General features: G+C 32.3%; 28 protein-coding genes, 3 long non-coding RNA genes, 1 other non-coding gene and 2 pseudogenes across 43 annotated transcripts; 15 read left to right on the top strand and 19 right to left on the bottom strand.

Annotated features, from left to right (window-relative positions):
* Window positions 1–3,636: 3,636 nt before the first annotated feature.
* Window positions 3,637–9,870, bottom strand: LOC133678685 (plastid division protein CDP1, chloroplastic-like). 2 transcript variants are annotated; one of them, XM_062101126.1, is made up of 12 exons: window positions 9,278–9,870; window positions 8,954–9,067; window positions 8,706–8,843; window positions 8,289–8,393; window positions 8,073–8,195; window positions 7,376–7,744; window positions 7,200–7,295; window positions 6,895–7,014; window positions 5,889–5,954; window positions 5,019–5,804; window positions 4,256–4,446; window positions 3,637–3,942 (listed from the first exon to the last, which is right to left on the bottom strand). In XM_062101126.1, exons 1-12 carry the CDS (start codon window positions 9,605–9,607, stop codon window positions 3,861–3,863), a joined length of 2,520 nt encoding a protein of 839 aa, XP_061957110.1. In that variant the 5' UTR covers window positions 9,608–9,870; the 3' UTR covers window positions 3,637–3,860. The 2 variants fall into 2 exon arrangements, 1 of the variants encoding a protein (XP_061957110.1); XR_009836021.1 differs by having other exon boundaries at window positions 3,892–3,942; window positions 4,256–4,328.
* Window positions 9,871–13,217: 3,347 nt separating this feature from the next.
* On the top strand, window positions 13,218–14,824 carry LOC133678128 (UDP-glycosyltransferase 88B1-like). The gene has a single exon (XM_062100334.1). The coding sequence runs from the start codon at window positions 13,290–13,292 to the stop codon at window positions 14,670–14,672; it is 1,383 nt and encodes a 460-aa protein (XP_061956318.1). The 5' UTR covers window positions 13,218–13,289; the 3' UTR covers window positions 14,673–14,824.
* A 17,236-nt stretch (window positions 14,825–32,060) lies between these two features.
* On the bottom strand, window positions 32,061–33,932 carry LOC133678233 (membrane-associated kinase regulator 5). Its single transcript, XM_062100490.1, has 2 exons — window positions 32,607–33,932; window positions 32,061–32,506 (listed from the first exon to the last, which is right to left on the bottom strand). Exons 1-2 carry the CDS (start codon window positions 33,607–33,609, stop codon window positions 32,424–32,426), a joined length of 1,086 nt encoding a protein of 361 aa, XP_061956474.1. The 5' UTR covers window positions 33,610–33,932; the 3' UTR covers window positions 32,061–32,423.
* A 17,162-nt stretch (window positions 33,933–51,094) lies between these two features.
* On the top strand, window positions 51,095–53,235 carry LOC133679004 (reticulon-like protein B1). 2 transcript variants are annotated; one of them, XM_062101560.1, is made up of 6 exons: window positions 51,095–51,433; window positions 51,952–52,132; window positions 52,227–52,368; window positions 52,579–52,648; window positions 52,739–52,945; window positions 53,100–53,235. In XM_062101560.1, the coding sequence occupies exons 1-5, from the start codon at window positions 51,199–51,201 to the stop codon at window positions 52,906–52,908; spliced, it is 798 nt and encodes a 265-aa protein (XP_061957544.1). In that variant the 5' UTR covers window positions 51,095–51,198; the 3' UTR covers window positions 52,909–52,945; window positions 53,100–53,235. The 2 variants fall into 2 exon arrangements, with proteins under 2 accessions (XP_061957544.1, XP_061957543.1); XM_062101559.1 differs by having other exon boundaries at window positions 52,739–53,104.
* Window positions 53,236–54,737: 1,502 nt separating this feature from the next.
* Window positions 54,738–56,876, bottom strand: LOC133678224 (F-box protein At5g52880). Of its 2 annotated transcripts, none has more exons than XM_062100470.1 (6): window positions 56,556–56,876; window positions 56,001–56,155; window positions 55,816–55,903; window positions 55,494–55,669; window positions 55,264–55,349; window positions 54,738–55,092 (listed from the first exon to the last, which is right to left on the bottom strand). In XM_062100470.1, exons 1-6 carry the CDS (start codon window positions 56,738–56,740, stop codon window positions 54,958–54,960), a joined length of 825 nt encoding a protein of 274 aa, XP_061956454.1. In that variant the 5' UTR covers window positions 56,741–56,876; the 3' UTR covers window positions 54,738–54,957. The 2 variants fall into 2 exon arrangements, with proteins under 2 accessions (XP_061956454.1, XP_061956453.1); XM_062100469.1 differs by having other exon boundaries at window positions 55,264–55,409; window positions 56,556–56,875.
* Window positions 56,877–58,804: 1,928 nt separating this feature from the next.
* On the bottom strand, window positions 58,805–66,129 carry LOC133678513 (uncharacterized). 2 transcript variants are annotated; one of them, XM_062100828.1, is made up of 16 exons: window positions 65,542–66,129; window positions 64,389–64,510; window positions 64,204–64,292; window positions 64,082–64,117; window positions 63,718–63,809; window positions 63,460–63,560; window positions 62,706–62,770; window positions 61,900–62,396; window positions 61,726–61,813; window positions 61,514–61,621; window positions 60,859–61,427; window positions 60,269–60,404; window positions 60,095–60,163; window positions 59,965–59,989; window positions 59,780–59,925; window positions 58,805–59,384 (listed from the first exon to the last, which is right to left on the bottom strand). In XM_062100828.1, exons 1-16 carry the CDS (start codon window positions 65,757–65,759, stop codon window positions 59,271–59,273), a joined length of 2,475 nt encoding a protein of 824 aa, XP_061956812.1. In that variant the 5' UTR covers window positions 65,760–66,129; the 3' UTR covers window positions 58,805–59,270. The 2 variants fall into 2 exon arrangements, with proteins under 2 accessions (XP_061956812.1, XP_061956811.1); XM_062100827.1 differs by having other exon boundaries at window positions 59,780–59,989; window positions 65,542–66,128.
* Window positions 66,130–72,487: 6,358 nt separating this feature from the next.
* LOC133677936 (uncharacterized) lies at window positions 72,488–74,235 on the top strand. The gene is made up of 2 exons (XR_009835861.1): window positions 72,488–72,888; window positions 72,968–74,235. It is a non-coding gene; the product is annotated as an uncharacterized LOC133677936 (long non-coding RNA).
* Window positions 74,236–88,145: 13,910 nt separating this feature from the next.
* On the bottom strand, window positions 88,146–89,492 carry LOC133678148 (probable membrane-associated kinase regulator 6). The gene is made up of 2 exons (XM_062100362.1): window positions 88,671–89,492; window positions 88,146–88,537 (listed from the first exon to the last, which is right to left on the bottom strand). The coding sequence occupies exons 1-2, from the start codon at window positions 89,329–89,331 to the stop codon at window positions 88,530–88,532; spliced, it is 669 nt and encodes a 222-aa protein (XP_061956346.1). The 5' UTR covers window positions 89,332–89,492; the 3' UTR covers window positions 88,146–88,529.
* A 12,123-nt stretch (window positions 89,493–101,615) lies between these two features.
* LOC133678997 (UPF0481 protein At3g47200-like) lies at window positions 101,616–103,479 on the top strand. The gene is made up of 2 exons (XM_062101552.1): window positions 101,616–101,721; window positions 101,996–103,479. The coding sequence occupies exon 2, from the start codon at window positions 102,009–102,011 to the stop codon at window positions 103,341–103,343; it is 1,335 nt and encodes a 444-aa protein (XP_061957536.1). The 5' UTR covers window positions 101,616–101,721; window positions 101,996–102,008; the 3' UTR covers window positions 103,344–103,479.
* A 3,561-nt stretch (window positions 103,480–107,040) lies between these two features.
* Window positions 107,041–107,742, top strand: LOC133677955 (uncharacterized). The gene is made up of 2 exons (XR_009835868.1): window positions 107,041–107,476; window positions 107,586–107,742. It is a non-coding gene; the product is annotated as an uncharacterized LOC133677955 (long non-coding RNA).
* A 3,901-nt stretch (window positions 107,743–111,643) lies between these two features.
* LOC133678259 (G-type lectin S-receptor-like serine/threonine-protein kinase At5g24080) lies at window positions 111,644–115,461 on the top strand. 3 transcript variants are annotated; one of them, XM_062100523.1, is made up of 5 exons: window positions 111,644–112,001; window positions 112,709–114,069; window positions 114,175–114,355; window positions 114,493–114,946; window positions 115,047–115,461. In XM_062100523.1, exons 1-5 carry the CDS (start codon window positions 111,760–111,762, stop codon window positions 115,386–115,388), a joined length of 2,580 nt encoding a protein of 859 aa, XP_061956507.1. In that variant the 5' UTR covers window positions 111,644–111,759; the 3' UTR covers window positions 115,389–115,461. The 3 variants fall into 3 exon arrangements, with proteins under 3 accessions (XP_061956507.1, XP_061956510.1, XP_061956509.1); XM_062100526.1 differs by having other exon boundaries at window positions 111,863–112,001; window positions 112,667–114,069; XM_062100525.1 differs by having other exon boundaries at window positions 111,866–112,001; window positions 112,152–114,069.
* A 1,808-nt stretch (window positions 115,462–117,269) lies between these two features.
* Window positions 117,270–128,961, top strand: LOC133678626 (nuclear pore complex protein NUP93A-like). Its single transcript, XM_062101009.1, has 15 exons — window positions 117,270–117,498; window positions 117,871–117,962; window positions 118,129–118,195; window positions 118,425–118,484; window positions 119,967–120,056; window positions 121,765–122,034; window positions 123,341–123,436; window positions 123,602–123,736; window positions 123,923–123,976; window positions 124,091–124,174; window positions 124,774–124,860; window positions 124,939–125,841; window positions 126,073–126,254; window positions 126,939–127,230; window positions 128,587–128,961. The coding sequence occupies exons 1-15, from the start codon at window positions 117,397–117,399 to the stop codon at window positions 128,662–128,664; spliced, it is 2,592 nt and encodes an 863-aa protein (XP_061956993.1). The 5' UTR covers window positions 117,270–117,396; the 3' UTR covers window positions 128,665–128,961.
* Window positions 128,962–130,660: 1,699 nt separating this feature from the next.
* On the top strand, window positions 130,661–133,915 carry LOC133678520 (monolignol oxidoreductase AtBBE-like 15). Its single transcript, XM_062100836.1, has 2 exons — window positions 130,661–132,305; window positions 132,690–133,915. Exons 1-2 carry the CDS (start codon window positions 130,747–130,749, stop codon window positions 132,694–132,696), a joined length of 1,566 nt encoding a protein of 521 aa, XP_061956820.1. The 5' UTR covers window positions 130,661–130,746; the 3' UTR covers window positions 132,697–133,915.
* Window positions 132,601–139,015, bottom strand: LOC133678519 (receptor-like protein EIX2). Of its 3 annotated transcripts, none has more exons than XR_009835985.1 (3): window positions 134,407–139,014; window positions 134,193–134,282; window positions 132,601–133,546 (listed from the first exon to the last, which is right to left on the bottom strand). XR_009835985.1 is itself a non-coding variant. In XM_062100834.1 (3 exons), exons 1-2 carry the CDS (start codon window positions 138,030–138,032, stop codon window positions 134,443–134,445), a joined length of 2,892 nt encoding a protein of 963 aa, XP_061956818.1. In that variant the 5' UTR covers window positions 138,033–139,015; the 3' UTR covers window positions 133,987–134,282; window positions 134,407–134,442. The 3 variants fall into 3 exon arrangements, 2 of the variants coding, with proteins under 2 accessions (XP_061956818.1, XP_061956817.1); XM_062100834.1 differs by lacking the exon at window positions 132,601–133,546 and having other exon boundaries at window positions 133,987–134,282; window positions 134,407–137,252; window positions 137,951–139,015; XM_062100833.1 differs by lacking the exon at window positions 132,601–133,546 and having other exon boundaries at window positions 133,987–134,282.
* Window positions 139,016–141,415: 2,400 nt separating this feature from the next.
* On the top strand, window positions 141,416–141,889 carry LOC133678452 (uncharacterized). Its single transcript, XR_009835972.1, has 2 exons — window positions 141,416–141,507; window positions 141,661–141,889. It is a non-coding gene; the product is annotated as an uncharacterized LOC133678452 (long non-coding RNA).
* A 3,232-nt stretch (window positions 141,890–145,121) lies between these two features.
* LOC133678985 (protein CROWDED NUCLEI 4) lies at window positions 145,122–151,744 on the top strand. Of its 2 annotated transcripts, none has more exons than XM_062101536.1 (8): window positions 145,122–145,478; window positions 145,935–146,144; window positions 146,240–146,493; window positions 147,514–147,784; window positions 147,867–147,950; window positions 148,057–149,948; window positions 150,060–150,324; window positions 151,475–151,744. In XM_062101536.1, the coding sequence occupies exons 1-7, from the start codon at window positions 145,284–145,286 to the stop codon at window positions 150,283–150,285; spliced, it is 3,132 nt and encodes a 1,043-aa protein (XP_061957520.1). In that variant the 5' UTR covers window positions 145,122–145,283; the 3' UTR covers window positions 150,286–150,324; window positions 151,475–151,744. The 2 variants fall into 2 exon arrangements, with proteins under 2 accessions (XP_061957520.1, XP_061957519.1); XM_062101535.1 differs by having other exon boundaries at window positions 151,209–151,744.
* A 1,652-nt stretch (window positions 151,745–153,396) lies between these two features.
* On the bottom strand, window positions 153,397–158,116 carry LOC133677881 (probable pre-mRNA-splicing factor ATP-dependent RNA helicase DEAH5). Its single transcript, XM_062100014.1, has 2 exons — window positions 154,666–158,116; window positions 153,397–153,957 (listed from the first exon to the last, which is right to left on the bottom strand). Exons 1-2 carry the CDS (start codon window positions 157,893–157,895, stop codon window positions 153,564–153,566), a joined length of 3,624 nt encoding a protein of 1,207 aa, XP_061955998.1. The 5' UTR covers window positions 157,896–158,116; the 3' UTR covers window positions 153,397–153,563.
* Window positions 158,117–163,310: 5,194 nt separating this feature from the next.
* On the bottom strand, window positions 163,311–165,124 carry LOC133678043 (UDP-glycosyltransferase 91A1-like; annotated as a pseudogene). Its single transcript, XR_009835886.1, has one exon. The product of XR_009835886.1 is annotated as a UDP-glycosyltransferase 91A1-like (transcript).
* A 5,428-nt stretch (window positions 165,125–170,552) lies between these two features.
* LOC133678680 (plastidial pyruvate kinase 2) lies at window positions 170,553–176,011 on the top strand. Its single transcript, XM_062101117.1, has 12 exons — window positions 170,553–171,038; window positions 171,658–171,942; window positions 172,171–172,336; window positions 173,083–173,217; window positions 173,356–173,466; window positions 173,566–173,654; window positions 174,076–174,138; window positions 174,252–174,427; window positions 174,511–174,613; window positions 174,709–174,857; window positions 175,117–175,225; window positions 175,685–176,011. Exons 1-12 carry the CDS (start codon window positions 170,784–170,786, stop codon window positions 175,790–175,792), a joined length of 1,749 nt encoding a protein of 582 aa, XP_061957101.1. The 5' UTR covers window positions 170,553–170,783; the 3' UTR covers window positions 175,793–176,011.
* Window positions 176,012–177,332: 1,321 nt separating this feature from the next.
* On the bottom strand, window positions 177,333–178,380 carry LOC133677938 (hevamine-A-like). Its single transcript, XM_062100082.1, has one exon. The coding sequence runs from the start codon at window positions 178,367–178,369 to the stop codon at window positions 177,458–177,460; it is 912 nt and encodes a 303-aa protein (XP_061956066.1). The 5' UTR covers window positions 178,370–178,380; the 3' UTR covers window positions 177,333–177,457.
* Window positions 178,381–180,948: 2,568 nt separating this feature from the next.
* LOC133677797 (acidic endochitinase-like) lies at window positions 180,949–182,076 on the bottom strand. Its single transcript, XM_062099921.1, has one exon. The coding sequence runs from the start codon at window positions 181,976–181,978 to the stop codon at window positions 181,091–181,093; it is 888 nt and encodes a 295-aa protein (XP_061955905.1). The 5' UTR covers window positions 181,979–182,076; the 3' UTR covers window positions 180,949–181,090.
* Window positions 182,077–185,621: 3,545 nt separating this feature from the next.
* LOC133678960 (acidic endochitinase-like) lies at window positions 185,622–186,660 on the bottom strand. Its single transcript, XM_062101496.1, has one exon. The coding sequence runs from the start codon at window positions 186,644–186,646 to the stop codon at window positions 185,762–185,764; it is 885 nt and encodes a 294-aa protein (XP_061957480.1). The 5' UTR covers window positions 186,647–186,660; the 3' UTR covers window positions 185,622–185,761.
* Window positions 186,661–187,773: 1,113 nt separating this feature from the next.
* LOC133678138 (uncharacterized) lies at window positions 187,774–191,644 on the bottom strand. The gene is made up of 3 exons (XM_062100350.1): window positions 189,337–191,644; window positions 189,011–189,202; window positions 187,774–188,546 (listed from the first exon to the last, which is right to left on the bottom strand). The coding sequence occupies exons 1-3, from the start codon at window positions 191,565–191,567 to the stop codon at window positions 187,976–187,978; spliced, it is 2,994 nt and encodes a 997-aa protein (XP_061956334.1). The 5' UTR covers window positions 191,568–191,644; the 3' UTR covers window positions 187,774–187,975.
* Window positions 191,645–193,303: 1,659 nt separating this feature from the next.
* Window positions 193,304–196,499, top strand: LOC133678132 (uncharacterized). Its single transcript, XM_062100339.1, has 2 exons — window positions 193,304–193,881; window positions 196,172–196,499. Exons 1-2 carry the CDS (start codon window positions 193,475–193,477, stop codon window positions 196,275–196,277), a joined length of 513 nt encoding a protein of 170 aa, XP_061956323.1. The 5' UTR covers window positions 193,304–193,474; the 3' UTR covers window positions 196,278–196,499.
* A 1,656-nt stretch (window positions 196,500–198,155) lies between these two features.
* Window positions 198,156–202,203, bottom strand: LOC133678817 (ABC transporter C family member 10-like; annotated as a pseudogene).
* Window positions 202,204–203,674: 1,471 nt separating this feature from the next.
* Window positions 203,675–210,413, bottom strand: LOC133678783 (ABC transporter C family member 10-like). The gene is made up of 12 exons (XM_062101274.1): window positions 210,084–210,413; window positions 207,623–209,696; window positions 207,091–207,411; window positions 206,923–207,009; window positions 206,251–206,838; window positions 205,995–206,159; window positions 205,578–205,872; window positions 205,234–205,448; window positions 204,848–205,153; window positions 204,675–204,738; window positions 204,344–204,583; window positions 203,675–204,072 (listed from the first exon to the last, which is right to left on the bottom strand). The coding sequence occupies exons 2-12, from the start codon at window positions 209,663–209,665 to the stop codon at window positions 203,960–203,962; spliced, it is 4,437 nt and encodes a 1,478-aa protein (XP_061957258.1). The 5' UTR covers window positions 209,666–209,696; window positions 210,084–210,413; the 3' UTR covers window positions 203,675–203,959.
* A 6,808-nt stretch (window positions 210,414–217,221) lies between these two features.
* On the bottom strand, window positions 217,222–219,609 carry LOC133678052 (uncharacterized). The gene is made up of 5 exons (XM_062100209.1): window positions 219,264–219,609; window positions 219,135–219,187; window positions 218,880–219,047; window positions 217,967–218,068; window positions 217,222–217,576 (listed from the first exon to the last, which is right to left on the bottom strand). Exons 1-5 carry the CDS (start codon window positions 219,475–219,477, stop codon window positions 217,445–217,447), a joined length of 669 nt encoding a protein of 222 aa, XP_061956193.1. The 5' UTR covers window positions 219,478–219,609; the 3' UTR covers window positions 217,222–217,444.
* Window positions 219,610–220,985: 1,376 nt separating this feature from the next.
* LOC133678042 (uncharacterized) lies at window positions 220,986–224,936 on the bottom strand. Its single transcript, XM_062100201.1, has 4 exons — window positions 224,704–224,936; window positions 224,180–224,254; window positions 222,433–224,079; window positions 220,986–221,627 (listed from the first exon to the last, which is right to left on the bottom strand). Coding segments are annotated over exons 2-4 (2,052 nt in total). The 5' UTR covers window positions 224,181–224,254; window positions 224,704–224,936; the 3' UTR covers window positions 220,986–221,223.
* A 179-nt stretch (window positions 224,937–225,115) lies between these two features.
* Window positions 225,116–225,187, bottom strand: TRNAM-CAU (transfer RNA methionine (anticodon CAU)). Its single transcript has one exon. It is a non-coding gene; the product is annotated as a tRNA-Met (tRNA).
* Window positions 225,188–231,131: 5,944 nt separating this feature from the next.
* Window positions 231,132–234,338, top strand: LOC133678789 (probable inactive receptor kinase At4g23740). Of its 2 annotated transcripts, XM_062101288.1 has the most exons (4): window positions 231,132–231,525; window positions 231,743–231,804; window positions 231,986–233,291; window positions 233,381–234,338. In XM_062101288.1, exons 3-4 carry the CDS (start codon window positions 232,058–232,060, stop codon window positions 234,046–234,048), a joined length of 1,902 nt encoding a protein of 633 aa, XP_061957272.1. In that variant the 5' UTR covers window positions 231,132–231,525; window positions 231,743–231,804; window positions 231,986–232,057; the 3' UTR covers window positions 234,049–234,338. The 2 variants fall into 2 exon arrangements, with proteins under 2 accessions (XP_061957272.1, XP_061957271.1); XM_062101287.1 differs by lacking the exon at window positions 231,743–231,804 and having other exon boundaries at window positions 231,133–231,525.
* Window positions 234,339–234,917: 579 nt separating this feature from the next.
* LOC133677965 (uncharacterized) lies at window positions 234,918–237,792 on the bottom strand. The gene is made up of 4 exons (XM_062100109.1): window positions 237,395–237,792; window positions 235,891–236,209; window positions 235,387–235,445; window positions 234,918–235,221 (listed from the first exon to the last, which is right to left on the bottom strand). The coding sequence occupies exons 1-4, from the start codon at window positions 237,663–237,665 to the stop codon at window positions 235,190–235,192; spliced, it is 681 nt and encodes a 226-aa protein (XP_061956093.1). The 5' UTR covers window positions 237,666–237,792; the 3' UTR covers window positions 234,918–235,189.
* Window positions 237,793–239,836: 2,044 nt separating this feature from the next.
* On the top strand, window positions 239,837–243,089 carry LOC133678708 (ubiquitin-conjugating enzyme E2 10). Its single transcript, XM_062101161.1, has 5 exons — window positions 239,837–239,993; window positions 240,093–240,179; window positions 240,658–240,785; window positions 242,153–242,257; window positions 242,694–243,089. The coding sequence occupies exons 2-5, from the start codon at window positions 240,110–240,112 to the stop codon at window positions 242,835–242,837; spliced, it is 447 nt and encodes a 148-aa protein (XP_061957145.1). The 5' UTR covers window positions 239,837–239,993; window positions 240,093–240,109; the 3' UTR covers window positions 242,838–243,089.
* An 18,510-nt stretch (window positions 243,090–261,599) lies between these two features.
* On the top strand, window positions 261,600–263,459 carry LOC133678217 (ethylene-responsive transcription factor CRF4-like). The gene has a single exon (XM_062100457.1). It carries the CDS (start codon window positions 262,103–262,105, stop codon window positions 263,198–263,200), a length of 1,098 nt encoding a protein of 365 aa, XP_061956441.1. The 5' UTR covers window positions 261,600–262,102; the 3' UTR covers window positions 263,201–263,459.
* Window positions 263,460–284,450: 20,991 nt separating this feature from the next.
* LOC133678063 (flavonol sulfotransferase-like) lies at window positions 284,451–285,656 on the bottom strand. The gene is given in 2 exon segments (XM_062100239.1): window positions 284,451–285,602; window positions 285,604–285,656. Coding segments are annotated over 2 exon segments (1,050 nt in total). The 3' UTR covers window positions 284,451–284,605.
* Window positions 285,657–286,136: the final 480 nt, after the last annotated feature.

Raw genomic sequence — 286,136 nt, 5'->3', positions numbered from 1 at the left:
TTTAAATACTTGCCTTGTGTATCTACTTTTAGTTTTGCTGTTTTATTTTCATATTATAATACATTAGGTTATATTTGGGAATGTTTGATTACCATCCCAAGACGATGATCATGATCATAGAAAAGATAAAGATAAGGAAAATAAAACACAGCAGGAGATGAAGATGAAATTGTGTTTGATAATGGTATATAAAATAGAGCAATTGTCTTAGTATTAATGAACCAAATCAAACAAAAAAAGATTAATTAAAAATGAAAAAAAAAACAAAAAAAAAACCCATAACTAATAATATTTTTTTAAAATTTATTAATTATTATATTAGCAATATTTATTATAGTAAAAATAATAATATTTTTAATATTGATAATAATATTAAACTTGCAAGACCCAAGTTTAAGTGGATCTGGTTGCAACACCAGACCTAAGAGCTTTGGATGTGAGTTTAGCTATAGGTCATGTCATGAAAGTATGATAACTAAATAGAAAAAAAATTAATATTAAAAAATAAAATTAAACAAAAAACAGATTAATTGAAAAGACAAAAACAAAGAAAAAAAAATAAAACACTATTTCAATAATGCTTTGTGAGGAGGGGTACAATTAAATCTCTTCATGAGATCACGATAATCTAATGAAAAGTAAATAAAACAAAACAAATCATGAAATTTAATTTTAATCAAATCAATATTAAAAAATAAAATTAAAAGAAAAAAAACAATTAAGAAAAAAGAAAAAAAATCTGAATCAATTAGGTTAACTTGTCTGTCAAACCAAGTTAACTCGTCAAACATGGAATCCGTGTCTTAAGAGTGTGATAACTAAATAAAAAAATTAACATTAACGAACTAAATCAAATAAAAAAATAATTAAAAAAAGCAAAAAAAAACATATAATTAAAAGGCATCTCATATTTCACTAAGGATTTGAACAGTGCAATCCACAGTAAAGAAAAAAAAAAGCAAAAAAAAAATTATAATTAATATTTTTTAAAAAATTTATCAATTATTATATTAGCAATATTCATTATAATAAAAATAATAATATTTATAATACAAATAATACTATTAAACTTGCAAGATCCAAGTTTAAGTGGGTCTGACTGCAACACCAGATCCAATAGTCTTAGATCTGGATCTAGTTGCAAAGCCATTTTATAAAACTGTGATAACTAAATAGAAAAAAAAATTAATATTAAAGAATGAAATAAAAAAATTAATGGAAAAGGAAAAAACCAAGAAAACAAAGCAAAGCACTATTTCAATGAATAGTGTTTTGTGAGGAGGGGAACAGTAAAATCCCCTCATTAAATCATGATATTCTAATGAAAAGTAAACAAAACAAATCATGAAGTTTAATTTTTAATCAAATCGATATTAAAAGATGAAATTGAAAAAAAAAATTAATTAAGAAAAGGAAAATAAATCTAAATCAATTGGGTTAACCCGTCAAATCAGGTTAACCTGTCAAACCTGGGATCCGTGTCATGAGAGTATGATAATTAAATAGAAATTTTTTTTAATGTTAACGAATTAAATCAAACAAAAAAATTAATAAAAAACCAGAAAAACGTATTACTAAAAGAGATCAGACATTTACTATTGATTGCACTGTGTAATCCATAGTAAAAGCCTAATTAGTTTTAGTTATAACTAATTAATATTTTAATAAATATAAATATTATTTTTTTAAAAAAATAAACGCGTGAGAGCATGGATGGTGTCCTTTTACTTTGGGTGGCACCTATAATGACCACCAAACATCAGCTTTCAGAGCATAATTGAAATCTACTCGACGACTCATTCATGCCGTGTAAGGACTGTATCTTTGTTTGGTGGAAGCGACATTTATTCTATTTTGTTCTCTCTCATTCTCTATTTCGACATTGACCTTCAATTTTTCAAAGTAATCTTTTAATATATTTTTTTGAATTTTATTATTATTTTATTTAAAATAATTTATGAAAATAATTTTTTTTATTTTTTTATTTTTTCATCTATTATTTATTATCTTAATTCTTTGTAGTGCTATTTGTTTGTTTTTTTATCATTTTTTTATTTTATCTCTCATTATTTTATTTTATTTATATTTTATATCAAATTTGATTTTTAATTTTAATTTTAATTTTAATTTTTAAATTTGATTGATTGAAAATTTTAATTCGTGATTTTTATAGGTTTACCTTTTATAAGGTAACTTAGTCACATGACCTGAGTTATGAGTTTTGAAAATTATCTTATTTTACTACAATTATTTTTTTTTAATTTTATTTTTTAAAATTAGGTTATTGAGTCTTCAACTTCATGATTTTTGCCGCTTTGATTTCTATAAGGTTATTCCGATCTTATATCCTAGGTCTCGAGTTAGTCAAATTAACCTTGCTCAGGTTTTTTTTAAAAAAATTTAATTAGTTTTTTTTTTAGTTTTGTCTTTTCTTATTTAGTTTGTTTGAGAGTTAACCTTCATTGTTTTATTTATTTATTTTTTGTACGGGTTTATCCTGATCTTACAAATGGATCATGAGTTTGGCATGCTGATTATAGACAAGTTTTTTTAATTCTTTTTTAAAATTAATTTTTATTTATTTATCCTTTAGTGTTTTATTTGTTGGTGACTAAGTTTCAATTTTTTTTATTTTTCTTTGTACGAGGTTATCTTATTTTCATTTATTTTTTCTTTTGTTATTAAATAAGATCATTGATACATTTTAAGAATAAAATCTAAATCATTCCATCAAATTTTAAGTTATTGGCAATTTTATGAGAAATTTAGCTACTTTTCTTTTATATATATGATATTCAACTAAAAATAGTTTATAATTAAAATATTTTTCTACCAAACCTTCTATATAAAATAAAATTTACAGAATTTGATGAACAATGATGTTAAAAATAGAATAATATAAAAAATAATGATATGTTGTGATAATAAGATGGATAATAATAATAACAATATTTATAGCAAAATAACAGAGGGTGACAATGATAAGCATGTTGGTAGCATGATGATGATGAGAAATGGTAAGGGTGGTAATGATTGGTTGATATTATAAATTTATTTCTATTCCTATAATACTTTAATAAATTGCGCAAGTTAAATATACTTTACAATAAATAAACTAGGTTTATATGTTGTTCATAACATATTTTTTATACTGATCAATATTTATATAAAATATTTTATACAAAACAAAATCAAGGAAAATATTTTTATATAAAACATCTCGTACAAGACAACAGCCCTCTTGGTTTATTATTACCATAAAAAAAAAATGAAATTAACTGAAGTAACAAGAAATAATTTAAGCTTAGAAAAAAATAATCTTAAATCTAATTTCTTAAATATATTTCCCAATTTTTTATATCTATCTTTTACTTTTGATGATATAGGGGTGTGACGGCTATTGGTAAACAATTTTTGCCTTTAATAATTTTGTAAAATATATTTCTCAGGCTATTGGAAAAACAATTTTGCCACCTTTCGATCCTTACTAAAACCGTAGCCACCTTCTTCTTCTTCTTCTTCTTCATTTTAATCCATTTCCCTAAAGATAAAGATCATAATCTAATTCAAGAAATAATTTCTCAAAAAGCTCATGGACGGTAAGCCCTTACTTTGTTAGAAAAATGAAGCTACGAGTAAAAAATAATAATAATTAAATTTACTATGTAAGCATCCAACGTTGAATCTATCTTGTTTGCTACACTCTTATGTAAAAGTCATTGCCACCCTAACCATTTACAATCTTGCTGGTCTGCTCCGTTAGTTGAAGTTGAAGATGGAGAAGATATGTGTCATCTCCGTTAGCAGGTCAATCGAAGCCATCACTTGCTAGCTAGTAATTTCCACGACTCAAGGTATCATCATGTTGTTTGAATATCACCTTGGCAGAACCTCCATGATCCATCATCCTGCCTTTTTAGAACATAAAGAATCTTGTAGGTGCTGCAATGGATATCACGCACAAAAATATAAGAAAGGAAAGTATTTGAGCAATGTACTTCGGAATTCAGGCTTCAGAGTAATATTGAGACTTCACTGTTAACAGATTTGGTTAAAAGTTTAAAAAGGATAAAAGGAATAGGCGAATTATGCAGAGACACTACTAGGCATACCAAGATTCGTTTATGACTGATTCTTGCATACATGTTCTTTTTTAATTGTTCGTTATGAGGAAGAGTAAAGAGAACTCTTCATGTTCATTGAAGTCGAGACTCACGAGTATTCAAGAACTGATGTGCGACATGGATATACTGACCTGTAATAGTTTGGGTTCTTCTGCAGGGATTCATCAACCAGCTCTGCTGCTTCCTCAAGGAGAGCTTCTATTTCTGCAATCTCAACACCATATCCATCTGAGAAAATATGAGCTTGCAGAATGGACAGTTGCAGCAAAACAAATCTCCAATAAGAGGACTGGGCTTTTGCTGCATCAGCTAAAGCTTGCCACTGTGGATCAAAAACCCAAACAAAGCAAGCAATTTCTCAACAGTTTGAGCCTCAAGGAAAGAAACAGGAAGTGAGAATTTATAGTTACTCTGGCAATGTATTTCCTTACATCATGCACAACAATACAGAGGAGCTGTATCTACGCAGCTTGACAAACAAACAAAATATTAGTAGTCTGCTTAATTATTGGCAATTTAATATTTTCTCAAACTCGGTACTAGATTGTTCTGCAAATGATATCCCTAGAGCGTAGACTAAATTTCGATAATATTCATTCTTGACTGAAATTGATGTTGAAACCAGAATTGAAATCTTTGGTTTGGACCAAAAGAACGCAACAATTTATCTATACTGCATTCAACTACAACAATGAATAACCTGATTGATTAGCTGTTATAGAGCAAGGAAAGTGAATTATGTTCGTGCTATTTGAAATGTCACTTAGCTGGGCAAGTTACTGTAATCAGATGAATCAAAAACTGAATTACATCTTCAAAGCCACTTGTTCAGCTTAACAAGATTAGAGAAGCAGGTTAATGATTGGATATCTTATCACAACAAATATGTTTTACCTGGGCAAGCATAGACTCATCAAGGACTTCAGAGAGGCTGTGAACTTGGTGGCCAGGACCCAGAGCTTCAGCTTTAATTGCTTGCCAATGCTTAACAAGAGCTTCAGCTTCTTCAACAGGCATTTGCTTCCTAGATATTGTTGCAATAGAAGATGATATACTAGCAGCAAGCCTCGAACCTTGCAATCTTTTAGTATATGACCGGTTTCCAAACTGCACTTTAATCATGGACAACAGATTTCTCAATCTGCCAAAAATACCACTTTGACTAATATAAACAGGGTGTACATTGCGATCAAGAGAAGAATCTGTTGTCCAGGCAAGGGTACTGGTGCCCATACTAGTTCTATCAGAGGTTAATCTAGATGCAATTCTCATCCTTCCCACATTCATGCCTGACAGTTTAAAGGTAATAAACACAATACACCCTAATACTCCAACAAAACTTATCTTTCCAACCAGATCTCCACGTTCTAACCAACTTTCCCAAGTTCCTCTATTGTAAACACCAAGATCTCTCTTCAATTGAACTGACGGTTCATTCACATTGCTTCCACTGGCATTCTTGGTCAATATCAATGAGCTTTGCAGATCAGTTGGAGCTAATTGCTTGGCAGCAGACCTAAAGTGTTGAGAAGAGTTCATATATGGAATTGTTTCCCCAGCATCCATTTGTTTCATTGCAATGTCAGACAGTGGTCGATGGGATACAGGAGCAGTGGCTTGTGCAGCTATTCTACTTTTCTTGCTTGCAATAGCTCTCCTTTCACCACCAAAAAAGTTTACCTGTTGAAAAGTATATTTGTAACAACAGTTCCCACCAATGCAAGAGATTACATTCATTTTGTGTTTCATAGTTATGATTCTTACCAAAGAAGGAGTGCAGCCTCTAGTATCTGAAAAGATAGCAAGCACAGAATCCTTAAGCCATGTTTCCTGATAAAGTTCAGCAGGCATTCTGACATGAGAAAGCATCAACATTCGAGAATCATGATGATCAGAAGAATCACCTTGTGCACAACCTTATTTAATCATATCACTGGTCCTGAAACTGTGAAGGGGAAAGACTAAAGAAAATGAACATGCAAGAGAGATCTCCAATAGTAAGGATTTTCTATAGTGAAATTAAACAGTTAGAGATAGCATGGCCCACTAATAGGATTTTAATGTACCAAAACAGGGTCCTTTTCTTACACCCTATGTAACTAGTCCTCTGACACCCCCTTATAAGCACAAGTCCAACAAAAATATACTAAATTGGCCACTGAGTAGCCCAAATAACCAAAAGAAGGCCTACATGTAGAATCTGAGGCACAACCAAAGTGGTTCTAATACCATCCAGCCTAAAAGCTTATACTGGCAGATGCAAAGGGACATCTTAAATTGGTAGATGTTAAAGGACATTACATAAGGCCAATAACAGATTATTCAACAGTCTCCTGAATGTAAACAGCATGAATACAGCAAATTAGAAGACGGTGATAATCTAAAAGAATACCATGTAGGGAAACAATAACATAAGATGCAGAACATAATGGGTCAGCTGAGATACCACATTAAAGAATCCAGCACAAATGTATATGATATTGGGTTGGATGTACTCAATAGCTGATATAACATATAGGCAAGCCCCTTGTGAATATGGAGCTCGAATTCCCTCATATCCCCTCTAACATTGACAGAAGGTAAAATATACCATACCATATTAACATCAGCTAAATTAATTTGACAGAAGGTAAGACCATTGTAGGAAAAAAAATGACAACACCTATGTCTAGAGTTCACTTGGGCCTTCCTAATTGTGCTCTCCACCTGATGCTTCAAATGCATGCATGTGGCAATGTACAACTCACAAGGCCAGAGTAAAAAGGCATACCAATGATGGTTTTGCACCAGAGACATCTTTAATCTCCTTTCCTGGGACCAGACTCCTTGTAGCAGGATTTGAATTTGATTCTATCTGCCGAAGCTTTTCAACTGCCTGGTCTTGATTGCCCTGAAAGTTAAAAGACGAAAAACTTCTGTGGTGTTATAATAGAGTTGTGCCATTAATGAAGGGCAGAGGGCTGGGAAGAAAAAGAGGAGGATGTAAATGAATGATTGGCCGGTAAAATCCACGATAAGCAATCCAAAATATGCTAATGAAACTGCATGCTAATACGAAGGGAGCTCAAAATATACCTGACCGAGCAGAAACAAGCAGAAAGCTTCTTCAAATTTTAGATCAATACTCTCTGATGCCATCAAACACTCACATATAGTTTTTGCTTTGTTGACCTAGCAAACAGAAAGCAATCGAGATAGGCAAGACAGGAAATCGTCTGAACAGAATAAAAGGTGTAATCTAGGATTTGTACCAATTCTGTTTGCTTGCTAGAAAAACCAAGAGCAATATGAGCTAAAATCGCCATATAGAAACAATTGAAATCGATCACAACCCTTTGATTCTGTGACTCAAGTGATTTCTTATTCTTGCGCACAAGGGCTAAATCATCCCAAGGAAGGAGGTCAACTATTTCTGTAGCCATGAGTCTGTTAAGTGCTTGGCTCAGAAAACATGGCCAATCTTGGACTCTGCATGATGTTTCCACATCAAGGCCCTGCCTCAGCAATTCACGCAGGGCAGCAATCGCTCCTCGTCTCCGTTCTGCATTTTCAGGAGAGTGCAGCATGCCTAATAATTCCAATGTGCAGGCAGGTGCAAGCTCCTCCAGAGATTCTTCTATCTACACACAAAACCCAACAAATTTACATCGGACAGTGGATAATGAAACATACTCCACAGCATGAAACAAGTGGGACATAAAATTTGTTGTCTGGAGCACTTTGTAAAAATTCTAGCACTGTCAAGTGTGATAACAATGTGTCCTAAAACTTCTATTAATCATGGATTATTTATTTGCTCTGCTTCATGACCAATGAGAAAATTCAGATCGACTTGATCACAAGCACCATCTTGGGCACAAGCAAAAAGAGATACCATAATAAAAAGAATTGAGCAAGCATCATACAGATCCTTAAATGGAGGGGAGAAAGTCATAGAATCATAATGACCTGAGATAGTAATGACATCTTGCCAAGTGAGATTTTACACCTAAGAAGACACTGGGCACGAGCAAGAGCTTCAAATCCAAAGGACACTTTGTTCCTCTCAAAACCAATCTTCGCAATTGCACACTTCAAGAAAGCACCTATGATAAGAAAAGGGGGCATAACAACCCTGCTACTTGAAAATCACAACAATTTGACCTCCTAAATGATTTCTCTTACCTCTGCCAATGCCATGGATAGAAGCACATCATGAGAATATGGCTTAGCATCTGGATGCTGGAGAGCTGCTCGACCAATATCCAGCACCAGCTTTTCTTCCCCAACCTGTATCAGAGAAATAAAGATCCTACCATGTTATGCTAAGACCAAATCCTGCTGCTAAGAAAGACAGTGCTTAATACTAGTAAGAAAATGTCCACATTGTAACACTGCCAACAAAAAGGATAGTGATCATTCAGTAAAGCAATTTTTCAAAGGAAGATACACAGCAGAAAACCATGAACAGTAACAAGTGCAACTATTAGCGAGCTGGAAGTCTATGCAAAACAGCAATCTGGTCTCTTCTAAAAGACAATCCTCGCTTAAAAACTGTGAAACCGTTTCCAGAATATTTGATAAGACATCACAGACTTGTACCTCTTGAAGCAGGCAAAGGGCACCAGACAACCAAGCCCATGGGATTCGCAGAGTGGATTTAGGTGGGATCTTCTCCCTCACATTCCCAGCATATTCTGGTTCGAAAAGAAGCTTATCCCTTACATCCATTAGAAGATCCTGATATCGAAACAGCACGTAAGAGATCACAAAATCCAAAATTTCCTTCCCATGTCAACAATTTTTTTTGCAGATCAGAAAAACCACAAGTTCCAATCTCGATTCCCCACCTGACGAGAGATAACAGCATCCATGGTATAACCCTCTTCCACTTGAGCATTTTTCAATTGCATCACCGACTTAACAATCTCATCCTTCTCTGCCTTATCAGGAACACCAACAACCTGCCAATTCATTCAACTGCAGACCGTGACTAAATAAAACAAACAAAAACCCTACAAACAAGAAGAGCGAAACACACTCTAAACCCTTGAAATGGGACTAAAAAAATCTGTTCCAGATAAACAACTTTCACTTCTCTGTTATTTTCAAGATCTAAAAGCTCAACAAAACAAAAACACTAACTAAAGAGAGCTTTACTGTGTTCGTCTAACCTGATAACAAGTGACGGGGATTTCAACAGTGGCTGTAGCAGCGGCATTGTCAAGAATGCGAGTATCAGTAGTGGCATTCAAAATCCACTTGCTGTTGTTGGATTCGAAATCACTCTTTCTCGAAACCCTAGAAACAGATACTCCAATTCCAAAGGAGGAGGAGGAAGCAGCTTTTTTAACAAAACCTGAACAAAGCAGAGAGCGTTTTGGACAAGCGCTTTTTCTGTTAAAACTGACTTCGGGATTTCGATATAAATAACAGTAACAGCAACGAGAAGAAGAAAAGGAAGAAATAATCGTCGGAGTCAGATTCAAATTAGACACTGCCATTTTTCCTTCTTGCTAAACCATGAAAAGCTGCAGCTGCTTGTAGTGGCTTAGTGCAGCAGCTGCTGCTACATTGGAGATGATGGTAAAAACGCTTGAATTTTTGGAAGAAGGAGGGGAGAGATTATGGGCTTTGATTTTGTCAATTAAATTAAGATTTGTTCGTTAAATATGAGAGAAATAGATTAGACTAATGAGGCAGTGAGATCTAGAGAACCGTTGCTTTGTTGAAGTTTTTGAAGCTTTTGGTGCCATTTTGTCCTCTTTTTGTGGATCTTAATCCATACAGGTCGTTGGTGGTGTTTTGCTTTTCTGGTTTATGTGGGTCCAGGCTGCTTCGTGGCCCAAATTTGTTGGGCTGAAGGGAAAGCATTTTGAAACTATAATCGTTGGGCTGAAGGGAAAGCGTGGAAAGTCGAGTCTTTAAAATTCAGCCCGGCCTAACAAGTCCATCCAATGACCAATTGATCCAAAGCATTACCTGAGTTGAGTTTTTGACGAGAGTGTCGAAGCCGTGCAAATCTAAACTTTTAAAATTAATAATTCGTAGTATAGAAAGTAAAAGTTTGTTCCATAAATATATTAGTTTTAGAACTTAATTACTCAATCAAAATAAATTATTTAAAGTAAGCATACACTAAATATGCTAGTTCGAACAAAATCAACTAATAAGTAATTAAAAAGTTAATTTTATTTTATGATCTAACTAACTAGAAAAAAAAATAAAATAGATCAATTTGGATAAATTTTTACTATATATGCATACGGGGTATAGGGGCTTTTTGAGTTTTACATATATTTTTTTGTACTGGTCAATTATTTATATGACTCTAAAAAATTATCTCTATTAATAATGGAGGCAGGGGCGCCTTTAGGTTTTCCTCGTGCCTTTTTTTTTAACTCTCACATGTAATTGGGTAATTTTATAAATATAAATTAATATTTTATTCAAGAGGTGCCTGGGGCGTGCTCTGCATATGCTAGCAAGTGGGAGTCGCTCGTGCCCTTGGTGCGGTGTATGCGACACCGCTTAACGGTTATTTATTTGTTAAGTAAATTTGGGTTATCTTTCTTTTGATTGAAATATATTTGGTTTTGAATCATTCTGTTCCTTAACACTTGATTTTTATATCAGATTTGGTTTTCATTCTTTTAATTGCAATGTGTTTGGCCTTTAATCATTTATTGGGTTAATTTGTTTTTCAATTTCATCCACTTATACTTGATTTTTATATTGGATCCAGTCTTTATTCTTTTGATTGTAATATATTTGGTCTTGAATCATTTATTCAATTAATTTTTCTTTGAATTTCATCGATTAAAAGTTTATTTTTATATCAAATATGCTCCTCATTCTTTTTATTGATATTTTTAATTATTCTTGTCATTTTCTTAATTGAATTTGTTTTTCAATTACATACCTTATGATTTGGTTTTATTTTCTTTTCGTGATAAATTTGGCACTCTTTCTTTATAAATCTACATTTTTTAAATCACTTTTGTTATTTTTTTTTTCAAGTTTTTCCTTAATTTTTTTGGTTGATTGGAAATCTTACATTGTTGTTTTTTCAAGTTTGCCTTTTATGTTGTGGTCCTGCTTTATAATCCGTGTCATGGGTTTTAAAAGTTGGACCGGGTTGGCTCCAGTTATTTATTATTAATTAAAAAAAAATATCCATTATCATTGAGTTCGTTACAAATTGGTATTCTTTTTTTAATTTTTTTGTTTTATATTATTTTGTGAATTTGATTTTTCTTTTCAAATTTGACCTTAATTCAATATTTGATGATATTTAAGGTTTGACCTTCAATGTTTTGATTTTTTTATTTTGATTCTTGGCTTTTTTTTATCGTATTTTAATTTGTTTTCGATTTCATCCTTATATCCATAATCTTGATTTTTTTTTTCAAATTAGTCCTCATTCTCTTAATTTTTATTTTTTATCTTGGATTCATTTGTTAATTTTAATTTTTTTAGTTTTTGCCTTCAATTTAAAATTTTAGTTTATCCTCTTGATTTTTTCTTGAATAAGGTCCTTATTCTTGTAATTGTGATTTTTTTATCCTTTTTTTTATTTCATTATTCAATATTTTATTTATTGGGATTTGATCTCCTTGATTTTTCTCATTGTTTCTAAGCCTTACCCAGGAGTCAATCCAGGACAATTATCGGATCATGGGTCAAGTGGATTGATTCGAGTTAACCCGAGTCAACCAAATCTTTTTGTTTTATAAGAAAGTCAAAATGATACCATTTTGAAGAGGAGAAAAATAGTCAATGTATTTTGGCTAGATTTCCCCTAGTTTAATTAAAACATGGGTTAACCGGGTTTTTACCCATCTTATACTAAGTCAATTCTCCCCCAATTTCCTATAAAGTTTCTCTTTTTTATCCCTTTTTATTTTGTCCTTCGAAGTTGGAATTTTTTTAATTTAAAATTAAACTTTATTTTTTTTCTTGTTCTACCTTCTATTAGATTATCCTAACCGCATGAATCTACTTGCAAGTTTTGACAGCCTCACGTGATTTTGTTGGTGCTTTGTTTTCTTATATTTTTTTTACTGATTTCTTTCTCGATTTTATTTTTTTATATTTTAATTCATGGGGATTCATGATCATTATTTTTTAAAGTTCTCTTTCTATGATGTCGAGTCGTGAATTTTTTTTTATTCTTGAAAATACAATCACAAGGCTTTGGGCATCATTTTTTTAAGTTGTAAGGAAATTAATTTGGCTCATAATGAAGCAAGGACCATCTATCTAATATTATCTTAACCATATCACCAAACACACAAATAATTGTTAAGAAAAATGCAACCAAAAAGTTAAAATAAATTATTGTTCATGGTTATTAAACACAATCCAACAAGTTTATCTTAGAAACCAATAACTTGAATCCTAATCAAAGTTAAGGTTTAAATTAAATTAAAAATAATATTGACTCAATAATACTTGATTAATTAGCTCTGGATTTTAATAATCTAGTTAACTTAATCAAATTAATTATGTTAACTTTAATGATTTTTCTAAAAGAATAAAATAATATTATTTTAATTAAAATAATTAAGTTATTTTTTTCACATGCACATTAATTTAATAACTCAATGATCCATATTCTTTTTCTAGGCCAGCCCCGAAGTAGTTGCTATACCTCTGTCTTTGACTTTGTGTAAAATCCATGACTTTTATCGGACTTACGCCCAGAGTGTCGCAAAATAACTTCTAAGTATTTTTTTATTGTATTCTTAGTTATATATTGAGTTTTTTTTAAAATATTTTTTATTTATTTAATTGTAAAAATTATTTTTAATATTAACATATCAAAATAATTTAAAAATACACAAAAATTATTTTAAAATAAAATTTAAATTTTTTAAAAACATAAAAACAAAAAATTTAATTTTTATAAAAACATAAAAATAAAAGTATTTTTTTTTAATATGAATATCTAAATTAACTTCTATGTATCTCAATTAATTTTACTCAAACCTGAAATTAATTAACATACAACGAAGGAGAGGTCTTCAATTGAACGTGACTCTCCCCGCTGGACACACATGCCCCCTTCATGACCATCAAATTTCAAGGTATAAGTAGAGCCCCAACCACCATGATAAACCTACATCTCTTGCTCCTCCGTCTGTCTTCCAATAGTCTGAGCAAACATAAAGAAGTCTGCGCATAATGGAGGGCACGGTTGTTTTGTACCCATCACAGGGCCATTTGTCCTCCATGTTGGAATTGGGCAAGCTAATACTCAAACACCGTCCTTCTGTCTCAGTCACCTTCGTAATGTCCAACCCTTCAACTGAATTAGTCTCCGCCAATCCTTTCATTACTTTTATTCCCCTTCCCGAAGTTTCTCTTCCAACTCCGATCACATCATTTTTAGATTTAGTAGCCTCATTCTTTGAGATCCCTAAACTCAACAACCCTAACCTCCACCAAACCCTTTCAAGTCTTTCTGCTTCCTCCAACATAAAAGCCTTGATCATAGATTTCTTTTGCAGCCCAGCATTCGAGTTTCTCTCCTCTAGGCTCGACATCCCAATTTACTATTTCAACTCTTCTGGTGCATGTGGCTTGTCCATGTTTCTTTACATGCCTACCTTAGATAAGAACACCACTGAGAGCTTGAAAGACCTGGACATCCTTGTTGAGGTCCCTGGGGCACCAAAAGTTCCATCAAAAGATATCCCGCCAGTTCTTTGTGACCGATCTCATAGAGTTTACCAGTACTTCGTCGATACTGGAAAGCAGATGTTCAAGTCTGCAGGAGTTGTTGTAAATACGTTCGAGTCACTAGAGCCAAACGCATGTGAGGCAATACAAGAAAGAAAGTGCATCCCAAATGTGCCCCTACCACCAATATTTTGTGTCGGTCCACTTGCAATCACTGGTGAAAGCAGAAAGGAAAATGAGTGTCTAACTTGGCTAGATTCACAACCAAGTCGCAGTGTTTTATATCTTTGTTTTGGCAGTATGGGAGTCTTCAGTTCAAGTCAGTTGAAGGAAATGGCTATTGGGTTGGAAAAAAGTGGGGTTAGATTCTTGTGGGCAGTGCGTGCTCCAAAAGAAGATGGCCAAACCCAAGCTAGAAAGACAGGTATAGCAACAGAACCATGTCTGGAGTCGATATTTCCAGAAGGGTTCTTGCATAGAACCAAAGACAGGGGATTTATAGTGAAGTCATGGGCACCACAACTTGCAATACTTAACCATGGCTCGGTTGGTGGTTTTGTGACTCACTGTGGATGGAAGTCGATACTTGAAGCTGTGTGTGCAGGGGTGCCGATGTTGGGTTGGCCTCTATATGCAGAGCAGAAGATGAATAGTGTTTTCTTGGTTGAGGAAATGAAGGTGGGTCTAGCGGTGAAATTGGCGGATGAAGATGATTTTGTCAGTGCGGCTGAGTTGGAGGATCGTGTGACTGAGTTGATGAACTCAAAGAAAGGTGAAGCTGTTCGAGAACGAGTTAAGGCTTTAAGAGAGGCTGCGGTGGTTGCTAAAAGTGAAGGAGGTTCTACTTATGCTGCCATGGAGAGGCTGGTGGAATCATTCAAGTAACTGCTAAATAGCTGGAGCTTAAAATTAAGTCTTCTATCACTTCCCCAAGAATAAACCATTGCTCAGCAGTGATTTGTGTCTTTTTTAAATTATTATTATTATGAATTTGCAGTGTGTGATTTGAATAATTAAGGAATTTAAATGATTTACTATATCAGTTCTTTTTTAAAAAAAATATTTATGAAAACTGGCAATTTTAATTAAAAAAATAAAAAATAATTTAGTTTGGTTTTAGATTAAAAAAAATAATAAATTAAACCAAACCAAACCAATTTTTTTTTTATTATAAACTAAAAACTACTATAAATTTATTAAATCAAAGCTTATAAATATAGCCAAAATAAATATTTAAAAATTTAACTTATTCAATTTTAACGAATATAAAACCAAACTTAATTAAGGGTTCAGTCATAGGCGTAGATTATTTGGATATATATTAATATTAAAAATAAATCTTAAAAAATATATTATTTTAATATATTTTTTCAAATAAAAACAAATCCCAACCGCATGAGATGATAATCATCATACAAAATGTTTGGCTATTTCATCGGCACGTGTGCATACATGAAAATGGGCATGCCAATGTGCTTTACTTCGACGTTACATCGCCTACCTATAATAATTAATAAATTTTCTGGTTTTAATAAATTTTATAATTTATTTTCTAGGATGATGTATTTGAGTTTTATAAATATCAAAATCATTAAAAGTTTATATAATTATTAATTTTAGAATATATAAGATTAATTAAGATATAATCAAATTGACTCGAATACCCATATTAATAAAAAATAATAATTAACAAATCTTAAGTAAGTGAGATCAGTGTGTATTGATATGATAATTAGTATGTGTTTGGTATTGCGATAGCTGTTGTGTTTGTGGTTTGAAAAAAGTTGTTTTATAAAAAGTACTTTTAATTAAGGTTGATTTGAAAAAATAGATGTTTGGTTAAAACTGTGGTTGAAATTGAGGTTGAAAAAAAGTAATTTAGTGTGTTTGGTTAAAAATGCTTTTAAAATTGAGGTTATAAAAAATAATTTTAAATATATATATTGATGATTTTAAATTTAAATATTGTGGATTTAACTATTGCAATTATATCATGGAATAAAACATACTTTATATAAAATATTTTTTTATTATTCTATGAAACCATCTATAATTTTATTACGTACGAAATATATCCGACAAAAACTACAGTTTCTATAATTTTTTTAGCATGTAATAAAATTAGATAAAATATTATCATGTATAAAATTCACTCCAAACTACTTTTTTAAATGTTAAAAAAATTAGAACACTAAAAAAAAAAAATCATGCAGTGCAAGTGAACAGTGCAAGAGAATTGCACTGTTCACGATTTTAAAGTGAACAGTGCAATTAACGTGAATAGTATATAAAAAGCAACGAATTCTTGCTTTTTAATTACTGCGTTTTCAACGCAGAAAATACATGGTACCCAATGAACAATATCTTCATTTTTTTTTTAACCAAACAGCTACTAGCTACGTTTTAATTAAAACGCAGCCGCAGCCGCGTAGACAAACGAAGCCTTAACATGGCATACATATAATAATTAACAAATCTTAAGTAAGTGGGATAAGTGTGTACTGATATGATAATTAACATATGATTCTATGGACACGTCACAATAGCATTATCATAGAATATCATGATACTATACATTAAATAAATACTCTTTTTTATTTAAATCAAATTGGTTTTAGCACAAAGTCATAAGTGTATCTGCAAGGACAATTAAATAAAACCAAGTGAATTCTCACTCAATTTACTTTAAAACCTGATTGAAAACCTATATTAACAAGTTACTATGTGAACTCATTGAGCTCAACTATATTAAATAATATTGTTAAAAAAAGTTTTTCACGGCAACGTGCAAGCAACTGGCTAGTACATTGCTTTTTCTTTAACATAAGCAAACGAGAAACATGAAAGTTACTTGCACGTTTAAGTAATCAGTAATTATAATTATTTTTTAAAGTATTTTTTATATTAAAATATATTAAAATAATATTTTATATTTTAAAAAAATTATTTTTGAGATTAACGCATTAAAAGGATCTAAAATACATAAAAAAAATTAATTTTTAATTAAAAAAAATAAATTTTTGGGAACGCGGTGAACCACGTTTCCAAACAACCATGTTTCCAAACGGAGTATGTATATAGTTGATAATATTTTTTAATATTTTTAAATTATTTTAATGTACTGATTTCAAAAATAATTTTAAAAAATAAAAAATATTATTTTAATATATTTTCTAAATAAAATATATTTAAAAAAATAACCGTAACCAAACTCCTAAATTATAATAACATGTAACCGCTATTTATGATGGTAAGCTTAAAAAAAGTGTTGCCGCAATAATATAAATCATATCATGTGATCTCATCTAACAGCTTAAGCTATTGGGTTGAGATGATTCTTTAACATGGTATCAGAGCCTTTGATGATTAAATGGTCTCGAGTTTGAATCTCACCACCCCATGTATTTGATAAAAAATAAGCACAAGGTAATATGAGCACGTGCAAGTTTCAAATCTAAAAAGTTTTTATTTAAAAAAGTATATTAAAAAATAATATAAATTATATTCTCAAATTTTAAATTTTACATGATAATTTAAATTATTTATTGGATTAAAATAATTGTTTAACCATAGTAATAGTGTGGACATCGAGTCATGACCTCTCGCTTTCTGCAAAAAGTTACGAATGCTTTTATCATCAGAAGTCAATTTTTTTTAATCCTGCAAATGGGCAAATCTTCCTGTGGCTTGATGGATTTTGTAATTACTGACGGCTTTACTAATATTCAAAACGCATAGTATTGATCAAAAGCATGGAAACAATCCTCCTCCATAATTTTTTCTATTATTGTTATTATGGATATTCGGTCATCATATAATTCCACTAAATTTATAAATTCTTAAGTTAAAGATAATGTAACTCTTTAATAACCCTAAAATTTATAAAATTTAAATTAATAACTTTTAAAAAATAAATTTAAAATTTAAATATTCAAGTTACCTCAGGATTAATCCTCCTCCATAATTCCACCAAATGTAAGTGCATCCTAAAAAATGCACAGTATTGAAAGAGCATGCGAGGGAGGAATCAGTAACTCCAAAATTCTACTTCAATGGTGACGGTGGCGGCATAACCCTTGGCTACACATGATCGTGCTTCATAATTTAATAAAAATTATTGAGAAAACATGTTTTATATCAATATAAAACATGAAATTGTGTTGAGAGAAATGTTATTTATTATGTGTCTTCGTAACATGCAAATTCATTATTCTTCGAAGTGTTTTTTTTTTCCTATGCAAAATAGTTGTTATTATAGTTTTTAAATCCGGTCCGATTCAAGACCCGGGTTCCAGGTTTTGATCGGGTCACCGGATCAGCTGAATCAATCTCTATTTTAAAAAAAATCAAAACGACGTCATTTTATTTTAAAAAACAAAAGTTAACGGGTTGCAACTGAGTTTTGCCGGGTCGGCCGGGTCATAACTTTTTCTATTTTTTTATTATCCTGATTCGATTCCAGTCTCGGGTCGGCTAGGTCTCGAGTCAAGCCGCCGGGCCGGGTTTCAAAACTATGTTTGTTATTGGATTTTAAAAAGCATATTTTTAGAATTAATACAGAGACATCAAGAGTCTTGGATAACAAACCAGAAAACTCTTCTAAAAACACATACAGAATTTGTTCAGTTCCGAGTAAAGGGGAGAAAAAGAAAAGTATTTCAAAATAACAAAAAAAAAAACTTGTATTTTATTGATAAAAAAGGAGATTTAACATTTATTTGTCTATAAAAATGCAATGAATTCTTCAACAATCATGAATTTGAAATTCAAACACTTTTAATGTTGTAATATAATTCTTGAATTGAATTTTTTTATACTCTAAATTCAACAAAAATAAATATTTAAAACACCGTTTAGAATACCTCAAGGAGAGGCCACAAGAAGAACGATCTGAAAATATAATTTTGAAGCAAATTTTGTATAATATGGATAAATCAATACCATGCATTTGTTAATTAACTCTATTGAAGCATTTCGAACCTCAATTACTCATGAAAAGTTCATCTTAGACGAGTTCTTTCATTTTTCATAAATAGAAAAATTGCTATGACTTTTTAATTTTTCTTAGTCATGAAAAATGCTTTCTTGAAAATTATTATTTCAAAACCTTTTATTTTTATTTATCATTAAAAAAGTTGATCAATAGAAAATATTTTTCAGATAAGAAAAAATTTGGCTTGAGTTCTAAAAAAATATTTCCTTTTTATTTTGGATAGAATATACTTTCTAAAATTTACAAAGAATTAAAAGATATCCTGTTATTTATTGATTATATCAAATCTGATTCTTAATCTTTCTTATTATTTTTTTGAATCTTTATTTATTTATTTTTTAATTTCATCCATTGAGTAGAATAACTGCCTTTTCACGGATTACCTTCAAGACAATAATTGATGGGTCCAGTATTATTTTCATGGTAGATGAATAGCTGACTTTAATTAATTGTGGTTGACAAAGAATCCCCTAGCTTAATTCTTACCCCAAAATTAGTTCACTCCTCACCTTCTCATCTGCTGGATGATTTGCTTTGGTATAAATGTCTTTTTTTTCTATTTACAGGTAAAATTTTAATCATAAAATCAAAATTTAAGGTACACCTAAGTTTTTTTCTTTTTAATTATTGATATATATACATCTTTGATCTCGGATGGATTATTCTGCTTGTATCCAACCAGGTTTAATAACATTATTTTTATGAAATAATTTTTATTTAATTATATAACAATAAAAATATAAGCTGCTATGAATCCAACCAAATAAAATATAAAAAATAATAATAATGATGGGCTGTAAAAAAAAAAACTAATTATAAACTAAAAACTACCATAAATTTATTAAATCAAAGCTTATAAATATAGCCAAGATTTAACTTATTCAATTTTAACAATATATAACCAAACTTAATTAAGGGTCCAGTCATTAACTATGGCGCTTGGATTATTTGGATATATATTAATATTAAAAATACAAAATGTTTGGCTATTACATCGGCACGTGTGCATACCTGAAAAACGGCATGTCATAATAATTAACAAATCTTAAGTGAGTGGGATAAGTGTGTATTGATAATTTGATATAATAATTAACAAATCTTAAGTAAGTGGGATACGTGTATAATGATATGACAATTACCATATGATTCTGTGGACACGTCACAATAGCATCAACATAGAATATCATGATACCGTACAGTAAATAAATACTTTTTTATTTAAATCAAATTGATTCAGCTAAATTGACTAAGTCATAAATAGGGGTGAGAAAAAATTAAAAAATTGATTAAACTGTTAAGTAATAATTAAAAAAAATCAAACTGTAAAAAAATACTAATTAAATAGATTAAAATTTTAAAAAAATCGACCTATTTGGTTTGAAAGTGTTTTTTTTTCATCTTGGATGGAATATATTTTTCAAAAACTATAAAAAATTAAAAAATATTATATTATTTATTGATTATATAAAATAATAATAATAAAAAAAAGGTATTAAAAGCTGCGATTGAGAGTGAAAACGTCACATGTGAGGTCTCTCCATCGTCCTAAACGGTGCCAAACCAGAACAATAGCTGCCTTTTTCACGGGTTCCCTGCGCAGGCTTGCAAGACAATAATAGATGGGCCTGTATTATTTTTTTATTAACATGAATATTAAGACTAATTTTTATAAAAAATAATTAATTAATTTTAATTGCGTTGACAATGGATCCCCTACCTTAATTCTTATCTCCAAATTAATTTACTCCTCACCCTCTCATCTGCTGTGGATGATTCGTTGTGGCATAAATGTTTTTATTATTATTATTATTTACAGGTAAAATTTCAATCATAAAATCAAAATTTAATGTACACTAAGTTTTCTTCTTTTTAATTATTGATATTAATACATTTGTGATACTTGGTTTAGCTTAGGTTATTCTATTAAATCCACAATTTAGATTGTCGATTCAACTAGACTCAATAAGATTATTTTTATGAAATAATTTTTTTAATTATATAATAATACAAATATATGTTATTTGGAAAGCAAGAATAAAATAAAAATCATAATAATGATGGGCTGTAAAACTTTTTGATAATATTATAAGAAGATTGTTATACTTTTATTTGAAAATAAAGTAAAATTGAATGTTTTTCATAAAATAATATCTAAAATATGTTCTTAATTAATTCAAAAATTCATTACATTAATATAATAACAATATTTTAAAGTAATTAATTTTTTTAAAAAAATTAAATAAAAAAAAATACAACATGTATGCTTGACCTCAATTAAAAAGCCTAGTCACATGTCGTTTGCTCTTTTATCTTATTTTTAAATTGTGCGACCAATCACTTGCAATGATGGGTGAATCGTTGCTTGTTAGGTTAAGTTGCTGCTCAGAATCATTACTGCTGTGGAGGTTGAATAATTAGAGGAGGTTAGCCCTAAAATTCCTCTTTTGTTTTTTTAATTTATTTTCACCGTAAAACACTTCAAGAAACCATAAAAACTTATATAAACTATCAAGCAACCCTAAAACACTAAAAAATTACTCAAAAAAATAAAAATTAATTGAATTCAAAAAATCAAAATCACATATGTTTTTTCGTTCCCGCCATGTTTAGAGAAAAAAACCACATTTAATGAACCTTTCTTGAAAAGAGGAACCCGTGGACACAAAGATTCTTATATATATGTGTGTGTTTAGCGACCTTGTCGTTTTCTAGTTAATTTCTCTTTTTCCTCTTTTTAATCTAATGATTGAAAAATAAATAAAATAAATTAGACTAAAATAAAAATTTCAAAAACTTTCAGATTAGTCATGTTATATTTTTTGTATTTTACATTTCAATCATTTCACTTTTAATTTAGTATTTCTATCACAATTTTAAAACATTATCTTATCTAATTACACCATAAAAGGATTCGATCAGAAGAAATAAAAATTGAAGACAAAAATTTAAAAAGAGAATGGAAGCAAGAGGAAAAGAGAAGCTTCACTATTTATACAAACATGAACACCATTTGAAAGTCCATATCTTTTATTAACTGGGATTTAGGGTTTTTAGTTAGTGGTGACTGCAATTTTGGACGATGGAATTGCGATGAGCGCCCATCTAGCCCAGAATTTGTTCCCTGAAAAACTCATTGCTCTCTAGCTGGGTTTGTTCTGGCTTAGGTGAAGTTAGGCTGGGCTTGCTATGGCTTACGTTAGGTTGGACCACATGTAATATATTTCGGCCCGCCATGGCTAAGCTCATTACATGCTGTTATAAGTGAACTTTTTAGTGCCTGTTTAGGTTCAGCCTGTATTTTATAAATATATTTTTTATAAAATTAATTTTTTAGTTTTAAATTATTTTAATGTATTAATGTTAAAAATGAGTTTTAAAAAATAAAATAAAAAATATTATTTTGATATATTTCCGAACGAAAAACATTTTGAAAAACAACATTTACCTCACTTACAAACAAATTATATATTTAATTTACTATATTTAAAAAGCCTTAAGTATACATCTAAAATAAATTGTGTAGTTTTTTTTTTTAGGATTAACTTGATTAGCTTTGTTTAATAAATACAATTTTTTTTTCATGGCCCGTTTACTTAATAAATATAGATCATGAAAAAAATCTTGTGAACTTCTATGAAAGCCGAAGCAGGGGATCCAGTGGCCTCCATTGCCATCATGACCATCCCTGAGATAGAGGAGATCCCACCATTGTTTGGAAGTTCGTGGTTTTTCACTGTAAGAAAATATTTTTATTAGATTTGGATCGAACTAAATAGTTTGACTAGAAACTTGGTCATTTGATCATCTAAAAGTGTCTTTGGTATTGCGGTAGCTGTTGTGGTTGTGGTTTAAAAAAAGTTATTTTATAAAAAGTACTTTTAGTTGTGGTTGGTTTTAAAAAATAGGTGTTTGGTTAAAACTGTGGTTGAAATTGAAGTTGAAGAAAAAGTAATTTAATGTGTTTGGTTAAGAATGTTTTTGAAATTGAGGTTATACAATCATTTTAAAAAATATAAATTAATATTGATGGTTTTTAATTTAAATATTGTGGATTTAACTATTGCGGTAACATCATGAAATTAATCATACTTTCTATAAAAAAATTTTATTGTTCTATTAAACTATCTACAATTCCATTACGTACAAAATTTATCTGACAAAAACTACAGTTTTCATAATTTTTTAGCGTGTAATAAAATTAGATAAAATATTATCATGTATAAAATTCACTCTAAACTGGTTTTTTTTTAAAAAAATTAACACACTAAAAAAAAAAAGTCCACGTAGTGCAAGTGAACAGTGCAAGAGAATCACACTGTTCACTATTTTTAACATGAACAGTGCAATTTTCTTGCACTGTTCATGAACAGTGCATCCACTTTGCACTGTTCATGTTAATTGCATTGTTCATTGAACAATGCAATTAACACCACAGTGTAAGAAAAGCATGTTATACTGGCTTCTTCCAATCCTGCGTTGTAAAGACAGAAAGTGATGGGCTCCATGAACAGTAATTAATGGTTTTTTCTTTACCAAACGCTTGGCTCCTGCGTTTTGATTGAAACGCAAACTCTACCGCGTAAACAAACGGTCTCTAACTAGTCTGGGCTGGCGCTAAAAATAAAGACTCACAAGAAATCCAGTCAAGCTCGATTAAATCAGGCCAGTTCATCGGATGGGTCAAGAAATGATTAAAAAAATAAGGATTGTAATCCATGAAAATTGAATGTGATAACTTTATTTTGTAAAATTATGCGATTGTCACTTCATTGTTTCTTAACCAGATTGTTGTCTTAGTTTTATTTTAATATAATGTAAGTATTGAATGATAAAATTAAAAATAAATCAAAATTTTACAAAAAATTATCAAGAACAAAAAATAAAAATAAAAAAAAGTAAAGATTAAAGGTGAAATATTAACAATTAAAAAAACAACTCTGAAAATTTAAATGAGCAGCATAAATTTTAAATGAATGAGAGAAAAAAAAAGGGGGAGCGCTATCAACAATAAATCGTGTCATCTTCGCCACCATGCACATCCCCAACAGAAAGAGACTGTCATGAAGATTCCAATGGCATGACAAAAGTGAAGTTTTTGGTTGTTGGGAGGCTTTGAACGAGCCGTTAGAAGGGTGTGGGTGGCTCTCATGCATTGACATGTACCAATAATTTTTTATTCGGCTCGGTTTTTTTTGGTTCGGGTTTGGTTTGACTTTTTCGGTTTCAGGCTTATAAAACCAAACCGAACCAGTCGGTTTTTTAAAAATTTTAATTGATTTTTTTTCACGGTTTGGTTTATTCGGTTATTGTTTTTTCTGGTTTTCTCGATTTAATTAGTTTTTCGATTTTTTTACTCACCCCTAGTCTAAACTTATTTTAACCAAGGTAGACACTAAAAACCCATAAGAATCACCTAAAGGTCATTCTAAATTTTTTTTAAAAAAAAACATAATCACTCTCTATTCTATTCTAATTGTTAAAAAGGTAACTCTAAATAACACATCTTTTAGTTTTTGTTTTTTTCTAATTTTTTTAAAATTATTTTTATCTATAGAGAAAAAAAATGAATGGCTTCAAAACATCATCATTTTAAAACTATATCTACAATCAAGGTCAACTCATACTCGATTTATTTCCGGTGAACTATATTATTTTTCAACAAAAATTCTCTAAATAAAAATTATTGAGCCTTCATTCATATGAATCTCGATCAATTAGGTTTTGGTTTGATGGGTTCTTTCTTGGAAGGAGTATATAAATTAGGGTTAGACCCAGTAAGATGTAATTTTCTTTTTGACCACCTTGAAGTGAGTTATAAGCAAGTTAATGAGTGCAAATTAATTCAAATGGCTTGACCACATAGCCCCATTGAAAATAATTTAATTTGGTATGTCATGGACTATGATTTTGCATCAAAGAGAACTAGCCCTATTTTATGCCTAACTTAGGCCCATTCGTGATTTTATGTGGGTAGAAAATTAACTAATTTTACTGACCCCAATATTCTTTTTTAGAGTAATGCTAGACGTACTTAATCTATTTTATTGAAATTATTTTAAAATTACCATTAAGCTCCAAATTAATTACCCTTGAATTTCCTACACTCGAGAGAAGGAGGTTTTTTTATATATATAATTCGGGGTATTTAGGTTAACTTATGAGCACTATAATTAATTCCTGAATCCATTGAATACCCTGCAAATTTAGCATGCACCATAATTAATTCCTAAATTTACTGAACAATCTGTAAATTTAGTAGACAAATAAAAAACTGCAGGATGACAAATATGCACATTAAAACTCGAAGCAGAAGGCAAAGATAAAGAAACCTTACCAGCATAGCTATACGGGACAAGACACAGTGGAGTCGAACTCTTGACTGTGGCCTAGCTGCTACTTCTGTAATCAAATCACATCAAATACAAAGAACCATTCAAATTAGCTGAAAAGTGCATCTCTTGTAATAATTAAACAAAACTCTAAAACACTTGGTTAATTTATATTTGTGCTTCTCGATAGAAAAGGTGGAGAGATTAGGATCGGGGTATTTTGATTTTTTTTTAATGTTTATTGGTTATTAAAAAAATTAAACATGAATATTATTATATTTTAAGATTATTTTATATAATAAAAATATTATACTGTACTCAAGGTCAATGATATCTAAACTTCCTCACTAAAAGGTATTTTCTTTTACTTTGCAGAAAATTGTAAATAAATAAAATATTTTTTTACCCTTAGATATGATAAAATAATTTCTATGCATTCAAGGGTGTTTCAGTACTTTTATTTTGGTTTTTTTTTTTTTGTTATTTCCAAAGTTACAAGGGGTTTTTTAATGATATAACATTTATTTTTAATATTAAATTCTGAAAAACTGTTGGTTCGTGTTTTTCACGTGCTAACACAATGGTGGCATTCACGCTTTTTCGATGACGTTTGCGACACCACCGTTGGTTCGAAAATAGCCTTTTTGTCATGTCACTAGAAACACTGTCTCGTGCTCTTCTTCCTAGTGTCGAGCGTGCCAATGGTGGTCCGGTAATCATTTCTTCTTTCTTCTTCCTACTTTTCTCTCTCTTCTAATTAAAGTACATGCCTGCCCCTTTTTCTTTTTTAATTTTAGTCCTTATGTTTTTTATTTTTAATTTTCATCCTTGATCCTTTTAAAAAAAAATTTTATGTTTTCAATTTAATTCTTAAATTACAATTTGTCATATATTGTTTTCACCAATTTGAAAAAATAAAACCCTGGCTTTATTTTGATTTTTTTTACTTTTTAAGTCGTTTATCCTTATTAAAAAAAAAACTAATTGAACAACATGTTATCTGTTTGTCTAAATTCCGGGCAACATAATGGTGGTCAGAAAATTGAGGCATTCTCATTTTTCCTCTAAAAACCTTTTTTGTAACCCATTCTAACAAAAAAAAATCCTAAAAACATCCGTAGGCCAATTTATCAACCTAAGAAACCCCAAAAAGGGTCATAAAATGCAAAATTAAACTGAGTTATATTTTTCTTCCTTGACCTTGATCTACTTTATAAGGTAATATTAAGGTTTTAAACAATCATCATCAAGCTACTTTCTTCAAATAGAACTTAAGGACATCAATATAAACTAATTTGATGGTTGTAATATTCAAAAACAATGACTTTTTTTCTCTATGCTATAATCCAGCAAAAATTTCTCTCCCCTTCATAAACCAGAAACTTGGAAATAATAAAAATGAAGTTTTGTATCTTATTTTTAGCCTCTTTTCTATGTTTGTCATCTTTCTTTTAATTTTACCTTCAACTAATAAATACAAAACAATTGGCTATTAACTTTGTAATTAAAGGACTCAATTGATGAAAACGGACAAAAAGAAAAAAAAAAACAGCACTCCGATCCACGGTGCGTGTGATGTGAGTATATGAATCGTGTTTAGCACTGTTCAACACCACCATTTCGTTTTAGTTTATTTCTTATATTAATTAAAGATATTACATCGCACGTGTACAGCTTCTAAACCACGACTTTCAATAACATGTTTCTAAGCAACATAATCATAGTAAGAAGTTTCAAGAGTTTATTGTCTATCATGTGGAGGGTCCAATTTCCACCAACGTTTTTAAATTCATTGAGTCAACTTATGAGTAAGGAAATATTTCATATAGAAACTACCTAAATTCATTGATCTAGTGATAAAAACTTGAAATTAAAAGGTTTGAGTTTTATAATTGTTTATATGATGGCCACCGGAGACTTATATTGTCGTTAACTTTAGGACTCGTGAGATTAATCGAGGTGTACGCAAGCTGACCCTGACATCCACGTTAAACTAAAAAATAAAAAAAAAATATTTCATATAGATTGTTACCATTCTTGTTTGGAACTATATTTCTTAAAAAATTATTATTTTTTATTTAATTTTTTTATATTTTAAGATGATTTTAATATAATAATATCACATATAATTTTTTAAAAATAAAAACCAAAACCACCGCAACACTTTCAAACTCTCTTTAAATTCTTAAGCATTTCTAAGTTTTAGTTATAAAAAAAAAGGTGTTCCAAATTTAAAAAGGCTAGGTTGTTTTAACATGTTCTTCGTAATATTCAAATAAATTGTCCCCATGATTACTAAGATCCAATGAACTTATATCTTCAATGAGTGTGCTTCATAATTAGGGTTTCAGTTTCTCCAACGAGAAAGATAAAATTGGGAGATGGGCTCACATGATGCCCACCCTCTATATCATCTTGATAAAAGTGCTACCAAATTAACTGCATTTTACACAAGCTCAACTCGCCGTTAAACATGGCGAATCTATGATCCTCCGATGAAGATATGGTGCTGCCCTGCCTGGTCTCTTGTTTATGTAGCTAGAGTCTCTAGGTGCACCGTATACGGCCCCCTCTGTACTGGATCTATGAATTGAAACCTCAAAAACTTGAACTCCTTTATTTACTCGAGCCATCTTCGGTGGTTTTCTGCTCAGTGGTTAGTGCTTTGAACCATGCTTTTAGCATCCTTGTCTCAAAGTTATCGAGCCACTTCCTAGGTCACTTGGGAGCAGCGGCCTAGCAACCATGTTCTAGTAGCAGAAAACATCCGTCTGATTTATTTGTGCTCCAAAGCCATTCACAAAGGGAACATCTATGCTTTCTGATTATGTATGATTTCAAGGAAAAGCTCGGGCCGCGACAGATATCTTTGTAAGGATACATTTGTCAAATTATTTTATATTTTTAAGCTGCGTTTGTTTTTACGGTTTATTGATTTTAAAAAATTTAAAGTTTATTTTTTAAAAAAAATATTTAATATTTTTGTATCATTTTGACATTTAAAAAAATATTATTTTAATATATTTTTAAATAAAAAATATTTTGAAAACAATATATATCACCGATGTATACATTTTATTTTTTAATTTTTTTAATTCCAAATATATTTTATTTTTTCGAGATATATGTGCAGTTTAAGTTTGAGTCACTTGAAACAATAGCAGATAACATTACATTAATCATAAGAGTGTAACTTATTAAACTAAGTTAAAAGTTAGTTTCAAATGATGACTGATCGCCATTTTTATAGACAATTTGTGTATGCACAAGTTACCCCCTGCCTGGAAACTAGATAATCTGAGGACTTGAAATTGGCTCAGCAAACGTGTCCCCGTTTGTCATTAAATTGAATAAATTTGAATTGTTTTTGTTGTTACAAATTAATTTTTTAATATTTTATATCATTTTTTAATGTATTAATATCAAAATTAAATTCTAAAAATTTAAAAAATACTATACATTTTCAAAAAGAAAAACCTTTAAAAAACAACACATTCACAAAAACCTCGTAATGCAGTCGGTCAATTCAATTGATCCCTTTTTTTCAAAACCATTTGAGTGCTGCATACGGCGAATAGAGACCAAATCACCAAACAGCCCCACCGAGTCTTAATGAAAGGGGCCAAGCTTGCGGTGGTTCAGGGGGTAGACTGAAATGGGAGGGTGGGGTTATGTTTTCTGGTCACTCGGCATTTCTTGTCACCATGATGTGCTTTGGAAATTTGATGCCTCCTCCTTCCAGTGAGATTGCAGGGCCTCGAGCCCTCCTTTCATTAATGACCAAGCAAGCCTCTCTCTCTCTCTCTCTCTCTCTCTCTCTCCTCGATTTGGAATTTCCTGCTCTCCATCTTTCAACTGTCTCCAATTCATGATGTTTGCTCTTTGAATTTGAACTCTTTAAGATTATAGCCATGGATTTTTGTGCTCATTTCGTGTCTTTGTGTGCCAAAGCAAAGGGAAAATGAAAATGTCTACAATGACATAACATGTTGCCTGTCATTTTCCAGCGAACTCTAGTCACAGTAACTTGATTTGTCCAGCTTTGTCCATTTTATATATTTTTTTAATATCATGTAAAAATATAAAAAAATATTTTAAAAAACAAAAACTATGACAACGTTTGCAGAGGTTGGTAGACGGTGTAGTTGCGGGTGTTTTTTAAATAATTTTTTATGCTAAAATGCATGTCAATGATGTTTTTTTATTTTTTAAAAGTTATTTTTGATATCAACACATTAAAACAATCCAAAAAGTATAAATCATATTAAATTTTAATAAAAAAAAATCAATTTTTTTTGAGAATGCGGATTGAAACGCGCTCCCAAACATGCTGTAAATCATGATAACATTAGTAGAGAAAGTAAGCGGATTTGTTTATTACATTATCATCATCCAAGGTTAGAAATTAAGGATGTGTTTAGGGTTTGATCATGGTGTTCGAGGGCCAGCCAATTATAGCATAAAAGTTCTTAAGAAAAAATTAAAAGGATTTTTTTAAATATTTAAAGATATTATCAAACAACATATTATCTTACTCTATTTTCTCTATTTATATAGCTTATTTGTGTAGTTGTGGTTACTTTTCAAATAATTTTTTGTATCAAAATACATATCAATAATATTTTTTTATTTTTAAAAAATTATTTTTGACATTAGCACGTTAAAATGATTTGAAACATTAAAAACATATTAATTTGAAGTTAATAAAAAAATTTTAATTTTTTTAAAAAATACTTTTAAAATACAGAAACATACACTACATATTAAAAAAATAATAATGGGGACGACCGTTGGTGTTATTTATAAAAGCATCCCTCCATCTTTCTCCTTTAATTGCCTTTCTTTTCCTTTAGCTTTCTCTTTTAGTCAAAAGTGTATTCTATCCAACTCCTTTTCGATTCATTTTATTTCTAAATCTTGGATTTAGATTGTTATTGGGAGTTTAATCCTTTGATATTCACATGAATGTTTTGGTGGAGAGAAAAGAAATCCAAAACTTGTCCAAATAGGACTAAATGACGTGATTTCTTAGGAGCAAAGCTTTAATAACTTTTTACCCTTTCTCATGTGATTTTACTTACTTTTTCTCATATACTTTTACTTTTATATCATTTAAATATTAGTCTTGTGTATCTACTTCTACTTGTTGTTTTTTTAATCCTATTTCATGTTATAATACACTAGGTTATATAAGGTACTGTTTAATTACTATATAATAATAATAATAATAATAATAATAATAATAAGATAAAGATAGGAAAAACAAAACAGAACAGAGATTAAGATAAAGTTGTGTTTGGTAATGATATACAAGATAAAATGATTGTTTTAATATCGTGTTTAGTTGTTGATGGACAAGAAAAATAAATTATAAAAAGATCTATTTTACTTTTAATATGTTTTAAAATCAAACTTATATATTTAAAAATAATAATTAAATATTATTTTTTTTTTAATTTACATTGAGTGATGAGATTTATAATAGTATAATAATCATAGTTATAAAATTTAGATTAGTCTGACAAGTTGCCTCGAGGTCTGGATAGTCTTGATTTAAGAAAAAAATAGAAGAAAGATTGATCAAGCCTGATTTGGTCAAAAATCTAAATTGACTTATGATCTAGGCAAAATTTAAGTAAAAAAACTATTGATATTTTTAAAAAAACATGATCAAACCAATATTATTTTGATCTATTTTCAATAAAAAATGAGGTTGATTTAAATTGACTCTTTCGACTAGTAATTCAAGTTTTATCCTCTATCAATCTTAAAGTTAGGTTCTAAAACTATGATAATAAATACTTATATCTTGGATGTCTTAGTTAGACAAGTTTGGAATTAAAAATTTTTTATATAAATATTTTAGGGATAAAAAATAATAATTATTGTACATAGATACATGTATAAGTTGTATCTCATGTTTTAAAAATATAAGAATTAATTTCAAAATTATTTTATGATATTTTTTTATTTTTATCTACCTCTTCAATAAAAATATATATTTTTTTATTTTCTTTACCTTTTCAATCTCAAAACTATGAAAAAACGCTAGTGAAGTGTAATGTTTTGTACTTGTAGCATTCAATACTATGTGAATTTAATTAATAATATGATATTATCTTATTTTAAAAGAAGAAAGTAATCTTCAACGAAGGTGGGCTTTACGCTGGCAGTTTCCTGGCTGCACCCAACAGACAATTTGAATCTTCAACTCACAGATTGTCAGCAAAAAATAGGTACAGGATAGGCTGGTCAGAGGGAGACTCACAGTCACAGAGGCATCAACCACGATGAATATCCTCTCTCAGTTTTTCTGATTTGAACAAAATTCGACTAATAAATTACTACAAATAAAATACTCAAACTGTTCATAAGTGCTTTTCAGAGAGCATTATCGTTGCCCTGCCATGATGAAAATAAATTGCTTTGGATCTCCTGCAAGGTAATATGACCCCTCAAGGCCCCAACTCACTATTTACCTGCACTCGTTAGAGCAAACAAGACAAGAATCTTTGGTGCTGTCATCATTCTTAAACCCAATTTAGTTAATCAGATAGTTCTGGGACCTCTCTAGTTAAAAAGCATCTTGGTAATGGTGATCAATCAATGATCTACAAGTTGCCCACATCAATGATCAACCACCAAACAAGTTGCCCCACACAGAAATTTTGAACTTGATGGAGAGAAGCCTCAGCTTAAGCAATGATCCCATGAATAATATATACTGTTATTCCCTGCTAGTTCCTCAATCTCAATTACTGCTTGGATGATTTGGTTTTGGGCCATTTAAAATATTCATCAAAACAAATTAGTTGCTAAAACAACTTTCTAAATGAATTAGACGGCTAGATTTTTTCTGGGAAAATTAGTAAGGAACTATGCTGAACATTTTCATCTCGTTCTGTTATCCAATGTGGAAAACACTCCAACAAGCAATGGAAGAAAAATAAGTTTTCTTGCAAACCACTCAAAGTCATTTCAGTTATCAAATCCAGATATGATTACATTTTTGACATGGAGGACTAGCTAGCACAATGCTTGAGGTATCAAAATAAGATTAGATACAACGTAAGATCCAGTTTCAGACTTTCTTTCAAGTTTTCCCATGATGAACCATCACTCTACAGGCAACAACATCAACAGCAGCTGGAATAAACCCTATTAACAAAAGCTACCAGCTCTCTCTAATTCTTTCCGTTTCTTTTCCTTTACATGATAAAACATGAAAAAAACCCTATAAAATTTCTTTTCTTTGTATATTTCCCGCTTGTGCTCCTCTTGAATTCCAAGAAACAGAGCTTAATTCATTCCATCCTATTCACTTGATGAAATCCTTGGTGAAGACATTGATTTCTCGTGCGAAGGGTCACTTACGAATCTTGACATTAAAGAAGAATCTGAAAAAATAACATATAAAAAGTCAATATTTTGATCATAATTTAAAAAACAAAAAATAAAAGAACACAAATGAAAAAAAGGGCTATATTAGTTTATTACCTCTTGAAGAATTGAAAGATTTCTTGCAATGCAGGATGGCACTTTGAATCCCATCATGTTGTAGCAGCAGAGAATCATCTCTCCTACTCGCAACTGGAGGAGAAACTCCTGTCGTCGCTGAAGCTGATTTGCTTTTTCCAAGATGCCTAGAAACCACTCTGATCCCTGCCGGAAAACTCCCCTGTTTCTCCTTCGCCGGCACCGTTGCCGGAGAAGATGACGGAGACCCGACTGATAACTCACTGGAGAATTTCATCTTCTCACTATGCTTCTTGGAAACCTTGATGTATAATGGTTTGATTAGCTTCAAGTACTTCTGTATCATTTCCTTTGAGAATCGCTTTGATGTATCATTGCCATCGGATTCATGAGGGATCTGCTTTCTCAAGCTGTTCTGTTTGGTGAAGAAAGAAATATTTGTGACCTCTTCAAGCTTGAACTTGACAGTGAAAAGCTTGTTGCTTTCATGCTTCTTGTTATTTGCTTTCAAGTACTCTGTCGCCCCTGTTTTCTCTGTTTTCTGCGATGGCATTGACTTTGATTTCTTGAACATGAGGATCTTAAACCTTGGAGCTGATTTGAGTAGGGAGATTGGAGACTGAGGTTTGAATGAAATGGGTTCAATAGGGAGGATTTTTCTCTTCGAAAGGAGATGATCAGTTGAAAGGGTTGGTGGATGAAATATATGCTGGGGGGAGTTGCTCTCTTTGTGGGCTAAATTGAGGGGAGGTGCTTGTTTAGAGTCAAAGATGTTGCTTTCCTTGTCTAGTGGGTGGTAGTTTTTTATGCTGGTGGTGTTGCTGCTGCTGCTGCTGCTGCTTTTACTGGTGTCAAAGTCAGGCACAGTAAGTTCCAATTCAAAGAACGAGTCTTCTCCCTCCTCAAATTCACAATCTGTGAAAGGGATCTCGGTGGTGTCATCACTGCTTCCACTAGAGGGCCGGTTTTCTTTGTGGGAGTTGGTGGTGGGTCTCCAGAACCTGAGGAAGTAGAGAGCTTCCATACTTTGAAAGAAAATGAAAAGATGGGCGAGCTTTGAGAAGGGTTTGTTTGCTGTTGGTTTATTTTAGGGTTTAGAGGCCGGGTTTTATAGTAGGTTAGAGAGGGAGAGATGGAACGTGGGGGGTTTTGGCCATGAGATAAAAAATAGCGAGCTTTTGCACTTCGTTTTAGGATTTTGTTGTTTGTTATCGCAGCATGAAAATGGTATTTGCAGAGGGTAAAGCAGAGAGCGGGTAAGTGAGGTCAGGTTAATTTTGCTTTTCTTTTTTCCTGCTTTTACAAGAGAGATTGGTCATAAGTCAGGTTGCTTTTGGAACTTGGACCATAATGTTTGTACCTTTGGTTGTTTTTTATTTACGTGAAAGCTTTTTAACAGCAACCATGACCTCTCATGCAAAAGAGACTCTGATTGTTCATGGCAGAGTGTCTGCAACTTCAAGGTGTTAATGGTGAATCTGGCTAGCTCCATTTCTCTTGATTTTGTCTTATTTTTGGTCTTCTATCTCTTTTTCTGTTCAACCATCGGTCATCATCAGTCAATTACGAATCTGTAGTCTCAATTAGGCCACGTGAATAGTTTTGTAGGAAAATTTGTGTGCCTATGGATAGAACTAAGCTCTTGCAAAATCTTGATGGCGCAAATTGATCGGTGTGACAAAAATACCATAATTTTAAATTTAATTGTTGGGTTTTTTTTTTAAATTTTACTGAGAGATTATACAGATCTAGTTTTGTATATGAAAAACAGATGATTATAAGAAGCTGACATTAGAAAGACCTTCAAATTAGGTCTTTAAGATATTGTTCGTGCTAGTTTTTTTATTTTTTTTTATTTTCAGACTTTCTAGTTTATTTAGAATTTTATTGTTTTTTCATTTAATTTTGGGTTTTATATTTTATTATTTTAGTTTTTAGATTTATTTAAGGAATTATAAATCTTTTATAGAGACAAACTGCTTTAAAAAAATATTTAGTAATGAAATTTTAAATTAGATGTTTGTTTGGCATTGTATTTTTTATATTGTAAAGTCTAAGCATGGCTCATTGAACATGTTACTCTCGTCAAAACTCCACCATAGACGACACACATTAGAAAGTTTCATATATCTAATAAAATACGAGAGGTGAAGTGATTAAATAATCAGGTTCGAGCCTTATTGACCCTTTTTTTTTTATCACAAATTAATTATATTTTATGGTGCCAATTATATATATATATATATATATATATATATATATATATATATATATATATAGGTCTCTTTTCCTTGGCGAGGGATCATGGTCATGGCTGCAAAGGAGGAGGAGGAGGAGGAGGAGGAGGAGGAGGGTGATGGGAAACTTCCAAAAAGAGAAGGGAAAGCAAAATGAAAGAGAAAAAGGCCAAAAAGAAAAGACTCCGAAAAGAAGAGGAAAGCGTAGGGTCATGTTACATTTGGTAAAACATGACAGAGGACTCCTTTACTTTTGCAGAGAGGGAGCCTCAAAAGATCTGCTACCTCAGAAAAATGGGTTCTTTTTACAAGGCAAAGTCATTCTTTTTTGTTTTTTTTTTAAGAATACATTTGTTTTTTTTTTAATATTAAATTGATATTTTTTAAAATATTTTTACATAACCTTCTAACATTAAAATTAAAAATAAAAAAATATAAATCTTTACTCCTTTTTTGGTTGATTCGCCCTGTTTGGAAATCGATTTGTTTTTTTAATTTTAATTTTTTTTATTTAAAATTAATTTTTTTATATTTTCAAATTGATTTAATATGCTAATATTAAAAATAATTTTTAAAAAATAAAATAATTTTATTTTAATATACTTCTAAACAAAAAAAATTTCAACCGTAACCACTGTTAAAGAATAATATAAATTATATCTTGAAACCTTATCTAACAGTTTAAGTTATTGGGTTGAGATTGTTCTTTGACATGGTATCAGAGTCTTGATAACCAAGTGGTCACAAGTTTAAATTTTACTATCCTATTTATTTAATAAAAATCAAGTACAAACCTGTATAAATTTCAAGTTTAAAAATTTTTATTTAAAAAAATATATTAAAAAATAATATAAATTATATTTTATAATATCAAACCGGTCATCGGTTTCCTGCCATAGTGTTCTTTGACAACCATTACAAAAGTAAAAAGAAGAAGAAAAAAACCCCTTACATTAGCAATGCAAAACAAAATAGCTCGAGCTCAAGAGAAACATTTTGATTTGGATTGCGCGCAGTTATAAGCAATGTTTCAAAAAAAAAATTAATTTTTTATATTTTTAAATTATTTTGATTTGTTAATATGATATGTCTTTATAAAAAAAAATAACATTGAGTAATGACAAAAGCCAAGAAATCATGTGGTAAATAGGTGCAAGTAATTACAGACCATGATTTGTAGCTATTGTTGATACTGTAATGATGGCTGGATCTCTGGGGAAATTGAATTCATCTGTTCCTGGCAGAAGATGAAGTCATTGTTATAATATCAGACCGGTCATCGGTTCCAATTTTCTGATTCAATGATTCAGAGTCTAGCAGGGGCTACGTCTTTTAAAACAATTATTTTTTATTATAATAATATGGTTTTTAAATCAAATATTATTTTAATCTGAATCAATTCCTAACCGCGACGGACCAGTGTCTTGGACTGGTAAATTTTCGAGTTGGATTTTAGCCCATCGAAATAGTTCTTCAATTAAAATAATAATAATAAAATTCTTCTCTTACTCTTAATCCCCTTTTAGTACGTGTTCATTTATGAACTGACAGCATTCTAAACAATTCAGGTGAATATAAGCAATATATATTATAAATAATAAAATTTTAAAATTTATTTTAAAATATTTTTTATTATACGTTAAAAAAATATTATATTATTTTTTTAAATTGAAGAATTTAAACCAAAAAATTTTTTTATCCCATATTAAAAACACATAACTTTTTTCTTGTGAATATAAAGTATACATACTATAGGGTTTCAAATCTCATATTAAAAAAATAAAATATTCTTCTAATATTTATATAGTAAACTTTGAAAACAAAAAAAATATGAAAAATGAGGTTTTTGATTAGGAAAAAAACACATTAAAAAAAAAGGTTTTTATTGGGTTGCCCGAGTCACGGGTCGATCAGATTTATCTTTTTTTGCTTTTATCAATCTTTTATCTTATCTATCTTTCATCTTATCTAAATTAATTCAGCCACTAATCGATCTAAGTTTAATAATTATAACTAGAATGTCAGAAAATTTATTAAAGCATGATTAATAGATATATTTGAGATTAAATTAGAAGTAGAGTTCCCTTACTTTTTAGGTTAAGATTTGTTTAAATTTAATTTCTAATATAAATTATTTAACATGAAATTTTAATTTAAATTATACATGAATGAGATTTCCATCTTAAAGAGTTTTTTTGTTGCAATCTTTTAATGAAACTCAGAATATTTTTAAAAACATTTATTCCATGTAAAAAAAATTTATTGGTACGTTTATAAAAAAAAAAAACTTTATTTTTTACTAGCTGAAATTTGTACCTCGCCTGATCCTTGAAGAATTATTTGATAGAAAAACAACCCTGCGTATGTTTCCCATTCACCCCCCTCCCTCTCTTCACCAAACCAAGTGACGGGAGAACTAAGGAATAAATCTAATGGAAAAACAAGTCAGTGGTTGTTGCATCAAGAAGAACCATTGATCTTGAGGTTTTGCTAAATTGCTAAAAAATCAACAATTTCTAGGCCTGGTGCTCGGACTTTCACAGGATGGGCATCGTGGGATGTTAGATCCTCAAGCTTTGATCAGCCCTTTTCACCAGCATGGGATTAGATTGATCACCGACGATTTGACAAGAGAGAAAAAGAGGGATGGTTGGCGTATATATCTGGCTAAGGAAAACCAAGCTCATGGTATATGAAAGTATAAGAGGAGATAATCAACACCATGCCCCAAACCAGAAAGAGGGTATAAATGGGGAACTCTCATGGAGTACTTTTGAAACTCTTCTCCTTGTCTAAAATGAAAGGAATAGATCTTTCTTGTCTAGCAATGAAAGAAATATTTCTTTGAAAGCCATGCACAAGATCGTATCCTTTCATGGTTCGCCGGTGTTCATTTGACTTGTTACTTTCTAGAGACAAAAATTTAGAACTTAATTTCCCTTTCCACCTCGTCAAGGTTGTCGAGAGAATTCGATGAATCAAAGTTGTTGAGAGAGAGGTGTCTGATATTGAGAAGGAAACATGCCATTATGAATTATAGTGGGAATCTAGTGAGGATTTGTTTTTTTTTTATACCGGGTTGAATTTTTTAAAATTAAATTTTAGGGTTAGGGTTAGGATTTAAAAAAGAAAAGAGGAAAGGTTGAAGGTGGTGGCAAGGTTCTTCAAAACAAACTGAGAAAAGAGTAGAATATATACTTGCGCGTGGAGGAGAAGAGAAAAGAGAAAAAAAAATGATGTTGATGTTTTTTTATGGAAGAGGAAGAAGAAAAAAAAAGAAAAGGTGCATTTGTTATGAAATGAGAGATTCTTGTATTTTAATTGAAGTATTTTACTAATAAATAATTAAATATTAATATTTTTAATCATTTCATTGGTGATTCTATCTATAATATTTAATTTAAAATTTCAATTTAATCAAAAACTTTTAGAAACCCCCCAAATATCACCGACGACTTTTCAATCCGTCGATGATTCTGTTTGTAATATTTAATTTAAATTTTAAATTTAATCAAGAAATTTTAGAAATCCCCTCAAATATCACCAACGATTTTTCAATCTGTCAGTGATTTCTTCTATAAAGAACAATAGTTAAAAGTGCAATTGGAATATACCGACAGAATTAATCTGTCGGTGACACCTTCTATAATTAACATAATGAACAGTGCCAGAGAGAACAGAATAACTTATCGACGAGTTTACAAACAGATTTTACAAACAATATTAATTTGTCAATAATGTCGTCTATATAAATGGCACGTCATCGTACTCTTTATTTTTTTAATTTTTTTTCTCACTGTAATTCCAACAATATATACCGAGAGAATATTTCAATTAGTGTTTGTCGACGGATATAGTGAGGGAATATTTTATTGGTAAAACTCACTACAATCTACCAACGATAACATTTTGTCGGTGTTTTCATATGCATTTACTAATTTTCTGGTAGTGTACCTTGTTTAGAAGTTCATATATGATATAAATTAAAGTAGTGTTGTTGAAATCTTGGAAATCTTATTGCACATATCATTTGAACATAGATGAGTGTGTGTGTGTTTACAAGTTTTTGCATGTTTATAGTTTCAACATATATAAATTCTAGATTTTCTTTGAAATATTTTTATGTTTAACATGCATTTCTTTTATTAAACTACTAGAGATTCAAGATTGAACTTTGATATGTGTTTAAAACTTCAGTTTGGATTGTAATTGACAATAAAAGGGACATTTGAAGTGTTATAAATATAATCTCATTATCTAAAAATAATAATTTAGACGATCTGAATGTTCGAAATAGATTAATCAGAATACCCATTACGTTCAAAATAATAATTCTATAGTTGCATAATAGTATGTGTTTTTTTTCTCTCTATTTCAATCTCAGTTTTATTCGAGCAAGAGACATCTTAATGTTCACAAACGTTGGAGTTTGAATGGAGAGAAGTCTCGACTTCCTGATGCAGAAACAGGCACCAAAACATTTTCGAAAGCCCAGGGGACATGAACTGTGGATTTTTTTTGTCCAAAACTCCGTGACTCTCTGACCGAATCAAAAAACTTCTGGCAAGCAAGTGCTAGCCCTAACTCCAAGTCATGGAGGTTCATGTGATGCCCGAGCTTCGCTCCGTCTCCTCCAAAAACTGTAGCTCGGGTATTGAAAGAGATGAGGTATAATTATTGCTTGCTGTGAATTTTGCATGATCTTATGAATCTTGCAGCTTCGCTCTGTCTCCTCCAAAAACTGTAGCTCGGGAATTGAAAGAGATGAGCTATTATTAATGCTTGCTGTGAATTTTGCATGATCTTACGAATCTTGCAGCTTCGCTCTGTCTCCTCCCAACTCTCATAAGAATAGACCTGTGCATTTAATTATGACATTTTTTTCTATTTGTTTGTGGCATGCACGTCTTTGCTTAAGCTGAAGTTCTTTGAACTCATCAGAAGCTGACACTGTTGTCCCATTTATAATCTATTAATTAGAGTAGGTTACACATGTGGTTGCAATTTTGTAGAAAACCCATGTGTATATCATATGCAATTAAAAAACATTTATACTTTGTCATATTATCTTTATAAAAAATTAAACTAAAACAACTTTGGAATCAAACCTAATTACCTCCTCAAAATCAAAATTGTTAATCATGTCTTATCTTGATCGTGGATTGATCTGTATCAATTCAAAACAATATTATTTTTAGATTTTTATACAAAATAAATTAAAATAACTTAATTTTAATTAAAAAATTATTTTTTTAATTTTAATTGGATTAATTAAATTTTAGCCGACTTATTAGATCCATCAATCACAATCAATCATATTTAATTTAGTCTAATTGTATATGTTCTTATTCAATTTAATTTAAAACATGATCTATAACAAATGTAACAGCAGGAATGCTATAAATTATTGTAGGTGTAATAAGTGCACGATCGCAAGATTCTGCAACCCTAAATCATGGTGATGGCTCAAAACTTGGGGATTTCTTTTCTGCAAACTGGCTTTGAAGAGAGGAGGCATGTTCCCCACCATCATTGTTTTTTCTTTTTTTCTTGCAGTCATCTCAGCTGGAAGCTCCTATTTCTCATCTGAAATTCATTTTCCACTCAGTAGCACACTGTGACTTTTTGTACTTATTTCTTATCTTATACGAATGCTTCCTGTAGCTGTTGTATGCGGGTCTCTGTCGCTCTGATTTTTTTTATTCACAGATGATGGCTGGTCAAATTATTCCTTAAAGAATTTTGGTGATGGTGGGGTCTTTGTGTTTTAGCTTGAAAGGACGCTTGATTAATAAATTTTTAATATAAGAAACTTTGTTTTTTCCATTTAAATTATGAATCATAGTTTTTGGAAATGGTTATTCAAAGGAATGAAAAATTGAGCATAAACAATTATGACAAAACCACGCCTGCATATAAGGGGAAAAATAAAAATAAACATAGCCATAATAATTTATTCCTATTTTGTTGTATATGAACAAATAGTGGTTTATAGAAAAACTTAGTTTTATGTTTAATTAGCATTTTTTAATTGATAAAACAAGGTTTTGATAATTTAATGAGTCTCAGCTACATTAGATGTTTGGTTTTTATCAGTAAAACCATAGTTTTGAAATTCAGTCTGGCATGGTGGGTCAACCCGAGACCCGTAGCTGGAACCGGACCGGTTGAAAATAAAATAGGAAAGAAAAAAACCTTGTGTGACCCGGTTGACCTGGTAAGACTCGGTCAAAAACCTGATTGCAACTCATTAACTTTTGTTTTTTTTTTTTACTAAAAGAACATCATTTTGATTTAAAAAAATAACCCGAGCAACCCGGTCAAAACCCAGAACCTGGATCTTGGACCAGGCTGGTCTGAAAATTATAAGTAAAACATTATGTTGCCTTTTTTTTTCTTGTTAATTTTTTGAGTCAAGTGATCAACTCAATGTTGTAATGTTTTAACCAGAAGATAATTTAGTTTTCGTTGGCTTCCCTTTCTGAAGATTAACATGATGCCTGAAATAGAATTGGTTGAATCCCTTCTAATCTTGTCTCTTCTAATACAGTAAGAGTAATAGAATAACACTAGTTGATTCGCAGACCCGACTAGTTCGCATAAAGAATTTATTTGGATTAAATAAAAAAAAAACAACAATAATAAATCAAGTTTTTTTAAAAAAACTTACTACAAAATTTAAGAAAATTTCTTTTTGAAAAAAATGACAACCTTTTTAAAAGGAAGCATGATACTCTTGGGCCTAGACTGTCGGGCTCGCACACCTGCTTTTCTTTAAATATTTATTTCAGTATTTTCTTTTAAAAAAATGGATTACCTGTTGTTTATACATTACAATGAATTTTAGTCGTATTTGATAGCTGGAAAATCAGGTTTTAGGATATTTGGACCCAAAACCTCATTTTAAATCATTTTCATCAAAAAAATCCTAGGAATCTTGATAAACATATTTACAATGACAAAACATGTTTTAATCAATTTAAAAACTAAAAATAAAGTTGAATTAAAAATATCTTTCTCAGCTTCATTTATATTTTGTTTTCTAGCTTGATTAGATATATCCAAACTATTTTACCCGTTTATTTGCTGGAAAGTAGTTTTCTTTTCGAAGGTGAATTCCGGGAAAGTTAATTATTTTTCGATGTTTAGTAGTGTAATAGAAAATAAGTTGGAAAACATTTTTCAGTATTTGGTTATGTCATAGAAAATGAGCTGAAAAATAACTTATTAATGTTTTATTTTCTCAAGTTTATTAAAATAATAAGGAACAAATCTTATAAATTAAAAAGTTGAATGAGGATGAAATTGAAAAAAAATATAATTTCATAAATTATCTCAAATAAAATAAATAATAATCAAAATAATAGAAATCAAATCTAAAAAATAAAATAAAAATGAAAGATAAAGAAATTAAAATAATAATAATTAACATTTCATAAATTATTTCAAATAAAATAAGTAGCAATTAAAAGAATGAGGACCAAATTTGATAGATAAAAATTTTTAATAAGAAAATGATAAAGGAAAAGCAAATAACAATTATAAAAATGAGGACCAAAGTTAATATAAAAATTAAATTTTAAAAGATGAAATTGAAAAATAAATATTCGAAACAAAAATATATATAGCAATTAAAAGTTTGAGGACCAAATTTGATATAATCAGCAAATAATATGACATTTCTAAATTTTTCACAACTTCCGGAAAGTATTTTCCGCTCAAATTTTTTAGGAAAACACTTTCCTGAAAACCAAGCTAAATTTTTCTTTGACTGGAAAGTGTTTTCCATTGATCAACTTTCCTAATGACAAACAAACACAGGAAAGTTTGGAAAGTGATTTCCCGGAAACCATTTTCTAGAAAACAAACATGGCCTTAATTGAATACATCTCTTCAAGACGTGTTTATAAATACTAAAATTAATGTTGTTTGTTACTAGAACATGACCGATTAAAAACGTTTTCTTTTCATCCATTTTCTAATGATTTTCTTTTTATTATCAACATCTAGAAACTAAAAAATGTCATAAAAATAAAATTGAATATCAAAATATAAATACCTAAAACAACCCAAACCAAATAATGCGAGAAATAAAAAATTAAAAGACCAAGATATAATTTTACTTTTGCAATGTGAATCCACAATAGCAATTCATATTTCACAATGCAAACAAACATGGTAGAACGCATAACTTCAAAAAGCATGTATACTCTTTTAGTTTATTTTTATAATTATAATTTGTAATTGTAATTTTATCTCGAATAGAAGACTATCAAAGGAGGGAATCTAGAGCATGATTAATTGTAATTAAATCGAATTATTGAGCAGTTTATTGACGTCAAATGAGAAAAGCTAATTCAATAGTTGATTTGAGAACGAATTGGTATTTGAAACAAAATAATAAATGTTTATTTTAAAAAAATTGTGCAAAATCCAAAAAGTTCCTTAAAAGTATGTCTTTATCAATGAATATATTTATTTGACACGTTATATTTTGAATACAAATCCTAGAAATAAATAATATTTTATGTGGTCGGGCCCAAGTCTCCCGAGGGGCATTTGCTCTCTCTATCAACGACAGTTGAAGCATAGTTAATTTGGGCTCAGTCGGTGAATCGTTCATTCCTATGACTGGAAAGGCTATCATGCGCAAAGCCCAAGTTTATTATACTGCGGGGAACCCAGTTTTTTTTTAAAAAAAATATAAAAAAATACATAGGTTTTAATTTTTTATATATATTATTATTAAACTTATAAAATGTTTTGAAGTGGAATCATTATTTTTATTAGAATAATATTTTATAATTGTTAAAGCAAGTTAATAAACAACCTTAAAATAATATCGAGATTGTTTCACACATTTAACCGACCAAGCTTGAGACTTAGATTTATTCTTAAATGAATAAAAAATATATTAATGTACTTCATTGTTCATATAAATAGTATAACACCCATTTGTGATTTGTTAATTTTTTTAACGTGGTATTTGTTTTTTGAGTTGATTGATTTTTTTTTTAATTTTATCATTTAATTAAAATATTAATTTTATTTTTTATTTTAATTTTGATCTTCATTATTTTTTTATCATTTTGTTAATTTTATTTTTCTTTTCAATTTCACCAATCCATCAAATATAAAAAATTATTTTTTATTTTTATTTTGATTCTCATTCTTTTAATTTTAATTTTTTGTTTTGGATCCTTTTATATAATTGATTTTTTTTCTAATTTTATCTTTCAGTATTTGATTAACTGAGAATTGAGTTTTTTGGTTTTTCCAGATAGGATGTTTTTGGTCTAATAATCCAAATCACTAGCTTGTGAAGTTAACGCGGGTTGATATTTTTTTATGTATTTTTTTAGCTGTCATCATTTAACAATTTTTTTTTAAAATAACCTTTGGTATTTTCTTTTTTATTAGGCTATCCTGATCTCATAACTTGAGGCACAGACTTGACAGGTCAATTTGGGTTGGCTCGATCCTTATTACTCGAGTTAAAGGTTTATCATGTTAACCCAGGTTAAAGCAAGTTTTTTTTATTACTATTATTTACTCAATTTCATCATTCTGTATTTAATCAAATGAGAATAGAGTTACATCTTTTTTTCCTTTTTAGCAATTTTTTTCCAAGTTTTTGTGATTACTTTTTTTTTTTGAATTTAGTAAATTTATTATCGTTGCTTATTTTTTCTATCATCTAATTAAAATAAAATCAACTTATTTGACTCGGTGAGGATTATAATCCTAGTCGTTAATTTTGTTTCTTGTTTTAAGACATGTTTGTGGGACTTGAACATTGTATTTTATGTAAAAAAACCAACCTCACAACATAACATGGGTCCATTGATAGTACAACCCTATTTTGTTTTGCTTTCTCTGGCATTTTAAGAATTTAACCAAAAAAATAATATACATACATTGTGAATTTGTTTTATAATATTATTAAAAAAAATTAGTTAAAAATTGGAAAGTTGATGTGTACATTTAACAAAATAATTGAAAATTATACGAGTTAATGAATAAAAATAAAATAAAATTGTTAATGCTAATTAAAAATTAAAAATTAAAGTGGAAAGTTAAAAGATAAATGAACATAAAGATATTGCATCTTGTGTTACACAAGGCTCTTCAATTTTTTTATTTAATTATATGTAACTAAAAATAGATTTTTATAAGTACAATAATAATATAAATTCTGTAGAAAAATATAAATTTTTAGTATAAATCCCTCTTGTATTTTTAATATATTTTTTAACGAAAACAAATATGTATCCTTTTTTAGCTATGTTGTTTATTGCTTAAAAATTGAATATATTACTTTAGTATAAATTCCCATTTTATTTTTAATACATTTTTTAACCAAAAACATGTATCCTTTTTTAGCTATATTGTTTATCGTATAAAAATTGAAAGTAATTAAAATAAATAAAAAAAACTTTAACAATTTGTAATAAGAATAAAAAAGGAAACTCTTTAATAATAATAATAAAAACCCTTCTCTTATTAATGCAATCTCTCTCTCTCTCTCTCTGAAGAGTTGTTTTTTAAATTATAACTTACCTTAATCTTGATTTTTTTAAATAAAAATAAAAATTGATAATTTTAACGTAAATGTATTAAAAACTATATGAATAATAAACTTAAAAAAAATTAAAAGACATATATTTTTTTAACTATAGATAATTTCTACTTTTGTAATTATTATGCGTATAATTTAGCAGAACTCATTTCATTTATATTTTCTCATAAAAAATAATTATTTTATTTTATTTGTTATTAATTTTATATATAGTTATTTGTTTTTCATTCAATTTAAAGTAATTTGTCTTGAAAAAAAATCTCATTTTTTAAAAAATTCAATTCGCTACTCGTTTTAGTTATTTTAGTGTTAAGGTTTACATTGTATAGTAAATTAGCAAAGTAGTATTTTTCTCATGCTAGTCGAATTATGTATATATATATATATATATATATTATTTTTTTTTTGTTGTTGACACTTGACAGTAACATATGGGGGTATTTTTATCTTTTTGTTAATCATAGATGCTTGAGTTAATTTTTACACATCTTAACTAATTTTTTAATATTTTAAAATTAACAATTATATAATTTTACATTGATTTTGAGATTTGTAGTAACATATGATGGTAATATTATTTGTTTGTGTGTGCGTGCAGAGAAAAGAGAAATGATTAAAAAAATAAAAAAAGATTTCATATATAATATTGTATTGGTAGAAAATTTAAAAAAACATTAAAAACACAAAAAAAAAAATATTTGAAAGACATTTGAACATGATAGTCCTATCACAATATTATTATGTGTAAATTAAGCTACCAAAAGAGAAAGAAAAAAGACATTAACAATGAACTAAAAAAAAAAAAAAAGTTTTTGGACGATATAGCTCCAAGTAATGGAGGAGCATGTGTTGCGTGAAAAGCGTGTTTTTTCCCCTGACATGCATAGTGGATCCCATGACAACTCGGTAGCAGGATAATTGAAAGTACATGTCACCCCGTGTGTGTGTGTGTCTATATATATATATATATATATATATATATATATATATATATATATATATATATATATATTATCTTGATATTTTTATATTATTTTAAAGAATAAAATTAATTTTGTTTAGAATTTGTGATTGTTTCTTTTAATAAATGTGTTTTTTATAAATTGAACTTATATTTTTATCATTATAAGAATACAATAGTACCTTAACAACTAAATTAACACTTAATTGATACCCGTATGCATATGAAACTTATTACTAGTCATTTCTCCATGAAAAAAATTAGTCTTGCTTAGGATTTGTAATTGTTTCTTTTAATAAATGTATTTTTTGAAAATCAAACTTATATTTTTATTATTATAAAGATATAATAGTGCTTTAACCACCAAACCAACACTTAATTGGTACCCCATATGCATATGGAACTTATTATTGGCCATTTCTCCATTAAAAAAAAATAACAAAACAATACATAAATATCATCAAATCAATCTTGAAAAAAATAACATGAAAATCTCTTAGGAGTATTTATACCATGCACTTTATATAATATAAGTACACATTATTAGTGGGCTATGAGGTTGTTTGTCTACGCGGCTGCGACTGTGTTTTATTTAAAATGCAGTCCGCAGCCGTTTGGTAATAACAAAACTTATTTTATTGTGCATGGGGTCCACATGTTTTTTACGTTTAAAACGCTGGAAAGAAAAAGCAACGAAAACCTGCTTTGAATGCACTGTAGAAACCTGCGGGCAGTGCAATTCACTTGCACTGTTCGCGGTTTTTTTTTTTTTGATAGTGTGTTAATTGTATTAATTGTTTTTTTAAAAAAACTAGTTTAGAGAATTAAATTCATTCGCGATGTGAACAATATTTTTTTCTCGAAAAACTAGTATAGAGTGAATTAAATTTACGCGCATAGTAATATCAATTTTATATCTGATAATATTTTATCTAATTTTATTACACGCTCAAAAAGTCATGAAAACTGTAGTTCTTATCGGATGAATTTTGGACGTAATGGAATTATAAATAGTTTAATGGAATAATAAAAAATATTTTATATAAAATATTATTTTTTTCATGAAGTAATAAGAGTAATTAATTTTACAGTATTTAAATTTAAAACCATCAATATTAATATATTTTTTAAAAAATTATTTTATAACCTCAATTTCAAAAACATTCTTAACCAAACACATTAAACTACTTTTTCTTAAACCTCAATTTCAAACACAGTTTTAAGTTTTAACCAAACATCTATTTTTTCAAACTAACCTTAACTAAAAGTACTTTTTATAAAACAACTTTTTTTAAACCACAACCACAACAGCTACCGCAATACCAAACACACTCATAAATAGATGCATTCAATTGACAATTGACTGAGTTTAAAAAATTTAACCCCCCAACCGATTCAATTTTTTTAAAAAAAAATTCTGTGACTCGATATTATTTAATTTTAATAAATTAAATCATTAAATAATATAAATATTAAATATAGATTATTTTTCAAACACCCCTGCTAACCATCCATCCTCAATCCCCACGTCAATTAAAAGTAAAAACTCAAATACACTCTAATTACAACATCCCAAAACTTATATATAAATAATGATTAAGTTAAATTAGAAAAAAAATCCTTAATTATATTTGTCTTAAACTCCTAAGATCACATCCTCTTAAATGTTGATTAAGTTAAATTAGAAAAGAAATCCTTAATTATATTTGTCGTAAACTCCTAATTAAGATCACATCCTCTCGTTTTGCAAAATTTTAGATATAATGAAAAATTAATAATTTATACACATTCATGTATGTTACATGATACATTATTTAAATTAACTTAAAACTACTATTGTAAAAAAATACAACTTAATCCCATCAATGGTACCCCCGTGACTTTTCATTAGACATGTATAAGAGATTGTGTCTTTTAGTCATACCCTTTAAGTTAATAATGCCTATAAATAATACAACTTTAATTTTCTTTTTATTATATTAAAACTATAGTTTCCATATCTGATCCGGTCCAAGGCCCGGGTTCCGACTTTTGACCAGGTTGTCCTGGTTAATTTTTTTTTAAAAAAATTAAAATGACGTCGTTTTAGTAAAAAAAAAACAAAAGTCAACGGGTTGCACCCAGATCATACTAGTTTTTTCTTCCTCTATTTTTTCTCTAACCAGCTCGGTTCCAGTCCTGGTTCGACCCACCAAACCGGGTTGAATTTCAAAACTATAATTAAAACATATAAATCATATTTCTTCATATATATTTTTTTCAACTAACAATAATGTCTTTTATATCAAAAGCAATGTACTTTTTTTCATCATATTCTAAGAACTGTAGATCTCACCAGTAGTCGCCACTATGATTTTTCATCACATATAAATGCATTTTTAATATTGTTTATAAATTATACTTTTTCCTCTTTTTTTTTTTTGAAGATTCACATCTTATTATATTAAAGACTATTAATTGTATCTCTTTATATTTTTATATTCTCTTATGAATAATTGCATTAAAAGGCAATGTATTTTTCATTATAATTATTAATTTAAAAGATTACAATTATTGTTAAATATTACAACCCTACCCTGCCAATAATTACCACAATGATTTCTTATAGCACGTTTACATATATATATAAAATCTTTTAGCAACATCTTTTAAATTAACTTCTCATAAATCATACCTATTTAATTTTTGTTGGTTCAAATCTAATTAAAAATTTTAATTTTTTAAACCAATCTTAAATATTGTGATTAACACAAAAACTATTGTTGATATGCCATATACAATAAATTTTGACATCGACATGATATCTCAAATTTAAGGAGAAATTGGAAAATGCATCTTTGTTATACTCGTTCGCGCGCATACATGATGCCACGTCATCAATATTCTCCAAGATAGGTGGACGGAGCCGGACCGGTGCTCTACTCAGGTTCGAGCGACGGTGAAAAGCATGCAAGCGCCGTCAAGTCTCGGAGTTTTTTTTTTTTTAATTTTTACTTTGGTTTCAAGCATTCAAAAATAATAATTAAATAACATGGTGTAAAAATCATTTAGAAAAATAACACAATTTAAAGAGTTTGAAATAATATTTATGATTTCTAAGTTACAAGTGTCGATTCGAGTCATGATTTAATTAAAAGAAGAGAGAGAAAAAAAATAACCTCGATACAATGAGATTTCAATGAAAAAAAGATTCTAAAGGCATATTAAAACTTTGTTAATGACACAATTATATTGTTATAAAGATCTCAATGAAAAGACTCCAGCAACATTAAGATGATGACATTATTAATATCATTTGAAAGATCTCAAAGAAATGAGTCAAGTGACACCAGAAAAAGATCATAGATGATGAACGAATTGGGTCATATGACTCGTTCAAAGATGTTGGGGTTCACTTGTCTTTGGATCGCTGGTATGGCCCACTGCGGTCATCGTTTGTAACCTTTTTTGGTTTCGTTGGAATCGTTTAATTGATATCTTTCTAATGATACTAATGATATCATCATCGAAGTTTTAGTATGTTTCTAGAATTTTTTTTCTTTCTTCTCTCTCTTTATATCAAATCACATATATTATATGCAACTTTGTAAAAGTATGTTATCATTTTTTTTAAATATATTTTGCACTAGATTATCTTATCAAACTTTTTTTAGCATGTTAGGATAAAAAAATAATCGAGTAGAGCATGCGATGTGGACACCGTGACAGCTTATTGCTGCCACTGGCATCACAGTCCAATTGGCGAATTTGATCAATTAATTTAAATGACGGTAACATATTAAAAGTTCAAATATTATTTCGCAAGTTTTTTTTTTTTAATTTCTTACGTGTTCATTTCCCAGTGTTGCATAATCTGCCTTATAAGTTTAATTATATACAGGCATCCGAAAAAAAAAGAGGAAATAATATATGTAAGTGTTAGAAACTTAGATTACTAATATAATGGAACTTTATGTTTTACAAATAAATACAATCTAGTTTTTCATAATATTAAGAAAATAAAAATATTTTTATTTCCTTTGGATTAATGGAAATTTATGTTTTACAAATAAATACAATCATTTTAATTTAATATAAATGGAAGGATTGAAAATAATTTTTTTTTTTATTGATACAGTTTAAAACAAGACAACCTTAAAACACATCTCAAAATCACAAATATGTTTCATTTGTCAACTTTTTTTTTTCACCTTGGAGAACACCTTCCAAATTAAGCCTCGGTTTCCTTGTTCACTCTAGATAAATAGGGAATGTCTTAAAAAAATCAAATATTTATTACCATAGTTATTAAATTTTACCAGGTTCAATAATATGATTCAAAAAAATACATAATTTAAAGGTAAATTTTGAATTGAGTTAAAAAATAAATTTACTTGTAAAACTAGGAGTTTGATTTAATCAGATTTTTAATAACTTGATTTATTAATGCTAATTTATTTTTTAAAATAAAAATTAAATAATTGATTAAGGTAATAAACCTGTATTGATATCATGATCTGTAAATTAATTAAATAATTTAATAACCTTTTCTGAATCGGTTTCTGAACCCAAACTGAAAGCTGTGATTATTGCATTAAACAGGGAAATAACATGCGGAACATTTCCCCACGTGACACTTCCAAAGTTCTCTCCGTTTCCGTTATTTTCCAAATCAAGCAGCAGGTTCATTCTCCAAACCTCAGCCTCGGACTTCCCACACACCTTTCAACGGCCCAGATTCCATCTCTCCATCCATTACTCACACACAAAAAAAGTGTGTGGCTCAGATCTCACTCTCATAATAAAACTCAAAAACTTGGAAAACAGTGTGTGTGTGTGTGTATATATAATAATCACATGCAAAAAAACGAGCACACACATTCACTCAAAGATCCATCTATGGCGGAGCACGAAGGGCAGCGTGAATCAGCGGCTGAATCACTGGTGGATAAGATAACAGAGAAGATCAGCGGTCATGATTCATCTTCGTCGTCTGATTCCGACAACGAAAAGTTTGATGCTGTTAAATCGAAAATCTTTCGGCTTTTTGGTAGAGAGAAACCCGTCCACAAAGTATTAGGCGGTGGAAAACGTAAACAAACACTGACATTCTCTCTTTCATTTATTTATTTTATGGAATATATTATAAAAAATACTTGTGTTTTTAATTCTTTGATTCAAAGTTTAAATATTGCTGCTTTCTTTAGTAGAAATTGGCATTAAATGGCATTTTTTTCTTGGGATTGTTTCAAAGATTTGATTTACGAAACCATGGAATATATATTTAGAGAAAATGGAAGAGAACCCTTCTTTGTTCTTTGTTTCTGTTATCTGATAGAGATATCTGTTTGTTGCTTGAAGATGGTAGCATTGGATTACTGGATTCTGTATCTTTTTTTTATTTGTTATTCGAAAATAGAGAAGAAGAAATTTCTGCATTTCCACCTTTATATGATTGAGCATTGTATTGTATTGGTGAGTAGGGAAGCAAATTTGGGATACATTTGTTTTTGTTAGATGGTACATGGAAATGCAGAAGAATGATTGATTTCTGTTCTTGAAACTGTTTGTTTTTCCCTAACAGATGGTTTTTTTTTTGGTTTCTTGCAGCTGCTGATGTTTTCCTGTGGAGGAACACGAAAATCTCTGCTGGGGTGCTTGGTGGTGCAACTACTGTCTGGGTTCTATTTGAATTGCTTGGATATCATTTAATAACTTTAGTTTGCTATTTATCAATATTTTTTCTGGCTGTTCTTTTCCTGTGGTCCAATACATCCAATTTCTTGAACAAGTAAGGATTTTTAGATACTCTTTATGTCACTTCGGATTTGGTGATGTGTTATTCTTTCTTATGGTGTTGATTTTCAATTTTTTTTATGTATTAGACCCCCGCCTAAAATCCCTGAAGTTGTGCTTCCTGAGCAATGTGTTCGTGAAGTTGCCTCCGTGCTGAGAATTGAAATCAACCGAGGATTTGCTGTCCTGCGTGATATTGCATCTGGGAGAGATTTGAAGAAGGTTCTTGCTGTAAGTGATCTCTTCCTATCGTTGGTATAGCGTTTGATATTTGGCTGGGGAATGCCGTCTTTTATTGATTGTATTTGTTAACTCCTTGGTGATTTCTACTGTTTCATTTTCATGTTAATGCATCAAAGTTGCAATGATGCATCCTTATATGTGCCAACCTATGCTGGGTTTATAGCACCATATATCAGTTGTTGCTCATTTGGCTGTCAGGTAATTGCTGGCTTGTGGGTTCTGTCACTTATTGGGAGTTGCATTAACATCCTGACCTTGCTCTACATATGTAAGAGATTCAGATGTCCATTACTTTCTATTAAGATGCTAGGTGGATTTTTATTGACAGACTGATTTTTACTTGATTTCTTCGAAACAGCCTTTGTTTTGCTGCACACCGTGCCAGTGCTGTATGAGAAGCACGAGGACCAGGTGGATGCATACTCTGAAAAGGCATGGATTGAGATCAAGAAGCAGTATGCAGTGTTTGATGAAAAATATTTAAGCAAAATTCCAAAGGGGGCATTGAAGGGAGAGAAGAAGGATTAGAGAGAGGGAGAGAGAGACCAGCTCTAGTGTTCACTAGGTTGAATTTTGACTCTCATAAATTCTGTTTCATCAAGCTGCTGTTGTGGCTTTGAATATTTTAGAAGCCCACCCTCTGCTTTATGTTTATGGGGTGCTTATAAAATTAATTAATACTCATGCTCGTAATAATAAGTCCATATATTGGTTTCCAGGAAAATTCCCCATCTTGTGATAGTACCGATGGGTCTTCTGCTGTCGGCATACACGTGTTCACGTTATCGGCCTGTGGGCTTAGAGGGGCATTATCTGGTAATAGATTGCAGACTGGCCTCTTTTGTCTTTCCAAGATGTTTTTTTTTTTAATTTTATTTTATAAAAGGGCTATAAATGGTCAATTCCATTCTTTCATGGTTAGGTTCTGAGGGGTTATAAGTTACGAGTCAAGACTTGTCGTTAGCCCTTGTTGTCAATTCTGTTGACGTTCGATCTTATCAGTGTTGTTGATTTCAATATTGTTCATCGTGTCATTTTGGTAGTGTTTTTTTGTCAGCATATTCATGCTAGATTTTAACTCTGTTATAAACTATTTTACATTCCATTTTTGTAGAAGAAAAAAGATAAAGCGATTCCTGCCTTTGGAACGATAGATATGGATGTATATATTTAATATCTAAACACGCTTCATAACTTGATTATATTTAATAATGTTATTTCATGGAACAATGTATTATTTAATAAAATGATAATAAAATAAACAAGCATAGAAAATCAATTGAATTAAATTAAAGAAAAATAAAATTAAATAGGGCAACAGATAAATAATATCTCATAGCATTAGAAAATAAAATTTTAAAAATAAAATTAAAATAGAAAAAAATAGACAAAAACAAGCTCATGCATGTGAACCTTTCAATTAAGGGCTTGGATGCCCGGAATGTTTTATTTTTTAAGGGGTGGACGTAATGTTCTGAAAAAAGAAAAGCAAACAATGTATCATCTTTAGCCTTGTTTCAGCTGATTGAAGGGTCATTGAAATTTGATCCATGAGTTTTTTTTATATAAAAAAATCTTAATTTTTAACTTGTTTTTTACTTTAAATATCTAGAAAACATCTTATTAAATCTATTTATGACTTTTTAAAAACCAAAATCAATCTGAAATAAAAAAAAACCTTCTCAAGTTTAGATCTACTATTTCAAGCAATGAAAAGAAAAAAAGAATACCTTGATGGAACTTATTTTATCTAATAAAATCATTAACACTAAAATTAATTTTTTTTGTGGTCAGAATAATATTTAGCCAAAGACTCTCTAACCACCGATTTCTCTACTCTCTCGAACCATAAACTGAAAAATAAAATTTCACACCACAATTTAATTTTTAAAGTATTGAGACTTAAAATTATCATTTAAAAAGTCAAAGGACCCAAGTGAATTTCTCGCTCCTTTCTTGAAATTATCACTTGTTTTCTTCTTGTTTTACACTATGGTCCCTTTGTTTTAATTTTGTTTCTCCTTAATAGTTTTTAATAAATTGATCATAAATTTGAACATGGAATTTGAAGAGAAACGTGATTTGAGAACTAAATTGAAAAAAAGCACAGTAAAAACCCCAGACGGTTTAGAGTTTTCTATAATGCATAAATACAAAAAAAATTGCTTCTCCTTTTGATATAGTGTACATACACAAATGTACTTCTCATTATTAATTGCATGGTAGGATTTTTGTAACCAGGCAAAAACATCTTCCCAGTCTTCGAAAGCAGTAACTCATAATCCTATTTCATTTCATGAGCAAGACGCAATTTCACATTCAGATTTGCTCCATTCAGCTGCAATGATCCTCGCATGTATATCACAAAAAAATGAGACCATTCCCATTAAGAGGCGTTAAATTCCACAACAAACATATATATACATACAATCTACGAGTTATCTCCTTCGGTGTTCTCATGATAAAGACATTCAATGGATAGATAACGTTCTTGTAAGACATTCTACAAGTAATAAATGATTCTGAGTCCCTGCTGAAAGGGGTGAAACAATCCATGCTTTGTTCCTAAGTAAGTTTTTATCCTGGCCTGTACTGATTCAGTGGGTGTGCCCATAACTTGGGAATGTACCATTCATCAAAGCAATCATCCAAGTCACTATCACTGTCCGAGGACATCATAGATGAAGAGCCATCTAATAGATACTCAACAACCTAAAAATCATGAGCGCATAGGAGAATGTTAGTCAAAAAGTACAAAATTTTAGGCAAGTGCTTCAGTCAGGTCGGGGACAAAACAAGGTTTGTGATGAAAATTGAATCGACAGAACCCTCCCACCATCCCCACAACCTAAAAGAACACAAGCATCCACATAAAGACTATACCTGCTCAGATGATTTGGGAACAATTGGCTGCATTTTAGGCTGTGGTCCGCATTTTCCACTACCACATTTCAGGCCATCAAGCCACACTATCATATCACAGTACAAACAGTAGCCTCTACTAGTTGTTAGTCTCTTCGATGAATTGTCTGAAATCCAGACAACAATATTAATGAGAAATGAATCTTTGGGAGAAACTAACAGAAACAATTATATTCAGTAGATAAGCATACCTATATATGCTCTTTTAAAGGCCTCTCTCCAATCAACACTGTTGTTATCCTTATTATCCTCACCTCGCCCGCCATTCAGCAAATCCTTAGCATTCGAGGAATTATGGTCACTTGCAAAAATCGTGGCATATAAGGATTGCCAGAGATGGTTATTACAAGCCGCAGCATTCCATGATCTTCACAAAAAGCAATAAGAAACATTAAACTCAGATGAAGAATTAACTGCTCAGGGAATAATACTCAAGGGACCCAAGATAATCTGTTATAGTGTTATGCACTAGAGCAAATAAAAACTAGATGATTTGGTTTGTAATTTCAGTACCGGGAGACTAGCGAGGCAGAAACCAATGACCGTGTGTCGAGCAAACTGAAGATGTCTACAAGAACATCCTGTGCCAATTCAGTATGACCTGAAATTACCCATAAAACCATAGTCATAAATTACATGGCCAACCAAACGTTCTAACATAAGACAGTATAAATTCTCTAAATTATAGTAGTACTAACATTCTTGCATCCGACACGCTTTACCACGCCTTTTAGAAGCAACCATGGCTTGTTTGAATTCTTTTGTAGCAACATTCTTCTTCTGCTTGGGCAATGTAGCCTCAGCACTCTGAACTAGGAGATGCGCTGCTGAAACAGCATTGTTTGTCCACATTCTAAGATTAAAAATACCAACAAAACAATCATGAGAAGTTTGACAAGAACAATAATCCGTAGTAATTAGTGCAAGAGACCCAAATTGTCTCATTGGCCATATATCAAAAGCCGTTAAATTGGGTAATTGCTTTCACTCAATTATCACCAACGCAATCAACTGTTCAACAATACCATCCAATTTCAATTACAGAAATGAATTCTTGTACAAACATTAAAATTGGAGCAGCATATTCTTATTCAGTTTCGTTTTCAAAACCCCAAAAATCAAGATCAATAAAAAGCATGTTTCTTTAACCAATTCTTGATTCAATCAAATCCATCAAAATTACAAAAAGGGTCCTAACAATTCACAAAAACAACAACAAAGATGACAAGCAAACAAGAAATTGAAAGACTTACTGAGGAAGGAGTTTGAAGGAAGAAAGGGTGTCCTGAAAGACGAGAGATTGAAGATTCTTGGGGAGTTTGCTATAAGCTTCTCGTAGAATCAAGCTTAGTTCTTTACAAGCTACAGGGTAATGGTGGGTTCGTGTTAGAGCCTCCTTGTAACCAAGAATTTGGTATCTTTCCACTTGGTCTGACATTTTCGAGATTGTAATGAAAAAAAGTGGGAGCAGAGACCGAATTTTGGGAGGAAGAAGGGATGAGTTAAAGGCAACTAGCAGGCCTGCTGTCGGTTTTGCGGTTTCTCTATTCACCGTACTTGAAAAGAAAAGTAGTATATTATTATTATTATTATTATTATTATTATTATTATTATTATTTTCTTTTTAAGTCTAATTTCACTAGGAAAATTGATTTCTAAGCAGAAAAAATCTTGTTAGAAATTATAATAGACAAATATGAAAGAGGTATTCTATTGAAAATGGCCTTATCTAAAGTTCAAAATATTAATCTATATTCTTTTCTGAAGATATTTCCAACCTCAACTGCGTTTTTGATAGTGAATATATATATTGTATAGAGCGATTAGATTATTGTTTGATATTGTGTAATAAGATATTTTTTAAAAATATTTATTAGTTAAAAATATATTAAAAAAATATTTTTTATATTTTTAATTTTTAATATAAGCATATTAAAATTATTAAAAAATAACTATAAAACTATTAATTTAATATTTTTTCAAGTAAAAAATAATTTAAAAAAATTTTGAAGTGCTGAAGCTACTATAGTGTTAAATAAATGTTCTGTTTGTTTTTGTGGAGTTAAGCTTTTTAAAAAAATTGATTTTTTTTTTATTTAAATTTCTTACTATTTTTTATTGTTTTGATGTGTTTATAGAAAAAATTAAAAATATTATTTTAATATATTTTTAAATAAAAAATATTTTAAAAAACAATTATTATTGTGATACTAAACACTACCAAACACTAGAGCTTGTTTGATTTGATGTTTCAAAAGTGTTTTTTAAAAAAATTAATATTTTTATTTTAAATTAATATTATTTTAGTATTTTAAATTATTTTGATGTATTGATGTTAAAAATAATTTTTTAAAAATAAAAAATATTTTAAATAATAATCATTATTCTCCTTTCAAATACGTCTAAGAATAGAGGAATAAAAAAACTTACATCTTTTAGATATTATCTATTTCTTCTAAACAAAATTTAAAACCTGAATAGAAACCTCTAAAGGTATTTAGGTGGACTGCCACATCTCCTTATTCTGCGTTCCTTTTGACACGCCATTGAAGCTACAGTTCATACCTCAGTTTTGCTTTCTTCTTTTAATTATTTTTTTCTTACTGGCATTCAGTTTTGTCACTCCATATCTGTATTTTAGACTTTGATGCCAGTATATTATATAGTTACTAACTAGCAATGTTTTTTTCTTGATTAACATGGTTATCTTGGTCAGTTTACATGCACCTCAACTAATTTTACGAGCCTTGAAGTTCACAACTATACAAGTTTCCAGTAACTCTAAGAGGACTCGAACTCGTAATCATTAGGGAACAAACCCAATACCTGATTAGTTGAACTTCTCTTCCGGGTTTTAATAACTAATATTTGATTGGTATTGTAGTAGCTTTTATAATTAGAGTTTGAAAACATGTCGTATAAACGCTAAGAATTATAATTCTTTCGTAACCAAGATTTGAAAAAAAAGTTTATAGTATAACTTATTTAAAACATAAACAAAGATATATAAAGGGATATTTGGAAGTGTGGTAGCGGTTGCTTTTCGAAGTGTTTTTTACTAGGAAATGAATCAAAATAATGTTTTTTTTATTTTTAAAAAATTATTTTTAAAATCAGTACATTAAAACGATTTAAAAACACAAAAAAAATTATTTGAAGTAAAGAAAAAAATAAAATAAATTCAAAATTTTTTAAAAATATTTTTAAAACGAAAAAACAAATAGAATAACCAAAGTTGTTTCATGTAAAAAAAAAAATCTCTGTGTAATGCCTAGTCAGGGTGAGCTAGACTTGCAAGTCGAATTTAGGCCTACTTGTGTTTTAGTTAGAAATGCTTTTAGGGCATGTTTCACACTTCCATTTACATTGAGTGCAGTACAAATTGCAGTAAGGGTGTAGCTTGTGCAGATGGACGCTGACAGTCCATTTAGGTTTTCCTTTCTGGTAAAATGGAATTCTGAATCATCAGTAGCACATATAAAGAAAACAGAACAAAGCTACAAGAGTAGAAAAAATATATATTATCTTTCACAAAGACTAATTTACAAATTCTATGTTCATAGACTACAAACTATCTAACAAACTCAATATAGCTCCCTCTCAAATTCCAGAAACCCATAAGCATTTTCAAGTACCACGCAGACATAACATAATTACAATACTAAAAATGTGGTGGCAATTGTTTGCAGAATGGCCTAAAAAAATACTGAGAAGTGAGATCCCCCCGTCTTTCACCCCATCTGCACGTTCCAGACAGAAATGAAAGTATATATAACACCCTATCATAAACTCCTTTGCCATTTCAATCCTTTTCAATTTCAGGAAATGGTGTCGAGGCGTTCTGCATTCCGTTCAATGCTGCTCTGTTGTATGCTTGTGACAACCATGTTTTACTTGCAGGGAAAAGCTTCCATAACCTCCCACTTTCAAAGAATGTTACTAATGATAGGGTGATCGCTTTATAAAATCTAGAGAAAGTAAGTCAACTGCTGCTTCTTCCTTGAACCCCCTTCGCCATACAACTCATTCCATTGCTTCAGCTCATTCATTACCGAACCCTCAGTTGCAAAACTTGCAGCAACCTGCATACATTATTAAGTTAGAAACATCCATACTAAGTTAGAAACATCCCTGGACAGAACACAAGATTCTAGATTTCTTTTACTTCCATGTTGCAGAACCAAATCATCAAGATAGGCGTTGGTTCGAATCACACTGCAAAGAAAGCAGGGCTACTTAACTAGTTGAGGATGTCTTTCTTCAATGAAATAGTGCTGCTAACCATAGAATATTAACTCTAGTCTAGTGCCAGCTACTTGCATTTTAAATCATAAGTTATGGACCATAAGTAGAAGATGGAATGAGACTCTGGTGACAGAAGAATTTGAATTTGAATTTGAAAAGACTATTTGCTGATGGATTGAGAGTAAAAGAAGCAATCCAAATCCAAATCAAAAGGAAATTCATGTAAGCTTACCTGATTCTTTGCCTGTCTCATATCATCCATGTTTAATGGCCTTAGAATGATTACGCTTTCCTCTTTGCCTTCTTCCTTTGTATCTGCAGCATCTTCAGAGCTTGTGCCTTCTTCCTTTGTATCTGCAGCATCTTCAGAGCTTGTGCCTTCTTCCTTTGTATCTGCAGCATCTTCAGAGCTTGTGCCTTCTTCGGCTTTCTGCTTCTTTTCCTTTAGAGAGATTGATGGAAGCAAAAAACCAAGAAAAGTATCAGCAAGGACTAATTTCAATAAGAAAAATGAAAATACATCTATAACATGCAAGAAAGGGCTTACCTTATCCTTCACTCGCTCCTGCTGTAAAAGCTCTCTGACTGGTCGATATGCTGCTGTGACACACAAGTTCTGTTTATAGTAATCAATCAACATCATGAGCTAATTAGTCCATTGTGAATATCATTGATGGATGCTATAAATGTTCTGGAAAACAGAGAAACAGAAATAACAAACCTTAAGATCACTTCCACTATATCCTTCTGTCATGGTTGCAAGCTCTTTGAAGTCTAAGCCTTCTGTTTTTTCTTTTGACAGAAGAGTTTTCAAAATCCTTTCCCTGCTCTCAATAGATGGAAGACCGACCATAATTCTGCCCGACACAAAACACATTGCAGTTAGCAAACACATTATGAAGCATGTCAATAATTTAGTGAGTCTATCCTTGAATGTTTCTCCTCCAGCAAGGTTCAAAAAACTCCAATAAAACTACTCAAGAGGATCAAAATCAAATAAGATCATCTAGATAGCATATGGTGGATTCATAGGGGGTGGAAATTATTAATGGAGCGGGGACATAAAGCTCACAACTGAAAACCATGATGGAAGCAAAAGATACTCGAGAAGGTTTCTTAAAAAGGTCAAGACAGATGGTAAAAAAGAAGGAAATTGCTTAAGGCTATACTGGGAGCAGAATCACTAAAGAAGAATGTTCAGAAAAGATGACGACAAATTATAGTGGACTGCTTGTTATCATGGACCAGGTATGCTGAGTGATGATGATGGTCAATAAAACAATTAGAGAAAACAGAAGAAATAAAACGCACCTGCGCTCAAACCGCCTGATAATTGCTTCATCAAGGTCAAATGGCCTGTTGGTTGCTGCAAGGACAAGAATACGCTCGCCAGGTTTTGTCATCAGACCATCCCAGTGAGTCATAAACTCGTTCTTAATCTTCCGCATGGCCTCATGCTCCCCAACCCTAGTCCGCTGCCCTAGCATGCTATCAACTTCGTCCACAAATATGATAGTTGGGGAAACCTTTGCAGCAAGTGTGAATAGAGCTCGGACATTCTTCTCATCTTCACCAAACCATTTTGAAGTAATGGTAGACATCGAGACATTTATAAAACTTGCTCCAGCTTCTTTGGCTATGGCTTTTGCCAGCATTGTTTTTCCTGTTCCCGGAGGTCCAAACAGCAATATACCTCTACAGGGCTTGAGAAGCCCGCCATTAAAGAGATCCGGCCTCCGAAGAGGCAGCATGACAAGCTCCTGGAGTGATTCTTTGGTTTCATCCAAGGCACCAATATCTGCAAATGTTACTCCAATCTCATTTGCGGGGATAACCTCTGGTCTGATTCGTTTCTCAAATTCATTGTCAGGAGGTACTTCCTGCAGGAAATAATGGAAATCCATCAGTAAGACAAACAAAATAACATTGACCGCTCTTGTCTAAAATATCAAGGGTCTTGACTTACAGGGGTTTTAGGCTGATTCTCGCTGTCCTTCTTGGCTCCAGTTACAGATTTTTCTGTTTCACTTTTAATATCATTCTTGGCACCAACAGCCTCTTCCCCTTCAGTTTCCTACAATTGACCAAAAATGTCAAAATATGAAAGTTAATAACACAAACCTTACTTCTGTTGTGTAGAGCTTATTGTGTTATAGACAATTCAGGTACAGAACCAACCTTGCCAGCTTCGGCATTAGTCTCTAGTTTTAAAGTATCTTTCCCATCACTTTTACCTTCTTGGAATATACTCAATCCATGTGACAAGCTGCTCCAGAGACAAAATTGTATGTAAGAGATTGTTTTCTACTATTTTCCAAGAGGATATAACAAAAAAAAAAAAACAGTATCCACCTCTTAGATGATATAACAAGCTTTCCATTTCGGTATTCTGGATCCTTATTATTCATCAGATGATAGGATATTGCTGATACTACAATTTCTTCAATATAATTGCTGAGAACCATTGTGTCTGCGTGGCAAATAGAACTCAAATCATCGCATTCGATATCATTTGCTGCAAGCACCTCAGCAATGTGGTTTTTGGTATCTTGAATCTGAATCTTCTTCATGTCTTCTTCCAGTTGGGCTTTCCAGCTGACAAGGTGGGTCTCATCTTCTGGTGGTTTGATCTCAATGTTGTATGGGAATAACAGAGCTAGCCTCTCATCCACTTCTCTGCAATCATCTTCTTGGTCCAACATCCGGGAACCAAGTATCAACACATTACCTGAGAGCTTCTTCAACATTTTTTCAAACAAGGTGTACATCCTTTGTGATTGAAGAAGAAGCTTCTCGGCATCCCTAAGGTATAAAATGATGGAATTTCTCTCTGATACTGAAGCCAACACCTGAAAGAATAACATCTTGACTATTAACAAGATATTAAGAATCATGCAGCAAAATAATGCTCACGCTGAAAATCAAATTTTATTTTACATTTAATATATAGCTATATATACAGCTATATATACAGCAGAAACTCTCAACCGTTGGTAAATAGCAAAGCTGTAGAATTGTCTGCTCTTAAGAAGGAAAAGTAAACTTCAACAAGTAACAGCATCACCCAGCTAGGGACTGATAAATTATTTAATATCAACTACAACAAATTCACGAGTACAGGAAGACCAAACAACTTAATGGGGATGATATTATTTTACCTGATAAAGTGATTGCAGAAAGAGTTTCTCATCATAACACCAAGTGCTGGAGTGCTTGAGAGGAGCTGTAAAACAAAAGAATCCCAAGAAGCAGTGAGTACAATAGCAGATTAAAATATGCAGATTACTACAACCAACCTAACATACATACGAAAACTAGAAGATGATCAATGAGAAAACTATGCGTTATAAATGAATCAGAATTGATTTCTTCATAATTATAAAATATTTAGTCATGTAGGAGCTATGTCAGATAATAACAAATTGCTACCAATAATAATGCTTGGAATCAAATCAAGAAATGAAGAAGCTAAAGTTTGTGGATTCAAAAATAGGACAAGAAAACCACAAAAAACAGTGCTATGTGCTTGCAAGGCTAACATTTCACGGGATGAAACCCAGTAAATAGGACAAAGTTATTTAACTTAACACTTCTTATCCCCGAAACCAAAAGGAACTGAGGATAGCACAGAAAGTATTCGAAACAGTAACTTAGTGATAAATTTTAAGGTGAGAATCTTTTCATTTGATGTGATCTAATAATTGTACTGAGTTTTGTAAATCTGTAAATTTTGAGGTAGTGACGGAGAAATATGGATTCATTTCCTGCATCACTATCTCTTCGAGGAAGCTCACTTCATTGCAATGAACATTCTGTTAGTCAAACTTCAATAAATTAACTACCAAACATATATATATCAATTTTTATAGTAATCAGTTCAGCTATGTAGATGACTGAATTCTGATGTATAACCTGGATTTGTAGAAGCAGATTGTGAAGCAATACTACTCATATCAGATGCAGTGGAGGCATTTCTGCGAAGTTTGGGAGGATTGTTTGACCCTTCCATACCCCTGCAGTACATGAAGACATGGGGTTAGAACCAAAACAAATTCAATCCCTGTGAGATCTTCAATCTAACCACCACATAAGATTGACTGAACTCATCCAAGCCTTATGACTACTGCAAAGGGATAATAAACTGAGGGGAGTGGGAGTGCTTGTGAATACCTTGTTTCTTCCTTTGTAGAAAGGATTGAGAAAAAACCAAACAAAGAGGACATTCGTTCCAAAGTGAACCCGGAAATGGAACTTGTGAAAGACTACAAAAATAAGCAAAAACATCAGGATACTCAACCATATCAGGATGTGAGGCTTTCTGCACTTCTCTAACTGAATAATGAACGAGGCAATTTACATTCAAAGTGTAAGAACAATTAAATCAACTCCACTCATCAAATGTATGTCATTAAACAGGTCTTCGTGCTTAGTGTTTGACCACTTGACTGATATAAAATATGAAATAATGCATTAAATTGCAGATTCAACAGCAACAGAATGCTCAATTCATCAGCACAAGCAAGAGAAAGCTTACAGGTTCTTTTTTAATGCATCCATATTTGCTTTGCATCTGCAGTAAAGATAACATGAAGAATATAAGTACTATCCAAAGGCAACATGGAGTGAAGGTTTGAAAAAAAATTTGTTCATAGTCACCTTTATGGAGAAGTCATGAACATCCAACAACAGCAACTTTGATTCAAAGTTCTGTGCTAAAGCCTTTGCAAGCATTTGGTGATAAAACTCTTCAAAAAATTAAAATTGCAAGAGATTAGGTCACAATGTGATCTTTAAAACATAATATTCAAGTTAAAGTCACAAAACATATTCCTATGGCTTACCAGCAGGTCCTGAGAGCAAAATCGTTCTACTGGCGGGAGAAAGGTTCCGGGTGTGCTTGGAGAAGTCAGCATGCTTTAAATGAACAAATGCCGCACTTGTTAATAGCATCCGGATTTTCTCACTGTGATTGGCCATAAAAAAAAAGTGAGAACGTAAAAATGGATTGATTATTAAAAATCTTCCACAAGAATGCATTCCAGAATATATGTTGTAGCACCATCTAAACTAATGCTGCAGAGGGATCACTTCATAGACATGTCAACCTGGGCTCTGGGCAAAACAAGATGATTTAATTTCCATCATCCCCAACAAATCAAGAAAAGATTCTCAAGCTTAACATAATTGAAGTCTTGATCCAACTATATGATTCAAGTCCCATCATCTCCAATAATCCATGAAGAGGGTAGCAATAGCAATTCATCCAGACAAACCTTTCTCAAATTCAACAATTCCCGCTTGAGTATTCCAGAAACAGGACATGGATCCACCAATAATAAGATGATGCCTAATAGCTGTCACAAAGATTAAAAAAAATCCAGCAATACCAGTGAAAAACAGAAGAGAACTGGCAGGCTTGGTATCAATAACCTAGGACATGAAAACTATTGACATGTTGAACTAGAATCATCCTTGTACTTCGATAAAGATTACTGAGATTACATAAATTCCTGACTTTCCATTATGAAATCTATGGACGAGTAAACTGTACATGTTGAACTTATACAAGGCTAACCTGTCCAGAAAGAGGGAAATCAAATTCAGTTGTTGAAGGAGCAGAGATCATTCAAAATCTATATAGGGTGAGAATCTATCAAAACGACAAGATGTCATTAATCAACTAAAACTCAAAAAAGCAAACAATTTAATAAATATATACATGATTATCATAATCATGTCCAGGGGATTTTTCACCATGTCATCAATTTCCAGATGATGATGATAAAAGAACCTAAACCCCATATGTGGTAGATACACAGAGTCAACACAAAACCCCATGATTTCTGTAGTTTTGGACAAAGAAATAAAGCAGACTTTCTTTCTCAAGATCTTCAAAATGCCCATATCAGCAGAAATAAAACGGACCATATGATACAACCAAACACGTGATAAAAGTCATCAAAGTGACCAGAGAATAAAAAAACATTATCTTGCCTGAGATAGTAAGGGAACTCATCAAATGTGACCTCGCTCTCTCTTCCATCAACAACCTGCCTCATCAACTCTTGCTCAATCTGCTCAAGCGTGACACCATCTATTGAACCATTTCCACCAGCCCACCTACTCACTTTTTGTCCAGATGCCAATCCTAGCCCCATACCGACCCCGACGCCAACACTCAGAGCAGACAACAACATATGCTTCTGTTCCATCTCTCTCTTTCTCTTTCTTTCAAACTCAAAACTAATAAAAACTTGAACAATACTAAGAAAACTCAAGCTACTAACATGAACATGAACACATGATCATATATGCACATAAAGGGGTAAGTTCTTGACACCCCACAAGCTAAAATGGCTGTTACAAAACCATAAAAGATGTGGAGGATCAAGAAAGAGAGAAGGAGAGATTCAAGAAACAAGAATTTAGGAATAAAATGGAATGATAAATAAAATCTTTCTCGAGGAGACAAGGAAATCTGAAAATGTTAAAAGGGGTGGTCTAAGAATAGAAGGTTGGTCTATAATCTTTTTGACAGGTATGACTCTGGTGGTTTGTGGTCTGGCCCTCTTCAACCATTTATAGCATGCTCCCTCTAATGAACGTTAAATTCATATATAACCGGGAAAATTTACTCTCTTTTTTCTTATTATTTTTTTATTTTTTTAATGTTTCTGGTTTATTTTATTTTGGTTGGTCGGTTTTCTCTTTTTAGCTTTTCTGTTTGGTGGATTTTGGCCTTTTCCTTTTGCTGTATATATATATATTAAATTTTTTTTTGTCTAATATATATATAAAGTGAATACCCACTTTCTTTCTGTCCTTCCACACCTTTTGCTTATACTGGTGGATGCTTTTGCTATTTTCTTTTATTTTAAGACTATTATTTAAAAAAAATGATGAAAAAAATACCAATAAAGGATTAAATAAATAAAAAATACATTCTAGAATAAAAAAAATAAAGAGATTTGTCTTCTTTATCTCCTCTCAACCGTCTTTGATTATTTTAATTCTGAGAGAATAATCAAATACTATATAAGTATATATAAAAGGGACACCCTCGTTTATATATATTATTTCATTTTAAATTGAAGAATATATGTAATTTCAGTCCTTAATTAATCAAATCTAAAAATTTAAAAAATATTCCACAATGAAAGACAAAACACATGTAGAACACAGATCTGCATGAAAACAATTAATTTATTTACAAATCTAAATTATATGAATGCATCACATGGTAAAGTGATCTAGCTAGCTAAGCTAGCAGTGTCTATAAAATATCGTCCTCAAGGGGCGTAGCATGGTGACAAAAAGTTTGAGATCTGCACAGCAGGTCTCGAATTCGAGTCAGAGCGTGCATCTCTTGTAAGAGCCTGGGACAGCCGGGGTTTTACTCACTCACTTGGGCCCACAAAATGCGCTTTCCAGAGAGTGGGGTTTTCTCGAATCCAAAAAAAAGTCTATAAAATATCACTAGGATTTTCCGAGAGCAAAAATTCCTTGAATTGCAAGTTATTTAAGTGGCTCTGAGTTGTGTTTGATTTGTCACTTAGCCAAATTATTATTCGAATTTTTGGCGTGTGCGTTGTCTTTGGTTTTGTGATAATATTTAATGGTCCTTGCCACAAGTGATTTCCTTCCAGGTATGTTTTTTTTATTTGTTCTAAATTAATATATTTTTAATGTTTTTAGGTTATTTTAAAATGTTGATATTAAAATAATTTTTTAAAAATAAAAAAATATTATTATAATATATTTTAAAATAAAAAACACCTTAAAAAACAATAATAAAATTAAAAAAGACTTGCAGCATAGGCTTCCAAAAACTTTTCTTGTTGTCTGCCGGCCGGAGGATTTTTTTTTTTTTCTCACGAAAATTAAAAGACGCTATGAATATGAATATTTTATGGGCGAGTAAACATCATTTTATTAATAATTTATATCGCCGACAAATCGAGCACGTTGGTGATAAAGTTTTATCAAGAATTTGCTATCGAAAAATAGAGATAGAATATTATTACTAATTTTTTAACGGCGGCTGATCCTCGAGAAAATTAAGCATAATAATTGACCCTTAGTTGTATAGGCGATTCAATTATATCCATAGAAATTATAAATTAGCCCCTTCAAATGTATCATAGAATAAAATTTCGAAAGATTATATATATATATATATATATATATATATATATATATATATATATATATGTTTGTGTGTGTGTGTGTGTGTGTGTGTGGAGCATATCGATTGTTTTGTTTTTCTCATTTGATGTGTATCAAATCATTTATAAGTGAACAAAGTATAACAAAACTATTTAGTTTTTTATTTAAACAATAATATGTACTAAATTGAAAAAAAAAAGAAATTTACAGAGCTAGTATATACGTTATTGAAACCATTCTATAAATGCTTCACTTTCACTTCTAAATCATATAAAGTTTTGATTAATTAATGAAAAATAATTACAATATTTAATATATGTTTAATTTTCTTACTTTTAACATACTATAACTATATTTTTTTATTAGCGTGGATGTTCGGGACAACTTGTTTACACCTCGACTAATATGACTTAATATTAAATTATAACATGTAGTTAAACATTAGATAGTTTTATAAGATATATATCATAAAAATATAAACAAATTAATTTAATCTGATCCCATCATAATTTAAATCTTAACCCCATCAATGATCAACACCATAAAAGTTCAATAAATCTGAATCTGAATATTGTTTATTTATTTTGTTTTTTTAAATACTTTATTATAATATCTATATATCAAGGTGTCGTTTTCTTAAAGAAAATATCTTTAAAACCAATCCTCAATTAGGCAGGCTCTTAATGTGAAAGAGAAGAAGTCATTATAACCTAAACATGAAGCCATCTGCAATAATTGTAAGACAATAAAGTAATAAATTAAACATGTAGCTCGTGATTGCTATGGAAGCAGCCTTTCACTTGGACTATTTGGTATTATTATCTAATCATATTTAATTTTTAGTGTTTTTTTAGTGTTTTTTATATGTTAATATAAAAAAATATATATTATTTTAATATATTTTAAAATAAAAATACTTTACAAAATAACTGCAACCATGCTGTCACCGTCAAATAGACTGTAAATTACTGCTAGAACCTTAAGAGATAGAGGAAATCAGGTAATTAATTAATTAATTAATTAATATAATCAGGAGAAAACAGTCAAAGGTTATGCATAGAGCAAAGACCATACGTGCTAAAAATCTTAATTATTCCACTAGTTGTTTTATAATTGATTACAACCTATTAATTATTGTAATAAAATGACTTACAACTATATATCATACACAGATACACAGCCTACAGTTCAACCATATATCTTTTCCTTGCCCAAAAAAAAAAACACTTTCAACTTTTTATTTTTTTGAAATCAACCAGATAATTGCACATAATGGTACGAAAATTTGCACCTTTATTTTGGTGTTTTAAAGTTTGTTTTATTTAATAATAATAATAATTATTGAGTCTTGAAAAATAATGTTAGAAAATAATATAAAATACTTATATAAAAAATAGTAAATGGACATACAAGATAAAATATGAAAATATAAATGGCATATATTAGCAAAAAAAAGAGAGAAAATACCTGATAAATAAAGATAGATGGATCAATCATCCCTTAAAAAATGTGAGATATTAATTAATTATTCATCCTTTTTCTTAAATATATTCTTGTTTTTATTGTTGAAATACTTACTTACAAGAGTCTTTAGTTCTTACAGCAACAACTTAGCTAGGAGGTTAAGTTAATAACTATAGAAGTGAAGTCGTTTTAGAAACTTTCAATCCACTTTTGAAAGTACATGCCATTTCTTCTTGGGCAAGCACAAGCACGTTTTTACTTTACAGAGCAGCACAAGCACAAAGTCAAAAGAAATTGGTTACCACTTGCACGTTTTTATTTTTATATATAGGAAAAATTGCTTTCTGGGCAATACTTAAATGTCATTAAAGTTGTTTTTTAAAAATATATTAAAATAATATTTTTTTAATTTTTAAAAATTTATTTTTAATATTAGCATATTATATCAATTTAAAAAATAATTTAAACAAAAAAAATTCAATTTCTGTTAACAAACAATATTTTAACTGCACAGTCAAATATATTCTTAATTAAAATGTGTTTCTTTTTATTATAGAAATCGTGTTTTATAAAATTTTAAATTTTTTTATTTTATTTTATCATTTTGATATAAAAATAAGTTTAAAAACTAATAATAAAAATATTATTTTCATTTATTTTTTTAAAAACAAACTGCCGCTACGATTCCAAGCGCACCGTTAATTTGCCATCTCCACCAAAACAGGGGGCTACAAGGCTACAATGAGGCGGCTACTCCACAAGCCTACCGTTTTCTGGATTTGGGCAATCAAAAGACAGAAACATGCATGTGGTCGATGGAACCCTCTTCTTTTTTCCTCCTTTACTCATCATAACCCTTTTTTCTTTCTTTAATCTCCGATTTGTAGGTAGAAAATTTAAAGAAAAAAAAAACTTCATGCTAGGAGAGAAAGATACTACAAAGACTGACAGTGACATGTATGATCGATCGATCGATCGATCAATCAATCAAGATTTTTGCATGGAACGCGAAAGAGATAGGCTGCTATGCAAGTTGTCTCGCAACCCAACAAGAGATCCCGCTGTGACAATTACATGTGCCATTGAATTCTTAACATTAAGAACTTTGTTTTAACTTTGACCTAGAAATTCTCCCCCACAAGAGTTAGTGACATTCACATTGCGAGCATGTCAATTTTCCACAAGATTATTGCAATTTGCGTATCCACCATTGTCGTTGCAACTAGTTGTATCTCACGAGCTTCTTTTTGGAAAATGGAGGCTGTACGTAGGCATTTAAAGTCAAAAAAGGCCGGTGACCATGCTACTGACAAGCTTTGCACGCAACCCTTCAGTTAAGACCTGAGACCCACCAAAACCTAGCAATAATTTGCAAGTTTGCAATGCTTTCTAGCAATCATTGCTGTTCAATCAAAACTAATTAATGGGGTTATAGTGATTATCTGGCCTTGAACACCTATGATTATATAGAGTTTGGACAGGATAGTTTTGGGTCTCGAAGGAAGGGCAGGAGGGCTGGACTACATACAGAATTCATCCTCCTATTTTATGTGTAGGTTGCTAATTGATCTCAGTGATGTTGAGAATGCAAGATTTTATTTGTTTTTGCGTCAAATCAAGTGATTCTTGAATGTTATATCAAAGTCTCTCCAAAGTGATATCCAGGAGTTCACATTATTTAGACCATCCTTGTTCGTTCACAAGTTAATTTTAGCAATAATGTGGTGAATGGACTGATGGTTTTTAGCTGAGTGGTCCTTTGATAAATATAATATTATTAGCTTAAACAATAATTAATATTCATCATGATGTCCTTGCGCACTTTTTTGTTTTTAAAGAGTCATGGCCTTGTATAATTTGAGAGGGTGAGAGCAACCACTACAATACAAATGTGGTTTGAGGAGGAATGATATAAGATATAAAGCAAAATATTTTAAAATTCAAATAGTTTAGGAGGAAGGTTTATGGGTTAAATAATTTATTAACTTTTTTATTCTAGCAATTTAATAAATATTTTTTAAATTAAGATGGCTAGTAGCATGTATATAATGCTTAATATAGCAAGGTGTTTGGTATTTGCAAAATGTTATTTCTTGTAAATTTAAGAACCCTAAGATAGTAAAATAAATATTTTTTTAGAGGTAGAAGATTCAATAATATTTTGGAGAGGTAAAATTTAAAAATATGCATTTTAAAACTGTTCAAAATGAAGAGATTTTAAACCTGAAATTTAAAGGATTCATGATGTATTTATAGCTCACGAGCTCTCTTTTATGAAGAAAAAGGATTTTTATTTTTATAATATTTTAGTTATATTTCATTCAAAATAATATATATTAAATTAATATAAAATATTAAAAAACTCAATGTTGAAAATCTATCAATGAAGTATTAGGCTCATGCGAATTACTCAAACCTAAGATAAAAAATAAATCTAGACATGCTGCGCCGCCCTAATTTTTTGGTTCATTGGAGGTTTTGAGCTCGTTAGATCTGGATTCATCGAATGTAAACATAAAAGTTACAATATTATGGAATGAAAGATCCATCTTCCTTGGCTAAGTTCACTTCAAGGAAGTGATTTTGTGTTTTCTCTCTCTCTCTCTCTCTCGAAAGGAAGGTCTTAGATGCGGAGATGAGTTAAAAGGAGAAGCTGTATGGGAGTTGTGCAAAAAGTAAACGGTGGCATTGCGTGTAACCCACGAATCAAAATGCAGCAAAAATCTTTTTGTCCAAGAACCAAAGCATGTGAGGCTGAGGTGGAAAAGGGCCTCAAGGGACAGGGAAGACGTGTACATGCCCAGAGGAATCTTATTATATTATTAGTTTTTCTTGTATATTTCACCATAAATTTTGTCCCAAAATTAATACTCTCTTTCTGTACCCTTTTGATGATAACTTGATAAGAGCACTCGCTACTCACATTTTCAGCAACTTCACGTCTTTTTGGCAAACTGTAAATGAAAGCCGAGGGGCCTCGAAGGCAAAACCACAGCTTTAATGTAATTTTCCTTTGTCATGGACCCAACAGAATCTCCAATTTCAACGTGTAGGAATGGCAGAGACCCATGGCGTAGACCCCCACTCACCCATCAAAGTGAAGAGACTAGAGAATAATAACAAATGGAGACGAGGGGGAAGAATCCAGTGGAAGAATGGGTTTTTCTTTGTCGTCACCAAACCAAAGACTTCTTTATTTTCCTATGCTTGCTTGGTCCACTCTGTCCACGCACCCTTTTCTTACAGTTCTTGCCTTGTATTGAATCAACTCGACCATTCATCCTTACAATTTTGCTTTCCTAAAGGTAATTTGATATGATTTCGTGGCCAGGAATAAAGAAGAATAATAGAGGGCATGTCACCAGCCAGTTCTGACTGGACAAGAATTATAGACACAATTTAAAAGGGGAGAAAACCATTCTTGAGGCCTTCGATGCAACCCTTTTTGTCAATGGAATCTGCTTACTTTTCATTTCTTTGCAGTCCAAATTAATCCCTTCTGCTTGTTCATGACGGGATCTCTTATCTCCCTTAAAAACAATTGGCTTCACAACTCTTACATAGATACTCCCTCAGCAATATTGATCTCCACACAGCTAACAAAAGCAGTTCTGTACATATACTTTGAAGTTTGTAGTGACTTGCTACAACCACCTTTGCTGATTAGCTAAGGAAGTATTGCAAGCCAAGGGAAAAAGGAGAAAGCAAAAGGTTTCAACTTTGTTAAAAGACACCATGTTACCTCCGAAGCTTTGACTAATGTATTTTTAACTTTTTTTTCCATTTGCAGAAAGTTTTGAATCTTCAAGAAATGTACATTGACCGAGGTTCTCCACTAACACCCAATAGGGTTTCAGAGATATTACTTATCTGTGCCAACACGCTAGCTGTTGGTTTGTCGTAGGTCTTATGGCTTCAGAAAGATTTAATTTTTGTAAAGTATCGTAGATTATAGGAGCTGCTTCAAAGCGCAAACTTGTAATTGGTGGTTTTTTTTCCTTGCAACGAAAGGGGATAAAAGTTCTGATTGAAAAATCTTTAAATAAAAAGTATTTTCAACTCTCAAGCATACCCTTGTGTTATTTTTTTGTTTTGTTTTGTCTTCTTGAGCATGTTTTAAGTTGCTATTTGGATATAACTATAGCAGGAGTAACCTTTATACTGTGCCATGTTGTTGAGAGATGTGACAACCCTCGAAATGGATGCCAAATCATTCTAAATCAACTTTCTACCATTGTCGTGCTGCCTTTGGTGGAAAGAACCAACTTAAAGCCCAAGTTTGTGTCCACAACTTTACAAATGACCTAATGTCACATAACCCAAGTGTACTCCACAACTTTCCAGGTTGATCTAAGATTAAGAAAAGACAATACCATCCTAATTTCATTTTTTTTATTTTTCACCAAGTTTTTTGTGAAATTATGTCCCAGATTGCATTCAAACAAGGCTAAGATTGTTTCCTGAGACTAAAGAAATCACAAATTAAAGCCAGCCAATGAAATCTGGGCCGCCCCACAGGCTGTAAAATCAAAATTCCTGGCTCCACTAGAAGCCAAACCAGTGCGGCCAGGTTTGCCCATCAAGGAAATGCCGACTGGCTGTTTTTTGTTGTTTGTGTGGTGTGCCGAGCTATGCAAATCCACCACAAAATAGCATCACAACTCATGAGTAGGTCAAAGTGGAGAGACAAGATGCAACAGTTTGACAGCGCCACCTTGCTTTACAAAAACAGTGGCATTACAGCAACTTCATAAAAAAGAAGGGCTCTAGAGGCACATGAAGCTTGAAACCCCATCTCTTCTCAATGTTTTTTTTCCTGTTTGAACACAGTTGTGAAAACAATGGCCTAACCATTTTTCTCCTCAGTTCATAGCTTTTTTCTGTTCAAACACAGTTTGCGCTTATAGATTGTTTCAATGCATCATTTGCTAAGAAGGCGGCTTCAAACTCATGATGCATCTGTGTGCAATTCCTGTGGAGCAAACAATCAGCTGAATCTACTGTCAATTGGATATATTCTTGATTTCAAATCAAACATACTATACAATTTGTAATTAATCCACTTAAAAGCACCTTTTTTCTCTCTCGTGAGAAGCACTCAGAAACATTTTGATACGATGGAATGGTAGAAAATATTTTACAGTAGATGTATAATGTGGCAAAAAACGTTTCATAATACAAAATCAGCCTATGATTCTTAAAAATTAATCAGTTTTCGAGTTTTTATTTGTTTTTAAATGAAAAACCATAACAATCAAGTTTCTTGTTCTTATGATCGTCAATAGAGCAGATGGGAGAAAATCTTTTACATACCTATCTCAGAAAAATCCAAAACCATTGCCACCTTACCTTGGCAGAGGTTAATCATACTCAAACCATTTTTCACTGCGGTCCAATCATATTTTTCAAAACAAATTCTTAATTATTTTTTGAAAAATCTTTAAATTAATATTTTTTTATTATTTTGATGGTTAGGGTCAAAATAAAAAAAATATTTGAAACAAAAATTCTTTTGATATATTTTTAAATAAAAAATACTTTAAAAATAATTTTTACCATATTTTTAAATATATTTTTATAAAATTTAGCTTGATTTGAAGAGTTAATTTGAGAAAATTAAGATTTAGAACTTAATTCGAGTTGGGTTGTTAGCTGAACTGATTTAAATTTTAATTTGATAAAATTTATTTAATTTAAATTAATTTTTAATGATCCAAATCACCGATAAAACTTATAGCATCAAAATGTAGTATCAAAAGGTAACCTTATCAAACTTGATCTAATCATGACCTTATTAATTGTAAGTAAAAAAGAGGAATCTTCTTTAGATATCCAATCAATATGTCCATTCAACTAAACTTGTAGTATCAAAAAGTGAAGAAACTAGTGTTCTTTTAATTATGGATTGTGGTTTCATTCAACCAAATTATTTTCATCCGAGTGTTTCAAGAATTTCCATCAAGTTTGAATTAATGCTTAGCCCATTAAATTCATGACCATGAATTCCAAATTTAGGGTTTAAAAGGATTTTTTTTTTTTGCTTTACTGTTCTTTCCAATCTGAACTGTACTCTCTGACGAAGTTTCTTCAATTGCTAGTTGTTGAGCCCAATATCAGTTTTGAAGGATCCTAAATTGAAACCCAAATTCAGCACACTAGTGGACGGGTTTGGACTTTTTCATAGAGATGGGTTGTACCGGCGAGAACTAACTATTGACTCTTTAGAGATAATTTGGAAACGCCGGATGAATCCATATTTTTTAAAAATTTTAATTTTTTTATTAAAAATTAATTTTTTTGGTATATTTTAAATTTTTTTTGATATACTGATTTTAAAAATAATTTTAAAAAAATAAAAAAACATCATTTTGATGCATTTCGATATGAAAAATATTTTTAAAAACAACCACAACTATACTTCTAAACAGATCTTTATTAAATTGATATAAAAAAATCTTAAATGTTCTGAATTTGAGTTCAGAAGCAACTTGCTACTCAACCAGAAATTGAGTTGATTGTTTTTATTAAAATAATATTTTTTTATTATTAAAAACAGGTTGGATCAACTGAATTTTATAATATTAATATTAAATTTCTAGAATTAATGCACTCGACTAAATTTAACAATTATGAAGTTGGTTTGTAATTTTAATTCATAAAGAGTAAACCCGCTTTAATAGTTATTTTCGACTCCCACCTCTAAGGAATGATTATTGGAGAAATTAATTTTCCAATAGAGAAACTGTTGGGGATAAATAATAATAGGCGGCAAAAAATGGGAGATGATAATGCCGCTCCACCAAGTGATAACAACAGTCCACTTGTAAGCTTGCGGAGTGCTGAGCACGGAGCGCCGTTATCAATTGTTGAGATTGGTAATATATAACACTCGTCCAAAATCAATGATTCAAGCACCGTGCATGTTATTATGATGGTTTTAGTGTTTTTTAAAACGTGTTTAAGTTGAAAAAAATTAGTAAAATTATGTTTTTGTTGATTATTTTTTTATGAAAATTTTAAAGTTATTTTAAAAAAATATAAATGTGAACTTTTTATAATAAAAATCATTTTAAAAACTTACTTTTGATCATATTACACATACTTAGATTACATTTGATAATGCTCTGGAGACATAAAAAAATAATAATTGAGATAACAAAAATATATTTAATTATATCTTCTATTTAAAAAGATAAAAATCTACTTCAAAACTATTTTAATAATATTTGTATTTTATATTTTTTCTTCATTTTCATCATTTTAACCAACATATTTTTATTATTTTTATTCTAAAACACTAACCAACCACACCATTAAATCCATCAATTCAATTATTTTCAATTTTGCATAAGTGGATTTGGTGGCCTTGCTTGAAAAACACCCACCAAAGTTAGGCTTTGTTTGGTGGAAGTAATCGTGCTCCTAGCTATATTTTGCGTTGTTGGCTAGGTTAAAATTGTTAAGATAAATTAATTTTTGGGCCAGCCATCTAAAAACTTAGGCCGTACGTTCATTAATATTGCTAAGAACCTCCACACTATATTCCATTAATGGTGATTATTTTAGGTTTAGTTTGGTATTTTTTTTTTAAATAATCAAATTAAATTTTTTTTAAAAACTAAAATCGGTTTAAACCAACCAGTTTCAGTTTGGTTTGATTCGATTTTATTTAAACAAAAACCAGTTTAGCTCGGTTTTTTTCGGGTTTGGTTAGGTTTTTTTTGTTTGGGTTCGGTTCGGTTTAATTTTTTCAGTTTCAGGCTTACCAATTGAATAAAAAATAATTTAAAAAATATTTTAAAAATAACATATTGACAAGCATTACCAAACACACCAAAAAAGGATGTAGTTAAATCTTGTGGTTGCTTTTCAAAATATTTTTTATTTGAAAAAGTATCAAAATAATATTTTTTATTTTTTTAACATTCTGAAAACATAAAAAAATATTAATTTGAAGTAAAAAAATTAAATTTTTTTTTAAATAATTTTAAAATGCAAAAAGTACAAGAAACTTTTGGATTGTGAGCCTAAGGAACTCCTTGTAGAGGGAAAAACTTCGTTTGCGAGATTTTAAAGATTGAGGAATGATATATATTTAGTATTTGGTTTTCTTAAAAGTGTTTTTTATTTAAAAATATTTAAAAATAATAATATTTTAATTTTTTTTATTAGCATGTCAAAATAATTAAAAAAATACTAAAACAAAATTTATTTTTTAAAAAAATCAAAATTATTTTAAAAACTTCTTCTGCCTGTGAGAACCAACTAGGTCGTAGTATGCCAAAAAGTTTAAGCATTATACGTTGATGGCATCATCAACTACAATCTGTCTCTCTCTCTCTCTCTCTCTCCCATCCACACACACACACACACACATACATGTACTCAGGGGCGGAACCAGGGGGAGGCGGGCAGGGGCCCGGGCTCCTGCAAAATATTTTAAATTTTTAAATTTTTGTGTTTAAATATAGGAAAAGCAGTTGACAGATTAAATGCCTACTGCAGGCTTAGAACGAGGCCTTCAACTGCTTATATTTTTGGCTCTTTTTATTATATAATTCCAGCTCCGCTCCTGGTCACGGCCCCCCCTAATTATTTGTTCTTGCTCCGCCCCTGCATGTACTCCAATCCCTTAGAGTGTGTTTGTTTACGCAATCAAAGCTGTGTTTTAAATAAAATGCAGCTTTTGCATGTTTGGTAACCAAAAAAAAAAAGTTTTACTGTTTATGATTCCATATTTTACCGCGTTTCAAATACAATTCTCACAAAACATCTTTATGCTGCTTTTCATTCAACAGTAAATAATGGCCAACTGCACGCTGTTCATGCTAATTAATTAGCATGAACAGTGTATTGCTACACTGTATGCTAAAATCAGAGTGTAGCATTGCTACACTGTTAACTGAACAGTATTCAGTAAAATAAAAAATAAAAAATATTTTTTTTAATTTATTTTATTCAAAAAAATTAATGTTTAACATTATTTAATAACACTACATAAAATAAACAGAGATCGCTTGATGACATAGCATTTACGGAATTTGATCGCAATCCCAATTTTATTCCTGATTATATTTTACATGATATTATTGCACGCTTAAGAAACCAAAAAAACTATAGTTCTTGTCAGATGTATTTCATACATGATGAAATTGTATATAGTTTAATGGAACAATAAAAAATATTTTATATAAAATAATATTTATTTCATGATGTAATAACAATAGTTAAATTTACAATATTTAAATTAAAAACCATCAATATTAATATTTATTTTTTAAAATTATTTTATAACCTCAATTTCAAAAACATTATTAACTAAACATATTAAACTACCTTTTGTTCAACCTCAATTTTAACCACAGTTTTAACCAAACTTATAATTTTTCAAACCAACCTCAACTAAAAATACTTTTTATAAAATAATTTTTTTCAAATTATAATCACAACAGCAACCACAAATCCAAACACACTCTACGAGGTTGTTTGTCTACGCGGCTGCGGCTGAGTTTTATTTAAAACGCAGTCCGCAGCCGTTTGGTAATAATAAAACTTAGTTTACTGTGCATGGGGTCCACATGTTTTTTGCGTTTAAAACGCTGGAAAGAAAAAGCAACAAAAACCTGCTTTGCATGCACTGTAGAAACCTGCGGACAGTGCAATTCACTGCTGTTCACGGGTGAATTGCACTGTTCACGTGAACAGTGCAATTCACTTGCACTGTTCTTTTTTTTTTTTTAGTGTGTTAATTATATTAATTTTTTTAAAAAACTAGTTTAGAGAATTAAATTCATTCGCGATGTGAACAATATTTTTTTCTTGAAAAACTAGTATAGAGTGAATTAAATTTACGCGTACAATAATATCAATTTTATATCTGATAATATTTTATCTAATTTTATTACACGCTCAAAAAGTTATGAAAACTGTAGTTCTTATCGGATGAATTTTGGACGTAATGGAATTATAAATAGTTTAATGAAATAATAAAAAATATTTTATATAAAGTATTATTTTTTTCATGATGTAATAAGAGTAATTAATTTTATAATATTTAAATTTAAAACCATTAATATTAATATATTTTTTAAAAAATTATTTTATAACCTTAATTTCAAAAACATTCTTAACCAAACACATTAAACTACTTTTTCTTAAACCTCAATTTCAAACACAGTTTTAACCAAACACCTATTTTTTCAAACCAATCTCAACGAAAAATACCTTTTATAAAACAATTTTTTTTAAATCATAACCACAATAGCTACCGTAATACCAAACACACTCTAAAAAAAATAATAAACGAAAAGAAAAAACTTTCAGCGGACACCATGATCGCTCTGCATCAGAATCTAGGTCATTTTAGGTTTTGGGTTCTGTCTACCTTTTGTCCCTAGCTTGCATCATAACTTTAACACGATAGTTCATGTTGGACTCCAGTTTCCTTCGCGCACACACCATTCTTTTTAAATTCTATTATATTTTTGTATAATTTTTAATAAAAACAAATATGTTATTTGATCGTTTTCGCCCTTTTCCACATAAAATTATATTTTTCTTCGTTTGAAAATTGTTTTTTTATATATATAAGAATATAACAAAAAAATTTCGTATGATTGATCAAAATGTTTAAGAAATAAAACGTTTTGAAAATCAATGAATCATATAATTTTTTTAAAAAATTATATTCTTATAGCTAAAGAGTATTTATAGATAAAAAACTATAGTTATTTTAATTTGGATAAAAAAACTTAATAAAAGAATATATTAAAAAATTAGATATTAAGCAAGACCTAATAGAAACAAGTAGGAAATAAAAACATATTGAAGATCAATTCAATTATATATGTATAAATTATGGCATTTATCCAAACTTTTTTTTGGTTATTTTATTTCATTTTATTAAAAAAAAAGAGGTTCAAAATCAACACCTCCTAAAAAAAAAAAATATCCATTGATTTATAGTCTTAAAGTTTCATTAGTTTTTTCAATATTGTAACGTTCACTTCCTAATTAAAACCCCACAATTGTTGCTTTTCAGTTCGACAGTTCAAACCTAATTTATTTTTTAAATTATATTAAATGTATTTAGGATGGTTGATAGTGATGACAAATTAATCACTAAAGCCTGTATAATTGATGGGATTAATTTTAAAGTCGAAAAAAATTGTAAACTTGAGTTTTCCAAAAAGTCCTCCTTTTAGTTTTATATTAAAATGTGATCATCCTTTAAATCTTTAAAATTAATCTTAAACTAATTTGTGCAAATATATGTGTGCGTGTTTTGAAAGAGTTGTAACCAAGTCTAAATTTATTGGATTTTCTTTGTTCACGATGATGCATGAGTTTTTTTTAGAAAAAAAATATTTTTTAAAGTTAATTTTATGTTTTTTTTTTATTATTTCTCTATTCAATATTATTATGTTTTTTTTATTAATAACGTTTTGACAAGTGAATACTTAGATTCATAAAATAAAAATATTTTAGATGTTCTTATTTTTTATCTTCAAGAATTTTAACTTGCAATTACTTAGCTAGCTTGAGCTTGTTTAACTTTGCTGCTGTGTCTTTTTTACATGAATGTGTCATTCTCAAAGAAGCAGCACTACTAAGCATCAAAACATGGAGTGCTTTCGACGTAAATGCTGTGTTAATTACAAGCAGTTGGCCTGCCATTAAGGCTATATAAATGTTGGTAGCTTAATATTCTTGAAAGACGAGTGTTGGTTGTTCTCATTTATTCTCCTCTTCTGTTCCACAAAGGTCTTTTCCTGTACTTTCTGGGGAGCCAGGCTTTTCTGTTTGTGGCATTGCTACCAAGAGTGGCACCTTGAGGAGACAAGACTTGTCTTTTCAATTCTTTTTGGTTTTTGAAGTTGTTACTGATTTCTGGGATCTGTGAGCATGATCATATTAGCGTGTTAGTGTCCTTTTTTTTGGGTTCTAGCATGTACAGGTTCTTATGGCTGAAAATGGCAATCGGTGGTAGCTTGATGTACTTTGATTTGAAGAACTGAGACAAGATAGTATTTGTGCCTGCTAATTAATATAAACCATGCTGTCCTATCTTTGTCATCTTCTGGTGTCATCATCATGCATGTGATGTGCCTCTTCGATAGAATGTCTGAAGGACTTTAGTATGGAGTTTGACATAGGCAGTTAATTTCACTTTGAACTAGTCTAGGTGAATATATGTTGTCATTCTGTCTTCAATTTCTCAACCTAAGCAAATCCTTACGCTTTCCTCCTGTCCTGTCTTTTTTTTTTTACAATTCAAAGTGAACTCAATGGATAATTGATTGATATTTGGGAATATTTTCTGGTTTCAGAGTCTTCAATGTGAAGGTCTTTGGCTTCAGTATACATTAATATGGTTAATTGGCTGTAGTTTCTTTCTTGATGCTGATCTTCCGACCACCGAGACACTCCCTAAGGAGCTCCATCCAGTATTCTTTCTATTTGTTGCAGCTCCAAGTGTTGCTTCTATGGCATGGGCAAAAATTCAAGGCTCATTTGATCATGGATATCACGGATAGCTTACTTCATTGCCTTGTTCCTTTATTTCTCACTGGTGAGTATCTGCCACCTAAGTTGATTGAGAAATTCCTTACATATTATAAGTTAGAAAATAATACAAATTATATTTTGGAATCTCATCTAATGTCTTAAGCTATTGGGTTAAGATGGTTTTTTAACATGGTATTAGAGTCTTGATGACCAAATGGTTACGAGTTTGAATTTCATTATCCCTATTTATTTGATAAAAATTAAGTATAAAATAATATGGGTCCATACAAGTTTCAAGTTCAAAAAATTTTTACTTGAAAAAATGTGTTAGAGAATAATATAAATTATATTTTGAAGTCTCACCTAACAGTTTAAGCTATTGAATTAAGATGGTTATTTGAAATTATATTTTTGCCGTGTACGTTTTCATGAGCTATCGACTATGTGAAGCAGTTCAGACTATATTGCTTTATTTGGCTTGTTAAGATTTATTCCTAAACTCTGCTGTCTTGTTTTTTTTGCCATTTTTCAGGCAGTCCGTGCGAATTGTTTCCGAGGATTCAAGTCAGTCAATGGCCATTGAAGCTATTTTGTTTTTGTCTCTTACCATTTTGCTTCTGAGGTTTCCAGACATTAATAATCTCTTGAATTTACAGGTTTTCATTGTCATCGTGGGCATACATAACGGGCGCTGCCATTTCAACAATCAGGTACTCAAATGAAGTCACGAATGTAATCACTCAAGTTCTTCCTGCCATACTCTCTGCCGTTTCCACACTCACAGTATCGGGTCTGCTGGTATCGTCAATAGTGCATGCATTCGTACTTCGGGACCTCTTCCCTAATGACCTTGTCATCGCTATCAGCAACAGCAAACCAAGACAGCATCATCACAGGAAGTGGTTCCATATACGACGAGGAAGCTCGGATGAAAAAGAGATTGAACATTACTTAAAGTTCAGTAACTCAGATGTCAAGGATATAGAATCTTCTCTAGACCCAACCACTTCCAGCTAAGATAGTAGTCATTAAGTTTTAAGTAATGCCCATCACAATGAGGCTTATGCTTCCACATCCTTAGCAGGTCCTAGCCATTTTGTGGATCTTCAGCCCAGTCATGCGAGGAAATCATAACCTAGTGATTACGAAAGTTCCAATGATCATGGATCAAAAAGGAAATGAAGATTTATGCGGTAAGAGTAGAGTTCTGTAAAAAGAACTAATAAGATGTGTGTTGTATCAGATAAGTACAAGTAATATCTATGTTTTTGCAAGCATACTTTCTAAGAAAACAAAAACCAGGTAAATCAAAAGAACTTTACTTTTTCCGAGACCATTTGACAATTCATGATAAGAAAAATGTAGTAGAACACGAAAACTTGAGACGCTTTTCTGCAACTACCTAAGCAACAAGGAAGACGATTCGGTGGCATTAGTGATCCATAATCTGCTCTAGTTTGTCTTGCCACTTCTTGAAACTTGTCCTAACCAAGGAGATTGTCCCTTATTGAAACTTGTCCTCAACAAGATTTTCTTCTAAATTGCTTTTTTGATCTTTTCGAAAAGTTATACCATAGGTACATCTGAAATTGTGATGTTGAGGACAGGACCTGCGTGTATCTCCGCACCGCACAAACAAAAAATTATGATCGTACAGAAAAGGGAAGGGAATCAAAGCAGAGTAACACAGAATAGCTATATATCTTCCCTCCTTTAACTTTAAAAGTTAAGTCAATCTAGGATGTGTTCAAGTTCTAAATGACAAGTGAGAGTGATGAAATGTTCGTTGGCTTTAACATTCCTCATAATCTCAGTCTAAACCGTGACTAATTTTTGCTCCAGGTATAAGCTACAGGTCTATGAAGCTATTGAGTTTTATTACAGCCTGCAATTCTATTTTCTCAGCATGCAATGCAAGTTCATAACTCTAGTATTCATGACCTATATCTGAAATTTGAGGGCCTTATTCCACTTCAAGCCAAGAAACTCATGAGTTGCCCAACAGCATGTGATTTCAGCCACACGCACAAGGGATGCCGACTGTTTGGAGAGACAGGAAAATTGTTTGGATCTTCCACAGGAAGACATCCAAAACTAGAATACACTTCTGTTCATGGTGATAATCAGCAGTTCGATTCGGCTACGGCATTATGTCTTTCTGTATTATTTGGATTCATCTCCTAAAAATATCGAATACTTAACAACTCATTGATATTGACCCTGTCTCAATGCAAGTATACATGAGTGGTGCAAGGTCTGCGAAGGGAGAAAGTTCCAAGTATCATTCGCTGTCCTGAAACTTGCAACAACGACCTTATTCCGAGTACATCCGACATTACGCATGGCACAAGGTCTTGTTCTCCTGGTCTACATGTTTCAATACACTCCCAAGTTCTCCGTAAGAATCCTCAAATCGTGTAGCAATATGACAATGAAGTTACATTTTCGTTCTTGATATTGGTCATGATCAATTAAGGTGTTCATTAATGTTGGTTTCTTGTCTAAACATGCTTCAAGCCTGTAAATTTACATGAAAGCAGAATGGATTTCATTATGACTGTTTAACACATTTCAATTCTCCATCATGCTCACATTTATACCATATTCATCATTGTATTGGTACTTGAGTTGCAGCTAGTGCCTATGAAAATATATGATGTTTTAATCTCTAGAAAGGAACCATAATTACCATGAAGATTTTGGTCAGTCTTGGCTAAGAATCAAATTTTATCAGAACTAACTCTTAAATATCTCCAGAATTACTGGCCTGTAAGACTGTTGAGAGTGTAGTTTGTCCACCAATCTTTGTTGCCCTTAAACAAACACTCCAGCGCAATGAACCGTGTAATTTGTTTGAAGGTCACTTGTCTTGTTTTCGCGACACAAACTGACTCTAAGGTGAGTTTTCATACTGAATCTCTTGTCTTAAATATTTGAGGACATAATTGTAGAAGCCCCATAACCTCATCTTTGTATCTCTATGCAATGTCTTGGTGAAAGCACTGTTATTATGACATGGGGTGTCTTGTTAGTAGATACAGTGACCAAAGAATTGATAGCAGCGACAAGTAGCATGTATGAGGTCTCGGTCCCCACGCTAGGTTGATGTAGCTACAAGAGAAAAACAAAAGCTATAAAGCTACCCTTGGCAGTGCTGCTTTTGTGGAGAAGCAGAAAATCCAACGAGGAAAACAAGAGGAAGCAGATAGGAAGAGAAAAATCAATGTAATCATACTTTGGCACTTCTCCTAGCACATTTTGTCAATGTCCCCCTATCCTACTTGTTGGCATGTGATAGACCTCTCCATCTTTGCCTGTTCTGCTTCAACCCTAATGGCTTATATTTGGCCAGCTATACTAGGTTACGTTACTCCGCAATGGCTTGAAATTTGAGATCTAATGTTGGAAAGAATGGGCAGTGTTTATGGAGGCCAAGATACATCACACATGGACCCCATTTCTGAGGGAACCAGAAACTCTCACTTCTCAGCTTTTATCAGATGGAATGGTCCCTAAAGATAGGTCTACTTAAAAAGAAAAATGTACTCATCATGTCACTTTGTTAGACTTTCAGGTACTGTAGTCAGATAATACTAAAATCTCAATTACCACAAATTTTTCTTGTTGAACTGTTATGTTGTACTAGGAGTGGACTTGGTAACAATATATCTGCAAGAAATTTATCAATTGCAGAATCCATTAATAAATCTGCAGAAAAGACTGTTGTGTGCTTAGATCTAAGACAGACTTGTTCGAACTAAACATTATCAAATGATTTGAACTCTTTGACATGGAGGAACTTGACAAGAAGAAAGCAGGCACAAAGTAGGGTCTCTTATTATTGAATGTTTCTCTCTAATATTGTTGGGTTTTAAGAAGTTTACAACTCTTTAAATAGTTTGACTAAGGTTGGGAAATCAAAACTCTAAATCAAATAGAACAAAATAATATAAAATCTGAAATTAAATCGGAAATCAAAAATCATCTTCTTAGTCTAATTTGTAGATGTTTTCAAATTCCCCTAATTATAGCGAGACAACCTCTTGCAGAATTAGACTTGTATAACTTTCAAACCGAATTTAAACTTGATTCAAAGGTTGGATCAAAAGTTATAGATTTTTTCATTTAACTTATTATCTAGTGTTATTAGGTATTTTTTTAGGCTTAACTCTATCCTACTGATCCAAAAATAAGTATGCTAGGCTTTTTTTTTTTTTTAGTTTAACGTGGATGTCCGGGCTAGCTTGCGCTCACCTCGATTAATCCTAGAGCCCTGAAGTTAACGACCATGTAAGCCTCCAGTGACCATCATATAAGCAACCACATGGCTCGAACCTGAGACCACAGATAGAGCAAACCTCTTGGTCCCAAGTGTTGATGAAATGTCTTAGAAAGCTGCAGATGACTAGGAAGCTGTGCTGTTGCTGTTGCATGTATTTCGTCAATGAAGATCTCTGCTGAAGACCAAGATTTTAGGAATAAATTACTGATCATATCTGATCTGTTGTTATGCAATGTTTTTGAATTTTAAATTGTCTTTGTTTCCAAGTAAAACTCTAACTCTATTTAAAGAGAATTCTGAGATCAATAATATTATTCTTCTACAAACTCTTCTTTACGTCTGTTTTGCATGCACTTGTGTTCTGCAACAAAAGAATTATAACCAACACCAAGCTCTTACCATTGGGTCACCACCTAGATGGTTATATGCCAGGCTTTTTACATGGTTCGGTTGTGACAAATCCTCAACCAACTATTTAGAAGCATCAGATCCTTCATACCCGCTTACATTACTCTTGCTTACCCTTGGAAATGAGTTAACATTATCCATGATAATTCCCAACCTTCGATAATTATGGAACCAAGTTTTTTAATCAGTTGATTTGGTCAAGGAAGAGTCTGTCACTGCACAATTATAGAGCAAAGAGAAATGTATGCTACAATACTGCTGCAAAGATATGGGCACAAAAAGAGTCCATAACAATGATTGTGTTAGAAAAATCAGTCTGAAAGCACTGCGGAATGGAAGTTTGCCCAAGATTGAAGCAATGTTACCTTCTGTTGAACTCTCACCTGCATTGGTGTTTGCTTTAATCTTTACTTGATCGGTTGGTACCATACTGCACACAAGAAAAGAATGGAAGTTTACTTCATAGTCGTAAATAAACTATGGTTTCACGCAGCATATGTTCCGTTCTGTTTCATCATTAGGAGACCTGCTTGCAGGAGGGATATCTATCAATTATGTTAAAGAATTTCTGATCCAAATTCTTAACTGTCCCAAAATCGATCAACATGTTGTCTTTTCAGTGGGAATCATAAACTTTCCTAATGATATCCGAATAACCAGTTGTCGTAGCTTAATCAAACAGTATGATTTTGGCACACCTAACTTAATTATGTTTTATCAAATTGTGTGACAGTTCATGTCTTATAAACTTCAGCTTGTAGATTTAAAACTATGATTTCTGCAGGTGTAAGAAAAGAATGACTACTGGGATAGGACAAGAAGGAAAGAAGGAAAGAAAATCTAGCTTCCGAGAAACAGAAACAGAAAATGAAAAATAGTCTGATATCAGTTCTGACAGAGACACAAAGCAGACAAGCATCTGCCTGTAAACTTCAAATTCAGTTTAACCATCAGACATCTAATTTCAAGAAATCTTTCAAGAATTTCCATACAGAGTGAGAGTTAAGCAAGTAACCCATCATCAGAGTTCATATTATATAACAGGCCGACTTATTATAATAATTATTATTATTAAATACAGGCATGCCCATATTGTCAAATTGTATTAGATTAACATCTCCTGTGATTGAATTCCGTGCCAATTGATCTTTTAAGGCAATTAAAAATCCGTTGTATTAAACTAACATTTGGTTCTACAAAGTTTGAGTGCACAAGCTTAAAGTAGTTGAAAGGATCATTTCTACAAGCAAGCACGTGGGAGAAAAAAAACAAGTTTCATTCAGTCATGTAACCAAAGTATCAAGACGGTTCAGTTACGTCAAAGAATCATCTCAACTAAAAAACTTCAAAACCCAGAAATTAACATGGTTAAACTTACAGTAGCATTATTGTTTTTCCTAACAAGCAACAATGGTCAATAAAATCACCATGAGTAAATCGCCCTGCTACTGGGACACTGATAAATGCAAGCTAAACCTGGTGCGCCTCAACTGAGGTAAAAAGATTGAACCTAGGAAGTGCACCTCAACTTCATATCCCTAAGGTTCATCCTTATTCCCCTAGGCTAAACCTGGTGGGGCGTACTCGAGCGTCGTTGTCCTGTAAGGTTCAACAACATGGTCCAGTGTAGGCATTTAGGCATCTGAAAATGTTTATCATTCTTAAAGATACAAATCTCAAAAGAAAAGGTGTCCCGAAGACAACCTGTGGAGATTGAAACAATAATAGAGTGGAGATATTATATGAATAGAATAATCTGTTAGCTGTCCCATAACTTCAACATAATCCTGATTTCATTAAAAGAAAACTATACAGAAATAAGGGAGAGAATCTTGTAGTAGCTGGTAGCCTAGCTTTTCTCCCATAAAGGAAAAGACAAAAAAAAAAACAAAATTTTAATTTTATCCTTAAATTCTTCTTTCTTTTTCTCTCCCTCATGGCCAGATTTCTCATGGCCGACCATCCACACAACTTCTAAGCACTCCCTTATAAGAAAACAAATTTACATTATCCTCCCAGAAGAATAGAAGAAAAGAACAAGAAACAAGTGGTTGCTGATCTTTCTTTATTCCTCTCTCTTTTTCTTTCCCATGTGAATATCAACATTGCTGCTTTCCTTCTCTTCTTTTCAACTCCTTTGTACAACGACATCAATTTATTTCCCTGAAAATAACATGTATGAAAGAATGTCATAAAAACCTGATGATTTTTCTACTGTCATTGTAAAGTAATATTCATAACAGGATAGAGACAATTGAAAGTAGATAATCATAACTTGGTGAGAGGATTGAGTTACCATTGGATCTTTTGCAATGGAGTACTGCCTCATAAATAGAGCTCTCAGAATCACAAGACCTTCGCCAGCAATCATCGACAGAATAAGCTACACTGGTTCTCGGAGATGTTTCTGCTGAATATACCCAGTTCTTCATTACCTGAACTTTTGAATCAATATTTTCAGCTCTTGAACTTGACCTGTGGCCTCGAATTCTTCGATACAATGGCCTTAGAAAATCCAAGTATTTCTGAACTATTTGCTTTGACAATCTCCTGCACCTTCTTAATGAAGAACAACGTTGAGGTTTACAAGCTGAAACCACAGTTTTTGGTGCATGAGAAGAGGTAGGGAGGGCTGAGGTTGAGTCTGAGACATCATAAGCCTCCATCTTTAACGGATCGACAAAGAGAGGCATGACATAGCCATTGGAGAAGAGCTCATCAGCATGGACGAGAGTAAGAGGAGATTGTGAAATGGGGAAGTCAAATTTGAAATCCTGAGAATTTCTGAAGAATCTTTTTGAAGGTGGCATTCTTGGGTCCATCTCAATGAAGGAAGCTTCATCTGATGCATCGAGTGAGGCCCTGAGAGAATTGTCTAGGCTTTCCAAAGATGGCTTCAGATTAACTAACCAACTGTATGAGAAGCTTTCAATAGAGAGAGGCTGTGAAGTTTCCATTGGTGTTACTCTATGACAAGATATGCAGGAGAAGAGAGCAGATAATAGTGCTAGAAATATTACGGGGAAAGAGAGGTACTGTAGGTGTATTAGCAAAGGTCCTCTGCCTATAGAATATATCTCAAGGCACGTATATATATACCACAATATATATCCTCTTTATAACAATCGGGTATGTGGCTGTGTGACAAGAAACCATGAATATTAATTATTGAAATAGAGAAAAGGGGAAAGGAAACAGAAATGTGTGCCCCACAGGCACCCATTATGCAGTACTGTTTGCATCACTCCTTTACCCCAGTTTCTCTTTATTCATATTTCCTTTGAACTTCAAAGAGAAGATGGATTCCCTTTACAAATTTCCTTTGTTCATTATTTGGTTAGTAGTTGTCACAAGCCAATAGTACAGATGTGGACCACTGGGATGAGCTAGTCATATCGGAACTTGATCCTAAAAGGACTAGTAAAAAGTTGTTGAGGCCTGTTGAAGCATCCAAAGCAACATCAATTATGCCATCCAAAAGTTCAAACCATCATGGTTATGTTTTTAGATAGTTCAAACTAAATTCGAGAGGTCTAACAATAAGTTTTAGTTTTTAGGTTAAATTTCTTAGCAATGAATCCAAGCTATTAGGTAAGGCTTCGTAGAATAATTTATGTCATATTTTATAACAAATTAACTGAACCTTTGTTGATTTTGTAGTTCAAAACCAAAGAGACCTAGCAACAAACTAGAAAGGAAGTTGTAAATGAGACTGGTTCATGCATATACTTCAGCTAACTAAAAAGAGCCATCTAGAATCCTAATGCAAAAGGCATGAGGAAAAAAGAGACTGTTTTGCTTTAAACATGTTTCAAACAAGTAATTGGTAGGCAATTAGACTTTTTAAGAAGCAGGATCATGAACACTCTCTATTTTTTATCCAAGCTGCTCCTAAAGCTAGAGCATAAAGGAAGTATAATCATTCTTATGCTTTGAATGTTTCTCACAAACTTACTTTCTTTGTAAACAGAGTCAATATTGCTTAGCCTGCTTTAGTTTTGTCATTTTCCTTAACTGATCCATAATTCTGATTCTCATACACAAGGCTCATGTAATAAAGTAAGTCATTGATTATAAGAATCTATTGATATATGCTTGCTAGCTCTGCTCTCAACTCTTTGTTGCATTACAAATGTGAGTAGGCCTTGAGAATCTATGCCCCTAAGCTCCAAATTGATGAGTTTCCCCGACCTTATCAATTCGAAAAAGAGCAATGTCAAACAGCATTATGAACCAGGAAAACTGACCGGTTGAAATTACTGAGAAGGATCAAGTGCATTTAAAATCCTGGGTTCTGATAAATTTTCATAATCTGCAGATGCATCTGAGATAAAAATGTGTTGACAACATATGCTCACAAGAAAGGTTGTGATATTCCCACAAATCTTGCTTCTGTTGGAGGAAAAAAGAAACAGAAGATTAACATTTTGAAAAGATTTACCAATACAGTACAGACAACTATGACTAACAGTGTCCCCTCTCCTCTCATTGACAACAATGTCAGAAAAAAATATAATGAGACACTAGACATTAACTCTAAGTTCAGTGCATAAAATACACTAAATTAAATGATATCAACACATCATACGTAGCAATGTTTTTGTCCTCGAGTCAGTTGAACAAGATGCATTTGGGAAGAGAATTGCGCGAGGAAGAAAATATCACCAAGTTTTTCTTGGTGTAGAAATTTCAGGCTTTTTCATCCACTAACATTCCGAGTGGTAATGACTTCGAATCTTTCTCAACGAAACTTAAATGCTTGAGAAAGTAGTGTCATTTTCACTCAAAACCATAACTAATTATTTTTTACTAACAATCTTATAAAAACAAGGATAACAGACAGGGGTCCCCTTTGGCTGTCGGAGAATGAAATGGACAACGACCAAGGACTGTGGGACAAAAGCCAAATATAGAAAGTGACTTGAAATTAATCGGTCCCCCCTACGACATCCTCTCCAAGGCATTAAGCAATTACTAGATAGACCATCCAAAACATTCAAAAAATGAGCAGTTAAATCTCAAACAGAACATACACCACATGCTCAAGGATCATAACCTGTCTGTTGATCTCTATGGAAGAGCAAGCATCAATATATAATACGTTGAAAGGACAATTACTACAGTAGGATTAAGAAAAATTAAGAACATGAGAATGGAAACAAGGTAAGGTTGGATTTACAGAAAGTTACTTACCATACCACACTACTTCCCGGCCTATATTTTCCTCAGGGCTATAATTAGCTTTAAAACATTGTCTCGATCGAGACATCGATGCCCACGATACTGTAATGGGGAGCGCGAACACATGAGAGTGAGAAACACCTACAGAATTTTGTTTCTGCAAACAAAAAGCAACTAGGGAAAATGAAGTTGTAGCACGTTGTGCACAAAACACTAGAATTAATAAATTGTCTCATGTATCTTGAATCAGCAGAAGTGGCACATTGTTATAAGCAAATGCTCACATCAGAAATGGCTTTTAGGGTTTTTTTTTTTGTTTTTGTTGTTTAAATATTTGTTGAGGATGCCAATTCCTAGCAGTCCAAAGCACATGGGAACCTAAAACCAGCACAATCATTGTACTTAATGGGATAGGCAATGGTGACTTAAGCTGATTAGGAATAATTTTGCACAGGTGAGATGTCATTTCATTATATCTAACAAGGGCATTCCATCGAAAGCACCAATCTATAAGGACATTGTCACCAGCTTTATCTTTCTTTCTGTACCCTGCTATGTGAGCTAATTATTGCAGAAACACCCAAGATACAAAACTATTTCATCATAAATTTGCTTCTTTGGATGTTCATGCAGACTGGACAAGTCCAAATAAGTTAATGCACAAGCTTTTAGCCAGTGAAACAGCAGGCATGAACTCTTCTTTTTTGCCTTTCCGGGATGATTAACTGAACCTATTCTTCCAGAAACTGCCCCCATCTCCAAATGGGGTAGTTACTGTGTCTTAGAACTGAAAGATGTTGACCAAATTAGAGAAATATTTTAAGGAGAAAGTTAGCCTTTGGATTTCTGAAGATTTTGCAGTGCCACAGAAACTGCAGTGCTGCAGGAAGTAAAAGGAAAAGCAGGATCCTGCACATGAATCTATCCAGGTTCACTGTCGAATGGAAAGGTTAAGCAGTCTGGTCTCAGTTACTTGGAAACTTCACTTTCTTGACTTTTTCATGCTTACTGCTTACCAATACAGCCTCTGTTAACTCCATGGAGTTGGCCTAGCGGAAAAGAGCTTGGACTTGGCAGTGTTCTCCTGTCCAAGATCCCAGCCTCTGTTAACACCATTAGTTGACCTAGCAGAGAAGAGCTGGGACTTGGCACAGTGCTCTGTTCAAGATTTTATATTCGATTCTTACTAGGTGCCAAGAATTTCATGGAACCATCAGACTTGGGCCCATGAATTAATCCGGGAAATTCCTTGCAAAGGGCCTATACACATCCGGGATTAGTAGGACTTGGCCCGGATACCTGGTGCTAATAAAAAGAAAATATAGCCTCTGCTAGTCTGCTTCATGCTTCTTCTTTTTTCACAAAAAAAAAAAAAAAGGGTTCTAACTCGGAACCTCTTATATAACAATGACATTATTAATTACTAAAAGCTTGATGAAAAAAATACTGGTGTCGCTTAAGATTCAGTGTACTGTGAATTGAAATAATGTATTAATAATTTTATTATTCTAAAAACAACCTCGTTGGCTTTGGTCTTTGAAGTAAGACGGTCATTTCATAGGATTCATTGATTATTATGAAGATAATTAAGGGCAACTCAATCTTTTTATTTTTTTTACAGTAAAATGATATTATTATTCTTAAAAGCAAAACTGGGGGCACTTTTGGATTTTTATTTTTAAAAAACATTGTGAAAATTGAATTGGCCTTAAAAGCAAAACTTCTATAATTGAATCCTATGATTTTTTTTTATACTTTCATCCTAGCTTTTTAGTTCTTCCCAAAAAAAGAAAAAGAGACAATTTAATATTTTAATAAATATACAAAAAATACAATAAAAGTGATTGGCACATCCATTACATATAATAGCAAGTAAGTCGCCCCACCCTATTAAGGCAGCATGTGTGGCAGCTTACGGCTACTAAAAGGTCTTTTTTGGTGTTTTTCAATTCATCATGACATGATCTTTTTTTTAGACGGCACATGTAGCTTAATTTTCTCTAATTTGGTGTTAGTTGACCTTTTTTTTTTCTCTATCTCCTCCTTGATTTTGGTATCTGACCTTCCAAATCTTCATGGCAAATATTTAATTTGTTTTTTTTTCAAATTTGATCAATGTTCTTTTAATTATTGTTTTTTTAATTTTAATTAACCTATAGAATTGAAATATTGTTTCCAATTTCATAACCTTTCGATTTTTTTATATCTTTCAGATTTGGTTTTTCTTCTTTTGATTGTTATTTATTTTATTTGAGATGATTTTTTTAATTAGATATTTTTTTATGATTTCATCCTCCTTAATTTGTTTACGTATTAGATTTTATCATCATTTTTTTATTGCTATTTTTTTATTTCATCTTTCAACATTAATTTTACTGGGAATTGAGCTTCTTAATTAAACTTTGATTAAGATCGAGTTTAGGATTTCACGAATTGCGAGTTTGAGAGATTAACTAAGGATGTAAATTCAAGAGATTAACTCGGGTTTAAGAGATTCGTCTGAGTTTGTTTCCCTTCCTTTTTTAAACTTGTATTTTTTCAATTTCATCATTCGAAATTTAATTTAATTGGACATTGGATTCCGTTATTTTTTTTTATTTTCTTTCTATAGGACTTTTCAATAATCTTGAAAACTACTCGGGTTTTCTCAGGTCTTTTATTTGTCATTCTCTGTTATAATAGTTTTTTTTAAAAAAAATTATTTTTGAATTAAGTTAAATGAATTGTTTAAATATAACATGAGATGTTCACTTTATGATATTTTGTTTAGTTTACTTTCTGGTTCGTTGCTCTTGTGTCATGTCAATCCTTTTTTGGTGTAGTTGTATAGCCTTTTACACTGGTGTTGGAATAGTCTCGATAAGCTCTTTGTAGTGATATGGTAGTTTCTATGGTGGAGTGATGGTGAGTCTCTGACGAACTTTTCTTTTTTATCTTTCCAAGTATGATATTGACAACTCATTTTTTATAGTTAATTATTGACAATTTTCTTTGTTTAACTTATTTATTGTTGTTGCTTTTTTTATTATATTATTAATTTAACCGAGCTTATTGGATCAATTTAAGTCAATAACCTGGATTTTAGAATTTTTTTTTTCTTCTTTATAAACACTATCATCGCCTAAGCATCTTTTTTTTACGTTATGCAAATTTGGCCTGACCCGTGACGTAGCACAAGCCACCAATTCGGGTTTACTCGAGTCATTTTTTTCTTTTTTTTTTTAATTTGATATTGTTTTCATTTTGGACCTTTAATATTTGGTTGATTGGAATTAGACTTCCTGATTTGTTTTGATTTGTATTTTATAGGGTTACCACAATCTTATACTCCAGATCATGGGTTACACAAGTTAACCATAGTTGGTTCGAGTCAATCTAATATGTTGTCGTCTCAATATTGTTTTTAAATATATCATCCTATATATCATCATCTTAATATTTTAAAAATATTTCATTTAGTATGCATAAGATTTTTTACTGCATGATGTCTTTATATTTTTTTTTTAAGATTAGAAAGAAATATCTAACTCATGGCATGATGCAATCCAAGGATCTAGTATGATGCATGCATGCTTGTAAAACCCAACTTGATCAATCTTTAATTTTATTTTTTTAAAATTAAAATAACATCATTTTAATATTTTTTTTTTAAAAAAATCAACAAATTAAAGGTTGGGTTTTGATCGGGTTAAGTTTAAGTTGACCGTGTTAGCGGGTCAACCCTAATTTTTTATCGGATCAACCGGGTTTTTCTTTTTATTTTATTCATTTTTAACCTAGATCAGTCCAAGCCCTGAATAAACGCGTTAAGGTGAGTTTTATAACTATTGATCTAATAACTTGGAGTGATTTAAAACAGGGATTGGACAGGGAGAGAAATCCAGTGAAACAATCCATAATCTAATCTAGTTTCATGAATCAAACAAGAAACATAAATTAATAAATCATTAAAGGGAAAAAATATTGAAACTTTTAGTCTTTTAAGTAGCTAGTCACCTACAAGGCTACACCATTTCATTTTTTGTATATATCAATTTAACATTCTTGAGTTTACACTTTACATTTTGCAAAATATTAATGTATTATAACGCAATTGAACTAAATTTAGCCTACTGATACACTAGTTGAGCCCGGAGTTAAATATAATATTAGTTCTCTTGCTTTTAAAAACTATAAATTTAATCCCTATAATTTTAAATCTATTTATAACTTAATATTTTTGTCTATCCACATTATTTTCTATTTTATATATTTTTTTACAAAATAGAAAAAAGAAAAAAAAATAGAGACAAGAGAGTATGGAAAGATTGATCAGGAAAAAAATAATTAAACAGAATACTACTAATTAAGCATGGTCGGCCTCCTTAAATTTATATTTAATTCTTTTTTTTACTATAGGCATTAATTTATTTATTTTCATAAATCATAAGGATTAAGTGGTAATTAACTAGTTGACCTAGTAATCATGACCCAATTTCTTGACTGGATCGCAAAGTTTTAAAACTAAAACTATAGACTTTTTCAAAAACACATCAAATCAACTTGAACAAAGAGGCCATAACCACCAGCCTAACGAAAGGGACATTTTAGTCAACGAAAGAAAGCCATGGACTCGAATATGCCCATGGGCTCACTATGTCCCTTGTATATTTCATTGACTACATGGTCTGGAGGTATTCGGGAATAGGTTTTAACCTTTTTTTTTATTATTAAAAGTTGAAATTTTTTTTTCAAATTAAATTTATTTTATAGTGCATGGATAAAGGTACAGATTATGGGGAAGCCTTGTGACCCTTGACGCTTGCTGTCGATTTCAGACTCTTCGCCTTCATCTTTGCAGCACAACAAAAATTCTGGTGGAAGACGAGGACCAATTTTAGATATCAACTAATTCCTTGGCGCGCTTTACTGCTGGCGGGAGCAAGTGTGCTCTAACATTAAAAAAAATAATCATGACTCCAGTCATGTATCCAATTGAATCAAATAAGTTTGTATAATTTAATTAAATAAAAAAAACAACAAGAATAAATTAACATGATTAAACAAAAAAAGAAGTTTTCATTAGAGCAAGAAAAAAAGGCCACCAAAAAGAAAAAAGAAAATGATGAGTAGTAGATTATGTCGAAAGATAAAATTAAAAAGAAAAATTAATTAAAAAAATACTTGTAAAATAGGCAAGCTTGCCAAACCCTAAGACCTGGATCATGCAAATGAGATAACAAAATATAAAGTAAATCAGGAAAAAGCTCAAAACTTAATTATAAAACAGTTCAATGTTGAAAGATAAAATAAAATAAAAATTAAATTAAAAAAATGACCCAAAAAATAGAATCGACCTGAGCTAACCATCCAACTCTACAATCTAGATGATAAGATTTGCATAGTCAAATTGAAAGGAAATCAAAGAAAATTATGAAACCCGATTTAAAAAATAAAACTCAACGTAAAAGGATAAAATTATATAAAAAAATAATGTAAAAAAATAAACCCTAAAAAAAGGATAATATTAACTTATGTTAAGTTTTCAAATCTTCAACTTGAGTAAGGAAAACTGAGATAACTCAATCAAAAATAAAACACAAAGTTTAATTTCCAACAAACTCCATACTGGAGGATAAGATTGGAAGAAAGAAAATAATTTTTCAAAAAGATCTTCAACAAAAATTAAAAATTAATAGAACGAAGATCAAATTAAAAATTAAAAACAATTAAAGAACCTTTTATATTTTTGAATCGAGAGATGAAATTAAAAAAAAATTAATTTTATAAAAAAATCATTAACAAAAAAACAATAATTAAAATATTGAGGGAATATTTTTTTAAAAAAAGGATAACTTGGAAGTTTTTAATTGAAAAATAAAATTGAAAACAACTTTAAAACCATGAAAAAAAATTAGAATCAAAATTCAAATGACAGTGCAATGAAGAAGGGATAGCTTTGAAACTTAGAATGACTAGGATGGGTCATGAATTTCAAGGAAAAGAGATAGGAGGGGTCAACGACACACCATCAAAAACCAGTTTACACGCGCTGCCGTATACTAAAGAGCATTTCGTAGCGTATTTATCGCCATCATGGATAACTAAGTTTGTTTAATTACTAACGTTGTTTTTTAAATAATTTTTTTTAAAAAATATATGTTAATAATTTTTTTTATTTTTTAAAAATTATTTTTGATATCAACACATTAAACTAATTCAAAACATATAAATTACATTAAATTTTAATAAAAAAATAATTTTTTTAAAAATATAGTTTATACTATATTTCCAAATAATTTATAAAAAAGATTGCATGCGTAATTAGAGCACCATGTAGCCTCCCTCTCTTTCTAGTACATGCACACTTAGGCTCTTTTACCCTGCATGTTAACTTAACTCCTGCAGGTTAATTTGGTTACTTTTTATTTTTTTTTTAACTCGGGGGTGTCTGAACCAGTTTATGTGAACCACAACTAATTCTCGAACCTACTAAACATCCTGCAAACTCAATAAATAAATAAAACACTGTAAAGATAATAGACATGCACGCTGAGTCTCGAACCCAGATAATAAAAACAAGTAAAACTTATCTCTGCCGCTGGCCAGAAAACTCGGTGCAATTTGGTTACTTTTTCCATAGGAGATTATGACCTTGAACATGGGAATAATAGCAATCCATATAAGATAACTTTGGACGAATAAACTAATGATAATATAGGAGCATTCACACTGAGAAAAGCTTTTTTTTTTGTTCTTCACACAAACTTTTCAATGACCAGCAAAGTCCATACCAACTCTGTCTCATATCGCAAATTCCAAAGTATATGAATTTTTTTAATATAAAATATAATATAATAATTAAATCTACTCGTGTTGAATTTATTAAATGTAAATTAAAAATGATTCTAACTAAAGTAGTTGAGGGTTCAAATAAATTAAGGATCTTAATTTATTCGGAAATGTGACATGAAAACTTTTGTCACTAATGCACGCCTTGTCGTCACCAAATACCTCTTGAGAGTTGAGACGAGTACTTTTCGTTGCCATGACTATCTCCATAGCTAGTCGCTAAAGGTATTTGATTATGTAAGTTGAATTTTGTTGCAAGATGCAATCTTTTAGGTACTAAGCCGATGCTTTTGTCCCAAGCGTTATAATTTCATTGCAAGGATATTGAAGACATGCATATCATTAATTTGGTTTTCAATAATAAATTTATTTGATTTGAATGATAGATAGAACTCATTCATCCAGTATTATAATAATAATTGTTTTTTAAAGTATATTTTTACTTAAAAATACATTAAAACAATACTTTTTTAATTTTTTAAAATTAATAAATTAAAGTAATCTAAAAATCAAAAAATAACTTGAAATAAATCAAAAAATAAAAAAATTAATTTTTTTTAAATATAAAAACAAATAGTATCAAAACCATGTAATAACAATATATATTAGGAGCTAGTAGTTAATGAACTTTCCAAGAAGTGCAAGGAGCTTATTATTAATAAGCAAAAAGCCTATTGATATAAAAATAAGAGAAAAAGGTCTTTGAGTATTTTAAGATTTGTCAATTCGATCGAAATAAATTAATAATGATGTGAGAATGAAAAATGACGACGACTATTTCATGACTCAATGACCTAAGCCTTACCTCAATTGAATTACATCACATATTCTCCAATACACGACAGGTCGTGTGATCACATGCCACTTGTAGTTTTAAAAAAAAATAATCTCTATTGCTTTTCAATTTAATAGGAGCTTTGAAGGACTTGAGCTCATTAATGGGATTAGTTAATTAATTAATCAATAAATTGTATTAATTAGGATTTAAATATTCCTTCATTAAATTAAGCCATCAAATTAATAAATAATCACTAAACTAAACATGATAAAGAAAAAAATATATACCTCTATTGCTAATTAACATACTCTATATATATTCACATGTTGCTGTGTGAATGATTGGCTATCTTATTGTCACTTGCAATAATGTAAAAAAAATAAAAATGTACACGTTTTTTTTTAATTCTCCGCCAGCAGTGATTTTAACATGCATCCTTGGTCGCATTATACTTAGTACCGTGATTCATGTTACGCAACAAGAAAAAAAATCTTAATATTAAAAAAATATCAAGAATTGAACTTGAGCATTGCCTATAAAATTAAGGGAATATAACCAGCTAGCGTGGGGAAACCAGCTGGTTCTCCCTTCGAAATTTGGTAAAACAAATTATTTAATAGACATGTTTTAGGTCAAATTAAAAAAAAAATCTATTTATCTTTTAGGTTAAAATTAACTTTGTTCCTATTTAATCTCCAATATATACTCTTTAACATGAAATATTAATATGATTTAAATAAATTATGGGTGAATGAGAAATTGAAATTGATTTTAAAAAACTATCAATTGGCTTGTTTTGGTGAAATTCAAAACTCTCTAATAGAACGTCTCTCTATCACATATATGAAAGAAAAGAGTTTTTTGGTGTTTATAAAGTAGAAAATTGAAAAGTTAAAATTAAACACAAAGAGCACATAAGCTTTTAGAGGAGATACCCTACGTAAAGTTGACTTTAAACTTAAACCTACACACAAACATGCTCGGGTTGGCTCGAGATGCGCTCTCAAGCTTTTAGAGGGAATATGTCCTAAACAAAGAGAGTATTAAGTTTAAACTCGTACACAAACATACGTGCACTCGAGCTTTTAGAAGGAAGAGTTTTTAGAGGAAAGGGATCCTAAACAAAATGGGCTTTGAGTTTAAACTCTCACACACACATGTGTGTACATGCCGGCTCGGGTTTGGGCTTTGAGTTGGTCCTATGTGTGAATTTGAGTTTATTGTAAAATAATAAGTTAGGCTCTAAAAAATTATTTTTTGCCTATTGAAATTTGGACTTAACCCTAGTCTATAAAGAATTATTTCTTTCAACTTATTGTTTTATATAGTCCAGCATATGAAGGTTAACAATCTCTTTCAAAAGCTTTTTCTACAAAACTTGAACAGTTTTTTAACTAAGAAATTCAAATTAATAGCCAAAATATTCAGGTTTTTTTTTTGACTTATGGTGGCTAATCAAAGATTGATAATGATGAGAATTAATTCTGATTATTATCAAAATTAATAATTTAACCTTTTAGCTTCTAAAATCTACTATAAAAATGAGGGGTACAGGAAGAGTCTCTAATAAGTTTTTTTTTTAAATTTATATACTCTTCCTCATCTTATTTTTAGTGTTTTCCTTTTCTTTTTATTCTTTGATTTTCCTTTTAAATTTATAGATGAGATTTATTTTGTTGAGAGATAATTGAGTCCTTTTAATTTGGTTCAAAGACCTTATTTAAAAGTGTATCTAAACTAAGTGTTATTGGAAATCTTGGGAGGTATATTGCAAATATCTTAGTTTTATAATGTGATTAACAATAAAACTTTAAAGATAAATGATTAATCATTGACAACAACAAAAGTTTTATTATTTTAAAGTGATTCAATAAATAAGTATTTTTTTATTTTAATTTAAACGGAGATATTATTATTGTTATTAATATGCATGCTAGGATCTTTATTTGATATCAATTACAAGTTTGAATATATGATTAGTATGTATACTAAAATTTTATTATTATATTTGTGTTGAAAGTATGTTTGCCATAAGTTTTTATTTTGCATGTTTATAAATTTAACAAAAATAAAATGAAATTATTTTAATAAAAAACAATCAACTTGAATAATTGATTCGGTGACATACCGGTTTACCCAACAACATAATAACATGAGCTCTTTATAGAGTCACACTCAAGCCAAATCTCACAGCTATGGATTAAAGGAATAGGAATGGATACGTTGTGCGATTAACCATAGTCTCAAAGATGTTCTAATTTCAGTTAGATATGCATTTACTGAGCTTCCTGGAGACATGGATATATATATATAAAGCAACTTGCATGTTTAGGTAGGTGAAAGGTCACCAGCCTTACAGCCATTTTCTTAATAAAAAAACAAAGAGTGAATTGAACTTTGATTATTGCCTATAAATGAAGGGACTATACCGAGAGTGGAGAGACAGGAGAACTCGTACGTACTAGCTTGTACTGAAGAGCACAAGAGAGAAGACAAGGGTCGAGGGAGAATCGGTATAGCATCCAGAAAATCAAGTGCCTCCGCTTCTCAGACCAAGGTATACTAGGGTTCTTTGTGCACTAGCTAGTTTTGTTTCGTTGCTGTTCATGTTCCTTTTTCCATTAATTTTGGCCCAAAAACAGAGAAATGATTCCATGCATGATTAAATCATTTCCATCATGAGATTTTCACAAATCGAACCCCCAAGTACTGCATACCGATTATCAACTTGTTGCTTGTTTGTTTTAGCACCTTCTCCTTCTGCTGCTTAATTTGAAGTTAATCCCATTAATTAGTAGTTAATTACAGTTGTTTATTTGTCACATGATCAGAAAGCTTCAACAAATGGGAGACATCGGTCAATTAGCAAGCCCTTTAAATCGAATCGAAAATTTGTGCCAGGAGATTTTAATTCGAATTCCAGATGAGTTGGAGAGTAGCTTTCGGTCTGAGCAATGTATCTATATAGTTCCTGCTGCACTTCGAGATTTAAATGAAGCTGCCTTCACTCCTCGAGTAATTTCTATCGGCCCTATTCACCATAATAACAAAAAACTGAAGGCTATGGAAGTTCAGAAACTGAGATATCTGAAAGAATTTTTCAAACTGCGAGTGGAAAAGGAGAAAAGAAGAATACTTTTGACTGCACTTTTGAGCACCATTTCAGAAAAAGAAGTTGACATCTGCTGTCGCTATGTAGCTGATACCTCCAAGTTTGACTCGAAGCTTAGCGGCGATCAGTTTGTGAAGATGGTTCTGTTAGACGCTGTATTCATCTTCGAGCTCTTCTTGAGGAATGAAGAATACCTGCGTGATAACAGCAAATATCAAGACGATTTTATAATAGGTAAACCCTGGTTGAGAGCCGCGATTCGAAGAGACTTGATATTGCTTGAAAATCAGCTGCCATTCTCTACTCTTAATGAATTATATGATCAGCTTGCGATGAGCAGGACCGATTGCATTTCTCTCATGGATCTTTCCTTCCGGTACTTTGAGAAGTACAAAAAGAAATACGAGCCCAGCAAAACAATACTACATTTCACTGATTTGGTGAGATGTTTTCTATCCTTCAAGCACCCGGATTTAAAATTAGAAAAGGGAGGGCCGATAAAAACACTTTATAGCGCAACCATGCTGCATCAGGCAGGAATTAAGTTCAAGGCGTTGCCAGATGAATCCTTGCTTGACATTAGAGCCTGGGAACGTCTCTCAAAAGAGGAACGGATCGTAGAAAAGAAAGGTGAGTTACATATGCCTCCCCTTGAGATCGACAACAACACCGAATGTCTCCTCCGAAACCTCATGGTGTTCGAGCAGTTACATTATCCAGGAGAAGAGCACATTTGCCGTTACGTTAAGCTACTAGATTCTCTTGTGGACGTCGACAAAGATGTCGATTTGCTCATCGAAAATAAAGTTATTATTAGCAAGCTAGGTGACAGTGATGCTGTGGCGAAGCTTATCAACACGCTTTGCCGAGAAATGGTAGAAATATCTTCCAGTTTCGACCCCCTCTCCAAACTGCTGAATGATTACTATGAGAGCTCCTGGAACAAAAACAGGACCTACTTGTTAAGTGTGTATTTTAAAAATGTTTGGATAGGCACTGGAACTGTTGTTGGATCTCTCATCTTGGCCATCGCTGTGACACGGTTTATCCTATACTTTGTACGCTAGCTAGTCTTTTCTTTCTTAGAAAAGAGAGGCTTGAATCCAAACCTTTTAATGCTACTTGTGCTAGATTCTTATTATTTACTTGCTTTGATGTTTTTTAAAGTTTGTGACATAAATTATTATTGAACTTTATGGTTAATTAATTATTGTTTGCATTATTTCTACATCGTGCACCAAAAGTCTCTATGGTGTGACTATATCCATATTTATTTAATAGAAAAGTGATATGACATGGAAAAAAGAGAAAATCACGTACAATTTCACAAAAATAATAAGAATATTTTAACATATTTAATTTTTTTTAATATCATTTCTCTTGATTTTCTATTCTCCTTATATCTGTCTCTATTTTATTGAATAAATATTAGTAATCATAACTTAGCATCACAAAATTTCTCAAAAGTTTTAAATAAAAAATTTATTATTTTTTCTTTTTTATGAAGTTAAACATACTAGGAAAAAAACAAATAATTCTTATTGTTAACTCGACTCCCAAAAAAAACCAAAACTAGGGGTATCGATGAAATTTTTTTTATATTTATAAATTTAACAGTTTACATGGCAGAGCAGTGACTATTATAAAACAAATAACATCTAAAAACTCTTATAAAAATTTAAGCGCAACCAAACGACTGGATAAAAAATTATGGTCTTTTTGAATTATTATTTTAGTGTGATATCATCAAACTATTTTTTAATTTTAAACTTATCTTATTGATTCATGAATGCATAAACAAGATTATTTATATAAATTTTTAAAATAAATTTTTATTTAGTTACAAGAGACGCTTGGAATCACTCATTTTCACATCAACAACTACATCATGTATACCTTCACTAGGTCTGCATTTCAATTAATTGTTTTTTTACAATTTGTTTTCTATTTATTTATGACAATGAGCTCAAGGTGGTTTACTTTAGTCTACTGTTTTCATTTGAAATGTCTTTTCCTCGTTTTCGAGTCTGTATTTTAAATGAACAAAGCTTGACCCAAAGACTAATTATGGAGGTCACAAGTCAATGCTATAATATATTATTCTCATGGAAAATTCAAACCACAGCTCATCATTTCGATGTCACAATCAAGAAAAAAAAAACCCTAACAATGGAGGTATCTAATTTAATAAATAAAATATTTCAATTTAAAAATTTAAATTTTGAGGTGAAATTTTTTTAAACTTAAAATTTATAGAATTACACGTTGTACAAATGAAGTAAAAGGCACCAGCTGCTAAGCGGAAATGAAGTCTTCATGGTTATGTATCTTGACAAGACGATTGTGATTTTGGCATTTCCTGTGTTCATGCTGTTGTTTTTCTAATTTCCACCTCTAGCTTTTGAAGGTTGTTCATAAATGTAGGTTAAAATTTACAAAAATTCAATAATTATCTTGACTCAAAAGTCAAAAGTTTAAGTTAAGTAAAGTTTCATGAATAATTTTATATTACAATTAAATATATTATCTTAAATGAAAGACTTTTTAGCTTAAAATATACATAGTTCCGTATTAATTATCTTATGTTTAATTTATTAATTTAATTATTTACAATAAAGTTGATGAGTTCAAACTTAATTATAATCATTTCATCATTAAAATTCAGATATTATCTTATGTCTATTATTCAAAAATTCAGTGTTTATATAAAGCATATACAAGAGTAATCTTCATAAATGTGTTATAGTTGTATCATTAGTAAGCTCTCTAAATTAAGAAAGTGAGAATACAATGGGCTGGAGATATTATATTTCATAGCAGATTTCGTGGCTTGATGTTGCGTTGACTTGGAGAAGCTGTGATCATGAAGATACTGATCTGCAGAAGCTGTAATACGTGACTTGTGATCATGGAGGCAAGGTTGTTAAAATTGCAAGTTGATTCTTAAAATTTTATGATTTTACGAGTTAACATGTATATAATGTGTCAAATCAGGTTAAAACTCGAAATCGGTCAAACTTGGTCAAAATCAGACCGATTTTACGAGTTTGACCAAGTTTAACCGATTTCGAGTTTTAACCCGCAAAAGTTAAAAAATTTACTGCCTCCCTGTCCGAGTCCTCTGACACTCCACTACATAGTCCCCACTTCCCAGTCTCCCCTTTCCCCGTTGCCCGAATCTCAAATTTTTTAATCTTAGTAGATTAACACCAACATTAGAGGATCTTGGGTATGGAAAAGCCTTATACTGTATTTTAGATCGAGAAGGCATGATCGGAGGATTGAAACCATGGGAAGACAGAGGTAGATGTGGTGAGGAATCAAATGGGTAAACTAAAAAATATGAATACTTATATAGAGAGAAATATTGTGTTTTAGACTAACCATTTGTTAACTACAAAGAGAAACGACAAAAACTTAGAGAGAACTTGAAATACATGTCTTGCTTGGTGGGATATTTGGACATTATTTCTAGGACTTGTTACTAACATAAAAAAGATGGAAGGTGAGGTGGCATGAGATTAAATTGATGTCATTTTATACGTTTTGTTCTCGTTGTTGTGGGTTCACTATATTGGTTTTTGTTAATTTTTTTTTGAAGTTGATGATATACCTTAGAATGTTGTATCATCTCACTAGTTGTTTGCAGTGTGTTTCAAGACTTGTCCTCTAGAAAATGTTCTGAAACTCTATCAATAAAACATAGTTGTTCAATCTTATATTTTTTTTCTTTTTTTTTTAAGTTATTTAAACCGTGTATGAATTTTTATTTGAATTATGTATTTTAAGGTGTTTGGATATTTGTATTGTTTATTTCACTTTTATTTTAATTGTGTTATATTATTATTTACTATTTAACTGAAATTGTCAGTATATAATTAGTTAATATATTTTTCTTGTGATTTTATAATTTTACAATTCGAGTTTTCAATCTAAATTTATATTGTATATTTTGTATTGTGTTAAAAAAAAGTTTTTAAGAACCTTGTATGGAGGTGTTGATCTGCAGGTGCTGTAACATGCTTAACACATAAATCATATGGGTTTCTAAAAGAAGGCTCTCTAACGGTGATTATTTTTGGTTAGTTATAAAACTCATTAAATTAAAATTTTAAAAAATATAAAAAAAAACTAAAATTAATTCAAACCGATCGATTTTGGTTTCGTTTGGTTAAGTTGTTTTAGAATAAAAACCAAAACTCAACTAATCAATTTTGGTTCGATTCGTTTATTTTTTATTAAAAATCAAAAACTATATTGTTTTTAACTTTTTTAGAGTTTTTTGTAATTTTTAATGGGTTTGGTTTTGGTTTGGCTCGGTTTTTTTATTTGATTTTTTTATTAATTTCAATTCGGTTTTTCGGTTTCAGACTTATGAAACCGAACCGAATATTTTTTAAAATATTCTAATCAATTTAATCAAAATTTTTTATAATTTTATTTTTTCAATTATTTTTTTATAATCTTTTTAAATTTAATCAATTTTTTAATTTTTTTACTCACTTCAGTAATTTCCTATAATTTATACTTCCAAAATCTTCAGCTGGTGGAACTTTTAATTTGGATGCATATCTTGTGACTGAAGCATAAATTTAATTAAATCAAGGCCCATTAGTTGTTTCAATGTGACACCGTATTTCATAACTGTATATTAAATCAAGGCCCATTAGGAAGGAAAATAAAACATTAAAAAAATTTAAAAATAGGTTAGTCTTTTTTTTTTAACACAAATTTAAAAATAGGTTACCATATCAATTTTGTTTGTCTCAAACCAAGTCCTCCTCCATAGCAGGTGGCTCTAGTGGTCTCGGAGCTTGGTTGTTGTTGAAGTTTTGCAGCTGCTCTCTGTGCTTCTGCATGCCCTCCTCTGTCATCCCCTCCATTCGTGACCTGGCTGCGTGCGTATGTGTTGAACTTGAAGCTTGGTTGTTGTGATGGATGCCGGTTTGACTGCCTCATTCTTTCCAGCAAAACGGGCTAAGTGCCTGTTTAGCATTCAAGAAAGGGTAAAAAAACACAAAAGCTTTTCCCAATTCATTTGCCTTTGCCCCCTCTCTGTCTCTCTCCGAACATAAAGGGTAAAAAATAGAAACAAGAACACAAATGGGGCAAGGGGCAAAATCTAATTCATCTTCGATCAAAACAAGATAACTGGTAGCCCAAACTTAAAATCTTTTTTTCTTGTTTTGGGATGAATTTGGTGAGTGTTTTTTCCTATTTCTGCCATTTGTGCTTTCTTTCTTTTCTCTGAATATGCTAATTTGTTGGGATTTTTTTATGTTTTGTTTCTGGTTTTGTTTAACACAAAGGGCAAAGTGAGCAGCCCGATGATGCATTACAAAGTCAGAGGAGAGCAAGCCACCCGATGATGCATTACAGAGTCCAGGATTGTTTGTGCAGATCTTAGCTGGGATATATCTTTTGTAGTAAGGTTCTGAAAATTTAAACGAAAAGACAGTTTAAACATTTTCAATAGTAGCCCAGATCCGCCCTTGCATACCGCTACCTTATCAATAGTAGCCTCATATGGATCGCAATTCGGATGCCGCCATTGATGCACTATGAGATAATAGTCTGCCACCATCCATCTACCTCTGAATAATGCATAATAACGATCCTCCAAATTGGAAAACTTGGCCGAAAAAAATCATTCCCCAAATCAACCAACAACATATCTCCCTGAATTTTCTATAGCATTTGGAGTTTCTTCATCAAATATGAGTATCCAGTCCTCCTTCCGATAAGTTTGACAATCAAGGTTTGACGCCAGGGTTCTCTGATGCGTCGCTTGCCCTCGGCACTCAACTGAATTAATGGGCAATCATCCTCCCCATCATCATCATCTGAAACGTATTCATCATACTCATTATCGCAGGCCATCCTCTGATCTGCGTGACTATCTCCCACAAGAGAATCCTTGTAGCTTAAGTTTCCTTTAGTTTCTCTCCCTGCACGCAGCCAAACTATCAGGACTAGTTTCCTCCACTAGGCGGCGATTTCCGTTGTCCACTTTAACTTTCTTATTGGAACGTGATAATAAATCTGGCTCTTCAGCTGAAATCTCTAACTTCATTTTTGGTCCCCTAAAAAAAATCAACAGTTAGTTAAGCGTTGCTTATATCATAGTTAAAATAATTAAAATTATGTCGAAGCATATGACTACTTAAACATGTATAATTATCTTTCTAATATAAAACTTGGGGTACTGAAGTCATTTCCCTCTTTTTTTCAGTTGTCTTTCTTTTCACGATTTAATCATTTTAAATTTATCTTAAGTTTACTTTTTATAAATTTTGATTTACTTTTTATAAATTTGATTTATATTTTATAAATTTATCACAGTATCAAATAAATATCAAGATATTTGGTTTATACTCAATTTTACAAGTATCTGTTTTTTTTATTATATAATTAAATAAAAAATAGATTTTAAAAATTAAAATTCTTAACCCATTAGAATCCATCATCCGAATCACGGATCTAGAATCGCAGATCTAGTGAGTGAATGAAGCCCCCTAGCCAAGATTGATCTTATTATTTTAATATTAATTAAAAAAAATTATCTTGAATTTTTTTTAAGTCAAAAAAACTATTTTTATCGGTTTTACGCCTGTTAAATTGAATGGGTAATATTAAAATAAATTTTATGTAATTTAATTTTAAATTCAAGCCAAATAAAAAGTCATTCAAAGTTATTTTTTAGATTAAATTGGATAATAATAATATCAAATAATTTTTTTAAAAAAAATATGCTAAATGTTCTTCTGATTTCGAACGTAGCGTAGCATGGCTCTGTAGACTAGTGCCAATCAAAAATTAAAGAGGATCATTAATACATGGCCCCTGATGATCCTGAAAGTTTTGCACCGCCCACATAATTCAAGAGGTGATTAATAATCTATCTTGAGTCTTGACTGGTCCCTACGTCCAGGTGCGTAGGTTTTGAAACAGCCGCCCAGGTGCGCTCTATAGTCAGCTTCTATCGACACTGGAGCCCTTTTTTCCTTGCGTGAGAAATTCAATCTTTCCATGGCGGAACGTCAATGCACCCATCAATATGATGTAACGATTGAAAATTAATGTAATGTAACAGCTGGAAGGAAGAAAATTTAATTAGAAACAACTTCTCTTGTATGCAGTTATATTTTAATGGAAAAGGAATAATTCACACAAGTATTCTTAAACCCGTATTTTTAAAAGTAAATTTGATGACTTAATTTAATTTTTGATTTAAATTGAGTTTTAAATAAAAACAATTAAGCATGAATTAATTTATTTTGATCTGGTCAAATTAACGAGTATAACCAATAAAATTAAAATATAATAATATTATTTTATTTTATTTTAAATCTTGAAATTATATTGTTTTCAATTAATTCAGTATAATTGTCCAATTCATAATTTATATCTTGTGTTGGATCACGAGTTGAATTAAGTTTAATAACTTTTATTAATATTTTAAAAAATACATTCTTTATAATCATCACAATAATTATAAAAATTCAGTAACTTACTAAATTTTCATACTTTCTTTTTTGAATGGAAGATATGATTAAAAAAAACTAATTGGGTAGCTAAATATTCTTGTAGCCACAAAAAAAAAATCATTTAAATAGTATTTTGAGATTTTTTTTTAGAATTTTTTTAATTTTACCCTTCAATTATATGATTTTAGTTATTGAATTTTTCAATCTCATCCTTTAACATTAGGTTGTTTTAATAATTGTGTTTCGTAATTTTTTTCTATTAGATTATATATGGGTCTAATGAAATTATTATTTTTTCCTTTATTTCAACTTTCAATATTGAATCTATTGGAAGTGGGACTTTGTAATTTTTTTAAATGATTTTTATGTGGTTATTCTGATCTCATGACTTAAGTTACAAGTTTTGCAGATTAACCCGGATTGACTTGAATTATTTTTTTGTTATTTTTTTAATTTAATTTTTTTTTTCAGTTTTGTCCTTCAATATTGGATTGATTAGAAATTAACGTTCATAATTTATATTGATTTTTTTTATATAGATTTATCACAATCTCATAATGCTATCTCTTCTTCTTCTATTTTTCTTTTTCCTCCTTTTTTTTATCTTTAAAAAAAATTATTTTTTTAGATTTTAGCTTTCAACACTTAGTTGGTTAAAAATTAAATTTCATGATTTTTTTTTAAATTGCTTTCTATAGGGTGATTTTATTATCATAACTCAATTCACATGTTTAATGAGTTTACCCAAGTTAACTCAAGTTATTTTTTTAAATTGATTTTAATTTTATTTTTATCCTTTAACTTTCTTTGTTATTGAGAATTGAACTTTCTAATTTATTTATATTTGTTTTTATAGGATCATTATGCTCTCATGATTTGAGTTTTTTTATAGGCTAGTAAGGATCGGTACAAGTCGATTCGACATGTCATGTCATCATCTCTATATTTTTTTAAAATATCATCTAACATGTCATCGTTAAAATAATTAAAAATATATATCATTAAATATATATTATATTTTTAATTCATTATTAATTTTTTATGTTAAAACATAAGATTTGTAACACATTCATATTTTTTATGATTTAAACAAAAAAAATTCAACTTTACAATGCAGCGCTAACCAAGAATCTATTCTTTAACTACTCCACGTAGATAGCCCCTTTGTATTCCTGCATCCCGCTGCAGTCCTTTTAAAGTTTGAATTTAATATCAACCGTTAAAAGTTCCAAGTCTTAACCATCAAGATGTTTTCATGGAACATCTTTTCACAAATTTCAAAATCAAATTAGCTATTTATTTCTATATTAAAAACACACTATATTTTGATAATTAAGTATCCCTAAACTTTTCATTGTAATTCACATCGACCCCCAGAGGAGTGATTAAAAGAAAATAACATAGACTTAAACCAATTATTTTTATTAAAATAACAATGTTTTATTATATTTTTATAAGATACTCCATCATATTTAGCCGAGTTAATTAAATTATTAAAATTTATTTAATTCAAATCAATATTTTATAGGTTTAATCCAAAACTTACACGTGTAAGCTTCAAATCTTAAACTTTCTAAATTAACCATGCCACTACCTCCACAATCACGAGTTACTAGTGTGAAACTCTGAATAATTTCAATCTCATGCAAATGGCTGAAAACACGTGTCACGTATTAGGCAATAGGGGCATCATAGCCATTTGAAAACCACAATATCGCTATTGATTACCATACACGTGCCAAAAACCCCCCCAAGTTATTGCTCTAGCCGACCATTTGACCCGAGAATTTTTTTTCAAAGGGTAGTTCACCAACCGCTGTACACGTGTATGATATTCCAATTTTTCTTCTCTACAAAAAAAAAAAAAAAAACTTTCAATCCATTCTCACTCTCATGAATAACAATGCATGGCCACTGTTCTATTTTAAAGCTTTGGCTCTTTCAGGTTGTGAGCATTTTGCGCTAGTAGCCTGCTAACTGGTGCTAAGCTGCTGCCATGGCTGCTTGTTTGGTCGTTTTTCTCTTGGTTTTAGTCGGCCATGGGGCTGGGGCTAGGGCTAGCTACATTGGTTTGGGTTCAAGATTGGCCGCTCGTGATCAAAATGAAGCATGGGTTTCAGATAATGGCACTTTTGCTTTTGGTTTCACTTCAGCGGCTAATGCTCGTGACAAATTCCAAGTGGCAATTTGGTTCGTAGATATTCCTGGTGATCGAACCGTGGTCTGGTCAGCTAATAGGTACGCTTGCTTATGCTTATATTTATACCTGATGGTCTAAGCATTTGTTTTTGTTTAAAAAGGAGAACCTTGTACAAGTCCCCAAGCTATACATTGTTTTTATTTGAGTTCCTAAAATAATTTGTTTCAATTGGATCCTTAATATATCAGAAATCCACAATCGCATCTCAATTGGGATTTTCTTCAAACCTCGTCAGGTTCTATCTATATTCATTATAATTTTCATTTACAGTTTTGATTTCATGAATTAATTGATGTTATTTTAAAGAGAACTTGACATATTAGAAAAGTTAAGATGATTTTAGAGGGAAGACTTGGAAGTTTAATTGGAAATCGATGAATAGTTTCGAGAATTATATAAGATAATCTCTCAAGAAAATTTGAAAGCAAAAGTCTGACGTTCTTGTTTAATTATATGAACAGAAAACAAAAGAAAGATAAATGGGCGATATGTATGGTTTCTGCATGCTTGAAAAGAGTTTGTGATTGTATTATGCCTAACAGTTTCACTATATTATTAATGTCTTAAATCAGTATTTACAAGTTGCGAAGTCCATGAAAATCTGTTATAGATCATTAATGGCACTGAATCTTGACAAGGGAAAAGAGAAAAAGAAAAATCAAAGACATTTCTCCTTCTTTAGTCTTCACAGAAGCTCTTGCAGGTGACAATTTCTGAATTTGCTCAGTGATAATCTAATAATTAGAAACTCTCTGGTCACCAAAAACGCATTCCTGGAGCTGGACACCACCGGCAACCTAGTCCTAATAGACGGGGACAGAACAGTCTGGATGTCAAACACCTCCGACGCAAGCGTTACGTCAGCAAGCATGGAAGAAACTGGCAACTTCATCCTCCACTCTAACTCCAACCACTCAGCATGGCAAAGTTTTGAACACCCTTCTGATACTTTACTTCCAAACCAGCCTTTAACAGTATCTCTTGAACTAACATCAGTACCAAAATCACCTTCACAAGGTGGCTATTACTCTCTCAAAATGTTACAACAGCCCACTTCACTAAGCCTTGCTTTAACATATAACTTGCCTGAAACCTATGATCATGCTGCACCTGAAGCTTATGGCGCCAACTATTCCTACTGGCCTGGGCCGGACATTTCGAATGTTACGGGGGATGTGGTTGCGGTTTTAGATGAAGCAGGAAGCTTTGGAATTGTGTACGGTGAATCATCAAATGGAGCAGTTTATGTGTATAAAAATGATGGTGACTATAATGGATTAGGTTTAGCTTCAAGTCAATCAAGTACTCGGTTATCAGTTCTTCGAAGACTAATACTTGAGACTAACGGAAATTTGAGATTGTATAGATGGGATAACGATGTTAATGGTTCGCGGCAGTGGGTTCCAGAGTGGGCTGCAGTGTCAAACCCTTGTGAGATTGCTGGAATATGTGGTAATGGGGTGTGTAATTTGGATAGAAGCAAGACTATTGCTTCTTGTTCATGCTTGCCTGGTACTTCCAAGGCAGGAGGCGATAACTTCTGCTCGGAGAACTCATCGTCGATTGGAAGATGTGATTCGAGAAACGCAAATGATCAGACATCTGAGTTCAAGATTGCAGCAGTGCAGCAAACAAATTACTATTTCTCCGATTTTTCGGTTATTGCAAACTACAGTGACATTCCTACAGTGTCAAAGTGTGGTGATGCTTGCCTATCAGATTGTGAGTGTGTGGCTTCTGTTTATGGGCTTGATGATGAGAATCCTTATTGCTGGATACTGAGGAGCTTAGACTTTGGTGGATATGAGGACCCTGGATCCACCTTGTTTGTGAAGGTTAGAGCGAATGAATCGATGACTCTAGGAGGCAATAAAAGTGGGTCTGATAATGGTGATACAAAAAGGAAGGTTTTGGTTGTACCTATAGTTCTCAGCATGACATTTCTTGTTGTCCTCCTATGCCTATTACTATATCACAATGTTCACAAAAAGAGATCCTTGAAAAGAGCTATGGAAAGCTCTCCTATTCTTCCTGGCGCTCCAATACATTTTACTTACCGAGACTTGCAAGTTCGTACCTGCAATTTTTCACAGCTACTCGGAACAGGTAAATATTGATCAGAAATGATGCCATGTCTACTAAAGAAACAGAGGAAATTTGAGTCAATTGAGCTTTGATTATGATTTTATGCATGCTATCGCTGTGTTGCAGGAGGATTTGGGAGTGTATACAAAGGAAGCCTTGGAGATGGAACTTTGGTTGCTGTAAAGAAACTAGACAAGGTTTTGCCTCATGGGGAGAGAGAATTTATAACTGAAGTGAACACCATAGGCTCTATGCACCACATGAACTTGGTTCGTCTTTGCGGGTACTGCTCCGAGGGATCGCATCGGTAAGAAATGTTTCTCAAAAAACAGTTTGGTTATTTCAATGTGTTGAAAAACTTCAAATGTCATTGGTTCATCCAACATTCTTCGGATACTACGAGTCTAAAACATGGTTTATTTGTTCATTGGCATTGGCATGCAGTCTCCTAGTTTATGAGTTTCTGAAAAATGGGTCATTGGACAAATGGATCTTTCCATCATATAGTTTCCGAGACAGACTGCTGGATTGGTCAACGCGCTTCGATATCGCCATAGCTACTGCACAAGGGATTGCATACTTTCACGAACAGTGCAGGAACCGGATAATTCATTGCGATATCAAGCCAGAAAACATTTTGTTAGATGATAATTTCTGTCCTAAAGTATCAGATTTTGGACTAGCTAAGTTTATGGGAAGAGAGCATTCACATGTTGTTACCATGGTTCGAGGAACAAGAGGGTATTTGGCTCCAGAATGGATTAGCAACAGGCCGATTACTGTAAAGGCTGATGTTTATAGTTATGGCATGCTTCTTTTGGAGATTGTTGGTGGCAGGAGAAACCTCGACATGTCTTTTGATGCAGAGGACTTCTTTTACCCTGGGTGGGCTTTTAAGGTGTCTAAATTAAGTTTTCTCCCTCAACCTCACCTACAATGAGTGCTTCATGGCAATAATTCTTGTTTAATCTGATCATTTCTTCAATGGACTTGTGCAGGCGATGACGAATGATACGCCACTGAGAGCAGCAGATCGCAGACTGGAAGGATCAGTAAAAGAAGAAGAGCTAATGAGAGCACTGAAAGTGGCATTTTGGTGCATTCAAGATGAGGTCTTCATGAGACCTTCAATGGGAGAAGTAGTGAAAATGCTAGAAGGATCAATGGATATCAACACCCCGCCAATGCCACAGACAGTTTTGGAATTGATAGAAGAAGGCTTAGAACAAGTTTACAAGGCCATGAAGAGAGAATTCAATCAATATAGCTCCTTCACCACTGCTACTGATCTTCCATCATCTCGTGCTACATGCAGTTATTCAACAATGTCACCTAGATAGGGAAACCGACACAATTTTGTTTGTGCAGTTGATGTCACTCGGTTAATTTAAGCTCTAACCTTTTCATGTTGCAGATGGAGCCGCCTAAGATTTCTTTTTTTTTACTTTCAATATTAGATTGATTTAAACATCCAGCATTATATATGCTCAAAAGATATGCTTTTTTTTTTACAAAGTTAAGGCTTAAACACGAAATCTTTAGAGAAATAAGGATTCTACTGTAGTTAAATTACATGATCATCGGCAAAAAATATGCATTTCAAACACCAGAAATTGTTTTTTTGGGTTCAATGCATGAAGAAAAAGAACTTCACTAGTAAATGCCTCCATCAATGCAGTCCACATGCATAAACAGAGAGCATAAAATGAATGAATCGTTCTTCATCACAAACACACAGGCAATTTTCAATGGGAAAAAATGTTCATAGACGGCTCATGAATTTACAAGACGACATCTAGAATCAGTGGCCGCGCGGTTGATATCAGTAAAATGAGATTTTTTTTTCATCTTATTATCTTGATTTCTATTAATTGTAACTCCAAAGTCACAACAAAGTGAAAGTATTTGCTTCTGAACATATATATCATGCCATGAATAATTTTAGGTTATTTTTTTATTATTGTTTCAAGATAAAAAATGATAAATGCAATAAAATAAAAACGTTTTTAGTTAGAAAAACAAAGATACAAAATAAATTTTTATTTGAGGTAATTTTAAAATGAATTTTTATTTTTTTTAAAAAAATTATTTGACATAAAATAAGTACAATGGGACATCTTCATTTTATTTCTATTATTTATGTTTTTTATTTTATTTATTTCAAGACACTATCCCAATATTATTCTAAAAATAAACCAAAACATTTCTAACACAAAAAAAAAAAACTAAGCAATTTGCTTTGTCACTAAAATACATTACTTAAAATAGAGCTAGTAGCATTAGCACCATTATTTCCATTAAATTTTTTTTTCTTACTAGAAAGTAGCTCATCACAATGATTTCATAGATGGGGATCATGTCTCAGGATAGCATGCAAATAAATTGAATATATCATACTAATTTTTATAATTTATAAAGTCAAAAACTTTCATAATATTATTATTATATGATGATCTAATGATTAGAAATATGTTCATGGGTTTAATTTATTAAATTCTTTTTTTAAAATTAACGTAGGTATCTGAAATAACTTGTGCTTATTTCGACTAATTCCACAGGCACTGAAATTAATAACCATGTAAATTTCCAGTGGCCCTGAGGTTTGTAAAACTTAAACTAGTAATCTTTAGGGATCAAACTCAAAACCTAACTAATTAAATTATACATTTTAGGATGTAATTTATTAATTTTTTTAAAATATATCAATCAAGCTACTGTAAAGAATATATTTTTGAATTCATCTAAAAAATAATTTAATCTCAAACAATTCATAATAATATTCTCTTTACTGTCAAGAAGTGGAAAAAAAACACCTTCAAAATATTAGGCTTAGAATTTTGCGAATTACAAGATTGATCTTGAAATAAAAAACAGAATTTCATAAAATTTGAAATTTAATTCCTAGGACCTCATCTTGTTACAGAGTGAAAACCCCATTACAACTAAGCCCAACCCACGCTTACCGTGACCCAATTCCATTTCCTTCTTTAGTGATTAAAAAAAATTATTTTTATGTTTTAAAAGTAATTTTAAAATTTTTTAAATTTTAAATTAATATTTTTTTAAATTATTTTAATATACTAATATCAAAAATATTTTTTAAAAAATAAAAAAATATTATTTTAATATATTTTTAAATAAAAAAAACTTTTAAAAAATTATTACCGCAGGAGACATCCAAAACTTAACATGAAAGAAACCATTTTTTCCGGTAGCAGTAGACTACTGTTTTTAAAAAACTAGGGCTTTTAAAGAAGAAGCTCAGCCTAAAACCCCCCCTCTCCGTGGAGAAAAAAAAAAAAAAAAAAGAGAAACACCGCGAGAGAGAGAGAGAGAGAAGCAGTAGAAATGGGTAGCGAACAGGACATGAGTAACTGGACTGATCTGCTTCACTCCTCTACTAAGCTTGTCGAACAAGCCGCTCCTTCTGCTCAGTTCCCTCCTCTTCAGGTTCTTCTTTCCTTTTCCTTTTCCTTCATGTTTTAAAATAACCGTTACAAAACTCTAGTTATACTTATAGTCACCGTTAATCACCATTTTCTTTTCTTCTTATTCAGTAAAGGCGCAACGAAAAATTGAAAAAAATTGAAAGCTTGATTTATTTAACATTGCGAATTTTTTCTTTCGTATTTGGAGAATTATACTGCCTTGTTTGAAGAAGAAGAAATAATTTTTTGCATTTGCGTTCAATTTAATTCCTTTACCGTTTTATTATTCATCAAATAAATATTTTTCTTCTGATTATTATGACAATTAGAAGTAGTGCATTTTGCAGTTTTATTTTAATTTCATGACTTTATATGTTTTTTGTGCATGTTAAAGAGAAACTTAGATCAATTAGAAGCATTATCAAAGAAACTCAAGGCGAAAACCATAAGAACTGAGGCTCCTTCGCAATCTATTGCCGCTACAAGGTTGTTTTTTCCGAGTACTTTCTCATTTTTTCTCTATCAATTTTTAAATACTGTTTTCTGTGATTTCTTGCCCCTTGGAGGCGGCATTTATTGAACTCTTGGGAGTGAGAAGAATCTTGAATGGGTCATGGGTGTGGTTTATATGTATTGTTTGATGTATGCACAGGCTTCTTGCGCGTGAAGGGATAAATGCAGAGCAGCTTGCTCGAGATCTTAAGTCTTTTGAATTGAAGGTAAAATTTAGCTTACATTTTGATTACCATTTATAACCTAGCCTCAGTAGATGTAGTCATGCAAATTTATTTTTCTAAACAGTTGATGAATGACTGTAGAGTACAATAGTCTAATGAAAAACAAGTTTCTTATGTCTTATTGAATGAAATTAAGATTATAATAGTAGTTAGTTAATACGGCCTTGTTTCTGTAAGCATGCTTATCTTGCTTTTGGAAACTATTTTGTAGACAACATTTGAGGATGTGTTTCCTGCCGAGGCAACAAGTGTTGAAGAGTATCTACAACAGGTAGTTTTGCTGTTTAGTTATGATTTGAGCAACAGATCTATGATACTGTTGATATTACTGTCTTTTTTCTTTATTTTCTTCAACTCTATCATCAGTTTTTGTTGGCATAGATAATATTTTTCACCGCTATTCTGTTGACTTTTCAAATGTGTTGTTACATATTCTGTTAAATTTAGTAATGGGTTGTACCAAAGAACTAAAACATGAGCACATAATTATTCTGTTTGCTACATGCTACTTGACGGAAGTGCTCGTTTATTAGTTTTGAAAGTAGAAAAACCTTAAGATTGAATATTAGTTCGTGTAGCATCCCGATCATGGTGAAGTCACTAATGAAATTCCCCCACCCAAAAGCCAAAAGCAGCTGTTCACAGGACTCAGAGAAATACTAGCTGCACCTTCTCTCCATCCTCAATTCTATGAGCAGTTTTTGTTGGCATAGGGAATATTTTACACTTTTATTCTGTTCACTGTTCAAATGTGTTGTTTACATGCTCTGTTAAATTTAGTTATGGGTTGTACCAAAGAACTAAAACATGAACACATAATCATCCTGTTTGCTACATGCTGCTTGACAGAAGAGCTCATGTATTAATATTGAAATTAGAAAAAACTTAAAGATTGAATCTTAGTTTTTGCTATAAACAATGGTTTTTTCTAATCATGTTCTTCTTCTTTCATTTGTCTGAAAAGAAGTAATGATTTTTCTTTCCCCAGAAATGATGACTTTTTGAGACTGCTTAAAGAAGATGATTTTTGAAACTAGCCATCTAATTTGGAAATCTTCTTGTTTGTTTTGTCACTGTATGATGATACCATTTTCTTTCATCATGGTTTTTTATGCATGGAAACTTCTCAAAATTCTTGTGTAGAATTGGTTGAAGGGCAACGTAAAGTTATCCTCCGTAAATGCCTAAGAGATATGGCCAGCAAAATTTCTTGAAAATCTCAAACTTATCTATTGGAACAAACACCATATTGTTTAAGCTTCATATCTGTTTGGAAGGGAAAAGATTTTGGAAGAAAAGCTTCATTAGTTGTCTTAAAATATTTTCCTTTAAGCTTCATGAATTGTCCTAAAGTATTCTTCTTTTTGTGTTAAAGTTTGGAAAAAAGAAAAATAGTAGCTGGAAAGCTGTTCTAATCTTTGAGCTGGTACCAATATTTCTCTATGTAATAGCATAGTTTTGTTTTCCCATCTCGTTGCTGGGAACCTTTGAAGTGAAACTTTCAATGAAGGTGATTATTCTTTCTCCTGTTTCATGAGTTTTTTCGCGTTTAATTCATGGATGGATGATGGTGTTACATGCAATTGGCTGATAAATGATTTAATATCTTAGGCAATACCTTTTCATTTGGTTTTGCAACTCTGCTTTGTCTGAAGTAGTTTCCTCCAACCATTTAGATGAATGCTTTTGCTTCTTAAAAAGTGTTTTTTTTCTGGTTTGATGGTGTTACATTTTGTGCAATTTTTGTCCTTAGGTCCATGAAATGGCAATGGTATCAGCCATTCAGGAAGCTCAGAAGGATAACGTAAGAAGTTTTAATGATTACATGATGAAAGTTTTGGAGGTTAGTGCCATACAACATGTATTTGAAATGTTGGTGTAATTTTGTTTATTGCCAATATATATAAGCTGCTAAAGCAATCACAGTTTCGACTTCTTAGTAGCAATTTTTTATATGGTAAAGTGACTTTAAGTCCCTATACTTTTCCTAATGTTTTACTTACTCTTGAAGTTTTCTTAAATCTGCAATTTTACCCATATATAATAGCTTGCTGGAATAATCCACACAAAATATGGGATTGAACATGGAATATACTAGTTATTTGACTCGAGTTTCACCACGGGTCGGATAATTTCTTTTGGCAAAAATAAATAAATATGCAAGCTTTTCAAACGTGTTTTTTTTTTGTTAAAAAAAATTCTAATTATAAATAAAAAAAATCCTATGCATGCATTAAATTAAATACATTGAGAAGTATTTGTGCCAATAAATGCAAAAAATAAAGTGTCAACGCTTCATTCAACTTGCCTCGCTGCAGGTCAAATAATATTTTTTCTAATGCAAAAGAATTAACATGTAGGTGTTATTAATGCGTTTTTTAACATTGAGTAAAAAATATAACCGTGAATGAAAATGTCGATACTAACATATAATAAAATATAGTTAAAATCATATGCGTAATAAAAAAAATATAAGATCTCAAGCTAATTTTTAACGTGGCAGAAAAATGGAATAATGTTGCAATTGTTACAGTAAAACACCATTTACTTACTTTTCTATAATAATTTTTGAAAAAAAAAGGTGTAGAAAAATATTACAAAAGAATAAAAATAAGAAAAAAAAAAGTATAAATAGGCCAAGTGTATAGTGATAAATATTCAAAGTGTAAAAAATAAAAAAAATAAATTTTGTTTTCAAAAAAAATGTAAAGAAAAAAAAGGAAAAACTTGTTTTCTTTAATAAAAAAAACCCTGAAAATTAACACCATTTCCTTTTAGTATATGTATAATTCAATGCATCTTGGTATTGGTACCCACTAAATTTTCATCCAACCCTGCTAGCTATTCAAATGGACAGGACCCTAGTAAAACAAACTATAGGGGTTGCTGTGCAACCTTTTGAACTTTAAGGAGTGAAGTGGACTATTGTATAAATTAAACTAGTAATATACACTTTGCCCTTAACCTTGTTAATGGCAAAAAAATGTCATAGTATTTTACTTTTGAGCAATTACATTTTCAGAAGTTAAAAATATGTCATAACTAACTTGGTTGTTTGTAGATTTATAAAATTGTAAAACTCACTATCACTGATATATGAAGGGTTCTATGGTGGTAAGAGATAGACAGGGATTTTAGTGGATGTGATTGCCTATTAGAGTGCTAGTGAGATATGTCTTGGTGAATGATTGTACATTCTGTTTAGACTTCTGTGAAAATTATGTTATTCAAAAAGTCACATCTGCAACTAATTAAGAAGGCTAATTTTAGTCTCCTCGAAGTCTTGCTGTTTAATGATGTTGCGCTCCCTTGACTATCTCTCTCAATAAAATCTGTTTTGATTATTATGCCTGCCATGGTGGCAAAGCCTTGGCCCAGTCAGATGGAGGAGGGTGGGAAAGTATACATAAATGAATTTTCAGAGCTGGTTTTGTTATTTAAAGGCACTGTTTTGGGTTCAAGAAGCAAAAGAGACATTGATGACTTCTTAGATGTTTTTGTGCTCGCAAGGTTTTCACTTTGGTTGATCAGCCAAACTTGATATTTTGCAGGAGGATTGGCAAAAGGAAAGACGTGACTTTCTTCAGAGCTTGAGCCGAATTTCATCATTACCCAAGACTAACTTAGTTGATACAAGCACTGGGGTTACTCGTTCTCGTCAAATAGCTTCTCTGGCTTCCAACCCTCATGTTTCTTCTGGTTCATCTGGCATGGAAAATTTACCTTTAGCTAACAAATCCTTTGTGGAGAAAAAAGCTTCAGCATATGCTGAGGCTGTGAAGAATCTGAACCGTGCACGAGAGCGTGGCTCACAGTTTAAAGTAAGGCTGGTTTTGTTCACACCTTTTCTCTATCAAAACTTGTTTCTGCATCTTTTAGAGAGAAATCTACTTCTTGAGGAGCTATAGACTAAAGAAAAATAGTGAATCCAATATTCAACAGCATTTTTTTTCTATGAAATGTACCTCAAGTTTCAGAATGGAGGATTTATCTACTGGAGACTAGAAAGAATATTCCTTATCACTGATAGTTACAGCTGGCATCTCATGGATTTGAGAAAGGCGACACTGAGACAGCCAGCGAATAATCAAGATTTATATGCAGTATTTTGATATCAACTTGCTGGTTGAAAGGCATCTATGCTGTCTCCTTTACATGCTGTTTCCTTGACATGAGGCAGCATATTGAGCTTGCACTGTCCTTTTTATGTTCTTTCTTCTTTTAAATTATCACATCAAAGTATTCTTCAGAAATCTCTAAACTATGTCCTTGGACCATGGGTGACCAGCATTTTTTTCTTATATTTTATATTTTGGTGGTCCAATTCTAGTGATTCAATTTGATAGAGTACCTTGCCTTGATGCTCATTGGGAGCTTATTAAGAAACTTTATCATAGAATTATTATTATTTTTTTACCATAAATAGAAAGTCTAGCATTGAGAACTGGAGATGCATTTTTTGTAGAATTATATTTTTAATCTTTTTTCACCATAAGCTTTTCTGCAATGCACACTTTTGATGTCTGACAGCGCCGGTATCAACTCTAACACAAAATTGGTAAGGGGTTAGATTTTGTTCAAAATACCACTATACCAGAACCATAAGCATCAAATAATCTTAAAGGATATGAGTAGGGGCTATAATTCTAATGAAGTGGCTGAGACTAGAGATTCAGACACTACGATTCTGAGGTATCATGCCTGAGAGGGGATGCATCTTGCATCTGAGGGGTATGGCAATTTATGACATGCATAACACAAATGATTAGACATTTCTTCTCAATTCTCTTCTAACAAACATTACAGCCACGTGCTAGCTTCTTTATGTATGCATCCATGTTAGGCACTCCATAGCTAAGTAACCAAAGATATGTATTAGCATACAAGTACATAGTTTAAAGAAAGCACACGAACACCCATCTTAGTAGCTTCCAAGTTCTTTGAGGGAAAAGATGTTATGCCCATTTGTTCGGATAATATGTTTCCTCAAGCTGTCATATGGAACCTGCATGGCTAGGAAGTAAGAACTTCAAAGACCATTATGCTTCTGTGTCATCTTCTCCTGTGTTTAGGTTCTCCTAACAGGACGCTGGGGTTGTTGATATATGTATAATTTATTTCCTGTAGCCTGCAACAGCTTTCAAGGGTGCTTATGAAAGCTTAGGTGCTGAAGTATCAGGTGGAAAATCTGTTAACATGCAAAAGATATGGCATCTTGTCGAGGTATACTTTTTAACTGTTTTCTTATTTTCCTGAGATAGGTTATAATCGGACTGTTACAGAGTTTTTTAAGTTTTCATATGAACAGTTCTTTATATTTGATAAATCCAGTATATTATTTCATTTTAAAATATTATTTTCCATCTAAAAATATATATACTTTGACAGACATTGGTGGGTGAAAATACAACCATGAAACAGAGTATTTCAAGGAAAATGTCGTTAGTGATTGGTGCAAGGCGCCATCTTGAATGGGGCCATGAAAAATACATCATGGATACAATACAAAATCATCCTGCTCAGGTAATAATTCTTTTACTATTATCTTCTTTTATAGAGAAAATATTATTCTTCAGAACAATTTACATGTTAATGTGTGTGTTCTTATACTCTTTTAGATCACTGCTGCTACTTTTGTTCTTTGCTTCTAACAAAATGTTATTTGGTTGTGTTGATTACCACTCACCATTTTTTTTGTTCTCGTGTCAGGCTGCTCTTGGTGGAGCTGTTGGGAATTTACAAAGAGTTCGTGCATTTCTCCGGGTTCGTTTAAATTATTGCTACTTGACTTGGACTTGCATTCCTGGACTTGTTCATTGTGACTGTCTTTGTTTATGGAAAATTATATGTTCTTGTGTATCTTATCTTTCTGTGCAGATTCGATTGAGGGATTATGGAGTTCTGGATTTTGATGCTGGTGATACTCATAGGCAGCCTCCTGTTGATACCACTTGGCAGCAGGTCATTGATAAATTCATATTTTAGGGTCTTGTTACCTAAGAATATTTTTAGGAGTACTTTTAATTTTTGGTTGTTTAAATGCTTATTAAGTGAAAGCCAGAGGACCATTATTTAAAGGGTTAATAAAGTAGGAATTGCAACAAATCAGTAAGAAAGTAGCCATCGTGTTTTTCTCTCTTTATTACATAGCACAACAATTTATTTGAAATTGCACACTACCACTATCTACACTGTCGTTATAGAGAGACCTCATGTGGCTAAAAATTATGAAGTGGTTTCTATAATTTATATATTTGAAAACAACATTAGCAGTGATGGTTAGGGTAATTTCAGAAACAAGAAAAGTAATTAATTTAAAGTGCATGCATGCATCTGTATTGATTAGTTATATTCATTAATTTGAGTGAAGTCATTAAGCAGAATAGTTAATTCCTTTTGAAGCTACTATGAGAAAGAAAAATACCAGTATACTGACTTTATTTTCTAGCTGTCGTGACAAACCAATCATTCTTCTATCAGAATACAGAATAATTGTGTTTCATAATCTTTTATCCAAAACATCTGTCTCATACTAAATCATATGTTGCTGTCTATAACAGATCTATTTTTGCTTGAGAACTGGGTACTACGAGGAAGCGAGAACTGTTGCCCTGTCTTCCCGTGCTTCACTCCAATTTGCTCCGATGGTACTGATTTTTCACTGCTCAAGATAAAAAGTTATTTTCTTCATTAGCAGCCTTCGTAATCAGCTTTCCCTTTAACAGCTCATGGAGTGGATTAACTCTGGAGGTATGGTGCCTGTGGACATTGCAGCTGCTGCTTCAGAAGAATGTGAGAAAATGTTAAGAATGGGTGATCGAGTGGGTCGAGCTGCATATGACAAGAAAAAGTTGTTGCTCTATGCTGTAGTATCTGGTTGCCGCTGGCAGATTGACCACCTGCTGAGAGATCTTCCAACCCTTTTCAATACTATAGAGGATTTTCTGTGGTTCAAATTATCAGCTGTACGAGATTACCCTGCTGGGACCTCGACTCTGGTCCTGAATGAAAGCTTGGTACCATACAGTTTGGAGGATTTGCAGGCATACTTGAATAAATTTGAGCCATCATATTACACAAAAAATGGGAAAGACCCTCTCGTGTACCCTTATGTATTACTTTTAAGTGTCCAGATGCTACCAGCTATCTTATATCTGTCTAGGGAAGCTGCAGATGAAGGATATGATATTGATGCAGTCCATATATCAATTGCACTAGCAGACCATGGGGTTCTTACTGAAGGTGGTGGAGCTGGGCAAAAACTCGGGGTAATGGATGCATATGCAGAGGTCTCTAGCATAATTAGGCAGTATGGATCTGCATATTTACATCATGGAAATCTCTCAATGGCACTAGAATATTATGCCCAAGCTGCAGCCACAGTAGGTGGTGGAGAAACATCATGGACTGGGAGAGGTAATATTGATCAGCAGAGGCAGAGAAGCTTGATGTTGAAGCAGCTCCTCACTGAGCTTCTGCTAAGGGATGGTGGTATTTATTTTCTTCTGGGTCCAAGAGGTGCTGGAGAAGAAGGTGAATTGGCACGATTTTTGAACGATTTCCAAGCAAGACAACAATTTCTACTTGAAGCTGCTCGCAAGTGTCAAGAGGCTGGACTAGATGAAAAGGTAACTTTTTATTTCCTTGCCTTTTTGACTTTCTTGGTTTCAAATCATTTCATTTTGGGGTTCTTGAGAAAGCCTTCACATCTTTTCTCTAAGTATGCTTCTCTCTTCCTCAAAAAATGTTATCTACTTATTTGTAAAGCAATAGACTAGCTGGCTTTTTTTACCTCTATTAATCTCTTGCCTTACATTTTCTCATTGTTGACTTGCCCTGATATCATTTCCAAAATCCAGTCTATAGAAATTCAGAAGAGAGTTGGGGCATTTGCCATGGCTTTAGATACAATCAACAAGTCCCTGTCAGAAGCAATTTGTGCGCTATCACGTGGTAGATTGGATGGTGAGAGCCGAACTGCTGGTCTCATTAATTCTGGCAATGAGATTCTCGTGACCTTTAAGTATTATCCTGATTTCAGGTAATTCTGATCCTCAGTGTTTTCCTTAGCTTCCTTTTCTTGCGTTGTTGTCATGTTTGGGATGATAGTTTGCTTGTGATATTTTTTACTAGATTACAAGTGCTCAAGCATAATATAGTTAAAGATGAAGCACCAGAAGCTTCTACTTCATGGTTTATATTGTCATCATTGTCTGCGACCTACGCTGTAAATTTAATATTAAATTGTAATTGACAGGAGAAATATCAAACCCTTGTTGAAACTCAAGTTGTTGATGATGACACATGACTTTACCTGATCTATGCTGACAACTTTTTTGGTTAACATTTCATGCACGGAGCAAGTACTAAATTGTTTATCAATTTTCTGAATTCTTCACACAGTTTATTAGTCTTTCACCTTTATTTTTGCACTCATTTTACACCAATGATGTTTTCTTATTGTTGAACTTTGTGATGGTGCTGGATTCTCAGCTCTTGAACTTTATCCCTGCCATCAATTCAAGTTTTGGACTTTTACTGAAATCGATGAATTCTGAACTGTTGTGATTCTAGCAATATGATAAGGTTACTAAAGTTCGCTAAACAAGTTCCTTTGAATTTTTAGCATCCCGTCTCTATGGCTTCTATAGTTTTCGATATCAAAGTGATGTTTTTTTTTTTATGTCTTCTCTATAGAACTTAATCACTTGGTTATGATGTCTAGTTTTCAAGAAAGAGACCTTGTCCTAGAGCAAGAAACCGTGTTGAGGCAGCTTGAGGCGATATTATCTGTTCTCAAGTTGGCAAGACTGGGTCATTTTCTTGATGCTTTAAGGGAGCTTGCCAAACTTCCTTTTCTTCCATTGGATCCACGAGTGCCAGATATCACTGTTGATGTTCTTCAGAATTTATCCCCTCGTGTTCAGGATTGTGTGCCACACCTTTTGAAGGTTGCTTTAACATGTTTGGATAATGTGACAGATTCTGATGGATCACTTCGTGCCATGAAAGCAAAGGTATTTTAAAAAATTCATGCTCAGATCTTGTTATTTTTCCTTTGTAGGTATAGATGCACCATTGCAAATGCTATTTTTCATGTGATCTCCTTGAAATTGCTTGCTGCATCTGTAGTTTCAGAAGATAGTGGGTGAAGGTTGTTAAAAAGTGTAACCTGGATCATAGTCTTGTATGTTCTTATGTTCTGGACGTATGAAATCTTTGGAATTGCGAGGAGAATGTGAGTGGGTACAATTGGTATTGCAATAGAATCTGTGGGATCATAGTATCATATAATCTTTAATTTTTGAAGCAATTTAAGTCCTGTTTGCGTACTGATCAGTCTGAAAGTCTAGATAGGCTTCCTTACTGATTTCAAGGCAATCTTTCAATTTTTACGGACATATCAAGTTTTTAAACTTTTTCTTTTTTCATGATTACATTCTCAATTTTTATTTTTATCAATTGTGTTGCTCATCTTTTGATAACATCACAATGAAGCGCCTCAATGGACATCTATTAGAAATTTGTTGATATGTCTGTTGAACGATGACATGTGCACCAAAATCTTCCAAGAAAAATGATCAATGCTGTGAGCATGAGTATAAAATATGAGTTCTGTTTTGCTAAGCTCAAAAGGTATTTCTTTAAGACGTTCTAAGCATGAAATCTTTGTTGTGAATATGTTTCTTAGTTTAATTGATGATATGGCAAACCTAGAATGACATCAATCCTAAATCCTTTTTGTTAAAGTGTTGGTGTTCAAGTCATCATTTTATGGATAGGTTCGCAAATTCCTAGCAGACATCCATCAAGGCACGTGAATGTGTTATTATTAAATATTAATAGATGAACAACTCCATTGATAAAAATTAAAGTTGAGACACCCAAGTGTGAAAATTGAAAAAGTTCAGATACTTGATGGATTAAACTTGAAAAGTGAGAAGGCCTATTTAATTAAAAAATGATGATGATGAGCTAGAAAAATGATTAAATTGATTTTGATAATTTTCCTACGGATTATATGGGGTTATGAAAAAATTCGGAGATTTTAACGATCAAAATCACATCTATGCAATAATGTACTCATATATGCTGCCATATGCATTCTCATGCACAGTTCTAATTTATTTGATTTGGTCTGTATTTCTTTGTTTTCTATGGGCTTTTCTAGTTATAAATCGTTGGATTTGCAAATATAGTGGCCATTGGCAATAATTTAATATTGAAAATGAATGGATGGATTTTGATATTCTCAATTTAGATGGTAATTATGGCTGAAAATGTGGTTTTTCTGTTGAGATGTGGCACAAAATGTTATTGCCTCACGATTACGTTTTCTTTTCTTTCTTTTCTTTTTCCTCTGCCCTTTGCAGATTACACAGTTTATTGCAAACAATATGAGTCGGAACTGGCCTCGGGATTTGTATGAGAAGGTTGCTCGAAGTTTGTGAAGTAAATAAGCTGTGGTGGTTTGAGAGGCAAGATGACCCTCTGGTTGACCAATCCGTGATAGATGCAGCGTTTCAGGTTATCATACATCTAGCTCTTTGAAGTAACAGTCTATGAAAATTTAACCTAACCAATATGAGTGTTTCTTGGTGAGGAAATGCTGCTGTTTCGAAACGAACTGTGCAAATTTGTATTAAAAACTTGCAAGATCCTTCTGTCAATAGTTCTCAACTCTGAAATGTGAGCTCGATATGTGTAATCCTTTTGGATAAAGATGATGCTGCAAATTTTTCGTGTCATTAACCAGTAATCGAAAGCTAGATGGATATCAACTAGGAATTCTGATAATTGACAGGTTTGCATTTCGAACGAGGGATTTTAGCTTCTGGTTGATGGAAAGGCTCAAGATAGAAAGATTTGTTTGAGTGACGGCAAAAGAGGCCCTATATTGAAGATGTTCCTGGCAAAGCCGAGGAGTTATATGATATATCCAGATGTTGTAATTTTAAGACCTTTAAAGGAATTGAAACCATCAACGAGATGCTTAAACTCATATAGGATTTAGAAATGTTAAAAATAATTTTAAATTAATTTTTTCTAGTTTTTTTAAATTATTTTAATTTATTAATGTTAAAAATAATTTTAAAAAAATATTATTTTAATATATTTCTAAATAAAAACAATCTCCGGCACAGCAGTATTATCACCCTCGTATGCCATGCACTGAGGGTTTTGGCCCGGCGGTGGGAGGGGCTTGTCTCCTTCCACTGCTCCTGGGTTCGAGTCTTCATGTGTAGCATGTCATCCCCGTGGTGCCTTACATGCTTACTGGGTTTGTATGGTGTTTAGTGAGCTGTGGGATTAGTCGTGTTGTGCGCAAGCTGGTCCGGATACCCATGTAAATTAAAAAAAAAAAAAACAAAGCATCTCATCTCGCGGATTAATGAGCACGTGTTGTCCAAGTGCAAGAGAAGCTAATTAATAGAAAAATGGCAAGTGGCCAGCTGTGATGCTACTGTCCCCGTTTCCTGGGATTTTCTACGATCTCATCCGCTGAATGCCACTTGCTTTATTCTTCTCACCCAATAATCCAAGAAAATTAGTTGTCGTTGACACCTGCTTTACTCTCTTGCATTTTTTTATAATTATTATTTACAGTAGCATTATTAAACCCAACTCGCACTCCCACACTTTATGTTCAATTGAATGAGAATTAAATTAAAAGGTATTTAAAAGTAAAATAATGGTTATTTTTTACAGTTTTTTTTATTTGAATATATATTAAAAAAATATTTTTTAAAAAAATATTTTTAATATCAATACATTAAAACAATTTAAAATCATAAAAAATTAATTTGAAGTAAAAATTAAAAATTAAAAATTTTCAAAACCATTTTTTAATGCAAGAACAAACATAATATAATTAAATTTGATTACTTCAATAGGTATATTCATGATTTGATTAAATTGTTTTTTTAAATTAAAATATCATTATTTTAATAATTTTAAAAAATAATCTTAAAATGATGTTATTTTGAATTAATTATAATTAATCTGGGTTAATCTACCCCACTTATAATTTTAAACTTAAATGGCTAAAGTTTCATAATTATAATTTACATGTGGGAGTGAATATAAAAAATTAAAATTAATACAACTTGTTATAACTTTTGGCAAAAATTTAACGTTCTTCAAATTTTCAAAAAGAAATTTTGAGAGCCATTAATATGTGCTATTGTGTTTTCTCATATATATATATATATATATATATATATATATATATATATATATATATAATCTATAATTTAAAAAAAAATCGAGTAGATTATTTTAGTAAAAAAAACTAATTTTTATTTATAGAATAAAAAACTATAATTTTAAAACATGATCAGGAATAAAGGCGTGATTAGATTTCGGGTCACGAATTTAAAAAATAATCTATAATTTTTATAATTTTAATCGAGTATTTAAAACAAAACCAAAAACTAATGTGTGAAGTTGACTTTAGGAGTAGATGCATCAACAAATAATAGCTCTCTTAATCAATTTCTGAAACACAAACAAAAAAAGAAAAGAGAGGCAAAATGCTTCGATTGGATTCTTCCATTGTTTCAGTGATTGTAATTCTCCTTTTATTTCCTTTCTTTATAGTTTCCCTTCCAATTCAGGATAAATTTCTTGAATGTCTCTCACTAAATTCTGAATCCTCCTTTCCTTTCTCCACTATCTTGTACACTCCAAACAACTCTTCATTCACTAATGTCTTGCTATCCACTGCTCAAAATCTCAGGTTCGCATTGCCTTCAGTGCCGAAACCTGAGTTTATTTTCACACCGTTGCAAGAATCCCATGTCCACACTGCTGTTGTTTGCTCAAAACAGCTTGGAGTTCAGATTAGAGTTCGCAGTGGAGGCCATGACTTTGAAGGACTCTCTTACACCTCCGTGATTGATACACCTTTCATTGTGGTAGACCTGGGCAAGCTTCGTTCCATTAGCGTTGACACCAAGCGTAAGAGTGCGTGGGCTCAAGCAGGTGCTACAGTTGGTGAACTTCACTATAGGATTTCAGAGAAAAGTAAAAATCTTGGCTTCCCAGCTGGTGCTTGTCCCAGTGTGGGTCTTGGTGGGCACCTTTCAGGAGGTGGATATGGCCCTTTGTTTAGAAAATATGGCCTTTCTGCAGACAGTGTCATTGATGCTCGTATAGTTGATGTTCAGGGAAGGCTCCTTGACCGGAAAGCCATGGGAGAAGATCTTTTTTGGGCAATCAGAGGAGGTGGAGGAGCCAGCTTTGGAATCATTACTGCCTGGAAAGTAAAACTGGTTCCTGTACCATCAACTGTGACAGTTTTTAGGGTTTTCAGGTTCTTGGAACAAGGAGCTACTGAGCTCCTCTATAGATGGCAACAAGTTGCTAATAAATTTGATGCGGATCTTTACTTAGTCGTAGGCATACGACCAGCTATTGCTAGTGACACAGGTAAAAAAACTGTAAGAACTATCTATAGTGGCTTGTTTCTTGGTGATACCAGCAGACTCCTCGAAGTGATGCAAAAAAGTTTCCCTGAATTGGGTTTAGCAAGGAAGGATTGTATTGAAATGGACTGGATCGGTTCAGTTCTTTATGAAGCTTTCTTCCCCACCAATTCAACTCCTGAAGTCTTACTTCAGAGGAAGAATTTATTCCCGGCTTACACCAAAAGCAAGTCAGACTTTGCCCAAAGTCCCATATCTAAAACCGCACTCAAAGGGTTATGGAAAATTTTCTTCCAAGAAGATAAGCTTGCTACCTTACTAATTCCTTATGGTGGAATGATGGATAAAATTTCAAAATCTGAGATTCCTTTCCCTCATAGAAAGGGTAACTTGTTCATGCTTGAGTATGCGACCAACTGGAATGATCCCTCGGAGAGTGCAACTCAAATTGATTGGGCTCGAAAGGTTTATGAGTACATGACACCTTATGTTTCCAAGAATCCAAGGGAAGCATACCTCAATCACAGGGACATTGATCTGGGCATGAACGAGAAGGCTAACACAAGCATCGAAGAAGCGCGGGTTTGGGGAGCCAAGTACTTCAAGGGTAACTTCAACAGATTGGTAAAGGTGAAGACCAGAGTTGATCCTGAAAACTTCTTCAGGTATGAACAGAGCATCCCACCTCATCCTCGTACCATGAGAAAATGAAACTGTTTGGCTGGAGAAAGATTGTTTAGATATCTTTCTAGGTGTCTTCACTAGTCCTGCGTCCTAGATTTGTTTAGATATCTTTCTAGGTGTCTTCACTAGTCCTGTGTCCTAGATTAAAATTAATAAGAAATTGAGTTCATCGGGGTTACAATATTATTGTAAAAGAATGGTGTAATAAACTGCCCATTCCCTCTTATAATGTGATAAACTTCTTCAGGCATAAAATATTTCGAGTCACATGCATCCTCGGTTAAAAATAAATAAATTTATTCAAGTAATATATTGTTAGACAACAAGCAAATATTTATTTTCTTCGGATTGTGGGCATGCATCAGTTGGTAGACTCAGAAGTGTATTATCTCCAGTACATTTCTGCGTGACCAGGAGCTCTCATAGTACAGAATTACCAGCAAGAGCAGATGCATCAAATCTGTGAAGCTGGGTGCTTAGTGGAATTCTCTCTGACAAGTTATTTTAGGAGAAGGCCGAGTAACCCACAAATGTTAGATCAGGCATGGTGGCTGCAATTATGCCGGATGATTGATTTCCTGAGAAATCAAGTGATCGCAACTGTTTCACTGGAGTGATTAGTCCGGTCAAATTGTTCATCAATAGGCTCAGCACAACCAGGTCTCAATGACTCATTATGCATTCAGGAATTTCTCCCATTTAATTGTTTCCAGCCAGATCAACAATCAGCCGCCGACTGGGGATCTGGTCACGCTCGAACCCTCTTCCTGTCCATCAAATCAAGGCTTCCTAGATTGCTTGGCAACGGAGATTATTGAAGTGATGTACGTACTACAACTCTGATCATTTGATTACCCTTTCTGAAGCCTGAAACTAAAGTTCTCGAGGCAGTTTGGTGTGATTTCTGAGAAGAATTCAATGAGAGGTCCAATACCTGAATTGATGTTGCGGGTGCTGTGGGGTATGCTTCCATAGAAGGAATTTAATTGTAGGGAAAGAAATATCGTGACTGACGGGCTTTCCTCGATCCAAGCTGGGATTTCTCCAGGGCCCAGATAATTTATTTCAACTTGGTTCCAATATTTCAACATACTGAGATTCCATGAAACTCCATGGAGGCTGTTGTTGCATAAATTCAATGCTCAAGCTGCAACAATGATCCCTTGGAATTTGAAATTTCACTTGACAACTTGTTGCAAGACAGCCTTGTAAATGCAGAAAGCTGAAGATATCCACAACATATGATCGCATTCAAAAATGTCATAGGCCTAAAGTTACAAGCACAGGCAGACAGGAAGGATCACTTGGAAAGAGTTCAGATTATCAGGGATCAGGCTCAAAACACAAAGCACAACGAATTTATCAAATCACTCAAATCCTGGCTTTATTCCTATAGCTGCTTAGCAACTGATCTCTCCATCATTACCAAAGTCCATTCTCTTGTTTAATCTCCGAGATTTTTTATCGAGGTTTGCTTCAAGAAATTATTTATTCTCTTTTTTAATCGGTGTTATTATTTCAGGCCATAAGCCACAGAACTTTGCCAGTCCATGTGTCCATCCCAATAAAAGACTACCATGCATTTATTCGATATAGCTACCAGAACATAAAATGTAATGCGGCAATGTTTAGAAAAGAATTTATAGAACATGACGGAGAAGATCATCTCAAAATGTTGAGGTTCATTCAGCATAAATCACTTGAACATCCTTCCACTTTCATTAAAAGACCAGCAACACCATTAAATTAATCTACCGACTACAGGCACAGCTGTTACATAACACATCAAAATATGTTCAACCTTGAAGCAGAAAGAAAAATTTCGATGCTTCGAGTAAAGACAGATGATTCGAAGAAAGGTGATTTACCAAAATATGAATACAGCAACAAGCTACACAAACAATGATGAAGACTTCTCCACAAGCAAAAGAACCATGATTCTGGGGCAGCAGAGAATCCTGGTACCAGAAACACAGTATTAATAAACAAATTATAAGTCTGTAATATTTATTTTCCACTTTGTTATGAGCAATTTGAACCAAAGCCAATTCTGGATAACCAAAAAGAAGAATAACATGTTACCTTGCAAGCATAATGTGTAAAGACTGTCTCTCAAACCTAACTGCAAGAGTTTGGGTGCGGCCTTTTTTGTTTTGCCTTATGCGCTCTCAGTATCAAGCAGAGGAATTCCAATGATTCATCCAAAAACTGGAAATAGCCATGTCTCCAAGAATGCTTGAGCAGTAATGCACCCGAAAATCCAATAAAAAATACAAAAAAACCATTTTCCATGCCAATATAAAACCACATACTGAACTCATGCACAGTTTTTTTATTGTCTTGGATTACATCATTCATCACTGGCCTTTGAGGCACATCAACATCTCCAAGGCATTTCTTGGTGAATGGTGGACCACACAGTGCAGGATTGCCTGTAAAAGCTGATGCATCAAAGCTTTGAAGCTGAGTGCTCAATGGAATTTTCCCAGACAAATTATTGTAGGAGACATTCAAGCAACTTAAAAAATTTAGAACAGCCATTGTGAATGGAATTGCACCGTAGAAATGATTTCTTGACAAATCGAGAGATTCTAAAAATGTCAACTGACCAATCTTTTGAGGGATTACTCCAGTTAAATTATTTCCTGACAAGTTCAGTGCAACCAACCCAAGCAGGCCAGTTATTTCCTCTGGAATTTCTCCAGATAGATTGTTGCCTGAAAAATCAATGACTCGCAACAGTCCAAGAGTTCTCTCAAATTCATAATCTCTTCCTTTCCATCCAACCCATGCCTTGTTGATATAGTAGCCTCCAGAAAAAACTGCTCCACGTCTCTTTGTCAAGTAAAGATTGTCAATGACAGTTTCTGCTTCCCCTCTTAGAACCATAGCAGTTAGATTGTTGAGACACTCTGGTATGGCTCCAGTGATATTGTTTAGGGAGAGGTCCAAGATCCTAATATTTCTTAGCTGACAAATATGTGGCGGGATGCTTCCAAGGAATTCATTAGATTGAAGGGAAAGGAACATCAAGGATGAGAGGCTTTCTCCTATCCAAGCTGGTATTTCTCCTGATAATCGATTTTCACCAAGGTCCAAAAATTTCAACATGCTACAGTTTTTTAAAGACACCGGCAATTCTCCGTGGAGTTTATTGTTGTGTAAACTCAATGTTTGAAGGAGAAACAATGATCCGACAGAGCTTGGAATTTTGCCTGACAAGTTGTTGTTAGCCAGATTCAGAACAACCAGTCCCTTCCAATCCGTGAAACAATTTGGAAGTTGTCCAGACAACAGATTGTTTGACAGATCAAGGAAGCTCAATATCTCACCAGTAATATTGCATATATGAGAAATTGGCCCTGAAAATAAATTGTTAGAAAGAATCAATGAGGATGTCGTAGAAGGAAAAGCTGGCAGTAGACCCTCAAACAGATTAAAACTCAAATCAAACCCAGGGAATGTACCATCGACCACATCAACTGACAATAAATCTGGCAGCGTTCCCCTCATCAAGTTGTGAGATAGATTTAAGAAAGCCAAGGTAGGCAACAGGTTCCAAAACCAATTAGGGATTTTATCTGAAATATTAGCACTGGAGATATCAAGCAAATGGGCATTTCTCTGAGTTCGAAGCCATCGTGGGAAAAAAGGCCCCAAGTTGCATGAACTAAGACGAATGGTGTTCAATTGAAAAGTGGGGTCCCAATCAGATTTGAATCTCAAAACTAAGGAATTATAAGACAAATCCAAGTTCTGTAACTTGGAGAGGTTAGAAAAATGTTCTCCAGACACCACACCTTGAAAAGAATTAAAAGAAACATCAAAATGCTCAAGCTTGGAAAGGAATCCAATACTTTCAGGTATACGCCCATTGAGTAGATTATATGAGATATCCAATTCTCTCAAGGAAGAAAATCTAGCAATATCAGGCAATGAACCATGAAGTTGATTCTGACATAATCTCAAAATCTCCAGTGAGCTCTCTGTGCGTCCGTATAAGTTCTGCACGAGATCCGAAAGGTCCTCGCTGATATGGTTGTGGCACAAATCTAGCACATGCAAGCTGCACATCTCCCCAAGAGATCTTGGAATGCCACCTTCAAGCTGATTACCGGAAAGAACAAGATTTGTGAGGGCACTCATGTTTCTGAATGCATCTGGAATCGAACCTTTTAACTGGTTACCAGAAAGGTCAAGGTCAACCAGGCTTTTACTAAAGTTGTACAGCCAGGGGTATATCGCAGAAGAAAGATTGTTATTAGAGAGATGAAGGACAGCAAGAAATTTAGAAGAGTTGGCAAAAGAAAGAGGTGAAGGAATTATATCTGGAAGACTACACTGATTCAATCGCAGTTCTTTTAGGCGCGGGAGGTTTGTAATCACTTGCAGCCAGTCATTTACCTTACTGAGGTTGGAACCACTTAAATCAAGACGCTCCAGAGAAGAAAGATGAGAAAGCCAGTCAAGATTTTCTACACTGGCATCAAAACTATAGCTGAGATCAAGAGACTGCAATCTTGAGAGGTTCCCAAGCTGACAGGGAATAGTTACAGTGAAAAAGTTGTAGGAGAGGTTCAAGTATCTCAGGCTGGTTAAGGAGCCAATAAAATCCATCATACTCTCATCAAAATTATTCAAACTCAGGTCCAAGTAATTCAAATACTGTAACTCTAGTAATGAATCACTAACCTTACCTATTAGAGGCTTAAAATGATGGTCGTACACAGGTGAGGAATGGAGATCAAGCAAAGTAACATGACCAGTTATGTTGTCACAGCCAACTCCTCTCCATTTGCAGCAATCTCTCTTCTCTTCTTCACCCCCCCAAGAAGAAAGAACACCATAATCATCAATAAGGTCTTCTTTGAACTGAAGAAGTGCTCGTCTCTCCCTCTCTATGCACCTAAACTTGGCACCTCTTACCCCTGTAATGAATTCAGGAAGAGGGTTTATGTGCAACAATACAAGCACAATAAGCGGAACATAATTTTTGTGCATTATTATCACTATGATCAAAATAAAAAATGAAGCTTGAAAGCTTTGTTGGGTTCTTTTAATTCTGGTTTCTGGGAAGTCAGGACCTTTAAAAAAAAGAAACCAAGTTGACTTGGAAGGTTGACTCATCAAGTCTGGAGTGAGGTAGAAGTTGGATTTTGTCACACCCCACCATAAAAAAATCTTCCAGCACAAGGCCACTTATTGTTTAGTGACTCTAACGAAACCAAATTTTAATTCTAATCCATTAATCTACAAATTATAAGACAAGCAACTCCTCTCATGATCATCTTCATCGCCAGCACAGCCTAGAAGCCCACCATCTCTATTAGTGCATCAATACATAATTTTGTTATATGGAAGGAGATCCCAACTAAACAGAAAAAACAAAGCTATGAAGTTTCAGAGAAATCATTGTGGAAAAAAAAACAAACAACTTATGTGCAATTGCAAGAATTTGAACTATCTTAGAGATGGCGTGTAACAGACACATTCTCTCAAACAAGTAGCAGCATCAAAATCCAAACCCAGTAACAAGCTTCAAAACCCAGTAACAAGCTTCAAAACCCAAGCCAATTCAGCATACCAACAAGGCAATCATAGCAACGATCACCTAAGAGATGCTAACCGAGGAACCAATAGGAGAGGAATATAAACAGGTTTCGCGTCATCGGAGATCTGCTTATCGGTCCACTTGTCGTCGGATACATGCTTGTTCGACCGCCAAAGCTGGTGGCAGTGGCATGCTGCTGCTGTTAAATTCGAGGAAATGGGACATCGGAGAGAGAAATTCGTTTATTTTTTTATTTACTTACCTGGGTGCAATATCTCCGATCTTGTAAAACCAAAGGCAAGAAAAAACCTTATTTTATTTCACTTCGTGCCCGTTCTGGAAGTAATTCCAGATTTCCAATTAGTATGAAAAGTTTAATATATAGTATATAACATTAAGGGTTTCAAATTTTCAATGGATCGAATAGGAACAGGATTTCGCTCTACTTTTGACTTGGAATATCTAAATTCATCCTTCACTTTTGCCTCTAACCTGGTCAGATCGGATCTGATGAAGAACTTTTTTCACCCGGCATGTTCCCTATCTGACCCACTTTTAATTTGATTAGATGAAGTTTTAAAAATAAAATCTAACTTAACAAAAAAACAAAAAAAAACCTATACCTTCATCCATAAATTCAAGAATTTAAATTAAATTATTGTTTGTGCAACATAAAAAAAAATCCAGACTATTCATGCTAGGCCTGAACAACGTGCCCTTCAAGCCGTGCAGGCCTAGACCGAACAGCATGCCCTCCTGACCTTTCAGACGAGGCTTGAACGGCTTGACATTCAAACTAGACCCGAACGGACAACTCCATTCAGACCATTCAGGCCAAGCCTAAAACAGGCTGACCACCATGCCTTTTGAGCTCAGCCCAACACCCCGCAAATTCTTAGGCACACACCTTAAGGCAAAGCGATGAGTCCCAGGGAAGTCAGTATTGTGTCGCATTCTCCTTGGTAACTTTACTCTTCTTGGCCAATGGATACTTTTTGATCACACAAGGCCAAGAGCTACGTTGCTCTTCCCCTCCTCCACACATTATTCTCCTAGCCATTCACATCTCCTCCTGGTCAACACCTTCGGTCACCACCACCTCCTAGCCTCCTCTTGTCACTACCTAATTCACATATCCTAGATGTCACTAGTTGAATGCCCGTGCTATGGGTTTATTTTTTATTTTTATAAAAAATATTATAAAAATTTATAATATAAAAAATAATATTTTTTTAATATTAATAATAATTTTTAATTATTCTATAATAATACAAACGATAATATTTTTAATATTCATACTATTAATTATAATAAAAATAATAATTTTTATAACACAAATAATAATATTTTTAATATGAACACTTTAAATTATAAGAGAAATAATATTTATAACATACATTAATATATTAAGAAAACCGATATGGGGTTGGATGTGGAGGTGTCCAGGTCCAACATGGTGATAAACGTGGATGCGTCTAGGCCTAACGCGGGGTTAAACACAGTCGCATCTAGACCCAACACGGGGTTTGGCGTGGACTCCCGGGCCCAACATAGCATTACCAGAAAAGAAAAATCATATAGTTGATTTGAGTAATAAAATTAAAAATTATTATTATTTGTGCCATGAATATTATCATTTTTATTATCATTGAAGGTTTTAATATTAAAAATACTAGTATCTGTGTTATAAATATTATTATTTCTATTACAATTCAAAGCATTAATATCAAAAATATTATTATTTGCGGTACAAATATTTTTATTTTTATTTTTATTCAAAGCATTAATACTCGTCCAGGTCTTGCCACGTGGTGCACGGGTTCAGTTGTGCACACTGGGCAAGGCAACCCCACTGCCAGGTGTCCCTATGAGGGGCGTGGGCCTGGCTCATGCCCAGGGCAATAATGTTAACACCTTTGTATTATATTATTTATATTTGCATGTTATTTTGATGTGATAATTTCAAAAATAATTTTAAAAAATAAAAAATTTTATTTAAATATATTTATAAATAAAAAATATTTTAAACTACAACCATTGTATCGTTATTAAAAATACTTTTTATTTACTGCTTTATATTTGACAAACAAAAATAAGATTAGGATTGCATGTGTGATTCTGGTTTCCATGTCGTCCATGGATCTTCGATTGCTCCTGCTGTTGGATTCATTTAAACGGGTTATAAAAATGACACGTCAAAATACATCAATTAAGAAATTGCAAAGACCTTTCTTGACCCTGTTTTCCTCTTTCTCTACCGCTTTGAGCATCTAAACTTTCGGTCACATAATATAAATATATAAATAATTATGATGGATGAATTGTAAATTAATTAATATCAATATGTTGTTTATTAAAAAAAATAAGTTGAAACAGCTTACTTGTAATTACAAAGGAAAAAAAACCATCATAAGCAATCTCATAGGTTTTTTATTTTTGCTGTTAAAACCGTGTTTTGTATTTTTTTTAATATTTAAAAATTAAAAAAAATATATTTTTTTATATATTCTTATTTTTTAAAAAAATAATGGTGACCCATGTACCACCGTAAGCTTCGACGTCACAGAACAATTTCCCATTGAGAAACTCCCAGTCATTTTCAGAGAATGACAAACAGGACTGCCCAATCACATAAGCAACCTATGCTAAAAATTAAAAAAAAAAAATATTAAGAAAAGTTTATCACATGAGATGAGAGAGAATAACTTTTAGGTAAACGAAAATAATATAATATCCACCCAGGAACAATGTAGAAGGTACTTGATGTGTGATGCTAACAGTGGGTTAGGTTGCGTTAATTTTTGCATTTAAAAAAATATTTTTTAAATTTTTTATCTTAATTTTCTTTTAATATAATAATATTAATAATACATTTTAAAAAACAAAAAAATATTTTAATATATTTTTAAATAAAAAATTCATCAAAAAACAATTATTGTCACAGTTACCTTGATTGATACAAAAGCAAAGCAAGACATCACTCTTCTGACATGTTCCCAGCATCTTCTACATGCCATAAATCAGGTCCCCTGCAGCTTCTAGCTGTCACCAAAAGCACTACTGCACCTCCTTCAATCTTCACAGTTCACATCTGAAATTCTTGAGACTGGAGAGTCTCGGTAGAGATGAGTGATCCCAAGTATGCTTATCCATACCCTGCTCAAGGTAATCATCTATCTTTCTCATCTTTTATAATCTCATCTGTTTGCTGCTGCTGCTTCTTTCTCTTCTGACACTCCTTTCAAAGATGCAAGCTTCGTTTTTCTACTTAATAGTGATATGGGGTTTTCCTCTTGTTCTTCAGTCTATGTGTGCAAGGGATTCTCTTTAGGATCGCTCGAGAATCGACTTATGTATTGAAGGATTTTTTTAAAAAAAATTTCCTTGGGTTTTCGTTTTATCAGATCTTATGATATCATCATTTTTCTTTTGCTCCTGATATTGCACATCTTATGCTATTCTAGTTCCTTTTTCAAGATTAATTATGTTTATCTTGAGATCATTTTATGGTTGTTTCCTCCTTTACTTTTCCCTGTGCCGGCGGGTTATTATCAAGGACCTCCAGTGATGCCACCTCCACAATATTATGCTGCCCCACCACCTCGGAGAGAGCCTGGTTTCCTCGAGGGATGGTAATTCTTTTGAAACTTGTTAAAATACCGACTGAATTATATGGATTAGAATACGCAAAAAAGAAAGAAAACCCTTGTTTTACTTGTCTTGCTCTTGGTTCTTGGTCTATGAAAGTGGTATAACATAGATATTTCTTGAATTTCTGGTTACAGCCTTGCAGCTTTGTGTTGTTGCTGCCTTATTGACGAGTGTTGCTGCGACCCCTCCATCCTCTTTATTAGCTAACAGAGCCACATATTATGCTTCTTGCACGAGTAATTATAGTTTGTTGTGTGTTATAATAATAGAGTGAATGAACTCTGTTATTTATAATTACCCTGGAACATTTTACTATATATATAAATTATATAATATGGTCTCCTCTTGATCTTTCTTCGTCCAGTAGTGCACAGTGGATTCAACAATTTTATTTCTAATTAGATGGTGAATAAAGGAATAAAGACCTATATATATGATTGTTAGTTAATTCCTTGAGCAGCAATGGTTCGACTAATAAAATATTTAAGAGGTATTATAGGCTGTAATATTTTATATAGTGAATTTCTCGCTATATTAAAAAAAATATATAACAATGCTAACTGGATTTTAGAATCAAATAATATTAAATCTGGCTTTATCTTTATTATCAATGATGGCGCAATATCTTGAAAATCATGCCAGCAAAATGAAGGAAATGATTTCATTGGCCAGATTCTAGAAACTGGCTTCAAATATAGTGAAATTCTAGCCACTGTTATTGCATTGTGTTGCTTCGAAGAATTGGCAGTGAAGTTATCTCGAAGAATTCTCACCACTATTTTTTTTTTTAATTAATATGAGTATTCAAATCAGTTTGTATATTTTAATTAATTTCATGGATTTTAAAGTTAATAATAATATAAATATCTAGTAGCTCTAAAATTTATAGTACTCAAATTAATAATTTCTAGAAAAAAATAATTTTAAAATTTAACTAATTAAACTATACTTCTCGTATTAATCTTTGACATGCTTCTAGTTTATCCTCGTTAAAGAAAATAATTAGCATGATTTGGAGATGTATCTATCTCTAGCCAGCCTAATCACACAGAAATTGAAGATGTGTAACACATCGACACACGCATCCATTTTCGGCTTTACAGAACAAAATCTCGTGTTTACTTTATTAGATGGACCAGTTTGATTGAATTAATTATTCATCAATCAATTAGATCAATCAAATTTTATTAAATTAATAATTTTTTCAATTTAAATTAAACCCAATCCTAATTAAGAAAGTAAATTTATCAAGCAAAGCAATCAATCCAAACCCGGTTTAATAACTATTATATTATTTAAAACCAAGTTAATAAGTGAAACTAACTTTGAAAAATACACCATTTCTTCTGAGATATTTTTTCATTAATTTGTTTCAAAATTAATATTACATGAGAAGTTTATCTGGAAACGTGATTTATTGTGTATTTTTTAAAAAATTTATATGTTTTTAGATTGTTTTAATATGTTAATTTTAAAAACTAAAAAAAATATTATTTTAATATAATTTTAAATAAAAAATACTTTAAACCCATTATCACAATTCAAAATATACCCGAAGTTCAATAATCCTTATATTTTTTTAATATATTTTTTTATCCAATTTAAAATATACCCGAAGTCCAAGAATCCTTTCATACTCGTCTTCCCTTCGTTTCAATTCAACCAATGCATTATTAATACAGATGTCTCTGTAATATAATGACCACCTGTGGTAATGATGTTTTTTTTCCTCTGATTGCTAGTTTGTTATTGCATATTTGATAGTGTTGTATTGATTATTTTTAAATTGTTTTTTTTAAAAATATATTAAAATAATATATTTTTAAAATTTATTTTTATATTAATATATGAACAATATAAAAAATTAATAATTTAAAAAAAAACTTTTGACAAACAGCCTTCGAAACACAACGACAAGACTCTTCCGATTTGAACGTGCGGGCCAGAAACATTTGTGTCGTGTGGGGCCTGTGTTGCTTAATTTTCAGGCGGCTTTTTTGTTAAAAAAGTCTTTGCCTTTTGGATAAATAAACTTTGCAAATGGGTATTGAGAAATTAATATCTTGATTAAATTAATACTTGAAAAAGATATATAAACACCCCAAATTTATTGAATATACCTATATATATTGGGGGATGTAGTTTTCTGAATGTATCAACCTAATTTAATAATTTTATTTTTTATTGTCAATATTCTGGAAACAGTTTCAAAATAAATAAATTTTTTTAGTGGTTTTTCTTGAGGTTATGTTTGTTTTTACATTTCAAAAATGTTTTTGAAAAAAATTAATTTTTATTTTTATTTTTTTATTTTAAATTAATATTTTTTAGTATTTTTAAATTATTTTGTATTGATATTAAAAATAATTTTTAAAAATAAAAAAAATATTATTTTAATATATTATCAAGTATAATCGCAACTATATTTTTAAAGAGACGAATCAAATCCTTCATGATTAGCATTTAAAATATTGTACAAGAAAGCCATGAAGAATACAGTCTAAGAAGCAAATCTGTTTTTAGATTTTATTTTTGGAAAGATTTTTATGAAAAAAATAATGCTGGCAATAATTATTTTCAGGGAGTCGTTTCCTTCAGGACACCTTTTCAACAATCTCATTATGTTTGTCTGATGTGAGATCCCATGAGATAAGAATAAACTGGTAATAAAGAACCTCTAACCATTTTTGTCAAAGATAGTGTTTGGTAGCATAGGAGAATTGTTTTTTAAAATGATTTTTATTTGTAAATATATAAAAGTAATAGTTTTTAAATTTTATTTTTGATATAAGAATATAAAAAATTTTAAAAATATAAAAAAGTTATTTTAAAAAAATAATGCCAGCATAGAAACAAATACTATCTTGCTTAAAATAAGTAGTTTTTTTCTTTTTTCAAGATTAATTTAGAAAGTATTTTTTATTTTTTAAAATATAATTTTTATATCATCATATCAAAACGATTTAAAAATACTAAAAAAATTAATTTAAAATAAAATTAATTTAAATTTTAATGAAAAATAGGTTTAGACTCCATGAAACCAATTTAAACTATTTAAATTAAAAAAATTAACTAAGATTTTAAAAAAATGAACTGAACACCAAATTGATTAGTGGGTTATTTTATAGTAAGTTTTTAGTTTATAATAAGGTTTTTGAGTTTAATTCAGGTTATCTTGGTTTTTTTAGTTTTTAAAATATAAAACTGAACTATATTTTAAAAAATTTAAAAACAATCAAAATTATTTAAAAAAATTCAAAAAACTATCTGGTTGGATATATTTTAGATCAATAATTGTAAGTATCTCGAATAATTTGCTCATTCTTAAAAAAATATTTATACAAAACATGAGCTAACTATGAGTATTGATTAGACTTTGATACAAGTCATAAAAACAAACATTGGACTGTCAATCTCTATCTTCCTTCGGTAACAAGAAGACAAGATTATTAGTCCCATGATTCTCTAATTAATCAAAATTAAGCTGCTAATCCAAAATTTAAAAGGCGCTTAAAAGTTAAAACTCCCTTTCACCAACACCTGTACGGCGTCGCTTCTCCTCTCCCCCGTCTATAACTACGCCAAGTCATAAATAATTCCACGACTCGCCAACTCAGTCTCCACTTTGCTCTGGAGTGGTGAACTAAAAAGTAAAGAAAAGAAAGGTAGACCCACGCGAACTCGGTGACTCAATCACTCTACACTTTTTCAGGATCTGAATTCTAGGGTTCCTTGAGTTAGTAATCGGACTCAGGAGATGACGAGTCCGATCACGCCAAGCAATGGCAGTGGTAGGGCTTTATCGTTAACGTCAAGTGCTAGAGGTTTGAAGACTCCTTTAACTGACGAGAAGATCTGGAAACGACTTAAAGAGGCTGGATTTGATGAAGAATCCGTTAAAAGAAGAGATAAGGCTGCTCTTATTGCCTATATTGCAAATCTTGAAGCCGAGGTTTGCTTTCTTCTTGTTCATTTTTTTTTAATTTATTGTTGCTTTATTTGAATTTTTTTTCTTTTTTTTTTACGAAAAGGGAAGGAAATTGGAGAAAACCCTAATTTGTAAATTGACTGTATTTTTTTTTTTTTGTTATGGTAGTTTAGTGAAGAGTTAAATTAATAGTGATTAAACTCAGGTAACTGTGGTATTACTCTTAATTACTTCATTTTTTGGGTTAGGATGAATGATTTTCCTTTTAAATTTTTGGGTTTGGATAAGTAGTAATTAATCAGTGATTTCAAGAGTAATGGAAGTAGAAAGATGGTGTCATTTTTTGAGAAGGAATCAATTTTCTGTGTTTGAGCGTGCTTGTAATAATTATTGCTTTTATGGTGGATTAAATGTCACTACTGTAGTTAATTTTGTTACATGAGTGGGGGGAGTTTTTTTGACTGGTGTAATTTCATGTAGATGTTTGACCTTCAATACCATATGGGGCTTCTCATATTGGAAAAAAAAGAGTGGACTTCGAAATATGATCAAATGAAATCGTCTGCCGAAACAGCTGATTTAATGCGTAGGCGTGATCAAGCTTCACATTTATCTGCCTTAGCTGAGGCGAGGAAACGAGAAGAAAGTTTGAAGAAGGCTTTAGGAGTTGAGAAAGAGTGTATATCAAGTGTAAGATTTTTTGGGGGCTTCTTTCTTTCTTCTTTTCCAATTTTTGCCAATCGTTGTTATAGAATTCTTAAGGTTTTCTGATGGATTTTTTGTAGATGGAGAAAGCATTGCATGAGATGCGTGCAGAATCTGCTGAAACCAAGGTTGCAGCTGACTCTAAGTTGTCTGAAGCCCGTGATATGGTACAAGATGCCCAGAAAAAGTTTTTAGATGCTGAGGCAAAACTGCATGCTGCTGAAGCTTTACAAGCAGAAGCTAGCCGGTATCATCGAGCTGCAGAAAGAAAGCTCCAGGAAGTTGAGGCACGTGAAGCTGATCTTAGCAGGCGAATGACAGCTTTCAAAACTGAGTAAATATTCCAACCATCATCTTACTCTCTCCGTTTTATTTGCCCAGTGAACTGACACCATAGCATTTAGCTTAATTGTAGATTTTCAATGTGATGATTTGTAATGTCATTTAGTTCCATGGTTTCATTTAACAACCTGTTTGAAAACTTTGTTATCAAACGTCTGCATATTTCATTACTATGCAAAGGCTTTACTGGTCTTTAATTCTTTTGTAAACAATGAATGCAGCCACCAATGTCTACGAGTCTTGATTTTTGGTGTTTGGGGACAGTGATGCATGGCTCATTGTTTGGGGTCATTTCATTGAGTATCTGCAATTGTTTTTTTACCTGGTCATGCTATTTTCTTAAGAAACACTAGTTAACCATGCCAGCTATTTTATTCCTTGTGGAGTTGGGCTGTGTAATTCTTTTATTTGGTTGTGATCATAAGTTGAATTTCATCACTTATCAAGATGCAGGATATAGATAGAAATTGGAAATGCAAAATTGGCAGGTTGTTTGAGTGGTGAACATAATTCTTCCAATAAATTGGGTTTAGGAGAAAGTTGTGGTAGAGATTAAAAAAAATAGAAACAAAGGGATCAGATTGCAAAATATTTGAGAGGTTATTCATTTCGGGTGAAACATGGGCAAGAGTAACATGAGAAAATGATTTATTGCTAATAATTGATTTCCAATGAACTCTGCTTGATTCAAATGCAAAATTCAATTTTGATGTTTGATTGGTTCAAATTAGTTGTAGAACTAAATTGAATTTTATCGCAGAATTGGTTCCAAACAGGCTGTAACGGAATAGTAGATGATTAGTTTGCCTGACATAAACTAATAGGCAAAAAAAGGTCATGTTTGATGATAATGCAGAAACACAAACATAAACAGACATATTTTTTTAGTTTTTAAGCAACTTAACTGTGCACACATCATTGCATATTTGTTGTAACATTTGACCAACAGTTGTTTTGTTCTCTAGAAATTTGGTTGTGAGTTTGTTAATGTGTTTTTTTTCCCTTTTCGTAGTTGTGATGCAAAAGAGAAGGAGATTGGTCTTGAGAGACAATCTTTGAGTGAAAGACGGAAGGTTTTGCAGCAGGAACAGGAAAGTTTACTTGATGGACAAGCTTTGCTGAACCAGAGGGAGGATTATGTTGCCAACAAATCTCAAGAGCTAAATCAACTTGAAAAAGTGCTGGAAGTCTCAAAAGAAAATATTGAGAAGGAACTTAGAGCCCTAAATGATGAGAAATCCAAGCTGGAGCTGACCATAGCTTCCTTGTCTCAAAGAGAGGAGGTCAGTGTTTTCTCAAATTTATTGTCAATGTGTCAGATTGCTTTACTTATATACCTCTACCTTTTCTTTTGAGTGCATGTAGGCTGTTATTGAGAGAGAAGCTCAACTAAGCAAGAGAGAACAAGAGCTACTTGTTTTCCAGGAAAAGCTTGCCAGCAAGGAATCGGTGAGTTTTTTCTTTTGCTAAAGTTGGGATTCATTTCCATTTTGAGTACTTTAAACATTTTTCTCTTATCAGATTATTATTTTGAAATTTGTTGTTCAAAATGCAGGTTGAAATTCAAAAAGTTACTGCCAGTCATGAGAATGTTTTGAGAACAAAGAATTCAGAATTTGAAGCAGAGCTGGACAAGAAACGCAAATTGGTGGAAGATGAAATTGAAGCCAAGAGACGGGCTTGGGAACTGAGAGAGGTTGATCTTAAACAGAGGGAGGACCTAGTGCTAGAAAAGGAACATGACTTGGAGGTTCAATTAAGAGCCTTGGTAGATAGGGAAAAGGATGTGACAGACAAGATCAACTTTCTTGATGATAAAGAAAGAAGTTTGAATGTTGTTGAGAAGGATATTGAATTGAGAAGAACTCTTCTGCTGCAAGAAAGAGAAGAGATTAACAAAACAAAGCTAGATCTTCAGAAGTCATTGGACTCTTTGGAAGACAAAAGGAAACAAGTTGATTGTGCAAAGGAGAAACTACAGACCATGACAAGTGAAACAAATGAATATGCAGCTTTAGAGATGAAACTGAAAGAAGAAGTTGACACTCTTAGGGCTCAAAAACTAGAACTTGTGGCTGAGGAAGACAGACTGAAAAATGAGAAGGGCAAATTTGAAACTGAGTGGGAGTTGATTGATGAAAAAAGAGAAGAGCTAAGGCAGGAAGCCGAACGTGTAGCTGAGGAGAGAGAAGCTGTTTCCAGGTTGCTCAAAGAAGAGCGTGATAGCCTTAGACTAGAGAAGAAAGAAATACGAGATCAACATAAGAAAGATGTTGAGTCTCTTAATCACGAGCGTGAAGATTTCATGAATAAAATGGAACAAGAGCGCTCTGAATGGTTCAACAGGATTCAGAAGGAACATTCGGACTTCTTGTTGGGCATTGAGATGCAGAAGAGGGAACTAGAGAGCAGTATTGATAAAAGGCGTGAAGAGATAGAAAGCTATTTAAGGGATAAAGAGAAAGCCTTTGAGCTAGAAAAGAAAAGTGAGCTTCAACATATTGCTTCTCTTAGAGAAAAAGCAGAAAAAGAGTTGGAACAAGTTACTTTAGAAATGAAGAAACTTGATGCTGAGAGAATGGAGATAAATTTGGACCGTGAGCGAAGGGATGGGGAATGGGCAATGCTGAATAAGTCCATTGAGGAACTCAAGGGTCAGACACAGAAATTAGAGAAACAAAGGCAACTGTTACGTGGAGAGAGAGAAGAGATTTATGTTCAGATTGAGCAACTAAAAAAATTGGATAATTTGAAACTTGCCTTGGATGATATGGAAATGGAAGAGATGCAACTTTCCAATATGGAGTCTAGCCGCCAGAAAATATCTACAATAAGACGATTGAAGCAACAAACTACTGTACAAGATACTGATTTGGCTTCATATGGAAAAGTAGATGCTGCCAGCAATGTAGGTGGACTCAACTCTCCTACACCAAAAACAAGTGTTGCTTCCCCACCCAACTCTGCTCGTTTTTCTTGGATAAAGCGTTGCACTGAATTGGTCTTCAAAAATTCCCCTGAGAAGCCCTTGTCAAAGAGCGAGGAGTCTGGGATGTCTGGCCACGAAGATACAAGTTTGACAGCTGGAAAACTGGATTCTTCCAATGGATACTGTGGGAAAAAGCTCAAGTCGGTACAAAGTTTTGACAAGAGTCAACCTATTAGATATGCTTATGGTGAGCCAAAAGTGATACTTGAAGTGCCTCCTAAAGGAGATATTTCTAAGGAATCATGCGGTGTTGAATATGATATCATGGAAGTTGCAAATGAAAGGCTCACATTCCCAATTTCTGATCTAGCCCCACAGGCTGAAAGGAAACGACGTGTTGACAATTCATCTTTAGATAATTCTGTTGATTCTCAGCATGGGAAAGGTCAGAGCAATAAGAGGAGGAGGCAAGAGGAAATTGCCAGTGCAATTTTACCTGAAGATACTGTTAATGACAGGTATAACTCTTTGCTCTACTGTCTTCTTGCATATTTGCTAGCTTAACATGTTTGTTGTTACTCGTGCGTCTTTTTTAAAATAATATAATTTATTTATTCATCTGTTTTCAGTGTAACTTCAACCCAGGAAGCTGTTTGTAAGGATCAGCATGCAGCTGAAGAAGCAGATGTAGTAATTATGGACAAAATCATTAAAGTTTCTGAAGTGACTTGTGAAATAACTAGCACAAACAGTTTTGCTCATCAAGAAATATCAGTGCAGCTTCAAAGTTCTGAAAAGACATCCCACCACAACACTGGTAAAGACAAGGAGGTTTCAGAAGTGTTAAAGGAGTAGTGTGTGGGAGATGTTGGAAATGGCTCCAAGTAAAGTCAGGTAACTTGTAATGCCTTAAATCATCCCTATTACCGTGATCTTGCATGAGAATACACAGCACTAAGCTGCAGTTTTAAATCATTGATCAACTTTGTGATTTCTTGTGTGGTCTGATTTTTCTTTTTAGATTGGGCATGATGGTATATTGATCTAGATTGCTCATAATTGAACCTTTAATGTTTGCATCAATGTCAATTGTATTTTTTATGTTGCTGGTATCATCTGCAAGTTCTTGGATGGTTTACTATGAAATTTTTTTACTGTCACCCACAGTTGCTGCTCATAAATTAACTCCATTTGTGATTTTATAGTTGAAAACTGTGTTTTCTACAACCTTCTACAACTATGACAAATATTAGTAGGTTTACTGTTTAGATTAGACGTGGTTTTTTAATGTTCATGATTTGGTAAATATCACTGCATTTTGCGCTTACCCATGCTAACTGTAAACATTGGAGGATAACTTGATAAGTAAAGCTTGTTTATTTAAAGTCATCAGCGAGTCTTTAGTAACTAGTACCAAGCACCAAACTATAATTAATAGTTCCCTGATTTGTTGATTTTTTATTTTTTCTAATTCTAGTGACTTTGATGATGGAATTCACCTGACATTTTTCAAAAAATAATGAGTATTGAAATCATAAATCTATCTTGTTTAAGAATACCTTCGACTACATGCTTAATGATCATTCCAGTTATACATATCCAATGAGGTGTTTGAAAATCCAGGCTGATGAACCCTTGAGTTATCTTCTATGTTGACAATATTCTTACGATGCAGCACATTTTTTTTGGAAGCTGGCCTTGAAAATTATTCATAGAAACTGTTGTTTATTCATAAACATTTGGCTAGAGAATTAAAAACAAGTTCTTTGTCTTTATAGCAATGCAGGAGCTGGTAGATTTTGAACTCCATGTCAGAAAGGGGGAGCTTAAACAGCAAGTCTTTTAGATGTAGACGATGCAGACAACACCCACATTTTCTGGAAAAGAGTTAAAACTTAAAATAGTGTTGCCTTGTAGATGTGAATATATGGTGTTTTTAAACATGCTAATATGCTTCCAAGGTCTTGAAAACTTTAGTTTCTGAAATGTTGTGCTTTTTGGTCATTTTCACTGGACTTACCATGACCTATGCTGCCTTGTAAAGTGCATATCTTCATGGATAGAAATCAATTAACCGGAGCTGCAAGTCTAGATCAAAGTCACCAACTCTGTTTTAGGCCATGCAATTGCTGGAAGTAGCGGATTTGCAGGAATGGTGAGGGGCAGGTCCATTCAAGGCACGTTAACAGGGATCCGAGCTTGCAGCAAATTTATAGTTAGAGGAAAGGTGTGTCGATCATTTGTGTGTATAAACGTTGAAGGGGCGTGCCATTTTATTTTCTGATTGGTGATTAAACAAGAAATTAGGTGTCTATACCATGCTAGTTGATGAACAGTTTTATTTTCCAGGACATTCACCAATGTCTTAGAAAATATCTCCATAGCTTCTCTGGTTATGTTTGGAAAGAGAAGTCTAAATGTGCTCGACAGATTAATGCAATCCTACTTGCAGAATATGAGTTAAGTTAATTCTGTAGCAAGAAAACCAAAATAAGCTCGGGCATCTTATTTAAAAATAGAGGAATATTTCAATTTTAAATAAAATTGAAGTGGAAATAGGAAAATTTAAATTTCTTATTTAAATTTAATATTTCATTATTTAGATAATTAAAAACCGGTTTTTAGAACTTTTAAGTTTGTATGGAGTTTGGAAAACGTGTTACAGGTTTTCTATAAATTTTTATCATGTTTTTTTTTTATTTTTCAAATAAAAAACAAATAATGAATGATATAATATTTTTATATAAAGGTATTTTTTTTAGCAATGTACAACATTAATTTCGTCCACTGTCATAATTTTTTTTATCATAAATCTAATAAAATAAATCAATTTTTTAGTCCATGATAATTTTTAATTTGAATGAAATAGAATTGATATCTTATATTTAGATTATCACAAATGTAAAATATTAAGATAACTTTATAGTTATAATCTTTACGTATTTTTTTCAATGAAAAAATCATTCTGTGTTCTTAAAAAAAAAAATTCAATTTTATAATGGTAATTGTTCTAGACAAAATACAAAATGTTGACACCCTTGAGTAACCAATGCTCCTAGGACCCGTGGTTTGGAATTACACTTCCAGCCATTTAGCCAAGGCTCAGGAAAAGGAGAACAAATTCACAATCTACAGTAAGGAGGACAAATTCACAATCTAGTCTTTTTCCGCGTATTAGGGTTCAAATTCAGAATTGTAAGGTTCATAGCAGTTTTGAACTCATACACAGAACAGTTCATTTTGGATGTTTAGAAGTAGTGTTTGTTTTCTAACCTGCTTTTTTTTTATTCAGAATTTTATTAAAATAATTTTTTTTTATTTTTTAAAATTTATTTTCGATATTAACAATTAAAATATTAAAAAAAATAGTATTTTTTTTTAAAAAATAAATTTTAACCAACCTCCGGGGCTTAACAAGATCTGGCCTCCGTTGAACTTTTCCAACCCTTTTCTATACTAACAACGGTCGTAAACTTGCTTTCGACCCGATTTTCCTAGGCAATTTTTGTTTCGCTGCTCGGAGGGAAACTGTCTTCCTATTCCCTAAATGAGTTTTTTGCAGACTTCTACCTGTGCAGAGAGAGAGATCAAAAATGGTTTCCCAATTTCCAAAACGACTAGTCTGCTCCTAGCCATCTACTTCTCGTGTACAAATGCTGACACGTTCAGGCCTCCAAGGGCAAAACCTAAAGAATACCAAGCAGCCAAAAAATAAAGAGAGCGTTGAAAAAAAGAAAGAGCTTGGAACTTACCAGACATCTTTCAATGGCATCTTTTTGTGCGATGCTCTCCAGGCACTAATCGCTGGACTCAGTAGGCTCTTGGACGTGTACCTATCCCTCGACCCTAAATGTTCTCGGGCTGGACATTCCAAGTGATTTTACCAGATAAACTAGTTAATTTCCACCAACCTTAAATTGATCCAAATGATTGTTATTGGCAGCAAAAGTGATGAACATGTTCATGTCAAGAAGAACAGAGGACCTCGCTTGTTATCTTCCAGGGATATACATGTTTCCAGATTTCCTCAATACATAATCAAGATTCAAGACAGAATATGTACATCTAAGTTTTGTAGCAAGAAAAGATTAATTAAGATTGAAAACTTGTCGATACAAATAACTCAAAACACATTAAGCTCGCCGTTTACTCAACCGCCATGAATTAGGTTCGTGATATCTATCATAGAGAGGTTCAACACGTTCTTGACGCTTCCGCTTGCTCATTTTTGTAGGATCTGCCACTTTAAAGAATCTGGGAGCAAGTTCCACGAGCCATTTGGGATCTACAACTGTGCCCTCACGCATGTACTCCTTTGTAGTCATTACCAGCTCGTGGTATATGACCCAGTCCGGTTGTCTCTGGAAAAGTGCACTGCTGGGGTGGATATAAACTGGCTGGTTCTCAACTAAAGTCCTATAACCCTCCTGCGGGTCCTTTCTAGCCACATGGAAAAAGAATCCAGCTGTAATTGCTTTCCTTATCTTGGAAAAATTCTTCCCGGCACTAACAACATCCAATTTATACCTGAAATCCAACAGCGGTCTGAGTTATAATCATGCATGCAGACAACATGTTCTAGTTTAAAATCTGACAGACAATGAACTGGAATAATCATTAGCAACAACTATCTATGAATATCCTAGACAAATGGCATTACATACTGGCAGAGGATTAGTTTTACCACTCAGAGTGCACTCACACAATTCAAGGGATGAGAAAATTCATCATATCTCATAGGTTATGAAAGTAATAAAATGCAGCATATAAAACATAAAAAAATTGCAACCAAATGAACCTTGACTTGGCTTGAGTGACTGGCAATTAGATGTGTTTCCCCTGTCATCCCCATAAACAAGTGTAGGCATACTAATTGAATTAGTGACAAATTGAAAAATAACAATAAAAAAGAATATAATCCTAGCCTCACCAATTCAAAAACATGGGCAGAATATGTCATATATATCAGGACAAATATGCAATTAGCAGCCTTTTCATCCTAACATGCTCAGTAACATGCGTGTAAGTATCCTATAATTTGCAATAATACGTATATCGATATAATTCTACAATCGTCTACCACAACCATATTGACCAAGGCCAAATATCACTTTTCTTAATCATGCACAAGGCTCAGAAAATCAACAGTGAGCACAAATAAAGAAAACAGTGTGCAAGGCCAATAAAATAACATGAAAAAAACAGTAGCTAAAACAATAAAAGTTGCATATTTACTTGTCCATTATGCTTAGAAGCTGTTTTCTGACATCCTGCGCTCTCCTCAAGGATCGAGATTGGACAAAGTTCTCAAAACACCAAGGTCCTGAAAAATTCTTGGCTTTCCAAGCCTCATATACAGCAAGCAAAGTCAGATGGTCTCCCTCGGGCTGGAAAAACTTGGCCCTCTTCTGATCAGCCAGCGCTTGTTTCTCTCTGGGTCTGTAAAAGATGTTACCAGTAGTGATCATGGAAATAATAGTTAAAATCTCATCGGTGCACCCAAGGTCTACACTGGCCAGCAACATTTTCGACAATGGTGGTTCCAGAGGAAATTCTGCCATTTTCCTCCCTAGTTTGGTCAGAAGTCCCTCCTCGTCCAGAGCTCCAAGGCTATATAGCTGTTCCAAAGCAGAAATCAGGGCCTGGGGTGAAGGTGGATCCATAAAATCAAAAGACAAAAGGTCATTGATTCCCATGGCCTTCATTGTAAGTGTAGTGAATCCTAGATTAACTCTTTGGATTTCTGGAACCGAGGTGGGAGACATCTCATTGCGGTATGCACTTTCTGTGTAAAGACGATAACATTTTCCAGGCCCAGTACGCCCACCACGTCCAGCTCGTTGCTTGGCAGATGCTTGCGAAATTGGTGTTATAACCAGAGAATCAAGCCCTTGCTTTGGATTATACACATTCTGCTTGGCAAACCCAGGATCAATAACATAAAAAATTCCATCAATTGTTAAAGAAGCTTCAGCAATATTGGTTGCCACAACCACCTTCCTCTTCCCAGGGGGGACAGGTTCAAAAATTCTTGATTGCATTTCACTAGGAAGAGCACTATAAACAGGTAATATGATCAATTCAGGAACATTTTTTCCTAACCCTTTCATCCTTTCATAAAGAGACTGGCATGCAAAATCAATCTCCTCCTGACCTGTCAAGAATAGAAGTACATCACCTTCAGGTTCCGTCAAGTGGATTTGCAAGACAGTAATCAGAGACGCATCTAAATAGTCACTTTCAGGCTGTTTGGTGTACATTATCTCTACAGGAAAAGTTCTCCCAGGAATCGTGAATATGTTACAGTTGAAGAAATACCCTGAAAATTTCTCTGCATCCAGTGTGGCTGACGTGACAATCAAGCGAATATCAGGTCTTCTCTTCACAAGTTTCTTGAGTAGCCCAAAAAGGACATCAGTGTTAATTGTTCTCTCATGAGCTTCATCAAGCATTATCACTGAGTATTGAGAAAGGTTTTCATCAATCAAAATCTCCCTCATAAGCATACCATCTGTCATATACTTGATCACAGTATCTGGTCCAGTGCAATCCTCAAAACGAATAGCATAGCCAACTTCCTCACCTAAACGACAACCAAACTCTTCAGCCACCCTCTTGGCTACAGACATAGCAGCCACCCTACGAGGCTGAGTACATCCGATCTTACCCCTTGTAGTATAACCTGCCTCAGCAAGATACTGTGTCACCTGGGTAGTCTTGCCTGAACCTGTCTCACCAATAACAACCAAAACCTGATTTTCATGGATAGCCTGAATTAACTCTTTTTTCAATTTGTAAATTGGCAAGCTCTGCCTCTGTTCCTGGATAGATAGCTTGGATCTCTGCCCAAACGTCAATGCTTTCCCAAATGCATCCTTCTTCCATTCAGGCATGTCATAAGCAGATAAGCCAACACCACGCAGCTCCTGGGCAAGATGCCTCTCACCAGTCTCAGGCATTGGGTCTTCCCAAGGACGATTAAGATCCTTTGGTATCGAATCAAGCATAGTCCTCTGCTGCTGGTCCCTCACTTCTCTCCTCTCCTTTATAAGTGCAGACTGCAGAGCAGCTGCACGACTTAATGAACCTTCAGGATTCTTAAAAATTTTCACTGGTGACACATCAACAGAATACCTAGTCTGCCCTTGCAAAAATGCAGGCTCATCCTCGTTCATCTCAATCTCAAGCTCTTCCTCAACTCCCTCTTCTTGATAAAGAAACCCATCTACTTCATCATCATACATGGGGTGCTCTTGCACACTCAAAACTCCTGAAGCAATCAACTGTTTTGCTTCCCACTTCTCTGGAGAGCTCATTCTCTTCAAAGGCCTCCTTGATGGACCGGTATCCTCCTCCTCCTCCACAATCCTAATCCCTGACAACCCCGTCCTAGTCACTGGCCCCTCCTTAGATGACCCCAAAGCATTACTCCTAAAACCATCCTCCTCATCCCGCTTCTTCAAGGGAAGCAAATCCTTCCCACTATCCTGATCAACATCCCTCATCGAGAGACTCAACTTGTTCCCCGAAATCGAAATCACCTTAACATAAACCTCCTGATCCCTCTTCACAGCATCCTTCGCATTCCCAAGTCTCCTAGTTGCAATCTGTGAAACATGAACCAAACCCTCCTTCCCCCTAAAATCACTCAACTGCACAAAACAACCCGTATCCATCACCCTGGACACCCTCCCCTTATAAACCCCATACAATTCCAGCTCATTACTATTCCCGCCACCATACCCTTGTCTCACATTCCTTCTCTCCCTCTCACCTTCACCATCCTCTGTATCATAACCGTGTCTCACATTCCTTCTCTCCTTCTCACCTCCACCATCCTCTCTATCATAACCGTGTCTCACATTTCTTCTCTCCCTCTCACCTTCACCATCCTCTCTATCATACCCATCTCTCCTTCTTTCTCTATCTCTCCTCCTATCATCTCTATCATACCTATCTCTCCCTCTCTCTCTATCTCTATATCTATCCCTATCTCCATCCCTCCTATCTGTCCTTCCATGTTTATCTTCAGTATCTCTTTCTCTATGCCTTTCCTCATTCTCTCTTCTAATTTTCTCTTTAGCTTCAATTTCCAATTCCTTATCAATTTCTTTCACTCTGTCTCTGCTATCTTGAATCGAAAGAGCTTTAAATTTAGAATCTTTACCTGACCCATCACCCTCCATATCCTTTTTCACCTCCTTCTCCGCTTTAGGCGGCAAAATCGCGTGAATAATCGTCAGCAATGTCCGTACAAAGTAATCAGGCATTTCAGCTCCGTTTTCCTTCAGTTTGGCGTCGAACTCATCTACTGTGTCGCAACTCCGACCTAACTCGGTGATGAACTCAGCTAGGATTTTATCGCCAAACCCTAAGTGAGTTTCGAGTTCGCTGCAGACCTTGGAGACGAGGGAGAGGTACTCGAGTTTCTTTAATCCGGCGTCGTTTTCTCCTGCGGCTACCATTTTGGAGAGTTGAAAAGGGGAGATCGTGGAGAGAATTTTCTTTGTTAGGTTTCGATTGAGGGATGGAATTTGAAATTGATTGAAGTTTTTTCCTTCTTTTTTTTTGTGATCTGATATGAATTTGATTCTCTCTCTGTTTAATTTTAAAGACCTGACGTTTTTCGAAGGGCGGCTGAAAGGAGTGTAGGAAATGAACGAAGGCAAAGAAAAAGCCCAAATAATCTCTGGACAATAATAAAGTTATTTCATTAATTCCAAGTGAAATAATCCAATTAGTAAGGTATACAGTACAGTCTCACGCTGTATAATAATAAAAATAAATATTTGGTAAAAAAGGTAACCATTTAAATAATGAAAAAAATATTTTTTAGTTAAGAGTTTTTTATTCATATATTTATTTTATTTTAAAAAAATATTTATTTTATTAGTAACATGTTTTTTAAAATAAAACTAGAGGGAACTAAATTAAATATTCTTAAAAACTTTTAATAATTTAAATTAAGGAGAAGAAGTGTAACTCTTTAATCAAAATACTTTTTTTATTTATTTTTTTTAAAAAATATTTTTTCATATAATAAATATTATTTTTTAAAATAAAAATATATCATGATTTGAAAAGTAGTTTTCAATTAAAAAAAAATCATGACTCAATAATTTTGAACCGGATATATGAAACAAATAAAAGAATAATTAATTTAATACAATTATATAAAACTAACAATAAAAAATAATAAATAGATATCTTATTCTTCTCAAATATTGATGAGCAAATATTTAATAGTATTACTAAAAAGAATTTCAATTTTATTTGAAAACATTGGTATAATTCCAATAATTTTCTAAATATAATTTCAATAATTTTATTCTAAAATAAAATAAACAAAAACAAAAACTCAAGGGTAATTTAAAAAGGTGAGGTATGGTTAGGCATTAATTACATGCTTGTGCACTTGCCCATACGTTGTTTCCTCAAGTTGTTTTTTTTTTTAAGAATAAATAAAGAGTTGTGCATTATAATAAGTTTTGATCATTTCTAGGGACTGAAAAAATAAAATTTAGGTTTTAAAAATTTTAAATTTAAATTTATTTTCATCTAAAAACAAAAAAAAAATATCGTAGGAGCTCAATTGACATTAAGATTAGAATTTTATGTCTCCTCTTTTTTTTTATGTCTTTCTAATTTGTTTCTCAACTGATAAATACTAAAACATGAGAAAAATAAATTTTAGGATTGGAATTGTTAGTTTAAATGTCTCTAAGCACCTATGGATTAATTATTTTGATGATAACAATAATTAATGAATTTAATATGCATGTCAAAGGTTTTAATGATGTATGAATTCTTCCATATCAAATTGAAGCAATATGGATTTTTTGATGCAAACATGACTAGAAGATGCCTAAACTTATTTTCATTTAATCAAGTTTTTATAGAATTTAATTTGACATCACAAAAATAATTTTTATCCAAAATTATTTTATTTGTTGAATGTTATCATCAAAAAATATTATTGTTGCCAGAACCATACACGATAAAAAATACCTTATAAGAAATTCTCTTATCAAACATTTTGGTATTATCATTCAATTTATTTTAAATGAAAAGCATGAACTTTAATCAAATATAGTCTTGCACTTTTGATCACTAAAAAGCTTTTTATATATTTTTGGCTAAAAAACTATATCATGTGAGCTTATTTTTTTTTATCTATTGTTTGGTAAAGCGGTAAACTTGTAATTTTTTAAAACGTTATACTTGACTCTTTTTTCACTCAATAGCTGCTTTGTTTTAAGTGATTAACGAAGCTCTTGCAACAACTTTTTTTCTTTCAAAATTAATGATATAGTCATATTCCTAATAGATGGAAGAACACAAATATCAAGATATTTTAACTTTATCTCTCTTGTGTGAGTAACGATGGTCTTTTACTTATAAATACTACTTGTTCACTTCATGTGAACAACCTTACAATACTTTATGCTTGCAAACTCTCAAATCTAAAAGCTTTTATTATTTTCATAATCTTTTCGGAGCTTTAAACTCTATTTGTATTAATTCACAACTTCACATTCTTGAGTAAAAGACTTTAGCCCTATTTATTGCAAGGTGTGGCAAATATTATGAGAGTCATAGCTATTGTAAAAGTGTAAATGACACTTGAATTGCTTAGGAAGATATTGGTTATAAAACATTGAAAGGTTTAATTTTGATCATTGAAAAAGATTGTGAGTGAAAGGTTTTCTAATATTGATATCATAAAAAGATTAGTATATCATTAAGGTCTTACATATTAAAAAAACCATGAGTTGATAGTGAATACTTGAATGAAAGTTCAAGTAATGCATTAGGTGATTGTTTAGACCACTATAAAATCGATGTGCCTCTCTTACTCTCTATCTCATTTTATTTATGCCTTGTATATTCGTGTGTTGTTGTCGAAATTGATGTGTTAAATTTTTTAAAATATCAAATTTTCAATTAAGACCTCCACTCTTAGGTACTATTTAAGACTTTAAGGAATTTGCATGGCCAAACCACATGGATCGAATATGAAAATATAAAAAATTAAAGGACTAAAACAGACTTTAAAATTAAAACTACATGAATCAAATATGTAAATTTTAGGAACCAAAATGAATTTTAACTAATCAAAATGTACTAAATATATAAAATATGAAAAAACTAGGAATAGAAATATAAAATATTAAAATTTTATTAATCAAAATAGACTTTAACTGAAACTAAAGGGATAGAATATGAAAATATAAAAATTCTAAAGACCAAAATGGTTTTCACTATTTAATAAATAATAAAAAGCCTTCTTGTTGAATAAAATGATGGTGTTTTAAAATCCAATATATTTATAAATAAGGTTTTTGAGTATATGAATAGTGAGTAATCACATATTCACGCTAATATTCCCTTCTTCAAGGTTCACAAAGTTGATGGTTAGTGGTAGAAAATTTATCGCCTGCAAACAATCTTTTATGAGGTTTAAGGACCTTTATATGATAAAGTTAATGTCTTTTAGTAAAAGATTGCAATAAATAAGAGAATGAGCTTTAAATTCTAAGAACAAGAGTGTTTGTTCTTATTTTTGTATAATAAATGCTCTGGGAATTAAAGTACGAATACTTAAAGAGTAGGAATTGTGAATTATTTACTTAAGTGGTTTATGAGGTACATATGACTCGTGAACCTTGTCATGTTGCTTGAATGGAGGGGTTGAAGTGTCTCTTTCTCTTGATAACATTAATGAGGGATAAATATCTCTTACAATTATTAATATGCAATAAAAATCTCTTACACAATATTTATAAGCGATAAATATCCCTTACACACGTTTATTAATGTTGATGAAAATATAATAAGCTCTTGGAAAACTTTTACACTTATAGGGTTATAGAAAGATGATTATTTAGGACTTTTAACATTTTATGTTAAAACCTTTAAGAATAAACAAATAAAGCCTTTAGACCTAACATGGGCTTGATGGCTCGTTAGACCCACATGTACTTGGACTTAACATGTAGTTGAACCCAAGGATATTGGGTCTGATAGCTCATCAGACCCACATCTGTTTTGGCTCAGCGTGTAATTGAACCCAAGGATATTGGGTTTGACAACTCAACAGACCCATGTATATCTAGACTCATCGCGTCCCTGAATCCAAGGATATTGCATCTAACAACTTGTCATATTGATATGTACTCGGGCTTTAGGCGTAGCTGAATCTAAGAACGTTGGGTGTGACAACTCGTCAGCCTCATATGTACTTAAGGCTAAGCGCCTAGCTAAATCCAAGGGCGATAGCTCACTAGACCCATATGTATTTGGGCTCAGAGCATAGTAGATCCAAGGATGTTGGGTTTGTTAATTCGCCAGACCCATATGTATTTGAACTCAACATATAATTGAACTCAAGAATGTTGAACCTAGACGCAAGCCAGTTCCATGTCTTTTGAACTTGATATTTTGTCAAGCCCAAGTATATTAGGTTATCACCTGTTTTTTAACCTTTTAAATATGAACTTAGATTAAAAATAAAAATTTTAAAAATATATTGATCCATCAAATAAAATAATAAAGCTAGAGTGATGTTTACAAGAAATGTTATTACAAGATAACAATAAATATAGTTAAGGTGGTGTTTATAATAAATATCATTTTAATATAACTATATATTTTTTATAATATTGTTTTAAAGCCATGATTATAGCTTTTTTTTGTTGTTGTAATGAATTTGACTAGGTATTTTTTAAAGCGATCTAAAAACATTTTATTTATATTAAAATGGTGTATTTAAAAGGAATTAATGGATATTTCTATGTGTTTGCTCTAGGTCATGAATCCATAAAATCATCTACATATATCTTTAACCACCAAGCAATCTCTTAAGAATAAAGTTTAACTATGAACATAAAAAAATATACATGGATTGTCGGGTCTTGATTTTAAACTGAGATCCATTAATAGATTCCTGTATTTCTAAAGTTTTTTCTTGTTGTATTTTTTTATACTTAGCATTTCTTTTAAAAAAAAACTAGAAATAATCAATTATTGTCTAATTATTTTCTATGATATCACACACTTAAGCATGCACTCCTTAATATATGGATACCAAGTAATATCTTCCTAAAGTATGAAATGATTTGCCTAAAAAAAAGAAGAAAAAATGCATGTCTAGATGCTATAAATTCAAGATGCCGGTCCTTGCCCATGTTCACTTGACCACTAGCTAAACGCCGATGTCCCAATGATTTTTAATAGCATCAGCATCACTAAACTCATTTAAAAAAAAAAAAAACTAGTTTTAATTGTGACTAATAAAAAATTATGGAATATGGTTGACCTGTCAAGAAAAAAATTAAACTTCTCTTACCTTTTTTTATTGCAATATATATATATATATATATATATATATATATATGTCAAGACTTGATTAAAAAAAATAAGCTTGAGATATTGAATAGTCAAATCAGTTATTTTTTTATTAAAATAATTTTTTTTATTCTTCTTAAAAAGTAATTAATATCAGTTTGAATTAAGTTATAAATTAACATATCAAATGTATAATATAATTAATGAATTTTTTTAATTTAAAATAAAATCTGATCTGGGATCAAATTTTAATTTATATGCTACCCTCTTAAGCTAGGCTAAAACGGTATTTAAAAGTACAATAATTATTGCTTTTTAAATTACTTTTTATTTTAAAATATATCAAAATAATATTTTTTTTTTATTTTTAAAATATTATTTTTCACACACAAACAAAAATTAACTTAAAATTAAAAAAAATTAATTTATTTTTAAAAATACAAAAAATAAAAAAAACTGTTCTAAGTGATAAATCAATCACTTCTCGCCCTTGGCTATGAAATGAAATTAGAGTTAAAAACAAAGCTATGAAATGAAACCTAAAGACAAATCGCAAGGCTAACAATCTTATTTCACTGTTGATGTGGGCGAGCTATCGGCTAGCACTGACTGTTTAATTTGCGAAAGAAAATTAGAAGACAAATCACTTGGCTTTCTTGACAGGTCTGTGACTTTTGAGGTAAATCAAAATGTTGTCCACGTACCTGTCCTGCCTATCCCTATCACCAAACAAACTACTCATCTCCTTAGCCTTGTCTCTATACATCTTCCCTTCCTCACTCACCATCACCAGTCTCAATGACTCAGCCACTGAGTCTCTAGTAAAAGACCCATCCAACTCGTTTCTTGGTATGGAGTACCCAATCTTCTTCTCCTCCAATACCCTAGCATTTATCCCTTGATCTGAATAGAATGTTAGAAGTACGAGCGCCTTCTGAAACGTAAGTGCCTCCACCACAGAGCTCCACCCAGAGTGAGTCAAGAACCCAGCAATCGATTCATGAGCCAAGATCATGAGTTGAGGAGCCCAAGTTGTGCAAACCACTCCTTGTCCTTTGGTTCGCTCCTCAAACCCAGGTGGTAACTCAATCAAGTCAGTATCCGCAATCCCACGCCGAGTCCTGAGAACCCAGAAGAATGGTAAACCAGACAGCTCTAGCCCGAGTGCTAACTCGGTTAGCTGGGCTTGACTTGGTTTTGCCTCGCTACCGAAAGCTACATACACTACCGAGCTCTTCTCTTGCATGTCAAGCCACTTCTTCATTGAACTCCAAGCGTCTGAATTTTTCTCTTCTAATTCGTACTCTACAGGAGGCAGCTGACCAACCGGGAAAACGGGTTTCTCGTGGATAGTTTCGAGAACTTGGAGCCATTCTGGTTCGATCTCGAAGGAGGACCGAACTGCAATAAAATCACATGATTGTAGACACAAGCCCCAACGCTTCAAGTCGTTGACACCTGAAGCATCATCCTCAACACAGTCAAATGTGTTCACGATGTCATAGTACGTACTTATAAGCGACTGTTGTCTGAAACGATACCCACTTTGGTGGGATCGTGAAATCTTCGGGTTTTTTGCGATAATCATCACCGTCGATCAAGGGCGATGGCGGACCAAGAAAGGCCACCATCGCTGCAATGCATATAGAGAAGCATGTACTTTTGATGCCCAGCTGAGCCGCAATTGGCCCGATCCAGTATTGAGCAAAATCGTAGAAGATCCAATCTGGATTCAATGACTCAAGAACCTTGGCAAAGGGTTCTTGGACCTTGTCAAGGGCTATCTTGAGATATTGTACCTTGTTAGCTGGCAAGTCAATTGTGGCCTCAGCATCTGGAGGTAGACCCTCTACTTGCGGCAACGGCAGCTTTACAAAGTGCAGAGTAGACGATACATCTGCAGGTGGTTTTGGGAGGCGATCGATGTTTCTAGGGGTGGATATGAAGGAGATTTTGTGACCCTTTGCAGCAAATAGTTTGGCAAGTTCTAGCCATGGCATCATATGACCAAAGGCTAGCCATGGGAACATGGCCACATGAATCTTATCATCACTATCTGCCATTAGAACTGAAACTGCCAAGTACTAAAAGCAAACTAGAGAAAATAAAAGAAGTTGGTTATATATGGCCTTACAGGGATGAATGTTTGATGCTTTGATTGTGGAACACCAAGGCAATCTAAATTGGGAAGTGAAGTTGACTATGGCTTGATCGGCATGGATGGCTTCATGAAAAAGCACTGCCAGTGCTTGGGGATGTTTATATTCTAGCACCAAGCCTCGGGGAGAGAGAACAAATTCAGATCTCTATTTCTGGTAATCAGTAACCCACCTTCAGCGGTGGGATATGTAAGATAATAAATTATTTTTTTTATAATAGTACAAAGTTGGCATCTTAAGAGTAATTTTTTGCTCCTAGGGAGTATCAACAGTGATTTTATATATTTGTGTTTATCTTCTTCTTTTTCCTTCAAAAACAAAGATAGAAAATAATTAATAGGATAAACTAGTTATTCCCTGGACTTAATAATTTTTTTTCTTATTTTACCTTTAATTTGTAGAGCCAAGTAATAGCATCTAGAATTTGATTCATGAGATGGATTAACAAATTGGTACAATAACATCTACCGATGCATTCTGAAAATGTTGATGATAAAAGGAAGATTAAGATCTTTGTTTCTTGAACTTTACTTGTGAGCTAGCAAAATGCTTTGATTTTTGCATATAACTGACACTGATCTAATTAGCTATGCTGATAAAATATGAAGATTTTGTTGCATTTTCTCCAAAATATTGCATTATCATGAGAATTGAGACCCATTCCCATAACAAGTTTTGTTTTAAAAAAACCTAAAAAGTGTGGTTAAATTATTATAGCTACACTTATGAAATATTATTTATTTGAATAATATTTGTAGTTTTTTTTATCATTTAATAACTCAATTTTTTTTGTTTAGTTTTTTTTTAATTTCATCATTTACTATTAGTTTACTTGAAAATTAAACTTTATAATTTTTTTAATTTGCTTTATATAGAGTTATTTTGGTCTTATAGATTTAGTTTTTTTTTCTTGATTTTAATTTTTATCATTGGATTTGTTGGAAATGAAATTTTATAATTATTTTATTTTATTTTTATGAAGTTATCCTAGTTTTATAATTTAGATTGCGAATTTAACATATTAGCCCCCAAGTTAACTTGAGTTGCTTTTGTTATCTTTTTTTTATTGGTTTTTTTTATTTCATTATTAGATATTGAGTTGGTTAGAAATTATGCTTCAAAACTTTTTTTTATTTGTTTTTTATAAGGTTATTATGATCCCAGAACCCGAGTCACAGGTTAAACAAGTTAATCCATAATGATTCAGGTTATTTTTTTATCATTTTCAAATGAATGAGTGCATTATAAATAAGCTAAATGATGTGGTGTTTTTATTATGTATAAAAATAATATTCACCCTATTATATTTTATTGTAGATTACAATAGTGCAATTTTTAAACATTTCAATTCGATTCTCAAATGTTTTTTTAGCACAATTGAGCCCAAATTAGAGAATAATTGAATTTTTTTTTTATGAGGGTTAAATTATAAGATAAAAAGTTGAAGTGCAAAACAAAGGTAATATAGGTGGCACATTCAAATTTATTTATAAAGTACATTTTTGTCCCTATATGTTTTTGTCCTCTCACCCACTAAAAACTGAAAAATAATGAAAATAAATCTTAATACTGAAATGAAATTTTTTAAAAAGGTTGGAATCTGCCCTAGAGAGAGAAAAATGTTATTTCTTTAATTTCGGCCACCAAAATGTTAGATTTTTGTTCCAAATGGTTTCATATAATGAGGGAAGTCTGACTTGAGTGTTTTTGTTTTTTACCTTGAAAGTGTCTAAAAAAACAAGATATGAGATCAGAAAGAAATTGGTTTCCAGGTTGATTTTGGATTTTTGATAGTTATTTGCACTTTTAGAGGTTAAAGATTGGTTTAAACATGTTATTATGGTGTTTTGGGTTAAAATAAATTTTTAGAAGAAAAATATCAGCCACCCTGATTTTTCAATATATGTTAAACGACGCATTGTCTAATGTGTCTTTTTTAAAAAAAATCAGTTGAGACAGACAAGATGCCATTCTCCCTATTATCTAACAACAATAATAATAAAGGTCCACGTGGCTAGACTTGACATGGCAGACTCACACAAGCCCTTTAAGCATGGGCCAAACACTAAGCTTGGCCTCATTCTTTTCTCTCTTTGTTTTATAGTTTTTTTTTTTTAATTTTAATTTTTTAGCAATAATGCATTATTTGATATTTTTTTCAAATAGATTTTGTGTTTATGTTTTAATTAGATTGTATGGCTTTTTAATTTTTAATTTTTAATTTATAAAGAGTATACCAGCTCCTATGAATAAGGTTATGATAGGATCAATTAATAGCTACGGGACATATGTTTTTACATGATATGTAAAATAACTTATCATGTAAAACAAAAGGTAATGTATATATAGCATAAGCGTTGCCTAGCGTGTATGGAGGAGAATCGTTGGTTTTTCACTTGCTCGACCTAACTTTATACACACGAGTCTACTATCTTTTCTTTGTTGGTTACCAACGATTATAAAAGTTCATTATATAAACACTAGAAGAAACTTTTAATTTTTCAATATGGGATTGGAAGCCCATTAATATGTATACTTTACGTTCACAAGAAAAAAATTTTGTTTTTAAATATGGGATAAAAAATATTTTTTGTTTAAATGCTTCAACCTAAAAGGAGAAGATAATATCTTTTCAACACGAGATAAAAAAATCTTTTAAAGTTTATTATTTACAATATGTAGACCCTACATCCACATGAATTGTTTCTTAAATTTTTAATATGGGATATTAAAACCCCAAACAATTATTTATTTATTTTCCAGAGTTGACATAGTTTATCGGGTTAACCCCTTGGTCAGATTTGATAACTATGGTATTAGGTTGGTGTTTTATTCGTTAATTATTTTTAATAGTTTTTTCTTGGTTTTATCCTTCAATATCGGATTGGTTGGAAATAAACTGTATGATTTATTTATTTTTGTATTTTTTATAGAGTTATCACTGTCTCGAATAAGTTTTTATTTTTAAGTTGGTGTTTAATTTTGTTACTATATATTTTTATCATATAATTTTAAAAATATTTTATAAAAAACAAATTAATAAACTCAATGGAGTTCATGACACAGTTCGTCAAGGGACTAAGATCGATACAATATATAATTGTCTCAATAATTTTTGTTAAAAAAGTTAATATTTTGAAATTTTATAAAAAAAAAACTATGTTGTTACCAATCATTAAGATTGCATTTGGATTCATGTAATCTATCAATTCAATTCGAGTCAATTCTTACACAATTTAATTTAAAACTTTAGTTAGATAAATAATTAAGTTGCAAGATTTTAAAATTGATTTATTAAGTCATATTGAATAAAACAATTAAAAATTTCTTCATAATTTTAATAATTTTTTTTTTATATTTTTTTAAAAGTATCCAACCCACTAACGCAAGCTAGTGGACTGGTAAATACCATAAAAGCAACCTAAATTCTTTTAGTATCGGGCGAGGAGGATTATTTGGCAAATCTTACATGTAATTCCCCTAGTTGATTATGAATATTTGCACAATTAACTTCAAATTCAAAAACCTTAGAAATCCTTGCCACTGTAGTTGATTGGTACTTTTGTAAACCAAAAAAAGGGTTAGGTAATTTATTGGTAATCTTACAGCAACATCATTGTCATTGTTGCTGGTTTATTATGTTGATCACCTACTCTGTCCAGATCCCAGCATAAGTCCACCAAGCTATTATTTTGTATTTAAAAATTAATTTAAAATTAATTATTTTTTATTTTAAGTTAATTTTTAATGTTAAACTCATGACTGAAGCACGAGAATTATCTTGAAAACAGATAATGACTAAACAATTTAATTAATAAATTGATTTTTTTTAATATAACGGCTACTGAAAACTTATATGATTGTTAATTTTATAGCTCGTGGGATTAGTTGAGATACGCGCAAACTGACCCGAATACCCATATTAATAAAAAAATAATAAATTGCTTTTTTTTTCCTCTAAAGGAAGATCAAACAATAAAAACACCAAATTCTAATTATTCAATCTTTGTTTTTTCATCATCAAAATAAATCTTTTTATCGACTAAAAGAGAGAGGAAGGTTTCTATATTTCAATTGTATGCGTTAAAATGCATACAAATGAGATTTTATACGAGAGAAAATGAAATTAGACTTGAACGTAGACTTTAGAGAAATAGACGTTTCTCCTTTCTAAATCCATCCAGTAGTTCTGCCCAGAAAATGAAAGAAAGAAAAAACCAAAAACAATCAACACACAGATAAACAAAACAAAAACAATAAACAATAAACAATAAACGTCAAATCTTCTTTGTTCTTATTATCTTGCTCTAATATTCGCATATTGCAATTTAAAATACTATTCATACACTCACAAATTGCTGTTTATTTAGTGTGTATTTTTGCTGATTTTTTATATTTTGATCCGTGCACTTTGCACAATTTATAATTTGGTCGCATAATATATATATATATATATATATATATATATATATATATATATATATATATATATATATATATATATTCTATCCTTTAGAGTCATGTTTTCATAGTTTTACGCATTAAAATCTGTCTTGATTTTTTCCCCTCACTTAACTAATGTGTCGACACAAGTTAACAAGTTAATGACCAATTTTAGAAATAGAATTCTAGATTGTTGTTAAAGAAATTGATAGGTGAAAAATAAAAATTAACATGAAGGAAGAAAAATAGCTCTTTTCTATAATGACACGTAAAAGTTTTATTTTTTTATATTTTTTTTTTAAATAATTATGTTTTGATCCTAAATTTTATTTTATTATGTTTTAGTTTTTAGATGTTGAGAGAGAAGTGAGAAATTAAAATTGATGACAAATTTAAGAAGACAGAAAGCTCAAGAATTGATAGATTTTTACCATCAATAATTTTGATTTTAGTGTTCATAAATTTGACTTTAAAAATGTAACTTAATAGATGTGATTTATCTTTAATGATATTAAAAAAAAAATTAAAGCTTAATAAAGTTTTATAATCAAGGGCCAAATGCATGGGCTCATTTTTCTAGTTGGGCATGTGTGGTTCTTCTTTGTATAATGATTCATTTAATTATTTTATTTTATTTTATTTGTTTATTTATTTTATAATGCACTTATTTTTAAATAATTATTTGATTATCCCATTGTTTTCAAATAATATTAATGTTTTTTATGGTAACATTACCAGTTTTTTTGGATAATTATATATGAATCTAATATTCATAGCATCAATCTTTTTCTCTTTAGAAGGAATTTTATCTTTATATATTCTCTAATTAATATTAATAACTTTTTTAATGATATATTGATTCATATATATTTTTAATTTATTTTATTAAAAGTAAACATTGAGTTTTTAATTCTCAATTAAAATTTATTTTATTTTATTCATGGCGGATATTAACTTTTAAATTTTAACTTAAATTTTTTTAAGACGACAAAAAAAAAAGTTCATAATTCCTACGCCTTCATCACCTATCTTAACTTGAAATCCTAATAATAATAATGGAAGGGCTCTTTGCCCCCTTTTATCCTCTTTGGCGGTCGGAAGCGACACCGTTTAAGAGAATTGTCAAAGTAGGAAATCACAAAAACTCCAACCGTTTTGAATAAAGGCAGTCGGTACTCAGTAGGAGGCGTTGGCTTAGCTCATTAAAACAAAAACCTTCCCCTTTCCTTTTCCTTCGATACAAACAAAGCCAATCCAAAAAGCCTCCCTCCCTCGCTATTTCCGCCAATTCTATCGGCGATTTCTCCAATCTCCTTCTCACTAGCTCGCACACTCCCTCGCCTTTTAAACCCAAGCATCTCTCTCTCTCTCTCTTGGTAAAACACACAATCTTTCTCTCTAAAAATGGCGCAAGTAGTGGCTACCACCAGATCGATTCACAGTTCTATCCTATCATCTCCTTCCTCTGGATCCTTACAAGACCGAGTTGATAAGCTACTCAAACCTTCCACTTTCTCTTCGAAATTTCTTTCAAGTCATGACAAGAAGAAAATTATCAGCAGCGTTTCTTCTCATAGGAACACTCATATTGTGGCGGCGGCTGTTAAGAGATCCGCCGAACCTGAAGTCATTCCTGTCTCACCCGAGGATGTACCAAAGGTCTGCACTACTTACCTCATTTTTGGCTGAATAATATATTAATTAACTGAGTTCATCACATTGCGTGTTAGATGTAAACACTCTTGTCACGGAATCGCGAGTAAAGTTAGGAGAAATGGGGTGAGAAACTGCATTCCTTGGATAACGTTTTTACTGGATTTCAGTTACGGAAAAGTACGCGAACTTCATTTCTCGTAACTGAAATTATAATTTTTTTGTTGAAAAAATGTGTGATAATATAACATTAACAAATCAAAAGGTCTATTCATACGATTATTTCAGTGAAAGACGGAATTGACCTTTTGAAGCCGCTGATTTGTTGGATTCGGCACAAATTGAAGGTTGTTTTTGTCATTTCCGGAAAAAGATTGCCGTCTCGGACATTATTTTTAACGAAAACTATCCTTTTATTAGGTCATGATTAAAAAAAAATTAGACAAGGTCATTTTTAAAAGGTTATTTTTGTCTTTTCACCACAATTAGTTGCGTGGATAGACTTTTTGGCGTGCCAATAGTAGAATTTAGCATAATGTGTAAGGGAGGATAGTGAAATGATTAGCTGTTAAAAGTAAATTACAGTATTCATTAACTTTGTGGATGAATTTGTTTGTTTTTTTAGAGGGAGGAGCAATTTGTGCAATTAGAGCAACTAGGTGACACGACAGCAGCTGTTGGAATGTGGACGAAGCCTATTGTTAGGAGAAAGACGAAGATTGTATGTACTATTGGACCGTCAACTAACACGAAGGAGATGATATGGAAGTTGGCTGAAGCGGGAATGAATGTTGCTAGAATGAATATGTCACATGGAGACCATGCTTCTCATCAGAAAGTCATTGATTTGGTTAAAGAGTATAATGCACAGGCGAAAGATAATGTCATTGCCATCATGCTTGATACCAAGGCAGGTTTACTTCATTTTGATGCTATATCGGGTTGCTTAATTTGTAAAGTTTTGATGAAATGGAATGCACCTAATGTTTGGAGGCCATTAGAAACGAGTTTCATGCACAAATTGAGAAAGAAAAAACATGACATTACATGGAACAGTACTTTATCCTGATTTGAGGTCCTTCATTTAACTTGTTATATGCTTCTTTCTGTTTATTTGGGTTGCTTTTTTTTTAATCAGGGTCCTGAAGTTAGGAGTGGTGACTTGCCTCAGCCTATCATGCTATCACCTGGACAGGAATTCACTTTTACGATTCGTAGGGGTGTTGGAACATCTGATTGTGTTAGTGTGAACTATGATGATTTTGTTAGTGATGTAGAAGCAGGCGACATGCTTCTTGTTGATGGTATGCTGACATTGTCTTTTTTCCTAAAAGTAAAAGTTGAAACCATTGGTAGGGTGCGCAATGGTTAAAACATTATTGCCTGATTGTAGGAACATGTAGTTTTTGTGATTCATTTTGTTATATTTATTGTCATATTATTTGTGTCATTGTAGGAAGAGGGTTGTATGATGTATATGCGTACATAATATTAACATATTTATGTTCTAGCAACGCCCCCCCCCCCCCCCCCCCCCCCCCCCCCCAGGTGCACATGTTATATGTGTCTCTGTGGAAGTGAATATTGTTTAATATGTCCTCTAGACCCTGTCTTTTGATCCCATGACTGAAATAGCTGTAGATAAATGGCATGGGGTAAAGCATGAAATCATGATTGTGGGAGTCTGCTGCTCAAAGATGATAATGGAAAGTGAATATATTTTTTTTTCCCTTCTGAAACTGATACGATTTCAAAGCCTTCATTTTCTTATGGTAAAATGTCAGGATTCGTACACCCATAAGAGCAGGGTTTTGATTATAGTGAAACTTCCTTTTCACTTTGAACCTTTTTTTTTTCCTGCTAATATAGAAGTCTGAACAACTATAAAGAGACATGAACATCAATATTCCCAGGATGAGTAGAAATTTTCTTTAGGCAGGCTTGCTTTTACAATTTATGCAAACTCACAGTTGAAGCTTTCAGGGTTTTTGAACAGGAAATATATTTTGCTATCAATTATATGTTTGCTGATTCTTGACCTATGTTTTAGGCGGTATGATGTCACTTCTGGTGAAGTCCAAAACAGAGGATTCAGTGAAATGTGAAGTTGTTGATGGAGGAGAGCTTAAGTCCAGGCGTCATCTAAATGTTCGAGGAAAAAGCGCGACATTGCCTTCCATCACTGGTTTGACCTTATATCACCATATACATTATTTACTATCCAATATCTCCTTTTTATTTCCCTATTATTTTATTTTGTTTTCATTTGTGTGGGTGTTGATTTCACAAATGGACATGGTTGCTTACATGGTCCTTGCTGCAGACAAGGATTGGGATGATATAAAATTCGGAGTGGAGAACAAAGTTGACTTCTATGCTGTTTCCTTTGTTAAAGATGCACAAGTGGTTCATGAATTGAAGAATTATCTACAAAGTAATATTTATATTAATATGTTCATCAATTTTTTTTTTTACATTGTATGATAATCTAGCTTAGTTAACTTGGACGATAATTTTTTCCGTGTTCTGGCAGGCTGTGGTGCAGATATACATGTGATTGTAAAAATTGAAAGTGCAGATTCTATACCAAATTTGCATTCGATAATCACAGCATCTGATGGGGTAATCATCTGAATCATTATGTCCATCTTTGAGTTGCTGATAGTTTATGTAATATTAAGACGTAGTTGATTGGATTTGGTTATCCTTATTGCTTGTAAATTTTATCAAGTGGAGCATATTTCTTGAATATTGATCTTGAAATGAAAAAATGATTTTTTTTTCTGCTATTGCCACTGACTGCTTTGTTTCCTTGTTGATTTGCTGCCTTTTTTTTCGTCCTTTTGTACTAAAAATTGTTTGAGCTTTGATTTTTTAGTTTTATTTTTATGTATCAATTTATTTTTTAATTTGGATGAATCTGACATTCTCTAATCATAGTTGATTTCACAAGAAACATTTTCAGATCAATGCTGATACCTCTAGCCTGTATTGTGAATAATTTACGTTCTAATGGATTATATGCTTCTTTTTTTTTTATCAGGCTATGGTTGCAAGAGGAGATCTTGGTGCAGAGCTCCCTATTGAGGAGGTTCCCCTGCTGCAGGTAGATTTGTCTCTGGGATAAGATTGATGACTAATGAGATATGAAATCATCATTGGTAGCAACCGCATCCAGTTTGGACATGAAGTTGATTAGTTTCTATTTTGAATTTGTAGGAAGAGATAATCAGGCTGTGCCGGAGCATGGGAAAAGCTGTTATTGTGGCAACGAATATGCTGGAAAGCATGATTGTTCATCCAACTCCTACCAGAGCAGAGGTATCAGACATTGCCATTGCTGTTCGTGAGGGTGCTGATGCAGTCATGCTTTCTGGAGAAACTGCACATGGAAAGTAAGTAGGTTTTAACAGTGTGAATGCTTGAAGTATAATTGTGCATTAAGATGTTCCAGTGAAGTGATTTTGTATCTTTGCAGATTCCCACTGAAAGCTGTTAAAGTTATGCACACAGTCTCCTTGCGAACTGAAGCAACCATAGCTGGTGGTGAAATGCCATCTAATCTTGGTCAAGCATTCAAGGTGCCTAACACGAGTCTGTTTATCTTCTTTCATTGATGTTTCTCGTATTCAATTTAATTGCTGAGTACTAAGTGGGAATTTCTTATTTTCTGCAGAACCATACGAGTGAGATGTTTGCATACCATGCAACCATGATGTCAAACACTCTTGGAACCTCAATTGTTGTCTTCACAAGAACTGGCTTCATGTCTATATTACTGAGCCATTATCGACCTTCAGGCACTGTTTTTGCATTCACAAATGAGTAAGTTCTTCATGTTCCTAAAATTTACATCTGTTATCAGTCATTTGTTATGACTTTTGTCCTGGGTAATTTTACTGTTAGCTTTTAGTACTTACTGAATAAATGATACCATGTGTAAGAATCCGAGGGAAGAGAGCAACTGTTTCAAGTGAAAAGTATATATATTTCTAATGGCAGCTCGTGTAATGGTAGAAGATTGCCACTAAAAGGTATTTGAATTGAGAGTTTGACTAATTACAATACTTCAATGGCCATGCAGGAAGAGGATACAACAGAGACTGGCTTTGTATCAAGGAGTGTGTCCCATATACATGCAGTTTTCAGATGATGCTGAAGAAACCTTTGCAAATGCCTTGTCAGTGCTCAAGGTAAGCTCCTATATGATTAGTCTATTGTAAAATTGGATAGCAGTTTATCCATGTTTTATCGGTCCCTGTCCAATTTGGAGATAGACTAAAACGGCTTTGAATGGCATGAAGGTATAGTTGGACTGGTTATAAATCTTGGGATATGCACTATGAGTATTGAGTATTCAATTTGGATAATGGACGATTCTCATCATTATCAATTATCATATATAACATTTAGAACATGCTTAAAACAATTGTATCTGTGAGATAATAGTCTACCCAAGTCTGCTGCATGAGAGGATTTAATTCCTTGCATTAATATGATCCCAAAAATGTCTGTCTAGATAGTCACTTTAAAACATACAGTTGGGTCATTCCTTCTCGTTTCAAAACTATCTTTCATTGTACCTGGGTTGTTATGTACTTGTTGCATGCAAAAAGGTCGGAGGATGACTTGTTTCTGGTTTTATCATGCAGAATCAAGGGATGGTAAAGGAAGGAGAAGAGGTCGCACTTGTTCAAAGTGGAAGACAACCAATCTGGCGGTTCCAATCTACCCATAATATTCAGGTCCGCAAAGTATAAACACCAAGATAGATTGCAAAACTGATTAATTAGTCCCACATACGAGGACAATTCGTCTAGTTTGAGTTTTTTTGCATGTTATCTAGGCCTTTATTGCGTAATTCCATGTTCTTGACTGGATGTTCTCTGTACTCTTTATCTTTAAGTTCCCAGCATGTCTTGTATAATGGTTCGAAACTAGTGTTTGTTGAATGAAAAGCTTTCTTTGGTATTGTAGTATATCATATATAGTATCAAGTCGGAAATTAAATTTACTCTTGAATGCAAATAATTTAGGAATTTTTCGTGCTGTGAAACTTGACTCGAACATTGGTCTGCCAAAATCAAGAGCAATGTATTTGTTCATATGTGGCAGATGAGAAATGTGATTGAGGCCAGAATAGTTTTACCCATTAGTACTGGAAGAGTTGCAAAGAAAGTCAACCAAAATCACAATTTTAATAGGACACGGAAAATATAAAACATATAAAACAAACTCAGATTGTAAAAACGAATTGGAAAATTGTAAATTTTTTTAAGATTATGCTATTTATTTATTTTTTAATTTAATTTTTATTAATAAAATAGTTATTTGTTCATTGAATGTACTTAGGATTAAGGTTGGGAGTTTTTAAAATTATATTAATTTCAACTATAATGAATTTTTTCTTTTCACCTATAAATATCAGTATGGTTGAACCAGGTAGACAATATATCTTTGTGTAAATTGAAATGATTCTTTTTATAAGGTATAAATAAAAAAAATAGAGTTATTTTAAAAAAATTTATATATCCATTATTTTAAAAAAAATTATATATCCAATTCAAACCTCGATGAAAAACTATTATGATTTGCTCTTTATTCTACCTTCATGTGATTATAAATAACTGATTTTTTAAATAAAAAAATAACATAACTAAATCAATACATTCTTTATTTTGATTAAATTTTTAAAAATACAAAAAATATCAGGTTTTTATAGTTGTTATTATATTCAATTAATCTAATTAAGTAGCACTTTTAAAATTTTAAAAACAAATATAAAACAATTTATTTTAGATATAATATATATAATAATGGTTATATTTCCTATAGTACAACTAATCTTCATATATATATTTTTCTTGATGTCCAATGCCACACATCATCAAGTAATCAACAACCCAAAGTCACTAGAAAGTCATCATCATTCAATGTACTTATTTTATTTTTTTTAAGTAAACATAAGTGACCATAATAAATTTTTATACGGTCATTGAACCAATAGATAAATATCATAGTATTTTTTTTTTGCAATCAAATGCCAATAGTTGGTGGACACCTATAATAACAATTACAATTTTATTTTCTAAGGTAAAATCGTTAAATTAGTGGTGAAATTATGATTTTATACAATTTCATCCGATTTTAATGATTTTACCTGATTTTAATCTAATTTTACCTATTTTCGAGTTTATGAACAATTTAGTATGTAAAGCCTATATTAACTTATAAAATCATATAATTTTACGAGTTAAATCATGATTTTAACAACCTTAAAGTCAACATTAGTGGAGACATGTATTTGCTATCTGTAGACTATTCCAAGCAAAACAAACAGTAATTATTCATCTCATTTGCTTTTCTTAATGGAATTGCGTCCACATTTGTTATTAGAGCTAGCAGAGTAGGACCAATTCAATGTTTCATACACTGCTCAGAATGGAGCGACTGTACCCGTTCCAATCATCCCAAAACTTTGACCAAAGCATAACACCACCATACTTTGGTGCCATCTTTATCACCGGAAGTATTTGAGAAGTCAATACATCCGGTGGAATGTACCCACTTCTGGCTGCTGCAGGAGCTGCTGGCAAGCCTAGAAATATTGTTCCTGCAACTAATGATGCAGCCCACTGATTCCAAGAGTTTATGAGGTTAGTAGTTTTGCCTGAACTATACTGGCAAGGACCGTTGCTATAGAATTGGACCCAAACATAGTCAAAAAGTCCAGTTTTAAGGGCAGTCCCCAAATTTCTATCCGGGAAGGGACACTGAGGAGCTGCTGCTAAATACACCTTTCTACCTTGCTCGCCATATTTAGATAGGAAACGTGCCAGATCCTCCCAATACAGTGTTGAACCTTGCCCTATGCCAAAATCAATGCCATCCAACACCGCATCACCTAGAGGACGAGAAGACGATTGACCGCCCAAGAAATTGTTCCATAAATAATATGCGACACCTCTGGCATCATCCTTAGAGGCCAGAGTATAATTTCCAATGCTACCACCAAGAGAAAGCAGCACCTTAATTCCTTGCTGTTGGCAACTTTTGATGCCACTGCTGACAATTTTACAGCCACCGTTTGCCGGGTTGCAATGACCGGCAAGGTTCATTTCTGGGGTTTGACCATTGCCAAATTTGTTGAGGAAGGCTATGTTAACAAAAGCATATCTTCCTGTGGCACATGTTTGTGCTAGAGTCCCTTCATTTCCATTTTGACCCCAGTAGATTGAAATTCCACCAGCAGCATGAGAGGATTTATTTAGTAAAAGGACTAGCAGAGGGATAAGAAGAAATGTGGCTTGAGAAACTCTGGCCATAGTTGCAAGCATTCAAAAGTTAAGGATGGTTTCTCGTGCCTCTATAACGGGCAAGGGATTGACAATTATATAGCGTCTTGGATGGCCTCCACAACGAAAAATTTGACCCAAGGAAAGCAACAGTGGCTAAGCCGAGTTTGCTGACTTCATTGGAACTTCCAAGTAGATTGACCAAAAGCCAAATATTGTCACTTCAAATTATTAATGAATAAATAAATGCTTTCCATACTTGAGGAAATTTTATTAGGTAATTATAAAGGATGTAATTTAATTGATCAAATTTTAAATTTATTTTTTAAAAATTACTAATTCAAAGTCCAAAAATCTTAGAATTATTTAAAAATTTATATGATTATTAATTTTAAAATTTATAAGATTAATTAAAATATATGTAAATTGACTAACACGATACTCATGTTAATTATAACAAATAAAAATAAAAATAAAAAATTCTATTGGATTGAACGTGGAGGCCATTTAATGTGCATGGGAGTCAAACCACCTTATTTATCTTCATATCAAATTAGTACGAGATCATTTTGTATTAAAAAAAAAGGTCTGTTTGTTCAAAAAATCTCTCCTCAGCCTCTTTTCTTCATGTATTTACATAACTTCTGTTAGCTATTATTTTATGTATCAGTCGAAAAGTAATATATTTATTAACAAGTAAATCATCAAAGCCCGTCATGAGATTAATTTATGATTTCTGAAATTAAACATAGTAATTTATTATATTCTTAAAAATATAATGACTAGCTTATAATTCACTTCTTTATTCTAGCTCCGCTGTGCAAGGAATTGATGTTACTCAAATAAAGAATGTTCATACTTTCATGGAGTTAACTCAGCTAAAATGAATGAAAACAAGATAACTCTCCAGATTTTCTTCGAAATTTGGAGTGATTATGCATTGAAATATGTTGTTTCTTAATGTTAGAAAATAATAAAATTAAGCATTATTAAAAGTTTAAGTTTTTGGATTAAAATTATTTTTTAATATAATATCATAGTCTTATTAATCAAATAGTATCATAATGTTTTATTCTATTTTATAAAATTAAATATAAGACATTGGTGTATCTATGTAAATTTCAAGTTTAAAAATCTTTAATTAAAAAAATATATTAAAAAATAATATAAATTATATCTTATAAAATAAATAATTAACTTAGAAAATCTTATGTGATCAGTATAAAACTGAAGGATAAATAGGCAACCTAGCTGAGTCAAGGAGCATTTAGGGTTTATTTGGATATGTTTGGGAGCACAAAGAGAGGGTTTAATTTGCTAGCTTCGTAGACCAATAAATTTTCAGTTGAGTGCTAAATCTTTAATAATTCTTACAGGGTTAGATTACTTTTTTCTCTAGTTATTGATAGCGCTGCAGAAACTTCTTATAATACAGGCTTTTCACGGGCTAGACTAGAATGTTGGGCTGTTACTTGGGCTTAATACTGGGCTGAACTAGAATACTGAGGGCCCGATTCTTCTTCCACGAAACAAATCTTCTGTATGGTTAAAGACTTAAAGTACCCTTCAAGTCAGTTAACAAATGACAGAAAAATAGAGAGGGTTAAAAAATGAATGGGTTCGTTTGTTTTCCGCGAGTTTTCAGGCTGAGATTGTTATAATGGTTATGGTTTAATGTATTTTTTTAGATAGAAATATATTTAAATAAAATTATTTTATTTTTAAAAAATTATTTTTAATATTAATATATCAAAATGATATGAAAATATATAAAAAATTTATTTTAAACAGTTCAAAAATTTAAAATTTTTGAACTGTGTTCCCAAACAACTAGCGGTGAAACAAACGCAACAGCATGTTTGGTATAATATAAATGCCGCGGGATTTACTAAAAAATTAAGTTTAAAATACAGGTTTTGTGCAATATTTTTTACATGTTTTTTTAATCGAGTTTCGTAAATATTCCTTACCAGTCTCCTTTTTAATGTTTGTAAAAAAACCAAAACATTTTATCTAAATATTTTATATATGTATTTTATTACACATAAATTTCATTCATAATTTTTACTAAATATATATCTAAATTCAATTAACGACAACTATAAATATTTTTTCTAAACTTATTTTTATCGTCTCACAATCATAATCGTAAGAGATTTCTGAAAAACAAACACACTAAAATTCATCCTCTGTTAGGTAGATGGTAGTGGGTATTTATACACCCTACCGCACGTGATCACATGATTTACCAAATAACTTAACACTTTAGCAGAGTTGCACGTCTGACTGCATGATCATTCATCTGCTTTCTTGGCCAATAAATAGCGTGTTTGAAATTTCACTCGGAGACGTGTTCTTAAAAAGCTTTAATTTTTTTTATGTTAATTTTTTTCATTTTTTTTTCATTTATCTTTATTATTTTAATTATTCTTTATAGAATTATCCTGACATTACAAATGAGCTAGTACTACACTAGTAATAATCAACTTAAAAAATAAGTTTCTTCAAATCAATCTATAAACAACTAAATTTATGTTGAAAAGATTATTAGAGATTAACTTTACAATATACTTCATTGGTAGAGATTATATCCGATTCATGTTTATAGATGATGCTCTGTGTTTATTATTCTCATCAGAATATATAATTTTATTTAACCTAAGATCAATTCAAGTACAAGTACACAGTCACATGTTTTACTGTCAGCAAGCGAATGCTTCACTGAGGATACATGAGATGATTACACGAGCAAGGCTGCGAAACCTAGACACTGCCCTTTATAGCTGCACTGTATCCATTGTCAAATTGCTTGTTCCAGAGCATGACACCTCCATATTTGGGTGAATTCTTGATAGCTGGAAGGACTTGAGAAGTGAGCACATCAACAGGGATGAATCCTCCACTAGGGGCTGCAGCAGGAGCTGCAGGTAGTCCCAGGAATACTTGTTTTGCTTGAACCGTGGTCCATTGGTTCCATGCACTCAACAAATTGTTTGCATTTCCTGAGTATTGACATGGCGGATTGTTATAGAATTGGACCCACACATAATCAAACAGCCCAGTTTTAATTGCAGTGTCTAGATGAGCATCGGGGAAGGGACATTGTGGAGCTGCAGCTAAGTAAACCTCCTTTTGTTGGCTAAATCCATTAAGTGTCCTCGCAAGATCATCCCAGAACTGACCTGAACCAGCCTCAATATCAAAATCAACACCATCCAAGATGGCGTCGCCTAGCGGACGCGAACTGGACTGACCACCAAGGAAGTTATTCCAAATATAATTTGCCACTTGCCTTGCATCATCGGCCGATGAAAGAGAGTAGGCACCTGAAGCACCTCCGATGGAAAGGAGCACTTTGATGCCTTTCCCTTGGCAAGATTTGATATCAGCACTTAAGCCAGTGCAAGTATTGGCACTGGGCTCACAATGACCTGCTAGGTTCAGCATTGGAGGCTGGCCATTGCCAAAACTATATAGGAAAGCTATGTTCACAAATTGATAGTTTCCTGTGGCACAAGTTTCAGCCAAGGTGCCTTCATTTACATCTTGACCCCAATAGATGGCAATGCCTGCACCATACGAGGATTTGCACAAGGAGACAATTAATAAGAGGGATATAAGCAGGTTGAGAGCTTGTGGATGGCAAGGCATTTCAGATATCTTAGCTTGTTCCGTGTCTTAACAATGTAGAGATGGTACAGATATATAGCTTTGGGGATCATGCGTGTCCTGAGGCATAAGGTAGAAAATCTTGATCACCGTGGTCTGTGGGTAAGAAATTGTTGCCATTCATATTACGTGTAGAAGAAATCTGCATAAAAATAATGTAGTCAGGTCATCATAACCTAAGCTCTCAATTTACAAGTCCAATTAGTCTGCTCTTGTTGCTTTAAGGTGGTGGCCTTCATAATATGCCGTGGCAGAGGGGTTGGTTTCCGTCCCTCCTTGATCTCCTGATCTGTCCTGGACATTTTCGACTCCTGGGTCTTGGGGCTGCAACTTGAACCCAAGCTTTCAAGTGAGTAAAGGATTGCCTGAACCACAGGGCATTGATAATCATATGGTATTACAGGCATGCAGTGATATGACCTGAAAAGCCCATATGAAGGAGAAAACATCATCCATTCAAGCCGAGATTTAAGGGCCCTTTGCTTAAATTCCACTTTTAATAAACGTATAGTTTTTATTTACACCTATGAATAGTAATCCTCGAAGTGAGGAATTTTTTTTTTTAATTTTTTTTTAAATATTTTTGATATCAGAGCATCAAAATGATATGAAAGTATCAAAAAAATATTAATTTGAAGTAAAGAAAAAAATAAAATAAAATAAAATATTTTCAAAGCGCTTTTGAAACGCAAAAACAAATAGGGTTTTTGGAATTTTTATGAAACTCAGTTAAAAAAGCATGTAAAAACTGTTGCACAAAAACTACGTTTTAAACTCATTTTTTTAGTGGGTCCTGCAACATAAGACACAGTTTAATTTGTTACTGAACACCTTACCGTGTTTGTTTCACCGTAAACATAAAAACCAACAAAAAACAAACACAACCTAGTATATTTGATGTGTGTGGCAAGTTTTATGATTGTGATTTGGAAATGTAGGTTAAATAAAAAAATAAAATAAAATATAGTTTTATTTTAATAGGGAGTTTGAGGCAAAATAGTGATATGTGTTGATCAAACAAATATTTTTCAATTTAAATTTTTTTTTAAAAAACACGAATTGTACTACCTCACCATATAAATAAATTTAACTATATTAATATTGCTTCTCAAATAAATCCTTCATTTGTTAGTAACATTAATGTCACTCATCATCATACCTTTCATGCTAAAAAATAAAAATATAAATAATATTAAAAGAAAATTGCTTTCATGCATCAACACTGGTTAGTGTTTATCAACTTCAGACAATGTATGTGACATCCTCGAGTGATCAAATGATGACTTATGAGGTGACGTTGTAATCCCCTCAGCAACCTCTTCATTCTTGGGCGGTGTATTTGGGGGACGAACATCCAATTTGACATTCGCGGCCTTTATCTTTATTTTTTTTATATTTGATTTCCGCACTAAACCTTAAAAGCAGCTCTTTAATTTTTATTTTTTTAAGATTTAATTCATATTCTTTTTATTATTATTTATTTTATTTAAAATAAATTATAAAATTAGAGTTTTTTTTATTTCACTGTTCTTTAATTTTTTTCATTTATTATATTTGGTTTTTGTTTTTTTATTAAATTTTTTTTATCCTTCTCTTGATATATTTTATTTTTTAATTTTATCCCTTATTATATTATTTAATTTAACTTTTATACAAAATTTAGTTTTCATTCCTTTGATTATTATTATTATTATTTTTTATTCTTTTCTTGATTTATTTTATTTTTCAATTTTGTCTCTCATTATTTTATCTCATTTAATTTTACCATCAGATTTTATCATCATTCTTTTAATTACTATTTATTTTGTTTTTTAATTTTAGATGATTGAGGATTTTGCTTCATGATTTTTACTGTTTTGCCTTTTGTTGGGTAACTTAGTCTTATGATTCAAGTCACGATTTTTTAAAATTAACGTTATTTGACTTCAATTTTTTTTAAGTTTTTTTTATATATATTTTTATAATTTTATTATTCGACATTGAGTTATTGGACCTCCAGCTTCATAATTTTGCTTTCATTTATATGAAGTTATCATAATCTCAGTTTCACTTTTCATTATTTAGTTTGCTTGAGAGTTGACCCCTGTTATTTTATTCATATTTTTACAGGGTTATCTTGACCTCACAAGTGGGCTGCGAGTTTGGCCTTTCGCTTTTTTTAAAGTCAAGATTTTTCATCCTTTTTAAAATTGATTTTTTTTTCAATTTGTCTTTTAGCGTTTTATTTGCCGGTAATTGAGCTTTAATTTTTTTTTCTCTTTATAAAGTTATCTTGTTCTCATTTAATTTTTACTTTGTTATCAAATAAAATCATTGAGACCTTTTAAAAATACATGGTATTTATTCATGATATGAGCAAGCGTTCTTTTTTATTATTATTAGTCATTGTTATGGTTTTTTTATAATCATGTTATTAAATTAATTAAATTTATTGAACATGTTCAAATCAGTGACTTGGGTACCAAATTTTACTTACTTTTATAAAAACGCTATCATCTCTTGAGCATTTCTTTTAAGTTAGAAAAAAATTGACTCGTCCTGTGATTTGATGTATGTCACCTATCTAGTACTAAACTAGTGGTATTGTGGTATCTGTTATGGTTATAGTTTGAAAAAATTTATTTTATAAAAAATATTTTTGGTTGAGGTTGATTTGGTATTTATGTATATTTGGTTAAAACTGTGGTTGAAATTGAGGTTGAACGAAAAGTAGTTTAATGTGTTTGGTTAATAATGCTTTTGAAATTGAGGTTATAAAATAATTTTAAAAAATATATATTAATATTGATGGTTTTTAATTTAAATATTGTATATTTAACTATTATTATTACATCATGAAATAAATAATACTTTATATAAAATCATTTTTATTCTTCCATTAAACTATCTACAATTCCATCACGTATGAAATACATTCGACAAGGACTTTAATTTTTTAGTTTCTTAAGCGTGCAACAACATCAAGTAAAATATAATCAGGAACAAAATTGGGATTGTGATCAAATTCTACAAATGCTACGTCATCAAGCGATCTCTGTCTAATTTATGCAGTGTCATTGAATAATGTTAAACACTAGTTTTTCGAATAAAATACAATTAAAAAATAAAAAATAATTTTTATTTTTTATTTTTCTAGATCAAACTTGGTTCATTGCATTTTAAGTTTTGAACCAAAACCGGTCCGGTCGGAACTGGTCCGGCCGGAACAGTAGAGTTGGCATACTATTCAATGAACATCACTGTTCATGCTAATTAATTAGCATGACAGTGCAGCATACATTGTTCACATGAACAGTGTATGCTGTACTGTTCATGCTAATTAACATGAACAATGCGCAAGAAGCATCATTTTGCTGCCTTTTCTTTTCTTGCGTCCCAGACGCAAAAACATGTAGAGCCCATACACAGTAAACTATGTATTTTTCTTTATCAAACAGGTTGCATCTGCGTTTTAAACAAAACACAGATGCAACCTCGTTACCAAACAAAGTTTAAAAAATCAGTTTCTTCAAATCAATCTATAAACAACTAAATTTATGTTGAAAAGATTATTAGAGATTAACTTTACAATATACTTCATTGGTAGAGATTATATCCGATTCATGTTTATAGATGATGCTCTGTGTTTATTATTCTCATCAGAATATATAATTTTATTTAACCTAAGATCAATTCAAGTACAAGTACACAGCCATATGTTTTATTGTCAGCGCGAGTGCTTCACTGAGGATACATGAGATGATGACACGAGCAAGGCTGCGAAACTTAGACACTGCCCTTTATAGCTGCACTGTATCCATTGTCAAATTGCTTGTTCCAGAGCATGACACCTCCATATTTGGGTGAATTCTTGATAGCTGGAAGGACTTGAGAAGTGAGCACATCAGCAGGGATGAATCCTCCACTAGGGGCTGCAGCAGGAGCTGCAGGTAGTCCCAGGAATACTTGTTTTGCTTGAACCGTGGTCCATTGGTTCCATGCACTCAACAAATTGTTTGCATTTCCTGAGTATTGACATGGCGGATTGTTATAGAATTGGACCCACACATAATCAAACAGCCCAGTTTTAATTGCAGTGTCTAGATGAGCATCGGGGAAGGGACATTGTGGAGCTGCAGCTAAGTAAACCTTCTTTTGTTGGCTAAATCCATTAAGTGCCCTCGCAAGATCATCCCAGAACTGACCTGAACCAGCCTCAATATCAAAATCAACACCATCTAAGATGGCGTCGCCTAGCGGACGCGAACTGGACTGACCACCAAGGAAGTTATTCCAAATATAATTTGCCACTTGCCTTGCATCATCGGCCGATGAAAGAGAGTAGGCACCTGAAGCACCTCCGATGGAAAGGAGCACTTTGATGCCTTTCCCTTGGCAAGATTTGATATCAGCACTTAAGCCAGTGCAAGTATTGGCACTGGGGTTACAGTGACCTGCGAGGTTTAGCACTGGAGTTTGACCATTGCCAAAAGCAGATAGGAAAGCTACGTTAACAAATTGATAGTTTCCTGAGTTACAAGTAGCAGCCAAGGTGCCTTCATTTCCATTTTGTCCCCAGTAGATGGCAATGCCTGCACCATACGAGGGCTTGCACCAGGAGACAATCAAGACGGATAGAATCAGGATAACAGCTCGTGTACAGAAAGCCATTTCGAATATCTATACAAGCTTGCTTTGTGGCTCAACAATGGTGGAGAGGTTACAAATTTATAGCGCTGAGGATTACGCATGTTGAAATGTTTGAAGGTAGAAAAGTCTAATCTCCGTGCCTTGTGGGGTACGCAACCTTTTCCATTCCAAACTAAGTAGAAAACAAAGTTGCTAACCATCTGTTAGTCAAGAATTCAGTAGCCAAGTCGTAAACTTGCATTGATCTAACCAGAAACAAACAATTTCTAGCTAGAAACTTTATCTGCTAGCATCACAGATGCAGCCTTGTGGAAGAAAATTTACTAAGATTATTTTTCAACAATTCCATTACAGGTGTTACTCCTGGAAATTATGAGAGGCTGCTTAATTTGAAGTGTAGGATAGTTTGTCACGGTTTGTTTTTGTATTTTAAATTTGTTTTTAAAAAATTAAAATATTTTATTTTTTTTACTTCAGATCAATTTTTTTTTTTGATATGCTATCTCAGAAATAATTTTTAAAATTTATAAAAAATATTATTTTAATATATTTTTAAATAAAAATTATTTTAAAAAACCACCAAACGGTAACCTCTAAATCTTTTCCTTCGAAAAGCCATCAATGTTGAAAAAACACAATGCGCAATCATAATCTAAGTCATAACGGATTTGGTACGTGGGAAATAGACACTGCTAAGTCATGAGATATAATTGGAAGTTTGTGCCCATCCAATGGCGTATGCTATTTGAAGGATCATAAATTCCATGAATGGTAAGAGAAGGTAGGCAATTTATTGACTGCTTGGTTTATCTGGTTGACCAAAGCTTGGAATATTGAGCAGTGTCTTCTGTATAGTGTTCATTCACGTTTCCATTTCCCTTCTAACAGCAGCCCAAAACGTTAATAGCCTTCTTGTTTGTCTCAAATAGTATCTTGCTGTTGGGTTTTGAACAAATGTTAGAGCCCAACTTCGGTAATAAAGAGAAGTGAAAATGAAAAACAATAAAGGTAATGAAGTGAACTGAGCAAAAGAATGACATTGCCTTCCATTGACATACAGAACAACTGTCTTCTTGGCTCTCAAAAACATCAGTTTACCTTAAAATGAAATCATACGGAGCTCAAATATACAAAGGTGAAAGAAAGTATGATGGAAGACAAAAATTACCACTCTTAACTGTAATGTTACAAGTTATAACTACAGTTTGGTAAAAGTTGTCAGCAGTAGTGCTAAAATGTAAGTTTATGCATGGCCATTAAGCCTTTATGATTTCCATTGAAGGTTTTCGTTAAACTTTTTTTAGAAAAAAAAAAAATATAAACATTAGGTCACAGTATGAACTGTTGCACTTAGCTCGAGTCATCATCTTGAAACAAAGCCTTGGAAACAGAACCACACAAGGAAGTCCCATAAGCTTGGTGGTTCCTGTCATCGCTGCTGGTTCCTCCCTTGTTTCCAGTCATTGGGGTGTCTAAAACCACATCATAATTTACCCGTCTTCTTTCCTTTCTTTTTGCCAGCTTACGAAGAGGATCTGACTTCATTTTCATTGCCGTTGGCTGCTTTGGTGCCCAAACTCTCTGCAAATCTGGAACCCAGCTAGTGAAAGATGCAAATCTTCGAGCCCTCTGTCTTCTAGCTTGAGCTTCAATTAGTTTTCGAGCATGCTCCTCCTGGCTCATACCTTGGGGGCTTTGAAACTCATTTTCCACATGTTGAAGTGACTCGTCTTCTGCTGAGACTGAATCATTAATTCTATTATTATCATCCGTTTTAGCTCGTTCTATTTCTTCTCTCCTTGTTTGATTACTGTCCTCACTGTTGAGGACAGAATTAGGCAATTCATCTTCCTCAGAAAACAGCAATAAATCCATTTTTTCATAGATTTTGTGAACAACACCACCAAGACTCTGACAGTACCTGAAAAATTGTGCGTGCAAGCATATAATTTAGCTGTGCTCATCTTCCTTCTCAGCAATGATAGAGAGAGAGCGAGAGAGCGCACGCGCGCACACACATATGAATGAATATGAATGTCCATTACATTAAAATCATTCGAAATGGGCTTCAAGGGATGAAATTCCAGAACACAGTGCAGTTACAGTCACTACATTGATATGTTCTGAGCAATATGAATAAGTTGCAGGCAGATCCGCAAAGCAATGTTTCAAACCAATAAAGGAAGCTCCTCCAAAATTTGGGCTTTAGGAAATGCTAGACAAATAATCCATGCTAAAGAAAGAAGAAATAGCAGGCACCAGCAGTGCTCATTTTGTACAGCACCAAACAATGAACAGCAGCATGCTTCATAAATTCCCAAAAGTTGCTCGACAATTGGTTGTTTCAGGAATAAAATTGTGTTCTTTGTGTAGATGTATGCATACCTGTTATTTATAATCTTTCGCACGTATGCATCGAGGCTCCAATCACCAAAAAAGCCCCCGTTCAGATGGCATTGAATGGTCTCTAAAAGCAAGCAAATATGTTTCACAAATCTATGTTTCGTAGACTCCCCAATACTTGCTCCAACCTCTGATTGCAGTATCTCCATACGAAACAAAATCTGCAGTTCATATCTTTGGCTGATTAAGGAAAGTATCATCATCATTGGTGCAAGTTGTCAACCTTAACAAGTGATTAACAAACAACAAAAGAACACAAAGAGAGATAATAACATGAACAATTATATAAATGAAACAAACATGGATACACTCTAGCTATATTTTCTGATGTAGCCTCAGCAAAACTAGGGTTAGATGCATCACTGTCTTTGTATATAGCAGCCAAATCTTTAGGCTCCCTAAGTAGAAGTTTTGCTAGCTCAATAGCAACAACACTAGCAGTAGCACTGCCAGATTTTATACCAGTGGTTTGATTCTCTGAGGTCGTTTCCTTTTCACACTTTTGATATAACCAATAGATAGATGCATTCACCAGTCGCTCAGCCAATGTCCCCAAGTCTACTTCTTCAGACTCAAGTCCTTGCTGGATTTTGTGGGGAAGGTCACTGAAGAAACTTTCCAAAGTTCCAGAGTGAAAATCAAGAGCAGCTTCATCCTGTATTCTAGAAGCCCCTGTCAAAGAATCCTCTCCTATTGAAGCACAAGAAGTCACTGGCTGTTCACTTTCCTGAGGCAACGCATTTAATCTGTCATGTACTTCTTTTGGGATGTCCTGGCATGAATTGAAACTGTCTGGCATGGCCCAGCTACAATAGCTAGATTTCTTAATCTGTTTCATCCAGCATTTCAGGAATTTCAACTTCTTTGACTGATTGCATCCCCTGGAAAAGTAAACCTCTTCTAAATCTATCTGAAAATCTTCCTGTGCTGCCTTGCAGAAGGCCCTCCATGTCAGTTCCTTGAGCGTATTTGAACTCCTTTTCTTCTTCCTTTTACAGCCTCCTAGTTCAGCACACTTATCAAATGGTGAGTGCCCAGATTGGGAACCAATAAGTCCATTGGTGTGGCTCAAATTGATTTTTTGTTTGAAAGCCTCATTTTCTGTCTTCTTAACAACTTGACCCATACTCACTCCATCAAATTTACCTGCAACTACAGGAGGGTGAAATTGATCTCCTGCAATAAAGAAAAGAGCTGAAGAAACTGTAAAAGGCTTGAGGATTCCTGTAACCAAGTTGCCATCACCCTTTGAAAGAGAAACCAGAGCCCAATAACCTTCTCTGTATAGAAAACTCAAAAGAATTTGCCAGATGGGTGTGGATTTTCTAGATACAAACTCACCCATTTCAATCCCCAACATCTGAAGAACCTTATCTTCAAAAAACTCACTGCAATTTTCTTTTTGATCTTTCGCAACATCCCTTGAAAGCTCGCGTACAAGAATTGGATCTGACAATGGCCCCTCAAATTTTACACCTTTACCATGCATTTGTACTGCCTTAACATGTAATTTCGCAACTCCACCACCAAAATCTTCCAAAACCATCTCCCTTCGTTCACAACTACCTGATTCCAAATCCATGAATTTCTGGCTAAATCTAGAAAACACGTCCAAGTTAATCAATTCAAGATCACAACACTTACATTCCAAAGGCTTTTCACTCACATCTAATATCTCAAGACTCAATTGCGCGCAAACTCTCTTACAACAAGCATTAAAATCAAAAACTTTCGGCGAAACACCAATCCTAGGATAAATCAAACCAAAGGGAACAAGAGCAGAACCTAACACAATGGAATTACTAGAACAAAACCCCCAACCTAAATCCTTAATCCCCCTCCTGAAAAACTCAAAAACCACTTCGGACTCATCGAAACCAACACATCCAACTTCACATTTCACATCAACCCAAACAAAGCGAATATCTTTACTAGCAAACCCTTCACTAACACTCTCAAAAACCCCACAAAACTTCTCGTGAAACAAACTTCCTTCTCTCAAACACCCATCATTCAATTCCACGTTGAAAAACTCCGAAACAAACTTAAAAGACCTCAAAATTGGTGAAAACAGAATAACCAAATTAGACTTGATGACAAAAGAATCAGAACTTTGAGACATACCCATTATAGAATTGCATGAATCAGAGTCCCAGGCATACTCATGAAGTATCTCCTGTAACATAGCAGCCACATGGGCTGCCCTCGGCGAAAGCGAAGAAAAAGAAGATTGCTCATGTTTAGGCAAGAGAGAAGTGAGAGAAGTTGTGATAGAGTGAAGGGTATTGTTGGGGTGGTCAAAGGAGAGGGAAAAAGGAGGGAAGGGAAGTTTTGAAGAGAAAAGAAGAGGGGAAAGGGAGGAGAAGAAGAGTTTGAAAGAAAAGAGAGAAGTGGAGAGAGGAGGGAAAGAGAGAAGGGGTTTGATGGAGGAGAGAAGGGAAGTGATGTAAGGGGTTGGGGAGTGGTCGAGAAGCGGGGTTAGGTCTATGAGAAGAAGTATGCGTTGGGTCTTGGAGTAGTCTGTGATTTGATCTGCCATGGTTGAAGATTTGCTGGAGGCGGGGGAGGGAGGAAAAGGAGGCTGGGACGATGAAAGGGCGGGATTTTGGGGTTTCTTTGGCGGGATGATTTCTTTTTCATTTTTGTTGATCTAAGGGTATTTTTATAAATAGAAGTTTAAGGATAATTATAAATTAAAAAAAAGTTTCTAAACCTAAAAAAAATTAAAATAAACATTAGATTTAACCTAAAATGGGATTTTATTTTATTTATTTTAAATTCAATGTTTAGAATTTTTACCAGTATTTATTCTAAGTAATACCAAGTTATATAAAAATAGAATATGAAAGCTTACCCGCACCAATGTGACTCATTTGATAATAATAATAATAATAATAAATATTAAAGCTGAAGACAAAAATATTGCTTATAAACTAATTTTATTAGTTACTGTAATAGAGAAATGATATCTTTGCCATGTTTTTAAGAAAAATAATTATCTTTAATTTAAGATTTTAGTTTTTTATACAGTATATTAATCATTAAAGATTTGTATAGAGATATAATTATTTGTTTAATTTTTATAGTACAATAAAATAATCTAATTATTCTCTATATCAAAAATTTTAAAACTAGCTAAGAGGGTTATTTTGGTATTTTTCAAAACATATAATGAAATAATAAATTTTTTTCTAAAATAAAAAAAAAATCAAGCCTTATATAGAGAGCATTTTGATTTTTTCATATAGTTTATCAATGAATTTAAGGATCATTAAGGACACTTTAACCTTTTAAGTTTGATAAATTAATTTTTTAATCTAAAAAATTGTTGGCCTGTTAAATGTCAATACATTTTAGACGATGCATGCAGCACCTCTTAGTAATTGAAATTGCTTTTCTACTATGTTGTTGAATGCACTATCATATTTTTTTTCTAGTGATGCAACGTGTTGGTGGAGATAGAGTGATTTGTTGTTGGTAATCCTTTTTTTTTAAAAAGAAAATAAAATAAAATTATTAAAATTTAATATTTTAAAAAAGTAATTAATGTGACACTTAATAGAAAATTCAAAATTAATTAGAAATCTACAAAACACATCAAAAAAACAACACAAATAATGCTCATAAGAATTCCCGTATTTAGTATTGGTCAAAACTTGTATAATTATTCCACTCAATATTTCTTTTAATGTTTTTTTTTTTGGACCTGATGAGCTCATTTGAAACACGTAATTCATTCTTGATGTTCATGAACTGAATCAAATGAGGTTTTGTGAGTTGTGTAAAAAAAAAAACATGTTCTAACATAAGTTATCCAAAAAGATACAATAAATAACTAAGATTTAAGTATCTTTACGAGAAGGTCTTTAATTAGGTTTCTTAATAGGTCTTTTAGACTTTTAGTTCGATATTTTATTAGCTTTCCCTTACTTTTTTTTTTTAATTTTAGCATGTTTGAATATGATTATTTTTTAAAATAATTTTTATTTAAATATATATTAAAATAATATTTTTTTATATTTTTAAATTATTTTTTATATCCATACAACAAAATATATAAAGACATAAAAAAATATTAATATAAAATAAAAAAATGCAAGTTTTTTAAAAGCAGTTTTAAGACACGAAAACAAAAAATATATCATGGCTGACACAGTAAAAAATAATATTATTTTAATATATTTTTAAATAAAAAATATTTAAAATTACTCTAAATTACAATTTCATCATCATGATAGACAGGCAAATGTCCAAGTGCCCGCCCACACCTAAACCTTCCCCAAAACTCCAAAGATGAAGATAACGAAGGTCTCTTTTGCTCATTCGAAGCTCTGCTTCTCTTTCAGCACACTACACAACACTCACTCTCCCTCCATACTTCACCAATATCTTCCTCTTGCAACAAGTTAAATGAATCCCTAAGTGCGGAGCCAAGAAAGAAAAAATATGCCCACCATTTCTTCCATGCTTACTACCACTAACATCCTCCTTTCTTCACACCCTTCAACTTCCACTCATCCTTCCAAAGTCTCTTACTTTCCCTCATTGCACCCTCCCCTTTTCTCCAAATCTCTTTCATGTCCTTATCCTCTATGTAAGTTTTTAAGAAACCCCAAGAGAATAATTTCTTTAAAATCATCCGAAGCAGAGGAGATATCTTCAACAGAAGATGAGTGGCTACAAAGACTCCCTGACAAGAAAAAGCCTCTGTACTCTCATAGCTTACCTTGCATTGAAGCTTGGTTGAAGGATTTGGGGTTTTATCAAAGCAAGGAGGACCGTGCTATTTGGTTTATTGAGAAACCTGATTGGCATGCTCAGTTGTCACTTGATGTCACTGATCTTTTTATAAGGTAAAGTTGGGTTTTTTTGGTTTTGGTTTGTGGTTTTACCCTCTGGGTTTTTGTTGTTTTGTATATTTGTGTTGAGGTTGTAAAGGTATGTGATTAATTGCTGTCAAGTTTTGAACTTTGCTTATGGTCATGAGGTTTGGTGCTTTGCCACTGGTGTGGTGTATTATCTTTGATCTAACTCTTACTGTGAATGGTTACCTGATAGGTGCTTTTGCATCATGTTGATAACTTGGTTTCATTTTTTTATGATTATGTTGAGTGGTTTCTACATGTAATTTAAATCTCTTAGAATATTAAGGAAACTTGTGCTTCTATGGAAAAAAATGGTGTTCATTTTGATTTGAATTGGTGAACAACAGATGTTGTGGGTGAGCTATATCGTAGCTATCATTAAATTATGCCTGGTGGTTTTGGATAGTTTTCTATGGCTTTTGCTGTAATCTGACAAGTCACCGTGTGCTTTGTCATGGCTATTGCTCAAAGTTTGTTTGTCCATCTTGGGCAACATAATCCCAATGGAAATTATTTGTATAATGATGGAATTGATATATTCTTGTTAGTGCTGGGAATTCTGCTGCCCAGAAGAGAACATAATCGAGGAAAAGGATCTAGCTGGTCCCAACTACTTTGACTCTAGGGATTTGGTGAGGTGAGATGAGTAAAGGGACTACCACCATATAATAATTTTGGTTGATGCAATGAAAACCTTTCTAAGCCTGTAAAAAGCTGAAGAACCACTGTTAATAGCTAGCCATTTTATCTACAAAACAGTACATTGTATCCACATTTCTCCTTAATTAGTCTTGTTGTAATGTGTGAAACAATCTAGCCAGTATGATAGTGGTTTGCTTCTGGGGAAGAAGAAAAACATGGTGTGCGAGGCTTGCTTTTGGGGAAGAAGAAAAACATGGTGCAGAACAATATTATTGAAATATTGGTAGTTTATAGATGACTCGAATGAATAATTTTGTTGTTGTTTCAATCAGATTAGCAGTGCTGCAGTCTGCAGCTATGTATATAGTAAAGAATTGAGTTTCAGGATTAGCAATTGTAAGTGTGAATTCACTTTTTGTGGAAGGAGCAATGGGGGCACTTGATGATGGAAGATTTCTAAAAGTGATCAGTTTGTTTTGCTTTGGATAAATTGTGCGTATAGGAGTTGAAAAGCACAGTGCTGCTAGAGTTAGAATTGGATGGATGGTTGCATGACATATTCCCATACAATGCAGATAATAAGTTATAGGACTAACAAAAGTTTCTTTTTCATGATAATGTAGAAAAGTAGTTTCATGCTCATAGATGATGCAAATAAAAGGATTCAAGTATGAGCAAAAGCTAAGATGGATTAGTGATTATGTGAAGGAAATTGGTATCAAATATGTGAGAAGTTGGAGGCAGTATCAATCAATGGTGACAGGGAAGTTAGCAAGTGTATTATAGCTTGCAGATCAATTGGTTAACATTGATTCAATTTGGGCTAGCCAGAGTCCTTCTAAAATTAATGACAGAAACCCTCCTTTTCATATCTGTGTTGTGCTCTTTAAGAAAATGATTTCTCAATTTAAACAGCAGCTTCCATATTCTTGGATATTGTCTATCTTTGACTATGGTGATGATGAGTACAGACCTTTGAACTTTTGTTTTTACCTAACTTTCTCCACCATCAAGTCTTCTAAAATATTAGGCAAAGTAATTACTTTCGGGCAGGTGCTGTTAGAGAACTAGGTGGTCAGTAGGTGCAATCTGTCTTTCTTTCCTTGCTAGGTGCAAAAGGCTCTTTGTCGGTCTTGATGCCGAGAGCTAGAGTTCATCCAATTCCATATGTGACAGACTTTTGAGTAACATTTGAATTTGACTGCTACATTCAAGAAAGCTTTCAAGGTCGCTGATGCTCCTATTCAAGAGCAAGGCCAGTACAACGATACCATTTCTCACTGAATCTTGGTTGATTTTCAATAGAGGAAAAGGGATGATGGAGAGGTCTGGATAATTTTAAGTGCAAAACAAGGTTCAATTCGTGATGCTGCTTGCCTGAAAGTTCACTTTTCCCTACCCTCCCTTGCTATTCAATTATTTGAACGCTCAACCTGACAGGACTAACCAATTGATTTATCAAACTCCACAAACTAAGATATCATCGTTTATCCAGGGTAGTTAGATTTTGCTCTTGGAATGGATTCTGAGATGCTCATTTGATGCTAAAGGGAGGAAATAAGTCTTCATACTAAGTTACGCATTTCATCCTTTTAGTTTTCTTGCTGGGCTAAACAGATTGTATCTTGTGATGCAGGTACTTGAAGAATGGACCAGGGAATCTTGAAAAGGATATGGAGAGGAGATTCAGTTACGCACTGAGCAGAGAAGATATAGAAAATGCCATTCTTGGAGGACCATAGAGTCAATGAATGCGATCATTGCATCCTTTGAATGGTCTCGTTATTTATTCATGGGAATATCTCATAGGACTTGCATGGTGCTCATTCCTCATTCTGGCACATGCCCTCCTTTTTTTGTTTTATTTTTCCTTTGATGTATCCTGACTTGCCTAATCCTCCTTAATGGGCTTTGATGATTGATAAATGCCTGACGGTCTTGCAAAAATGGCCACTTTTGTTGAATTGCCCAGCAAAAATTGATATTTGAATACAGTTACAAAACTGATGCGAGGAACTTCTGTTCCTCATCCTTCTTTTATCTCCCTTCCTAGCCCTACAGTATTTTTGTGATACGTCAAGTCCTACTCATTCCTTGTCCTGGAACCCTTCTCTTTGCTGCCAGCTTCGTAGTGATTCTGCTGCATGAAATAAATTTCAGCTTCAATGTGATTCTGCTGTGTGTAAATGAGACCAGTACTCCTTCCCAAACTGTCCAAACAGTGAACCGTCTGACTTCATTGGCTTTGTTGGCTCATCATACGCGATTACTTTTCCTGAAATAGATCAAAAACAGCTCACTGGTGCATCTTGAATTTTGTTCTGATATATCTCCACATGAAGTTCTCACTACAGTTGGCTCTCTTTCTCAAGTGTTAAGTTCTGTTCTATCTTTTGCTACTCCAGAAAGGAGACCTATGATATTATATGAATTACAAAAAATGGCATGCTCACCCCAAATCCATATTGAAATTGAAGTGCGTTAACATATGAATTAAAGGGATGAAGCTTACCATAGCTAATGGAAAGGACCATCGTGCAATCCATCACGGTTGCTCTCCTATAAGCTACTGTGATCACAGTGAGTCTTCTGCAAAATCAAGTCAGTTGCATTATTAATAGTTTTTACTATTATCCAAGTATATCAGATTAATTCTCTAATAATTTTAATTTTTTTATTAAAAAAACCATTACAACATCTAAACATATTTTTTTAATATTAAAAAAAATTAATCGGATCAGCCATGAATGGCAAGCTAGCATATCTTGATGAAATGTCTGGAAGCATTTCTTGGAGGGTCGAAAACAAAATTTTCCCTTCTAAGAGCAGATCTTTACATCTCCCTGACACTATTCTGATTCAATATCTCCCAACATAAGATCGTGGATGGGGTTTTTGGCTTTCTTGACCTCTCAAGCAACCTGCTTTCTGGACAACTTGATGTATTGTATGTTGAAAGATAGAGAAAGTTATATTTTTCAAGCTTTAAAAATTACGAGTAAAAAAACAGCTAAAAACTCTGATTTGATAAATTTTAAATGTTAATAATAATAATAATAATATGATTAATCTAATCTAAAAATAATGTACAAATTGTTTGATAGTAGTTAAAACCAACATAATTAATGAAATCCAAATTAAATAAAATTCTGAATTTTAATTAAAAAAGTATTAGAAAAAAAATATTCCTTTTTTTTTATCAAAAATAATTTCGTTTAAAGAATCTAAATTTCTTTTTAAATTTGAACATGTGAATACACGTGCACCACACCAACTTCCTTATTGTTTTATGCATTTAAAATCTATTTGTTCTGAATTTGGCTAACCATTTTAAATGAATAGAGTGTTGGAGTGGATATTTTTAAAATATTTTTTTGTTAAAAATATTTTTTTTATATCAGCATATTAAAAATATAAAAAATAATTATTTTTTTAAAAAAAATTTCAAAGTTTTTGAAAACACAACAAACAAACTCAAAATTCACAAAACCATGGGAATACCTCTGTTTACTCAAACAATGAGTTTAGACAACAGTTTCTCTCTCTCTCTTTTTTTTTTTGTGTGGAGAATTACCATTATTATTGAAAAATTGCAGTGCCTTGGAATTTGCAGACCTAAGTGGAAATAAACTGTACGGAGAGATGCTTGAGATTATGTAAATTGATTACAATTAAAGAGACTCGTTAAGATTAAAGAAGATGAAAGTGAAGTGGAATATAACACGAGCACTTGCATCGTGACTATTACTATAAAAATAATTAGCATTCACCGACATGCATGCATGAAAGAATTCATGCTCATGATGGTGGATGCAGAGGAAAGATTAAAGTTTGTGGACTCTTTCTCCATATAAATATTCTTCAATTTCCACCTCCGAGGAATAAGAAGAATGAAGCTCTAGACACTCGTGGAAAATGGCCAATTATATTCAATTGCCCCGTAGAAATTAGCAAGCTTGATGTTTGGAAACAGGTGCAGAACAGTGTTGTTGCAATACTATAGATCCTACTTCATTCCCGGCCCTGGAATATCCTTCTTTTTGCTGCCAGGCCAGTGTGAATTGTGAAGGGGGATACATGAGAAAGAATCGTCAGCTTCAATGTGATTCTGCTGCGTGTAAATGAGACCAGTACTCCTTCACAAGCTGACAAAATACTGAGCCTTCCTTCTTCATTAACTACGTTGGCTTATCGTACTCGACTAGTTTTCCTGAAACAGAAACAGCTCACTGGTGCATCTTGGAATTTCTTTTGATAGCTCTACATTAGTCTCTTTCTTGAGTGATAAGTTGTGTTTTATCTTTTGTTTTATAAAATGGAAGCCAAGTAGAGGTTTGGCAATAAATCTCTTTGTAGCTCTGGTATTTTGGGGCGAGGCGACTCCAGAAAAGAAGCCTCTACCAATGTTTTGCGCGGCATGGATGAATGATGCATGGATGAATGATCAGCTCCTACATTCAACTGCATTAAGAATTTCTAGATGCGAGTATCTTACAGTGGGCAACAATTTACAACGAATCAGCCAAGTCACGGAGGAGCAGGACACAAATCAATATTGAAAAGCATTTTTTAGATAAAAATTGAAGCAGGCAAACCTACCATTGCTGATGGCAAGCACCATTGTGCAATCCATCACGGTTGGTAACCTGTGAGCTATTATGATCACAGTGCAACCCGAAAACTCTGTCCGAATAGTCTTCTGCAAAATCAAGTCGGTTGCATTATCAGTTGATGCAGTTGCTTTATCGAGCACCAATATCCTACATCTCCTCAAAAGGGCACGACCCAAGCAAAATAGTTGTCTCTGCCCCATGCTCCAATTTGACCTGTCCTCCACAACTGTAGCAGGTTGCTCATCATTGACTGAACATTACAATCAAAAGAATACATAAACACATTATTTACTCTATATATGAAAGAAAACATACCTAAAGAATCTAAACCCTGGTCCTTCTCCTAAACAACCTCTCGAAGCCGACATTTTCCCAGAACCTAAAAAATTCGAAACAGAATTTTCAAGTTAGAAAGCCTGCCGATAGAGAATGTATGCCTCATCTAGTGGTTTATTGGCAATCGTCACTAGATTGAATGTGTGCAACGAATCAGAAAGTTACCTCCCATAACTCCTGGTCAGTATGCTGTGATAATGGGTCCAAATTGTATCTCACAGTCCCGTTAAAGAGAGTAGGATCTTGTGGTATTATTCCAAATCGTGATCTCAGATCATGAAGTCCGACCTTAGAGATGTCAATGCCATCTACAACGATTTTTCCTCCAGCTGGTTCCACTAGTCGAAATAGAGCACCATTAAGAGTTGTCTTCCCACTGCCGGTTCGACCAACAATACCAATCTTGTGTCCTCCTTCAAACGTGCAACTGATTCCTTGAAGAACTAGCGGCGTGTCAGTTCTCTATCTGATCTGTTTGATATTTGAGCTCTTTTAGTATGTTAGCCTTCATAAGTTGTTTCATTAAACACCAATAAAACATAGACGTAAAACTTACCTGCAAATCACAAATATCCACTTTACCCATTGCTGGCCAATTGGATGGAGGACGGTTATCTTCTATCACCTCAGGGGCTTCACATGGTACCTGCATGTATTGATTCAGCCTTTCAACTGAAATGATGTAATTTGCTAACGTGCATTGGTTTTGGATCGAAGACACCATGGAAATATTTAATGAAAGTCCATAGGAAAGTGCCATTCCAATAAATCCTGCAGTAATGGAAGTTGATATTACTTTAATTATTGTATACCAGTGTCAGAACTAGGAAGTTCCTAATATTTTATTTTATGCTAAAAAACAGTTGACAAAAAGTGACGTATGTCCTATATCTCAACACGGAAGTTTATATATGCTCACCAGAGCTAAAAGTTCCCGGAGGAAGCAAAACCATGCAGAGTGCTGTAGAGGCAAGGACACATGCACTGAATGTTTCAAGGCGTTGAATCAACCACTCATTTGCAGCAAAACTGTGAAAGAAAGGAGTAGCGTTGATGTCAATGAGGTTAAGGTTTTTTTCAAAGAAACGTTCTTCCTCCTCGAAGGCCCTTATTGTCATGGCTCCTGCAACAGATTCAGCTAAATGATTTGCCACTAAGGACTTGGTTGTGCCATTGATCCGCATCATCTCTTTAGCAGAGGCAAAGTAATATCTCTGTAGATAAGAACCACATAATCTTCAAATCCATTTTATAAAGGTAAAAACCAACTTCAATGGCAGTGCCCCTCAAAAGAAAGAGATCAGAAACGAATATTGCCACTATTCAGTCATACAATCAATGAATAAAAACCACTACTATAAGTGCATAACAAGAATACCTGTAAGCGAAAAGCCAAATAAACCATTGGTATGGAGACAAACAGGACTTGCCAGGTAATAACAGCCAGTAGTCCCAGGTTACTATACGCGTTTGTGGTTGAACCAACAACAAAGATGAAACTGAAAGGAACATCAAGATCGACAATGCTCAGGTCTGACGCAACCTATGAGACATAAAAAAAAAACACAGGACCAGATCAATTAGCTATGCATCATCTCTCATGAAGAAAACAACCATTTCTGGGTGAGATGCTAACCCGACTCAGTATTCTTCCAAGAGGTGTGGAGTCATAGAAAGATATAGGTGCACGAAAAAGAGAATTTAGTAGCTGGGAAAATAATGACTTCGATGATTGAATACCCAAAACAACTACAGATATAGATCTACACAGCAAGAAAAGCATTGAAATAATTCCGATACACAGATAGACTGCGATTAACCGCAATGTGCTAACATGAGGATCATCAACATTAGTTGCCATCCATGAGTTCTGCGATATCTGACCAATGGCAAACAACAGGTGACTGAATGCTGCCAGGGAAAAGTACAAGTATCCTTTGTTTTGATTCAGGTACTGGATATAAGGCTTAAACCCTGTGTCTCCTATTTATTTTTCTTCCTGCTTAATCAGTTGATCTCCTTGAGACGTTCTACGCTGCTTCTCTATATGACTATTCTTGATCTCCCTAGCAGGTAATCCTTCTCTTTGTGGATCATTACCTTCAGTAAGCCTTTCAGAACTGGCTGTTTCTTTGTGTGCATTGATAAGGCCCTGGAATTCTTGGCTTGAGGACAATAGCTGATGATAAGGAGCTGCTTGTAGTATTTCTCCAACAGCCATCAACTGTTAAATAAAAGAGAAAGTGAAGTTTAATAAGCGATGGAATTGCAGTGAGTGTCTAATTATTTCCTGGGTGACTAAAAAAAAGTATACTGACCATAATAGAGTCGAAAGCCGGCAAGAAATCAACTTGATGCGTCACAAACAAGACTGTTTTCCCTGAAAGTGCTCCCATGATATATTCCTGCCAAGAATTATGTTAGATTTTTCACGGAAGGCTAATAACTAAGAAGTGGAGACAAGGCTTGCTCTTAAGAAAACTTGATTACATGAAATAAGCTTGTTGCAGTGTGTGCATCCACAGCGCTGAATGGATCATAATTCTTGCCGTATGTTCTAACCTAAAAAAGAAAGAAGAAGGTTCAGATATAGAAGACAAAAAGAAATTCTCAGAAAGTGATGCGTGTTTTTTTCCGAACAAATACATATCAGTTATGAAACTTTGGAAAAACCGTGGTCTGGTGTGGTGTGGGATGGAACAATGTACTGCGTCGTCATGGCTCACGTATGGCCTGTCTGTTTGACGTATGTTTTGTCTTTTGTCTTGTTTTCGGCTTTCCAACAAAGACGAGAGACCCTGTGGACCAATCAGTGTTCTTCATTTCTCTTCCTGGTTAGAACTACGGTTTCTTGCTCCATTCTACTCCCCACGTGTAACATTACGACTTGTTTCTAGTTCATTAAATATATATCCTTTCTTCTTTGTTTTTCCTCATCTCAGAAAAATATTAGAAAAAAATATAAAAAATTTCAGATATATAAAATCAATATAAAAAATATATCTTTAAAATGATTAAAAAAATACTTTGTTTTAATTGGCATGTGACACGTATTAATTAAAAAAAACCTTACCATCATATAAAAAATATTAAATTAGTCACAGGTTTATCTAAAGATTTTCTTGATTGAATTTTGAAGTATCACATATTCTTGATTAATTCATTCCAGTTATGTCAATAAGGTTTTTTCTTTTCTTTTTTCATGTGTGCGAGTGTGTTATTTTATGCAATAAACAACACCATTTTGAAGAGAATTTGACATCATTTTTCAAAATATTTCGATGTTTTTGGACGAAGAAAACCTATTCAGAAATTCCTACTCCCACCAGTGACAAAATTGAGAATCAAGTTATAAGCAGTGACAAAAATAAAATCTTTATGAGATTATTACCTAGGAGACGAAGGAGTAGTTTGGTACAGCATTTAAAGATATTTTTTAAAAAAATATATTAAAATAATATTTTTTAAAAAATAATTTTTGATATTAGCACATCAAAATAATATAAATATATAAAGAAAAAAAATTAATTTAAACAATAAAAATCAGAACTTTGTTTTACCTAACCAACTTGCAATTTCCAACAAGTCTTTCATACTTTTATTTTGAATACTCATGTATAATGTTTTTTAAAAGTATTTGTTAATTAAAAATATATTAAAATTATTTTTTTAGATTTGATATGAACATATAAAATAATTAAAAATATAAATTTTATATTTTTTCAAGTAAAAAATAATTTTAAAAATAAATGCTAATACACCAAATGATGAATAGTTAGAGGATATTTAAGATAATGATTGATTTTTGCTTGAAAATATATTAAAATAATATTTTTTTAATTTTTAATATCAATGTATTAAAATAATTGAATATAAAAAAAATTAAAAATAAAACAAATTACCGCTGCTACAAATGTGCTTTAAACTCTCGTCGGATACAAAATGGATTAATTTTAAATAAATTAAGCTTTTAATTATTATACGCATGAAACTAACATTCATGAGGAGGGAGCATAATATAGTGATTAAAATATACAGAAAATGAAGAGCAAGTTTTATAATCATATTTTTGTTTTTTGTAAATAAAAATCGAGGTTTGTTAACTATGAATAGTCTTTTTTATTTATTTATTTTACCGATTTTCAGAAATTAAAAATATGTATAAATAAGATGACTGCATAGGAAGCAACTCATAAAACAGGCAAGTCTGCAACCTGTAAATCAGAATAGCCAAGCTCTTGACACTACACATTCAATTTCCCTGCAGAAACTAACGAGCTTGATGTTTGAATACAGTTACAAAACTAAGGAGATAGGAAATTATGTTCCCTTTTCCAATCTTCCTCCTTATCCCCACAGTATTCATTGTTGCAACACTATACATCCTTCTTCCTACCTGGCCCTGGAACTCTTTATCTTTGCTGCCAAGCCAGGGTGGATTGTGGAACGGGATGCATGAGAAATGATCGTCAGCTTCAATGTGATTCTGCTGCGTGTAAATGAGACCAGTACTCCTTCACAAGCTGTCCAAATAGTGAACCTTCGGTCTTCATTAAGTTCCTTGGCTCGTCGTACTCGACTAGTTTTCCTGAAATAGAACAGAAATTGAAAATTCTTCTGAGATAGCTCTCATGAAGTTATAGCTACAGTCGAGCTGTTTCCTAGGTGTTGAGATGTGTTGATCTATTGTTTTATCAAGTCGAATCCAAGAAGAGGACTACACTGAGACTTTCTTCTACTTGAGATTATCTTGAAGTGGGCATCTAATTAATGCAATTAGCCAAATCACAGACATGCAGGGGGAAAATTCATGTTGAAGAGCATTCTTTAGATAAGAATTGAAGGAAAGAAAAACTTACCATCACTAATGGCAAGTACCATTGAGCAATCCATCACCGTCGGTATCCTGTGAGCTACTGTGATCACAGTGCAATCTGAAAATTCAGTCCGGATAGTCTTTTGCAAAATCAAGTCAGTAGCGTTATCAATTGATGCAGTTGCTTCATCAAGCACCAATACCCTGCTTCTCCTTAAAAGGGCACGGCCCAAGCAAAATAATTGTCTCTGCCCCATGCTCCAATTTGATCCGTCTTCCACAACTGTGTAGCAGGTTGTTAATTATTTATTGACCTTTACGATCAAAAGCATACACTCATCATTGACTTTCCATGTAGGAAAAGGAAAACATACCTAGAGAATCTAGACCCTGCTCTTTCTCCTGCACAGCCTCTTGAAGCTGACACTTTCCAAGAACCTACAAAATAATAAACAAAATTTCCAGTTGCAGGCAGAAAATAACGCTTCCAGTGGTTCATTGGCAATTATTACTAGATTCAGAATGCGAAATGAACTGGAAAAATTACCTCCCATATCTCCTGGTCAGTATGCTGGGATAAGGGATCCAAGTTGTACCTCACTGTCCCGTTAAAGAGAGTAGGATCTTGAGGTATTATTCCGAATCGTGACCTCAGATCATGAAGTCCAATCTTAGAGATGTCTATTCCATCTACAATGATCTTTCCTCCAGTTGGTTCCACCAGTCGGAATAGAGCACCAATAAGAGTAGTCTTCCCACTGCCGGTTCGACCAACAATACCAATCTTGTGACCTCCTTCAAATGTGCAACTGATTCCTCGAAGAACTAGTGGTGTGCCAGGCCTATATCTAATCTGTTTCAAATCAAACTTTTCTCAGTCTGCTAGCCTTCATCAATTGTCTCATTAAACATAAATCAAAAGGAAAAACTTACCTGTAGATCACAAATATCCACTTTACCCACTGTTGGCCAATCAGATGGAGGACGGTTATCTTCTATCACCTCTGGGGCTTCACTTGGTATATGCATGTATTGATTCAGCCTTTCAACCGAAATGATGTAATTTGCTACCATGCACTGGTTTTGAATTGACATCACGAAGGACATATTTAATGAAAGTCCATACGAAAGTGCCATTCCAATAAATCCTGCAGCAATGGAAGTAATTATTAAGTGTGTTGGACACAGGAGCCAGGACTTAGAAGCAGTTGGAGAACATTAAATCATATTCCAATGAGATAGTGATGAAAAGCATAACTCATCTTATATAAGCTTACCAGAGCTAAAAGTTCCAGGGGGGAGCAAAACCACGCAGAGTGCTGCAGAGGCAAGAATAGCTGCACAGAATGTTTCAAGTCGTTGAATCAACCACTCATTTGCAGCAAAACTGTGGAAGAAAGGACTAGCATTTATGTCAATGAGGTGAAGGTTTTTTGCAAAGAAACGTTCTTCCCCCTTAAAGGCCCTTATTGTCAAGGCTCCAGCTACAGATTCAGCTAAATGATTTGCCACTAAAGACTTGGTTGTGCCATTGATCCGCATCAACTCTTTCGCAGAGGCAAAGTAATATCTCTGTAGGTAATAACAAGATTGTTAGATCCTCTAATATAAAGATAAAATCAACTTCGATGTCAGTGCCCTCAAAAGAATGAATCGGGACAGAAGCCCCTATAGTAAGTGAACAACAAAATTACCTGTAAACGAATAGCCAGAAAAACCATTGGTATGGAGACAAATAAAACTTGCCAGGTAACAACAGCTAGTACTCCCAGATTACTATAAGCATTTGTTGTTGCACCAACAGCAAATATCAAACTGAATGGAACATCAAGATCGACAATGCTCAGGTCTGACGCGACCTATGAGACATAAAAGAAAGACATGTCCAGATCAATTAGTTACACATCATCTCTCATGAAGAAGACAACATTTTCTGGGTGAGATGCTTACCCGACTCAGTATTCTTCCAAGAGGCGTGGAGTCGTAGAAAGACATAGGTGCACGAAAAAGAGAAAGTAGTAACTGGGAAAATAACGATTTTGAGGATTGAAGACCCAAAACAACTGTAAAGATCGATCTACATAGCAAGAAAAGCATTGAGATAACTCCTATACTAAGATAGATCACAATTAAACGCAATGTGCTAACATGAGGATCATCAACATTAGCTGCCATCCAAGAGTTTTGCGATATCTGACCAGTCACAAATAGCAGGTGACCAAAAGACGCAAGAGAAAAGTACAAGTATCCTTTATTTTGATTCAGATACTCAATATAAGGCTTAAACCCGGTGTCTCCTGTTTCTTTTTCTTCCTGCTTAATCAGTTGATCTCCTTGAGATGTTTTAAGCTGCTTCTCTTCATAACTCTTCTTGATCTCCCGGGCAGATGATCCTTGTCTTTGCAGAGCATTAGCTTCTGGAAGCCTTTCAGAACCAGCTGTTTCTTTGTGTGCATTGACAAGGTCCAGAAACTCTTGGCTTGAGGACAACAACTTATGATAAGGAGCTGCTTGTAGGATTTCTCCATCTGACATCAACTGTTTACGAAAATAAGCTATCTTATGGAATTACGGTGACTATCTAATTATTTCCGGGAATTGATAAAATCAAAGGATACTAACCATAACAGAGTCAAATGCTGGCAAGAAATCTACTTGATGTGTCACAAGCAAAACTGTTTTCCCCAAAAGTGCTCCCGTGATATATTCCTGCAAAGAATTATGTTAGATTTCATGGGAGGCTGGTGACTAAGAAGAGGAGACAAGGCACTTTTAGGAAATTTTGATTACATTAAATAAGCTCGTAGCAGTCTCTGCATCCACAGCGCTGAATGGATCATCCAAGAGATATATATCTGCGTTCTGATAGAGAGCACGGGCTAGTTGAATTCGCTGCTTTTGACCACCACTCAAATTGACTCCTCTTTCACCTATTTCAGTAAGATCACCATAAGGAAGCAACTCAAGGTCCTTTACTAGTGAGCATCGCTCAAGTGTGTCTTGGTATCGTTGCCCATCCATTTCAGACCCGAATAAAATGCTCTCTTGTATCGTTCCCGTCTGGATCCAAGCTGTTTGCGAAACATAGGCGATCCTCCCATAAACCTGAATCTGTAGGTCATAAAAATCGAGACAAGTTTCTCATTAGAAAAACGACTGTTGTTTCACTCATGAAATAAAAAAACAGATTACCTCAATTCAGACACATCAGTTCTGAGAAAACAACAAAAAGCTAAGGATTGGAAATGCATGACAAAATAAATTCAACAAAGTTATCAAAGGATTGATATGTGTTTTGGCAATAAAAAGATAGTACACATACAGTTCCCTTTGTATGCGGAACTTCTCCGAGGATTGCTGCTAAAAGGGTTGACTTGCCAGATCCAACTTCTCCACAGACAGCCACCTTTTCACCAGGCATGATCTTTAAACTCACATTTCTCAATGTGGGCTTTGACGAATTCTCTTCCCATGAAAAATCAGCTGACTTGATTAAAACAGAATGGTTCACACTCCCCGTATTGCGCCTTTGCTGAACATTTCTACTCTGCAACTCTGGCGCTTCGAGAAACTTTACAATTCGAGCAAAAGCTACCTTTGCTTGAATGACAACTCCAATAACATCAGGGATTGATCTAATTGGTTCTTGAACGAGACGCAAAGTCGCCACAAAGGTGAAAACATTATTAGCATGCAGAGGAATTTTCATGAAATAGCATGCCCCAAAGGTAACAGCAGAAACCAAAACAGGAGAAGACCAGAAGAGAAAACTATTATAGGCTCTGCGCATCTGCACTGCTGACAACCATTTATACTCCACCTCTCTCAAATTTTCTATGGCATTCTTAAAATGGGTTTCCCAAGCATATAATTTCAATACCTTCATGTTAACCAGAGCCTCGTTGCAAGCTTTCAATCTCTCATCTTGCGCCACCATAAGCTTAGACTGAAATTTATGTTGTAACTTTGCTAGCGGAGCGTTGCACAGCACGGTGATTATTATAACCACTAAGGCAGCAAAAGTTGCAAGTCCCATTGCTCGGTAAAGAATTACAAGAGAGATGCAGAGCTGCAAGCTTGTTGTCCATGTCTGATGAAACCAGAAGGGAAACTCACCTATCCTGTAGGCATCTACAGTAACATAGTTCATTACTTCACCACTCGAGTGCGTCAACCTACCAAGATTGGATAACCTCAGTTGCTTATTGTATATTGCAGCCGTGAGCAAGGACTTTACTTTCAAACCAATAAGCCTGCTCCTAAAATACCATTGCCTTTGCGCTACGGACTCTAAGTTCTTTGAAAAGAAGAGCGTCAAGGCCAGTACATAACCTTCATACTTAAAACCTGCTTTCCCTTCAGCAACCAAAATGAAGGCATTAAGAAGTAGAGGCCCAGCAGACAAAGTAAGTATCTTTAGCAAAGCAAAGAGTCCAGAAATTAGAATCTCCTTCCAGTGGCAAAATATAATTATCCACAACAGAGATGGTTGAGATGATTCAGCTTGTTTATGCTTGTTCAGTTGCTCCAGAAACTCAAAATAACAGCTTTCTGCACGGTCTTCCACTCGCAGCTTTGGTATATCCTCATCCTCCAGAGTTTTCGCCTTGCCCATTTTCATCATTGGATTCAACCACCAAAATGACATTTTATTAAAGAATCCGGCTTCAGCAAATAGAGTAACTCTGACAACAGAATCTGTTCTACTTGCACCATTGGCCTCGCCATTTAATGGTGCATATAGGTCACTTTCACAACTCCCTTCATGTTTATATACCTTGTAAACACATACCAATAACAATATTGATCCTGGAAAGGACAGGACATCCAAAGCTATCTTAACCAATATTGCTTTTCCTAAAATGACACTGTATATGGAGAAAGCACAGACAATTCCAGCAAACAAGAAAGCAAGTATGGACAACAGCCGCAAGGGAGTTCTTTGAAGATGCTTCCCTCGAAGGCTTATGGTTAAACCCACTAAAAGCCATGTAAACCCCTGAAACAACACCACCAACCAGCTTTTCAAAGGTAAGGCGGTCTGGTTTTTCCTCAACTGCTCTTCTAAAATCCATATGCCCAAGCACAAGTACACAAATCCAATACAACCATTGAATATAGCAGAAACTATCCGCAGCCTTGAATAGCCCCGCAATCGAGGTTGGATATTATCTTTTTTTAATGGTGAAGAAGATTTTTGTATGCAAGTGAGTAAGAGCATGGCTAGAAGCAAAACATTGAAACAAATAATCAACGCATGATTGACACATGAAGTTGGCTGAAACACCAGACTAGAACTAGATAACTTTTCACCAATATCCAGATTGCCAGATTCCCCACAAAACACCATCCACAGGTCCTCCATTATCTTTCCTTTCCTTTTTACTTCTCAGCTTCTGCATTGGCATACAAGGTAAAATAAACCGGTCTGTGTTACAGGATAACTAATCAATTTATCAAATTTCCAAAATCATCTAACAACTTGTTGTCAATGATTATTAGTTTTGAAATTGTTTATTAAACAAAGAAAAGGCATTTTACACACACCCGACAATGAGAAGCGCATCATAGAAAAGAACTAAAAAAGTTATGCAAACACACAAGATTAAAGAAAACGTGGTCGTATAAAAGCAAGAAAATAGAAACATAAGGTAGAAAAGTAATGTCTCATTAAGCCAGCAGAAAAAAGACCTGTTTAGTAAGAGAATTCAGGGTACAAAGTGAAACCGACACAACAGTATATATGACATTTTAAGAGGATAGGAAGTTCAAGAAACAAAAACCTGAAAATTGCACCAAACCCAAAATTCAAGCCAGCAAAAATGACCATGCACCCTTTCTGTGTTGGCCAACGAATTGTTTAAAATCCAGAAACGTAAATGTTCTAGGGCTCTCTCAATCAAAATTCATAGAGAGAGTGATTAGTGTAGTAGTTTTTGAAGAGAGAATGAGAAATCTAAAAGAAAGAAAGGATTGTGGTGTGCAGTATGGAGCTGAGTCCTATGTCGTCATGGCTCACGTTTGATCTCTGAGTATGACATTTGTGTCTCTTGTCTTGTTTTTCGCTGACCAACAAAGGCGTGGATCTTGTTGACCTCGATTACTCTTCTTCTCTTCGCTTGTTCTTCGTTAATTATTATTGTTTGTCTATTCTACTTCCCCCACTTGCTTTCTATTTATTTGGACTCGCTCGTAATTCAAGAGCAAGATTCCACTTTGCTTCTGCTACGTACGTGTTTTTGCTTTGTCTTCTTCTCTCTTTGTTTAAATTATTCCGACTAGATATTTCGGCTACGCCACTGAGAAGAAATTTAAGGCGAAGTAATTATTTAAAAAAAGTTTTAAAAATTTAATATTAAGTCATGAGTTGATCGGGTTAGAGGTTAAAGAAATTCGGTTGATTTATAAAAGTGAAAAAAATATTGAGATTTTAGTCATTGGCTCAACTCCATTTGATAAAACAAAAAAATAAAAAAGTAACAAATTAAAAAAAATGGGCTATTGTCAAAATTAAAGGAAAATATAAAATAAAAAGGGACATTCATGTTAAGTTAATCTATCAAAATCATAATCCAAACATGAAATCAGGATAATTTTATAAAATAATAATAAAAAAAGAATGGTTCATAATTAATGTTGAAGAATCAATCTAAAATAAAATAATTTAAAAAATAGTTTAATAAAATAATAAAGCTTACTCAAAATAATTATCTAAACTCACGACTCAAATCATCATAACAAGATTATCTTATGAAAGATAAATTCAAAAAAAATAATGACACAAGAATATTAATAAACTAAATGTTAAGAGAAGAAATTAAAAAAATATATTAATATAAAAACATAAAAAAATAAAAAAAAAATCTATTACAAAACCCAACTTAACTAAGCGGGTTGACCCATAAACCTTGTAACTTGATGCCTAAGCCGGGCTAAGTCCCAAAAATAAAGGGAAAGATGCACTAATTTGATGGGTCAAAATCTTGGGTTGGTCAATGACACTAGAAGAACATCAAGTAAAAGCCTATTTAGATTTTTTTCTATTATTTTTTTATTAAAATAATATCATTTTTACTTTTTAATTAAATAAAAAATTAAATGATTAATTAAGGGGAAATCATGTCAAAACCTATTGATTTTTTTGTAAAAAGTAATGTTATTTTTACTTTCTGTACAATAAAAAATCTAATTAGCCCAATAACTTTATCCATTCGACCCAACCTGTGATCAAATGATTTTGAAATCTCAACATTAAACATTAAATATAATATAAAAAGGATCAAGAGCAAGATTCCACTTTGTTATGCATTCTAATCATTGGACCAACTGCATTTTAGTCATTGGACCAACTTTAGACATAACAAGGATGGATTCTCATGCCAGATTTTAAAATTATGATAAAAAAAAATAGATATTAAATATAATATAAAAATTCAATAAAATTAAATAATGAGGGACGATTTAAAAAAAAATTAATTAATAAGATTACTATGTACACATAAATAAGATTTATATTATGGTGTCGGTGGAGGATCCCTCGTGTTTGCTTATTATTATATTCACGAGGGTGAGATTCTTTGGATGCGATTTTATTTGGAAGGAAAGGAAGTCCAAAATTCATCGACTATACATGTCTGCTTTGTTCTTAACTCTTTCTCAATATGTGTATTCAATTTAGTGGCGTGGATAGAATTGTAGTATAATAATTTTTAGACCTGGTCTGTGGCCGGCCTCATTCAAAACTTGAATTCAGAATTTTGACCGGATTATCGGGTTGGCTGAATCAATTCTTAAAAAAACACAAAAATCAATGGGTTGTAACCGGATTTTTGACCAGGTCTTACTAAGTTATCGGGTCAGCTGGATCACACCGAATTTTTTTTTTTTTTGTTTTTTCTTCAACCCGGCCTAGTTCCAACCTCAGATCTCAGATCAACCCGCTAGACCAAACCGGGTATTAAAACTAAGATATGCACAACTTTTTAAAAAAGGCTTCCGTTGTAAACCTCTCCATTGGCTTTTTTAAAGTTTGTATCAGGAAGTCCAATTTAATACGAAACTTGGTGGATAGTAATTCGAGCTGATATAAATAAATAAGTTTTTTTTTATAAATAATTATCTTATTTAATGAATAATAAATATAATATAAATATTATTAAACCTGACACAAACCTAACCCAATATATATATACATTTTTTTGGTTAAATTCGTTGTCTTAGTTTAGTGGTCAAAATCATGAAATAATTATATAATATAGCATTCATGTATCCTTCTATATATATATTTAGTATGATGCAATGTACGGAGCCATGCAATAATATAATGCATGAAAAATATAATGAAAGCATTATTCATTGAATTTCTTTGTTTGATTGCCAGATTTAATAGCTGCTACTTACATTTTCAGGCATATTGACGTGGACAAAGAATAATTCAGTGGTGATTCACTGTCCTGCGATTTGAGGAAATTATTCTCCATTATCAACTATATATGATGAGAATGCATAGGGGTGTTTAAAAAAATCAAAAAACTGATTAAACCGAGAAAATCAGAAAAAAAATAACAGAAAAAACCGAACTGTGAAAAAAAACCGATTAAACCGATTAAAATTTTGAAAAAACCGACCGGTTCGGTTCGGTTTTGGTTTTTTAAGTTTGGAACCGGAAAAATCGAACCGAACCGGAACCGGAAAAAAACCGAGCCAAACCGGTTTGAACCGGTTTTTGCTCTAAAAAACCGAACCGAACCGAAACCGATTTCGGTTCGGTTTTGGTTTTTTTTAAAAAAAAATTTTCGATTTGGTTACTTTTTTTGATAAAAACTAAACCATGAACACCCCTAAGTCAATGCATGCAGATCATTTGGATGACACCTTGAGTTACGGTTTTTGATCAGGTTATCAAGTTTTGATCGAATTGATTAGAACAGTTTTTTTAAAAATTAAAACGATGTTATTTTAATAAAAAATCAGGTTAACCTGCCAGGTCACCCCGGGTTTTTACTTTAACCCTGTCTGGTTCCAGCTCCGGGTCTACTAAGTTCCAGGTTGACCTGCCAGATCGGACCGAGTTTCAAAACTATGGATGAGACTAATCTAGCTAGCTCTCTAGTTGCGGGGTTAGAAAATTTATTTCTTTTTTCTTTTTATTTTGAGTGCAATGAATTAATATTTTGGATTTACAAATTGCATGTTAAGGACCAAGGAGTAGCTTCCTTTTATTTTGAAGGACTATTCTGTACAACAACATCATTTATTTAAAAAGGAACTGTTAGGTTTCAAGGATATATATAAATTTTAGGAAGCCACGACGGTGCCAGCCACTGCTAGCTCTGCCCTCGAGTTCAGAGGAGCTGTAACCTTAGAACTTGCTAATGGGCTTAGCCTTGCCCTTGGAGCTTGTGAGTCATGTAATTAATTTTAATATATAGGCAAATATTAGCTATTTCACCCATGCTCTGCGGTGGGCTGAATTTGTTTTCCTAAAAAAATGAATAATATACATTTTTTTTTCAATGCTTTTATGTGTGTGTGTGTATAATAAGTGAAAATAAAAAAGTTTATATACATATTCAATCAAGTAAATTGAAATTATATATGTTAATAAATAAATAAAAATTCATTAACAATAAATAAAGATGAAAACCAAAAAATTAAGAGACATGTATAGACCAAAATATTTGGTCTTGAAATTTAAGCATTTAACACAGTTGTGTTTAATAACTTTGTTTATAAAAATTAATTTTTTATTTAATCAAGTGATAATAAAAATAAACACACATAAAATTGATTGAATAATATATATATATATATATATATATATATATATAAAATTACACACATTAAAAATTATCTAAAAATAAATTTCATATATATAAAACATAAAAAATATAGATGAATTGGAACAATCTCTTAAAAAAATGTTATTTAAAAGATGTTAAATAAACAAAATAAAAGAGAAAATGAATATTTATTTAAGTATAGATATAAAAATTATTTTGAAAAAATGTAAATAAAAAAAATTAATTAAAAAAATATTTTAAAAAAAGAAAAAGATCAAGCGTCATTGTGCCTGAGTTGTAATGCCGAGCAACATCTGACTTATCTAGTAAGGGCTCATGCACGGACTTTTAAGAGTAGACCTGTGCGCCTGGGCCCTTAGTTTTTTCTTTTTATTTTAGACACGTCGTCCACCCTATTTTTTTTTTTTAAAAAGAAGCTAAATGACACGTGTTTGATATTACCTACTTTCCAGCCACCACAGCAGCTAGTAGGGGTGAGCAAAAAAACTGATAAACCGATTAAACCGAGAAAACCGGGAAAAAAATAACCGAAAAAACCGGACCGAAAAAAAAACTGAATTAACCGATTAAAAAATCATAAAAAAATTTCAGTTCGGTTCGGTTTCGGTTTCTAAAGTCTGAAACCGATTGAACCGAACCGGTTCAATCAACCAGCATTTTAAAAAAAACCAACTATAAATACAAACATTTCCTAACCCTAGCGGCCCCCCCCTCCCTCTCACTTCACCCCCCCGCATCTCACTGTACCCCCCCCCCCACCCTCTCCCTTCTCTGCCCCTCACGTTACCCTCCCCCCCCCACCCTCTCCCTTCTCTGCATCTTTCTCACTTTACACTCTGCCTTTGATTTTCCTCCCCTTCCTTATGGATTTGGTTCCTTTAGGTTTTAATTTTCTTGTTGAGTTTGTGCCACAAATGGAATTGGAATAGTAGATCCATTCCTCCCTTCTCTGCATCTTTCTCACTTTACCCTCTGCCTTTGATTTTCCTCCCCTCCCTTATGGATTTGATTCCTTTGGGTTTTAATTTTCTTGTTGAGTCTGTGCCACAAATGGAATTGGAATAATAGATCCATTCCTTTTCTTTTGTTTTTCATATATGTGGATTTCTACAACCCCCATCCATTTGATTAATTACAATGAAATGGATGAACTTTCCCTCGAACAATCAACGCTATGTGCAGTTGAACGTTGTTGCAGTCAAGGTTGTAAGAGAAGCAGAGAGGACCATTGGGTTTGAACCGGTTTGGAAGGAAAAAAAACCGAACCGAACCGAACCGAAATTAATCGGTTTGAACCGGTTTTCGGTTCGGTTCGGTTCAAAAAATTAAAAAAAAATAAATTCGGTTTGGTTGTTTATTTTGGTTTAAAACCGGAACGAACCGGAAATGCTCAGCCTTAGCAGCTAAAAAATCACGGCAGAAATTTGTTCGACCTAAAAATTTATTTTCTACTTGTTTTTGACTTAAAACATCTAGAAAATATTTTAGAAGACTTGATAAACTCATATATGACCTTGAAAAACCGTTACAAAACATGAAATTAATCCGAAATAAAAAAAAATCTTACATAATTGAAATATGTTCTTATAGGTAATTTCAAAATGAAAAAATATCCAATATAAATTTTCTTTATCAAATAAAATAATTTGATATCAATATCGATGGTGTTTGGGGACTGCAATCGAAAACATAAATTTTCTCTCTAGCGATTAAATTCCAGCTATTTTTTTTTTATGCATGATGATGTTCAATTATTTTCTTCTGGGATTCAGTTCATGCATGCACGCAGCAGCATTGTGGTTGTGGACAACCATTGTTATGCTAGCAAGTGATAGGCTATTTACTATAATATAAACTCAAGCATGCATATTAAACCCTGGTCTGTTAAATAAATATGTGTTTGGTTATAATTGTAGTTACAATTAAAATTGTCTAAAAAGCACTTAATATGTGTTTGGTTAAGTTGTTTTTGTAAGTGTTTTTATTGATAAAATTACTTAGAAGAACATGTGTGAATTTTGTGAAGTTGTGAGTAGAATTTGTTAAGAAATTCTTTAAATACATAAAAAAAATACAAATGTTATATTATTGTTGTCCTCCAGTCATCCCATTAAACTATCCACGATACTATCATGCGCATAATTCATTTGAGAAGGTCTATGGTACTATTGAGTTTGAGAACATGATACAAGCACGGGGTGAGTGTGGCTGGTAATCGCATTCATGTGCCATGGGGTAGCTTTTATACCGGATATTAACTAGGTTTCTCGATCTGTAAAGAAGAAAACTGAGATAACAAAAGGTAAATGCTCGCAGATAAGGAGGTTAATGGTGAAGAAACCAACAGAAGCTTTGAGAAACTGATTACAGGTCAATTGATTTGTTTGGAAGAACAGTTTTATCTAATAAATGCAATGGTATTAATATTTGGATATATAAAATTATCAGCTTTTCATATGAAAAGTTGATAATTTTTACTTTTCCTTTTCACGTGAGTTCCATAACCTTAGCTAAATGTAAACCTCTGACCAAATAATATAATCACCCAGAAGCCACCACTCTCCGAAACTCCCTCGTTTCAGAGTCAAACGGTTCCAAATAAACTGATGATCGATCGACACCCTTTTTGTCATGAGTGGGATTCTGCGTGTTAATCCGCAATTCCTTTACAAATTGTTTTAATAAATTGTGTTAATCCGCACACAGATAGTTTAATGATACTATAATAATAATTTTTTAAAATATTTTTTACTTTAAAATATATTAAAATAATATTTTTTTACTTTTTAAAATCAGAATATCATAATAATATAAATAGACTAAAAAAAATATTAATTTAAAAAAAAACATAAAAAAAAAATTAAAAAATATTTTTAAAACATAGGCAAAATGCATTGTTGACACTTTTGTAATGCCTCTTAAAGTCTTGTTGATCTCGAGGAAATCCCCATATTTCTAAAGATAGCAAAAGAATACTATGAGAATGTTGAACTCCTAAATTAAAGTGGTGGAAGAAGACAAATTTTGCAGCAACTATTCTGGCATATGGCAAACTAATTACCATTGATCAACTTTCCCTATCATCAAGGCATCAAGTGGAGAACATGGCAAAGAAGAGTAAAAAAGGAAGCGCTGTCCATGGTTACCACACAAAATTTTGTTAGATACTTGCAAAAAACAGAAGGACGTATTACATAGGAGCAAATGACCAGGAAAATTGGTCCGATATCTATTTTACAATCATATAAAAAGTCTGGCAAACATAGCTAAATACTAGTATTGGTTAACATCACTTTTAAGTATCATTACCACACAAAGCCATCAGCTTCAGGTGTGCTCATTTATGAACTGCCAAGGAAGTGTGCCAATGCCTTGTCGGCGTCATTGTCATACATTAGTAAAGCTTCAGCTACACTATTAGAAGAAAATCCCATTTCTCTTAGAAGGGTGTAGCCATTGACAAATTCCTGGACCTGGAGGAAAGAAACATAAAGGTCACCGTTTGTTTCAACTACTTGAAAAGAAAATGCTCTAATTTGCATTGAAGCAATGGCAAAATACCGTGTTCTTTGTTCTTCAAATGCAATCCAACTAAATGGATTAGTTTCAAATGGTGGATAATCGCAAGAAAGGAAAGGTAAATGCCATGACTATAACAGCCACCCACATACACAGGCACAGGAGTATATAATCCCAAGATAGAAATGAGAGGGGATAACAATTACCATGACCAGACCCACACACATGCACAACTCACTGTACACTATACCCTCAAAGAAGTAAGAAAGGACTACTAACACCATACCAACTATCAGAATCACCTAGCATCTTGACATTTAAAAAAAAAAAAAACAAGAAAGTACCTTAGTTGGATTATCTCCATAGTTTGCAACTGCAAGAGGAACAGCATCTCGACTCAGTCCCGATGCAATATATTTTCTCTCTACAGGATCTGCGGTCGGACCCTGCATTATCAATAATGTTCATTTCATAACTCAACAACTGAGAACCTTTGTCATTGAATAATCAAACCTACACATACATATCTCAAAATCATTTAAAAAAAACTAGCATGCAATTATCAATACATTTCAATAAGGATATGATATTTATTGTCTATACCAATCAATTTATCCAGACTAATCTAAACACATATAACAGCAGAGTTCACTGTACCAATCAATTTAATTGATCTGGTCTTTATACTGTCCCTCCTACTTCATTCACAAAAACTGATTACAAAATCACAAGGTTCTCAAATTATACATCTCAACTCCAAATATACTCAAATCCACTCGATCAAATGTGAGTAAGAAAATGTCAGCCACTAGGATAGTAATTAAGCAAGTACCAAAACTATGAACACCTCAAACACAAATAAAATTACCAGTGAAGAAGTTGATTCTATTGGTTTCAGAAGGCAGATCTTCGAACAAGGAGTGGAGAAACAAGAATGACTTGGCACAGTATACACGGAGAAAACAGGCATCAATTCCAAGGAGGTAGGAGAGTAGCATGGATTGCGATATAGAGAGGCTTCAAATTAGCCATCTCCTTATACACCCATACTCCTCCTCCTGATTTTCTTCTACTAACACCCAATCCAGCGAATCTCAAAATCTCATTCACCATTCTCTACAACTCCCTTATTTTTAAGTTACATGTCCCTACTTCATCATTAATCATTACATAAAACAAACAATTATAACAATCAATTCCACTGCACCGAAAAATCATAGGAATTTCTCCAATGAAAAAATTATGAAGCACATTTACCGTTGAAGGAGTCGATTCTAACGGTTTAGAAGGCAGATTTTCCAAGCCAAGCAACCTACTCCAATTCACGCTGCCCTTCTCCGCTTCCGCTATAATCTGCCTCTCAAGCTCAAAATCAAACTGAACACTACTCCGCGGAATCTCTCCTATTTGCGGCGTCAGTTGTGGCTATAAAACAAAACAGATTAATTAATAATCACAATCATTATCAAATAACAGATTAATTAAGAATATGATTTTAAATACAAATTATACCGGAGGAGTGATGCGGTACTCCGGTTTTATCATAACGCGAATCCCTAATCCTGCTGAAATCGACCAATAAAAAATAAATCAAATTTAAAATTAATCGATTGACTAAAGTAATCACGTAAATTTACTTACAGGAAGGAGAGGAGGAGGAGGGTTGGGGGAAGGATTGGTGGCGGGATACGGGAGGGATTGCGGGGTGCGCGGGTTGACTGACTCTTGGATAGAGAGAAGGTCCGTACATAGGATGGCTAGGTGGTGGTGCTGTTGTTAATGGCGTGGATGATCTGTACATCGGGGATTGGGTGTCGTACGGTGAGCTTGTTCTGTTTCTAAAATCGTACTCCATTGTTGAGAGAGGGAGAAAGGGAGAAGGAGATGGAGAGACGGAAAAAAGAAAGTTGTTGTTGGTTGTTTGGAAACTGAAGTGGAGGAGTAGGAGGATAACGTGTTTGAGGTTTGTTTGTTTTGGAAGTTTAGACTATTCTGATGGACGATTTGGGATTTAAGATTTTTTTTAAAAAAAAACATTATCAGGAAGTTTATTGGATTTGAGCTTCCTATTGGATCTAAGTTTCTAACCATTAAATTAAATTAAAAATTAAAAAAAAAAGAATTAATATTTTACTGCTGTTCAGCAAGAAAAATATTATATTGAATTAATGAAATGATAATTTTTATTTTCATCTAACTAGGAGGTAAGAAGAATTTTTTTATATGATTTATTTATCATTATCATATTAATTGAGAATAGATCGATCTTTTTATATTTTAGAGTAAAATTTTTTAAATTAGGATAAGAAACTTTTTGAATTTTTAATGTTTGATGATATAATGAAAAGATTACATTACTCTTAAAAGCAAAAAAATAAAATTAATGTTCATGGTTTTTTTCATACTTTCATCATTGTTTTTTTTAGTTGTTATCAATTTAAATGAGGGGCAATTCAATATTTTAATAAATATAAAATAATTAAAAAAAGTTACTGGAATGTGTGTTGTGATTCAAAGACTTCTACTGTAAACCCTGAGATATAATTAAAAAAAATAGTAATAATATAGAAATTTGGGGTGTGATGAAATGAAATAAAAAGAAGAAGAAGAAATAGTTAAGAAGATATAAAGAAGATAAGTTATGGCCAAAACTGTCTAATTGAAATAACATAATAAAAAAAATTGAAATAAATCATGAAGTCTAATTTCCAATCAAACACAATATTTAATGATGAATTTGGGGAAACAAGGCGGTTAAAAAATTGAGTTAATTGGGTTAACTTACTAAACCTGTGTTCCGAATAATGAAACAGGGACAACCTAATAAAAAACAAATTCATTATTAAAGGACTAATGATCTAATTCATGAGATCAAGATAATTCTTAGAAAAAAAATTTAATCAATTTAATCGAGGTTAAAATGCCAAAACTCGTAACCTTGATCGTGAGACCAAAATATACGCATATAAAGTAAATCAAAACATATTATGAAACTCAATTCTCAACCAACCCAATATTGAATGATGAAATTAAAAAAAATCAATTAAAAAAATAACACGAAAAACAACTCGAGCGAATTCGAGATAATTTGTTAAGCACTATTATCGAGTCATACGGTCAAAATAATATAATTAAAAATAAGCAAAATAAATCATGAAGTTTAATTTTCAATCAACTCAATATTAAAAAATAAAAAATAAAAAAATTAATTAATAAAAAAAACTTAGTCAACCAGGTTAATTCACTAAACTCATAATTTATATAATAAATATATGATAACTCATTGAAAAATAAATCTACTATTTAAAAATAAAAAAAATGATTAAAAAAGAAGAAGAATAAAGCTCTTTATAAAAAAAAAGGTACAGTGAAACACTCCTTTTTAATTTATAAATAAGCGATTTACTAGTTACTACAACAAAAGGCTAACTTTCTAGGCATATTTACATCAAGGCACGGGGATATCAACATCAAGCTACCACTACATTTCTTTAATGCACAAAAGATAAACACTAACGAGTAAAGATCTAAAACCAGGGGCTAACTTTCTGAGCTTGATTACAAGGCTTTCTGAGAAAATGGCACGACGGACTTTGCATAATCACAAACCAAAAAGGTGGTCGTTAGAACCGAATATGGCAGCATTGAATCTCGTGTTCAAATCACTGCCATCCAAAGCAGAACCAAAGCGATCAAGCCATTGAGTTGGACTCGGGTTATCACTCTCCTCGACCCACTCTGAAGTCATATCAATGTCATCGTATTGAATAGGATCGGCTTCTAAAGGTTTTGTTCTCATTTGTCTTGTTAACTTGAGATTGTAGTTTATGTAGGCAAGGTCATTCAATGTTTCTTTGTCAATCTTATTGCGTTTCTCAGAGTGAATTTGCTGAAATGTGCTCCAATGTTTCTCGAAAGTAAACGTGCTGCAAACCTGACTCAGTATTCTGATGGCAACTCGTTGCAACACGGGTGCAGAGTCACCAAATTGTTCCCACCAAAGCCCTGCAATATGTCAACATTAAAAGTTAGTTTCGATAATTCAACAAATGAAGTTATGGACATATACCAAAATAATACTTTCACAAGCGTAAGATCATAGGCAAAAGACAAGTAAACAGAGACTCAAACCCTGCATGCCAACTCAGTTAAGACAGTAAAAACAGAAACCTATCTGCATGGCATAAAATCACAATTCAAAGGATGTTATTGCCATTTCCCATGTATAAAAGGGTGTTTCTGGATGTCCAGTTGTCTGCACAAGCATGCATGAAGCTGCAAAGTTCCAGGATATGCAAATGACACTTGAAACTGAAACAAAAAATATGATGAATGTTTGTGTGAAGCATAACCAAAGTCAAATGTGAAAAGCGTCCACAATGTAAGTTCTGCTTCTCTTAGATCAAGATCTTAATAGCCATTCCAGAAGCTGTGGCAATTAACCTAAAACCTAACTTTTTTTCTTGTTTTTGAGATTTGAGGATTTTAGTTCATCTAAAGACTGATAGAAGTTAGAAAATAACAACAAATCCTAGAAGCTCCCAACCAGAAGCATCTCAAAGCTGATCTGGACGTGAGGATTTTCCACCTTGTATTCAGTTTCTCTGCGTTGTCGGCATGAATGTTCTATGACAATGATGGACCACAAGGGGGCAAATGTGGCTGCTATATACAATGCTATATTCTCCTCAAATTAGTATATACCAGTGATATGCCACAACATGCAGTTTGCAAACAACATCAGACAAAGCTCATCCTGGCACACTCGTGCATATGCAGACATTCATACACATCATGTACAGAGACATACCAGGTGCAACTGTATCTCGTGCCTCCATAGCTAGACTACAACCAAACATTCCACTTGCCCTAGTGAAAATAAAAATCTGATTGGTGATGTCACGTCTCATATCAGGTGTAGGAAGTAGCTTCTCTATAACCTTGAAGAAGTCTTCTTTAATAGATACAAGGAATTTAATTTCTGGATTATACTGGACGCTGGGGTTCAAGAATGCAGCTGCTGAATGTAAAGGAGAATGGAGTTGACCCACCCACTTTCTGTCTACTATGTCTAAAAAGGTCTTGCATTTGCTTTCATCCATTATGTAGTAAGTCCTAATCGATTCCTTGGCCCTGGTCATTAACTCGTAGATAGAACCCACAGCAGGTTTACCACCTGATACTTCCCTCATCACTTTGAGAAAAGGCTCGGATATAGCCACACTTTCTTCCACTGCCCTCCAGAAATCCCCATCCTCAATGATAGCAATACAAGCTATGTTTTTTGGATTATTTGCATACGAGGAATTCATAGAAAACTCAGGGCTGTTGAGCATTTGCTTCAATCTTGACCTCTGCTTCAGCATCGATTGCAATGAGAGGAAATTCGACACAGGCTTCGTGATACCAGTCTTGATTAGTTCCTGCCCTCCGGTAAACTTTTTCATCAGATCGAGTATTGAGACACTATTGTATATAAGCTTTGATATGGTTTGTGCTTGTAAGATGCATTTGTTCACCCAATCTACTTTAGAGAACTCCTCCAAGATCAAATTCAAGCACTGAGAAGCACAAGGAGATACAAAAATGGTTCCATAATTCTGAAGAATGTGGTTACCAATACCCGTATAGTTGAAACTACTATCCATAATTATCTGCACAACATTTTCAGCACCAAAGTCTTGAATAACAGAATCAAATAAATCAGCAAGGCATTTGGTGTTCTTAAAGATAGACGATGCATCTACAGACTTGTGGAAAAACGTCCTGGAGGGAGAGGAAACTAAGAAGTTGATCAAAGCTCTAGACTTGTTATCCGTCCATGTGTCAGCAATGATAGTACAACCAGTGGTCGCCCACTCTTTCTCAGCATCCTTCGTTTGCAAACTAACTTCAGACTTGATCCTTTCCAACCACGTAGTCCTCAACATATCAGCCGAAGGCCCTGTAAATCCCGCACCACATTTCCCAATTGCATCAACCATTAGCTGATACGACGGAGAACGAGCAACACTAAAATCCAACTTATTCTCAAAAAAGAAGAGAGCAATGTTTTTTTCAGCATTCTCTTGGCTGCTTAGAGGTGGCACTGCCATTGGCATTGGCATAACAGTAGGGTAAACTTTCGCCACCACCGGAGTTGGAGCTGTTGCTTCGACGGTCAAAAGACTTCGACTCGAAGTAACATTTACCGTAGATTTACCCTCCACAACCTTCTGCTTCTTGGCATTGCCAGTTTCTTTAACATCATCCTTGGATGCTATTATAGCTCTTACCCTATCACTAACATCATCCCTCACTTTGCTACACGGATTCACACCTTTACTCGGAAGTCTCGACAAATGATGCTTTAATCTACTAATCCCACCATTCAAAATCCTTAAACAAAATTTACATTTCACCTTGTTTCCATCTAATTTCTCAGCATATTCCCAGCAAACATCTTTTTCTCGAACCACTACCAATCATTAATTAATTAACATAAAACTAATCAGCACATTTTACTTAATAAAATTAAACTACAAGATTTATAGGAATAATAATAAGGTTTAACTTACTGGTTAATTATAAAATGTTTCCGAGCCCAGCACGCCCGATTAAATAGAAAATGTTTCCGAGTCCAGCACGCCCACCTAGAGAGAAAGAGAGAAATTTTTTTAAAAATAAAATTTATATCAGCATTGGCTTGAATGATAACTGAAGTACCAATGCAATTAAGAGTAACGAATTAATCAAGGAATTCAAATCCATCAACAATACAAAGAAATGCATCAAATATTTGGATTAATATTCATCTTTCAATGCTCAACTTGTCTTCTAATTGATTAAAGTTCCTATTGGAAATCGGCTTTAATTTACACTTCTTTTTCTTTTTACAATAAATGATTTTCCATTAAAGGAAAAAAATTAAAGTGAATTAGGATATCAGATTTTCCCTCATTTTCCGAGTAACCAAACAGAGTATTGAGTGAGGAAATCTTTTTTAAAGTTTTGAAACGAAAATTAATTTTAAATTAAAAAAGGGGGGGGAGGGTAAAGAAATGAAGAAGAGAGACAAAGCGAGAAATAAGAGGGGGCTTACAGAGAGAGAAGGGGGAGAGGCGAGTCGACGGAGAGATAAACGGAGGTTGCAGAGTTGGGATGTTTCTCTTTTCTTTTTTATTTATCGCGCGATATTTTGGACTTTGGTGATAGTACTTACTACTTAGGGTTTTATCAAGCTTTATTTTTCGCTTTCTCTCTCTGGTCTTTCTCTTTCCTGTGGCTTGCTGGTTTATCCTCTCTTTTCTCGTTTTACTTGATTTTTTCTGATGGTGCCTTTTTATTTTCCATTTTAGGCCTTTTTGTTCCTTTTAGGCGATATATCGTCGATACTGTGAACCACTCCTATCTTGACACGTCAGTACAAATTTAAAGTTAAAACCGAAAACGACGCCGTTTCCTAAAATGGCTAGGAATAATAAAAAAGTTGTAACGCTGGAAGCCACTCTTTTTATCAGAGCCTGGTTTCGATCCAGGGACCTGTGGGTTATGGGCCCACCACGCTTCCGCTGCGCCACTCTGATTTGTTGAACATACGCTCATCCAAATATTATATATCCTACTCATACTAAACCATTCCACTTCAATGTGGTCCCCATCCAAGACTGTTTGCATGTCAGGTAGAGAGAAGGGCACAGACCTGAAGGAGAAAGCCACAAAATCCTACAATCCTTAAATTCGTCCCTATCTCCTTGTTGCACCCGGCCATATGACCCTGGTATAATGTTTGTTTTTATGGTAAAATTATTATTTTTTTTTATTTTTTTTTATGTGTTTAGATTTTTTTAATGTGTTGATGTTAAAATTAAATTTTAAAAAATAAAAAAATATTATTTTAATATATTTTAAAATAATATATATTCTAATCATACTAAACCATTCCACTTCAATTTGATCCCCGTCGACCAAGACTATGTGTGCAGGTCAGTTTGAGAGAAGGGCACAGACCAGAAAGCCACAAAAGGAATGATATCTTACAATCCTTAAATTTGTCACTATCTCGTTGTTGCACCCGGCCATTCGATGATCATTAGTGTAGTTTTTGTTTTTGCGGACAAATTATATTTTTGAGATTTTTTATTTAATTAATATTTTTTATTTCTAGATTGTTTTGATATGCTGATATTAAAATTAAATTTAAAATAAATATTATTTTAATATATTTTTAAATAAAAAAACAACTATTATCATAATATCAAAAACTAACCTAACATAATACTATTATTGATTCCTTAATCTTTTGAATAGGATGTATGTTTTTTTCATCACAAAGTGGAAAAGAGATGTTGGGCAATCAGAATCAAAGTTCATGTCCAAGCCTGTCGGATCTTTCTATTGACTTTTAACTAATTTATTTTGATTCCCTCCATTCTCAATCTCTTCCTTGCCCTAGCCCTCGTGTTCTTTTCTATTTGTCATCACAAGGCTCGTGACCCAGATAAACTATATATATATATATATATATATATATATATATATATATATATATATATATATATATATATATATATATAAAAAAAACCAGTCTGAAACAACAAATAATTAAAAAGAAATACATTTCGAGTTAGTCATCTGGCTAGAGTCTCGATGCGTTGTATCTATGCTTTTGGAATGACCGGCAGAGATGGTGGATTTTGGTGATAGAACATATTAAATTAATCATTGTTATTTATATATTATTTAAACCTTTTTTTTTTCAAAACTCATTGGGTGCGTAAATTATAACTTAATAAATTAAAATGTATTCAATAAAATTTAATTATAAATTAATGAGAAACTAGTCATATTCTCAGACTTTATTGATGGAAGATCTCATTTCTTGATGATTATTACATAGTGTCAATCTTTTTTCAGATTATAATATATAATCATGAAAATTTTAAATAAGAAACAAAATTAGATATCGATCCATGAAAACTATATCTAAATTTATTTACTATTTATTTATTTATTATTTATAGATAACAATAAATTAGGGAGAGAGAACAAGTCAAAGGTGTTGTGGTATATATAATAATTAAACATTGTCAAGCATAATTATGTCACTCTCGTCGATCTTTGTGGTAAGCAAGGCACTTAGGTCAATATTCTTCATGCATGCATGCTGTAATACTATAGGTTATTCTAATATCTTAGAGCACCTATCTCATTAGAAAATATAATTTTCTCATCATGTCAACAATTTACGTCTCGAAAAATTCAATTCTTATTTATTGAATATTCTAAGTGGTCTTCTTCTTCTTTTTCTTATTCTTATCCTGCAAAAAGAGGATTTTATGTATCAATTTTCAGATTATTGAAATTCGAACAAGCGATACCAGCAATGTGTCCTCTAATATAGTAAAAAAACTAAAAAATCAATTAAACCAAGAAAATTAAAAAAATAATTAAAAAAACTGAACCGTAACAAAACTGATCAGTTCAGTTTCAGTTTTATAAGTCTGAAATCAAAAAAACTGAACCGAATTGAATCCAAAAAAAAAAATCAAGAAAAACCGAGCTAAAATAAAACCAAACCAAAAAAACCAAGTCAAACCAGTTGAACCGGTTTTTATTCAAAAAAATTGAACCGAATCAAAACTGGTCAGTTTGAACTGGTTTCGGTTTTTTTAAAAAAAATTCAGTTTGGTTATTTTTTTTTAATAAAAACCTAACCGAACAAAAAATAATTAACCCTACCTCTCATCAACAAACATCAAATTACAGAAAGTCAAATATTCATAAATCTTTTATTTGCAACTTGAATTATTAATTAGTTTCTTTTATCAAATTATTGAAATAATTAAACTCAGTTTTAGTACGTGAATAATAAGTTTATAAAGACAAAGAACCATAAAATAGTAATATTTTTTTCCAAAGCACGTCACACATATTATCAATGGCTATTTAGTATATTTTGTTTTCCCTTTATTTTTAAAATTAATTTTGTATTTAAGATAGAATTCCAACTTGAATTATCATCATTCTTTCCACAAGTTTATTTTTTTTAGTTTTCAGCTTTTTTTGGTATATTTTCTTATATGGAGTAACAACGATGAAATTTGGGTAAGAAGTGAATGTTTTTATTTATTTATTGTAACTTGCTTTTTAAATTGTTTTTACTTGAAATAATATAAAATTAATTTTTTAGATAATTTTAATATACTAATATTAAAAAAAAATACTCTACACCATTATATATATATATATATATATAACAAAGTTTTATCGGAGAAGAATAGAGAAGAGCAGCTCTGACGTGGGTCTCGGTGCCTGCCCACATGGGATCTCTACAGTAAGGTCTGGAAAGCCAAGACAGCAAGGCGTGGTTTGGTGGTAGAGAAATAAATTGCAAGTGGGAGTCATTATGTTGAATACTGTCATGTCTCGATCCAACCGCCACCATTGATTGGTGCTTCTTCTCCTTCATTGATCAACGTCAAGACAACGACTTCCAAAAAATCAACGTTCAGTTTTTACGACTCCACGCCCGCAGCATACATTATTTTTAATCCCATGTGATAGATGCCCTAAAAATAAACAAGGAAATTATTTTCCACAATGTTTGTATTATAGACAGTTTCATGTCAAACCTTTAGTTTTCATAGCTGGGAGTTTTAGAGGTTGATGACAAAAATTGGATTTTCTGCAAAAACATTTTTTTTTTGAAGATTTTAGGGATCCTATAATAATTAAGCCAATGAGTTTATTATGGAGATATGTAGTAAACGAATATTAAATTCTAAAAATAAAAATACATACTCTTGATGAATGCCGAGAATAAATTGTAAGAAAGTGAAGATTCTGAAATTGAATCCTCTTTTTGAGTTGTTCAGATTTTAGAATGTATTTATAACTTTTTTTTCTTTCCTTTTCGAGGAGTTCTCAATCTTTTCTTCTTCATTTAACTGAGAGGAGTATCCTTACAATCAACATTAATATTGATGGTTACTGTCTCTTTACATGACATTTAATATTAAGCATATCACGTGCTTTATGGAAGATAATCATATGTCAGTCTGTACACAATATTAATATTGATGAGATCATCCCTTATAATCTGTGTGATGGCTCTTAGAGAACTTTTTGACCTAAGGAGTATGAGGATGATGACTATAAATTTTCATTTCAAACACTTGTTCATGAAAAAAAACCTGGATCAGAGAATGTTGAGTCTGGCAAGATGTCAAATCTATAGACGCCTGGGCCTAACGCATATATGAACCCAAGGGGATTAGATTTGACAAGGCACCAGATCCACAAGCGTTTAAGCCTAGTATGTAGCTGAATCCAAAAAAATTAGGTTTAACAAAGTGCTAGACCTCAGATGCTTGAGTCTAGTGCGCAGATAAACTCAAGAGGGTCAGGTCTAGCAAGGTACCAACTCCATAAGCGCTTGAGCCTGACACGTAACTGAGTTTAAGGGAATTGAGCCTGTCAAGGTGTCAAACCCACATATGCTTGGGCCTAGCACGTAGACCAAAAAAAAAAGAGCGATATATTTGTCTAACCTTTTTATTTTGAGTCCTATGTTGAACTTCTCTTGTCTTAGTCCCTTGGTCATGATTTTTTATAAAGAAATAAAGTATGTTGATCCATCACCTTAACACATGAAATATTATTTTGGTTTTTGTGTTATAATCTATAAGGCAACTCAAATTAACTTACACCCACCAAAAATGCATTAATTATCTTTTCAAAAGACTGGTTCAATTGATAGCAAGAATACTCAGGAGAGGAGTCAAGTTTGTTTATCAAATTAAAAAGGGGGGGGGGGTAAAAGTTTAAATTTACTAGTTTTATGATAAAAACCTTGTAAATTAAGAAAATTTACAAGGTTGGATTGCTCATTTAATTTAAAAACCTTAGGTTGGATTCTTATCATTAGTTTTTTTTCTTATGTTGAATGTGTTATCAAAATTTCTGTACTTTCATTTGCATTTTCGTTAATTATATAAAAACTTATGGACTGAATGGTTAAAAACAATCTGTAACAATTCCCATTATCATCCAAATGAAATCTCATGGAGTTATGACATTTATGGATGGTTGATGCTAAAATTAATAAATACCTTCCTGTGACTTTAGCAATTCTAAGGGTGCCTTGATTTGCTGATGCCTTGGGAAGACATTAGTTTATAGCAAAGAAATACTAATCCTACGAGTGCCTTGATTAGATGCTGTGGGCAGACAATAGGCTGTGTGCATGAACTGCGATTTTCTCTCGGCAGTGACAACTTTGTCGGATTTTGCCACTGCAAGAACAAAGCTAATTAAGGTTGGAGCAAGTGGGAATCACACTTGATCCAATGAATAAGTTGTAACTTGTAAAGAGCTTTCGTAATATATATATATATATATATATATATATATATATATATATATATATATATTAACTGGGATAAAAGAGTTAATTTAATTCGAAGTCTTGTTTTTACCATGTAAAGAACCGAAACAAAGAAATAAAAACAGGCTGATAGATGTGATTTATTGTTCATATTCTATCATCCAACCAAACCAGTCGATGGGATTATTGATAGGTAGCTCTGAAATTACCTATTTATTTTTGTGTTTAAAAATATTTTTGAAAAAATTTATTTATTTTTATTTTAAATTAATAGTTTTTTGATATTTTTAAATTATTTTGATGTGCTGATATTAAAAAATAATTTTTAAAAAATAAAAAAATAATTATTTTAATACTTTAAAAAAAACCCGCAATCACACTTTCAAATAATAAAACCCATGTTTTATACTAAAAGCCATAAAAAATCAAAGGTTGAGCGGTAATAATTTTAGACTCACGGGTGATCTTCTCTCATGGCAAGAAATGCTGCCCTGGACCCTCATTTATTTATTAAAAAAAAAGCATATAGTAAAAGTCCTTAAATGTGACGCACCTCTCACCGCCCATTTAATTGTTACAGCTTTGTTTATACATTTTCCATGGTCAGCAATTTATTTCTTATAGAAAGAAGCATCAATGGCGAGTATGCAGGAGAGGTGATGTATCCTTTGGCCCACAAGTTAGGTATATAATATTTAATCTACAAATATATAATACACAACTATATAATTAGATTAATACCATAGCAAGTAGTCCCCGAGCTGTTTTACAATTGATATGTAGATTTACTTTACATATAATTATTTAGGTTGATGGTTTGTATTTTTAAAATATTTTTTTTACAATTAATTATTTCTTTATTTTTGGGATTTATATATATATATATATATATATATATATATATATGTTTTTAGTAAGATTTTATTATATTGATAGATAGATATATACAAAAATAGTTCACATTCTATATATCCACATGGATCTATCACACACATTAAAAAAACTCTATCAACCAAAAGCTAAGCTAGAATACCACAACATGAAAGGGAGGGAGGGAGGGAGAGAGAGTAACAGTATAGTAATGGTAGTGGTTGGGTACGGTTAGGTTAGGGTTATGAGTTATTATTAGCATATAATGCATCTTTCTAATACGTTGTCTCTCTTTGTCTCCACATGCACCCTCCTGTTCGTGCGCATGGACTTTGCTTTCTCCATGATTATCTAATTAGTTTCTTGCATGTGATGCTGCTATCTCAAGCAAAAACAGCTCATATTCATCAATCTTCTCCATCATTAATAATCATCATCATTTATCATTGTCGTCTAGTACTTTTCCAACCTTTTCTTTCCTTCCCTTTGTCTGATTTCTCGAGAATGTACGTACCTGGTTCTGTGTCTTCTTCTTCTTCTGCTTCTTAACATTGAATGTTCATGGGGATTGTTAAGACTGTTTCACGGGAAAGATAGAGGGACTAGTAGCTAAGCTGTTGCTTGCGGATGTGGTAGCTAAGTTTTGAAGTGTTCTTCATCCAATCAGTAAGTTTTATTTCTTTAGAATTGAACCCTTTTGTATATCTTGCTTTCTTTCTGTTCTTCGCTCTTTGCTGCTGCCTGCTTGGTTTATGAGAAAAAGAAAATGAAGGAAAACAAAAGAAAATGACAAGGAAAGTTGTGCTAGGCTCAAAATGTAATATTGCTCAAGTATAGGATTCAGAATTTTGAAATCCTGTTCTATGTACTCACACTTTCTCAGTAACCAAAGATGTTCGGTAAAAGAGAGCTGCAAAAGTCAATAAAGAACCAACACAGTATCTGGTAGGTTTCCTAATCATGCTCTAGCAACTAATTTGACTAAATGTGTCCTAATAGTTAAAGTCAGAGTTGTTAGTCATCCTTTCTCTAGATAACTTGTAAGAAATTCATCCACTTCATAATGAAAACAAGCATATCTGTTCCTGTTTCTAATTCTGATCCATCTTTAACTACATTCATGCAGATGTTCCAAGGTTTGTGAAGAAACTTTGCTGTTCGTCTGCAGATTTGTTCAACTGTTTGTTACTGAGAGAAAATGAACATGAAAAGAGGTCTGCTGTTCATTTTCCAATCATTCCTCTTCTTTGGAGAAGTTCTCTTGTCAATCACTGCTGACCCAGTTGATGATAAACAAGCTTTATTGGATTTCCTTCACAATATTCATCACTCTCACCCTGTCAATTGGCATGAGAATACTTCTGTGTGCAATAGCTGGACAGGTGTGTCCTGTAGCAATGATAACTCTAGAGTTACAGCCCTCAGGTTGCCTGGAGTCGGTTTTCGTGGCCCAATTCCACCCAACACTCTTAGTCGTTTGTCAGCAATTCAGATCCTAAGCCTCAGATCTAATGGTATATCAGGTTCTTTCCCTTATGATGAATTCTCCAAGCTCAGAAACTTAACTATCCTTTTTCTTCAATCCAACAACTTCTCTGGCCCATTGCCTTCAGATTTCTCAATTTGGAATTATCTCACTATTCTTAATCTTTCCAATAATGGCTTCAATGGGAGAATTCCACCTTCAATATCAAATTTGACTCACCTCACAGCTTTGAGCCTTGCTAACAACTCCCTTTCAGGCAATATTCCTGATATAAATGTTCCTAGTTTACAACATCTAGATTTAACCAACAATAATTTTACAGGAAGTTTGCCTAAGTCTCTTCAAAGATTTCCAAGTTCTGCATTTTCTGGTAATAATCTTTCATCAGAAAATGCCCTTCCTCCTGCTCTTCCAATTCATCCACCAAGTTCCCAACCATCAAAAAAATCCTCAAAATTAAGTGAACCTGCAATATTGGCGATTGCTATTGGTGGCTGTGTACTGGGATTTGTGGTTCTTGCTTTTATGATTGTTGTTTGCCACTCTAAGAAACAAAGGGAAGTTGGGTTAGCAACAAAGAACAAAGAGGTGTCTTTGAAGAAAACAGCTTCAAAGAGCCAAGAGCAGAACAACAGGCTATTCTTTTTCGAGCATTGTAGTCTTGCATTTGACTTGGAGGACTTGTTGAGAGCATCTGCAGAGGTTCTTGGTAAGGGAACGTTTGGGATAGCTTATAAGGCCGCACTCGAGGAGGCAACCACAGTGGTGGTGAAGAGGTTGAAGGAAGTGGCTGTGCCAAAAAAGGAGTTTGAGCAGCAAATGATTGCCGTTGGGAGTATTAGGCATGTGAATGTGTCTCCATTAAGGGCGTATTACTATTCCAAGGATGAGAGACTAATGGTCTATGATTTCTATGAAGAGGGCAGTGTGTCTGCAATGCTACATGGTATGTCAAAAACCTTTTCAGTGATACATTCTGTTATGCAGCTTTCAGGGATGTTGCTGACCATAGAAAATGAATCTTATACTTTGCAGTTAAGAGAGGGGAGGGCCATACTCCTATGGACTGGGAAACAAGGCTGAAAATTGCAATTGGTGCAGCAAGGGGCATTGCTCATATCCACACACAGAATGGTGGCAAACTTGTCCATGGAAACATAAAATCCTCAAACATTTTCCTCAATTCCCAAGGATATGGCTGTGTATCAGATATCGGTTTGGCATCATTGATGAGCCCAATGCCCCCACCAATAATGAGGGCTGCAGGCTATCGTGCCCCAGAAGTAACAGACACCAGGAAAGCAACCCATGCATCTGATGTCTACAGTTATGGGGTTTTTCTGCTCGAGCTTCTCACTGGAAAATCCCCCATGCATACCACAGGTGGTGACGAGGTTGTTCACTTGGTGAGGTGGGTGAATTCTGTGGTGAGAGAAGAGTGGACCGCTGAAGTATTTGATTTAGAGCTGTTAAGGTATCCTAATATCGAGGAGGAAATGGTGGAGATGCTACAGATAGGACTGTCTTGTGTAGTGAGGATGCCAGAGCAGAGACCCAAAATGCCTGATGTGGTGAAAATGGTGGAGGAAATTCGGCAAGTAAGCACCGAAAACCCACCATCCTCTGACAGTAAACTAGAAATTTCAGTTGCAACCCCATCACCACAAGCAGCTGAAGTAGGTTCTTCCTCTTCTGTTCATTAGTGAGATTGTTTCTTCCTGCTATTAGTTGTTGTAATACAATTTTTGTCTTTAATTTTTTGAATTGGGCAGTTGGTTTGGGTTAATTGAGTTTATTTGCTGTATATCTTTATATTTCTGTGACAAATTTTGTCATGAAGTTAGTTTAACTACCCACTTCAAGCCTCCAACTGTAGGCGAAGACAAGTTGGGTTCTCTTCTGTTGTATTATTTAGTCAGGACTTCGATGTTATGCCTACGAGTCTGCAATTTTTGCAGCATAATGTAACTCGATCTCTCTCTGTATTTTGAAATGGATGGGTCCAGGATCAATGACTTGTGGCTCAACATTGGTGCCTTATGTGCCAAAACCTACCTAATCACTGGCATCGAGCCATATTAACTGCCCCTTTAAATATATTTGGATGGACCTAGCTATAGGTGCTTTCAAGAATCATGACCAGTTGCATTTACTCTCTTAATCTTCGGTCCTAGGCAGATTAATATAAGAAGAATACAAGACAAGTTTCCTTTAAAGAAACTAGTTATTGATGATTGACCCCTTCGAGGGGGATTCAGTTATCGAGTCAATGACATGGCTATTAAGGCATTTTCATGCACTCAGCGGAGCGATCACCACCTTAATGTGGCCGGCTGCAACAGCCTGCCTTCTCGACATAAGCGTTTCTGAAGATATGTTAGAACTGACTCTATCCATGCACAACCAAGATCCGCTGGATGGCATTCATTTTTCAAGGGAAACTGGGATTGAAGTAGCTGACAAGTTCAAAAGAACATCCCAAACTTCTGTTCTAAAATTGGGAAATCATAATACAACATGAACGGGGATTAAATGTTATATGACACCGACACTTGATGAACAGAATTCAGTGTTTGTAGTACCAATGTATATCGCAAATTATATTGCCTTTTAACATCCAAAATAATCTCATTTCATACAAATGAAACCATTTTCACAAAGAAAAAATTATAGTTCATTTACTATAGAGATTACACAGAAAAAATCAACATAAAAAAAAATAGCAACCCTGATGCTGTGAGGATCCTCTCAACGCAATGGGCCAGTAACCTTCCCACTTTACAATGAACAGTGCGAATCTCCTGCATGGTTTATAAACATATAAGAACATTCGTGGACTGCTACTCACTTCCTTGTGATTCTGGTTTTTACACCACCTGAAATATGCATACAAAGAGATGTGAACAGAAGGCTTCACGAGCACAGGCAACTGATTTAACCAGATTACACTGTGATAGTGGTATAACTGTATGGCAGGTGTAATAGATGGAGCAGTCATCTTATAAAATCACAAACAGTTTTGAGATTATAGAAACTCGGACCTTCAACTTCCTCAAACTCAATTACTTTTACCAATTCAGCATCCGCATTGTACTCAAAGCTGCAAAAGTCAACAAATTTCAAAAGTGTCAGTTTGCAAGGAATGGGGAAAAGAACTAATTGGTAGCCTTCCTAACACTGGTCTTTAAGCAATATCATCTTTGAAGATATTTTATGACTTGCGTACACAATAAGACCAAAGCACTATCATCCACAGCATTATTAGTTGTTCTCTTCCTCTAAAATAAGTCAGGATACCTTGCTTCAGAAATCAATGGCATATGCATTGTATAGAAGCTAACACCAAAATTCCTACATGTTAAAGTGCAGTGTATCTATCACAACAAACCAAAATCTGGATGTAGCATGGATAAAAGGATCATATAATAACTATCCTTCAATAAAGTACCTATTTAGGATCATCCAAGAAAGCAAAGGAAAAGAAAAACATTGAATACTAATGCAAGAACAGTGAAAGATATAAGATATCAGTTCAATCATTTTACCTATTGGAAAAAGCCACCTCAAGTTCATAGTCAGAAGCGCTCCTGGTAGCTTCAACTAACACAGTAACTATTTCAGTCTTTCGAGTACTGGCCATAAGAAGATCATACTCTGTTGGAATAATAATTGCAAAGAAATTATCACTCAATTCACTCAAACATATCTTTTCTACAGCTGCCAGAGCTATCCGTCGTTTAAGAGCATTAATCTCTGGATCAATAATGTAAATGGCAAAGTCAGTTATTAACAATATGCGTCGTTTCATCTTCCCTGAACCTGTGAATTTCAAAACTTTATCGGCAAAGAGGACCTGCTTGTCACCTGCAAAAATAAAAAAGAAGCAAGTTTAAAGATATATTAAGCAAGGAAGAGTATTTAAACTTATATCCAATTAACAAGCTAACTCTTCCCTGAACTCTAAGACGATCTATATAAACCACCATTTGCGTCTCAGATCATGAATGGAATTCTCCCATTTTAGTCTAAGCGGGCTAGGAGATGCTACATGGATGGCGGGGGGGATTGTTGTTTAAAGGACATTTCTCCATGTCAAATCATGAGCATGTTTCTTTTATTCCGGAATCAATGTGTACTACTTTGTCTTGGTTTCAGGGGGTTGAAGGACTTAAGTTTATCATAAATGCTAACACCATGCCTGTTTCAGGTCAGTGCACTGATCAGATGCAGCACCCTTAGCTGCCTATTCCTCCCCACCCTATTCAAACATAGGAATTGTAATTTGGTACTGTCTCTAACCAATGGTATATTCTAACATTAAGGAAAACACAAATGCACACCACTTACGACTATTTTCTAATTTTTTTCTATTATAAAATATATAATGAAATATAAAGATTTCCATGAAAAAATGTTTATAAAAAAATCTCTTGGAAAAGGAGAATTTCAATAAACCCCAAAACTTGCAAGTTTTCACGTTATAAGCTGCAGGGAACAATTTTAACAATGAAAAAGTTAAGACCGTTCTTCAATCTAAGAATTTCCATCATTCGGAAAACATTCTTTCAAAGTTAACAAGACAATCCTGTTTCAACAAAATTTGTCACTATTTTGACACTTACAGACTATTTGCCTGCTTCTTCTTTGCTTTTCTTTTTTTAAATCTAAAGCAAAACCACGACCTGGTGTAGAAATTCAGCAATAATTTCAATTGAATTATTTCTCAAGCACCAATTCCTAGTATAGAAACCAAACAATAATATTCAACATGGTTAATTTCTAAACTATACATATTTTGCGTTCTCTAACCATACAGAATCAGCAAGAAAAACAGAAAGACCAAAGCAAATTCAAAGCAAATAAAATAAAATAAAATTCAAAAAACACATAAAATAATCACAAACCCACATGCCATTTACAAAGCAAGACCTCTAAAAGCACTTTAAACAAACTAGTACCGAAAAATAATCAATACCCAGAAATCAATTATCAATAAAAAACAGAAAAATGCCCGGAAAAATTAAGAGAATTTGAAAGAGGCTGATTGACCTTGCTTCTGCAAAATCTTCATCAAATAAGAATGAGAAGGAACATCAAGATAATCCCCTTTAATATCTCTATGGCGAGATGCTTTTCTTCGAACTTTAACACCCATGAATGGTTCTTGATCGTCACTCACATTGTTCTCTGTTGTTATTAATCGCGCTACTCCGTTGTTGTTACTATCGTCTCCTTCTTCTCCATCGACACGTTCTTCTACGTTGTCGTATTTGGGGAGCTGTAAATCGGGGACTTGGACTCGCCGGTTGTATCGGTTCATGTTGTGATCGGTGAGTTTTGGGGGATGGTGAGTGACGGTGGTGGCGAAGTTGGTCCGGGTTGATTAGTGGGCAGCATGTGCCTTTGGCCTTAATTTCACGCTAGCCAATGTCAATTATTGGTTGGGTTGGGTATTTTATTAGGCCTTCTTAAAAATAATAATAATAATAATAAGTAAGAGAGAATAAATAAATAAAAGGCCTTTTACATTTTAACTATTTTTTAAAAATAAAATATTTAGATGCACCCGGAGATATAGTTTAGAGTTGCGGATGCGGCAATAAAAACGATTTCATAGTGTATATAAATAATGGTTATGATTATAATGCATTAACAATTCTTAATAATTTTTAATATTACATCATTGTTTAAAATAAAAATTTAAAATATATATAATAATAACATTTTTATTTATAGTTATTAAATTCTTTCCCCTCATAAATTGTCTTAGAAAAATTAAAAACCAAAATATAATTTAAATTAAGTTTTCAATTAAAATATATAAAATATTAACTTAATGAAACCGATTAATCCAATGAAGTTTTTAATAGCCTAAACTTGATTAGGTCATTACTATTTTTTTTAATAATATTATTTTAATGAAAACAAATAACCCATGTTAATTTGATGATTTTAAGTTGATTCATTTATCTAAACTTTTTTTTTAAATTAATTATTCACTGTATAAAAATATAAAAAATAAATTTGAAATGAAAAAAAATTGAAATTTAATTGAAATTTACTTTATAATAATCATCATTATTTCATGGATGATAACCTTTAAAATTTGACTGGTTTTATTTAAGTTAATTTATAGTTTGATAAATTCTTTATTTCACATATTAATTAAAAATCTATCTATCTATTTATTTTTATTCATGAGGAAATTGAGTAATTCAATTTTCATTTGGGAAAAAAAAATTGCACTTTCCAAATATAAAATGATAACAAACTCATTACTCTTCGTTGTTTTTGAAGGAAATAAATGCCAGATGATGTCATATTACTGTCAACCAGTCATCAACTCATTAACGAGTTGATGAGTTGATAACCTGAGTCGAGCCAGCCGCGGAAGAGCTGGTCCAGCTACGCGTCTTGTGTGTGCTCCGTTGAAGCCGCCCTCGCCAAAGACCAAAGCTAACGACACGGCACGGGCAAGAATATTCAACTTCATCCAGAGAAAACGCTTAACGACGCCGTAATGGAGACAGGGAATTTCTATCCGCTGATTTTTCGCCCCTATCCATGCATTTTCAAACAGTAACAAATAACATTGACCACCACCACCAAATATTTGAAATAAAAGGAAACTACAGTTGAGTCCTTTAAGTATCATATATTGTTCAAATAAGTTCTCAAACTGTAGATTCGTACCATTTTATAGTTTAATTTCTCAAATAATCATATTTATTACCATAATTCTTCTAAATATTTTAAGTATAATATTTTAATTAAGGTTTTCTGAACCAAACGTAATTAAAAACTAATCATCAATCTAATTACCAGTGAATTGGGGTTAATTAGTAGGAACCATTTCTTTGATGACTGATATAAGACATTCCTAAAAGTTAGAGCACCGACGTAGACCAACCATCCAAAAAAGAAGAAAAAAGCAAAGATTATATTATATATTACTTTCGGCGAAAAATACTAAAAGTAGAAGGCTTGCAAGGTAACGGACAAAAAACGCGAAGCATAGAATGAGTGTTTGCTTCTATTTTTCTTTTGAATGTTTTTTTTAAAATATTTTTAATTTTAAAAAATATTAATTTAATATTTTTTATAGTTTTAATGTATATATAAAAATATTTTTTTTAGTTTAATATATTTTCAAACTTAAATTTATTTTAAAAACTATCTTTTAATATATTTAAATTAAAAGATAGTTAAATTATTGTTTTATAGTTTTAAAGGACAAAAAACGGGAAGTATATATATTTTTTTATTTTAATATATTTAAATTATTTTAAAATAATAATATTAAAAAATAAAAAATATTATTTTAATATATTTTTAAATAAAAAATATATTTTTAAAAAAACTAATACCGCCTTTCACCACCATCCCATTTACAAAAAAATAAAATAAAATGGAAAGAAACAGAACCATCCAATCACAAATGTCGACACCTTATTGTTAATTAATTTTTTAAAAAAGACGGTCCACCAATTTATAATAATATAAAGTCCTCACCTTACAGATTCCCTAATTTCAATCTTTCTTTTCTCCTTTTCCTTCTCCCCACCCTCCATTCCCCTCCCTCTATCTCATCAAACAAATCTCGTAAAAAATTGAAGCCGTTAATTTCCAGAAGGAGAGGAGAGATCCGGTACGTCTCTCTCGAATTGTGTTCTGGTTTGAGACGATTGATCTGGAGAGAGAGAGAGTTGTCGATGTCGATGTTGATGTTTTTTTTTTTTTTTTGCAGGTTAAGTAGAAGATAAGATGGCATCGAAACGGATCTTGAAGGAATTGAAAGATTTACAGAAGGATCCTCCTACTTCATGCAGTGCCGGTATTATGACTTTTTTTTGTTTTTAATTTTTTTCCGATTTGTTTGACTTCATTTCTTAATAGTTTTTTTAGTGTTTCGGTTGATCTGTGCCGGTATTATCTTTTTCGTTTTTTTGGTTGGAATTGATAATGATTTCGTTGATAATCTAAGGAAGTATGCAGTTGAATAATACTGGCGATGATTAACTCTGATCGATAATTTTCTTTGTAAAAATTAAAATTCGATATTTTTAAGGGAAAGCGTAAAACAATATTGAATTTTTTTTGTTAATTTTTAAAAATTATAGTTCAAAAACTTGTATATTCTGATCACAGGGTGTATTATTTTAGGGTATTTTTTTTAAGCAATTATTGTTATCCTGGCTATTCTTAATAATGGTAGGGGGTATGTATGCTGAATTAAAAGTTATTTTTTTCATGATTATTTTATTTAATGTTGTTAACTTGATGTGCTTGCTTTAATTATGGGAATGTTGCAGGTCCCGTTGCTGAAGACATGTTCCATTGGCAAGCAACAATTATGGGTCCTCCGGATAGTCCTTATGCTGGCGGTGTTTTCCTAGTTACTATTCATTTTCCTCCAGATTATCCATTTAAGCCCCCCAAGGTAAGTTTTAACTCCATACAAGCTTAACTTTTGTTGTTCTGAATTATTTGAAAGTTTTGTCGAATGCTAATAATATGCAGGTTTGGGTGAAGTAAGAAGATTCAAACAGATTTTTAAAAAATTCTATGTATATGTATTTCTCTTGAATGCTTTGTATGTGTATATCATTACCTATATTGTCTGCTTAAGTATTGCGAGTTGCAAGCTGATTTTGCAGATTTTCCCAGGTCATATGACTTTTGCTAACCCAGAGTATGTACATACACTAGTTAACCTAAAGGAGGAATCTTTATCTATATGCCCTGATGAGGGAATAAGTTCTTTACTTGACAACAGAATAAAGTGGATGCATATTTAATATACATGAAACTACTGGCGCTTGCAAACTTGCATTTTTCATACCCTTTTCTTAATTCTTATTGTCAAAGAATCATGCTTGTAGTTCCACTGTCACCAAGGCCTCCTTCTGGCAGAGGCCTTAGGTTTGAGCCTCTCTTTTGTAACAAAGAAAAAGGTTTCATGATGTCATGGAGCATCTCCATGTTTCCTCCCATTCTTTTTTCCCCTCACCTCTTGCCCAATTCACAACAAGAATGAAGGGAGATTAGTATGGATGTTGAATTTATTCTCATCAGAAGTTGATTTATTTCAACATGAAGGCATCTCATCTGTGAATATGTGCAATAGGTCGAGCTTTTATTAGTCTTATGCTGTTTCCAAATCAGCAGAATTGGAAGAAATATAGGGGGCTATATGAAGTATAAAGTATAAGCATGCAAACCTGATTTCACAATATAAGCGTGAGGCTGTTTGATAGGATTCAATGCTATGCCAGGTCCTGATACAATATGAGCTAAGATGTGAAGATATGTTAAATGATGCAGCTCTTGCATCTAAGGCTTGTGTATCAAACATCAACTTTTGGTAAGGATTTTAGAATAAGAATATGCTTTATATCTTAATTGCACAAGAAGAAATTATAGCATTAATGAGGGTATGTTGCTAAAGCTCAAATCAGCTAAAGATGAAATAAATGGTATTGCATGAAAGGCTGAAGATATAAACTGCCCTGATTGAATGGTTCCGCCTCTGCTTGCCCTCTTGCCATGCAGAATATAAGAATTTATTAGTCAATTTGTTTGTTTGGTGAATTAACCACGATAATTTATGACATTCAATTCATTGGTATTTGCCGAGTAGTTTTAGCTGTTTTCTTTTTGTGAATGCCTCATTGTATTCTTGGTGTGTTGCTTCTGCATCTCATCATGTACTATTTATGGCACTCCTCCACATTCGGTCAAGAATTCAATCTCAAAAGCAGTTCTCTTTTTGTGCGTGTGATTTCATTTTGTGTATGTATCTTGCAGGTAGCATTCCGGACAAAGGTATTCCACCCAAATATAAATAGCAATGGCAGCATTTGCCTGGACATTTTGAAGGAGCAATGGAGCCCGGCTCTAACCATATCCAAGGTTCTTATTCTATAATCATCAAATCATTTATCTTGGAGTTGAGAAAAAAATGCTGTTGATTACTTAAATGGATTTGTGATAGTCCGGCATCTATTTTGTGTTGGGAAGGGACTAAGTGGTTCATTTTCTTATAACCATTCTTGATGTGTTGATGAACCGAATAGTTCATTGCAACATATAGAGCTAATTTAGATCTCAGCAGCCCTCCTTTTCTTTCCCCTGATTTCTGAGAGTTCACCTTTCTGCAGAAAAGATATTTAGGACTCTAAAACTGTGTTATTAGTTGATAACATATTGTTTATTCATCAGCCATCTGCAGCTCTTTTTTCTCCCTTTTAAATGGGCTATTTTTAATTTGCTGTCGTAGCGCAGGCTGACTTTTGAATTGCTAGTTATCATTGGTGATCAAGTAAACAAGTTCTGTTTCCATTTGTAGGTATTGCTCTCTATCTGCTCTTTGTTGACGGACCCTAACCCCGACGATCCATTGGTGCCCGAGATTGCTCATATGTACAAGACCGACAGGAACAAGTATGAGACGACTGCAAGAAGCTGGACCCAGAAGTATGCTATGGGCTAAGGGCTAAATGACCTGTGGTGTGTGCAATGGAGGGCCCTTTTTCTTCTTTTCTTTCTCCTAAAGTTCTATTTATCGATGTTTGTTGGTCAATCTAAACGGGTGAAACTGGCCCATGCAGGTATGTTTCTTTCCATTGATGTATGGATTAATTTGACCCTCGATGAAATGTCTCTAATTCAGTATGTCACCATGTAACTTCTAAATCTTATTGGGTTCTCCTGTTTGTATGAGCAATTCCTTTCTTCACGTGTATTTTCTAGAAAAGCAATTGTTTTGTGTTCAATTTAGTTTTTTTTTTAAAAAAAATTATTATGACTCATGATCAAGTCATTTACTCACCTGGAAATAACCTTTGATTTTTAATCAAAATGTTGTTGGGTCAATTTTGTTTTAATCAAAAGTTAAATTTAATTTAATACATTAAAGTCGATTTTTGATAAATATACTAAACTCCCTCCCTGCACAGGTTTTGATAAATGATATTCTAATTGCGATTCTGATTTCAAATTATTTGCAACAAGAAGTTGGTGAGGGTCTTGATCTTTCTTTTCAGAACTGAAGTCAATTAATAGTTTTGTAAGCACAAGCATCCCGTTCCAGGAAAACAAAATAACTATGGTTCAACAACAAATTGACTAGTATTAATGGTACATGGGAAAGGGGTGTAGGTTTGTTTTTTAAAGTGTTTTTTTATTTAGAAATATATTAAAATGAATTTTATTTCTTTTAAAAAAAGTATTATCGATAAATATACTTCTTAACTCACTCTCTGCACAAGTTTTGATAAATGATATTCTAGTATTAATGGTATATTAAAATGATTTGATAAAAAAATATTAAAAAAATAAAGAAAAAAAATATTTTTTTTTTATCTGAAAAAGGACTAGTTTCCGACCTGAGACATGACCACAAATGTCGATGTAATGCCTTGATCTCCTAAAAGGAAAACGTCCTAAGAATATTACTTCAGCGCAACCCTCCATTAAATATGAGGGAGTTCAATAAAGACCAGAATGTGTGCAATTTACAAATCGTGAAGCAAAAATGGTAAAAATGCTATGTCGTTAGTGATTGAAGGAGAAAGAGCGGAGCACAGAGACAATGGCGAGAGATGAAGAACCTCTACACCCTAATCCTTCCTTTCCTCATGTCCACTGCTCTCTTTTCCCGCTACTTCACGCTAATCTAACGAGTTGAACAGTGCTCGCCGGTGCATCCACGTTCATATTCTTTACCGGAGCGAATAACTAGCAATTTAACTTTTTCATCCGTGACGTTCTGGCTCCTTGAATGATTCTCTATTTTAAACTTTGTGAACTGTGCTCTCGCTACATGTAGCAAGCACTATAGCACTCTGTTGATGGGACTGTGAAGCATTGGAAAACGAAGTGCGAAAAAAGGAAGAGAGTGGAGGAGGCTAAACCAAAACACAAGCAATCAATCAAAGAAAGGAAGGCACATATCCAAAATCCAAAACCCAATTTGCATTCGGAAATTGGTCTTTTTTCTCTTCTCTGAGTATGGATTACTGTTGTTGATTTTTATTGCATGCGTGGGTTACTTGAAGAAGCTAACCAACAATTTGATAAAATGATTAAGAGAGATTTGGTTTGGTGGAATACAATGATATCTAGTAGGGGTGTTCACGGTTCGGTTCGGTTTGGTTTATACTAAAAAAACCAACTGAATCGAGTTATATTAATTTTGTGAAATATTAACCGAATTGGACCGAAATCCGATTCAAACCGAACAATATTTAACTATTTATACCCCTTTTAATTTGTATAGCTTTGGTTTTTTGGTTGGTCCGGTTCGGTTTGTCAGTTTCAGTTTTAAAACCGAATTTGTTAGAATTTCTGGTTTTAAAAATTAATTTAATTGGTTTTTTTATCTCGGTTCAGTTTTTTTAGTAAATTTTTCTTTAATTTTTTTGGTTGATCAGTTTTTTTAAACACTCTTGATATCTATCTCGTGGCACATGGTTTTCATGAGGCAATGGAGTTGTCTAGAAAGATGGAAAGTGAGGGTTTTGAACTAAATTCACCTACTTTTGTTGCACTGATCTTGGCAAGTGAGGGGTCATTCACATCTTTTTTTTTATTTTATTTTTTCTTCGATTAAAACCGATGAAAATCCTAGATCAATTATGGGTAAACTTAACAGGCCGGTCCAGGTTTTGCAGCGACCTACATAGCATTGGTGCGCCCAGCCCATCAACAGATGCCTGAAGTGTTCTAAAAGCAGGCATTTTATATGTATTTGGGCTGGCTCTCATCTGGACCTCCGTCATCATCGTGGTCTGGTCCTGGGTCTGGTACTATGACTCACTCAGCTAAAGCTTCCTTCTTTTCTTGCCATGGATGCTTGGGTTCAAATCTAATGCAGGGGTTATGAAAGAAAATCATTGACTTTGCATATGTTTGACAGTGGACCAGCCATTTGGGCAGTCCACAAGAAGATCCAAGAACAAAATCAGGCAGGCCAGTTGCTGGACAGTACAGCCAAATGGACCAGCCATTTGCCATTTATGAATAAAAACCAATGAACCCACCAGAGCAGGCAGCTCTTGAATTTTATGTCTGCAACATTTAATGATCAAGGAAGGTTGTGTAAAGGGTTGCTATCTCCATTTGGTTTACTTCTTGGTCCTCGTCGGGCAGCCTTGATGATCATACTTAATACTTTTGAAGCATATGTGTTTCTTATTACAACATTTCTCTTTCCCCTCCTTTTTTTTTTTTTTTGGATGTAAAGCCATTTGTGTTTTTTTTCTATTAGAAAATTCAAAAATATTTAGTTAATTAATATATATAATTTTATATAGATCTCAGTGAAAATTTTATTTTGAAACCCTTATTAAAAAAAAGCTATAAGTTATATGTTTTTTAAATCTATTTTTTCAAATCACAACCGTAAAAATTATCACAATGCTAAAACACACCTTTCTCTTTCCACTTTGTTTTTTTTTTTTTGTTATGTATTATCATTTGTGTTTTGTCCTAATCATAAATTCACAAATATTTAATTAATCAAAATACACTATAATTTTATATAAATCCCATTGAAAACTCTATTTTGAAACCTTTATTAAAAAAAAGCTATAATTTATATATTTTTTTAAAATTTAGTTTTCCAAATCATAACCACAAAAGTTATCATAAAGTCAAACACACTTTATTTTGATTTTGTCTAATAAACCATGAAGTAATTAGTAATTTTTTATGAGAATTACTCTCAATTAAGTGAATCTTAGCTTGGATAATTCAAGAAAATCTTCAGTACACACTTTATTTTGATTTTATCTAATAAACCATCAAGTAAATAGTAATTTCTTACGGTAATTACTATCAATTAAGTGAATCTTAGGTTGCATAATTCAAGAAAATCTTCAGTACTGTAATGTCCTTTCCACCATATCCTAAAAAAAATGTACGATCTTTCACGATATGGTATGATATGATATAATATAAGGTAATGTAATGGATGTGTGGAATAATTTTTCCATTTCAGCAAACAGTACACGCCTCTAGAAAAATTGTAATTTTTTCTAGTCAAAGACAAACTTACCGACAGCATTAATGACATTTTTTTGGCTATTAAACCCTGTCTAAGGGCACTTAACCTCACATCCCTCCTTAGGGTCCTACAAGCTTTCTTAAATCTGCGCAGCTAACGTTGAATTTGTATATATATATATATATATATATATATATATATATATATATATATATATATATATATATATATATATATATAATTAAAGAACCACTCCTTTCCCTCTTAAATTTAACAATAATTTTTCTTATTTCTCAAATTTTTATTTGAGATCGAATTTATTTTATATTTATTTCAGCATTCATAACACTTTCCATGCAATTGTAAAACTCTAAACATAATTAACTTCCAATTAGAAAAACTGGCGTGTAGATTAGATCATTGCTTCTTTCACATAACATATAATTAACAAAGCTTAAGCACTTGGAGAAACAGTAATTAAACTCAACCCAATTCAATAGGATGGCTTCGAAAACCAAAAAGTCAGAGCTTGATCTTCTTAACTGTATTTTAATTTGAATTGAAAATGAAATTAACCAAATCAAACCTAGTTGATATAGTCAAATCTGAACTAATTTTATCTGGTTAATATTAAGAGGTTCTTTTTATATATAAAAAAAAGAGACTAATCCGATCCAAATTGATCTGATAACCAACAAATTAACTCAATAATAATTTAGTGATCCGAAATATTTTCAGAGTCATACCCTAAATTAATTAATTCTGACAACTATACTTGAAACTTTAACAAAGTCAATATGTTTTTTCTTTAAGAACAAACGCCTACGTGATCTCGAGTAAACTACATCGAGCTGGTTACAAGTGAGCTTAGATCCTCTGAGACATTAATGCAGATAATTTTCAAAGAGTGTATTTATGATTCTTGTCCTTGTATTAATAACTGGATGATATCGGAAGCCAAGGGCAAGTTCTGGCTTCTAATTAATTACAATGGAATTGCAAGTTGGGTGTTCCTTCGCTGTACAAGCACATCAGCACCAAATATTTTCATATTTTTGGAGATATTGGGAGTATATAATTAATGAATAATGGGTGTTTAGCTGTTTTCTTTAATCAAATTCGATATTAACTCACTAAATCGTGTATTCATTTGTTTTATTTTAAGCCCACTTCAAGTTAATTCCCTGGTTACGAGCTTGAATATCATGCCTTGAGATATTGGCATATATATGCCATGGAATCTTATAAAAAAACAAAAAGAAAAATAAAATGAGAAATAATATAAAAAATAAATGAACCACACATATTCCTTACAAAAATTAAATTAATTTAATACCATATCAACTCTATAACGTACCCATGTCAGCTAGAAGTTATGGTTTTATCAGGAAGTCCAAAAAGCTATGAGCTGAAAAAACCATGCTTGGGAATTCAAAAACCAATTAATAACTATCACATCTTCTTGTTCCCCATAAAGACCAGCCCCTCCAACTTTAGGGTTTTTTTTTATTAAAAAAATCTTAATTAAATAACACTAGCTAGTTAAATTCCGTAGGATATGGTGACCCATGTCGTTTATTATATGTTTGCATGCCTTCAAATTATAATACGTGTCAAACCTATAGACTTTACCCAAGTGGAAAAATCTAAGTCTGAAGTCCAACTCTAGCTAGCCTGAGAGGATTAAAATAATTCCTGCTCATAGGTCGTGCCCACGAGTGGGAGAGAGCATGGTCCCTGAAATCTGGCTTCATTGAATATATTTTTAGCAAAATCTGAGTTCAAGGGACAAAAAGAATAGAAAACTCAAAGAGGTATCTGAGCTTCCATGCACTTGAGGGATTTTTCTCTAGTGAAGACAAGGCACAAAGCTGAAAATCACAAGCTAACATCCCACTAAAAATGTTCTTGGATGCGAGAATATTAATTTACGTGGCAGCTTGTGAACTCAATTCTCTGGCTAGCTGCTTATAATCCTTAATTTAGATGCCAACTGGGGTTAATTCAGGTGAGTAATCAGTCACTAATTATTGTCTAAAGGTTTTCAGAATGTTCATTGAACAGAACTTTATGGCTTATAATTAATTATACAATGCTAATTATTAGATTAATTAAGCCACCTTGTTAGCTTAATTGTAGCTCTAGTAGTGTGAGAGGCTCTAAAGCAAGCCATAACATTTTCACATGGACCCAATTCAGATCTTCAAGTCTGATTAAAAATGAGATTAGGAGGTAATTAATCTGTAGATTACCAAAAACAAGTTTTGGCACAAGAAGAGATCATCAGTTTGTTAATATACTTGTGATTGATCTTCTGGAATTAGTTCATTGTTTAGGAACGTGAGTGGGTGTAGTAGAAAAGGCAATACATAATTCATATTAAAGAAATTACGTTGTTTTTGAGACTAAATCTCATGAACAAATTTAAGAAAACATCTCCCGACAAAAATAGAAGCTCGAAACATTATTAAAAAAATGGAGCATGTGGACTCTCTCAACCAATGCAACCATTCCCCATTTTTAGGGCTTTTTGGATATCTAAATCAACCATTATTACCCAACCCACATTTATTCCCTAATCACTTAATTGGTGTGATTAAAATTAAAAAAAAAACATTAACTAATTACTATTTCAAGGTAGAAGATAATGTTTTTCGTCTCTACGCTTTATAGTTTACTTATAAATTTATTTTATATTTTTATTTTTATCTTTTAAACCAAACACCTTTATATTTTTTATGTATTTGTTTTTATTCTTTCAACTAAACACGTTTATGTTCTTTTTGTATTTTTTTTTATGTTTTATAATACTAACTAAACACATCCTTATTATTTATTCAAGATTAAAGTTTTTTAAAAATATTTTCTTCGTCAATACATTAGTAAATATAATGTTTATTAAAACCAAGAAAAATAAGAAATAAGAGAAGATGCATGCACCTAAACCAATTACCAAACCCCTCAAATTGAGACCCAAATAGTTGCTTTCTACAAATCCCTGAATTTTAGATGAGCCCTAGCCAATGACCATAAAGTGCAACTGTACAAATGCATATATGCAAGTAGAAGTACCCACATGAAAACAATAATATCTTTTAATTAATTTCTATAAGGTAAAAATAAATAAATAAATATTAAAATAGTGGATTAAATTTGCACTTCGTAGTTCAAAAAACTCAAGCCACATCACCCCACATGGGCAGCCCTCTCCATGGTCTCTTAAAGAGGGCGTGAACAGTGTCGGTCACCGGTTGTTCAAGTGTCAGTCGATTCTCCTATTGTTATCAATTCTCAATTCTTGTATTTTACGGTGTATTTGATATTATAATTCGGTGTATTTTTTTATATAGTTTTTTTAATATGTATTAAAATAATTTTTTTAATTTTTAATATAGCATATCAAAATCATAAAAAAATATTAATTTTTTTTAATTTAATACTTTTTCAAGCTAAAAACAATTTTAAAAAATAAAAGTAAATTTTTAAAAACAAAAGTAAAAGATCTCCCAACCACACTCTTAATTGGATGAAGGTGTGAGACTGTTAGGTAAGGTGAGATTTTTATGATTTTGTACTAAAGTTAGATGTAAATGAGATAAAAGTTATCAAACCTAGTTAAATTTATTATTTTAAAATTTAAAATAAAATTAAAAAAATATTATTTAAAAAAAATTATAAAAAAAACTAATCAAATTGATTAAGTTGTGAGTTGATTCATCATATTACCTAATTTAATAATACAATTTCAAAAATTAACACACATTTTTTAAATTTTATTCGATGATTAAAGTTTTAATAATATACCAAAGAATAATATTATAATTCAAAAGTTTAAATTAAATAGTAAAATCACGATATAAACTTACTTTTTATATTATAATGTCATATTTCACTTTTTAAAAATAGTTATAAAAAATACTTCTCATAAACACATCGATCCTACTTCAAACTTAACCAAATTAAACAATACATAATTTCTCTGTCCAAGGGCTAACTTAAATAATCACAATCTCTTAGATAATATCATGCATAGATTAGTGAAAACTTGAGATTAAACGAGCTAAAAAAATATATGAGTGTGAAGAGGTGTTGCATCGGTGGATTAATTTAGTTTTGTGCACTGAATTTTGTAAATGTTCTATACATGAACATGCATATAGATAGTCTCCAATACTCATATATATCTTAATTTTAAGAACACGATGCTCCCACGTATGATCTTGCAGCGTGGGGATATTATATTTTGGGGTTTTTGTGCTTTATTTTTTCTTTCGCCTTCATGGTTACTCAAAACCAAGAAAGAATAGCACGTGAGCTTCACTTTTGACTGTTCTGAATCATGAAAGTGAAACTGTTAGAGATGAGCTAAGATTGTTAATTTACATACTTTAGTTCTTTAATATATACTTTTTAAAATTCAAAACCTTTTTTATTATATGAGAAAATGCCTTAAAAAAGCTATTTTTTGCCGTTTCTAGCATCACGATTCTTGAACAAAATATATTCATCTATATATATATATATATATATATATATATATATATATATATATATATGCTCACGATATCCCCCCACACAACAAGCAGGGATCGATGGATCTTGGTTCTTCCATTCTTTTAACTAGCCATAAAGTTGCAGCTTTAAACAGAAAAAAAAGAAAAAAAAAAAAGGCACAATCTTTTATCTCTGTAGAGAAGAAGGGAAGAAACTCTCCAGGAATTTGACTGAAATCTTGGCTCATCTAGTGTTTGATCACCTAAAAGCAAGAGATCAGCATGCATGCGATTCTTTCTGCTAACATGCATGCTACAAATATCTAGCTTTATTTTAACCTTTCGACATGCACGAATGATGTGGCCAAAGGTTTTTTTTAACCTTTAAAACTGTAAAAATGGAAATGATCATCATTTAATTAATTAATTAATCCCTGATCAGGCTAATCTCTCTTGTTTAAGATGGTATTGCCATTAATGAAGTTTCAATTAATACAATATCAGAGATGGAAAGCATGCATAATTATTGCGAAAGGTGAGAAAGGAAGGACCAACATTTCTTGCTTCAAGGAGAAGCTTGTATGGTGACAGATACCAGTCGCTTCTCTTTCAAGATTGTTTCACTGCTTTAGTAATTAATATTCTGATTCCATTCCTTTTAAGAAAAATTACTTTTGGGTTCCATCGATTTTCGAGCTTATATTGTTTGCAATAATAATCACAAACTTCAGACCGACATGGCGATAAAGCTTCCACGTCTTCTGTGGGGGTGTGGGAGGTGGCCCATTTTTTAGAGCGGATCTTGTTTCACGATTATTATTTTATATTAATTCTGGGTTTAATCGGAGAAACATGGGGATTAAGATTTGGTTTGGGTTTGATATTATAGTGTAATGTGGTTTTTTGTTTAGAAATAGATTAAAATAATATTTTTTTAAAATTTTAAATATTAATATATCAAAATCATCAGAAAATATTAAAAATATTAATTAAATATTTTTTAAGATAAACACAATTTTAAAATACAGATAAAAACACAATACTAAACCATCATTTGATACCAGGATTTTTTGTTCTCCTACGTTCTACCGCGCGCGTACTGCAACTCAAGTCTAGTAATTAAAGAGGAATTAATTTTGATAATTTCAAATTTAATTTTTGTCCTATCAGAAAAGAATTTCAAATTTTGATTATTTCAAATTTAATTTTTTTCCTATCAGAAAAGAATTTCAAATTTTGATTATTTCAAATTTAATTTTTTTCCTATCAGAAAAGAATTTCAAATTTTGATTATTTCAAATTTAATTTCTAAAAGGAAATTAAAAAGAAATACAGCGATTATAGATCCTATCTTTTATTTCCTATATTCTAGCGATCAATATCTCTTAGTATCGTTTTTTTTTAAAAAAAATCTTGTTTCGATGTGGATTTTCTCGAGTTGCCTGTCTACTGCCATGATGAGTGAAGTTTTGCATCACAAGGGGCAGATAAAAGACTCGAGCAAATTAATGCATGATCTTTTATCGTCTAGCTCGGCATTTGTTTGTAATGCTTGGTGTTAGCCGCTTGTACATCCCGTGACAAGATTTGGCTTCATGAATTCTTGTCAATAGACGATTGTGGTGTCTTTTCCTCGCTCTAAGTCCACCTGTCTAAGCATAATTTGTTCATTTTCTCTTAAATTCGTGTAAGAAAAAAAAAACTTAGCTTCTTAATTTCATCTTATACACAAAAGCATGGGCTGATGATACAAGTCTTCAAGGATGTGGTGAGCATGCTCATGAAGACTTTTCTTCTCTCCCTTTACATATTCAAGCTCTTACTCTCCAAAAAAAAAGGGGGTAAAAGAAGGTTTGGTGATCAACAGTCGTGGATCTAGCTTGTGCAAGCACTGTAGCTCCTTCTGTGAATAGACACAAGGAGTATGAGCAGCCGGTCACTCTCGAATTTAGGGCTTCTAGGGGCTTGGAGTTGATTAACTTATTCATGATTAAGTGGATGATTAATTAGAGACTAACGACTAGAGTATGGAGCACCAAGCAAGGATCTTGGGCTTGGTGCTCATTGACTTGTATCCTTGGATAGATATTTTTGTTTTAACAAATATATACATACTAACAAGAACAGTTTGATATTTCCTTTTCCCTTGCCCAATAAAAAAAAATAAAAAAAAAGAAGAAGAAGATGAGTGAAGGAGTCGATGCCTGTGAGTGTTAGAGAATCCGAACAAACCTCTAAGCAGATTGTTGTGTATAAAAAACTCGGCAGACCACTTGGTGATTTGTCGAACTTGGTGTACTTCCTTAGCTGTCTTTTGCTCATGGTTCACTTGGCTCAATGTAGGGCCAATGTCCAAGAACTTGCTCAACTTTGATGCTTGTCTTTCACCGATCCATATGGTTATCACTTTCTAAAACATGGGATCCTTAAATTAACATATTAAGACCTAATTATCCCTAATTTATTGTTCTTCTTCTAAATTAATCTTGATGATAAATGAACCGGCCGGGTTCCACCTGCCATTATTTCATCTCAGGTGCTGAGCATTGATTCATATGGTAATTAAGAAAATTAATGGCTGATTAAGCGAGTACAATCACCTTCAAATAATTAAGGTTTATTTGTTTGTTTTTGCAAAATAATACTCTTGGTGACTTTTCTGACTCTACCAGGAATTAATTTATTATAGTTGTAATGTAATATACTACTAGGTTTAATCTTAGGAGAGACCAAATTAGCGTACAAACTACTTAATTAATTAACTGGATAATTAATCACAAAAACCTCCTTGTATTTAAATGAACATATGTTGTCCTAAAAGACAACCATAAACGCTAATGAAGAATAACTATTCAACAGCATAGGTTAAACTCGACAGCTTAACCATGCATTCTGTTGCCAACTTGTCATATTATCGTCCTTGATTTTGATAACCCGCAGCTTATTAAATATTATATCCTTTATATATATATAAAGGGGGTTCAAATTCCTTAAAAAAAATTAACACTCATCTAACCTACTTTGCACCACCTGATTAATTTCTTAAAAATGATTATTTTTACCTTTTTTTTTATATATATATAGTTTTAAAACTACGGCATGATTCAGTTAAAATTTGACCATTAACTTATTAAATTTTTTTTTCTAAATAATATAGTTTTGATTTTTAAAAAAATAAATTTGAGGTGAAACTCTTTAATTTTACTCGTAACATTAACCTAAAAATAACACTCCTTCATGATTTCTTAAGACGGAAGTCCCTCGTGGTTACATGTTTTAAATTAACAAACACTTAATAATACAAGCCACAAATATAGCTATAATTAAGTTATGAAACCTAAAAATAATCCCATGTGTTAGTGTTCCAAAGAACAGAGAATTCATGTGGCGAAATAACAAGTACAGAACAGCATCATCATCATGTGAACTCACCTTCTTCCCATAATTAGTGACATACTAGATTTCAGAAGGAAAAAAAAAGTAATAAATTGAGTAAACTCGAATTAACTTGATTAATTTATAATTTAGTGGAAGGAAAAAGAAAAAAAATAAAATGCTCAATACCCAATAGTCGAAAGTCAAAAGATGAAATAAAAAAGAAAGATCAAAGTTAAATCGAGCTAATTTTTGAAACTAACAACTTTAATCATGAGACCGAGATGACCATACAGAAAAAAAACAAATTTTGAACAAAATTCTTAACCATCAAAAAATTAAAAAAAAATAAATAGCAATCAAAACAATGAGGATCAAATCTGGTATAAAACTAATGAGGATCAAATCTGGTATAAAACTAATGAGAGACCTAATCAAAAAATAAAATAAAAAAGAAAAGGGATAAAAAAGAGCAATTAAAAGAATGATAACCAAAATTGGATAAAAAAATAAAATAAAATGTCGAGGGATAAAATTAAAAGAAAAAACAAATTAAAAAATGATAAAAAATGAGCAATTAAAAAAAAAGAGAACTAAATATGGAAAAAATAAAATAAAATCTTAAGGGGTAAAATTGAAAGAAAAAAAACCAAGAAAATGATTAAAAAAAACCAAGAGAATGAGTACCATATTTAATATAAAAACAAAACAAAATCTAATGGAAAATGATGAAACCCAAAGAAAAAGAAACAATAATAAAAAAAACAAAAGAAAGAAAGACCAATCAAAAGAAAGATGATCATAATTGAATTTTTTCTTCATTAATTTTTTTTATCAAAATAATACTATTTTTACTTTTTAGTTGAATAAAAAATCAAGCGATTAGCTAGAGGAAAATCATGTCAACATTGGTTGATTTATTTGTTTTGCTATTTTTTTATCAAAATAATGTCATTTTTACTTCCTGCACAATAAAAAATCTAATTAAACCTAGCTAGTAACCCGGTTATTCAACCCAACCCATGATCCAGGATATGACAGGGGTCAACTCTCGAGCTGAATTTTAAAAGCATGATAAAAAAATAAGTATCAAGTATAATATAAAAATTCAATGAAATTAAACAATGAGATATGAAATTACGACAAAACAATTAATCAATAAGAGAACTCAAAATAAAAGGAATTGTAATCATATAAATGAGGATCAAATTAAAAAAAAGAATTAAAATCAAATAATTAAGGATTAAATCAAAAAAATAAAATCCAATAAGAAAAAGATTAAAGGCAAAATAAATAAGAATCAAAAGAATGAGAATCATATTTGATAAAAAAAACATAAAAAATAAAATGTCGAGGGATGGAATTGAAAAATAAATAAATTAAGTTCGATATAATTAAAAGATTGAGGATCACTTTACAATTTTATAAGGCCAGCACACCTATTGAAGTGGATGAAAGAGAAAAGATGGGGGAAGAAAAATTATCGCCGGAGCTCATCCGTGCCATGGATGCCAACACGCACCACCTCACCATTTTAAGAGTGGCGTGCTACTTTGGACGCCGCCCTGGAAGGCTATTGACGATAATTGGGAGGTGCCCATGCGCCGCCCATAGAGAGCGAGTGTCTCCCACTTGTAGAGCATGCACTAATTATTTTTTTTTAATTATCAAAAGACTAGAACATCCTTAATCCCATGAGATAATTGCAAGAAAACGGAGGTTAAAAGATCAAAAGTACCCCTTGATCTTAGGCAAAAAAAAAAAAAATGAGTTAACGCCAGGAGTTATTATGTAATTATACTATACAAAAATTAGAAAAATCCAAAAACACTTCTCAAACATTATTTATTTATTTATTTGATAATAAAAGGACTCTTCAATTATTGGATTTTACTGCTATGAAGTTTTAGTTTTATTTGTGACAGGCTTCCAATTATTCATGCAGGCATGCTTTACGCGTGATGACATGTAGCTGTGCAATGATTGGCTAAAAATGCTCACAATTGCACAAGAAAACTGAAAAAAGAAGAAGAAGAAGAAGAAGAAGAAGAAGAAGAAGCAGCAGCAGCTTGCAATGGTTCAAACCACATATGTCTAAGCATATGCAGGTGATGCATAAACCAAAAAAACTTTCCTCCAATTCGGCAATTTTCTCTGTTCAAATTTGGTAATATTGTTACCAACCTGTGATTGCGAGGGCTTAACGACCAATCATTGACCACCACAGGAACAAATTAAGATACATGCATGTATAGTTCAACCTATGGATAAAAGGGTCCGGCAGTCACATTATGTATTATTCTAATACAAGTGATTTTGATCGTTCAATTATGAATTTGTCATAATTGAACTAGATGGATATCCTTACAAGAATATTTATGACCAATATGACTAAGTCAAGCCCTTGAAATAAATCTACGGGCGCAAAATGATCAACTTGATAAAAATACTTATAATTTTCAATCCAATTATTAAATAGTTTAAATTTTATAAAGAGGTTTTAAATATTTAATTTCATAAAGGGTTAATTTAGTATAACTAGCTGAGATCTAAAATTCCTTCAAATTAGACCATGAAGGTATTTTAGATTCCTTACAAGAATAATTTTTTTATTTTATATTTCCTAGTTTGTTTAGAATTTTTATTGTTTTTTATTGTATTTTTATTTTGAGATTTTTTATAATTTGTTGAGGTTTATTTAAAAAGTTATAAAATATTACTTGAAGAAAAAAATATTACATAATAAAATTTTGATTTAGAGTTTTGCCGGTACTTGCAGTTTTTTTTTTTTTTTGTATTGTTTTCTTATGTGTCACATTCTTATGGAACCAATTAATTGAGTAATCGTTATTCATAACATTGAATTAATTAAAATTGTGAGGTTCTTAAACGTGGCTGAAATTGTAAGGTTAGGAGGTTAAAATTGTTTTTGAAAAAGATTTGAATTTGAATTTTTTTTTTTTTTAAATTAATATTTTTTAGTGTTTTTAAATCATTTTGATGCGCTGATTTTAAAAATAATTTTTAAAAAATAAAAAAAATATTATTTTGATACATTTTTAAATAAAATATATTTTGAAAAACAACCATAACTATTTTCCTAAACAAACCAAAACTCTTAAATTAGGTTAAAAAGAAACAAAAATAGGCGGCTTCTTTGTTTGACATGGTGTATAATTTCAAGTTAAACAACAAATTTACGCCGGACTATGGCTATTATTTTTCTATTTTTTCTTTTTTGGTGTCCAAACTGATCTTGAAAAATAACTTGTTTTTGGTTTTGCGGTGTTTATCTTGAGAGTCAAAAGCTATTTTTATGAAATCCTCAGTACTGTAGCCAAGAAAATATCGTGAATTTTATCATTTTTCTCTTGGCAATATAATCTGGGTCACCTCCTTAGTCATCGGAGCTCTTTTAGAATGGAGATTCGATATGGTGACAAAATGATGGCATTAACCGGACATGTATTAGCGCAGATCACTTGCTGATTGCTAATGATCCGACAAATGGAAAGAGCTAATTCGGTAAATGACATGATTATGAAAATTAAAACATTAATAGATTACGTGATTAGATTGCAATCATAGGAGCGGTTATTTTTTATTTAGAAATGTATTAAAATAATATATTTTTTATTTTTTAAATTTACTTTTAACATCAATATATAATATAAAAACATAAAAAAAAAATTAATTTGAAGTAAAGAAAAAAAAATAACTTTTTTAAAAGCATTTTTAAAACATAAAAATAAACAGGCTCTAAAAATTAAAGTTGAACCCACCAATATAAATTATTTTAGTTGCATGAAATTGCTTCTTCTTACGAGGTTGTTTGGGATTAATTGCATTCCAAATGGTTTTTTTTTAAATAAATTATTTTTTGAAATGTTTTTTTTATTGTTTTAATATACTGATATAAAAAATAATTTTAAAAAATAAAAAAATATATTTTAATTCATTTCCAAATAAATTAAAAGCACTTTGAAAAGTAATCATTACCATATTTTTAAACACTCCTTGTCAACTCGTAACCATTTTAGCTTTTCTATGGATGGAAAATCTTTCAAATCTTTTTTTTTTAATTATAAAGATGAAAAAAATATTAAAAAATCACACAAAATTAAAGCAAAGAGGTGTAAGTTAAACCAAAAATAATAATAATTGAGGAAACGCAAGGATCTTATTCCAAGAGAAAAAAAGGAACCATAAATTGCGCCAATTACAAAGGAAAGGAAACTTCCTTCAATTCTACTGCTGACAACACATTTTAAATCTGAAATTCCCAGTTCATGTTGCTGCATGATTATCAAGAGTTCAAGGTGGCCACAAAATCTTGAACCCAACGAAGAAATTGCAGAGAAAATAATTTTTCCAATCACAAACCGGAAAGAGTAATGAAAGGTTTGAAACTTTGAATGAAGGTCGTGTACTTGGGAATAATACCACCAAGAAGATCAACACGGCTAGCACCGAGCATGTGCTCCTTGTAGGGTAAGTCCAAGCACATCATGATGATCGATTTAAACGTTTGACCTTCAAGTTCCACCCACCTACCACTTTCCCATATCCTCGAATTGAAAAGGATAGAAAAAGAATCTGAAAATCTTCTCAATTATCATCACAATTCATGTTAAAAGCTTGAAATGATTTTCTTCCAACACTTGTTAATTTGGTAGGAATAGTTTCTTTAAAAGAGCTTATTGTATATTTTTTCAAGAAATTTTTTGGTAGAGTAATTAATGATATGATATTAGTTATTTGTATATGTTTTTTTCTTTAAAGTATATTATAAAAAATAATTAATAAGATGTTACTAGTTATTCTCCGTGTATCATATTTTTTTCATGTTTTTCCCGGTCAGTTGGTGCTCATCGTTTTACTTTTGAAAAAATAAAAAGAAAACATATTTAATTTTAGAAAATATGTTAGTTTTCTTAGAAAAGAAAAATTATATATATATATATATATATATATATATTGTAGTGACTAGAAAAGATTCCAATACATGGAACACCGATGGATCCATAAGAATACAAAAGATATAAAAAAATAAAATAAAATTTAATACACAATCATATTCAAATTAAGAATTTAGTAAAGTTATAACTATTGACTAGAAAATCTCGTGTTTTATAAAATTATTGTAAAAAAAGTGTTAGAGATTATTGTTTTTGTTTTGATAGTTTTAATTTTGGTTTATTGAAAATAATCCCTTACTCTATAAAAAAAATAAAAGAAAAAAACAGGTTTAAGGATTTTCCACTTAAAGTTATCAAAATTTGGAAATAAGTATTTTATCCAAATCCAATATTTAATAGATTTATTCTTAAAAATTCATCTTGTTTTCTTTTGCTGCAAGTAATTTCCATTTAAGAGATTAAAAGAAATAAATACTGAGATTATCTATTTTACAAAGGCGCGTGATGGACACGTTATATAAGAGAAAGTGAAACAAGCATATCTCGGTTGTGCAAACAGGAAGAGGAGAAAAAGGCCCAGAGACGTACAAAGCAGAATTTATAAAAGGCGGCGAATTCTAGGTTGCCTGCCACGTTAGTTCTGGCTGTAAAAAAGTAAAAAATTTGAAAATCTAAAACAAAAGGAAAAAATAATTCAACTTGAAACTTTTTTAAAGGGTAAAACATTATTAACCCACCTCCAGTAAGCCAGTGCAATACATAATGTGTTTGATTGGATTGTTTTTTTTTAAAAAAAAAAGTTGTTTTCTTTTCATTTTAAATTAAGTTTTTTTATATATATATTTTTTATTATTTTTTTGATATTAAAAATAAAAAATTATTATATTTATAATTTCTCAAGTAAAACACAGTTTTGAAAAACAAGTTTTATTATTACCCTGAAACTTAGAAATGTAATAAAATAATATTTTTTATTTTAAAAAATTATTTTTAAAATAAACGCATCAAAATAATTTAAAAATATAAAAAAAATATTAATTTAAAAAAATAAAAAATTTTCAAAAAATATTTTTTAAACATAAAAAAAAACACCCAAAAACTAAAATATTTTATAGAATCCTGCCTGTTTACCAGACCACCGTCACACATGCTTCATGGTAACACCTCGACTAATTGTGGCTACAATATTTTCTTAGATTTCACTAGTGTTTTTTGGCGTTTTTTGTCCTTACTTTAATGATTAAATTAATTAGCATCGTTTCATATCATTAACATCAAATCATCATATTCATAAAATAAATAAAAAAAGGAATAGTCCTATTATTGTGTTAAAAAATAACGTGACATAGGGTAACGTTTGGCCATGATTTTATAATATAAAATATGAAGATAATAAGAATAAATAGGATATTTATTCATGTAATTTCTTTTTTAAATTCATTTAAAAAATTGTGATAGACACGTTTCTTTTCTTCTTTATATATTTTTTTTATTCTAAAACACTAACCAAATCTAATTTATATAAGTTAAAAAATATATATAATTTTTTGATCTGTCGAGATTTTAATCCGTATTTTTTAGCATACCTATTATTTTATAAGTTGTATTTTATTTTGTGTGCATAAAATGGACCCATCTTATGTTGGAAATTAACAAGATATAAATAAATTAATTTAAAATAATAAAAAACATCTAATTTATCTTTGATGAGAGGTCTAAACCAGAAAGAAATTGTGTTAACAAAGAAGAACATCTGCCGGTTGGAGAAACATAAAAAAAGAAAAGACTTTAAAACAAATCTCTTAAGATATGTCTCTTAATAATTAATTAATTAATTTATATAAATATAATGTTGAATTTTTGATCCAATAGGCAGTTAGAACTCACAATATGCGGTTACCTCAGCCAAATCCAATGAAAGATAAATATTAAATAATCAAATATTTGCGAAAGATTTTTTCTTGTAATTAGAAGTCTAATTAGAGGAACAAAACATCAATTACAAAACAATACCTTTTTCTAAAATAGTCAAAGAAGTGATGTCTGTTTTCTAATTATGTAAAACAATTTTGACCAAAAACCAAAATTAAACCGACCCGGTATCCTGGGCCTCACGTGACTGCCATCACACTAACGAGACAGGACTCACACCTCCTGAGTCAGCAACTAATCAACGTCTCTAATCGGGCCTAACACCAACATGGCCCCACAACACCACGCGTCAAAATCACACACTGTCATCGGGATGTGGCGTGTCGTTTTACGGCAACCTTATGGCACTTCCACACCGGTATTGAATAGTGACATGACTTGCCCCTAACTAATCAATACCTCAATTAAAAATAAAATAAAATAAAAAGTAAATAAAATAAATAGGAAATTTTAAATATTTTAATATGGAGAAATTTCCAAAATCGGCTGGAGGGATGCGCTATAAAACAGCGATAGACACCAGCTAAAACTCTGCTTCTTCCTAGTCTTTTACTGAAACTCAAAACCCACTTCCTCTCTCGAAAGACTTTAGGCCTCTCACCCTTCTCTGTCCTCTCATCAAGATTCAGTTTTTGACAAGAAAGAGTGAAGATTTAGATTCAGTTTTTTTCCTTTCCTCTCTTGTGTGGAAGGTTGGAGAGAAAGAGTGAAATCTTACAACTAGAAAGAAATCAAAATCATCCGTTGATTTTCCTATTCTGATTTTCCTAAGAGATTTTGGTTATTTCCTTTTTGGTAAGCCTTTATTGATTTATAAACACTCAATCCCTTCAAGTCTCTCTCGAAAGGTTCAAGATTCAAGATTTTAAGGGTGTCTGGTCTTTTTTTTGGCAGATTTCTGAGTCATCCTTGTCTTTCGTTTATCTCTTCACAACTAGCAATCTTCTCCTTCACAGTTTTGTTCTCTCTCTATGCAAGTAGGGAGCTTTTGGGGGAATTAATTAGAAGGAAAAAGAAAATCCCAGAAAATATGATAGACCAAAGTATCCTATGTCCCATAAAGTACACTGAGCACAAAAAAGTTACAAAAAAATTCACTAAACAACCCTTAAAGCCTAATATGGTACACTCCGATGACCGATGCCGCTCACCGGAACCCTCAAACCCGGCACCAAGGCTTGTTAGAGTGACAGTCACTGACCATGACGCCACAGACTCCTCCAGTGACGAAGAGGGAGAGTTGTTTGGCCGGCAAAGAGTGAAAAGATATGTGAACGAGATCAACATCCAACCTGCAGCTTTCTGCAAAGAAACCAATGTCATTGCTGCTACTATTACCAAAAACCGGAAAAGAAGTGTTGGTGATATCCCTCAAAAGCCAGCGAAAAGATTTACTCCGCAATCAACCACCAATGGCAGAAAGTTCCGTGGCGTTCGGCAAAGGCCCTGGGGTAAATGGGCTGCAGAGATCAGAGATCCTGCTAGACGTGTGCGGTTATGGCTAGGGACTTACGACACCGCTGAGGAGGCTGCAAGAGTGTATGATAATGCTGCCATCAAGCTTCGAGGGCCAGATGCTTTAACAAATTTCATCACACCGCCTAGTAGGGAGGAGGATCAAGAAGAAGAGAAAAGTAGTCCAGTGGAGGAATCAGAAGAAAAGAAGCCAGAGATTAACGTGGAAACGGTTTCTGGCTCCGGCTATGAATCTGCTGACGAGTCTCACAGTCTGTCATCTCCAAAATCTGTGCTCACTTTCAGACTACCTTCGGCTGAATCACACAAACCACCGTCTCAACCTTTCCAAGAAGCTAAAATGGAGCCAAAGCATCAAGACAGTGAAGAAGCCTTCGGCGAGAGCAATTTGTCTGATTATTTACCACTGGACTCGCCATTTCTTGATGATTTTTTCAATTTTGGAACATCAGGGCCAACCCTCTTTGACGATCAAGTTATAGCGACGACGACGACAGCAACATCAATTTTCCAAGAGAGTATTATGTGTGATCAAGATTTTGGCGACATATTTCTTGACCCCCTTCAAGAGTTTACTTCATTACCATCGGTTTGCCAAGAGGATGATGATTTTTTCCATTTCTTAAACTCAGAACCTCTTACAGCACTTTGATAGGCTCGCTGCCGTTTAATTACTGGCCATTTCACGGGAAATTTTGTACCGATGGTAACTGAGAGTTTTCGCCCAGTTTTGGAGTTAATTAGTAATAGTAATAGTATTTTATTTATTTGTTTAAATACCTCCGTTAAAATTACGGGAGGATTTTGAGTAAAGTCTTCCAAAGATTTTGTGCTCTATTAAGAAAATAATTAGGCTGTTTTAGTGTGTAAAACTTGGACTAGTAATGGAGAATTACAAGTTATTTTCTCTATTTATTTTATTTTCTTTTATGAGGTCATTGAATCTTATGCTGCTGCCAAAGTGTCATTCTTTTTGCCGCACCCGACCTGGCATAATTTGCGCTTGTGTGGCCGGTCGACCGAGTCAAGGCGTTGCCGCCTCTCGTACGTGTGAAATCGAGAATGCTTGGATTTTCTTCTAATTTCATCTCCCTATTTAGGCACCCGAGGAAATAATAATACTTAGCTAATCCTTTCTTAATGGTTGTTATTAGCTAATTGTGATGGTGTGATAATTTGTTATTAAGCTAATTGTCTTGCATAAGCCTAAGCCTAGGCATGGCTAATAATAGGAAGGGGAGCGCAAAATGTGGACTAATTGTCTTGAAAAGCCCAGGTATAGCTCATAATCGGAAAGTGGGATGTGAAAAATGTGGACCAAAACAGGGTGCCTCTGTTTGCTATTGATTATAGGTTTAAAAGGCAGGGCTGAGTCGGTGGGAATTTATTTTATACTGTGATAGTTTTTATAATTCTATTTTTTTTATTTAGATTTTTTTTTAGTAAAATCCATGCAAAACTATGAAGGATAAAATTATTATTAGAGTTAACTACAGTTTCAACTACACCGCATCACATTTTCAAACAAATATGAACTAAGGAGATAAAATGCTAACTCTCTTAATGAAGTAAGGGTAGAAGAGTATGTTTTTGTTTGTTATTGTGGTGTGATCGTGTTTTTTATTTTAAATTAAAATTTTTTATGTTTTTAATTTATTTTAATATATTGATATTAAAAATAAATTTTAAAAATTAAAAATATTTTGAAACATATCTACTACTATAATACAAAACAATACCTAAATCTGCAATAGAAAAACTTAAAATTTCAAAGGGAGTAGAAAGCACTTCTATGGAAAAGCATGGTTTTTTTCTCTCCTACTTTTTGTAAAGTAGAGAGAAAATGAAAGTGACATCTAAGAATTGCTAACTCATTGGTATCAAGAAAATTCTAAGAATTTATTGTCGTTATAAAGCATTTTTCACAAGGTCTATTTTCTGCAAAAAAGAAAAAAAAATTCCATTGAAAATAGAAATTCAAGGACTACTAAGATTATCACTAATTTCTTATACGATGGTGAGGAGAAAATCAAAATCAAGAGTTGCATGGCGTCACGAGACCAACTATAAATAATTGGGGTCATAATAATTCAACATTACATATGATTAATTACAAGTAACATTTCTTATGAATGAAGCAATGTCTTTCTTATATATCCAACTATACATGACCAATTAGGTCTCATTCCAATTTAAAATAAAAAATAAAATAAAAAGAAGAAAACCTCAATCGTTTTCCCTTCATTCCTTGATGGGAAAATGAGAGGGCAGCACGATTTATGCGCGTTTAATAAGAAGATTCGGCAAGAATGTGTGTTAGGGGACCTCAAGGTCTCAGTGCTATAGCTAGTTGACATGAGGGTGGGACTATTTAAGCAGAGTTTCTTCTTTGCTTGGCAAATACTCAAAGGGGAATGGCAATAGAATTGTGTCATAGGACACATGCATCTCTTGTTATGTCTCTCCTTTATTTCGTATCTCGGTTGGCAAAAATATTCATTACTACAAGGGTCTAGCTAGAACTGGATCCCATTGTTCCAAAACATCAAAAGTTTTCATCAGCTCTTTTAACTAATGTCTTTGTCTAGTACATGTGCTTTCAAGTTTCAAACCTTTGAAACTTGCCCACAACTTTTGCTAAGATCAATCAAGAGATATAGGTAAAGTGTCATTGTCATAATTGGGATGTATCCATTTGAAGTAAGAATGCAAGCAAAATTAACCTGCCGCTAGTCGCTTCACTATTCAATATCGATACATTGGATGGGAATATTAGAAATCCTTATAATCTTGTCTGTATCATGGACATGACAAGCCTCCGACGTGCCTTACAGGCGTTTAACATCGACGAAGGACAAGTTTTTCCACAATTATGTTAGATAAAAGCAAACAATTATGAGTCAAGTTGATGTATCAACTAATATGAGATGCAATGAAGTCAATGATGCCACCTAAATAGTGAGCAATCATATAATGCAAAATGGATGGCCGGCCCTTAAAGTTCGAGGAATGTAGAGGGGAAGGGAAGGCATTCATGGTTTATTATCTGGGTGGCGTCGAATAGTCAAGAAGCAGGGAAAGAAAATATTGGAATTTCTAATCAATTGCCACTCTTTTAGAGGTCAGAATTACTGTTTCTTGGTATTTTTCTCTTAAACTATGTTTAAACTAGCTTTTAAATATCAAGATTAAAATAGATTAGAACCGTGGATATACAAAGAATGCCCCTATCAGTATGCTAAGCATAGCCACCCCCGACCGCTAGAACTAGATCAATCATAATGGGAAGCTTTCGGTCATTGTCCATGCAGCAATTTTGCCTGTTTTTGTACAACCCTAGTTGACAAGTCTGTATCCAAATGCAGTACAGAAAGCCTCTTTTGAGCTGGTCAATTCCCTTTTAAAGACCTTCCCCTCACTCTCTATAAAACATGATATGGACACGCGCTGTAAGAGCCAACGGAGAAGGCAAGACATGGTCTACAATCTACGTTCACATGAGGAATTCAGTGAGGGCTCCTTCGGTGGTGCTTGCCAGCTGGTAATTTGCACCCAAATTGGGTCAATAAGGGTCTTGGTTTGGTAACAAGTGTGACCCATGTCACTTGTATGCATGTACAGCGTTGGTTCTTGTGAAATATATGAACCTTGTTCTTGTTCTTCGTCATTAATTTACACCCTCAAAATAAGATAGAACCACTAGAGAGATCATTTACAGTTAAGACAAGATAAAACTATCTTATGTGTAGTTCCCCAACATTATTTATACATTTGGGATTGAGTTTTTGCACATTTTTGAAGCATATTCTAGGAACATGAAGTCTAAAAAAAATTCTAGTTAGAATGAAAGGACTAGAGGACATGGATGCCTTTTAACCATGCAATCTTCCAATTGCTTGAAAATTCTAAGATTTCAAGCTTTATTGGTCATTTTCACTGCTTTAGTGTTCAAGTGTTGGAAACGTGGCTCAAAATCGCCAATCTTACCTCTCTTTTTTCTCCCTACCATCATGAAATGACTAGCAAATTCGAAGCTAAAGAAGATGATGCATAAGAAGGGTAGCCTTTTTCATTCCTGCTTTTCCATCTTTACCATCGGTACTGTTTTTTTATCATAGAAGGTAACTAGTTTGGTGGCAGAGTAAAAGATCATTTATGGTCAATTACTACTATTTAAGAGAAATAAATGAAATCGACCATCAAAAAATAGCACAAGAAAGTTCAATAATAACGGCGCAATATCAAGAAAAAGCCAGCTTTCCATCTGAATAACGAAAAATCTTGGCAGCAGGTTTGTCCACTAATGGATTGTAAGGCATGTATTGTTGTTTTCATGCCATTTAGAGGGCATCCACGCTTGCATGCCCTCTAGTTTTCGCATTTCAATGAGATGCAGAGTTGCTGATCAGCTTGGAATTCCGGCTTGTAAATTTTGAGCTGAAATCTCAGTAAATTCAATACAAGATTGGAGGGTTTATCACAAAGTAGTTCAATTTTCCAATTTTTAGAATTTCACTAGAAAGTTTCAGGTCTGAATCCTAAAAGCCTAGATATAAGATCTAGTTTGACATGATAAGTCAACCTATAGTAAATTGCTGATTTAAGGTTTCACTCTAGCTTGGTTAAAGGAAAAACCCAATTTGTTTTCAAAATAATATTATTTTGGGATTTTTTTTAAGTTTAGTGATGATGTATCAAAAATCCAGAACAAAAAAGAATTATTTTTCATCTTGTTTAGAAAATAAACAATCACGTGTTCATGCCAATTTTTTTTTCTTCATAACTGAGGATTTCAAGGGTTGATAACCAAGACTGCATTTTTCGCTAAAATAGTTCTCTTTTGGGATTTTAGAACTTCTAATAATTAAATCAGTGACTTTATTATTAGGAGTTGTTATAAATAAATAATATTATGTATGATAAATGCTGAGAATAAATTATAAGAGAATCAAGATTGTGAACTTCTTTTCTAGATTGTTCAAGGAGTATTTATAACCTTGAATGTTCCTTTTTCTTCCTCTAGGGGTTGTAGGTCTTTTCATTCTTCATATCCGAGTGGGAGGAAGACCCTTACAATCAAAATTAATATTGATTGTAAATGTCTCCTTACATGGTATTAATCTAATGGGAGTATCGCGTGCCTATAAAAGGTTGCTCTACATCAATTTATGTATGATATTAATGTTGATGGGATTATCTCTTATAATCAACATTAATAACGATTAGCGTATGGATGGTCTTTATAGGAATTTTTGCATATCTAAGATGGAGGGAGATGATGACCTTAGGTTCCCACCTAGGGTGCACATAGGGGATTGGTCTTGACATCTTGGGTTTGGAGCGTAGCCAAATCTAAGAGGGTTGAGTCTGGCATCTCGCTAGACCCATAGGCGCTTGAGCTTGATGCCATACACGTAGAAAAAACAATAAAACAAAATTATTCAAGAGTCTGAGATCCCGTTAGACAGATCTAGAGTTGTTTGTGGATTTATTATCTGAAGATTTGATCTTCTTCGACTTTGAATAATTCTTTAAAGGATGAGTTATCGCAAACTACAAGTCATCTATTTGTTCAGCCTCCAACGGTAATTCACCCGAACCACTAGTGAGAAATCTCCTAATTTTCTATTTAGAAGAGAGAGATTGTTATGCCTAGAGTGATAACTTTCTATTATGTGATTTATATAATTTTTATGTCTAACAGACAACATCAACTAAATAATCGGCATAACTTCCTATCTATAGAGAAATTTGAAAAACCCTATAAATTTGTATATATCTTATGACAAGCACCTGCATATTAGTTCTAGTTATCTCTTATATCTTAATTTTCGAGAACAACTGCTTCTTTTCATATACGAAAGAACATAATATGAATCAATTTCTATGGTTGTAATGAATATCCAGTATTTAAGAGAGCATCGACCAAGAACATTTTATGAACAATGCTTTGATACAATAGGAATCTCATAATTATAACAACTTTATAATTTTCTTTGTAAAACATTTTTGTCTCATGGACTTTATCTTCACTATAGATTCATTAATATAATATTATATGAATATTAAAGATAAATTAAGCTTTTATTAATAATAAATATGTATTTACATTAATATAATAATGTCACTTGTAACTAATCAAATAGCTACAAAATATATTAAACTAACAGCTGAGCTCAAGGGGGTTGGGTCCAGCAACTCGTCAAATTCACATGTGCTTAGGTTTGACGCATAGCTGAGCTCAAGATAAGAGGTGTTTTGGGCTTGATATTTTGCCATACCCTTCAAAACTTTACAAGAAAAAAATATTTTTTTATATCGAATCTATCATTTAAGTAAACTAAAATCAAACCACCAAAATCACAATCTAGATCTTGAGCTGAGTTGATTTTAAATCAAGCCAACATCGGATCAAATCTTGTAACTATGCCTAAAATGAAAAAAAAATTAAAATTAAAAGTTTAAAGAACTTGATATTTTTTTTAGTTTAATGTGGATGTCCGGGTCAGTTTGCGCGCACCTCGACTAATCTCACAGGCCCTGAAGTTAATGATTATGTAAGCCTCCAGTAGCCATCATATGAGCAACCACAGGGGCTCGAACCTGAGATCATAGAGGGAGCAAACTTTTTAATCTTAAACTCTTATCACTGGGTCACCATCTAGATGGTTAAGAACTTGACATTTTACCGAGAGAAGTGGTGTTTTGAGCTTGACATTTTACCATGCCCTCTTGTTATTAAGCTTCTATTTTAAAATTGATTTTTTTTTCCTCAATCCAAATATACTAAAATAAACCCACTAAAATCACAACCTACATCTTGGTCTGAGTTGATTTTAAATAAGGCCAACGTCGGAACAAATCTTGTAACTGCCTCAAATGAAAAAAAAAAAAAAACATTGAAAGTTTAAAGAGCTATGATACCTCTCACGTTATGCAGCGAAGTCATGTTCGCCAGACAAAAAATGTGGAAAGATGTACAGATTTGACAGCATTTAGGTTTAGGCTGTCACTGTGTCCACTTGCTGCCTAATGACGTGTAAAAGGCAAGACATGCAGGATAATGCATAACAATAAATGTGTTTTACTTTTTACCCATTTGCTGGAATTATTTGCTGGAGAAGATGCCGCAGTTCCAATGTTAAGAATTGGCCGGTCAGTACGACGGCACAGGGATTTATTAACTTGTTGGAGGGCAGAGCCACAGGAAGACGAGACCACTCTCTCTCTGCACTGTGGAAGAGAAGTCATCTGAGTGTGTGGTAGCACAGGGAGGCCTCTACGGCTCTACTCTACAGACTGGCGAGCTCACAGTGCTCCAGCCCCAGCAAGACAAAAAGGGCCGTAAAATCATCACAGTATGATTGCAAAAGAAATCTTTAACAATTGTTTTCTTGAACTGGGATCTTTTTTAAATTAAATATTATTATCTTCTCATGCTTAGCCCTTAACATGCTTTATTTTGTCTCCAGATTAGTGATGCTTCTGGTTGTGGAGATATATTTAATATTTCATTTCCATGCTTTATTTTGTCTCCAAATTATTATTTTTAATGTTTTTACTTGTTAACATAAAAAATTTATATACTATTTTGATATATTTACAAATAAAAAATATTTTAAAAAGCAATCACTAAAATACCTTTAAACACCACTTAATTTAACATGAAGAGCCCAACTTCAAACATTAACCTCATATTTGGGAGATCTGTGATGAGAAAATTATGTATATTAAATGATTCTTTGAAGCATATGGATATGATAGTGCAATATTTCTAGCATAAAAAAAAAACTTAATTACCAAAAAAAAAACAAGAAGAAGAAGAAAGAGAAGGCGTGGTTGGAGTTTTGGTGATAATAATAATAATAATAATTAAAAGCTGACTGCTTTTGGGCAACAACTCCTTTGAACTCTTCACTCGCCAAAGGTCCCTAAGCAGAGAGCACGACAGAGTGTCTTCTTCTCTTTCTATCAGAAGGGAGACCAGTGAACAGTGCTATTACTGTGTTGCGTCAAAGGTGGTTGTCAAGACCGTGTTTTAAAAAGTTATAAAATAATACTTTTTATTTTTTTATATGAGATCGTGAAAGCAATTTAAAAATTCAAAAATTCAAAATCTTTTTAAAATATAGTTAGACTTCAAAAACAAACACAAAAATAAACATGTTTGGAAATGTGATTGCGATTATTTTTTAAAATATTTTTCGTGTTGAAATGTATTAAAATGATATTTTTTTATTTTTTAAAAATTATTTTTGAGATCAGCGCATCAAAAAGATCCAAAACATACCAAAAAAATAATTTTTAGCAAAACAAAAAAATGAATTTTGAGTTATCATCCTCATTGAATTAATGCATTTTTATTTGCTATAAACTGGATATTTATGGTTAGGTGCATAATTTCATTACTAGCCATGGCCTTGTTTGTGCAATAATGTTTTGGCTATCAACAGGCCAGCCCCACTCTGTCATTTCATAACACCTGTGTTTTTTCAAAAAAAATATCAGCAAAAGTTTAACAGAAAAGCCAAGAAATATTAAGGATTTTGGCTGGTGCTTAAACATCCATTAAGAAAACAGAAAGAAATACAAAGCATATACGCTGAATATAGTAGAAGCCTGTAATATAACCCTAAATTCTTTCTGAATAGCTCATCTGCTCTGTAGACACTGTTCACTGCAGAGTATTAATGTTGCAAGACCTGAGGCGGCCGAGGGTATTTGAAGATGTTTGAGAGTGTGATAGAGTTGTTTTTTAAAATATTTTTCACTCAGAAATACATTAAAATAATATTTTTTATTTTAAAAAAATTATTTTTGATATCAATATATTAAAATAATTTGAAAATACAAAAAACAAAGATTAAGTTGGAATAAAGAAAAAAAAAACAAAATTCAATTTTTTTTACAAGTATTTTTAAAACATGAAAACAAACAAGCTCCAACCTTACAAGTCCAACCCTCAATTTTTCTCTTGTGTCAACTTGTCATTAGAGTTCCAATAAGATTTCATTACTTCATTGTAAAGAATTTTGATCGCTTAATACCATGTTGCGATTTCAGGTGAAAAGGCAAACGGATCACAAATCTGCCAAATTCTAAACGGAACCATTGAGGGGACTAACTTAACGATTTCTTGAAACTATAAGGACTAAGTTTAATTTATTTCTTTTATACCTGGTTTAAGAGCATGGCCATGAGCCCCACTTGCTCCTCCAATGGATCAACATGGTTGCAGGGTATGAGAGGGGCCACCTAAACAATGCAGGCAAGAAGCCGAAGCTAGCTGGAAGAAAAGGGCTTCAAAGCAGAGTTGCAGATGTTACAGCCTGTTTATTTTTGTTTTTATGTTTTAAAAAAAATATTTTATTTTTATATTATTTTAATATGTAAACATTAAAAATAAATTTTAAAAAATAAAAAAGTTTATTTTAATATATTTTAAAAATTAATTATTATCATAATATCAGTAGCAAAATGCTCCCAGGAGAATTCAGAAGTGAGGTCACAATCAGGAGCCAACTTGAACACCTGAACCTCTTCCTTTTAACTTTTTATTTTTTATTTTTGGCTCTTCTCTTTTTTCAACTTTGTATTTCTCCAAGGATGTTTTTTTGGTCCCCATTTAAGAATATCCCTATCGCCTGATAATCTCTGTTTGCTCCCCACCCTCTCAGGATTGTATTTTCAAACTTATTAATTAAATTTAAAATTTTATTTGGGATTGGCTAGATGTTTAGTGTAAATTTAACTTTATATTTTGTGTATAATTAAATTAACGAGTAAAGTAATTTGATAATAATTAAAAGGTTGGTTGTAAGAAAATTACTCAATCAGGAATAAACAAGTTCAACTATGAATTGCTTGTTTAATTAAAATCATTAAGAAAGTGATTCTTGGTGCTCGAAAATTGGTTTAAACATGCCTTTATTATTAAAATAAAAAAGAAAAAAAAAGTCAATATTATCACTATACTAGGATGAATTTTGTAACAATAATGAAAACAAGAGGGAATCTAATGAATAGAAAAAAAAACAAATCTCTCCAATGACAACTTTTCCTCTTAAAAGACATTGTGTTTCTACCGACACATTTTAAAAGTGTGTTTTAACATAAAAATATATTAAATTAATATTTTTTAATAATTTTAATATGTTAATATAAAAAATAAAAAATATATAAAAAATTATTTTAATATATTTTTTTAAAAAATATTTTATACTATATATATATATTTTAGATTGTACGACGTCAAAGATTTTATTATCCGCACAACAATTTAGATTTGATGTTTTCTCCACCTTCAATGCAAGAACTCACTCCAAAGCAACGAATAGGAAGCAAGATTTAGGTGTCCACTTGGCCCAAAATATGACACAAACCAAATTATGGTTAATTACTACTTAAGTAGCCATCACTAATCATAACGTTTTAGCTCAAAGATCTCATCAAGGGCTAGACCAATCAAGTGGTTACCGGCCAATCCCACTATCGGGACCCACAAAATCAAACCCTTGGTTTACTATCCTGAGCCCCCATGCACATGGCGAAATCAGACTTTTGGGCACTGACGTGGGCCCCCGACCCCTGTCCAAATTAGAAAAATCGAAAAGAAGACAATCAGGTCAGGTGGTGGTACACGTGAAGGTTGTATGGGAATACTGCACCCCATTACTTTTTCTACACGTGGCTATCATGATCAACAGTCAACACGGTTAATCATGATACACGTGGCTCCCTACTGTTACAATCATAATAATTGGAATGCCAAGTATAATCAAGCAAAAAAAAATATCTCATTTGTTGATGTCACGTCTTAAGAAATATATAATGACATGAACCAACCACAATGAGGTAAATTAATTATATAAACGAGAATATATATATATATATAGAGAGAGTATACATAATTATTTTGAGGTTTGTTTTAAATTATCGACTCAAATTAAAAAAACATTAATATATTTAGTTTATATAAAAATTTAAAGTTGTTATAATTTATGATAATTAAGATTTATCTATGAATATTTTTATTCTTTACATTTTGATGACCAATAAGAAAAAAGAAAATAAATTATAATGATATCACGAGATTTCAAGTGAGAGCAATTTTATATTTCTATTTATAATTTTTTATCTTCTTATAATGAATTTATTTGCTTATGCATCATATATATATATTAACCCCATATAATTGAAATAAAAAGGAAAAAACAAGCGCAAGTACTTAGCCATAACAGTGTCGAGCATGCAGATCTTATCCAAGGGTGGCCAATGCACTGATGGGGCCTCAAATCATGAATCAGAAGTTCTTATAGTTTCCCTGTCATCTACCGACCGGCAAGTAGTTGAACTAATAGAAGAGAAGTTGAAGATTTTTTTGTTTAATGAGATTTGTCTTGCAGCTTTACCATCGGGGTGGAGTGTTTAAGTACACGAGGATAATAGTTGTTTTTTAAATTGTTTTTTACTTGAAATATATTAAAATAATATTTTTTATTTTAAAAAAATTATTTTTAATATTAACAAATAAAAAAATTAATCTATTTTAAAAAATACTTTTAAAATATAAAAATAAATCCGATAACTATAAAGATTTCAATGTACAATGGTGGGAACTGGGAGCATGATTACCGAGCAAGAGGGTCCTACGAAATTGTGAAAAATCATTCATGCTCGATGCTGTGTGCAATTAAGTTGCATACTCCATCTCTTTTCTCAAAAGAATTGTTAAACAAATAAATATAAAAGGCAAAGTGAAAACCCCTTGCGCCCACTGTGGGGCTTATGTGGCCATGGCGTGCTTCTTGATGCACACCTTCTTTTCTTATCAACTATAATGAAATTTTTTTTTTTTTTTTTTTTTGTCCCTTCGGGGACATCCGATAAAATTGGAACGAAACTATAATGAAATTTTTTATTACGGGTAATATTATTTAGTACAAGGATGTTAGAAACATGCCATGGGTTTCTCACTTCTTTAAGATTTTACATTTATATTAAATAACTATTTCAATCTAATAACTTAGTTTAATCTAATAACTTAGTTTAAGCTGTTAAGTGAAATTTTAAGATATAATTTATATTATTTTCTAACACATCTCTTTAAATAAAAACCCTATGGGTTTGAAATTTGCACATATCCATATTATCTTGTGTTTAATTTTTTATCAAATAAATAAGGATAGTGAAATTCGAACTCGTGATCGTTTGGTCATCAAGACTCTAATACTATGTCAAAGAACTATCTCAACTTAATAGTTTAAATTGTTAGATAAAATCTTAAGATATAATTTATATTATTTTCTAATAACAACGTACATAATTAGCTTTTAAGCATATCTACATATGAACACAATACTTAACTAATTAGCCATCCAACTCCCACTTTGCATCATCTTTTTGTGCATATATATATATATATATATATAGTGGAAAACATAAGAAATAATTGCAACACTTGTTGACGATCTCCGACATGCTAGGAAGATTAAGATTATATAACAACAAATGGATTATTTTTGTGTCAAACTTGACATGGTTGAAATTCTGAAGAACACCGAAAACACAAGATAAGGGGATGGCCGCGTGTCCCTCGTAGGATTACATGGAAGATCATGAAGAGGAAGAAAAGGAGGACAAAAAGGGAGCCTGTTTTGTTGTTGTCCTCTAAAATTCCAAAAGGGAATTTCGTTTTTTTTTTTTTTGGTTTATTAAATGGAGATCTGAGTCATGCATCCAATAAGAAGTCAAAGAAAGTGTTTAGACGACACTCATCCAAATTATAAGGCTAATTATATGTTCAAACTTTAACCCTTTTTAGTTCTTTTGCCAATCAAAGATGTCACACAAAACATTACTTTCCGACATTCCTTTTCACCTCTTGGCTCTGTATTTTGGCATTTTCCTTGCCGTTACGTGTTGATGTAAGCCTAAAAATGTATAGTCTTAGTCTTTAGATAACGTCTATTCTTGTAACACATTTTAAGAAAAACAGTGGTAAAATAACATAGTTAATGAAATATTAGAGAGAAAAGAGAAAAGGAAAGAAACAAAAAGATTCCGGAGATATATTGAAATTTTGATTATGATATTATTAATATGATTAGAAAAATCTTGGTAAAATAAATCTAACGACATAAAAAAAGGTCACTAATATTAATCATTGTAAGTTATATTTGTCATCAAAGATCAGTGGGCTATTCTCCACCTTTTGGGTGGTAATTGTGGCTCACTTGAGTCATTATTGATGACCTTTCCTAGTGTTATTAGATTATTTTTATCGAAATTTTTTTAATGATATCAATAGTGTCGTAATCAAAGTTTCGATATGTCTTTAAATTTTTTTCTCTCTCTCATGTCCATTTAATATTTTTAACGGATGTTGCTATTATGAATACTGACAAGTTATAAAAATCACATATCTCAATCGTGACAAGTATAAATTATGCTATTTTGCTAATTTTTTAATCCGTCAAAATTTCTAATTAACTATGATAGTTTTTTTTTTTATGATAACAATGAATATTCTTCGGACAATTTGATGGTTTATTGAGATTAAGTTCTTTCATTGATTTTAAGGATACAGACATGTAGGCGCGGAACAAAATTTTTTTATATTTACAGATACAGTCATAATAAACTTGTGTAACACCTATCTTGTGAGCTAATAAAGACACAACGAGATTCTTAATTGTATGATATTTTACTGAAAATTTTGATGGTGGATTGCCAAACAATGTCATGCTACAGAGTCATGTTCTCAGTGGATAACAGCGTGGATTTGAAGTGGGAAATTTCTCAGCACTGGAAACTAGTTTTCCCCGCCGTTGCCACACCATCTGAAAGGAGCACTTGAGCTTTTGAAGTTTGACGCGGCAAGGCGGCTTCTGCAATATTTCCTGTAAAAGTCTCCGTTATAGCATTCAAGCCCATTCATAATTCCGGCAAGAATTGAGGGGGTAACTTCGAGACTGGGCCCTTTGCAAACATATAGCAATTGAAATCCTGAATTGCAATGAAACTGATGGAGAAACGCCTTCACAGCATATGGGGGCCATGATCACAGAGCATGACATTTTTGCACATTTCTACTTCCATTTTTCAACTTTCCAAGCCGCCCAACAATGATGATATCGAGCCCTGGAAATAGCAGGCAAGCGATGCACTTCTAGACTTTCCAGCTTTGTGCTAATTATAATTTCTTACCATGCCATGCATGCTCACCTGGTACAATATATACCGTTGATCCAAATCTTCTTGGCAAGAAATTGGGCAAGCAATGTAACTCCAGCTCCTTGACTCATAACAGCAAGAAAAATTCGTAACAGTCTACAATGGGCACTGGATAATTAAATGGGCCGATCCCAGACTCTATTCTAAGGTGACAATTTGTTATACATAAGCCAGCCCCAGCAGCCTAGATGGTCCAACCCTGGGTCAAAAAACGTAGGCCCAACTTCAACCCGCCCATGGCCAGCTTGGAATAGGAAACAAAATGGGTATATCAGCCCAACTCGGCCTGCCTGAAGCAGGTTTAGGGAGACTCCGGTTGGGCATTGATCCAATTATACCTTTAAAGAACTTATCTGTTTTTGCAGTGGAAAAGCATTTTTACAAAAATAGAATTTGTTTTTTTTATATGGTTTTAGATCTTTTTAATGTATTAATAATAAAAAATAAAATTTAAAAAAATAAAAAATATTATTTTAATATATTTTTAAACAAAAATATTTTAAAAAGTAACTGTCATTATAATTACAATCGGCTAGAAATTGATCTTCAATCCAAAACCTGATACTACAACATTGCTTCTCACCTATAAAATCATGATTATCTGAAAATATGGTTGAAATTATATTTCTTAAAGATTTAAAAATTTTCTTTTCTTAAGTTTTTTTTTAATCATTTATGATGATGAATACAACTTAAAAACACATTTTCATGAATACATACAATAACGCTGATGTAATCAAATATAACTTATGAATAATGCTACATATCATGAATAAAAGTTAACCATTTTACTGAATATACAAGAATTGTAATTATATTAAACTTTCAAGTCATTTATTTTACATGTTTATTTATCTGAAATTCATTAACCTTTAGTTATTATATTTATATTATCCATAATTTCTAGACTGTTTATTGTTTATGAATATTTATGTGTGCATGACTACTTAAATAAGTTATTTCTCAATTTTCAAATATACCTATATTGTTTTAAATCCTCTAATTGGAAAAAAGGTTGGGTTTTTTAAATTACAGATTAAAGAATTTTTAAATAAAAGGATAATTATAAAATAAAACGTTTTATAGTTTCATCACGTTTTTATTTTCCTGTTATAATTTGAGAAATTATAATTTATATGATTTAAAATAAAAGTTTTCATAATTATAATAAGGTTATTTATAATTCTCAAAAACTCATTTATCCTTTTGTATTACCTCTTAATTCAATTCCCCCAAAAAAGTTGTCTCTCATAGTCATTTCGTCAAACAATTTCCCGGCATCATTGCTATCTTTTTTTTGCCTACTGTATATGAAAAAAAAAAAGAACCAAAAGATTCATAATACTGTTGCAGCAGATGAAGGCAGCACTGTAAAGAACATTGCTCAGACTGTCCAGCTAAGGATTCAAGTTTCTAAGACTTTGCATGAAGCAATTAGTAACCCAAACATTTCCAGATTTCGTGACTTCTGGAGTTTTTTTTAAGATGATTCTTCGGAACAAGCTTTTCAAACTGCTCAAACTTTTTCTCCGCTTCATCTTTGTTCCTCAACAAAGTGCAAATGATCCCTTGACACAAATACGACCTGAAATCCATCGGTTCCTCTATCACCAACATATTTCTGAGTAAGACAGAAACGAATGACTGCCATACTACCTTTGAACTTAATTTATTATCTTGATTGACTCTCTTGACAAAATATAATGCAAGAAATGTATTCTCAGCAGGTAAGCTACAATCAAGACACAAAGAATCATGATTTAATTCCTTGAATCCACTTCTGATTCTAGCCAAACACACAAATTCAATTTGCATCTTTTCTAGACTATAATACAGCCTTTCCATTGTTGTTCAAGATCCAGCCTTTAAACTTTGATTCTCACTCCACAGATCAAGTGAAGAGGGATTGGTGGCCAGCTCCTAAGCAGATTTTAAATTCAGATTTTAAATATTAATTTTTATGGGTTTAAAACCCAATTCTTATTATTCTTACGGGCTTAATGCTTATTGTTTCAATAACCTCAATCAAATATTAATTTTTAGAAATAAATGTTATTTTTTAAAACCGATATTCTAATTTTAAAATCAAATATGATTATGATTTTTTAGTAATTTTGATACAATTTTTGTCCATCTATTTATTTTTATGGATGGATGTCATTTTAAGATGTATTTAAAGATTGATGTCAAATTTATTATAAAATAATAAAAAATTAAAAACAATAGGGATAATTATAGGCAATTAAAAGGATAAATTTTAAAAAAATAAATAGTAAAAGTAACTCTTCGTTAAAAAAAGATGCCGTAAGAGAGACATTATTTTTTTTTCGAATATAACTAACTTCTTATTTAAATATCTAGAACCAATATTAAAATTTTTAATTTTTAATTTTTTTTAATTACTAAATAGCGATTTTAATTTTCCATGATAGATATTAAGTTACGCATGAGGAAATGGTCTTGAGGAGCTCTCTCTCGTTTTAAGTGTTCAGATTTCTATCGCCCATTAAAACAGAAATTGAGAGATAAAATAAGATAAGAGAGAGATAGAGAGAGTTTAGTGTGATTTGAAGAGATAAATAAGGACAATGTTGAGTGTTATATGTCGTTATTTTTATTTATTTTTTATCATTTTTAAATTTCTTGTTTCATCCATGATATAAATTCTGATTTTTTACAATACAGTGAGAAAGAATAAAAATATATCAAATTATAGGATTTTTTTGTAATTACCTCTTAAATAAAATATTGTTTAAACTTAGTCAAATAAAAATCACGAGTTAAAATATATACTATTTTCCTATAATTTTATTTAATATTTTCTTTTTTCTTTTTTCTTTTTTCTTTTTAATAATGTTTTAAAATATTGTGTCGCCATAATTTTTTCAATAGTCAATAGCATGTTTCGCCCCTCCACTCCCTCCCGAAGCGAGGAGCACAAGAGAGGATGTGAATGTGAAGATGGTAATTCCAAAGCATAGTTTTGAAATTTGTCTCCCTATGATAGGTTAATTTAAGATTCATAGCTAGAATTAGATTGAATTTAAAAAAAAATAAAAAAAATTAAAACCTAAAATAACTTGACGATTCGGTCAAAACGACATCATTTTAATTTTTTAAAAAATTCAGAATTAACTTGGGTGATCCGGTCAAAACCTGAAACTCAGGTCTTGAACCAGATCGGATTTAAAATTCTGATTCCAAGTTTCATTATATTAGCATCACAAAACAAACAAACAAAAACAAGATTTTTTTTTATCTTAGAAATAAACAAGTTTTCCGCAAAAACTATATATATATATATGTTGGTATCTAGTAATCTTATAAACTGATTAATTTTTCTTTTTATCAAGTGACACATTATAGCAGTTAAAACAGTTTATAGTCAGTTTAGAGACTGTTTGAAATTCTAATAATCATTGTATTGTAATAATATATTTTTTTAAAAAATTATTTTTAATATCAACATATCAAAACATTCAAAAATAATAATATTAAAATTACTTTTTAAAAAATTTAAAATTTAAATAAATAATATTTAAATTATACTATCAAACACCATTTTAACCCGTTGATACCAAGTTTTACAAAGTTATACTTGTAAAATATTGTTGATAATATATGCTATTAAAATGCTTGTGTGTTATTATATACTCAAGAAATTAATTTGAAAACTTCTGATTTTTTACTTTCAAATGGTTTACAAAATTGTTTTATTTTTTAAAGTCTTATCAAATACTCTTTACAATAATCTATGGAGAAAGAGCTATAATTAAAAGCCAAAAGTTTAGTCCGTAATCGTCTATCTAGCTCAAGGATTTGATTGTCTTGTGATTGAATCTGATAAGCTTAGGAGAAATTCGCTTCATTAGTTTGGAGCTTCATCATTGACGTTCGCTCTTTTATATATATATATATATATATATATATATATATATATATATATATATATATATATATATAAAAACTAAAAGATACGAATGTTTTTATTGCGCACCGACTCATAAAACAATACTCATTTTAATAATGTTCTTCTTTTAATTTATATTCTAATGTTTTTAATATTTAAATTATTAAAAATTAAGTAACATAATTTGTTACTATTTACTTTATATAAAGTAATTCTAATCTCATGACATGTATTATGAGTTTAATGAGTTAATCTGGTTGAATTAATTTTTTTTTAATTTATATTTTTAAATTGCATCTTTCATTGTTGGGTTGATTATGATTATGTTTCATAATTTGTTTCGATTTACTTTTCATGAGGTTGTTCTAATCTCATGACGAGAGTCTTGTGAGTTAACCTAGGTAAATTCGGGTTATTTTATTGTGTCATTTTTTAGATTGAATTTTTTTAATTTTATCCTTTAATAATGAGTTGATTGAGAATTAAAATTCATGATTTGTTTCAATTTTTTTTCTATAGGTTATCACAGTCTCATGAACCAGGTGACGAGTTTAGCAGATTAACCCGGTTAACTTAGATCTTTTTTTTTTTTGCCTTTTTTTCTAAACTATGTTTAAATGTTTTCTAATTTCATCCTTTAGTATTTGAATTATTAGATATTAATCTTCATGATTTGTATAGTTTGTTTTTTATGAGGTCATTTTAATTTCATGACCTGTGTTGCGAGTTTGAAAAGTTAACTTGATTGACTCAATTTTTTTTAATTGATATTTTTTTTAATTTTATCCTTAAATACTGGGTTGATTAGGAATTAGGATTCATGATTTATTTCCGTTTGATTTCTATGAGGTTATCCTATTTTCAAGTCGCGGGTTTCGCGAGTTAATCTAAGCAGTCTCGGATTGTTTTATTGTATCCTTTTTTTTTTAGATTGAGTTCTTTTTTTAATTTCATCTTTTAACAATGAGTTAATTGAAAATTGAGCTTCATAATTTGTTTTGATTTGCTTTTTATGACATTGTTGTTATTCTAGGATTAAGGCAACACAAACATCTAAAAAAGGATGAATTAGATATGATAGATAAAACTATAAATTAATTTTTTTTTATCTACTAACATGCAATTCTAAACACTCAACCAAATAAGAAAAAAATAAACAATATAAATATGATAATTAAAGAGTGAGAGCTTAGAGAGATTGCACCAAAAATTTTAGAGGTTTGACAAACCACCTACTTCTTTCATTGAACTTTCATTCAAGAGTTTTATTATTACACACCAGTCTTTTTAGCAGGCGAGACCAAACTGTTACAAGATCTTTTCACGGGTGTAAGATCAAACCCAACCCTTTTACGGGTTTAGAATCAAATTGTTATCCCTAATCGTTTTATGAGCTAAAGACTAGAAAACCTTTCACCAATACTTGTTGAAGGACAAGTATTAAACCATTCATAATTTTGTCTCTAGGAGATTTTTCCAAGTGTTTAGAGTGTCACTTATATTTTTCAAAATATACTTTCTTAGTAAAGTTGATTGGAATAACAATTATGCTTTTTAAAAGGATTTTTTCAATTTACACCTAACCTTATTTTTTGATAATCACAAGTGAAATAAAGGTGTTATAGGCTATTTTTTAGAGGGAGTATGCTTATATTTTTGCTTTAAGAGTTCCATACTTGTTTTGGGCAAGTAAAAGGCTAAGTTTAGAAAAAAAAACTAGTCATTAGACACAATTTTATGTCTGTTAGCATAATCGATTAGATCGTTTTATAATCGCTTGGATCATTTTTGAAGAAATCCAAAAGTTTCTAGAATTTTTTCAAAAATAAACTAGTTGTTTTGAGAAACGGTCAGACCGGTTTGAGAAATGGTCAAAATATTTATCAAAACAGTTAGACTGTTTTGACTGCTGCCTTGTCATTTCTAAAATAATAAGATCGTTTTGGTTACTGATCGGATTTTGTCCTATTTTTCAATATGATCTTTTCTTGGTTTTCTTTCATTGTTTTGGGTTTATTTGGGTTATGCGAGAATTATAAAATGTTTTAAACAAATCTGATGCTATTTGACAAAACCATATTATAAAATCTTGATAAGTAAAATTCATAACCATTATGTTTATAAGTTTTTTATTTTTCACCTTCACATATTCTTTTCTTACTTGTATAAATCATTACAAAGGTGCACGAATGTACCCCCAAAATAATAATAAAAAAACAAATTTTTTTTTTCCAATGAGGCCATAGATATCAGTCCACTAGTGTGTGTGTGTGTATGGCAAAAGTTTTTGACTTTTATGTTCGGAAATGGAGGTAAAGTATTTGACTAGCACATTTGAATCCACAGAAAGTTATAAAACTGACAAGGAAGGACATGATGTGTAGTTCTATGGACTACAAATCTATGGTGGAAAAGACAGTGTTAATAATGGTTGATTAATTAATATACAAACCCTTAGGCCTCGTTCTTTCAACGGAAAATAATTTTTTAAATATAATTTTTTAATTTTTATATATTTATTTACTATTGAAAAAATTAATCAATAAAAATACTTTTTTAATTTAGTTTCCAGAAAAGTGTTTTCTTTTTATTTTAGATAAACAATACTTTTCAGAAATTGTGAAAAATTTAGAAATATCATATTATTTGCTGATTATAACAAATTTGATCCTCAAACTTTAATTGCTATATATTTTGTTTTAAATCTTTTTTTTTTCAATTCCACCCCTTAAAATTTGATTTAATTTGATTTTTATATTAACTTTGATCTTTATTTTTATGAATATTATTTGCTTTTCTCTTATTATTTTTTTAATTGAAATATCAAATTTGATCCTTATTCTTTTCATTATTACTTATTTTATTTGAAATAATTTATGAAATTATAATTATAATTATTATTTTAATTTCATCATCTTTTAAATTTTTTTATATATTAGATTTGATCTCCATTATTTTAATTTTTATTTATTTTATTTGAGATAATTTATGAAATTAGATTTTTTTTTCAATTCCATTTTCATTTAACTTTTTAATTTTTAAGATTTGTTTCTCATTATTCTAATAAACTTGAAAAAAATATATTAATAAGTTATTTTTCAGTTCATTTTCTATGACATAACCAAATACTGAAAAATATTTTCCAACTTATTTTACATGACACCACCAAACATCAGAAAATAATTTAGTTTTTTGGAATTCAATTTTTAAAGAAACCACTTTAAAAAAATATATATTTTTCAGTACAGTAAAAAAATGAAGTCTTAGTTTATTACATTAGGAACTCTTAATTCCCAAAAGCAGGATGTGGTTTTGGACCATCCCAATTTCATCAAACAATAACTTAAAAATTAATAAATCAAATTATATTGTAAGACATGCTCGAGAAGAGAAGATAATCACCTGAGGTGTGAAGAATTTTTTTTTTTTTAGCCATGAAAAATAGTTTAATTAGTTAGGTTTTGAGTTTGTTTTTTAATAGTTATGAATTCGAGTTCCTTCAGGATTACTGGAAGTTTATATGATTGTTAATTTTAAAACTCGTAATATTAGTCAAGGGACATATAAACTGACCCGAATACTCACTATAATAATTATGAACCATACACCAGGGATTTTTTTTATTCTGATACATGATGCGCCAGGGATGATTCTAGAGAACTACAGTCTCACACATGGTTACATAGCATTAATATTGCAGCTTAAAAAATTAACCAGGTAGAGAGCTTAGAACAACAAAGGTAGATTCTGCAACACATGCAAGAATTCAATAGTATTCTGATTTACTCTTAATTATATAGAACTCGACGATAATCGAGTCACAGAAGTGAACCTGCACGTACGGTTTATTCAAGCAGAAATTAAGCAAAAGAGACTCAACAGTAATTGAGTCTCCGGTTTCATGTATGGACATCAGACCAAGCCGGAGTCACTGAACTTCTCTTCCATAATTTGGTTGAATTTTACTGCCTTGCCATCTGTCAGATAGTTTTTCCAGTCACCTGCTTTACCTTTCCTGAAAAAGGATTTGTTCTCGAAAGTAGGGAGGTCAGGAAGGTAGTATTTTCCATTCTTGTTCACCTCCAAACGGCTCAGATTCTCGAAACTACACATGCTCACAATTTTTTCTGGAGCTCCTTGTTGCTCTTCCTCGATGGAAAAGGGGTGGCCCATGAACTTGGCCATTCTCTTTACATGGAACGGCCCGTCAGTCTTCAAATCTTCATACTTGACTAAGAGTACTTTCTCCGGGAATTCCAAGCTTGCTTTCCAGAACCCTAGAACATGGTCCCAGTATGGTCCGAAAGGATAGATCCCTTTACAATATTGCTCTAATGCCTCTTCCAGAGGGAAGGATTCAGAGCCGATGCCACTCACTTGCTGATCAAAATTCCAGTGAGAAATTATGACATCCTTGGGATCCCTGCATATGTAGATGATCTTGCAGCTTGAGTCTATGATGGATCTTGGCAGGGAACTGTAAGGAATATGTGTTGCCACAAATGGGGTTTCTAGGTTTCTGTTGTTTGAGTCTTGGGCAAGTTCAATCTCCAAAAAGGGCACAATCTCATGAGGCAGTTTTTTGAGCAAAGGGTTTGTGGAATCATTGACCCGATTTCGTGACACGATGGAGAAGGCCAGTGCCTTGAGCCAAGCTGTGCCACTTTTTGGAGAGCTGCACAAGACAATATCAGTTGGCTGGGGAGTGAAGGACTCCTGAGCTGAAATTACATTCTGTACCAACGACGGACCGTACCAAAAGCCTTGATACTCGTAAAGTTTTCCAACTGGTTTCCAGCCATCATCTTGACGAAGATTTGAGATTATCTTTTCATATTTGTTCTTGATGTTTGGAGATTCACTGATTTTTGAAGCATCAGACATTTTGAAAGGGTATAAAGAGAGAGAGAAGTGAAAATGTGAATAATTCTTCTGTAATTGATGTGCTTGTGAAGCTGAACATGCTCAGCCTCTATAAAAACCCTTGTTTACTAAACCGACAGTTAGTCCGTAATCGTTGTGGAAATTGGATTTTGACTTCGCTTGCTGTATAAAGAACACGTCTATCTATCTCAAGGATTTGATTGTCTTGTGATTGAATCTGATAAGCTTAGGAGAAATTCGCTTCATTAGTTTGGAGCTTCATCATTGACATTCGCTCTTTCACACACACACACACACACACAGGGGGGGCAAAAGTTTTTGACTTTTATGTTCAGAAAGGGAGGCAAAGTATTTGACTAGCACATTTAAATCCACAGAAAGTTCTAAAACTGACAAGGAAGGACATGATGTGTAGTTCTATGGACTCCGAATCTATGGTGAAAAAGACAGTGTTAATAATGGTGGATTAATTAATATACAAATTCTTTGCCTAGTTTATTTAGTGGAAAATAATTTTTATAATTTATAATTTTTTTATATTTATTTGTTATTAGAAAAA

Source organism: Populus nigra, chromosome 18, assembly GCF_951802175.1.
Source record: "Populus nigra chromosome 18, ddPopNigr1.1, whole genome shotgun sequence".
Lineage (NCBI taxonomy): Eukaryota > Viridiplantae > Streptophyta > Magnoliopsida > Malpighiales > Salicaceae > Populus > Populus nigra.
Note: the sequence above shows the minus strand (reverse complement) of the source record. Positions and strands in the feature narration are given on the sequence as shown.

Coding starts and splice junctions, on each gene's coding strand:
- LOC133678997 (XM_062101552.1), top strand. CDS start 102,009: ATGGGAGACATCGGTCAATTAGCAAGCCCTTTAAATCGAATCGAAAAT.
- LOC133678128 (XM_062100334.1), top strand. CDS start 13,290: ATGGAGGGCACGGTTGTTTTGTACCCATCACAGGGCCATTTGTCCTCC.
- LOC133679004 (XM_062101560.1), top strand. CDS start 51,199: ATGCAAAAAAACGAGCACACACATTCACTCAAAGATCCATCTATGGCG. Junction 51,434..51,951: donor AGTATTAGGCGGTGGAAAAC/GTAAACAAACAC, acceptor GGTTTCTTGCAG/CTGCTGATGTTTTCCTGTGG. Junction 52,369..52,578: donor ATTTGAAGAAGGTTCTTGCT/GTAAGTGATCTC, acceptor TTTGGCTGTCAG/GTAATTGCTGGCTTGTGGGT.
- LOC133678217 (XM_062100457.1), top strand. CDS start 262,103: ATGATAGACCAAAGTATCCTATGTCCCATAAAGTACACTGAGCACAAA.
- LOC133678960 (XM_062101496.1), bottom strand. CDS start 186,646: ATGGCTTTCTGTACACGAGCTGTTATCCTGATTCTATCCGTCTTGATT.
- LOC133678224 (XM_062100469.1), bottom strand. CDS start 56,740: ATGTCAGACCAAGTGGAAAGATACCAAATTCTTGGTTACAAGGAGGCT. Junction 55,904..56,000: donor AGCGTGTCGGATGCAAGAAT/GTTAGTACTACT, acceptor GGGTAATTTCAG/GTCATACTGAATTGGCACAG. Junction 55,093..55,263: donor TTCCCAAATCATCTGAGCAG/GTATAGTCTTTA, acceptor CATGATTTTTAG/GTTGTTGAGTATCTATTAGA.
- LOC133677965 (XM_062100109.1), bottom strand. CDS start 237,665: ATGAACCGATACAACCGGCGAGTCCAAGTCCCCGATTTACAGCTCCCC. Junction 236,210..237,394: donor GAAGATTTTGCAGAAGCAAG/GTCAATCAGCCT, acceptor TTATTTTTGCAG/GTGACAAGCAGGTCCTCTTT. Junction 235,222..235,386: donor TGAGTTTGAGGAAGTTGAAG/GTCCGAGTTTCT, acceptor TGCATATTTCAG/GTGGTGTAAAAACCAGAATC.
- LOC133678513 (XM_062100827.1), bottom strand. CDS start 65,759: ATGGAACAGAAGCATATGTTGTTGTCTGCTCTGAGTGTTGGCGTCGGG. Junction 64,511..65,541: donor GAGTTCCCTTACTATCTCAG/GCAAGATAATGT, acceptor GGCCAATCACAG/TGAGAAAATCCGGATGCTAT. Junction 60,405..60,858: donor ATCAGGCGGTTTGAGCGCAG/GTGCGTTTTATT, acceptor TGTGTCGGGCAG/AATTATGGTCGGTCTTCCAT.
- LOC133678259 (XM_062100523.1), top strand. CDS start 111,760: ATGGCTGCTTGTTTGGTCGTTTTTCTCTTGGTTTTAGTCGGCCATGGG. Junction 112,002..112,708: donor GTGGTCTGGTCAGCTAATAG/GTACGCTTGCTT, acceptor TCTAATAATTAG/AAACTCTCTGGTCACCAAAA. Junction 114,356..114,492: donor TGCTCCGAGGGATCGCATCG/GTAAGAAATGTT, acceptor ATTGGCATGCAG/TCTCCTAGTTTATGAGTTTC.
- LOC133678685 (XM_062101126.1), bottom strand. CDS start 9,607: ATGGCAGTGTCTAATTTGAATCTGACTCCGACGATTATTTCTTCCTTT. Junction 8,394..8,705: donor CCCTTTGCCTGCTTCAAGAG/GTACAAGTCTGT, acceptor TCTCTGATACAG/GTTGGGGAAGAAAAGCTGGT. Junction 3,943..4,255: donor AAGAACCCAAACTATTACAG/GTCAGTATATCC, acceptor TATCCATTGCAG/CACCTACAAGATTCTTTATG.
- LOC133678520 (XM_062100836.1), top strand. CDS start 130,747: ATGCTTCGATTGGATTCTTCCATTGTTTCAGTGATTGTAATTCTCCTT.
- LOC133678626 (XM_062101009.1), top strand. CDS start 117,397: ATGGGTAGCGAACAGGACATGAGTAACTGGACTGATCTGCTTCACTCC. Junction 123,977..124,090: donor GAGTTCGTGCATTTCTCCGG/GTTCGTTTAAAT, acceptor CTTTCTGTGCAG/ATTCGATTGAGGGATTATGG. Junction 124,175..124,773: donor TTGATACCACTTGGCAGCAG/GTCATTGATAAA, acceptor TGTCTATAACAG/ATCTATTTTTGCTTGAGAAC.
- LOC133677881 (XM_062100014.1), bottom strand. CDS start 157,895: ATGGTAGCCGCAGGAGAAAACGACGCCGGATTAAAGAAACTCGAGTAC. Junction 153,958..154,665: donor CTTCTAAGCATAATGGACAA/GTAAATATGCAA, acceptor GTTGGATTTCAG/GTATAAATTGGATGTTGTTA.
- LOC133678132 (XM_062100339.1), top strand. CDS start 193,475: ATGCCCACCATTTCTTCCATGCTTACTACCACTAACATCCTCCTTTCT. Junction 193,882..196,171: donor GTCACTGATCTTTTTATAAG/GTAAAGTTGGGT, acceptor CTTGTGATGCAG/GTACTTGAAGAATGGACCAG.
- LOC133678680 (XM_062101117.1), top strand. CDS start 170,784: ATGGCGCAAGTAGTGGCTACCACCAGATCGATTCACAGTTCTATCCTA. Junction 171,943..172,170: donor CCATCATGCTTGATACCAAG/GCAGGTTTACTT, acceptor TTTTTTAATCAG/GGTCCTGAAGTTAGGAGTGG. Junction 174,428..174,510: donor GGAGAAACTGCACATGGAAA/GTAAGTAGGTTT, acceptor GTATCTTTGCAG/ATTCCCACTGAAAGCTGTTA.
- LOC133678052 (XM_062100209.1), bottom strand. CDS start 219,477: ATGGAGTACGATTTTAGAAACAGAACAAGCTCACCGTACGACACCCAA. Junction 219,188..219,263: donor CTCCTCCTCCTCTCCTTCCT/GTAAGTAAATTT, acceptor GGTCGATTTCAG/CAGGATTAGGGATTCGCGTT. Junction 217,577..217,966: donor ATGGAGATAATCCAACTAAG/GTACTTTCTTGT, acceptor TCTTTCCTCCAG/GTCCAGGAATTTGTCAATGG.
- LOC133678148 (XM_062100362.1), bottom strand. CDS start 89,331: ATGGAAACTTCACAGCCTCTCTCTATTGAAAGCTTCTCATACAGTTGG.
- LOC133677938 (XM_062100082.1), bottom strand. CDS start 178,369: ATGCTTGCAACTATGGCCAGAGTTTCTCAAGCCACATTTCTTCTTATC.
- LOC133678519 (XM_062100833.1), bottom strand. CDS start 137,451: ATGAGTCAACCTTCCAAGTCAACTTGGTTTCTTTTTTTTAAAGGTCCT.
- LOC133678233 (XM_062100490.1), bottom strand. CDS start 33,609: ATGGAAGCTCTCTACTTCCTCAGGTTCTGGAGACCCACCACCAACTCC. Junction 32,507..32,606: donor ATCTTTCAATTCTTCAAGAG/GTAATAAACTAA, acceptor TTATTTTTTCAG/ATTCTTCTTTAATGTCAAGA.
- LOC133678138 (XM_062100350.1), bottom strand. CDS start 191,567: ATGGCAGATCAAATCACAGACTACTCCAAGACCCAACGCATACTTCTT. Junction 189,203..189,336: donor TCAGAAAATATAGCTAGAGT/GTATCCATGTTT, acceptor AATCAGCCAAAG/ATATGAACTGCAGATTTTGT. Junction 188,547..189,010: donor CGAAAGATTATAAATAACAG/GTATGCATACAT, acceptor ACAATTTTTCAG/GTACTGTCAGAGTCTTGGTG.
- LOC133678789 (XM_062101288.1), top strand. CDS start 232,058: ATGAACATGAAAAGAGGTCTGCTGTTCATTTTCCAATCATTCCTCTTC. Junction 233,292..233,380: donor TGTGTCTGCAATGCTACATG/GTATGTCAAAAA, acceptor TATACTTTGCAG/TTAAGAGAGGGGAGGGCCAT.
- LOC133677797 (XM_062099921.1), bottom strand. CDS start 181,978: ATGCCTTGCCATCCACAAGCTCTCAACCTGCTTATATCCCTCTTATTA.
- LOC133678708 (XM_062101161.1), top strand. CDS start 240,110: ATGGCATCGAAACGGATCTTGAAGGAATTGAAAGATTTACAGAAGGAT. Junction 240,786..242,152: donor ATCCATTTAAGCCCCCCAAG/GTAAGTTTTAAC, acceptor TGTATCTTGCAG/GTAGCATTCCGGACAAAGGT. Junction 242,258..242,693: donor CGGCTCTAACCATATCCAAG/GTTCTTATTCTA, acceptor TTCCATTTGTAG/GTATTGCTCTCTATCTGCTC.
- LOC133678783 (XM_062101274.1), bottom strand. CDS start 209,665: ATGGAGGACCTGTGGATGGTGTTTTGTGGGGAATCTGGCAATCTGGAT. Junction 206,839..206,922: donor CAGCATTTGACTCTGTTATG/GTTAGTATCCTT, acceptor TTTCGTAAACAG/TTGATGTCAGATGGAGAAAT. Junction 204,739..204,847: donor CTGACCAGGAGATATGGGAG/GTAATTTTTCCA, acceptor ATTATTTTGTAG/GTTCTTGGAAAGTGTCAGCT.
- LOC133678985 (XM_062101536.1), top strand. CDS start 145,284: ATGACGAGTCCGATCACGCCAAGCAATGGCAGTGGTAGGGCTTTATCG. Junction 146,494..147,513: donor ATGACAGCTTTCAAAACTGA/GTAAATATTCCA, acceptor CCCTTTTCGTAG/TTGTGATGCAAAAGAGAAGG. Junction 147,785..147,866: donor CCTTGTCTCAAAGAGAGGAG/GTCAGTGTTTTC, acceptor GAGTGCATGTAG/GCTGTTATTGAGAGAGAAGC.
- LOC133678042 (XM_062100201.1), bottom strand. Junction 221,628..222,432: donor ACGAGATACAGTTGCACCTG/GTATGTCTCTGT, acceptor GACATATTGCAG/GGCTTTGGTGGGAACAATTT.